Here is a 288,358-nt window from a genome sequence, read left to right as displayed (position 1 = left end):
CCTCTCTGAAGAGTTTCCTGAAGGACACTTAACCCCTTAATGACACATTGGGGAAGATTCATAAAAATGTCTACACCAGAATTACACCTGAAATACTGTGCTGAAATGTAGCTGTACATCACGTTATCATCAACCCTGAGTGACCAAGCCCTATTTATTCAAAACTGACATGTCACTTTAGCGGGTAATAACTTTAACTAACTTACCCAGGTGATTTTACATGTTGTACTTTAGTTTAGAAGTAACTTATGTTTTGCAGTTATTTATGAAAAAAAGTTCGTTTCGAAAAATTCTCCAATTTCTACTTTTCAAAATACTACTGTACTTTTCGGACTATAAGGCGCACCGGATTATAAGGCGCACCTGATTATAAGGATGAATTACCAGCAGGTGGCAGACCTGTGTACAGTTCAAGGCAGCTGTTGTCTGGAAGTATGGTTTATATATAAGGTTCATCTTTGATTTTTGAGAAAATCAAAGGATTTTTTGTGCGCCTTATAGTCCGAAAAATACAGTACTACTCAAATTGGTTACTAACAGTGACCAAATCTCTGCTTTGTGTTGGAATTAAAAAAATTTTTTTTACCATGACACTAGAAATCTTCCAAATCGAACAGCATTTTTGGCAAATTTCAAGAAAATTTTAAAAATCAATTATTTGAGGAACAAAACAAACATTTAGTTAAAAAAAGGGCTTGAAGAGGAAAATGCAACCTATAGTTTGTTAGACAATTGCTCATGAATACGGAAATACCCAATATCTGGTTGGCAGGACTCGAAAGTGTTAATGATATATTCCTCTACAGCGGCCATCTTGACCAAGAGAACCAAACAGAAGACATTTTGGAGAAGTGGACATTTTAGTTTTAGCCAATTAGTATGAACAAGCCTCTAAGAAGAAATAGTGATATATGCAGCTTAGACTAATAAACTGAGGAATATTTTTACATACACTAAGAGACTGACGTGTCTTGGTTTTAGTCCTCTCCTCCCGGTACCAGGCAGCCAAGAAAAGGGTTAATTTGAAAGTCACCTTACAACAAGAAGTAAGGGCAGTTTAAGCCCTAGATAAAAATCTGTAACAAAAGGAAAAGAGCACTACTTGGCTTTCTACAGAGCAAGTTTTACAATAATAGATTTTAGGTGCTATAAACACCGACACAAGTACCAGGGGGCACGGACACAATGTAACCCCACTAAGTAATAGATTGTTCCCAAAAATAAAATAACACCACAAAAAAAAGGAAACAAAACCTAAAGTGTAGAAAGCATAAACTAACACCTTATTAGATCAATTACAACAAATCCATTAAAAAGACAACATATACAGAAAAAGTTCACCAGTGGTCAAATAACTAAATATACATGAGAAATAGATCCCAGTAGACCTGTATAGAGGAATGGAAAGTATACTCCTCAGAACAAGTTTCTTCCGGGTCACAGAGGAGTCTTTTCCTATAGATTTTAATAACCATGATCTTCCTTTCTGGATCTTGCCATTCGTATGATATAAATTCCTGGAGATTCTTATTAATAGGGAATATTTAAGATCCCCAAAAAGTTCCTTCTCTACGGCTTTGGGGGGAGCTTCTTCCTCTATGTTAAGGGTTTCCTGTACTGCCTTCAGAAGTCTGTCTAGCTCTTCAATTGGAAATAATTAACAGGTTGGTCTTGGGAATTTTCTCGATCATTTGGCTGTATTTGAGAACCTGATGGCATCTTTGAGTCATCATCAGATCCAGAGATCGAATGTACAGTTTCTAACCAGGGTTTTTTACATGGAGGTCCTTCCTTACGAGGAGACTGTTGCCAGGGAAGATACCACTTTATCTTCAATAAAAGTCTTCAACTCATCCATAAAAAGATTTTTTTCTCCCATCTCAACGGAATGTCAATACATTGTTTAGAGACAGGTTTCTTATATGAATCAGGGATCTTAAAAATTACAGCAGTTGTGTTTCTTTAACATTTTTTCTTTAGTTATTTTAGGTTTCTCCACCTTTTCCTCCTTCCCCTTATTTGCTCCAGGGAAACTGACATGGGAAATAATAGATCTACAGCACCACTTATGGCCATCGCAAGGTGGAGGGAAGGCAACTCCCCCTCATCCGCCATAAAGTAGATGAAAGGCCCAAAGAGTATGATACACCACCCTATAGACACCTCAGATCAATGGAGACCCGCTATTGAGCCCATCCCCCTCAGCCTGTGTGTCTCGTTCTCCGAACACTATCTTGCCGTGGTGTCACTTCCAGTCGCAGCTGGAAGTCTTCACTGAACTCCAGCGGCATCCTGGATATTCATGTGCCTCGACCTCCTTTAGCCCTAGGAGCCCACCGCTTTACTTTTCTCTCAGGCTGCAATGATTTGCTGTAAGGTGTCTGTAATGAACCTTTATTGAACCAACATGGGGAGAGAAAAAGAACTGGACCGCACATCCACACATCACACAATGATCTAATGCCGCTAGGCTACATTATATAACGAACTCTAGGTTCTTAGTTACATTTTGATCAAATTGTATAAGCCCACCAACCACTTCACGGTGACCTCTTTATGGTGGGTCCCTACGCTATTTTGTGCAGCATCACATGGCGTCCATCCCCGCTGCCGCACAGCGCCGGCAGGGACCAAGACCCGGTTGCCCCCCAGTACCCATACTGGCGGGCATAGCCCCCATGGCTCCGGGCCCAGGCCCCCACCAGCACCGCACCACAGAAGCGGCGGACGCCATGCAACACCGCACCATGTGAACAGGAAAAAAGGCTCACAATGTGTGAACCTTTATTGAAAATCCTTGTTCCCATGCCAGCACAAAATTTGAAAAAAACAATCGTCATAGGGACAAAAAAAAAAAAAAACGTTTTCTGGAGTTACAATTACAATATATAACTGTTCCGACTTACATACAAATTTAACTTAAAGGGCATCTACCACCAGGATGAAAGACTGTATGCAAATGAGCCAGAGGAGCTCCAGGTTCCAGAGCTGTTAACCCCTCAGGCTCCTTTGCATACAGTCTTTCATCCTGATGGTAGATGAACAAACCTAAAGAGTCTATCTTATACGTAACCTGGGGACTGCTGGTATGTGTAAATATAAATACACACAAACACATACATACACTCACCGGCCACTTTATTAGGTACACCATGCTGGTAATGGGTTGGACCCCCTTTTGCCTTCAGAACTGCCTCAATTCTTTGTGGCATAGATTCAACAAGGTGCTGGAAGCATTCCTCAGAGATTTTGGTCCATATTGACATGATGGCATCACACAGTTGCCGCAGATTTGTAGGCTGCACATCCATGATGCGAATCTCCCGTTCCACCACATCCCAAAGATGCTCTATTGGATTGAGATCTGGTGACTGTGGAGGCCATTTGAGTACAGTGAACTCATTGTCATGTTCAAGAAACCAGTCTGAGATGATTCCAGCTTTATGACATGGCGCATTATCCTGCTGAAAGTAGCCATCAGATGTTGGGTACATTGTGGTCATAAAGGGATGGACATGGTCAGCAACAATACTCAGGTAGGCTGTGGCGTTGCAACGATGCTCAATTGGTACCAAGGGGCCCAAAGAGTGCCAAGAAAATATTCCCCACACCATGACACCACCACCACCAGCTTGAACCGTTGATACAAGGCAGGATGGATCCATGCTTTCATGTTGTTGACACCAAATTCTGACCCTACCATCCGAATGTTGCAGCAGAAATCGAGACTCATTAGACCAGGCAACGTTTTTCCAATCTTCTACTGTCCAATTTCGATGAGCTTGTGCAAATTGTAGCCTCAGTTTCCTGTTCTTAGCTGAAAGGAGTGGCACCCGGTGTGGTCTTCTGCTGCTGTAGCCCATCTGCCTCAAAGTTCGACGTACTGTGCGTTCAGAGATGCTCTTCTGCCTACCTTGGTTGTAACGGGTGGCAATTTGAGTCACTGTTGCCTTTCTATCAGCTCGAACCAGTAGGCCCATTCTCCTCCGACCTTTGGCATCAACAAGGCATTTCCGCCCACAGAACTGCCGCTCACTGGATGTTTTTTCTTTTTCGGACCATTCTCTGTAAACCCTAGAGATATTGTGCGTAAAAATCCCAGTAGATCAGCAGTTTCTGAAATACTCAGACCAGCCCTTCTGGCACCAACAACCATGCCACGTTCAAAGGCACTCAAATCACCTTTCTTCCCCATACTGATGTTCGGTTTGAACTGCAGGAGATTGTCTTGACCATGTCTACATGCCTAAATGCACTGAGTTGCCGCCATGTGATTGGCTGATTAGAAATTAAGTGTTAACGAGCAGTTGGACAGGTGTACCTAATAAAGTGGCCGGTGAGTGTATATATACATACATATGTCCATTTCTCACAGGAAGAGGCACAGTATGTACCTATGTCTCACTCTAATGGGGCACAGTATATATACACACACATCTATATTCATCACCAGTGTCTATTCATTATGGGTGTTACTGTATATATGCAAATTGGATTCACCCTGTAGAGTAAATCACCTAGAGACTACCCTCCAGAGGCCTTCAGGCTCATTGACATAATTTTATGTTCAGTATCTTTATTGGAAAGAACATAATGAACAACAAAAAGAGCAGGGAGCACACAAGAAGGGCTGGGGTTCAGGTTGCAGCCCCATATTGAATTATGAGAAAAGATTAAATATATTCAAGTAGATGTCCAACTCAAGAAAAAAAACAAAACAAAACACAGAACAAAGTTCTCAAAATGCAAGACAAGTTAGGGGAGAGGGGCGAGGAAAAGGAGGGGGGACTAAGTGCACCCAACGATAGCATATAAGTGCAAACCAAAACGTATCATCGTAAATATAGGTTCATAAGCTATAGGGCCACCAGATAGAGAAGGCCGGGGATTCTCTAAACGTAACCCACTTGGACCAAGTTTTATGGTAAGCATCTACTAGGTTACAATCTAAGGCCCTGAGTTCTTCGATGTATCTGATTCGATCGACTTCCTCAATTCACATTAGTTTTGTGGGCTGGAGAAGTGGATTTCCACAGCCAAAGCATCACCAGTCTCATTGCCACCAAGAACTGTCGAAGTGATCATCTCGATGTCTTTGAGACTTCCTGGTAGCATACATAATAGGGTGTTGGCCGGAGATAGGGACCTCTACAGAGAGATCTGTGGAGCCACTGGTGACCTGACAGGAGTCCAGACAGATGCAACTACTTTGCAATCCCACCAAACATGTAGCACCGCCAACAGGTAGGTGAGGTAGAGAGAAACATGCTGGGTAGCCGGACAGGAGTCCTAAACCACCTGGTAAAAATCTTGAAACTGGTCTTCTGGATTTTACCAGACATAGACATTTTATGCGTAAGGGATATCTCCCATTGCTCTTTTGTAAATTTCTCTCCCAAGCCCTCATATAGGGCAATGACAGGTCCTCCCCAAAATAAGAGATTCCCCATGAGGTGGAACTGTGCCTGAGAAACAGATGGTTTCGAATGGAGTTGGTCCGATAGGAAGGTGCTCCCCCGGGGCCAGTGACCGCAGGAAACTCCACACTTGCAGATAGGGTAGCCAGGCACCTGCATATGTCCTGTTGCCGCCCAGCATGTCATTCAGGGAGCAAATCGTAAATTCAGTGATAAAGTGAGTTTTTTATGCCGCCCATTATAGGTTTCTTAGTGTTGGCGGAACACCAGGGTAGCCTAGGACTGGAGAAAGGGGACCAGGGATGTTTATTATTTTGTATTTAATGGGAAACCTACCCCATGCTTTTAGAACTTGTGCCATTTGGGGTGGAAGGGAGGATGTTGGGAGAGTCCCGGTCTGTCTTTGCAGGAAGCCACAACATGTCAGGCAAATAGCCTTTATTGAGGATAGAGTGCTCTAATTCGACCCAAAATTTATGTGAGTTGTGCCAAGTTATATCTAGGACCAGTTTACATATGGTCGACCTATGATAACGAGTGAAGTCTGACTAAACCACTAAAGAACTGTGCCATCATTCCCACAAAACTGCTAGGGCGGAATGTATCATTGTAATTGTCACTGTACTCACCTTTCCAGTGCCCCCCTCCGCAGTTATTCTTTCTTCTGGAGCTCCAGTTCTGTCTTCAGTTACATGTGTGCTGCGCCGCGAACACAATGACATCACCCGCTTGCTGAAATCATAGTGTGTGTGAGACACACTTTGTCGTCAGCAAGCGGCTGATGTCATAGCATATATGATGGCACCGCACGGAGACAGAAAGACAGACCTTCAGGTAGGAGAGGACCTACGGAGGGCGTCAGAAAGGTCAGTACAGACCTGGGCAGGAGGCTGATGGCTATATACTGGGTGGTGGCTTTGACCCATGCCTTTCCCACCCTAGGTTTATACTCAAGCCAATAGGTTTTTTATTAAAAATTAGGTGCCTTGACTTATACTCGAGTATATACGGTATATCCCCATTGTGATTTGCATGCCACAATGTAGGCAAACTAGTCCAGGACCATGACCTTGCATACTGATGTTAAGATAACGGATTGGTTGAAACTTCCATTGATGTCAATTGACTCTTTTTAATGGGTTTCCATTTAATTTTCCATTCAAATAATGGAAACAATTAAATGAAACTACAGAACACTTTTTTCCTTACTGAAATAACAGAAACACTTACAGAAGTTGTGCAAATGGACACTAACAAAAGCAATAATAAGTCCATTAACATTCATGGACGCTGTAACATATCTTATTCTTCCATTATTATCATTTAAATTAAGCAGGTGTGAACTTAGCCTAATGATTAAGCTTTAAAAAAATTAAAAGCGCAAACAGCTTTTTTTATGGTTTATTTAAAAAGTGAGTAGTAATATACGACCCATATGAGAATAAAAACGGGAAAAAAAAAATATTTGACAGATTGTAACTTTCTGTACTTTCCTTTACATAACAAAGGAGAACAAAATATATTCACATAGAATGTCAAAGATCCAAGAACTCCAAACTTCTATTGTTCGTACAGGATAGATAGTCACTTCAGAAGGTTTGCACAATTTTGCCATAACCCCCTCTTCCTGCATCATAATCCTGGCGATATTCATCTCTAACCTAGTAGGAAAGAATTCAGATGTTCATTTTATCAGCAATATACATGTACAAAAAGTATAAATTCTACATTTACAGAGCCTTGCATTCTAATAAACGCCTTAAAAGGAAGCTGTCAGCAGAAATTGCTGTAATAAACCACTAGCAGTATGTTGTCAAGCAGATGAACACCTTCTAGATTAGGCACCTTTCATGGGCCAATGTGGTGGCAACATCCAGAAAATAAACTTTGAAATCAGATAAAACTTCATGAACAGCTTGAGAAGAAGGCCTTTTTCACACTTGCGTTGCAGTGCACTGCGTGAAAAATTGATGGTTTTGGTCCGTTAGAGTCATGCGGGTTAGCGTTTTTACTGCGTTTTCGGTGCGTTTTTTTATGCAAACATTTCACATGCTGCTTCCTGCCTTTATGCAAGTGCATGTGAAAAACTCAAGTGTGAAAGGGGCTCAACTTGCATACTCGATGCAACCCCTTAATTTTACAAAAAATAGGCTTTTCATCTACATATGGTTATAAACAAGAAAAAAAAAAAAAATTTAAATGCACAAACATACCTGTCCACCTGATTTGCCACGTCCATACTGTCTGCCTTCTATAAATCCTGCATCCCAATCTGTCCTTATGATTCTATCATCCAAACGAGTTCCACTAATATACCTCATTGCATTCTCAGCATCAGCTCTAGTGTAGTATCTAAGTGCAGAGTTAGGGCTTAAACAGCTTCACAATTTTGGAAAAAAATGGCAACATTTTAGTGGCTTGTTACAATACAGAGAATTTAGTTCATCCTCAGTTAGGAGGAAAAGAGTGTACAGGTACAGACACAGGACAGGGCTTTACTCACATCTATATACTGCTCAGTATTGCTAAAATTCCCAAAGCACGCTGTAACAGTACGGCACATGTCAGAAGCGGCAGCAAGGAGAGGGATCACGGGCTAAGGCCACTCCGTACCAGGTGGGTGTTTGCTGCATATTTTCAGAGGCAGAAGCTAAGAGATTACTAGCAAAGTTACCATATACTGAAATACTGCAGCATTGCAGTATATGGTAGAAGCGATCAGGCACCAAAGGGTTAAAGTACCAATGGATGTCTAAAAAATTATTTTATAAAATATAAAAACCTAAAAAGTTCAAAACACCTCCCTTTCCCTAGGACTGAAAAATAACAGTAAAAATTATAAACATGTTGGGTATCGTATAGTCCTCAAAATTGTAGCAATGAAAAAAGCTATGTCAGCTCATTTCACCAAAAAAATTACACCTCATTTGCCAGAAATTGTCCAGAAGGTTTAATTTTTCTATCAGCCCAAGACAGCTCTGGGGGGTCTGGGGCAAGTGTCAGCCTTAGCCTGCTCAGGCAAACTACCATCACAATCAAGCATGATTAAACACTTACGCCCAGGCACAGTGACTGTGGTAATCTTCTTATATTTGTTATTCATTGCCTCCTTTCTTCTAAAATAATTTTTTAAATATTATGACAATGAGCCTGAAGGGCTCCTGGGAGTGTTACCAAAGCCCCTTCGTGCTGCGGCCTCACGAGCTGTTACAATGTGGAGGAGCACAATCTCTCACACAATACAATAGCCTGTGAATCTGTAGCACATAGGGGCTCTGGTTACATCCCTAGTAGCGACTCAGGCCCTGATTTTAGAAGGAAGATGGCCATGCATAACAACTATAAGAAGATTACTACAGTCTCCGATCTACGAGTAAGTGTTCCTGGTTTATCATGCTCGATTATGGTAGTAGATTTACTCTAATACAGCGTGTGCCTGTCCCTCGCCTACTGGGAGCTTCTTATCTCCATTATAGAAATATGAATTTGTGTACACTGAAGACAGATCTGAGCAGTTCAGCCCACAGAAGAGGGTCAATAAGATGAATGGATTGCCCCATGATACACAGACACTTATAGCATCCATCACACTGAAATATAATACATAAATATAGTACAGTATATCAGCCAGTGCCACTTTTCTCAGTAATGCAATTATAAAGACAGCTTATTTAAAGGATACTCTACAAAGCAGAAGCCGCATGCCGTCTTCTTAACCTTATCAAGGCCCATAACTATTTTCTTGACATCGCCGCTTTTACTGAATAATTCATAGATTTGCTCTTCGGTGGTATAAAATGACAGGTTTCCAATATACAATGTGCAACTCTGTTTCAGGAGCCTCTCTTGATCGTGACGTTTACCCTGAGGAAAAGAAGTCAATCAGAACTACATATGGACCAATATGATTATCTTGCAGATCAGTGGTGGTGAACCTATGGCACGGGTGCCATAGGTGGTCTGAGTGCCCACAAAAATGGCTCCGAGTGCCATCACCCAAGGACATAGTTTACAAAATAGCACCAAATCTCTCTGCAGTCCCAGGAAACTTAAGAGATGCTGCTCTCAGCGCTATTTTAAAGCAACACTTCATTGGCTCTTTGGAATTGCAGGTATAGTGAGAAGCGCTGACAGAACTGCTTTATCTTGGGAGGTCATTCTGCTGGACTCCCCATTCTTCCTCTACAGAGAGACCCTGCAGAGAAGCTACAATGATACCTGAATTTTCCCTCCTTCTTTCAACTGTATTGGTGACCTCAGGGGCCGATGCGATTGAAAGATGTGGAAGAAAAGGTAGTAATAAGTTACTGCTTCAAATGCCACATTGACACTACACGTTAAATAAGTGGTTTTTGGTTGTAGTTTGGGCACTCAGTCTCCAAAAGGTTTGCCATCACTGTTATAGATGTTCTGAACCTGTACCATTAACCTTTAATGTGGACCGCAAACAAGACTGTTAGCCCTCAACCATTACTGTGCATCTACTCACAAGGTCAGCAATCTCTAGTAGAGAGAGATGGAGCTTCTTAAAGGTGCTGGCTCCAAGCTGCTTATAATGCTAGAAATATATATGCTGAAGTCAAGCAAAACCTCAACATTGCAGAGGTTAATATCTGCAATAAATCCACTACAAAATCGCATAACATCGCAATTATTGTGTATTATTTATCTGTACAGCCCCTTTAAAGCCATCCTTAAAGGCAATGTGGCTAGAAGACAGTTAGCAAGGAAGTGACCCTACAGCCTTCTCTTGTGAGCCTTCGCATCCGGAAGTGGCTGATAACAGGGAACAATAGCACAGCAAATGTAGAGCAGTGGTAGGATAAATAATTCTTCTAGTAATTACCATAAAGTGCTGATCCCGGTACCGGCTCAGCTCCACGTACGAATCACTCTTCAGGGCGCTCAACATGTCTGCCTCCTCTTAGGATCGTCAGCCAGAACCTTCCTGCAAGAAAAGACACAGCCTCGCCGGTGGACGCTCTTTCCGAGTGGTCTATAGGCCCTCCGATGACGTCACGCCCACGTGACCAGACTTGTAACTTCTGGAGTTGCTCCTCCCACACAGGGCTGGTCGCATGGTCATGACGTCATCGGAGGGCCTTTAGACCACTCGGAAATAGTAAGTGACAAGGACAGAGGTAAGTGTCGTGTTCACCCTTCAGTTATCATGCACTGCTCAGGGCTACTAGAGGTCACTAGCCGTGTCCCTGTGCTTCATTTCACAGGTCCGCCGGGATACAGGAAATGGTGCTCAGGCGGCTGCTCTTCTCTTTACTCAACAACCCGCAGCTCATAGAGAAACTCTCCGAGTCGCGACCCATCCGCAGAGCCGCGCAAATCACCGCCTTCGCTATCACCAAGGCGCAGCTGACCGGCAGGGACGCGGCACAGCGCATGCTCCGTTCTGACACGGTGCAGCAGCTGAAGCGGGAGGCGGCCGCTGCTCCGCCGGACCTGGGGGAGATGGGCCGCAAGATGGGGAGGATCAGAGAGACATTTGTCAAGGAATTCAAAACGGGGATGGATGAAGTAAAGGGGCACATGAAGAGGCAGAACGGCAAATGATGCGGGGATCCCCTGTCCTGCCAGGAGCCTACAGGGCCCGTACACTACAATGGCCTCATGACTCTGGTGCCCTCTGGCGGCAATGGTGGAAGCGACAGGCGTCCTAGCAGTGTGGAGAAAAGCCTCCCTAGTGCGGCCTCAGGAATGGAGAATTGTACAGAAATAAAGTTTATTACAATAAGAGCTCAACATTGTACATATAAAGAGGAGTGTGATATTATACACCCGGACACAACCAAAGCCAAAACATCAATTTTGAGTGTGATACGATATCCGGAAAAGTAACTCAATACAGATGCGATACTTTTTACGAAAATCTGCATTCAAAATGTTTTTTAAAACACACAAAAATCTGGTTATGGCTGCTAGCGCACACCTAAGGCCGGTGCCACACAGGGCGCTTTGTCTGCGCTTGCAAACGCAAACGCAGACAAAGTCGCGCCCACCGGGGCGGGCCTCGGCCCGATCGCATCGGCGTTTCTATGGAAACGCCTGCGATCGGGAACGAGCCGCCGGTGTTTTGCGTTAATTTAACGCGAAACACCGGCGGCTCGTTCCCGATCGCAGGCGTTTCCATAGAAACGCCGATGCGATCGGGCCGAGGCCTGCCCCGGTGGGCGCGACTTTGTTTGCGTTTGCAAGCGCAGACAAAGCGCCCTGTGTGGCGCCGGCCAAAGGCTGGTGCCACACACACTGCTTTGTCTGCGTTTGGAAACGCAGACATAGCCGCACCCACTGGGTGGGCTGCGGCCCGATCGCATCAGCGTTTCTGTGGAAGCGCCTGCGATCAGGGACGAGCCGCCGGTGTTTTGCTTTAAATTAACGCCGATGGATCAGCCTGAGGCCCGCCCTAGTGGGTGCGGCTTAGTGAGAGTCAAAATGTCCCGGGCTGCGGCCAATCGCATATGTGTTTGTATGTAAACACATGTGTTCGGCAAGCAAACACCGGGTGCCCACTGGATAGGTTTGCATACCAACCCATATACAATCGGTCCAGTGTGTTTACTCACCGTTCCGTTGCAAAACGGAATCAAACCACGAGCGTGTGACACCAGCCTAAGCCTTTGAGACTGCGTTCACACACTGTATTTTTAAATGCAGCTTAAGAGCTGCACGGAGGAGTTTCTCCAGATTGCAGCTGAGTTTAGACCTAAGGCCGCAGTCTCACGTTTCACTAGTGTTGCCTTCATAACTCGACGCTAGCGCACAGGGGGCGGGCCCGATCACATATGCATTTCCAGGGAAGCGAATGCGATTGATAACCAGGACCTGATGTTTTGTATTTAAACAATACCAGACACCGGGGCCTGGTTACCGATCGCATGTGTTTCCCTCAAACTCATATGTGATCAGGATGAGGCCCTCCCCCCTGTGCGCTAGTGTCACGTTATGAACGCATCGCTAGAGGAACGTGTGACCGCGGCCTAAGTGCTTGTGATCGAAAACTAATGTTTTGACAGGAAGCGATGCAGAGCACATGTTGCTTATTCCTCATCTAAAAACATCTTGATCAAGAAACGCTCTTCCCTACTGAGCTTGGGTTGTGTTTCAAAATTCAGTGTATGAATCTGACTTGAAAGTACAGCCGCCACTAAATGATTGTGATTGATTTGGTTTATTGTAATTTCTTAAATTAAAATGGGCATTATGACCTACACTAACCTGCACAGAACGGTGGTGCAGGCACATATTTTGGTTAATCAAATAACGAAATGGATGGATTATAACTATAGATTGTGAACTTTGCTAATAACCTACTCGGCACTTGACTCTACATCACAGCGCTTGGGCATTAGAATACTAGGGGAGGCATGCAGAGTGCTGTCCCTGCCTCCCCCCCACCCTCCCTTCTTCGCTCCTGAGAGCCAGTGACGTCACCGCGCCCCCATGAGCATTAGAGCATGCACATCACCAGCTCATATGGCGGCTGTGCGTGCTATTGCGAGACTTTGGCAAGGAGACTGCCGAGGTCTCGCCGCCGTCGTCACAAGACTTTGCCAATAGTAAGCGCAGCCGCCATGTGAGCCGGCAATGCGCATGCTCTAATGCTCCTGAGGGCTCGGTGACGTCACCGTGAATGTTTCCTGGGAAAACCCATCTAAAGGACATCTACCACCATTTTCTCAGTGGTAGACTGTCATATAACGCACCCTCGTTACATGCAGGGGATGACGGAGCCTTTTTAAGCTACCTTCAGAGCCAGAAAATAAGGTTATAAAAATAATCAAATGAGCCTGAGGTGCTCAGGGTCAATCGGCCGAGCACCTCCTGGCTCCTCTGATACCTAATTTCTGAACTCCTGTGTGACGTTGTGACGTGTGAAGGTGTGTCCTCCTTCCTCAGACATGCGTGGAACTGGCATGGTGAGGATTGATATCCTTTATACCTAACCCACATAGAAATACAATACGACAGACATAAACATTTACAAAAACACATTAAAATGACATTGTTCGTTCAGACCGCGGGGTTGAACAGTGTTCAATGCTGAAATCCAATACACGTTGAAGTAACCTTTTCTTTTGAGCGGTCTCCTCTTTTATTTCAATACTCTCTAATACTAACCACCTTAAATCACTGACATTGTGCCTACACTCTCGGAAATGTCTTGCGACTCCTGTTTCGTGTTTAACCCTTTCGCTACTGTTTTTAAGCTCTTCATCTGTTTTACCAAGAAACTGTCTAATCACGGATTTATGTTCATTCAATCTAATTTTGATGGATCTCATAGTTTGCCCTACGTAAACTAAGCCACAGGGGCATTTTAACATGTAAACAACAGACTGGGTATTGCACGTATAAAATCCCTTAATTTGTATAGGTGTCCCCTTTCTAGGATGATTAAAGGTGTCTCCTTTGATAATACCTGTACAATTTTGGCAAGACAGGCAAGCGAATGTGCCCTTTTTATTGGTAGCTAGAAATGTTTGTTGAGTTTTCTTTTTAACTGCAACGTCAGATCTAATCAATTCGTTGCCAATAGAGCGTCCTTTCTTATAAATGAATTTAGGAAAACTTTTAAAGAGTGATCCATACTTTAGATCAGTGATTTTCAACCTGTGTGCCGTGCCACACTAGTGTGCCGCGACACATGGTCGGGTGTGCCGCGGGGAAATTTCCCCAAACTATGGTGTCCCCTGTGTTTTGTTTCCCGGCAATGCACAGCGATGCGCAGTCACGGCTTCTTACAATGTAGGAGACGTGTACAATAACACATGTGCAAGCTTTGAACCTTGTGCGACAAAATGACATCACCGAGGCCGGCACATCATCCTGAGAGCGGAGAGACTCCCGCCTGACTATATGAACTGTTGGCAGAATACTCAGCATATGAGCTGGTACTTGTAGTACTCCAGCAGTATACTGCATATAACAATGAGAAATGTAAAATGAGAAATACTATAGTCATGAGGCTGGAGTACTACAAGTACCAGCTCATATGCTGAGTATTTGAGCTGGCACTTGTACTCTGGCCTCATGGCCATAGTACTTCTCATTGTACCCCTTTATTTTGCAGTATATGAGCCACATAATAATCAGCACCATATACTAAAAACAGGGAGAAACTGAGAACTGTTGAGGAAGAGCTTCGTGTGTGTCTTTCCACCATTCCTGCCAGGATATCCCTGTTGTGTTTATCGAAACAGGCCCAGGTTTAACACTGAGTGAGTAAAATAAATTTAGAATCTATATTATTAACTATATGTATAATATGACTGTTTTAGTGTCATTTTGTGCTATTTTGGTTGGTGGTGTGCCCCAGGATTTTCTAAGTATAAAAAGTGTGCCGCGGCTCAAAAAAGGTTGAAAATCACTGCTTTAGATCATGGGTAAGTATGGACCAGTGTTTGACAATAGTTTTTTTAATGAGATGAGCATGTTTGTCAAATCGAGAGATAAAGAATATCTTCTCCTGGGTACATTTAGGTTTAGGTGACCTGCCATAGTCTCTAGATAACAGTGATACTTCCATGCCAACCCTCTCTACCTCTTTTCTTGGATAGCCTCTCTGTACAAATTTCTCTATTAATTTCTCCATCTGGATTAAATATCATTGCTGAAGATCCTTCGGGCCCGTATGAATTGCCCTTTCGGGATACCTTTGAACGTCTGAGGGGCATGGTTACTGTCATAATTCAATAGATTATTACGGTCTGTCTCTTTAGTGTATAAAGTGGTGATGAACTGATCTTGCGATTTCCTCACTTCAACATCTAAATAATGAATCATAAACTCGTTTTTCTCAGCAGAAAATTTGATAAGTGGATGACATTGATTAAGGTACACAATAAACTCATCTAGGCTATGTTCAGACCCTTTCCACAATAGACAGACATCATCCACATATCTGGTCCACAAACGAATGGATTCAGCCCACTGGCAATTATATACAAATTCATTCTCAACAAATGCCATAAAAATATTAGCATAACTTGGAGCCACAGGGGCCCCCATAGAGGACCCCTGTAGCTGCAAGTAAAACTCTTCACCAAATCTAAAGTAATTCTTCTTCAGAATGACCTCTAGTAGCATCATGATAAATTTTATGTCTATTATTCAAAGAGGGATCTTTCTTGAGTGCTTCATGAACCGCAGCAGTTCCTTCATCATAAGGTATGTTCGTATATAGACTCTTAATGTCCAATGTGCACAACCATGTCACATCGGAGACCTTTACTTCATCCAATTTAGTAAAAAAGGTGTTGGTATCTTTCAGACAATTTGGCAACCTTGAAACAATCTTCTGTAAAAATGAATCTACATGTATGGATAAAGGTTGTAAAATGGAACTGACACTGGACACGATCGGACGGCCGGGAGGGGGGTTTAACCCCTTTTGTATTTTCGGTAATAAATTCAAGATAGGAACCCTAGGAGAATCAACTGATAAAGCTTTGCATATATTATCGGATATGACGCCTTCCAAGACGGCATCACACAACATCTGATCTATATATTTCTTAAATTCTTTAGTAGGATCTTAATTGAGTTTCTGATAAACTGCTGTGTCTGACAGTTGATTAAGTGCCTCTTGACAATAATCCTTCTTATCCATAATTACAGTGGCGCCCCCTTTATCCGCCTTCTTCACTATTATTGAGGGGTCTTTTTTCAATGATGGCAAAGCATTCCTTTCGTCTTTAGATAAATTATTAGACGAATGGTTTGTACAAGAGTCCCATTTATTTGAGACTTCGTCCATTACCATTTTTTCGAATGTATTAAGGAAAGAGGAAGATATCTCTGGATCAAATGAACTTTTCTTCTTCAATGCCAGTGGGATGGGATTATTCTTCTTACTTTGAACTTGAAAAAACATTTTAATCCTAAGGTTCCGACAAAATTTATAACAATCAACCAAAAAATCAAATTGACTGATGTCCTGGGTTGGGACAAAGCACAAACCTTTATTAATAACGTGATTCTCTATGGAGGATAGCTCCCGGGTTGAAATATTCACAGTTAATTCGCTCATTTCTTTTTTTGTTTGAGTCTGGTGGTCATTCCTTTTGGAGTGCCCCCGACTGCACCGTCGCTTGACGTCTCCATGTCGTTCACAGAATCTTCCTGATTTCCTAAAAAATCTTTAGACTGGAATGACCACCAGACTAAAACAAAAAAAGAAATGAGCGAATTAGCTGTGAATATTTCAACCCGGGAGCTATCCTCCATAGAGAATCACGTTATTAATAAAGGTTTGGGCTTTGTCCCAACCCAGGACATCAGTCAATTTGTTTTTTTGCTTGATTGTTATAAATTTAGGATTAAAATGTTTTTTCAAGGTCAAAGTAAGAAGAATAATCCCATCCCACTGGCATTGAAGAAGAAAAGTTCATTTGATCCAGAGATATCTTCCTCTTGCCTTAATACATTCGAAAAAATGGTAATGGACGAAGTCTCAAATAAATGGGACTCTTGTAAAAACCATGCGTCTAATAATTTATCTAAAGACGAAAGGAATGCTTTGACATCATTGAAAAAACACCCCTCAATAATAGTGAAGAAGGCGGATAAAGGGGGCACCACTGTAATTATGGATAAGAAGGATTATTGTCAAGAGGCACTTAATCAACTGTCAGACACAGCAGTTTATTAGAAACTCAATCAAGATCCTACTAAAGAATTTAAGAAATTTATAGATCAGATGTTGTGTGATGCCGTCTTGGAAGGTTTCATATCCGATAATATGTGCAAAGCTTTATCAGTTGATTCTCCTAGGGTTCCTATCTTGTATTGTGCATGTTGTATAGTACATGTGACTGCATCCATAATACACTGGGCCCCCCGCAATTAATTATTTAATATACTGCACCCCCTCGTGAACTATTTTATATATTGGCCCAATTAATTAATTGGATCAATTAATTTTGAAATATACGGGGACCCCTCTCCATTAATTATTGAATAATGCTGCCATTAATTACTAGACTGCCCCTCATAATTATTTCATACGCTGCCCCTCCGCCATTAATTATTTTCTGATGCCCCTCCACCATTAATTATTTTCTGATGCCCCTCCATCATTAATTATTTTCTGATGCCCCTCCACCATTAATTATTTTCTGATGCCCCTCCACCATTAATTATTTTCTGATGCCCCTCCATCATTAATTATTTTCTGATGCCCCTCCATCATTAATTATTTTCTGATGCCCCATCCACCATTAATTATTTTCTGATGCCCCATCCACCATTAATTATTTTGTATAATGCCACTCCATCATTAATTATTTTGTATAATGCCCCCAGCCGCCACAATCTATTTGCTGCTGGTAAAAAAAAAAACCTATACTCACCTCTGGCAGCGGCTCCTGCGTCTTCATTCTTCTGGCTGCTGCCGGACAGGAAGGGGTGCATCCAGGTTCAAGGAGCGATGTGCGCCAGGGTTGTCTTCCGGCCACATCGCTCCACCTGCAATAATTGTGCTTGAGTGGCCACATCGGCCGCATCGGGCACTACTCAGTGACGGGCAGGAGCTTCCTGTCCGGACGGACGGAGGCTCCTGCCCGACTGCAGCGACCCGCCCGGGTCCTCAGCAGCAGCAGCAGCCGTAGTTTGGGGACCACTGATCCAGACCATGAACGTCAGGATTGTGATGGGTTTAAAGAGATGTATGAGGTCTTTTTTTCACTATGTCACCAAAGTAAAAGATCTGAATATTTATTATAAGAAAATATTTAGTGATGAATACAAGGATTTAAAGGGGTATTCTCGTTTGGGCATTCACATTCAGTTTGATAAATCTGCCATATATAAACATTTCTTCAATTAGATGTTATTAAAAAATATGTTCCTGTGTGAAGATAATTTCTCATAAATGTAGTCCTATAGTCCCTTAGAAACGAGATAGCTTCCTCGGATACGACCACGTCTGCTGGAGGGATTGCACAAAGAAACAAAAGGTTTTTGTATATGAAATGTCCGGGAGTTACTACATGTCGCACAGCCGTCCTGTGGTAATGATTGCTGAATCCTGGTGGTCAGGCAGAGCTCAATAGCGCATGTCTGGCCACTGCTGCCAGAGCGTGACGTGGTCGTAGCCGAGGAAGCCATCTCGTTTCTAAGGGACAGAATGACTACATTTATGAGAAATTATCTTCACACAGGAACATTTTATTTAATAACATTCAATTGAAGAAATGTTTATAAATGGAAGATTAATGAAACTGAATGTGAATGCCCAGACGAGAATACCCCTTTAACTCATAAACAGAAACACAAAAATGAAAAGGAAGCCTGTAGGGGTTAATAAAACCACAATGTTAAGAGGTGACAGGTCCTGTTTATACTCAACTAATGGATACATGCTTTTCACATACATCCATGTGTGAATAGACATATGTGTAGGGAATACTCTCCTTACAGGAACAAGTACATAGATCATGTTTTTAGAAATGCAAACAAAGGTTAAAGATTTCTCAAGATTTATTCCAATGACCACAGCTTCTTCCAATTTATTATAATAAACTGAAAACATATGTGCAACAATGTTTACCATCCAAGTGAAATTACAGTTGTTTACAGAAATATTTTTTTATGATGCCCACCTTTTACACAATAATCTATGACACATGCACAACTATTGCTTGTCTTATCTTCATCGAGCAATTAAAGGGGGTGTCTTCTTCAGAGACCTATTAAAGGGGTATTCCCACTTCAACAAATTAATGTTATTGTTTGTATGATGATAAAAATTACAATTTTCCAATATGATTTCTGCAGCAATTCCTCTCGGTTTGCTAGATCTCTGTTGATGTCATTCTATAGAAAGCTTCTATGTTCACCTCAAGTGGACAGATATCTGACAATGGTCACACAGGTGCACGGCTCATTAGTATTATAGAGAGTAATCAGAGCTGTGTAATACTAATGAGCTATGCACCTGTGTGAACATGGTCAGATTTCTGTCCACTGGAAATAAACAACGAAGCTTTCTATAGCAGGACAGCAAGCAGAGATCTAGAAAACCATGAGGAAATGATAAAGAAAGTATATTGAAAATTTGCATAACTTTTCATTATGGGAATACCCCTTCAAGGCATTTAAAAATATTGGGGGGGATTAGGATCTCCATCAATTAGCCAGAGCTGAAAACCAGCTCTAAAGGGACTCCAGATTTTATCCCATTAAACTACTAGCCCCTTTAGGTATGACATGTTCTTCCTAAAATTTCCTCTTTATTGTGAAATCTCACCCATTTACCTATAAAAACAATCAACTCCAAATCCTATTTTGCCTCAGATGAGTCAGGTTGAGAGGCTGCAGGGAGAGTCAGATGCCCCTATCTTGGTCTCTATAGTACCTGGGAACATGCTTTTGGTGTCATATTAAAGATAAGAATCTATTTTTTCAAAACAGGGATACAAGCAGAATAGATATGTTGATTTGACTATTATCCTGTATCATGTTACTAGGCTTCCACATTGTCATTGAAAATCTGCACCAAATACAATCGTTTTATGTGTCTTTTTGATGTAGATTTGTGTTATTTATAGTGCGTGTTTAATGTAGATTTACATGCGTTTTCTGCATGCGTTTTTTTACTTGTTGTGTTTCACTTTATCTGACATCATTTCAAAGAAAAATCTGCATCTTAAAAAAAGGATAAAATTAGTATGATAAGAAGATGGCAACCCTTTATAATGTCATCTATTATGGTATGTCATTGTATAAAATGTTTTCCAGCTAGGAAAACAGACATGTGACAGGAAGTCTGCTCCATAAACAAGGGTCATGTTTTTTATTTTATATTTTACCCTGCCACCTTCCCATATTTTTCTTTCAATTCTCCTCTTTAACCGCCAGCAGCAAAGAAGATACTTCTAGTGTTTATACGTGTATTTGTGTATATATTTATCTATACTCTTAATAAGTGCTGTAGTTAAAGTTTATTGCTTTGTTCCTGGGATACATGCCTGTGTAATAATTCCTACCAGCAATGAACATTACAAATACAGGAAGTTCCAGCACACAGTGGGAAGGGAAGTGCTCCTGCACACTGTAACAGCCTGTGAAGCTGCAGTCACAACACTGTGATAAAGCTGATTACATTGTAATTGCCAGACCTTTGTAGTCATGTGACCTCTGATGCCAAGCCCAGATGAGAGGAGGGGATATTCATGAGAGAGAAGCTTTACGTGGTTTCAAACTATAAGGAGCTGGCACTTGTTTCTCCCTGTTGGCCCCTTGTGTGAGCACAGATGCCAGAAGCAGACATTTTTAGTTCACTTCTCACTATATAGTCCCTCCTATTATTCCCAGAAGTTTGGCAGCAGGAATTACAGTAGAACTGGGCTTAAACTAGTAAGCATACATCACTGTAATGTTTCTTCATGTCCCCAGATAATCCCTTTAACATTATCAGGGTCCATTTCCAAAGTCTAAAAAAATAGTTGGAAGTAACATTTAAGATTCTAAAGATTTTTGTCCAATTTGCTTTGAATATACATTCTCTTTAACTATTGAAAATGAATAGTACTGGTTGATGCTATCCCATTGTTGTCCCCACATCAACCTCAATTACATGCAGGGATAAGTGACTTTCTAAGTTGCCTGAGAGCAAATCACACATTTTGGGAGGATCCTCCATAGACAAATGCGGTGTAAATAATACTTCATCTTTATAAGATAATCCACAGCTTTTAATAACTGTGGTGATAGAGCCAGGGAACACGGCTCTTAGATGATACTTTCTCCCCAGCACTTGTGTGTTCCTGAGGGACAGTTCTTCTTGTAGGCCTCTAAGTTTTTGGCACATAAGGTCTTTATTACATCCTGCCAGATCAATAATATCCACTGATGTTTGCCCCTTTTTTAGATTCAGCAAGTACAATGGAGGCATGTAGGTGTGCGTAAAGAGCACAGTGTGGTGGCATGACATGTTGCTGGAGGTGAATTTAGGCTGCACAGTTTGCTGGATGTGGATCAAGCTGGGAATTAATCCAGCTTGGTGGAGACAGCCAAAGAAAAGGGCCCCAGTGACATTAAACAAGACAATAACACATTTTGTTTTCATTGCGCTGTTATAATTGGAAACTAATAAGACCAAGGGAACTATCAGGGGGATGAGAAAGCGAGGTTCCTGGTGTTTAAAAAATGACAGGGACATGAGTGGTACAAAGTAAAACATTAACAGTAAACTGGCTTGCTGTGGTGGCCTCTCATAGTGACTTTTATCAGGGTTACATTTACTCCATATGAGAGTTCTTAACATTTTGAAAGCAGAGGACACAGCAAAGAGATGACACAATCCAAACAGCATAAAGCCGTTCACTGCTATGTGAGTAATTCGAGGATGAACACCATGCTGAGCAAGATTTTCTGGGTTCATGTTATAATGCAGGAAATTAATAGGTGTTAGAATTGTGTTTTTCATTAGCTGCTTAATGAAGCTTTCCCTGCCGGTCACAGAAAGTGGCCAATGCCCTGTATAGTATATAGTGTCAGCCAATACAAATAGGCCCGACAAGAGAACTACACTAGGCACAGTCTTCATTAATGTAAGAATGAGCATTGTATGTGAGGCACACGACCCGCGGCTACCACGTTGGGCAGCCCAATATATTAATGGAGCCAAAGCAAAACAGAGAAAAGTAGGTCTGTTAAAAAAGCCGACAGTCAACACCAGGCCAATAAAATGATGATCCTTTGAATTTGTAGAATTAGATTCAGGATTGCTGTTGCCAGGCTTAATGAGTAAAAGGAGAAGAGCAAACAGAACACCTTCCACAGCATTGCCAAATGTTCTAGTGTAAAAAACTAAAGTCACTGGAGACATTGCCAGGAGAACCAATGCCTTCCATGGGTTACAGGCCCAAACTGGAGCTACCTGATGCACTGTATAGTCCAATAGGAAGGAGAGGAGTGTGATGATGAGACGAGGAAGAACCAGCAGAAGGTAGCTGTAATTGAAAGCCATCTCAAATCCCAATCGTTGTAAAAAGTTAATGATCCAGAAGGCTGTGCCAGATGTCATAAGAGGTATAAGCACTGTCCTGCAGGGGAAGGCAGAATGAAATTCCCAAGGACGATTGATTTCCAGATCTAATATGTCACCTAAGAGAAAAAGATCAGATATGTTATTTAGATATGTCAGATCTAGTTTTGAAAGGCATGAAATGAAACTGGGCCAAATTTGATTTATATTCTGCACTTTTTCCAATTTTCCCTCTCTGTAGTCTGTCTTTAAGGGCGCTTTCATGCTAACCCATGCTCGCCCAGCCAGCTTGTTAGAGAACAAGTGTTCCGCTTTGGTTTTCAACACATTTTGGTTGAAGTGTAAGTAAGGAGGGAGAAATTAGAGTTTGTTAAGTAATTAGTAACTCTTCAAAACCATAGTGGGGGACATTTACAATGGGGGTTCAGCCTCTTTTTATGGCACTCCCACTGACTTTTCTCCCTTAAGAACCATTTATCAGTGGTCAACGCCAAAAAAATGTGTTCTCCGCATCCTTCGACTCCGCTCCAAAAAGGCATGGTTTTCATGGTGTGGAATCTCTGACACAAGAGCTGAGAAGAGGCAGAGAGTAGACCAAAAGAAAAATGGTCTAGTAGAGAAAATTGTCCCAGGGACAGTAATATCAAACATGTACCTCATTACCAACAGCCAGACAGGAGGTAAGGACACTTTATATAAATGTTCCCCAGTGTTCTTTATCCCACCAAGTGTTCACAAAACAATGTTTCCCCTTCTTAATGAAGGCATTTTCAAGCCTTTTCACAAGTGCTGTTTCAAACCTCTTCTCTGTCTCTGGACATTAGTCTTGGTGACCTACCTTCTGTCTTCTGCCATGCATACCCAAGGACAAAATGGCCGCAGCAGTATAATAATTAGAGAATAGATAGAACAGACTGTGATTGCAGGATCAGACTACAAAATGTGTGCTAAGAGTGAGAGTGTGTTTTTAAATTAAGTATTAAGATGCTTTAATTTACATTTTAGCTGCATTGGATTAATACAAAAATATGTATTAATGGGAGGGTGGACATTTAAATGACAACATTGTGGAGCAATACATACCAGCTATTACTTCAGGAGATTGAAAGAATTCATCAGGATGCAGGTAACCCTTCTGTGGTGCAAGACACCATATGACACGTAGAATGCTAAGAGCGCCCCACAGCATTTTCTCCTGCATTGCTGTAACCAAATGAAATGGCAATATAAATTCGGAAATAGTAAACAATGCTAAATTCCATTGCTTTGGCATGTTAAAGAAACCTGACACTTCTGAGACTAATAGCGCCTTGCGAAAGTATTCGGCCCCCTTGAACTTTTCTACCTTTTGCCACATTCTAGGATTTAAGCATAAAGATATAAAATTGTAATTTTCTGCTAAAGTGGGACACAATTGTGAAGTGGAACGGAATTTATTTAATTTAATTTAATTTAAACTTTTGTAAAACTCACTCCAGAAGTTCAGTCTCTGATCTCTGAATGATCCAATGATTAAATGACTGATGATGATAAATATAATTCACCGGTGTGTAATCAAGTCTCCGCATAAATCCACCTGCTCTGTGATAGTCTCATGGTTCTGCATCATGAAGGAACACACCAGGCAGGTCGGTGATACTGTTGTGGAGAAGTTTAAAGCCGGATTTGGATAAAAAAAAGATTTCACAAAACATCCCAAGGAGCACTGCGCAAGCGATCATATTGAAATGGAAGGAAGACCTCTACAAATCTACCAAGACCTGGTCGTCCCTCTAAACTCTTATCTCAAACAAGACTGATCATAGATGCAGCCAGATGGATCATAGATGCATTGTAGACCTGATCATAGATGCAGATGGATGTCGGAACCTAAATTTATCGGTGCTGTTCTCCTGGGCCCTTCTGTACTTGCTGACCGCAACAACAGGTCTGCCCGTAGAGCCGTGCCCCACCTGTGCCGGCCGCCAACTCTCCCATCCACACAGCCATCTAAGCAAAGGCCCGTCCGCCGACACATCTGCCCTCCCTTCTGCATATGTATGTATATATATGCATATATGTATATAAATGCATATTCTGGATGTGTGTATTTTTTGTATGTGTATGTATATGCTGAATATATATTATGTGTGTATTTACTGTATGTATATGCAGTATGTGTGTCAGAGTTCGGGATGCGTGGATCCACTGGACCACCGCAGGAGTGGCACCTGGTCTTCACCAGAGCCCGCCGCAAAGTGGGTTGGACTTTGGGTACCACCAGATCGTTCCACAGGTGCAACTAGCCGTGGTGGCAGTTTAGGTACCTTAGGAGGTCAGGTCCAGGCACTAGGTCAGTGAAGGCGGCAGAGATTCCATTTCAAGGTTCAATCCGGGGTCAGCAACGGGAGGTCTAGGCAGATGGAATCGGGAACACAGGCACACGTGAACAGGAACACACAGGAACGCAGGAGAATTGCAAGAATGTTTTTCTAAGGCTGTGAGGCCCAAAGATCCAGCAGGGTGTGATGGGAGAGGCAGGTTTAAACAGCCTTCTGGGAAAATGGCCTGCGCCATCCCCTGTGCAAAGTGTGTGCCAGTCTTCTCATATGTGAAAGTGACACCATAAGGGCCCCCTAAACCTCTTGGGCCTGGGTGCGATCGCAACCTCTGCACCCCCTCAAGTTGCACCCCTGCTTGTAGGGTGTTACTTAGATCCAGAAACACAGCATAATAACTAAGAGGCTGACTTTGGGGTCAAAATGGCTACTACACCCATTGATAAATAACCTTAGGGTGTAGTTTACAAAATGAGGTGCCTCTTTGTGGGTTTCCACTGTTCAGGTTGCTCAAGGACACTGCATTATTAGCAAAGTACCTGAAAACTATTCCAGCAAAATCTTCCTTCCAATAGCAAATTAGTTTTATATCCCTTTTAAGGTCTTCCATGTTTTTTGACTATATTCAGGAGAATTTGTGTAGAAAACTATGGTGAAAGCTGTCTCCATTAACCCCTAGTGATAAATGATTGTGTCTAAAATGTCATAAAATCGTGCTAAAATGTGTATTTAATTTTCACAGCCCAAATCTAAAAGAAAATGCTCACCATACTACTTGAAACATTCTATAGGGATATAGTTTCTAAAATGGGTTTCCATTGCTGGGGGATTGCACTGTTTTGGCATCTAAAGGCCTTTCTGAATGTGTCATGGCAGCTTAAAACATATCCAGCCAAATACACCCTCTAAAAAAGAAGATAGTACTCTATCCCTTCACTACGCTGCTGACTAACTAGTGGCTAAAAAAATTTGGGTCAATGTGAATTTTTACATATTTTATTTATTATGGTGCAATCTCTAGATTTTGGCGATTTCTGATGATACAAAAAAAAAGTTTCCAAAGTTATGAACCTCTTAACATCCTAAAAAATAAAGGGATATTTTAAAAAGGATGCAAAGTTAAATCAGGCAAATAGTAAATGCTAGGTATTAAGATTTTGGGTAATAAAACTATCTGTCTAAAAGTACATTTAATTTTTTTTCCAAATATTACTTTTTTTTTTTTAATAAATAAACGCAAAACATATCAACCACATTTTTCAGCTAACTTAGAGCACTCAGAATTAGCTGAGTATGTTAAAGCTTTCCAAAGTTATCAGTTGTCATATCTGAAAAATAGGGTTTGGTCAGGAAGTTGAAACCTGGCTTCAGTTGCAAGTGTTTAAAGTATTGCCATAGTATATATATGTAATAAAAAAACTTCTGAAGTTTTGACTCTACTAAGCTACATAATAAACTGACATTTGCTTAAGTTGTAAAGGGGGTTCTATGCAGCAGTCACTTCATTTACATCACAGAATCAATACTGTAAAATATAGTACAGTACAATATATTAAAATGTAACACCTCTTTAGAAAACACCATCGTTACAATCCACTAACAATAGATAATGTCACAGCTTATCTGCACCTCTTATCTCAGTGTTCCAAGGAAACTCCCTATAGACTACAAGCTCCAAACTATTGCTTATTATGGCTATGAGGGTGCAATAAAGAATATCACTAAATACTGCTACTTGAGCTGGATTGTCACCTCTGACTGGCTGACTCTCCTATCTCCATTGCTTTTGGGTAATTTGTGAGAGGACTCGGACCGTCTGTTATCAGAGCTGTTAGTGAATGGTAGAAGGAAAGATTTTTACACAATATAGGAAGTGATGAATATGGCTAAGAACAGATATGTCATAGAAATCTTCACTGAAAGCATTGCAAAGGGAAAACTTTGCAGCCAGATTTTTGAGAAAAGTTGAGAAACCCCTCTAAGAGAGTGTAATGCCAAAAATATTTTTAAATATTTTCACTACACATATTAAATAAAAACAGTGCAGAGATAGTTACAATTCAACACAGCAAATAGATTTTTTACAACCTGTATTTCTTCTTCTGTCTTCTGGCAGAATCTCTGACTGCCTCTACTCCTCTTCACAGCCCCGCACCCTAAGGTCATTTACTTCAACTTCAGGCTCTCCAGGGGTTCAAAAAGTATCTGGCAGAACATTCACAGATGTCAAACACACCTCTGTTTCCTGCACACATTACTCTCCTCCCTTTATGCCCTGCTGTATTATTTCTCTGATTATTGAATTTCAAGGTTGGTAGTTTTCCTACTCAGTTCAGCCACTGGGTGGCTCATCTTGTTCTTCACATGAGCTGCATCTGAGTTGTCAAACTCAGTTACCCCAAGGCCCACATAAGCCCTCTGTTGCCTTCAAAGGGATAACTGCATCTTTAACACGGTTAAAGGAAAGGTTTTTAAGGAGAAGCACAGCGTTTAAAGGAGAAAAACTCGGGTGCAGGTCTTCATAACAGGGTCTGATAATGGCCCGTACATCCAAGGAAAAAAAGATACTGAAGTAGCACTCCGTAGATGTGATAAAGCAGATTTATTCCACCTTCATGATGCAACGTTTCGTCCATTCAATCAAGACATTTTCATGCTTGAAAATGTCTTGATTGAATGGACGAAACGTCGCATCATGAAGGTGGAATAAATCTGCTTTATCACATCTACGGAGTGCTACTTCAGTATCTTTTTTTCCTTGCATCTTGTAAATATATCATCCTCCTCTCAACCAATACCCCATCCTGAAATGTCAGTACTATCCAGTGGAGAGAGGGTTTGTTAAATTGTGTGACTCAATGGTCAGGCTTTACGGGTGCATATTTAACAGATCCCAGATACTGTAATAATTACAGTACAATTTTTTTTTATCAACAAAATCGTTAAGTTTATTCTAAGATTTTGTGTATGAAACTTTAGCTCTTTATAACTAACCTCAATGAGTTGGCTTTGTGCAAGTGCTGAGACAGGCCTTGAGAAATATCATCAAAACTCTATCCTTGGTTTAATGACTTGTGCCTGTGAGGCTACAGGGTCGGACTGGCCCAGCGGTAAGGGTAAAGGAACATTTTTAATTTAAATAAAAAATTGAAATTTGTCGGCAACGCCCTTCCCCTTCCCCTACATGGGGTAGAGTCCGGGGGGTGACTAGGGTTGGCTAGAGGACCAGGCGCCGGGCAAAACTGCCCTTTGCCTGCTGACTGTTGCACATACTGCCTGGATAATAGTAAAGGACCTTTGATGAGGTCTGTATGTATACAGAGATACAGCAGTGATGTCACCACCACAGTGCTCCCTGTGCAGCCTCTGCCTGCAGCCTGTATAAGTGTTACACTGACCACAGCCAATACCTGCAGTGGCTGCCTGTTGTGATGTCACTGCTGTGCCTCTGTATACATACAGACCACAGGTAATGGGGGGCACAGCGCTGGACTGGAGCGCCAGAGGGGGGTAAGTACAACTGCTTTCTTGTTCTTACACACCCATTATGGTGGGCACAATATATGTTAGTGGGTCAGTAGCTTAGGGTTAGTGGGGCTGGGTATATTTGGCTTAGGGTTGGTGGCTACATTTAGGTTTCTGATTTAATTACATTTAGAAACACAACTCGGGGTGGAGTGTTTCCAGAACGCATGTGTACAATGCACATTCACTGTAAACGCTGATGTGATCTGGATAATCTCCTCTGCACTGCGCTGGAATTGCCTTCCTAAATGTAATTCAAGTGCAGAGTGTGAACACAGTCAGAGGCCGCATTCTGATGATACATTTGAATTCAAATGCTTTGGGCAAAATGCATCAAACCCATCTGTATTCTGAAAGTAGTAAGATGTGCTTTGTCTTTATTTATGACTCATGGCAACCAATCAGAGCTCAGATTTCATTTCATAAGTTGCTGTGGGAAAATGAAAGCTAAGCTCTGATTGGTTGCCTTGAGCAACTAGAACAGTTCTGCTCTCAGATTCTTCTGACAAATCTGCTCCAACGTGTTTAATAGTGTACAACGTTATCTGTGTGTTTTACACTCCCATTAGTTGTCTGGTATTCTATCTATCAAAAAGATAGGGTGGGCCCCAAAAATTATTTCCTCTTGTGGGCCCAAGGTACTCCACTCCGACCATGATTGTGTCTGTGCTTTATTGATGAAGAGAGGATATTGACCAAATTTTGAGTCTTTTTGGTCCACAATAAAAAAAAACAGGGATAACCTTGTTTCCCTTTTTGACATTCAAATGATAAAAAGTCTGGCCAATGTTTTAAAGAAACAATTCACAGTACCTGACTATAAATCTGTCAGTAAGGCAATATAGTGATGTATTCAAGAGGAAATATAATCACTGAGAAAATATGACCATCTAAAAGATAACTTTTAATAAACCATTTAAAAACATATTGCAGCTAGCCACTGCCAACATACACTAAAGTTACACCCTCTAATGTCCTGGTTATGAAATGAGGCTCTTTACCGGGTACACTAATTGCTCCAAAAATAGACACACAAGGCTAACAAATGAATAATGTACTCACAGGTCACAGAAAAATTGTGACAATAATTACTCACTGATGATTCTGACCAAATCAGTTATTTTAGGCCCATAGACCCTAGACCCACCGCATTTCGCTGTTTAAGTTTAGCGGCTCCTCAGGGGTCTTAATATGATCACACTGGGACCAGTAATGTCCCTCTCTGATTATAGGGATTGTGGAGTAGAAAAAAGGAGATATGCTGGAGCGATCCTTGTCCAGCGTCGCACCTTCTTACAGGGGTGTTACCATTAAGACAAGATTCTTACATGTACTCAGGATAACAAAATAACACACTCTCTAATTCAATGTTATTAACAAAAATACAGCATTTCACAGATATAATTCCATCCTGTCTATCAGTCCTGGTGTACACCCTGGACCCTACCCAGGATCTTCTGACTTAAGGGTCGGCAGATACAGGCGGTCCCCTACTTAAGGACACCCGACTTACAGACAACCCATAGTTACAGACGGACCCCTCTGCCCACTGTGACCTCTGGTGAAGCTCTCTGGATGCTTTAAAATAGTCCCAGATTGCAATAATCAGCTTAAAATTGTCTGCAATGAAGCTTTATTGATAATTTTTGGTCCTATTACAGCAAAAAAATTTGAAACTCCAATTGTCACTGGGGCAAAAAAAAAAAATTGTCGGGAACTACAATGATAAAATATACAGTTTCGACTTACATACAAATTCAACTTAAGAACAAACCTACAGTCCCTATCTTGTATGTAACCCGGGGACTGCCTGTATATATATATATATATATATATATATATATATATATATATAGATATATATAGATGTATTACTAGGGGTCTTGGCGGTTGTATGTAGTTGTATTACTGGGGGGTTGGCGGCTCTATATAGATGTATCACTGGAGGGTTGGAGGATGTATATAGATGTATTACTGGGGGAATAGTTAGAAGGAGGATGTGTATGTGTGCTACATTCAGTGGGGTTCTCTACCAGATTTTGCACCCTGGGGCCCCCACCAACCTTAATCTGGCCCTACATGTGTTATATGAGTGTATATTTGTGTGTTTATAAACGTATGAATGTATATGCATATGAATGTATACATCTATGTATGAGTGTATATATGAGTGTATACATTCAGTAGCATAGGTATTAGTATAGGTGGGGATGTAACTCCTGTCACCACTGCCAATCAAAGCAGAGCATCCAGCAGCTTGGACAGCTGTAGACAGGATGGATATAGAAGCAGACATCACTACCTACTGTGTAGTGGAGGTTTAGGGCTACCATTTGTTCAGGTCTTATTCACTTCAATGAAAGCCCACCCTGCAGTAACCTTCAACCACCACTATACAATAGACAGCACTGCTTCCATCTCTGTCCTGTATGAACTGAAGGTCTGGTGCTGCTTTTCTCAGCTGATCGGCATAGATGCTGGGCGTTCCATCCCATTGATGGTCTATCCTACATAAAGGTAATTAATATTTTGTGGCTAGAAAACTTTACTCCAAATTTATTTAATGTTTTTGCAGCAACATGTCATTTTTAAGGAGGTCAAGAAAACTAGCAGGGTACTGGGATATCAGATAACCTATTAACATATTTAGTAATATTGGCATACGTCATGCTTAAAGGGATATTCCCACAAAGACAAGATTCATAAATATACGCAGGATAACAAAATAACACATTCTCTAATTCACTGTTATTACCAAAGATAAAAGCTGTCTCTATCAGTTCTGGTATATAGAATTTCACTTGCACCAACCGTAAATTTTCTGACTTAGGGTCGGTCAGGGCAGATTATTTTCATAAATATCTTCTCCTGTCTGGTCACTGCAGTATCTTTCTGCATTGGCCCCTCCACCCCTGTATTCCAAGAGGAGTTTAGACACAGACACTTCCTGCCGGCAAGCAGAAGTGTGTAGAGCCTTTACATACAAACTGACTGCGTCCTGAAGGGGAAGGAGGTCCCATTTAGAATTCTGTAATGGGGCCCAGTCTCTCCTTGTTACACCCCTGCCTAAGTACAATCTTACTTATCAAAAGAGCAAAGTATAAAATGTAAAGAGAAGAATAATTACAATTCCTGGTGGTTCAAATTTCCCTGAGTGACTTTAAGTAACAACGTAAATAATAACATTGTAGAAAAGGACGTACAGGAAGTATTGCTTATGAAGGAACATTGGTGTTCATGTCAGTAAAGCAGTGATGATGAGGGCAGAAGAATTGCCTCAAGGCCTGTCTTTACTTCACAAATGATGTGTCACTGATGGATACATGAGGACACATTTTGTCACAAACATTCAGGACACAGGACTGATTCTTCTTTTGCTACATCCAATAATAGTTTGCTAATGCAAATATGTAAGTAAATGTGCCCAAAGCTAAAAGCATAACTGTTCTACTGCACCAGCAACAATTACACAGTGCTAATAGTGCACAGTACTGTCTTAATGCAAATATTAGCATGATATCATTTTCATCACATTCTCTCACATTATCCATATTTTACCCTGAATTTAGAATAATGAGAACTGATTATGCAGCTAGAAGCATGGATGAAGGCACAAAAAGTAGCGGTAATAGGCAAAATGTCTGAAATATCAGGAGCAGTGGCAATATGTAGAACTTAAAATATCATCTAAAATACATCTCTGAGTACTACAATAGTGATCAACATTTATGGTCAGGACATTAATAACTTTTTTGCCAGCAATATTGCTTGGGGCGTGTAGAGGCATGAAGAGGCATGAGGGGGGGGGGGGAGCGGCCAGCCGGGAGTTGGCCGGCGCAGTGTGAACTCAAGCCGGATTTGGCAGTATGCTCTTGGATGCTTGGAATGTTAACAATCTTGGCTCATCAGGATGTAAAAGATCAACCACTACAGTAATACCCTTGGTTCTTCATGGTCTAAAAACAGCATTATCACTGCCTTGAGAGGCAGGTGTTTGCGTACCAAGAATGGTAAAACCAGGAATTTTCTGCAAGTCTTCCATGTGGCATTGTGTCGCTCAGAAGCGGACTACGTCTAATTGGCAATGTGGTCTGGCTATATATACTATCTATGTTTGGCGGTCTGGCTGTATACACTATCTATAGGTGGTGGTCTGGCTGTATATTTTATTTATGGAGGGTTCTGGCTGTATATACTATCTACTGAGTGGGTTCTGGCTGTGTATACTATCTGCAAAGGGTTCTGGCAGAATATAGAGGGTTTTGGCTGTATATACTGTTAGGGGTTTCTGTCAGTATATGTCTGTGTCACTTATTGAATACTAATGTGTGAAACAGCACCAGCGTGTGTAGTCCTAGTGATCTGGTAGCGCTGTGTGAGTATGTTATCAATTGTTGTTAATGTCATGGGCATATTCAGATCAGGTTGTAGATACTTTTTAAAGATTTCCCTGCAATTTCAGTGAGAAATGGATCGGAAGTAGGGTGCTGAGAAATAGGGGGGGGGCAGCATTTACATTTTCGCCTCAGGCAGCAAAAAGGCCAGAATCGGCCCTGAATGGGCACATTTTCAAGTTGTACATAGAGAAAAGCCACTAAAGAGGTCGGCCATGCCAGTTCCTCTTCCAGTACAGTGTTAGAAAATAAGGCTTGTCTGACAAGACGTGTCTGACGAGACAAGCAAGGTTGTATAAAGGAAGTGAGAGCAAAGTGAAGACAGTTGACATGTCAGATCAAGAGAGGAATTGTTTGCAGAGGGTATAAAAGTTTAGAAGAAGATATCATTTAGGGAGATGTCCTCTTGCTAGGATAGAAAGGGAAAGTTTTCCCATCTTTTCTATATTGTATACAATTTTATTAATTAGGGGATGGTAGTTAAGCTGGAACTGACACACCAATACTTTCTGTATGTGTACATGAGGTACTTTATGTAGGATCATGTCACTTTAACAGGGAGTGTTCAGTGAGGCCATGGTATAGACTGTTGTCGGGGAGAGACAAGTCCAGTAGTTCGCATTTATTAATGTTAAGCTCAAAGGGGTATTCCCATGAAGACAAGATTCATAAATAAATTCAGGATAACAAAATAACACATTCTCTAAATCACTGTTATCAACAAAAATACAGCATCTCAAAGTAATTCCAACCTGTCTTTATCAGTCCTGGTGTATACAATTTTGGTTGCCCTGGGATCTGACCGTAAATTTTCTGACTAAGGATCGGGCATTGCAGATTCTTCTCATGAATAGCTTCTCCTGTCTGGATGCAGCAGTCTCTCTCTGCATTGGCCCTGTCCCTCTCCATTACAAGACAAGCTCACACAGAGACACTTCACGGCAAGAAGCAGTGTGAGGAGACTAAATCTACAAGCTACAGATAAGATAAGAGCTTTATTGTAGGGGAAGGAGTTATAGCGGAGCTGACAGTGTTTGTTATAGCTCATACATAGCAGAGCTGAAGTGTGTCATTGTGTGTTATATCCATCTCAAGGATCTCATCATCTCTGATCTGTCTAATCTCTCTTTTTCTATGTGTCAGATACTAGTAGAATGTTCAGAAGTAAAATGAAAGTGTAGATAAACCTGGATCCTAATAATCCAAGCACTTTGTCAGTACACAACACCTCATAGCAAGGGAATCACGAAGTGTCTCCCACACTCCATGACCATTGTAAAACTAAATTGTAAAACTAAATAAAATTAAGGTTGTAAGGGTTTAAAAATATGTTTATTGTGTAAACATCACTAGGGTATTAAAATATGAGAACTTTCTTTCTTGGGAAAACCCCTTTAAGTATAAGCCAAAGTCATCCAAGAGTCAGATGACTGAGGGTAAGTCTTGAAATAGGTTTGCTCGAAAAAGTAAAAGATCATCCACGAAAGAGCAACACGTAATTTCTGTCTTCCCACTGTAATGCCCTAGATGTCCACAGAGCATCTGGTGAGACGAGACCATAGTTCTCTAGGGAGTTCCATAGATACATTTAATAGTAAGGGCAACAAAGGGCACCCATGTCTCATCTCCAATCGCAATAAAAAGGGGCTAGAAATAAACCCTGGTAGGCGAATCTTTTCTCTAGGGTCTGAGAATGAAGCACCCAAAAAGGTCTGAGAGGCCCCTGAGAACCCCATTTTATCCAACACCTTATTCAGCCATCTTTGAGGCAGATGGGCTACAGCAGCAGAAGACCACACCGGGTGCCACTCCTTTCAGCTAAGAACAGGAAACTGAGGCTACAGTTTGCACAAGCTCATCGAAATTGGACAGTGGAAGATTGGAAAAACGTTGCCTGGTCTGATGAGTCTCGATTTCTGCTGCGACATTCGGTTGGTAGGGTCAGAATTTGGCGTCAACAACATGAAAGCATGGATCCATCCTGCCTTGTATCAACGGTTCAGGCTGGTGGTGGTGGTGTCATGGTGTGGGGAATATTTTCTTGGCACTCTTTGGGTCCCTTGGTACCAATTGAGCATCGTCGCAACGCCACAGCCTACCTGAGTATTGTTGCTGACCAAGTCCATCTCTTTATGACCACAATGTACCCAACATCTGATGGCTACTTTCAGCAGGATAATGCGCCATGTCATAAAGCTGGAATCATCTCAGACTGGTTTCTTGAGCATGACAATGAGTTCACTGTACTCAAATGGCCTCCACAGTCACCAGATCTCAATCCAATAGAGCAGTGATGGCAAACCTATGGCACTGGTGCCAGAGATGGCACTCAGATCCCTTTCTGTGGGCACCCAGGCCTTCATGCCAACAGAGAGTTTGTCAGACAGGACTCAAAGCTTCCTCCTGTGGTCCAAGACAGCCCAGGAGGTGCCATGCTCAGCGCCATTTTAAAGCAATAACCTTGGCTACCAGCACTGCAGAAAGAGCAAGAAGGTGTGGATAGATATGGGTTCTCGTTGGAGCTACTGCTCTGGGTCCCCTGGAGGGAAGCTACAATCCAAATTTCTCCATCAACTTTCTATTGTATTGGTGAACTCAAGACACCAATACGATTGAAACCCGTGATACAACTACTACTTAAATTGTCATGTTGGCACTTTGTGACATGTAAATGAGTATTGGTTGTAGTTTGGGCACTCTGTCTCCAAAAGGTTCGCCATCACTGCAATAGAGCATCTTTGGGATGTGGTGGAACGGGAGATTCGCATCATGGATGTGCAGCCGACAAATCTGCGGCAACTGTGTGATGCCATCATGTCAATATGGACTAAAATCTCTGAGGAATGCTTCCAGCACCTTATTGAATCTATGCCACGAAGAATTGAGGCAGTTCTGAAGGCGAAAGGGGGTCCAACCCGTTACTAGCATGGTGTACCTAATAAAGTTGCCGGTGAGTGTATGTCATAGTCACTATCAGCTTGTCAGAATAGTTTAGTGGATGGTGTAGGTGAAACGTGTTGGGCTGAAGTGTTCCCGCTATAGCCCACTATGATCCCTATTTCTCTAGCTATGTTTTTAAATGTTGCTAACTGGACTCAAAATCACCAAAAATTTTACGATGTGTTTCAGAAGTGAGAATCCTGTGTATAAGCTCTGTGTAGCACCGTGTAATCTGTTTACGTTATATAAAGGAATCACTATTATTATTATTATAAAGCAGACCCTGAGATATAGGTTTTAAACGAGTTACACCTTAAAGGGCATCTACCACCAGGATCATGGATTGTAAACCAAGCACACCAAGCTTTATGCAAATGAGCCGAGGGGTTCTGGGCTCCATTAACAGATAAGGAAGGATGTATCCTTCCAGAAGGAAGTGTGTTTGGTTTACAATCCTTAATCCTGATGGTAGATTTCCTTTCATTCTTTGTAGAAAGCACCACTTTTGCTAGACACAAAATCCACTAGGTTCAAATATTATTTTTAGCACACTGCAGATATTGAAAGGATTTATTTACATGAATATTATAACAGGTATCCAATATCAGACTTTAAATTTGTAGATTGTAAAATCTATAATCTGTTCTTTATGGGAACATCACCAAATAAGAGTGATTATTAGCTATGTAATAATAAACTGGCATTTCCAGCTTAGAGAGAACTGACAAAAATTTCCTGGTACAGGACACATTTAAGCCCCTTCTACACTGGCGTTTTTCACGCGCGAGTTCTGCGCGTGCATTTGACGCGCAGAACTTGCATTGCACTCTGTCCCATTGTATTCAATGGCTCTTTCTCCATTAGCGTTGTTTTTGACGCGCGTGCTTGCGTTCGTTTGCACGCACGTCAAAATCGCAGCATGCTCTATTTTTGCGAGTCACGCGCAATTTTCACGCCCCATTCAAGTCTATGGAGATGCATCAAGAACGCGTTGCACTCGCAATCATTGCAAGTGCAATGCGAGTGCAATGCGTTTTAAACGTAAGGGTTGCTAGGTGACCAGAATAACAGTATTTCCCCTGCTCGCGAACGATCATTTAATTAAAAAAACACAGTGAAGAACAGTGAAGAATAGAATAAAACCAGTGAACACAGTGAAAACAGTGACCACAGGATCATTTAAGAGAAAAACACAGTGCAGAACACAGTGCAGAATAGATTACAGATGTTCGGCACATCTGCTTACTTGTCGGGAGATACGCGCGGAACGGTGCGGCCAAAATAGCATGTGAAGAACAATATATATGTGTGAAGAACACATTGCAGATGTATTTAAACATCTGCAATTTGTTCTTCACACACATATATATTGTTCTTCACATGCTATTTTGTTCGCACCGTTCCGCGCGTATCTCCCGACAAGTAAGCAGATGTGCCGAACATCTGTAATCTATTCTGCACTGTGTTCTGCACTGTGTTTTTCTCTTAAATGATCCTGTGGTCACTGTTTTCACTGTGTTCACTGGTTTTATTCTATTCTTCACTGTTCTTCACATCTGCTAACTTGTCGGGAGATAATATACACGGGGAACAGTGAAGAATAGATCGCAGATGTTTGCAACTTATCAGAAGACATTATTTTTTAATTAAATAACCCATTTTAATCCCAAACCATGGTCCCTTTGAAAAATGCTCGATTCTCCCATTGACTCGCGCGTGAAAAATGCGCCGAAAACGCAAAAAAAACGCTAACAACACGCGCGTGAAAAACGCAAAAACGCTAATTACTCCAAGGAAAAATGGAACAAAAACGCAGCCAAAAACGTCAGTTTTTCACGCATTGCACCCTGACGTGAAACGCAACGCTAGTGTGGAAGAGGCCTTAGGCTGCAGGCTACTACTGAGAAAACTTTCAAGAATCTATGAAATGGAGTCAGACAAGATTTGTATAGTGCTGTTCGGTGGCAACCCAGGAAGAATTTTTAAGGTGGGTCCTGTGGAACTTGTGACTGTACTACAAAAGTCAATAGAAGATATCAAAACTTGCTGAACGATTCTTATCACTTCCCATAGAAATCTGAGAAATATAATTTGCTTGTGAATGTGCGGACCTGGTTTTAATAATCGATTGAATTAATTGGTAGAATACTCCTTAAGACTTGGGACACATGGCCTGTTCCCTCATACTACAATGTATAGAATGTCCTGAAAGTCATGTGAAAATGAGCAGAGTAGAATCATATTTGCGTGAGATGAATAAAGCTGAGAGGCTGCAGCGGACATGTTGCATCAGACACTATGGGGCTCATTTAATTACCCAGTCCATTTGCGATCCTGCAGCACGTTCTCCGACGAGGATTCGGATCTTCCGTCGATTCACTAAGGTAGTGCGCCCGATGTCCATCAGGTGTCGCTGCTGTGCTGAAGTACGCTGGAGTATGCCGGAGTTCACCATCCTATCCTGGGTGCAGGTAAGCACTTTTTTTTTAAATACAGCGTTTTTTCCGAATCTGTTGAGTTTTCCGACGGCCAAGCCCCCCGATTTCCGTCGCTTGCATGCCGGCGCCGATGTGCCACAATCCCATCGCGTGCGCCAAAAATCCTGGGGCAATTCAGGGAAAAACGGTGCAATTCGGTAATATTCGAGAAACTCGACGAAAAATAGTGATTCGGGCCCTTAGTAAATTACCCCGTACTGTTCTATAGTATCTGGAAACATGATGCTGGTGTTATATTAAAGATAAGAAACTTGTGTACCTGTGAGTTACAGATCCAGAGAAACAAGCATTTATAGACATCTGTGGAATGTAAGATGAAGATCCAGTTACAACCTATTTTGTTTTGAATGTAAGTGAGATTTTTATCTTTGATATGACAACAGCAGCATGTTTCCAGGAAATATAAAAGTGAAACCTCCCTGCAATCTCTAAACTTGACTCATCTCATGAAAAATATGACTTCTATGCTTATTTTCAGGTGACATTGGAGGAGATTTTTTAATAGGTAAATATTAGATTCCACATAAAAGAGAGAATTCTCGAAATGTTATTTCTTCCCCTACCTGAGGAGACTAGTAGTTTAATGGGGTAAAACCTGAAGACTGGGCCGGGTATTTGGATGGGGATTGTGTCACACATGATCGGATTTTGGCGCAATCACGCCGGCTTTCATGCGACAGAAATCCGGGGGGGGGGGGGTGTTCGTCGGACAATTCGACGCAACACATGCTTTTACATACACTGGGAAGAAGAAGGTGAACTCGGACGGACCTGAGCAGGGAAGAGACACATGCAGGATATCGGGCACACGATCTTAGTTAATTGCGCCAAGGTGCATTATCGTCAGAACAATGCACTTCGGGTAAACTCCTCGGACAGGTAAGTAAATGTGCCCCAGTGTCCCTTTATGTTAAAGGTTAAAGGACATCTACCATCAGGATGAAGGATTATAAACCAAGCACATTTACATACTGATGTGCGCCCCCTCTGGGAGGATCTGCTCTTCTTTAAGAATCAACAGCAAGTTAATTATTGCTGTGGATTTCTGGCACGGAATTCAACCTTTAAACTTCAACAACCCCCCCCCCCCCCCGCATCCCTCAAAGGGAAACTATGGCCTAACTAAAACTAACTAAAAACTAACTAACTAAAACCACAAAAAACAAGCAGCCCTTTTCATTTGGTCTTTGTTAAGGCTGCATATGCTTTAGACATTTCACAGCGTCTCCCAGGATTCCTCAGCAGTAGTGCACACACTGTGTTGCATCATTGCTACCATCTCATGATGTAATAGTGTGTGTAAAGGCAGAGTAAACGGACCTGGCTCTGCTCGTGCTTTTAAGGAATTCTGTGGAGAAGAGGAGCTGCAGGGAGCAGCAGAAGGTAAGTACTGAGTTCTGGATACCTATATACTGGGGCAGTATACTAAATACCTATATACCATGGAGCAGTGTGATGGCTACATAAATACTGGGGGGTAGTGTCCTGGCCACCTATATACAGAGGGCAGTGTGCTTGCATGTAAATTAGAGGGCTTTGTACATATGTAAAATAATTTGGAATACTGTATATATGTATATAGGGACCAGAAATTGGTCCTGGTGCTGAGTTTCTGTATGAAGCTTGGTTTTAGTACTGTACTTATGTATTGAACTCCATACTGGAGCTTTATTAATGTACTAAGCTTTTGTTCTGATGAAGTATATATGTAAATCGCTATAATAATACTTCATGATAGGCTCAATGCTAGAATTAATTTGGGGGGAGCAATGTTTAAGCTAACTTTGTGGCATAGTGCTACATACACTATAATCCATACATAAGTGCATATCTCTAATATTTTTATTTATTTGGTGGGGGGGGGGCTCTGTATGATAAAATCGGGATACATTGTGTACATTTTAATGACCTCGATTTTTTGAGATTCGCCCTGTGCAACAAATTACCTAGAAGCTGTCCTGCACAGTATTTCTTTCCTGAGTGTCCAAAGACTTTAGCATTTTCTCTGAAAGGGTCAATTATCATCAATGGTTAATCATCTTAACAGCCATATGTCCTACTAATAATCAGATCACAAAGGTCACAGCTTTTTATTTATAATAGGATTACAGAATAATTGCCAGTATATCAATTGCCAGAATATAAGCGATGGCATCTAGCGTATAACTTTCCATATTTATTTACCTATCCTATGTTTACTATTTAATGTAATGGAACAATAGGCAATCAACATAAAACACTTACTATGAGAGAGAAGGTGTTACAGGATAACCAGATTAAATCAGATTATGCCGCACTTTTACCACTAGGGGTCATGAAACATCCCATAGCAAATGGTTTAACCACATGCATGCTGTTTCCTTGAGCCATGAATTTAATACAATGCTGTGTGATGTACAGCAGATACAGTTATTATTGTAACATTCCAGGCAGATACATCTTCTATAACATAATCTGGATTTGTTACTATATATACAGATGATTATATCTACATATTTTGATCCCCCTTCTTCAAAATGCATTTGCCTACCTCCTCCAGTGTGTAAATGCTCTTGAGAACAGACCATTATCTCCACTTCGGTGATACCATCCGCGTTCTGCCCTCAAGCTTTGTCCTTGAAATAAGTGCTTTCCATTGTTTTACATTGCCATTCATGAGTTCCATGCCAGCGGACTAGCAAAACCAAGGTTGGGTCAGTAGGGGTGAACATAAGAATGAGGGCAAATTATTATTAGCAGAACTACATATGTATTGTGCAATTGCAGACCACTGGGATCCTTAGAGAATGACAATCCACTCACGTTTATCCAAATCCACTCACGTTTATCCCCATCATTGTCTGCATCAGCAGCAAAGACAATCCATTGAGCAGCTGAGCCACAGATTGTCACTGTTCTCTAATGACAGTCAAAAACACTGCGGTGGTGAATGGGTTACAAATGCGTTCCTTTATAGGAGGACAAGAGTCAGCGTTTTGTAATGGCAGAGAATAAAGAGCAGAATAGGAACCGTCTTATAGCCAGAAAAGAGAGGCTCCCTCTGCTGACAACTATAGAGAGAAAACTATAGGGGAAAGCCAAAAACACAAAATATGTACGATTGCTTGTATGGAAGACACACACTCCAGAAGATACATACATATACATTGGGGATCAAAATTAGAGAACACACACTTTCCTAAATGGTCATTGTGTAGTCATATGTGTATATATCCTAACATGAGTAAATGGCAGTATTTTAAGCTTATTTCATAAATTTTATATATTCTAAAGCACAGTATAAAAATGTAAATGAGATAATTATGAAAGAACACTGATCAAAATTAGATAACACTTTCAGATAGCTACAAGTTATTGCTGTTAATCTACCACTCTCAAGCTCCAGGGGTAGTGGACCATTAGGTAAGTCGTACAATACCAATTAAGATATATAGGACCACAGTATTCCCTAACAAGTAATACTCATAACCACTTCAAATTAGAATGTGTAATGCAGACTTTATTATTCAATATGGCCATCAAATAAGACATTAAAAACATAAGATAAAATCCACAAGAACAAGAGTGTGGCGATGGTCAACTGTATCCAAATACATGACAAGCATTACCAAATGCACATAAATAAGTGAGATCACAGTATACTCAATTTTGGTTGTAATCCAGCACATTACCCACCCGGGTGTTGCATAGTACCAAAATTGCCAGCCAATAGGTAATGACCACCGCCACAGCACCCCGACGCACGTTTCGCCGTCGCTTCCTCCAGGGAATCAAGGTCACAACGGGAAATTACTATAAACGCGACCCGAGTCATGGGTCGCGGGAGCACCCGTGAAAACCAGACAGTGATAATTTCCTTAATTATCTGACAAACCCTATTTAACTTTCCAGATTTCACTGACTTGAAATTGATGCGCCGCTCCAAAATAACTGAAACCCTACAGCAGCAGGTTGTCCAGATGAGGGCCAAAGGGGTTACACTATCAGCTATAGCAAGAGAAGTTGGTGGTTCAGAATCTGTGATTTGTAGAATATTGCAACTTTACAACTTCACAAACTCGTTAAAGTCCCCCAAGGAGGCGGGTTGCCCTTGAAAGACAATTGCAAGAATGAAAGGATAATGTGGAGGATCTACATGGGGAATTGTTTTAAGACTGCAGCTGGAATTGCTTGATGAATCAGCAGCACTGAACAGGGTAAGGATATATCTCATCCAGGGCGTAACCAAAGGGGAAGCAGTGATAGCAACTGCCATGGGGCACACAGTGTCAGGGGGCCCTTGTATCTTGGGTATTAGGAGTGTATATGGTTCATGTGAGTGTGGTGTGCATATACTGTATGTGTGTTTATGCTGTATTTCTGTACCCTAAATTCCGGACTATAAGACGCACAAAAAGTCCTTTGATTTTCTCAAAAATCAAAGGTGCGCCTTATAATCCAGTGCGCCTTATATATGAATCGTACTTACAGACAGCAGCTGCCTTGAAATGTACACAGGTCTCCCACCTGCCGGTTATTAATCCTTATAATTAGATGCCTTATATATGAACCTAGACATTTTAGCAGGCATTTATTGATTGTGCTCCTTATAATCCGGTGTGCCTTATGTGTATATGCTCTATATGTGTTTGCATATGTGATGTGTATATGCTGTATGTCTTTGTATATGCTGCATGAGTGTATATGGTACTGTATGTATTGGCTATATGTATGTATATGTGGTGTGTATATATACAGTATGCATGTTTATCCTATATGTGTGTATATGGTTTGTTTATGCTGTATTTATATAAGTATAGAAATGTGTGTATATATGAGTGTACATTGTAACTCATGTGTGAATATACAAATTTGTATATTTTTTAAGGGCGTCCCCATTCAGAAGTCTATGGATCCCTGTCTCTCCTATTTATGCCCCTGATCTTGTCATACAGTGTCACATTGTTTAAGAGCATTTTGACTGAAATGACCAAACCTCTCATTAGCGGAAAGAATCAAAAGGCTAGAATTACCTTTGCTGAGGAGCATGCTGTGTGGACAGAGAAGGGGTCCACAGTTCATTTTAGTGATGAAAGCAAGTTTAATTTCTTAGGGTCTGATGGAAAACATTATGTTCATCAACAAACTAGGGAAAAGGTGAATCCAAAGTGTGTAATAAAGTCAGTGAAATCTGGTGGAGGTAGTGTCGTGGTATGGGGAATGTTTTCTGTAGCAGGAGTTGGACCTCTCATACAGCTACATGGCAGAGTGAATACAAGTGTGTATAACCTTCTTCAACAAACAAGTGGTTCCTTCCTTGTGTTTTTCACATCCAGCAATTTTCATGAAGGACAATTTCTTCTGTAATGCATCATAATGACTGTAGCAGTTAATTGAAACAGAAACATTGAAACAATGAAATGGCCAGACCAGAACCCTGATCTAGACCCAATATAGAACCTCTTGGTGGCAAATTTATGGCCAAGAAGCCCACAACAGTCACAGAACTGTTGAAGAGACTGGAAGAAGTGTAACCTCAGGAAATTTAGTTATAATCTTTGTCTGTGTTACAGTTATTGCCTTTTCTAATCATGATAATCATGTGTTTTTTGCTACATAAATGTTTTATGTTGATATACTTTGGTAATTTTATAAAACACTGTTCAAGTGGTATGGTGTACCCCTTACAAAATCCATCAAAGTGTTAATCAATGTACATAGTTACATAGTTTATATGGTTGAAAAAAGATGTCCATAAGTTTAACCAAGGAAGGGATTGTTTGAGGGAGGGATTTAAGGGAAACAATTCTATATTATACCATAAAAGTCAATGTTATTTAGATGTTAAAAGGCATCTCGGGCCCCTCTTGAAACTCTCTGCTGTCTGTACTGTGACCAACTCCTGAGGCAGGCTATTTCACAGATTAAAAGTTCTGACAGTAAAAAGGTCCTGTTGCCTCCGGTGATTAAACCTTATTTTATCCAGACAGAGACAATGCCCCCTTGTCTTTTGATTTGATTGGACCTGGAACAACTTTGCACCATATTTTTTGTATGGACCATTCATATATTTATATAAATCAATCATGTCCCTAGGTCGTCTCTTTTCGACACTAAATAATAGTTGTTTTAACATTTACTCATGTAGATTACATTATTTCTGAAAAAATCAAGTGATCATACATTGCTCTCTAATTTTGAGCTCTAGTGTATACATTGGATACTGAAAGTATTGAGACACCTTTAAATGTTTCTTTCTTTGTTTCATTTCAGACAATTGGTAAGATCAAAAAGGTTCTTTATTTTGCTCATTACTGTACACTCTACACGTCATTGTGACAAAAACAACAAAAATGTAGATATTTTGCTTTTTTTTTTTTTTTGTTATTTTGGTTTAGTGTGCTAAGGTTCTTTGCCTTATTTGAAGGTGATCCTTTGGCCCAGTCTATGGTCCAGAGCACGATGGAAGAGGTTTTCATCCAGGATATCTCTCTACTTGGCTGCATTCATCTTTCCTTCAATTGCAACCAGTCGTCCTGTCCTTACAACTGAAAAACAGAATAATGCTGCCACCACCATGTTTCAGTGTTGGGGTTGTATTTGGCAGGTGTTGAGCACATAAACTACTTAGAATTAACACCAAAAAGGCCAATCTTTGTCTCATCAGGCCAGTGAATCTTTCTCATAATATGTGAGTCTTTCATGTGTTTTTTTGCAAATTTTATGCAGGCTTTCGTATGCTTGCACTGTGGAGAGGCTTCAGTCGGCACACTATGCCATAAAGCTCCTACTGGTGAAGGCTGCAGTGATAGTTGAAGTTGTTGAGCTTTCTCTCATCTCCCTACTGCATCGCTGGAGCTCAGCCACAGGGATCTTGGGCTTCTTCTTTACCACTCTCACCAGGGCTCTTCTCCCACAATTGCTTAGTTTGGATGGACAGACAGGTCGAGGAAGAGTTGTGGTTGTCCCAAACTTCTTTCAAGTATTATGTAGGCCTCTGTGCTTAGGAACCTTGAGTTCAGCAGAAATTCCTTTGTAACTATGGCCTGATCTGTGCCTTGCAACAATTCTTTAGACCTTGATTTTCATGTGCTCTCACATGCACTGTGAGCTGTGATGTCTTATATAGACAGGTGTGTGCTTTTCCTAATAAAATTTACTCATGATTTCTACCACTTATTACATGGTCCATGCTCCTCCATGTGATGGAATAAGTGCACTGTGCAGTGTTCAGTGTATTTACTTGTCGGAAACTAAATGGATTTAATGCTAAATTACTTTGAGAGAGAACACAAGTCATTATGGGATCTGTGGGCAAGCTAACTGACCTCAGCTTGAGGGCATAGACTGACAGATATCAGTCTCCACTCACTGCACCTCTGGTGAGAAAGATTTTTGTCAAACACTTTAAGAACAGAAAATGCCATAACTTTGGAAAGAAACAAACAGACATCTGGTGTATCTGGGTAGAGCTGGTGAAGTTAATGAGCAGTAATGTATATTGGTTCTCCTTTTAGTTAATAAAAAGAGAGTCTTAGTGGCCCTATTCCATAAGTGCTGCAAAATATCCTGAGACATGGGTGCTTCAATAAAAGACTTTCATTTAAGCAAATAGGAAAGTCTCATAGTGTCAGGGGAAATAGGAAATAGGAGTAGGTATATGTCAGAAATGAAACACTAGATTCCATGACTGTTCCTGCAAATATGCACAAAATGCGTCGGCAGAGACACTTTGCCACTACCACCTACAGTTGGCAGGAAATGGCATATTTGTATGTATTTTAGTATAAAATATGTAGTTGGGCAGGTAAATTTTTTTTGCAGGGATTCAAAAGAACTTTTCTGGTCATGTAGTCAACAATATCAGCATAACAGAAAAAACATAAGTCATGCAACTGTTTGGAGCGGACATCTGCAAGAGAATCTCGGAGATCAGGAGTATGTATGAAAAAATCTAATAGGAGACTTAGGAGAGGATAAAGAGCATTTAGTCTAACAGGTACGAAAAATATTTAGTGTGAAGGTAATTGGGCCTATGAAAAGGAAGAAAGGAGAGGTAGTATTAGGTGACCAGATGTATGATTTGGGGTGAAAGGGGACAAGCCATAATTTTTATATCTCAATCCATTTGGAGAAGGCCCAGAAGTTGGCCCGTCTGGTATGCAACACAAATGTGTCGCCTTTAATACTTGACTATGTCAGGCACCAAGAGGTCCCCTTTAATTTTGCCACCCGGTGATGCTTATGGGCCCAGATAAAATAAAGGAAAAGCTTGCAGGTTGCGTAGTGTGCTTAAGGGGGTCTAGACTGGGAGTGTTTTGAAGAAGTACTGTAATTTAGGCAATCATCTTGATTGTCGTGATCCTCCCAAATGAGAGGGGTAAGGAGTTCCTTTAATTGAGGAGTGACTTAATGTCTTTAAATAGCTGTGAAAAATCATGTATGTATAAGGTACTATAAGAGGAGGTAATGGGAATTCCTAGATACTGTTTCCTGCCATCTATATTTAAAATGAGACTTTAGGAGCAAGAGCTTAGGGACAGAAAGGTTATAAGTTATTTTGTTTCTTTTGTTCTCCTATGATTTGTAAGGTGTTACGGAATATGATGGCTCTATTTCAATAAAGATTATTATTATTATTAGGCTGATAGTTGCCAAAATAGCTTGTGGTGGGGGTTGAGATTAGGGAGGGTAATCAGAGGTAGAGTTGGTGTGAGAAAATTGTCACCAGCAAAGAGGAAGGGTTTAAATTCTCAATCTCCAATGGTCACTCCAATCCTTGGGTTCTAGGCAGATACGAGAAGCTAGAGGTTCAATCGGAGATGTAGCAACCTTGTTGTGTTCCATTTCCGTGAGGTGAGGGAGCCTGTGGTAACTTAAGGGTCTGGAGGAAAGGGCCCCTAAAGCCTATATGGTCAAGGACTTGGAACATAAATGAACAGTTGAGGCAGTCAAATGCCATTTCTGCATCCAGGCCTAAGATAAGGACCTACTCCCCCATATGGTTTAAATCTATTATTCGTATTGTCAATTATTATGGATGAGTTGAGGCAACCATCAGGTCAAATGGTTAGATAACTGTATGATGAAGATTTTTATGTCTAAGGAGGGCTACAGGATCTTTTCCTGGTTTTGGGATTAGGGTTATGAACGAGTGTTAAAGAGCAGTAGGTTCACCCTCAAAGCTTAAAGGGGTTTTCCACTTTCAGCAAATAATTAATAATGTTTGTGTAAGGAAGTTATACAATTTTCAAATATACTTTCTGTATGAATTCCTTGCTGTTTTTTAGATCTCTGCTTGCTTTCCTTCTATAGAAAGCTTCTCTATTTACTTGCAGTGGATATAATCTGCCCATGGTGATGTGATACACATGCAGGTGCACGAGTACCTTATCATCACACAACTTGATGATTATCGTTATCATCACACAATTTCTATTACTCTCTGTGATAATAATGGCTTGTGCACCTGCGTGTCCATCACATCACCATGGACAGATTCTTACCACTGAAAGTAAAGAAAAGCCTTCTATAAAAGGACAGCAAGCAAAGTTCTAGAAAACCATGAGGAATTGATACAGAAAGTATATTAAAATCAAATAAAATCAATTATTTACTGAAAGTGGCCAACCTTAAGGAAGGTGTTGAAAATAAGGGTCAGTTGAGGAAGTAGTATATTAGAAAAGGCATATTTCACAGGCAGAATTGACCCCATGTGGGGCAGATGTCTTGATCAGAGCCATCATCAAAAACCTAACTCTTAGCTACTCAGAGATAATCTGACTACCAGGTTTATAGAGGCATCAGCACTGCTGCTTCCCTATTCCCTATATTGTGCTCCTTCGGCGCTATGTATTGAAGAAAGGAGAAAGTAGAAGTGGTAATAAGTAATTTTTACATTCTCTCTTTGTGTTTTCTGGCTGTCAGATCCACTTCTGCTACTGTGACCTGTCCACATCAGGAGAAACTGCAGCAGCGTTTAACGATATCGCTGACAACTTGAGACTCCCACCACCTGCTGTCAAACGAGTGGGCAGTCTTGATTGGGTTAAAGAATGGCTGGACCATTATACAAGATATGTCATCTCCTGTGTCACATGTGTCTTTCTTCTCACAGATTGCTAGCTCTTGTGAGTAGGGCCATCACTCCTATTGTTTCCTCTGACCATATTTATTACTCAAAATAACATTAATAATAGTATTTGCTAGCCACTATTTTGTGGCAAGCTAATATTTGTCCAAAGCAGAAAAGGTTTAATACTTTAATACATGAAAAATTGCAGATTTGTTCGGAATCTACAAACCAACAAAAATATTAGCACATGTTTATTGACTACAATACAAATATATTAGAAGTATCTTTAGCAAAGTAACACATGTTTGGGGGATATGTCATGGAGACTGCAAACTCATACATGTTCAACACTTCTACAGCTCAGCCTAATCTTGGCAGCTCAGTCTCATTATTGCAGTCTTTTTACCTGTTTGTGGTGCTGTCTAAGCTCTAGGCCAGCTCACGCCATTCATACCCACTTCTCAGCTAACTATTGCATATCAAGCGGCAATACTCCTGTTCTTCTTCCTGTGCCTGACTGTTCCATCTACAAGGTCTGACTACTACTGGTGGAAAAGTCCTCCTTCTTTGACATGCACAAGGAAATCTCACGGTGATCCCACGCTATGACCCTGGTAAAATTTCTTATCACCTTCTTCCAGGTGTATGTGAGTGCATGTCTTGCGACACAATTTGAAATTTAAATCCTGCGCTTAGTCTGAATCAGTCGGGTTGTCCACAGGGTTGGCCACGCCCCCCGATTTGTGTTGTATGAAAGTCGGTGAGATTGCGCCAAAATCTGACCGTGTGCGCCAAAAACCCCTGTTAAATGCGGCGCAAATTGGAAATTGGGACCTGACGGAAATGTGGTCCACGGACCATTAATAAATGTGCCCCATTGTTTTGTCATGGAGCATATTGTTCTGTCTTCAGTTGCTCCGATGTCACCACAAATGCTCATACATGTCTAAAATGTTGCAGTAACATGTAAGTTGCTAAGCTGCAACCTGATATAACATAATAATTATGTTTATAAAGATCCAATCAACACACATACTTTGCTAATAGTACCCAACAATATGGCATGGTGTAGATTATAGGACATATTGGGGCTCATTTATCTTTAGATCGGACATTTGTGTCTGTATTTTTTTGTTTTTTGCATGTTTCGGATTTGTTCAGTTTATCTTAGAGGGTGGTATATTTGGCCGCGAAGTCTGTGGGATATTTTTGTGTCTTTCTTTTTTTTGTAAGTTGCAAACTCTTCTGCAACCAACTACAAACTTTTTCCTATATCTGTTTGTTGTAATCCTTCTATGGCAATTTGTGCCGAAATTGCGACTTTCCATGCATCCACATTAATACAATAAGATATTTTTATATTATATTGCTACATACAAGTTGGTTTAATAATTGCTTACAACAAAGGCAGGAAGCAGGGACACATGCAGGGTTAAAGTCCAAATAAAGTGTTTTATTCACACTTCAGAAAACTTGGTTTTGGCACATCTAAAGCAACACAAAAATAAATCCTGTCCGGCTAGGCACTGCCTAATTCAATATCAGGTCCTAGCTATACGGGTACCAGGCTGCCTGGCACACACTCTTGGCCAGCAGTTGTACAGGAGGCACTCAGTTACCTTCGCTGTATGAACTCAGTCTAAGGCCTCTTGCACACTAGCGTTGCGTTTCACGTGCGGGTGCAATGCGTGAAAAACTGACGTTTTTGCTGCGTTTTTGTTGCATTTTTGTTCGCGTTTTTTTGCGTTTTCGGTGCGTTTTTCACGCGCGTTTTTTTAAGTCAATGGGACTTTTTCAAAGGGACCAAGGTTCGGGAATAAAATGTTTTATTTAATTGAAAAATAATGTCTTCTGATAAGTTGCAAACATCTGCGATCTATTCTTCACTGTTCCGCGCGCGTATATTATCTCCCGACAAGTTAGCAGATGTGAAGAACAGTGAAGAATAGAATAAAACCAGTGAACACAGTGACCACAGGATCATTTAAGATAAAAACACAGTGCAGAACACAGTGCAGAATAGATTACAGATGTTCGGCACATCTGCTTACTTGTCGGGAGATACGCGCGGAGCGGTGCGAACAAAATAGCATGTGAAGAACAATATATATGTGTGAAGAAGACATTGCAGATGTATGGAAACATCTGCAATGTGTTCTTTACACACATATATATTGTTCTTCACATGCTATTTTGTTCGCACCGCTCCGCGCGTATCTCCCGACAAGTAAGCAGATGTGCCGAACATCTGTAATCTATTCTGCACTGTGTTCTGCACTGTGTTTTTATCTTAAATGATCCTGTGGTCACTGTGTTCACTGTGTTCACTGTTTTTATTCTATTCTTCACTGTTCTTCATTGTGTTTTTTTAATTAAATGATCGTTCGCGAGCAGGGGAAATACTGTTATACTGGTCACCTAGCAACCCTTACGTTTAAAACGCATTGCACTCGCATTGCACTTGCAATGTTTGCGAGTGCAATGCGTTTTTGATACGTCCCCATAGACTTGAATGGTGCGTGAAAAATGCGCGTGAATCGCAAAAATAGAGCATGCTGCGATTTTGACGCGCGTGCAAACGAACGCAAGCACGCGCGTTGAAAACCACGCAAATGGAGAAAGACCCATTGAATACAATGGGACAGAGTGCAATGCGAGTTCTGAGCGTCAAATGCACGCGCAGAACTCGCGCGTGAAAAACGCCAGTGGAGAAGGGGCCTAAGCCTTCAGCTCTCCAGGTAGTGCCTCTCCTACTGCTTCTGGCCTGCAGATTAAATCTGGCTCTAACGAGTCCTGTGACCCGCACCTGTGGGCTATACAGAAACCCAGGACCGAAGCCCGGGTGGAGTAGGAGTCCCACTACCAGCCTACCCCTACTCCATAATAAGCAGGCCCAGTACGGACATTACAAAGGTGTCTATGCTAGCTAGGCCAACATAGCAGGAGAAATCTGTTTGGTCTTACCACATGTCTGCATTAACCCTTGGGTTACTGCAGAAAAATCCAGGGCTTTTACCACACACCCTTCATCTGCCTGTTGGACAGATAGCGGTTTTCCCAAATGACACCTCTTACTTTCTCAATATATATATATCTATATGGAGAACATTTCCCCCGAAAAAATGTCCGTGCAAATATATGTCATATGAAAGATGTATTCTCATGTTCCCATTAGAAATGTCCAAAATGCCTAAGGGGCTAATGAGGGGCTAATCGCTGCAATAACAGTAGTAATTTAGTCACAGACATCAATAGAGAAGGAGGTATACATGTTCCTTTCCACTAAAATAAACCTGGGAGTCAGTTACCAGGGAGCTTCTCTCTGTCCACATTATAATTCTGGCTTCCGCGCCCGTCTTCTTTCTTCTGCTGGGCGCCGCCATGTTGTATACTACTGGGGGCAAGCTGTATACCACTGGGGACTGGCTGTATACTACTGGGGGCAGGCTGTAAACTACTGGGGGCAGGCTGGGGTGGCTGTATACTACTGGGGGCAAGCTTTATACTACTGGGGGCAAGCTATATACTACTGGGGGCAAGCTGTATACTACTGGGGGCAGGCTGGGCTGGCTGTATACTACTGGGGGAAGGCTGGGCTGGCTGTATACTACAGGGGGCAGGCTGTATACTACAGGGGGCTGGCTGGCTATATACTGGGGGGGTCTGTGACCAATGTATTTCCCACCCTCGGCTTATACTCGAGTCAATAGGTTTTCCCAGTTTTTGGTGGTAAAATTAGGGGTCTCGGCTTATACTCGGGTCGGCTTATACTCGAGTATATACCGTAACTATTTTGGAGAGCTGTCTTTAGTAACCTGATTATCTAACCTCTAATTCTGCCTTCACTCTTTTCCTTTGGCCATAATATTGCATTTCTGTATCTGGTTTATTATAAAATGGTAAAATGTTAGCTCAGGAAAATCAACAAGACAGGATGCATTTGGAAGGTGATAGAAAATCTCTTACATGATTGAGCACATTTCGCTAGAAATTTTAGATGGTAAGAAATTGTCAGACATATTTTACATGAAAAATATAGCACTTTAATAGTAAACCCTTAGGAACAAGACAGCACTGCAAAAATTCAAACAATACACTAGAATTAAAGGGGTATTCCCATTGCAGCAAATTATTGTTATTGTTTGTAGGATAAAAAGTTATACAGTTGTCCAATATACTTTCTGTATCAATATCTCACGTTTTTGTAGATCTCTGCTTGCTTTCATTCCATAGAAAGATTTTAGGTTTACTTCCAATGGACAGAAATCTGACCATGGTCACACAGATGCACGGCTCATTAGTATCACACAGCTCTGATTACTCTCTGTGATATAACGAGCCCTGCACCTGTGTGACCATGGTCAGATTTCTGTCACTGGAAGTAAATTGTTTAACTTTTCATCATACAAACAATAACAGTAATTTGCTGAAATGGGAATACCCCTTTAAGCATCTCAATTGTTATATCCAGTGTCGACTGGCCCAACAGAATACCAGAGGATCTCAAGCCAATTTGGAGGCTACTAGGGTTATTTCCTAATGGTAGGATGGTGGATGGGCCTCCAGAATAATTTTATCTGGTGGGCCCAAGGAATTCCAGTGCCAAACTAGCTATATCAGATGTATATTGTGAACATATTCTGGATTTCACATTTGTGGATCAATAAAACAAAGTTTGTTTTCTCTAATGTTACCAAAAAAAAACACAATACAGCTACAACATTTTAATAGACCCATACATACATCTGAACATAGAAGATACAATTCCTATCCAAACCGGTTTAAAATGTACTATTCAATAGTTTATAGCTTAAAGTGTAACGAACCCTTTGGAATATTTTTTATTAATTTTGGAAATCAATAATTCAGGTTATAGTTGTAAAGTTTGCAACATACTTTATAAAATAAAATTATTTGGTCCTTTCTGTCCCTGCAGTGAAAGTCTTATACAGTCCATATATATCAAATAGATAAGCAAAGGAGTCTAAAGACTAACTCTTTCCATACCTAGAGATTACTCCTGTAAAGAGTTAAATCTTGAGACACTTATCATTAGACAAAGCTGTCGGTGCTGTCAAGGCTAGAAAGTGGATTTACACAAACTACTTAAATAAGGCAGAAAGGCAGGGGCAAAAAAGGACTTTCAATATATTTCTTTAACCCCTTAAGGACGCAGCCATTTTACAGCTTAAGGCTCAGCCCGATTTTTTGGATTCTGACCTGCTTCGCTTTATATGGTTATAACTTTTGAACACTGTTACTTATCAAAACGATTCTGAGATTGTTTTTTCCCCACATGTTGTACTTCATTTTAGTGGTAAATTTTGGCAGATAAGTTTTGCGTTTATTTACAAAAAAAAGAAAATATGATACATTTTTTGAAAAATTTGCCATTTTCGAAATTCTAAATCATTGCGTTTTCAGGCAGATAGATTTACCAGCTAAATAAGTTGCTGAATAACATTTCCCATTTGTCTACTTTACATTTTCATAATTTCTGAAATATCTGGATAATTTATTTTGACGTCACGCGGCTTACAAATAGAATATCGCTTTTCCGGATTTTCAGAATTGACTATTTTGGGGATAAATACAGTTTTGAATGAAATTTTACATATTTAGCATCAAAACCCCCTATATAACCAACCCATTTTCAAATCTGCACCCCTCAAGCTATCAGAAACAGCTTTTACGAAGATTGTTAACCCCTTGAGATCTTCATAGTAATTGAATCAAAATGGAGGTGAAATTTAGAATGGTCATATTGTTCCCTTATACGTTCATTTAGCACCAAAATTTACACATTTCCAAAATATAAAAAGAGAAAACCCACCATACAATTTGTTCTGCAATTTCTCCTGAGTACAAAGACCCCCCACATGTGGCCGTTACTTGTTTTATGGGGGCACAGCGAGGCGCAGAAGGGAAGGAGGGCGCTGCAGCTGCCAGGATTTTAGTTTCCTCATTGGCCCCTTTTGAAGGCTATAAAATTTTCGCTTTTTCGTTATTGGGGCCATGTGACGGCATTTTTTTTGCGGGATGAGATGCTTTTTCCATTGTTACCATTTTGGGGTTGGTACCACCTATTGTTGAAAATTTAGGAACTTTTTTTGAGGGCAGGAGTAGAAAAGCATCAATTCTGTACTGGATTTTTGACTTTTTTTTTTTTGGTGTTCACCGTATAGACTAATAGTCATGTTATCTTTATTCTATGGGTTGATACGATTACGGGGATACCAGACATGAATATATTTTCTTACGTTTTACTAAATTTGTCAAACAAAACCCTAATGTGGGGAAAAATCTATAATTTTTGTATTGCCATCTTCCAAGTGGCATAACTTTGTTACGTTTTTGGCTACGGAGCTGGTTTATGGCTTGTTTTTTGCGGGACATGTTGTACTTTGCACCAGTATCATGTCTGAGTACATATGGTTTTTTGGTCGCATTTTATATCATTTTTTGTGGGATTGAAAAGGTAAAAATCATAATTTTTGGAGGGTTTATAACAGTTTTTTTTTACGGCGTTTATCGTGGGGGTTCAATAATGATTTACTTTTATTCTACGGGTTGTTACGGACGCGGTGATACTATATATGTGGGGTTTGTGTTATGATTTAGACTTTTTTTTTGAGTTATATGTCTCTTTATATGTTTTGGGGGTTTGGGGCATTTTTAGTGATTTATGACTTTATTTTTTTATTGAATAACTTTTTTTTTTACTTTTTCACTTTTATACCATGGGATATGAACAAGCAATCTTCTGATTGCTTCTTCATGATAATATTCTGCAATACTCATGTATTGCAGAGTATTATCAGTGTCAGCCTATGCACTTGCATAGGCTGGCACTTTGCCAGTAAGATGACGTCACAGACGCCATCTTACTGGCAATTCTTACTAGTAACTCTGGGGTCCAGATCGGACCCCAGAGTTACTATAGCAACGATCGGCGCCCCCCGAAAACGGTTCGGGGGGGCCGATCGTGGGGGAAAGACCCCCCAGATACTTGTTAGATGCCGCGGTCGCGCTGACCGCGGCATCTAACGGGTTAAGCACCCGCGATCGGAGACAACTCCGATCGCGGGTGTTACACTGGGGTGCCGGCTATTAGTTACAGCCGGCACCCCGTGTTTCCCGATGCCGGTTCGGCTCTGATCCAGAGCCGAGCCGGCATAGGAGCCGTGGCGGATATATCCGCCACTGAGCGCTAAGTCACTGCGCTCCGTGGCGGATATATCCGCCGCGGAGCGTGAAGGGGTTAATAAAGTGTATGGCAAAGTTTGCTGCTATATTATATGTATGCAATTTGGCTTAAACTTTAAGTGTCATCATAAATGAAGAATTTGTGTTTGTGCAGATTTTCATTTTAATTTTTCATGTCAGAAAAGCAGAGTAAACTATATAAAAGTGTGGTAATCCCAGTTATTATCCACAGAATAGGCACAACCTCAGTTTTTTCCCATGCCTTTTATGTGGACATGTATAAATTATAATAAATGATAACATTACTTGTATGTAATCCCTCATTCAGTTATGTTCATAATTTAAATAAAGACTAAGAGAGATGAGGGCAAAAACTGTCTAGTTCACATTGGACCCAAAAACGGTGCCATTCCTTTTTTTATCCACCATTGCTCTGGATGCTTATAATTTATCTGGTCCCCCTCCCTGCAAAATGACCTCTGTACAGGTCACAACATGTGCCTAGGATACTGTCCCTATGATTCTTATTTTACTATTACTGCAATTGTGGCAATTTAGCATTCCTCTCTTTGACAATAAACACTGTAATCTAATAAGTAATAAGCCACAAAGTCACTGTTGTTGCAATTGTAAACAATGAAGATAAACATCCCACATTCAGCAAGGTCACACATATATATATATATAAAATACCTGCAGAATGGTAATGCTTATTTTATGCAAAATGTTGTTTTTTTTGTTTAAGAAACAAATTCACAGATATAAAGCATGTTGACTATGGGACAACATAAAAAATACATTCATCATTTATAGACTTGTGTGTCTTCAGCAGAAGCAAAAATCACTATGTTTACAGCGCTGCAATTTCCAAAGGCATCTTGAAGACTCAGTAATTATGCATAAAACTTAATTAGTAGGATGTTGCTAATTAGCAATAACACAGTGCTTACTGGAGTTATAGCTGTAAGAGAAAGAAAGAAAATAATGAAATGATGCCATTTCTATCACATATCTAATTAATTTTCATGCACTTCACAAAATGCTTTAATATTAACTTGCTAATGTAGGATACAATTGAAAGCTACGTGAAGGATATGCAAATTGATACTGAAGGAAAGTCTTAGCAGCACAGAAAAATAAATATATGGGTGCAAGCCTTTTAGGGCCAGTCATCATTTCCTTTATAAAGATCAGGGAGTAAGAGTTCTCCTTACGGAGGCCGCCTTGCAGGCGTGTGGTGTGTATAGGGCTGTTCTGCCTTACAAAGGTAGCAAAAGAGGTGTGGTTTTTCTTGTTCCATCCTAGAAAACTTATTTGGATATGTTATTTATAAATACATACAGAAAAAAAGCAGCACTCCAGTCAGGCCATGATAGTGGTACAAGTGGTCCCTCTATTCCATATTGTACAGCAGAGATGTTTTGGAAACTTGAAAAATGTTGCTGCTGTACAATATGAAATAAAAGGACTATCTTGGCCTGACTGGAGTGCTGCTTTTTCCTGCATGTATGCAAATAGTTAGATGGATAAGAGGATGTACTCGCTAGGTAAATCAACCTATGGAGAACTGTAAGAGACAGGCTCCCTTACAGCTTACCCCCCTCCTCCAAGTTTCATGGCTGTGCCGCTTTAGGAAAAGAAAAGCCACCACTATGCACAAATGTACTGGCCTATGTGAGGGCTCAAAACGCACCCGTTACAATGCATTTATTGTTTAGGAGAATGATTTTTTATATGGAAGAATAAAATATGGCTGGATGATCCTTGTCTTTTTGAAAAGTATTATGGAGAACTCTCTATTTTAAGGGAACCTGTCAGGTGAAAACTGCGGCCCTATCTCGGACCAAGAGAGGTTAAAGTTAAACTTCATAATGCCCTGCATTGCCTGAAAATAACTGAGCCGTCTAAAATATTTTGCCTGCTATTGTATTATTCCCTCCCTAATTGATTAAGAAGTACTTTCCAGACTTCATTATACTGGCTAAACATCTGAAGAAGAAATCCTTCCAATGTCGAAGCGTGTTGTTGAGACACCTAATTATTTCGTGATTGTCCTTTACACTGCTGCAGCACCTAATTAATGATACTAAGAACTCCTTTGGGAATTGAAATGACAGTGTCCATTGTGTGCCAATTAAGTATGTGTTTGCATACACCTTACCAAAATCTCTTTCAACGTTTACGTTAGGTTAATATAGCATTTACATTAGGTTCACACTAAATGCATTGTTAACCCTTTTTGATATATTATAAATGCTATGTAAAAACATTGCATGAACGTGGTCTTAGGCCTCCTGCACATGACTGTAAATGGGGGCTGTGAGCTAGCTGCAAAAACAGCAGCTAGTTCATGGCTGCCATTGACTTGTGTTATGCACTAGGCCAGTTTTGGCCCATTTAAGTGTTGTGTGCATTTGGCCTCAGGGTGCAGAAACAATCCCTGGCTGCAGTATGTGACTCTAGTTCTGCCCACCCATACTACCAAAAACGCATTCTTTTAAAGGAAGATCTGAGATGTTAACTTATATCATGATAATGGCAGGGCAAGGCATTCAAAGTGTCTCCACAAAATGACAGTGTTCTATAACGTAAAATGGTCAAGGTCCTGGTCCCTGCTGCACTGCTCTTGTTCTCTGGACAAAATGGAGTGTCTCCAGACAACCCTGGAACCACTATGGAGGCAGCTCAGACAATCACTGGCTGGCCATGTTACCTGCCTCCTTCAGTGGTTATTTGAGAAGCCTGTCCTATGTTTTCCTGTGGTATTGGAAGACTTCTAGGAAATTCATTAGGCACAGAGAGCACTGGTAATGGAGTAGCCCATAGGTTAGGAGACTTCTGTGGAGCCCTTTTAATTATATATTGGGGCACATTTACAAAGGGTTGCACGTTCTTTTAGGTGCAAACTGCTTGCACAGGTATTTAAGAAGTGTCAGCACCACAATTATGACCCTTTTATGGGGCATCTTCACTAGCCACCATGTGACACAGATTAGGGGGTGTTCCAGTCCTCAGTCGGACCGTGCGCCAGATTTATAATCAAACCAAAAGAAGAAGAGGTTCCACAAAAGATCAGTCAAATATTAATACATTTTATTGTAGAAAAAAATCTAATAAAAAGATTACAAATATGTACATACTGATGGACAACTGTGCACAGGAAAAGTATGCCCCGGCACTAGACAGCGTGGGCTAGAGCTATATACAACATTTAGCACAATGGCAACATCCAAGCTGCATGATGAGGTTGCTGGCATTAAATATCATGCAGACACGGGTGAGAGGTAGAAAGAAACAAATACAAGTGTATAGGAACATAAAGTAAACAGGGAAGTCCAAATATCCTCACCCATAATGAGAATGAGCCCCACGCTGACCCCGACGCACGTTTCAGCTGTCAAGCCTTCATCACCCCCAGATGAAGGCTTGACAGCTGAAACGTGCATTGGGGTCAGCGTGGGGCTCATTCTCATTATGGGTGAGGATATTTGGACTTCCCTGTTTATTTTATGATCACCAACAGTTTATTTTGTTCCCATACACTTGTATATATTCTTTCCTGTGTCTATGTTGTGTACAAATCCCACCCTAGGTTTTTGGTACATACCTCTCACCCGTGTCTGCATGATATTTAATGCCAGCAATCTCATCATGCAGCTTGGATGTTGCCATTGTGCAAAATGTTGTATATAGCTCTAGCCCACGCTGTCTAGTGCCGGGGCATATTTTTCCTGTGCACAGTTGTCCATCAGTATGTACATATTTGTAATCTTTTTATTAGATTTTTTCTACAACAAAATGTATTAATATTTGACTAATCTTTTGTCGAACCTCTTCTTCTTTTGGTTTGAGTGCTTTCTATATGTTCCATGGTATCTATGTGTTTTTTGAACCTAGCAATTCTATAGCAAAAATTCTCGTTTGGTTTGGCCAGATTTATAATGCAATGTCTGACAGAATTGTGTTGCGAGCCCTATGTTAAAGGTGCACCAAAAGAAGTTGGTGCACTCTGTCAGGGCAGTGCAGGGAGCGCCGGATTCATGAAGAACGTGCCTCAGAAATCCTGAATCTGGCGCACCATGCACTATACACAGGCAAACTGCATTTAGTGCAGTTTGCCGTGCACTTCATAAATGTGCCCAATTGGAAAACCACTTAAAATTTTTCTTCTGTATTACCATTTCCCTACTCTTCAAAACTAAGGTTTAACCCCTTAAGGACGCAGGGTTTTTCGGCTCATTTCTCGCTCTCGAACTTCAAAAATCCATAACTTTTTCATTTTTACGTGTACAGACCTGTGTGAGGGCTTATTTTGTGCGTAACAAATTTTACTTTCCCGTAATGTTATTTATTTTAACATGCCGTGTACTGCGAAGCTGAAAAAAAAATTCCAAATGTGGAAAAATTGAAAAAAAAGTCACGTTCTTGTGGGCTCAGTTTTTTCGACTTTGACTGTGCACTCAAAATAACACCTCAGCTTTATTCTTTGGTTCGATGCGATCGCGGTGATACCAAATTTATATAGGTTTTATTGTGTTTTAATACATTTTCAAAAATTAAACTAATGTGTACAAAAAAGAAAAAAAATTTTTTTGCCATCTTCTGACGCTAATAACTTTTTCATACTTTGGTGCACGGAGATGTGTGAGGGGTCATTTTTTGCGAAATGAGGCGACGTTTTTATTGCTACCATTTTGAGGTCTGTGCGACATTTTGATCATTTTTTATTTAATTTTTTATGTTATGTAAAAAAGTGTAAAAGTCGCATTTCTGACATTTGGGCGCCATTTCCCGCCTCGGAGGTCACCGCCACCCATAACCGTTTTTATATTTTGATAGATCGGGCAATTTGGGACGGGGCGATACCTAATATGTTTGTGATTTTTACTGTTTATTATGTTTTATATCGGTTCTAGGGAAAGGGGGGTGATTTGAACTTTTAATATTTTATTAATTTTTTTATTTTTTAAACTTTTTTTTTCACTATTTTTTAGACCATCTAGGGTACATTAACCCTAGATAGTCAGATCGCTCCTACCATATACTGCAATACTTCTGTATTGCAATATATGGCATTTTTGCAGCACATTCATTAAAATGAGCCACTGGCTCATTGTAACGAAACTGCAGAAGCCATGTAGCCTCGTGTCAAAAGAAGACCCAAGGCTACCATGGTAACCGATCGCCGCCCCCCGATGACGTTCGGGGGCGCGGCGATCGCGTTTTTTAAACGCCGCCGGCGACTTTGCCGGCGGCAAGCACCGACCGCGGTTATTAGCGGTGGGGGTTTTCTGCAAAATGCAAAACCCCCCACCTTTGTATGAAGAGGACTCAGCCCGTGAGCCCTCTTCATACACTCCTTATACCTCTGCGCCGTAGAGCTACGGCGCAGAGCGTTAAGGGGTTAAACATATTTTCTTATTCAGTATACATTTTTGTTAGGTGTATATTACACACATTTCTTACCTTCACTAGATGAACATTGTGAACCCTCTAAAGAGTCAATATAATTTCTACCAAGCCATTGTTGATATGATTTCTTTTCTTTGACAGGGACAATCTTATTGGTAGAATCCTTAAAGATGAGATCATTTTTATTATAAACTGAAGAGTTAAACATTTTGAATCCATCTGTACTGTCACTCCCGTAATAATCCTGTGATGAAAATACACCAATCATACAAAGTTATATATGCCATGTGCACACTTATAAGTAAATCAAACAATCTCTCTTATATTAAAGAGGTTAAATATTTAATAGCACAAAAGTCAATTTTAGGTTCTGTCAAGTGAAACTACAACACATGTCCTAAAATATTAATGTGCACAATTATTACAGAAGTAAAAACCTCTATGAAGGATTATGCTAAAGATAGGTTTACAAATGATATGTGTAGATAGAGAGCGAAAAGGTCTCCCCATAGTTTATATTAGTCCAGGCCTCAAGGCCGCTTGCACTGTACAGTAAAAAATAAATGAATAAAAAACATTCTGTATAGCTAAATGCATAATGACCTAAGCCAGTGATGGCTAACCTATGGCACTGGTGCCAGAGGTGGCACTCTGAGCCCTTTCTGTGGGCACTCAGGCCATCACCAGAGATGACTCCAGGTATCTTCCTGCAGTCCCAGACAGCCCAGGACTTGCTGTGCACAGAGATATTTTAAAGTGACAGCTGTACCTAGGACTATTTTCTGCTTTATTGGTGTCCTTAGGGGCTGGTATCAATGAAAACTGTGACAGAGAAGGGAGTATAAATCACAAATTAAATTTCTGTGTTGGCACTTTGCGATAAATAAGCGGGTCTTTGTTGTAGTTTGGGCACTCGGCCTCTAAAAGGTTCGCCATCACTGACCTAAGCTATAGAAACAACTCAATAGTTATCCTATGCAGTAAGCTCAGTTTTTAAAAAAATCTAATAATCTAATTGTATATGTATACACACACATGCTCCTCCAATTATTTTCAATAAAATGGAACTATTAAAACCACCTTGTTTTCCCTCAAATTTTATGAGGAGCTGACGAGAGGAGATTTGTCTAATTACATTGCTGTTAATATTTGCATTTACAAAACGCAAATGGTAACACAATGATAAGGCTGCGTTCACACAAGCTGTTAACATTGCATTTTGAAACACAACACAACAGCTGTTAAAATGTTAGCATTGGGCCAGATTTATTAAACTGACTGCCAATTTTCTGTCTAACATTGCACATAAATATACTCATATATTGATATAAGCTGGAGGAGACAAGATTGTACAATTATTAGAAATAGCAGAAAATATAATTGACCATACATAGAGGGATCAATCAGATTCTGACAATAGTTAGGATAGTGAGTAAATGAGTATAATCCTTACCTGAGCCTTATCCAGAAGACCATACAATGCATGTATATTCATCTCTGGATGAACCATAACTGCATGTGCAGGGACTTGGGCCCAGTTACAGTCGGCATACTGATTCACCTCTGCCCTGGCACCATTTGGACATAGCAACTGAAAGTCAGAAGATTTTAAATTCTTTGTCCACTCTTCTGTACTGTTTCCTAGAGGAGCAAATAAACATATGTGGAATGCATTTCTCTCCATTATACACACATGGACAAAATTGTTGGTACCCCTCGTTTAATGAAAGAAAATCCCACAACGGTCACAGAAATAACTTGAATTTGACTAGTAAAAATAAATTAAATTTCTATGAAAATTAACAAATGAAAGATGGACATTGCTTTTCAACCATGTTTCAACAGATTTTTTTTTTTTTATTAAAATCATGAAACAGTCCTGGGTAGAAATGATGGTACCCCTGAGGGTGCGGTCAAAGATTTTTTCAAATGTAGTTTTTGAAGCCATAAGCAGGTGTGGATGATAATGGGTTGAGACAAAAAATTATAAGGTGCTGCTCCTCCTCCTTCTTTTTCTCCATTCTAGGTTTGGGCATCAAAAACTGCATCTGAAAAACTGAACGTGTGACACACCCTGAAAAATATATGCGCAAAGGGACATGTCAAATTAAGGTGTGTCCACTAATTAGCATCACAGGTGACGACAGTCTTGTAATCAGTCAGCAGGCCTGTATATAAGGCTACAGCTACCAACTTGGGCACATTTACTTAAGGTTGCGGGGTGCCCTTTTGACGGACTATGCACGTTCTTCTAGCCTAAAACGCCTTGCACAGCTATTTAAGAAGTGTCTGTACCGCTACTGTGTAGCACATGACCCTTTTGTGGCACAGCTGCACCCAATTCAGACTGTGCACCATATTTAACTTGCAAATTGTGTTGCACGCCGTATGTTAAAGGTGCACCACAAAAAAGATGGTGAATTCTGTCGGGCCAGTGCAGGGAAGCGACCGATTCATGATTTCTGGCATGATATCTCCAAGCAGCTTGATGTTCCTGTGACATTTTATTCAGAAATTTAAGATCTATGGAACAGTAGCAGACCTCCCTGGACTTTGCCGCATGAGGTAAATTCCTGACAAATCAAAGAGACCAAAAAAAGGAATGGAAACAGATAAAAACAGGAAAAACTTCTAAAGAAATTGAAGGTGCACTTCAAAGTCAAGGAACATCAGTGTCAGATCGCACCATCTATTGTTGCTTGAGCCAAAGTGGATTTAATGGGAGACGACCAAGGAGGGCAACACTGGTCAAAGCAAATAATAAAAAAACAACACTGGATTTTGCAAAAGTACAAAGCTCCTGGAAGAATCTCAAATGGACAAATGAGATGTTTCAAGGCACATCAGCTTTATGTTGACAGATGGAAAAACGAAGCATATCTGGAAAATGCCCCCTTCAAAACTCAGACAACTGGTGGAGTTTGCTCATGAGGAGTGGCCCAAGACCTGCTGAGAGGGGCAGAAGTCTCATTGACCATTACACAAATCATTTGCTTTCAGTGATTGCCTCAAACTCGTGAGTTTTATGTCTTTAAAAATTCTGTTGAAGTTCGGTTAAAAAGAAGTCTGCCTTTCATTTGTTCATTTTTATAGAAATGTAATTTATTTTTACTTTTGTAAGATTCAAGTTTTTCTGTGACCATTGTGGGTTTTTCTTTCATTAAATACCAACATGTCCATGTGTGTATACCAGTAAAGTCCTAACTTTGACTATATACATAACAAATGTAATATCTTTTATAAAAGAGATTTTTACTATTTCCATGTACTACAAAAGCTGATGCCTCACTGATTCCAGCATAGTTGAAATTCCTTCTGTAGCCTCCAACTTTCCTGAGCAACCAATGTCTTTACTGGGTGGTCCTAGATTGTGTGCTCCTTCCTGGGACCACCCATATCATGGAGCATAGTAAAAATATTGGGCACTGAAACTACACTAATATTATGCTAATACATTACTTATCACAGAATGATAAGAGTTGGGATTATTGAAGTTGCTGAAAGATCCCCTTTGAAAATGTATATTTATGTTTTTTTAAAGTATATGCAATCAATTTGTCACCTGTAAGGGTGCAGTCACATGTGGCTCCTGCATTGCATTTACAAGGCCCGTCCCCAGGAAACGTGTGACTGCACCGTCGGGGTGACGAATACTGACCCACTGATCATCGGTTCCAGCCTGGCACTGTGCTTTGTGTAGTGAAGTGTTATAGAATGGACACTTTCTGCTCAGTTTTCTGTGTTTTGCAGAACTGGAACAGCTGCAGGGAGCAGAAGTCACCTCACCACCACCACCTATTTGTATTGATGCCATTTCTAATACGGACCATCAATATATAAACTAATGGACTGACCCATTTAATATTTTTTTTTCTGTTCTCAAATCTTTACTTTTTTTCTATCTGGAAACAGGCGACAAAGTGCTATTGGTGAGTCTATTATTTTCAGCAAAGAAATTGTCCCAAAATCCCTTGATAACTGGATAAGTGTTAATACAACTTGTTTGTCTCTATTGATTTTGACAAGACTGATAACAAATAGTGGTCTAACCCCTGAGCTCAAACAAATAGGAGATACACTACAATAGTGCTGCATGGAGCAACCACCCCTTCCTCCCAGGTTGGTGGGCGTCCAGTTTTCCCTACAACCGTAACTGGCTGTTTTGCAGCAAACTCCAATGATCACCACCTCTTCCGCTAAGACATCAGGTACATCTGGTCAAGTGGCACGTTGAAGTTCAGTTTAACTCAAGTCATTGGCAATAGCAAACACAACTTCTACATTATTTACTCAGTGTCTGACAATTTGACATTTATCTATTCTAAAAAGTGCTGCTAAATTATTTAACCCCAAGATACCCTTTAAAAAGATGTAAAGGACTTATTGCACAACACTATTAAAGTGTCTTCAACTGTATCGCATTGCTATTTCTGTCTGTCCCTCTAATTACATTGTGGTCAAGAGCTCAGACAGTAGATATTTCTTTCCAGAATCACAGAATTTCAAGGGCTATAAACTGATCTTTGGAGTTTCCATTAAAGCTCTGAGTGACAAATGGACCTGAGTAAAGTGCTATGGGAGTCTTGTATGTTTGTACTCCTCCACCACTAATAATTATAAATAGCTTTTTCATTTTTGGGAGGCATAGATAGGGAGAATTACCATCAGAATATTCAAAAACCGTGCTATGTTTTACAAATGCCACTTCTCCGACTTCAACCAGACACCTGTAGGCAGAGACAGAAAAGAATGTCAAAAATTCTGTATTTGTTGTAGAAATCAGAGAAGTAACAAAATCTTGTTTACCGTATGCAAATGTATAAAAGTGCAGCAGAAAACTACCCAATCTTAGGGCTCTTTCACATTGGCATTATTTTTTATATCAGTGATTTTTCAATGAAGTCATTTATGCTTATGGACACGTACAGATGTTTTTTCTCTTCCTGGCTGAGACCAATTCTATAATAATCAGGTACAGTTTTTATAGACAGCCTGTAAAGACAATCAACACCTCTTCTCTCTGTACTCATTAATGCAGACTCTTAGGCCTCCTGCTCATGCATGTGTGCATTCAAGGGCTGCAAACAAGAGGCCCAAGGATGAGTGAAATGCCAGTCATGGTTATTTTATCACGTAAACTTTGCTTTTTTAGTGTTAACAGTAAATCGCTAAAGATGTTTTATGATTCTGCGGCAGCCAGGGGTCTGTTCTTTGGAATATCCTGTTTTGGTTTGGGTCTGTCATGAGATGAGATATCGAAAGGCTTGATTGTTATATAGCTATGTACATATGTACCTTTTGTTCAGTATGTCATTTTATGTTTTCATAGTTTTTTTTTTTTGTGCTGTGGCGAAAATAATTTCCGATTTGGTATTATTAAAGTTTTATTGTATCGTATTTGTCATTGGAGTGTGATATCTGCTCACATACCAATGAAATAAGAAGAACAGTGCAGTCTGTACTATGTGCAGTGTGCCCCAGATTCATGATTTGTGTCTTCCATTCTTCATGAATCTGGTGCCCCCTGTACTGCCCCAACAGAGTGCATCATTTTCTTCTGGTGCACCTTAAACATGGGAGTGCAACACAAATTTGTCAGACTTTGCATGTTAAATGTGGTGCTTGGTCCGACAGAGCACCAGAACGCCCCCTTCATCGCAGAAATTGGGTCGCATCGGGTATAGTGTTGTGGCGGGGGTGCCAGAAATGTGTCTTAGACACTTCTTAAATACCTGTGCAAGCAGTTTGCACTGAAAAGAACATACAGGGGGTCATTTTCCTAAGGGCCCGATTTGCGTTTTCCTGGCGTGCTACCCGAATATTTCCGATTCACGCCGATTTCCCCTGAATTACCCCGGGATTTTGCCGCACGCGATCGGATTATGGCGCATCGGCGCCGGCATGCACGCGACGGAAATCGGGGGGGAGTGGCCGAACGAAAACCCGACAGATTCGGAGAAACCGCCGCATTTAAAAAAAAAAGTGACGCAGGACTCGCGCTTACCTTCACTCGGTCCGGCTTGGTGAAAATCAGTGCATTCCGTGGGGAACTTCAGCGCAGCAGCACCACCTGGTAGACGTTGGAGGAACTACCTTAGTGAATCCCGGCCAGACCCGAATCCACCGAAGAGATCGCGAATGGACCGGGTAAGAAAATCTGCCCCACACAGTCTGACAGAAAACTGGCACAAAGTCCTTAGTAAATGTGGGCCACTGTCTGTGCCACAAAATAAGGCAGGAAAAGGACCTGCCCTGAATTTTGTGTCTCAGTTAGTTGTTTCCCATTTATATTATAAAATCAGGAGGTTTTTTTCACTTATTTGGCAAATCGATGACACTTTCCAGAACAAAAAACATAATAAACCGATAAAAGCATAATTTCACAAATGTTCAGCCCTATCATCCCTTAACTTTAATAAAACTTCTTTTTGGACTTCAGACTAAGAGCATCAAAGTTTAAGACACGTAAGCAAATAATTTTATAGACCTGAAGTCCAATAAGGAAGTTTTAGTTCATGAACAAGAGAGCTCTGGACATGTTTGAATCCCTGTAGGAAGCTCAGTTTATACTGTGTATCTTTGATAAACACCCAGGGACATGGTTACATATGTATCTATAAGAAGAGACTAGCACTGTCAGTTTACTAATCATCAGAGATGATTTTTGACATTAAACATATCACTAATATGCATATTTAAGGAGAGAGACGTTCTGTGAAATCTCTATTATTTCTGATAAAAAATAATAGATATTAATAGCAAAAGCTACAAGGAGATTTTGTTTTTCATAACTAATTTAAATGTGAGTTTATTTTATGTATTTCAAATATTCTTGATTCCAGCAATGCTTCAGATGACATCTCATCACTATGAATCTGTCAAAGCAGCGGCTTGATGTACAGAGAAGCTACTGTCATTTCACACCGAGAAATCTTTAATTAACATGAGACACACAAACATATAAAAAGATAGATACTTTTAGCCTTTTCTTTTTACCTAAAAGCCCCTTTATACCCATAGTATTGTTCGTTGGTGTTGCTTTCACATTTGTTGCCTCCAGATCCATTTCCTTTGCAGAGTTGGCACAATTTGGGTGGGAACTCTTTTTGGTTTGCTCCTGGCAAACAGCTCTCAGAGAAAAACTCACTAACAGCTTTGGGAAATAAAGAGAAAAAAAAAAGATATTCTTATTCTTCAGACATGTCCTATTTTTAAAACATGCAGAAGAAAAATCAAACTGGTTTATTTTAAAGGGGACCTGTCATATTAAAAATAGTGACAATCCGCAAAAACAGATACCATATGGATGACACACAGACCATTTTTCTGGAAATACAGCTCTGTACACATGTACATAAATACATGGTCGGGCTGACCCATCAAAGGACCTGAGAATCCAAAGGTGGGTCCTGCATCTAGATACCTCATGTAGCCATAAACTGCTCAGCAGAATGATACAATTCGGTAGTGGAGGATGTGGAAGGATGACTGCATCCACTAAATAAGCTCTGTCAACAACTCACTGCTCAGTAGGGCTACAATCACACAATGTTTTTTGATACGTTCTTATACATCAGGAATGCTCTCGGCGCATACACTGAGCGCATCCATAGACTTATATAGGTTGCATCCTACAGAAAACACAGGATGGAAAGATGCATGAAAATTAGTGGATGATATAAAAGTCTATGGGGAATGAATACAACTGTATTACATCTGTGCCCGGCCTCTGCAGAGCATCCATTCAGGTGGTTCCCAGTGATTTTATTTCCCATATAAGGATGATTACCTCCCTCTGGAAACACCCTAAACATGCAGAACAAAAAGTACTAGGATGGAAAATTGTCTTGCAAGTCAAGGGACTCCCTAAGGAGAAATCACCACCAAAAAAGTGGAGCCAAAATGCGGGAAGGTGCAGATACTGATGCTGAATATATTTATGCTCGATCCATAAAAGTATACAGATACTTACGTATGACAGAAGTACTCGAATGTTCAGCTAATGCATATGTGAATGTAATGTTACCCAAACGTATTACGGTTTTGTCAGTTAACTCTGTCACTATAAGTGGCATTGGCAATACTTATTTCTTAACCACAATGTCAATAGGCTATACAATTCCTAATAATACATTGATCTTTCCCATGTACGCACCTTTGGCAAAATTACAGCCTTCTGGTCTGATCAGACCTCTTCTAATGAGCAGAGCAATAGGGATATTCCATCCAGCTGATCTCATATACCCAGTGTGGCAAGACTTTCTACCCTTCAGTTCATGAAAGGTAAAGGAATCAGGAGACGTTTTCTTAACCACAGCAACGGCATAGTAGTTGTCAGATATTTCGTTATCTAGGTGGATAAAGGAACATCAGGGTGTTTATATACGGTATATATATATTATATATAAAATGTTATATTATTGTTGCCATGTTATATTCGTCTTCCAAATCCAACAATTATAATAATATGATTCGGTTTCTAAATGTCACATACTAGCATTATGTAAGCCAATAATATCTTTGGGTACAGTAACTTCAGCCAATGCAGCCAGTGCATCCACACTGCTCTACTCCAAGGAGTAATATCATGTCAATTTAGTCTGCATTCACACTGAAAGCATCAAAACTATGAATTAAAACACGTGGAATTATATACTTAACAAAAAGTGTGAAACAACTGAAAATATGTCTTATATTCTAGGTCAGTGATGGCGAACCTTTTAGAGACCGAGTGCCCAAGCTACAACCAAAATCCACTTATTTACAGTGAAGTGCCAACATGGCATTTTAAGCAGTAACGTATTGCTATCTGTTCTTCCACATCTTTCAATCTTTCAACAGCCAATGAGGTGTCGCTTAAAAATAGCGCTGAGAGCAGTATCTCTAAAGTTGCCTGGGACTGCAGAAAGATTTGGTGAATTTGTTCCTGTCTTCCTGTCTGGTGAACTCTGTCCTGGGGTGATAACCTCAGGGCCCACAGAAATGGCTCTGAGTGCCACCTCTGGCACCCGTGCCATAGGTTCGCCACCACTGTTCTAGGTTCTTCAAAGTAGCCACCTTTCGCTTTGATCACTGCTTTGCACACTCTTGGCATTCTCTTGATGAGCTTCAAGAGGTAGTCACCAGAAAAGGTTTCCACATCACAGACATGTCCTGTCAGGTTTAATAAGTAGGATTTCATGCCTTATAAATGCGGTTGGGACCATCAGTTGGGTTGTGCAGAAGTCAGGGGGGATACACAGCTGATAGTCCTAATGAATAGAATGTTATTTGTATTATGGCTAAAAAAAATGAGTGGACATCATTACGTTAAAAAACTAAGGGCAGTCAGTCCGAAAAATTGGGAAAACTTTGAAAGTGTCCCCAAGTTTAGTTGCAAAAACTATCAAGCGCTACAAAGAAACTGGCTCAGAAATAGCAGGTTAACAGCAGCTCAGATTAGAGACCAGGTCAATGCCACAGCAGCAGAACACAAGTAATGGACATTAGACCAATGGAAATCTGTGCTGTGGTCTGATTTGAGATCTTTGGTTCCAACCACCATGTCTTTGTGTGACACAGAAAAGGTAAACAAATGAACTCTACATGCCTGGTACACACCGTGAAGCATGGAGGAGTAAGAGTGATGGTGTGGGGGTGCTGTGCTGGTGACATTGTTGGGGATTTATTCAAATTGAAGGTATACTGAACCAGCATGGTTACCACAGCATCTTGCCGCGGCATGCAATTCCATCCGGTTTGCATTTAGTTGGATCATCATTTATTTTTCAACAGGACAATGACCTCAAACACACCTCCAGTTTGTGTAAGGTCTATTTGACCAAAAAGGAGAGTGATGGGGTGCTACGCCAGATGACCTGGCCTCCAGGCCAGATGAAGGCAAAAGGGTCAACAAGTGCTAAGCATCTCTGGGAACTCCTTTAAGACTGTTAAGACCATTCAAGGTGACTACCTCTTGAAGCAGTTATCAAAGGAAAGGTGGCTACCTTGAGGAACCTAGAATATGAGACATATTTTCAGTTCCACACTTTTTTGTTAAGTATATAATACCACATGTGTTAATTCATAGTTTTGATGCCTTCAGGTTGAATCTACAATTTTTATAGTCATGAATGAGAGGGTGTTTCCAAACTTTTTGTCTTTAATCACTTCAAGCATTTATATTTCGTGTGCACAAATAAATCTACACACACACACACACACACACACATAGAATGTGATAAATATATATATTATATAAAGCTGAGTGTGTGGGTGTTTGTGTGGGTCTGCGCTGTTGCATTTACAATTACCAAATTTTCTCTGTGACTTAGGGAAATTCATAGACTAGGGTTTTTAGGCAAAATTTTAACCCCCATGCTTTACAAAATGCACTTATTAACCACCATATACAGGAGCCATTGTCTGCTGCGGCCATTAGAAGCTGAGCCATGATTGGTTGCTATTTTTTGCCACAGGTCATTAATGTGAGCTCTGAGCTTTGATTGGTTAATATAGGCAATGAGTATAAGACAACTTATGTGTGAGGTAAGATGGATAGACAGAGATAGGGGGAGATTTATCAGAAATGTCTGAGGTAAAACTATTCCAGTTGAACATGGAAACCAATCAGAGATTGGCTGTAGTGGGAAAATGAAACTTGAGCTTTGATTGGTAGCCATCAGCAACTAGAACAGTTCGGCTCTCAGATATGTCTGATAGATCCCCCCATAAACAAAGTGATGGTCAAAGACAAATACAGAGATGGTCAGAAACAGTCACAGTTAGATAGATAGAGACTGACAGAGACAGTCGGAGAAATTAAGAGACAGCAGGAGACATTCAGAGACAATCGGAGACAGACAGTCAGTGTCAGAGACACACAGAGACAGTCGGAGACACACAGAGACATTCAGAGAAAAGTCGGTAAAAGTCAGAGATAGCCGCTGTCAGGGACAGACAGTGTCAGAGACAGACAGTGTCAGAGACAGAGACAGTCAGAGACTGACAGTGTCAGCAACAGTGAGAGACAATCAGAGACAGAGAAAGACTGAGAAACCCAGAGACAGAGATAGTCAGAGACATACATACAGAGATAAACTAAGTCAGAGACACCCATAGACAGAAATGGTCAGAGACAGTCAGTGACAGACACAGTCGGGGATATAGACAGATATAGACAGTCTGAGAAAGACAGAGACAATCAGAGAAGGCCAGTCAGAGATGGTCGGAGACAGAGACAGATAGACACAGACAAAGACATTTAGAGACACTCAAAAACCTTCAGAGAGAGAGATAGATACAAATAAAATACTTTTTTGTTAACCCATTCTATTTTGTTAGCAGTTATATACAGCTAGTGTATATATATATAGAAGTATATTGTGATTGTCTGCATTAAACACTTACCAGCATAACTCTCTGCAGCTGCTGGCACCAGCCCGTATGTTTTCCCAGCTGTATAGATGTCTCCTCCATCCAGTGTTACTGCATCAGCTTTTTTTTCCTAAATGGATAAAGCAGACAGTGATTCTGCATTAGAGCATTGGTTTTAAGTTATTAATGAGAGGTAATGGAGCAACAAGAAAATTGCATGTAGTATTTAGAATTTTTTTGGTAGATGCAGTTAGTTAATCCTCTTGTCTCCCATAATGCCTCTACCAACCACTTATTTGCTTATCTAACAATTATTTTATTTATATGAGCTGCGTAAATAGAGCAATCTATGAATTGGTAATAGAATCACAAGTGAAACAATATAGCGAATCAACTCATCTAAATAGGTAAATGTCTCCAGATATGGGGAGCGACTATCTTCACCAAGATGGCGACACAATCATATTGAAACCACTGGCAGCTTTGCTGGCAGTGATGGCAGTGTAAGTTACCACCAATCGTGGGTGTTTCCAGTGGGTGTTTGCTTCAATATGCTGCAAATACCTTCCAGGTATGGAGAGGCCTCGGCCTGTGAGCCCTCTGCAAACATACTTTATACTTTTTAATAATGGTCAACTATCCCAATTTATCATGACTTTATTTCTGGGAAAGAAAACCTATTATCGTCCCACTCTCGTCCCATATTGCAATTTTATTATGAAATGTTCCAGTACCTCTGATATTCCAAGATAATGCTCTCATTTTATCTTCTCATATCTGCTAAATGATCCTATCTCCATCCATTCCACCTTTAACCTCGCCCCATATCCCATATGGCAGAAATGGGAGCACAGGAGGGGGGAGTTGTACAGGAGCTGTACAGGAGCACAAAGGTAAGGGCTGAGAGCTTAGCAGTCTGCAGCACAAACAAGTCATGTGTTGTTTTTTTAAATGAATCCAAACCGAAGCCCAACCCCTAGGGCTACACAGAGGATTCTGTCAGAGCCAGGTAAGTTATAACACACAATTATATTGTTATGCAAATGCTTAGAAAAGGCAGAAATAAATATTTGCACTGCAGGTGTGATGGGCTTCTGCAACCTGTCTTTAGTGAAAATGAGGTCCCTGGTGACAGGATCCCTTTAACTTCCTCTTTTCTCAGCTTCATTTTCAACTCTATAAATGTCTTATGTTTCCTTTGTATTTCTGCAGAATAATATGAGAAAACACTGCCATCTAACCATTTATCTTTATTTTCTCTATTTCCCTTGCTCTGTTTAGGATCATATCTCTATCTCCTGAAAGAATGATTTTTAATAATATAGGTAGGTTTACTACCTGGGGTAGTAGTTTAAATGGAATATACCATGTGCCCATTCCAAAATTTCTTTCATTATAAGACTTTCATGACCAAAGATGTTTTTTAAGCAATCCTTCATATAACCCATCATATTATCTCCTTCTACGCCTTCCAGTATTTCTATACATCTCAGGTTTACTCTTCTTGATCGATTCTCCAGATCCTCTAATTTCATCATCTTATATTCAATTGTAACTTTTTACATGTTTTTTTTGTACCATATGTAATATATCTTCAGTATCAAAGATTCTATTTTCTGCCTCCCTGAGTCTGTCATCATATTTATTCATGACTGCTCGCTTCCGACATACCTGTTATTGAAAATAATCCATCTGGTTGGTCAGAGCAGTACTTGCCTCAAAAATTTGCTTCAGTGATGGGTCCTGTACATCCTCACCTTCCAGCGCCTGAAGTTCACCTCCTTCCTCATTCATCTATCCCATATTCTTTACTGCAGCCTACTCAACTCACCCATTTTTACCATCATCTCTGTTCTTAAACTATCATCTGGGATTTCCCCGGGCTCCTGCTCTAAAAGCTCTTCATTTGTTGAATTTAGAACCTCAAGGCTATGTGTTTTATGCATTGTTCCTTTTTGCCTTTTATTTTCTCTGTTGCAGTTTTTGGGGCTAGTTATGTAGTAGGGTAAATCCTGGTGATAGGTTCTCTTTAATTATACATTTGATTTGCTGTGTCACCCATTCACTCTCATAGACTGTAAAGCTCTTGCAAGCAATGTCCTTAATCCTATTGCTTCATATGATAATCTTATTACGCTGTTATGTCTTATTATATTTGTATAAGGTCCCCATATCTGCATAGCACTACGGAATGTTATGGAATCTACATAATAAGATTATTATTATTCTACAGTGTACACTCTTTATAAAATACATCTATAATGTATTTGTTTGAGTTTTCTTATATAGAATATGCTAACCTGAATAAGTCTCATACAATCTTCATGGGTTTCAGCAGAGATGCACTGGATTGGCGGATTCAGTGTCCTATTTCTAAAAGCTGAGGCCATATCTGCACATTTCCAGATTTCTTCTGTACTAATGGTGCACCAACGCAGGGATTTTGGTAGCTCTATGAAGTTTAGATAAATAGAATCATTGACAGATCACATACCGTTGGAAGTTGTATAGCAGTAATACAATCATTTTACATTATATATTATATTATATTATATAGTCTTTGAAGGATAAATACACCAAATACACCAACATAATTTTGTATCTTGTATCAGTATCTTTTTGCAAACTGTCAGAAAAAGATCTTATAGGTCAGAACTATATACAGATAACTTTTATTAAATTATGTTTAAAACATCAGAAGAAGGAAGTTTAGTGTAACACACAAAACAAAAAGTGAATTAAAAACCTCAGCATGAAGCCAACACTGTCTGTATCTGTATTTGTGACGCTCCAACAAATCTGAGCCTAAACCTGCCCAGAGAACTTAGCTCAAAAATTGGGAATTGTGCCTTATTTGAAGTACAATAGGAATTTGTTGCTGCAGTCACACACTCCAAAAGCAAATTAGACACTTGGTTCACAGTGAACGATTAAAGGATAATGTAACGGGCACTATGTCCTATGCGTAAGCATGAACACGCACCTGCCAGTCACTTTGCCCCCTAAATAGACAGCAACCTCTATAGATAAAAAAACATATTTAAGTAACCATATTAGAAACACATAACAAGTCATAAAAATATTGTTCAGTACAGTATCAGAGTTTAGACAATGTCCTTACTGTCGCGGTCACAATCTATCCCAGTCATTGCTTGCAGAAATTCATCTCCGAGCCAGGAATGATACGTCTGGTTAGAGATCATCCTGAGCTCTGTTGTGGCATCTTTGAACAGCAAATTATTGCCATTGTAAGTAGAAGATTCAAACATTTTGAAGCTGGAGCTGGGACTGTTGTATTTTTGCTGTACAAAACATAGAAGAAAGTTAGAAATTGGCATCCTAAGTTTGGTTCACACTATATTTTTTCCTTCTGTTTAATTACAATATTGTTAGTACATAAGGCTGTATGTATCCACGTATATTCAGTGGTACATGTCAGCGCCCCCCACCCCCTCTGTCAGCAGAAGGATGAGTAAATATTGTCATTTGACAGTAATCTGCTGCTGCTGGGGTTCTGGGTGTCTCCATTCTGTCATAATTGTCCATATAGGGAACACTTAAAGAAGACCTGTCACCATAATTTTAACCCTCACACCAGTAATACCTGATATGCAAATGAGTAAACATGAGTCAACTTCTGAAGAGAAGAGTCAAGTTTTTTCCAGCCTGTCAGTGTACCACACCTCCTTTTCAAATCTTAACTTGAGCAGACAAGAAGTCATCTCCCTCTTGTTACCAAAACACTGTCCCTCTCACTTGCATGGTGAATTTAGCAGTGATCATCGTGTGGGAAACTGCAGATCTTCTCAATATTTCATGCACCCCCTAGGCAGGGCCAACATAGACAGAAGCAGAAAAGTAAGATTTAAGCTGGGATGCCTGCCCTGCACTTTTCAACAGCTGCACAGTTGGTCGGAGGGGAAGGGGTGAATATGGTTTTCTGTGCATGTTCTTGATGACAGGTTTCCTTTAAGGACACATTTTGTGCAGGCTGGGGGTGGATGTGATACAGTGGCATCCATTTTCCCTAGGCTATTATGGCCTCTGCTAAATGGACGCTTTTGTTATATTATCCAGCAGGGTAAGATTGGTAATGTTTACTGATACTCTTTTAGCCTCCATCTAACACATCCAGCATATACAGTATGTTAGGAACTTTCCTGAACATTTTGGGTTTTTTTTGTTAAAAAACAAAATGTTAACGTTGCCCTGGATTTTGGATCTCACTGGCATCTGTGATGAGCTTTCACATGTCATTGAACAGCTGAATACAAGAAGCATCTAAGCGATAAACCTTTGTAGGCTGGTCTGAGATCAATACAATCCTGCTAGAAATGCAATGATGTAAAAGCTGAAAATGGCATGCACTCTCCTGTAACCTTTGTAGAAAGGTCTATCTCTAATAACTCTCCAGCCCCGCTATCTTAGTGTACTCCTGTGGGACTTTGGCTAAATTTCTATTGATCTAGCTTGCCTTTCAAAGATGTGTTTTCATGCATATATTAAATATCTATGAGGTCACATGCTAATCAGGTGTTTTTATCTAGTATGATATTTATTTTCTTTTTCTATTATTAGAAATATATAGTTTTAACTGCTAAAATGATTAATAATATATCCACTGCATAGGTGCAGAAGATCAGATTAGTGGGGGTCCAATACCTAGACCAGCTATTCTGAGCACCGATGCCCAGGGAAGGACACAGTGAGCAAACATTGTATAAATAAATTATAATAAATTGTATAGTCATATGAATGGGAGCAGTGACTTAATTCAGCCACTATACAGATAATGGAGCCGTCTTCCTACTTCATTCTCACCTTTATCAGCTGCTAAGAACAGCAGGGGTTACTGGGTGCTGGAGACCCAGCAAACTGATATAGAGGACATATACTTCAGAAGATTTGTATTAAAGGAAATCTACCACCAGTATCAGGAATTGTAAACCAAGCACACTGACATACTGGTGTGTGTCCCCTCTGGGGATCTGCTCTTCTTTTTGCTTCTTTTGCCCTTGGTTTTAAGAATAAAAGGTTTTTAAAAGTATGCAAATGAGCCTGAGAGGCTTCATTAAAATCATTGGAGCACCTCTGGCTCGTTTGCATAATTATAAAATCCTTTTTTTTGTAAAAACCAGGGCATAAGAAGCTAAAAGAAGAGCAGATCCAGTATGTTATTGTGCTTGGTTCCTTCATCCTGGTGGTAGATGTCCTTTAAGACAATTCCTTAAACAAACGTTTCAATGGCTAGAATGTAAAACTGGCTTGGAAAATGATTTTCTCTCAACTATTGCAGTTGAACATACAAGGTCCGATCCTTATCCGTGACAGTGTGCTGCTTGAACTCCTTTCCAGAACTCCCTGCCTATAGCGCACACTGTTCATGACCTACCTGGCCTTCATGTAGCATCTTGTAAATAAGAGATCCATCCACATCAGACCTGACCACTACAGCATTAGATGGTACCCTTGCCAGGTTACACCTCCTCCATTCAGTAACATCTGCACGGGTCCCATCCCGACACAGCAGCTGATAATCTGATGACAGGATATCCTTTGCCCAAGGTGCCGAACTTTTTCCTACATTATGTAAATTAAACAGTGTTAATTAATCTTTATGCAGTTCTAAAAATCAAATGGATTATTTCTTTATAAATATGTGCAGAGAAATACTAGGCTGCAATTTGTTGGGTTAGAAAATAAAAGGGGTTGGCCACTTTTCAAAAAATCTCTTCTATTAGATATGTCTCTACATGTATATGCACTTGTGTCTTTGCCTCATTTGAAAGCTGCAGCCTTGCCCTCTTCTCAGCATGCTGCCCTCTGCATTCACACACACACATTCACTGCCATCTCTGTCTCTGCTCCAGGTCATCCATGTGACGTCACTCTTGCTCTCTTCTCCCAGTCTGTACACTGACAGCCACAGGGAAAGGGAGGGGGAGGGAGCAGGATGAGTCATAACTCTCTTGCTACAGCTCCTTCTATTCACCAAAACTCAGAGATGTAAAGAATGAAGTATGGAGGGTCTGCATCCAGCACAAAAGTAAGTTGCAGGACTGGTCAATCAATTTGTGAATGATCTACTAGGCAGTAAAGGCAAAACGGCAACTTAGGGCAAATGGGCAAAAGCAAGTGGCCAACCCCTTTAAGCACAAACACAATCTAGATCACATGCATTACATGTCAAAATGCAGACATGAATCTCCTGCATGTGTGAGACTGACTTTAATCCCAGTTTCTTCAGTCTCAGCCATAGTGAGACAAAAAAAGAAAACATTTCACAATAATTTAAACACAGTAGAGGTGATATATGAAGTCTAATAATATTTTTATTTAGTTCTAAATATGTATTCACATTCACAATATATCTCCCTAGTAAAGAGATGTATGGTAAAGTTATTTCTAAGATTCCCATTTCTAAGCTTTTTTTTAGAGGCAGCCATGAAATTAGTAAATAACATTTCCCCCAGTCCCACAGTTACACAGTTTCTCCTGCATATAGATAAAATAAACTCCTGTGTAGACAAATGATAGGGCTCGGCAAGGAAAGAGTTACTGCTTTAGGAGAGCAAATTTGCTGAAAGAGTGTTTTGTTATCTACAAAAATAATGGTAAGTGATGCCAGTAACTTCTTCCAGCCCCTTTAAGAGTGACATGATTGTGTTAAATATTGATTGACCTGCAAATGTGGACAGAACACGGATGACACCCGTGTTGTATTTTTCACATTCCCCCAGACTATCTATTACTTTTAGTGATAAAACATAACCTAATAACATGCTTATAAAACGCATTGTATTTAATTGTATTAAAATGCCACCTGTAGGTAACAAGATTAGGCTGTATTGACCAGGCCTGTTGGAAGATTCGATACCATGTCCTGCCTATATGCCACAATGTGAACGTACGCAAGCAGATCTAATATAACAAATTGTCTCCCGCCCTTACAAGGGCAATCCCAACTGTCCCTAAATTTCTCAAGCTAGCATCATTAGCTTCCAGACCTAGGAGCAAGTAGTGCTTATGCTTCCACCACTGTGGGGCAAATTAGGCACAGTTGTGGTACTGCCCTTGTAAGGGCGGCATGTATTTCAGCATGAATTTGGCAGGGGCAGGATAGCCTCATAGATATCTTCCTCCGCTCCCCCCAAAGGTTCTGTATGCAATTTTCCGGGATTCAATCATACCTGACACTAAGGGACCTTTGTGAGTCATCTGAATCATGGTAAGGTGATTTGTTATATTAAATCTGCATGTGTACGTTTACATTGTTGCATATAGGCAAAGCACAGTACCACGTACAGATCTTCCAATACGCCCGGTCTGTACAGCCTTATCTTGGTACCTACAGGTAGCATTTTAAATACAATCATTTTTATAAGCATGTTATTAAAGGTTATGTTTTATCATTAAGAAGTACCACCTTATCAGATTGCTGTAATTTATATCTATGAATTGGGGTGAAGTAGTTGATTGGTTAAACTGAGTTTATTAATCCATTGTATCATTTTCTATCTATTCCTGCCACCAACACAGGCGGGAATAGGACTTGCTCTGAGTTTTCTACAGCGTTGTCACAGATCAATATAAAACACAAACATTTATAGGTCCTTATAAATATTAATGTGTCAATGTGCCATCCACAAAAAATGGATAGCACATGGATGAAATCATGGCCGTGTGCAGGTAACCTTACTGTGGCATATGCCCTCTTGTTTGACTGCAACATTTATGGGGCTACAGCAACTACAGCAGGGTGTCAGCGGCCAGTTACAGTACAGCTGCTAAGGGGATCTCCTTGCCTGCTCCTTAAAGTTATGATGTATATTGGAAAGGGGTTTTTAAAATAGACATACCATCTGAATTGTCCAGCACTGTGCTGTGCCTTACAAATGCTACATCCCCTCTATCTACAAGACACCTGAAGACACAAAGGAGATAAATATTTAACATTTTGAAGGTACAGTACACTATAAATGACCAAATTAACAAATAGTTCATTATTAAATTATCAAATACATTAGGAGATTGAGGTGTTGACAGTTCTAATCTCACAATGGTTATCAAGGGGTATTCCTGTGTTAACAAATCAATGTTATTTGGGGTAATAGAAAGTTATACATGCTCCAGTATGCTTGCCCATATTTACCTTAAGACACCAACTATAGTGAGAGGTACGATATGCATCTGCTATTCCCTTCTGGGTAGCAGGTCCTCATGATGTCCATGGGTTGTGTCTGGTGTTGCAGCTCATCTTTCTCACTCAAATGGAGCACTTTTATCTAAGGCAAGTGCAACATCCCCCACCGGGGCCTAGCCCTTGCGGTGAGGCCTGAAGTCAGCCGGGGCCCGCGGTACCGGAGTGGCTGGCGGTTGCGGCCTAAGCACGCTATTGTCACGGTGCTTGGTACGGGGAACCGGAGGGCTGTCCTACAGCCTGGCAGGTCTCCAGCAGGGAGGTGTTGGCAAGAAAAGATGAGGGAGAGGCTGCTATAGCGGATCTCCCTGGGGCAACCCCTTAATGTCCCAAGTGTGAGTCTCTGGGTGATGGACAGGGTGCCGGTGATGAAGGCAGCCGTATTAGCAGGGACCAGACGGAGGCAGAAGTTGAAGCAAACAACTTACAGTTTATTGCAACCGGCAGGAACTGCAGAAAACGAGCCTTTAACAGGTAGATGGAGTGCCGAGATGTGAGTTGGAGGGAGCCTCAGGAGATAGTTCACCAGCCTGGATGTAGAGGGCAGGCTGGGTGGCAGCTGTGTCCTTATAGGAAGCTTCAGCTTGTCCTGTAGAGCTTCAGGTATCACCCTTGAAGGTAGGATGATACCCCTTTCCTCACTACACTACTCTAGTCTAATAGCTCCACTCTTCAGAGGCAGGGGCTAGGCTCTTCCTGCTCTGGTATGGGCTAGACAGAGATTTACTCACTCACTCACTACATAGACGGAGAGACTTCTCTCAGTCTAACTCTCTAAGAGTGCTCCAGAACATTCTGGGCCAGAGGTTTTATTACCTCCCTTTGGTCAGGTGGTGGCTGCTCCTCCAATCACATCTCAGCTACAGAGCACAGGATGTAACACAGACATTGGTTGACATAATTACATCATACATTAACATCTGCCTTGCCAGGCAGGATTAACCACTGCAATTTCCCCTTTGATCCTATAAGGACCATGTAGTGTAATATGGTGTTACCTACAGGTGGGACGTATTCGCAAGCACTACCTCGCCATTGCATCGGCGAGGGTGTTGCATACCCCGGGGGCAATTGAAAGAGCCGCCCTCGGCTCGACTACAGATGTTTTGGGGCACAGAGGGGGCTAAGGGCACTTCGAGGAAGTGCAGGCTATGTGAGGTGTAGGGACAAACCGCCCATGGTCCTGGAGACAGGCACCTGGGTTGGTGTCGGACTAAGACAAAAATATGTAGCTGTATGACAGTTGGTCGCTGACGCCATTAAACCGAACTGTACAGTAGGAAAGGTGTGGTGTCATGTCCTGTAATCCACTCCTTGCACCAAGGCCTGTATATTTGTTTGATCAACGCTTCTTCCCTGGCGGCAATTATATAGTGTATATATGCATACATTGGCATATGTGACACAATAAAACATTGTACTACATAGAGACGATCCGACACAGCCACACTACAACCTGAAAAGCCTATGAAAGGGTTAATGCAGACTACTGGCATATATGACAGTGTGCAAACAGGTTAATTCACATTGGCTTAGGAGCCCAATGGGTACACATCTTGAACGTTACAAACGTTACAGAGGTGGATAGGCTACTCAGGGTAGCACGGTAGCAAATGTCTCTTTTCCTGGAAAGAAAAGGCATAAAAAGTGCATGCAGAATGTCCGTACCTAAAAAGGAAGGCATTAAGTGCAAAATAATAGTCAATAGCAATAGCAACTTTTCCCTGGAGTATCTGGCAAAAGTCTCTCAGAAGGTCTCTACTGACAAAGTCCATCTTCTGGGTACAGCCCTTGATGTGGGGGAAAAGTGCAATGAAGAAGCAAAGGGTCTCCTCTTTTTTTTGGAGAGGGACAGAGTCCTTTGAAGAAATCTCTGCTGTGGCAGAGGAAGGGTGCTATCATAGCACATGACAATAATCAGTTCAAGGTATGTCTCTTGACTGAGATAAATAAGGGTAAGAGTCTCAGGAAAGTCTCTGGCTCTTTGGGGTAAGTGGAGATATACACAATATTTACATAGTACAATACCTGAAGTGGGCTACAGCCCTTCAGGGGTTACTCTGCATCGCTGGGTTCAACAAAGACAGGATCCGGCTCCAGCGGGGAGTCCTGTGTATCCTCAGCGGGAGTAGATGCCGGCTGGGGACACCCGGTGGCAGTAGTGGGTACTGCAGGTGCAGCAACATCCTCCGGACCTTCAGGGGGAGGAGCGCTGTCGCCCGGGGTGTCGGCTGTTCCAGCCGGGGGCTCAACTGAGCCAGGGACCACAGAGGGGTCCAGGAAGAAATAAATGGGAACCTGCGGCAGCGCCGCGGCTCCTTCCGGCTCCGGTTCTTCTGGGGCCGGGTCATCACCCCACTGGTAGGTGACAATTGGAGAAGAGGGCCTAGTGGAAGCCTCCGGACAAGGCTCACCAGCCGGGATGTCCTCACCTACGGAAGAGCCGCGGGACCTGGCTATGCTCCCAGCAGGGGAACCGTTGGGGGTGGCGCCCTGTATCATGCCCGGCCCATGGATGGCAATGGGACCCGTACTCACGATTACCGTGGATGGGGCATTCACATGGGTCACCGCCCGGGGACTTGCAGCCGAGGAGGAAGAGGTGTTCGGAGACTCCGGCCACTCGTCGTCCTCATACCAGTCGTCCTGCGGGTAGTAGCGGTCCTCATCGGAGTCGGGGATCCGGATCACTCCAGCCGCCCAGGGTCCTCGCGGTCCTTCCTGCAGGGAGAACTCTATACACTCGCCTGGCTTGAGGTTGTGCTGGCTCTCCGGCAGATCAGGCCTCTTGACGGACCGGCGGGGTATAAATACTTCCCGTCCGGTATAGTCCTGGGTAGCGAAGCCATAGCCCTTCCGCTTGTCGAAGAACCTGACCATGCCGGTGGTGCGGTTCTTCTCGACCCAAGCTCCAGCTGTGGATCGGCCGGCCATATACTGCTGGGCCTCCTTTTCTCGGCGTCGCTGGTCCGAGACAGCGTCTCGGAGTCGCCGGCGGGCGGCCTCACCTCGGCCTCGAGGCTGCGGAGGTCCCGGTGCTGGGGCTCGTGGCTCCGGTGCAGGCTCGGATCTCCTGGGGCGACAGGTAGGTGCCGGAACAGGAGCAGGAACCACCGGAGGGTCAGGAACCACCCTAGCGGGGCTAGCAGGCCGCGTAGCCGGAGGGGTAGACCTCGGAGCAGGTGGAGCGGTCGTACTAGGCCCAGGCGTTGGCTCCGCAGGAGTCGGGGCCTCTCCACGTGGCGCCTCCACGTGGGCCCGCGCTACCGGGATGGCAGCCGGGATAGGGACCAGGATCCGCCCGGGAGGAATCGGGTAGTGCGTCACCGTCTGGTAGCAGGTCCGGGTGACGAAAGCCCGAGTAATTCCTCGATGCAGCCGATGTCCAGCGGAAGGTCGTCGGACGGGCTGTGCAGAGACGACCACCATCGTTTCAAAGACTTCGTAGAAGTCTGGTCGCTCCACAGGAGGGAAGGGCGGAGGACCCCACATGATGCAGTCCTCACCGCTCAACATCCACTTGAGAACTGGCGCTTCTCTGAGGCAGGGCAGGACGTCCGCCTCGGGCCAGGGGGTGGAGTCTGAGTCCTTCCCGCCAAGAGCTGTGGCGGGCTCTAATTTTTCCTGCGCCACAGGAGGCGGGGTTCACGCCATTCGCGCGTGGGTGGAGCTTTGTGCGTCATCTGGATTTCCCGCCAGTGAAGGTTTTGGCGGGCTTGAATTATCTGCTGCGCCACAGTTTCTGAGGTAAAAATCTTCAGGCGCGGCAGCGCCGGATGTAGCAGAGCGGGTACAGTTCTTGCCAGGATTAACCTCTGGAGTGCTGGAGCGACGCTCGGCAGCACGTGGCAGCAGTATAACGCAGTTCAGAAACACACAAGTCCTTAGGCCTAAACCCGGATGGCAGCAGGGTTAGGCAGCACAGTCTTTTAATAAAGGAAAGTCTTTAATGCCGTAATAAGGCACAGAAGTCTATATCCTGTTCGTGACGCCACTTGCAACATCCCCCACCGGGGCCTAGCCCTTGCGGGGAGGCCTGAAGTCAGCCGGGGCCCGCGGTACCGGAGTGGCTGGCGGTTGCGGCCTAAGCACGCTATTGTCACGGTGCTTGGTACGGGGAACCGGAGGGCTGTCCTACAGCCTGGCAGGTCTCCAGCAGGGAGGTGTTGGCAAGAAAAGATGAGGGAGAGGCTGCTATAGCGGATCTCCCTGGGGCAACCCCTTAATGTCCCAAGTGTGAGTCTCTGGGTGATGGACAGGGTGCCGGTGATGAAGGCAGCCGTATTAGCAGGGACCAGACGGAGGCAGAAGTTGAAGCAAACAACTTACAGTTTATTGCAACCGGCAGGAACTGCAGAAAACGAGCCTTTAACAGGTAGATGGAGTGCCGAGATGTGAGTTGGAGGGAGCCTCAGGAGATAGTTCACCAGCCTGGATGTAGAGGGCAGGCTGGGTGGCAGCTGTGTCCTTATAGGAAGCTTCAGCTTGTCCTGTAGAGCTTCAGGTATCACCCTTGAAGGTAGGATGATACCCCTTTCCTCACTACACTACTCTAGTCTAATAGCTCCACTCTTCAGAGGCAGGGGCTAGGCTCTTCCTGCTCTGGTATGGGCTAGACAGAGATTTACTCACTCACTCACTACATAGACGGAGAGACTTCTCTCAGTCTAACTCTCTAAGAGTGCTCCAGAACATTCTGGGCCAGAGGTTTTATTACCTCCCTTTGGTCAGGTGGTGGCTGCTCCTCCAATCACATCTCAGCTACAGAGCACAGGATGTAACACAGACATTGGTTGACATAATTACATCATACATTAACATCTGCCTTGCCAGGCAGGATTAACCACTGCAATTTCCCCTTTGATCCTATAAGGACCATGTAGTGTAATATGGTGTTACCTACAGGTGGGACGTATTCGCAAGCACTACCTCGCCATTGCATCGGCGAGGGTGTTGCACAAGCTTTTCAGACATACATTTCCTGCTCCCTAGCCATCTTCCTGTTTATATCTTAAAGGGGTTTGCCCATAAATGAAAATTCTCAAATTTCAATCGACTAGTGATGTTAACACAATAAAGATAATTTTTAACCCTTTACTTTACAATTTTACTCAGTTTTATTGCTGTTTTAGCTCTAGTGCTATGAGATGCTGTGTGCTGACAATGGGGGTCATTTACTAAGGGCCCGATTCGCGTTTTCCCGACGTGTTACCCGAATATTTCCGATTTGCGCCGATTGTACCTGAATTGCCCCGGGATTTTGGCGCACGCGATCGGATTGTGGCGCATCGGCGCCGGCATGCGCGCGACGGAAATCGGGGGGCGTGGCCGAACGAAAACCCGACGTATTCGGAAAAACCGCCGCATTTAAGAACCGAAAATGTGTCGCTCGGGACCCGCTTACCTTCACTCAGACGGCCTCGGTGAATTCCGGCGCGTTAAAATGCTTTTCAGCGCAGCAGCGCCACCTGGTGGACGGCGGAGGAACTACCTTATTAAATCCCGGCCGGACCCGAATCCAGTGCAGAGAACCCGCCGCTGGATCGCGACTGGACCGGGTAAGTAAATGTGCCCCAATGTGTTTAGATTTTCAGGGCAGAGGTTTATATACACTTTCCTTTAGCTTCTGAACATTCACTACTATCTGACACATAGAAAGAGAGATGAGAGATGATGAGATACACGAGATGCATATAACACATGACAGTCTCCAGCTCTGCTACATCTCAGAGAAGAGCTCAGCTCCACAGCGTCAGACAGAAAAGCAAGATGGCTGCTGACCCTAAAGTCAGAAGATACAGGGTTGGAAACCAGGGGCAACTGAAATTGTGCACACCAGGACTGATAGCGACAGGTTGAACTTATATCTGTGTGCTGTATTTTTGTTAATAACAATGAATTTGAGAAAATGTTAATTTGTTATCCTGAGTACATTTAAGAAACTTGTATTCATGGGAATACCCTTTTAATGCAAAAAACTTCATAGTGCACCATGGTTGTGGTCCCGACTAATAGGACCCACATCAATCATGAGAAATGATCCGGAAGTTAGTGAGGATGAGGAACCCATTCTCACTTACTGAATGGAGCGTCAGGTTGAGTATTCATCTATCTGCTACATTCAATTCCATTGAAATGCAGAGTAAGGCACATGGTTACCGCCAGCACTCTCAAGAACCTCTTTTGTGGATTAAGTACTGGGTTTTGGTAGAAGCATTCAAGAGCAAACAATTGGTGAGCTGATCAACAATTCCCTCGTGTGTTTAAGTTGGTACAACTCCTTTGATAAAGGATCATTTGTGGATGTGTGTTCCTTCTTAATCTATCTGCTAACACATAAAACATCAGGCTGTGAATACCTAAAGGCTCCATCGTAGTCCTGGTACAGATTCTGCCCACACTGATTTTCATCACTGCTGTTTCCATTGCAAAGACCACAAAGAGAGGGGAGTGATAAAGTTTGAGCTCCAGGTACACAACTTCTGGAGAAGAAATCACTGACTCCTTTAAGCAAAAATAGAATTTGTAAATATCCAAAGTTTGAATATATAATAAAATATAGGTTCTTTTCATTGACAATGGGCCAAACACTTTAACCAAACAGGTTTGTTATCATAAGTACATTGTGAGACACAGAGATTCTAAGACGGAGGATAAAAAAACACTAATGGCCGACATAAATTCTAAATCTTTTTTCAAGTTTTTTTCTAGTTTTGATTCAAAATTATATTTCTACTCCTACCTTTTGGTATGTCACAGGAAATGGCAGACATGCGTCCGCTTTCAATAAGATACCCGATTGGTACATTCCATCCTGAAGTCTTTTCATAACCAGTGTGACAAGATTTTGTACCTTGCAGATTATTTATTGTTATGGTGGAATTCTTCCTGACAACAGCCACTGCATAATATGACGTCCCCACACCTGTAGGTAACATTTATATACATTAATTACTCAACAGAAAAACAATTTGTCCTTGATAAGTGAAGGGGAAATTACCTAAAAAGCCGTTGGGTAAATGGAGATCATTATATGCATACGATTACTGACACAATGCACCAAGAAGTTGTTAGAATTGCATTAAACTTCTTAATATTAGCACAAAATGATGAGTTGATTGGAAACATTGTACATTTAAAAGTAGGCCTTAGTAGCTTGCTGGGCTATCTCTAGCCTGGACACAACATGAGATAGGGTTCGGCATGGAGTCATCAGCAAAAATAGTCATATTAAACCTCTCTCAGTTTTTTATGAAGCAGCTTAAACTGGTCCAGATCATGTTCTTTCTATGTACCTGCAGGGAGGTATCAAACAGATAATAAACTTTGAATTGAGATGTAAATAGGTTGCATAAAATCAATAATGTGGTTAATTTAGCACTGAAGTCAAGCTCTCCCTGCCTCAGAATCTGCTGTAATTGACTGCCCTGCATCCAGCAATATCAATGACCAGTTCTCCTGAGGTCAAGTACAATCACACATGAGGGAAGTTATCAGGTGGGTAGAGTTTGACAGTGCTAACTCTCCATCTCTGTGACTTTATACAACTCATTGACATTTTACTTCAAAGTTGTGCACAGATGTTGCACCTGGGTCTGTAGATCCTGAAGACTTGCAGATTGCAGAAGCTGGCCCCCTAGCTGGCCCGAAATGTGCTTGATTGGCAATAAATCTGATTACTGGACAGGCCCAGGAAGGAACCCGAGTGGACAAATAGGAACCTTTTTTATATTCTAATTGCTATCCTTCTATTTTACTATATTCTGTAAGAAGCACCTATATACTAGTGGTCCCTAGTAATGTGCCACCAAAACTCCTTGCTTCAGAAGTACAGATGGAATGGAGCAGTTTCCTCCATTTTACACTGAACACCAAGACATCTTGGCGAAACGTACGTTGGGTCGGACCCTGACTATAGTGTAAGGGTAGAATCAATATAGGGACAGTGTAGGTAGCAATGGCCACTTTACCCTCCATCCATCCACTGGGTCTACACCGGTACTCCACAGCGGAGTGCCCATTGCACCCGCCCACACTCTGTAGTTAGGTCACCACCAGAACGCTGCAGCTCCATCAATGTTGCCTGAGACATCATCCAGGCAGCAGAGTTCTGAGAGGAGGAAACTGCTCAGTGTGGTACAGTTTCTGAGGCAAGGGGCTTTGGTGGCACACTATTAGGGACCAGTGGTATATAGCTGCCTTCTAGAGAATATAATAAATGTAAGGTGATCACCTATAATATAAAAATTGTCCACTCTGGTTCCCACATGGGTGTGTCATAAGCCAGTGGGACATAGTTATTTATTCTGCCAGCAGAGGTTTAATCAAGGGGAGCCCCATGCGCAATATACAATATTCAATACTGTACACACAGTCGTGAGCCATATCTAATGCATGCTTAATGCATCAGCACCAATATATTTTTTGTGAGCACTTCATCATTCTATATTCCTTTTAAATGGTATTTAATAAAAGTGATGTTTTAATATGCATGAACACACTTCTTTCCCATTCCCCTTCCTTCTTCTATAAAACATGAAGGGTTAAAGAGTTTTGAAGTAATCCAACATTTCTATATGAGTGCGTTGGTTTTTCTCAATGATTTTATATGCAAAGTGCAGAATATGTAGCACCACTTACCTTGATCATATACTTCTCCAACCACTGGCTTTAGGTTGTACCACCTTCCAGCTTTATATGTCAGGATGCCACTGACAGTAACAGCATCTGCCTTATTATCCTGTATAATGTAATAACAGGGTAAGGTATGGCTCCAGTAAAATACAGAATTTTTTTTTTTTGGTTTCTTTCCTTAAAGGGAACCTGTCACCAGAACAATGTTTTTAGGTTCTCCCATGAGCCCAGAGTCAATACCAAATATATCTCAAACCAGGATTTCTGACTTGTTTCTTTCAAGCAATAACTTTTATAAAACTTTACCTGGCTCCCTGCCTAGTCGCCCCATGGGCGTGGTCATTGTTTCTCAAAGTAAGTGCCCCCTCCACAAACAGCTCGTCCTCCTCGATTTTGAATTTAAAAATGCACATCCCTGCATATTCTTGCAGACCTGTTGATTCAATTAGTTGAGCACAGGGTTACGGAGGCTACGCAACTCCCAACGGAGTTTGCATACCTGCATCCGCCTGACTATCAACCCTTTGTTGAACTAGGCGCATGCGCAGATAGAGTGAAGACCGTTGGCGCTGTTAAGTCAGGTGCCCCTAAGTACAAGAGCTACTACATGTTGCACAAAACAATTGCCTAACAAATACAATCATAAACATTCAGGTATCTTTCTGTCCTACAATACTCAGGATATCAACATATAAAACTGAGTATCCGTGTAGTGAATGCCATAATGTAAAAATGTCCTAATGTCGCAATTGCTGCTTTGCAACATTTTGGAACCCATAAAATGTTAATAAAACGTGATTAAAAGGTCAACGAGTTCTCAAAATCATTTCAATGAAAACATCTGCCCATCTTGCTCAGCTCTATACACTGAAGTATAAAAAAATACCAGGTTTCAGTAAATATGGAGAAATGAGGTATCTCTATAATCATATTGAGCCAAAAAAGGGGGAGGTGGAGTTCAATGGGACAATTGTAAAAGCCAAATCACATAAGAAAATGCGGCAACTAAATTTTTTTGTGCATATCACAATTTGGAACTTTTTTGGCAGATTCCCAGTAGATCACATGGAATATTAAATAGTTCAGAAAACAAAGCCCTTAAAACATATATTCAAGGGGAGGGAATGTGTCAGGTCTTTTACTGTACATCAGTGCCTTACACATGTCACCACTATGCTTCACTTCCCCCGGAATTATCTTGGATAGTCGTTCAGAGTGAGTGTTTTGCCACACCGGAGGTTGTGTGGACAACTCTATTTCACTTCCTGTGCATTCAGGGAGGGTTTATTAAAAGTGATAACTAAATGACCTTGAGTGCCCTCAAAGGGAAACTGTGAGCAGAAATATACCTAATTAACCACTACCAGTATGTTGTCAAGCAGTTGAGCAGCTTCCACATCATATTTCTTTCATGACCCAGTGTGATGGCATTATCCAGAAAATCAACTTTGAAGTGAGTGTAAATTTGTTGTATAAAGTCAAGGACGCAGAGAGCATAACACTGAATTCAAGCTTTTCCTGTCTGCGAAAGCCCCCTTCACTGCAATTGATAGTCCTGCACCCAGAGACATCACTAACCAGATCTTCTAAAGTATGGTGCACAATGTAAGTCACATGAGGTGGTGTTCAGAGGAAGGGAGAGCTTGATTTCCATGTTAAACTCCTTGACTTATACTACCAATTTACATTTCACTTCAAAGTTGATTTTCTGGGTGATGGAAACAAGATCTGTAAGGTGTAACAGATAACTAGACAACATGCTGGTAGTAGTTTATTAGGCCAGTTTCAGATGACTGGCTCCCTTTAACGGGTCTGGAATGTCACATGGGGCCTGGCAGTTTTCTGTGAATTAGCTCTTACTAGCCAAGTAGGTGGTTGCCTCCAATTGTTTCTGAAAAACCACCCATTTAGCATGAGTTTATTCACATAAATATTTTGTAGTGGGTAAATGGATTTTTTTTTTTTTACAAAAACAGCAATTTTATAACATGAGGAAGATCATTTTGCATTTTAAAGTTTTCCTGTTTTAAGTAGTTTATTCCTTGTATAATAAAAAGCTGTAAAATACTCAAACATACTCTCTGTTTTTATTATCATGAACATACGATACTAATGGGGTCTACTCACGCTCACAAACTTGATACAGTTTAGTGGTGAACTTCCCTCTACACAGGACAAAGCTGGGACAATCTTTGCTTCAGTGAAGGCCTTTTTCATGTCATTGCACTTTGTCTTCTCTGCTTCAGAGACGGTGCACCACCGAATTTCATCCAGACAAAAGACTGGGGGAAAAAAAAGGTTTTTATTGTTTTTCTCTAAAACGATTATTTTTGAAAAATGGCCATGATTTTTATTAAACTGTTGTAATCTCTTAATATTAGGAGCACGCTAGCTGTGCAGGCCAACCATCCAACCGAAATGACCCTCACAATGGTACAACACATCAGCGGCCAAACTATATTAAGTCAATCTGGAGACCTATTTACCGCTTTCATTGGCAGAAATTCTCATGTTCTCATTCTCATACTCCAAACTTTACAATGTCACTCACTACATGAACAACTATTTATACCAGGCTTTCTCTCGGATACTGTTTCCATCCAAATTTTTCCTAGCTCCATATGCTACACAATGCTCTTCTGTAAAAATTGTTTCCACTTGGTTTCATCATGACATACTCACCCAAAATTAGTTGCTTACAGGGGATTTCAGTGCAAAAATCTGTTTCCCAACAAAAAAAAAAACACCTAGGCTCTGATTCTTCATTCTATTGATTAATTAAGTGTTCTAAAAAATGGCATTTATTCCCTTTTCAAACTTATCGGAGAAATATGTCTGATTACCTTGTAGCTGTAAAGTGATCCCTACTTATAATATTGGAACCTGTGAGCTGTGCTGGAAATCCCTTTGAATTTAATAGAGTAGTCGACAAGTTTCCCTCCAGCGCTTAGACTGCTGTGGAGAAGCTAACAGCTCCTGCCGCTCTGCCCTGAGTTTACTGTAGGATAGGCCATCAGCAGGGTCTGCTCCAGGTTTCAGTAGGCCCCTGGGCAACAGAGCCTCATTGGGTCCGTTTGTAGTGAACTAACATGGCTGCATTAAAAATTCTGAAACTTAAACAGTCTCCTGTTCCCTAAAACAGAGGTCCCCAACCGCCGGTCCGTGGACCAGGACCGGTCCTCTGGAGTTTATCAGCCGGTCCGCCCTGCGCCTGGTCAGAGCTCGCTCTGTGTGGATTTATAATGTTTTCTGCCATAGCCGTGACAGCTCGCAGCTTCCGGCACAGAACATTATACAGGACGGGGTGGGGCGTCGGGCGGGTCTTAGTGACGCAGCCCTCCACAGCACAGCATGGTACCTGTTGTACGTGATGCGGTCCTCCTGCACAGCATGATGTGTTCCTGAAGGGGTGGGGCGGCAGGCTCTCCTTACTGACACGCCACCGGCAGAACATGTTATTTGGGGCGTGCTGGGGCAGCAGACTGGCTTCAGTGATGCGGCTCCCGGTACCGGTGTTCAGTGTGTAGCGCTGCTAAGCAGCAGCGCTGTATACACTGATGCTCAATGTACAATGCTGCTACTTAGCAGCGCTGTACACAGAGGTCCCGCCAGTATCCTCCCCATACAGTGCTGTCTGGTGCATATAGCAGTGCTAGTAGCAGCGCTGTACACAGAGGTCCCGCCAGTATCCTCCCCATACAGTGCTGTCTGGTGCATATAGCAGTGCTGTACACTGGGTTTTCTGCCATGACAACAGCAAAAATGAGATTACGGAGTAGACTGGACATAAGGAACACACTTCGGGTTTCACTGTCTCCCATCACCCCTAGATGGGACCGTCTTGTTGCAGGAAAACAAGCCCAGTGCTCCCACTGATTCAGGGAAACAAGCTTGAATCACATTCTCATTATAAATGTCATAATTATATGATAAGTATGCACTAAGCTCCACCCCTCCATAACCCCACCCCATATGACCAAAGCCCCGCCCCACCGGTCCATGGAAAACTGGTCTAGCTTAAAGCCGGTCCCTGGTGCAAAAAAGGTTGGGGACCTCTGCCCTAAAATATTCCCTAGTTTATCATACCAAACATCCCCTCTCAGGGGTATTTTATATAAAGCCCCCCTCAACCTCTATGGAATCATTAGATACAGCCCCCTTATGTAAATCCCTATGTGGGCCCCCCAGGAGCTCTGTGCCCCGGCACTTGCCCAGGTAAACTAAGTGCTGGTGCTGGCCCTGGCCAGAGTTTGTAGAGTTCTCTCTGTGTGGGTTTCCTCTGGGTCATCCGGCTTCCTCCCGCACTCCAAAAACATACTAGTTGGTTGATTAGATTGTGAGCCCCTTGGGGACAAGGACTGATTTGGCAATCTCTGTGCAGCGCTGTTTAATCTGTGTGCGCTATATAAATAAAGGAATTACTATTATCAGTATAATTTTCAGCCCAACCCTATCCTACTGAGTGCATTTTCATTATATTCTGTGAAATATTACATAGTGAAAATCACTGATATCTTACTAGCAGCACATACTGGAAATATTCAGATACACATGGTCATATCTTTAAAAGTGAAATCCTTGCTTCCTATGGGACTTGTGAACTTGCAGCTGTTTTTGCAAGATGATTGCAGACAAAAGACTAATTGAAAAACATACCTTATATAAAGGACCAGTTAGATCAGTGGGATTTCATCATAACTTAGCCTGTGTAATGGTCTGTTGATGACAGGAGATGGGATTCCAGCTAATTATGGTACAGCATTAAATACATGCTATTGTCTAATGAAGAACACATTGCATGTATTATCTATCTCACTTTGTCAATGTAGCATGAACTCAAATGAGATCTAGTGGTGGTCCCCAAACATAAAATACAATACTTATACTATATCAAGTGTGAAAAGGAAACAAATATACTGCTTATTAATACAACGTTACACCAGAACAGTGCTACAGATGTCACCCTGCTGTTAGGGCAGGCATGACATTGCTCTCATAGGCATATACATGGATGTCCCAGATACGGAAGTCCTTATAAGCATAGTATATAGAATGAGCATATATAGAGTAGCTTTGGCTAAAACAGTTATGATGACAAGTTTCCAACTTGTAGCTGGTAGAAAAGAAATACTACATATAAGTACAAAACATACTATAAACAAAATATAATTGTTTCAGTGAAAACTGAAACTTAAAATATTTTTCAAAAATTAAGGAAACAAAATAGGACCATTTATAACCCCTCTCCCTCCCCAGACAGGGTTGTGTACCAATTTCTAGGACAATTAAAGGAGTTTTCCCATGAAAGAAAATTCTCACATTTCTATCCCCTTGTGATGTTAGCACAATAAAGATCATTTTATCCCATTACTTTACAATTTCACTCAGTTTTATTGCTGTTTTAGCCTTTATCACTCAGTGACGATCAGAGTAATATACCAGGGAGTGGGCATGGACTCTCTAAGCAGACACATAATGACCCATCTATTTCTGTGGGGTAACAATGTGGTTACATTATCAGGGTACAGGTGTATATACACTTTCATCTGGCTTCTGACATTGTACTAATTATCTTCTTATCATTGTACGAACACTCTGACACATAGAGAGAATCAGAGATGCATGAGATTATACAGATTCTGACAGACTTTTACACTGTTACACTGTGAGCCATGTTACATCTCACAGATATGTGCCTGCCTCCCCCTTCCCCCGAATCACTTATTTCCTTGTAGTTTGCAGCCTCTCTCCCTGCTCACAATCTCCTGACAGGAGGTGATCAGAGCACAGAGCAGAGAGACAGAAATCTAATCTGCACGATCCCACACAGGAATCCAAGATGGCCGCCACCCAACCCTAAGTCAGAAGTTACTGGGCCGTGTTTAGGGGAAACTGAAATTCTGTACAGCAGGACTGATAGTTACAGGTTGGACTTATATCTGCGAAATTCTGAATTGTTGTTAATAACAGTGAATTAGAGAATGTATTATTATGTTATCCTGAGTACATATAAGAAACTTATAGGGAATACCCATTTAAAGCAACATTGGTTTGGAGCAAATAGATTTGGAGTTTAATAGTTTAATTAAAAATGTCATCAAAGTTGCAGCCATTTTAATCTTGGATGATTCATACATCAAATGTATTGCTACTTCAAATGAGTTGGTGATCTGTGGAAAAGTCAGTATCATGAACAGGGCATATTATATAATAATGTATGTTCCCTTCCATACAGCTTACATCATGTACACATATTACTTCATTCAGAGGTGTGAAAGTAGCTTACTGAGATCATACCTGTGAGCATTAACAGGCAACATTCAGACTTTGTACAGTAAGAGTCTTCAGGTGTGTAAGCTTACTACAGTGTCGCCATGTGTGCAAAGTACACTGCAATGAACATTCCTGCACTGTGCCCAAATCCAGGATTGCTCCTAACGCTGTCTTGTAGCACTACAGATACATTACATTATATTATATTTTGGCTCTAGTGATATAACTTATCACTCCTTGGTTAAATGTCTTGAAAATACTTTGACATTTTAAGAATCATTTATATTGAACTGTTCAAAAAACGTATATAGTGAAGTATGTAGTAATGAGAAAAATAAAGCACACCCCACTTTGAATTCTGTAGTTTATGTACAACAAGGTAACAAAGTCTGGTAATTATAAAGTCTTAAAACGGAGTAAATAAAGCTTCAGATGTGCAGGAACACAGATCAGATTCTTCAGCGTCTATAAGCAGTTACCTACTGAATGCAATATGTGACCATATAAATAGTTGTATTAGTAATAGAAATGGCACATCTGGTCATCTGACCCTAACTGATTTTAAATTGACATGTAGGCATATACTGGGTCAGTTGAAGGCACCTTTACATCAGATTTGCTACTTATTCTTTTTATTTCACTGGACAAGCAACCCATTTAACTGATTCTTTCTTACATACTGGGTTCAGTAGATATCTGAAATATCAGGTAAGTAGAACCTAAGAAATAAGAGTCCTCCAAAGCAGGAGACACTCTTACCAATGATACATGTTAACCTCCTTCATAAAGCCCACGTATAGAATGGGAAAACCTCTTTACAAATGTGGTTAGTAATCACTCATTGTTAATGATTAGATAATATACACTTACATTGGCTGCTTGTGTTAATCATTACTAAACCTGATAAACCACTATCTAAAGCTCCTGACAATAAATATGACAAGAAAGATGGAAAATGGGAACTTTGTGCTTCCATGGTGAAATAGTCATAAGCTTGTAAATGAGACAAGTTCATCCAATAATTCTTAATATTAACCAGGTTATATCCTCTCCACAAATAAAATTGACAAGCAAATGTTTTATTTGCTCTAATTGACTCTTTCCAACAAAACAAGAGAAGAAAAGACTGAAAAGTGCAAACAAACACTAAAGAACTACACAACCTTACTGCACTGTATGGAATTATTAAAGGAGAGCACTAGCATCATAGGGTCTGGTTATAATGGAAGTTATAACAGGTTCACATACTTTACTTTTCAACTGTTGCCTCGAAATAATTTGCAAAAGTTTGAAATTAAATAAAAGTATCAGTCAATTTTAAAGGACATCTACTATCAGATTACCTGATGCTTGATGTGTATCACTCAACTCCCGTCCCGTGCCTGTTACCAGCAAGCTTCTTTTATTATTTCTTAAAATGGCACATTTTCATCAAAATGATAGTTTTAAAAATATGCAAATCAGCTTGAGGAGCTCTGCAGAGCACCTAGAGGCTCCGAAGCCAGCTAATTTATGCACGCCTCTATGCCTCCTGACACCGCCTACAATCTGCTATGAGAGCCGCTGACATCACCAGATCTCTCTCTCGAAACCTTGCGATGCGTCATAACACCTCTCGACGGATGAGAACTGCGGCTGCGCAAGGAGACCAAGGAGGGAGAAGAGCCAGTCACTGTTCTCATCTGTTAGCGCAAGGAGACCACGAGCTTACTGGAAACGGGGAGGTGAGTGATACACATCTACCATCAGGGAATCTGATAGTAGATGTCCTTTAAGAATTTATCTAAACTGTGAGGATTGATCTCATTGTAACTGAATTAAATGAAATTTTTATACTCCAGTTATTACTTTTCTGTAAAAAGGATTCCTGTTTAGTATCGGTATTTACTCTCTAATGTTCTCCTTCTTAAAGGAAATCATCATTTATTTAAAAGCATTTAACCAAATAATATTTTCACTAACCTTTTTTATTTTTATGACTCTTTCCCCTTTTGTACGGCTCAACAGTTTTTGGTAAAGTGGGTGTGGCAGGGCACATGGTGGGGATCCCCTCGGAAACTGTATTCACTACAGGCGGTCCCCTACTTAGTAACACCCGACTTACAGACGATCCCGCAGTTACTTACAAACGGACCTCTGGATGTTGGTAATTTACTATACTATAGCCTTAGGCTACAATTAATGGCTCTAACACTTATCACAGGTGTCTGTAATTAAGCTTTATTATTAATCCTGGAGCTACAATTAATTATTAATTTTCTGGAGCTACAATTACAAAATATACAGTTCCGACTTACATACAAATTCAACTTAAGAACAAACCTGCAGAACCTATCTTGTACGTAACCTGGGGACTGCCTGTATAGCTGCAATGCCCAGGAATGCTGCACAGGATATGTTAGTAAATTCTGCATTTTGTGCACTAGCACATGGATTATTAAATGACATGTTATATCTGTTATAGAGGCAATAATGGTGTTTTCTAATGAGGTGTTTGTTTCTATTGCAATGTTATGTAAGCGGCTCTATGGAAAATCGCTACAGAATTAATAATTCTCAGTCTACTCTGCAGGGTACTCTGCAACCTTTTCAAACAAAAATCATAGAAAATTCTTTTTTAATTGTTTAAAAAAATGTTTCTTTTCTGGTCACAACTTCCTTCTAATAGAAGAGAACAATGGAAATGAATAAAGCTGATGTCAATATGGCCTAAGATGGATTGCACTATGCCCAGGTGGACCCAGCCTTTCAATGTATGACCATGTATGTGCATGATATACAATCTCCCTATGGCATTTTACGGAGTTGGCTTTAGACAGTCCATTCAGACTTCTGGAACATTTGTTTTTATATTTAAGAAAAACGTGGAGTTGAGGGGATTGGAGGAAATAGAATATTTGCAAAAGAAGAATAGTCAGAGAATCTAATGTAACAAGGTAGAACAAAATAACTTATGGTCTTGTTATAACAAATAAACCTGAAAAGATATTAAGGCAACAGTCACTTCATTTTTACATACAGTGTCAACTATTATTTCATAGCACAACTGTTTACAGTTAGGGTTGGTGATAAAGCAAGCCACTGAGTCACCTAAAATTATTGATCTACATTTAGCTGGAAACAAACAAAAGTTTGTTCTAAACACACAAAAAATGTACACTCTGCACCCCATCTTGAAAGAAGAAAAACAGAGATGTAGATATTTTTGCTAATTTTTTAAACAAGAAAAACTGAAATATCACATGGTCATAAGTATTCAGACCCTTTGCTCAGTATTGAATAGAAACTAGTACAGCCAATCTTGGGAATGATGCAGCAAGTTTTTCACACCTGGATTTGGGGATCCTCTCCAGTTCCCTCAGGTTAGATGGTGAATGTAGGTGGAAGCCATTTTCAAGTCTCTCCAGAGATGTTGAATTGGGTTTAGGTCGGGCTGTGGCTGGGCCAGTCAAGAATAGTCACAGAATTGTTTTGAAGCCACTGCTTTGTTATTTTAGCTGTGTGCTTAGAGTAATTGAGGCATATTTATCAGGATCTCTGTGCCACGTCAGTGGAGTAGAAGCCCTGAAACAATCACAAATGACAGCTTATTGCTGGCACCCATGACTATTTTGCCCTCATCGCCACCTTCACGCCAGGCAGGGTGGGGCGCCAACGTATGATGGATATCCTCCATTGTCTTGTTGGAATCCTTTGGCCCAGTCTGAGGTCCAGAGCACTCTGGAAGAGGTTTTCATCCAGGATCTCTGTACTTGGCCGCATTCATCTTTTCTTCAATTGCAACCAGTCGTCCTGTGTCTCCAGCTGAAAAACACCCCCATAGCATGATGCTGCCACCATGTTTCACTGTTGCGATTGTATTTGGCAGGAGATGAGCAGTAAAAAGAAAAATGAGTTATTCAGCTCACTGACCTATATCTTCATTTCCAATCGGTAGCGTGGTGGAGAGTGCATGGAAGAGTTAAAGCTGTGCTGAATAAGTTGAAGTAATTCAGGAAAAAGAAGGGTTGGGCTCCAGCACTTCAAAAAAGATTTCTGTATTAGTTTTACCCCTTAACGACCTGGCCTTTTTTTGTTTTTTCATTTCTATTTTTCACTCCCCACCTTCAAAAATCTATAACTTTATATATCTTTTTTTTACTTTTACACGTAAAAAGCTGTGTGACAGCTTATTTTCTGTGTAACAAATTGCACTTCATAGTGACCGTATGTAATATTCCATGCTGTGTACTGGGCAGCAGGAAAAACATTCCAAATGCAGTGAAAAAGGTGAAAAAACGCATTTGCGCCGTTTTCTTGTGGGCTTGGATTTTACAGCTTTGGTTGTGGTCCCCAAATGACATGTCTACTTTATTCTTTTGGTCGGTGCAATCATGGGGATACCAAATTTGTATAGGTTTTATAATGTTTTCATACATTTACAAAAATTAAAACCACCTGTACAAAAATATTTTTGGGGATTTTGCCATCTTCTGGCGCCAAATGCTTTGGTTTACTGTGCTGTTGGTGGTGTCATTTTTTTGCAACTTTTGATGACGTTTTCATTGCTATCATTTTTAGGACTGTATGACCTTTTGATCACTTTTTATTGATTTTTTTAAAATATTTTTCAAAATGGCAAAAAAAGTGCCATTTTCAACTTTGGGTGCCATTTTCCGTTACGGGGTTAAACACAGTGAAAAACCGTTATTATATTTTGATAGATCGGGCATATTCGTACCTTATGTGTTTATGATTTTTACTGTTTATTAATATTTATGTCAGTTCTAGGGAAAGGGGGGTGATTTGAACTTTTAGGTTTTTTTAAACTTTTTTTTATTTTTACTTTTACTGTTTTTCAGACTACATAGGGTAATTTAACCCTAGGTTGTCTAATTGATCCTACCATATACTGCCATACTACAGTATAGCAGTGTATGTGGATTTTCCTCCTCATTCATTACAATGTGCTGATAGCACATTGTAATGAAAGAGTTAAAACGAGACAGCCTCAAAAAGACTCAAGACTGTCATGATGACAGATCGCCGTTCCCAGATGACATCACAGCCCATGCGCCGCCATCATTTTGAAGCTGCTGGCAGCATTGCCGGCAGCGAACGGTGGTAAAACACCCGCAATATGCAGCCAAGACTTACTGGCTCAGCCCGCGAGCCCTCTCCATGCACCGGGACCCAACACACGCCGTACCAGTATGGCGCATGTTGGTAGGGGGTTAAAAGATAATTCTTATTCCATATGATTTTAAAAAATCACTATATAAAATCGCTACAGAAGGATGGTTTTATCCACACTTACCGCTTAGCATTAACAGCCAAAAGTCCAATCTTTGTCTCATTAGGCCACAGAATCTTCTTTTTCATAGTCTGGGAGTCCTTCATATGTTTTTTTTTTTTAAACTGTATGCAGCTTTCATATGTCTTGCATCGAGGTGAGGCTTACATCGGCACACTCTGCAATAGTCAGGAATGGTGGATAGTTGACTTTGTGGAACTTTCTCCCATCTCCGGAGCTCAGGCACAGTGATCTGGAGGTTCTTTAATCACTCTCACCAAAGCTCTTCACTCACGATTGCTTACTTACTTACAGATTGATTTTCCCTTCATGGCTTCAGTGAACCATTCTTTTCAATAGGCTTTTTCAAACATCTAAAGTCTTTTTTTTTCTAGGTGATCCCGGCATGTCAACATTAAAGGAGACCAATGTAGTAATGGGAATGAAGAGGAGCGCACGTGATTATTTCTGGTTTGTTTTTTGTTATTCTAAATCGTAAGGGGTGAATGGTAGAGTAATCTATATTTGCAATAAAAAAAAATGGGGGTACCTATTTAAGATTTTAAAGTTATCCTACCCTCACTCCCAGGTGGTAGGAGTATGGGCCCGAGTTTAGTATCATTAGATATATTTTTGAATGATATTTGACACATATATTCTAAGTTTTTATGTGATGTGTATTTTTTTTTTTCTTTATATAACAATTTTTAACAGTAAGTGGAGTAGAATATGCATATAAGCAAGACAGGAGAACAAATAGAACAAAAGATTGCATATATGTGACATGACCGCAGAAACACGGTCAGGCTTAGGTTTTTACCGTCAGCTGCGCTGGGCGGCCAAGCGTTCGCTGGTGTGCCCAGGAAGGCCAAATACAGAAAGAAGGGGGGGACAAGGTGTTTTCCAAGGGGAAAAAGAAAAAGGACGTGGGGGGAGGTTGGGAAAGGGGTGGGGGGAAGGAGGGATAAAGGGGGAGGACAGAGAAGAGTGGGGAAGGGAGAAAAAAAGAAAGAAAGAAAAAAAAAAGGGGGGGGGGGGAGCCCGGCCACAGACAGGGACCGGTGGGGTTGGGGATTTATGGGATCTCCAGGCAGCCAGGGCAGCCACTGGGTGGGCGTCCATGTAGGTGGGCTCACTATTCGCCAGTGGCCAGGAGGGACCTGAAAGCGGTTGATTGCCTGAACTGGGTCCAGGGAAGCCAGGTCTTGTGGAATTTCTCAAATGTGTCATGAATTGAGGCAGTGAGTTCTTCCATGAGCATTATTTCGTTAACCTTCGAAAGCCAGAGGGACACAGACGGGGCGACCGTTTGTCGCCACAAAAGGGGAATGCATGATCTTGCCGTCATAACGAGGAAGCGGAGAAGCGAGCGCTTGTATACCTGGAGTGAGATCTCGCTATGTTGAAGAAGGAATAGAGCCGCATCGAGGGGCAGAGAGTAGTCATCAATCTGCCTAATCGTAGATTGGACTGCGTCCCAAAAGGGAGTCAAAGTGGGACATGACCAGAAAGTGTGAAGGAACGTGCCCTCCGCCGCCCTACACCTCCAGCATGTCGGGTCCGTATCTGGAAACAGGCTATGGAGTCTGGACGGAACCCGATACCATCTGGATAGCAATTTGTAGTTACCTTCTTGGAAGTGTGAGCTGATAGATGACTCGTGAGATAGAGAGAAAATTCGCTCCCTTTGCTCTGGTGTAAACGTCACTTGGAGATCTTGTGATGTGTATTTTGAGAGATATTGCGCCGTCCAAACTATTTTGTTACACTCTGTATATACAATATATACACATATATATATATATATATATATTAGACATTGGTCATTTAGTTCTCGGCTATATAGAGACTTCTGTAGCACTACTGGCAGCTGCAAACATCTCAATGTATTACTTTGTACTGCAGCTAAATATCTAAAATCAATCAGTTGGACTACAAGAAGTCTTTGTTTCACCCTAGCCTCAAATTTGCAGTACCTGTGCACAATTCACTGTGCAAAATGTACCTTAGTTCTCATGGGGGCTGGGGCTGATCATTCAATGATCCACACTGAACTATCTGCTCATAGGATACATGCAGATGTACTCATTTGGAGGAAATAATGAATTATTGCTGTTATCTTCTGTTTTCACAATTTTCAAAAGGTATAAGTAAAATAGTGAATTACATGAAATGAGCTTCTTAGTAATGGCTTATACACACAGACGTGACCCATAAAAACAGACTTTTGTTCTAATTTTTTGGCCGATATGTATTCATAAAAGGTTGGTAGATAAAATGAGAATGCTTGGACTAGGGGAAAATCTATGTATTTGGGAAAACAATTAGCTTAGTGATAGAAAATAGAGGGTCATCAATAATGGCACATTGTCAGATTGGGTAGAAGTTACCAGTGGAGTGCCACAGGGGTCAGTATTGAGGCCACTTTTTAATATTTTTGGTTTACACAGTGAAGTTTCAATATTTGCAGATGATAAGTTGTGTAAAGTAACTGTAAAGTAAATACCAAGGCTGATATTACAATATTTGGGCCGATATTTGGGACATTGAAACAAGAAGTGCAATTATATTCTAAACAGTCAATTACTTGGTAAAACTGGAGCTGAAAAGGACTTGGGGGTATTGGTGGATGGTAAACTTAATTTTAGTGACCAGAAATAGGCATCTGATGCGAAAGTAAATAAAATGATGGGATTTATCAAGAGAGGAATAGATTCTCATGATAAGGACATAGTTTTGCCCTTATATAATTGCCTGGTCAGACCACACATGGAATATTGTGTACAGTTTTGGGCTTCAGTACATAAAAAGGACATAGTAGAACTGGAACAAGTGCAGAGGAGAGCACCCTAGATTATTAGGGGAATGGGGGGCTAGAATACAATGACAGATTACAAAATTTTGGGTTATTCATCTAAGAAAAAAGACTGCTTGAATGGGCAGTAGTAGGATCTCTTCAAACAGGATAAGGGGGCATCCTTTACGCCTAGAGGAGAGGCGATTCTATTATTCTTTACTGTAAGAGCAGTGAGACTATGGAACTCTCTGCCGCAGGAGGTTGTTATGGAGGACTCTATGTACATGTTCAATAGAGGCCTGGTTTAAGGGAGCAAAAATATCACGGGTTATGGGGAAAAAACATTTGTTTAAAGGACACTTACACTCACCGGCCACTTTATAAGGTACACCATGCTAATAACGGTTTGGACCCCCTTTTGCCTTCAGAACTGCCTCAATTCTTAGTGGCATAGATTCAACAAGGTGCTGGAAGCATTCCTCAGAGATTTTGGTCCATATTGACATGATGGCATCACACAGTTGCCGCAGATTTGTCTGCTGCACATCCATGATGCGAATCTCCCGTTCCACCACATCCCAAAGATGCTCTATTGGATTGAGATCTTGTGACTGTGGAAGCCATTTGAGTACAGTGAACTCATTGTCATGTTCAAGAAACCAGTCTGAGATGATTCCAGCTTTATGACATGGCGCATTATCCTGCTGAAAGTAGCCATTAGATGTTGGGTACATTGTGGTCATAAAGGGATGGACATGGTCAGCAACAATACTCAGGTAGGCTGTGGCATTGCAACGATGCTCAATTGGTACCAAGGGGCCCAAAGAGTTCCAAGAAAATATTTAATTTATAAAAAGTGAGCAATAGGTTGCACAGTTCTCAAAATGGTAGCAATGAAAATGCAAGCTCATTTAACAAAAAATTATATTTTTGTACAGCACAGCTCTGTACACCGAAGTATTAAAATGTTATTAGGGTCAGAAGATGGTTTTAATTTTTGGAAAACACAATAAACCTGTATAAATTTGGTATCACCGTAATTGTATTGAACCAAAGAATAATGTAGACATCATTTAGAGCCCACAAGAAAGTGATGTAAATCCGTTTTTTGCCAATTTCACCATATTTGGAATTTTTTTGCCAGCTTCTCAGTGCTCGGCATGGAATAATAAATAACGTCACTGAGAAATAAAATTTGTAATGCAGAAAATAAGCCTTCACACAGCTCTGTACATGAAAAATAAAATAAAAAAGGTATAGCTTTTTGAAGGTGGGGAGCAAAAAATGAACAAAAAAAAAAGATGTGACCCGAGGGGTTAATCTTTAGTCTGGGACTTTGCATCAGTTTTTTTTTCTTTTGGGCGTGTTTTATTTCTCTTAGGGGGTAAAATATTTGGCATTTATTTAGTTTTGTGCGTCTTTGTTGTTTTTTGAAACTTCTTAAAAAACAAAAGTTGCAGTCTTGAGTTACCCACAAAATTCTATTTCCTACATCTGCTCGGAACTGGAGTTTATTTGCACAAAAATGCTACTTTTTCACACATCCACATCTGCATTTTAAAAGATATATTAGGCTCATCACTGAAAAAAAAAAGTCCGGGTGAGTGAAAAATTTTTTCACAAATATTCAAAGGCGCAAAATTAAGAGAAATATAAAGAAAAAGCTAAGATAACTGACCCCTAGGAAAAAGGTGCTTAAATTCACCAATCAAATGTAACATAGCATCACAACCAAGCTAAAGTCATAATATAGCTTAGTAGAATTAGCTATTACATATACCGGTAATATATTGTTGTAATGCTATATAATGCATTAATTACTGTACAGAAAATTTTATTTGATGCGTTTCTGGACATTCCTATCCTGGGACTCCAGCACAACACACAGTTTTGGAGCAACTCCTATTCTCAACAGTTTTTTAATTATTTTTATTTTTTTTACTAATTCTTACAATAAAACAGTATAAACTAGGATAAGGCAACCACAAGATATGTCACATCTTGCAATGAAATGTTTTTTTAGTGTGTCAAAAACTGGTGCCCACTTCTTATAAATGTCGTGTCAAAGTTTTAGATATTACAAAAGTAGCAAGGCACAGAGATTCTAAAACCTTTAGAGCTTACACAGTTTTCTGACACTTTCTTTGCAGACACTCAAATTCTAATAGTTCTCTAACATCTCAGAGGCATTTGCTACACAACATGCCAGAAAATGTAACTGTACGGTAAAATGATAAGAATTATGATCTTTACTATGCAAATAGATCATTAACTTTCACAGGTAAGAAAAGGCTCAGAACCCGTGTTCTCCAGTGGCCATTGATTCTCATGTAATATCAATAACTCATCAAATTATAATGAATATTAAGACAACAAATATCATTTACTGCTTTCATGCAGGCTATAAATCATTAAAGTTTTATAATCTATATTCTAGATATTATACACCATAGAGTGAAAGAAAAATCAAAATAGTTGTCAGCTTAGATTTGTAAGAGAACACTCACTTGTCCGGGAGAAGTAAAATATGAAAACTAAACTTTTCCAGATCATGTTTCCTAGTGATCCGGACTACAACCTCTCCAAGGTGCTTTAAGAAAGGGACTGTTGTATTGCAGGCATCTACTCTTATGAAAAGTTTTCGGGTGATCACGCCTGCTCCGTGCTGGCCAGGTTCCACATCCAGGAGTGATTGACTAAAGGGCAAAGAGGGGCTGGCAGATGGAAATCACCAGGGAAAAATGTCTGAAGTCATCACAGTCTTCCACTCAGGGAACAGCCATTGCGTAACTCCCTCAATAAAGTGCCTGTAATAATTCACAGTGGATTTGCAGACACAAACTAGGTTAATGGTCATATATACATCTAGCTACTACAAAAATTGATTTTTGTTTCTGTAACCACATAGGTGAACTAAAGAATTCAGCAAAACAAGCTTTGTATATTATATATATATCTCTTACAAATGTCTACACGCAATGGGGAATGGTTTCATTTGGCTTGAGTCAGAACCTAATTTGTGATTAAGTTCCGATTTTTAATTTTTTTATGTCGGTTCTTGCAATGTGGAAATTGACACAGAACTTTCAACACAGGATGAAATCCAGGCAGTCAGGCTTACATGGCCACTGTCATAGGGGGAAGCTTTGAGCTACAGTCCAACTCCTGGCCCTCAATAGCGATCAGCGCTGTGTGTGGCTGATCACTGGACGCAGGCAGCAATCTTGCTGTTGCCTGCGTCCTTTGTGCGACCCAGGCGCCTGGGTCATAGAGAGGAAGGGATACTGGCATCCACCAGCACATTGAAGAGTGTGTAAGCACGGTGCGACAGAGGGCAGGTAGGTGAGTATCCATTCCTTTTTGCTGTGCTGTGATTACCCACCTACTGGGGGAGCATGTGCTGTGGCTACATACCGTATAAACATTGTTAATACACTTTGTGCCATGTTATATGAAGACACCCTTAATTAATGTGTTAGTGGGTGCTGTATATAATTCTATCACAGGGTTAATTCCAGGGAACTATATATAGGGGAATGAATTTATGAAGCATGTATATGTTATGTTGCATAATAGTGTAAGATGGGAACTAAAGTGGGGGGTGCAAATATCCTGTCAGTCATCCGATCGCTTATTCAAGCCTCCACACTTGTATTGCAGTGTAAGTAACTGAGCATGCTCAGTTACACACAGCCGGGTCCTGCCAGGAAGGCAGAACCCAGCGGGGAGAGAAGCCTGCATTCTCGGGTCACTCGTCGGGACCCGGGGCAGCGGCAGGAGGGATCGGATCCCCCGGTGCTTGACCGCGGCGTGTAAGAGGTTAAACACCCGGGATCAGAGTTTTTCCGATCCCGGGTGTTAGTGCCGGGTCTGGGCTGTGACATCACAGCCCGACACCGGCACCAGCGAGACCCGGTGTCCCGAAATCTTCTTCTGACGCGCCACCGTAGAAAGGCGTACGCGTCAGAAGAAGTACCCTTAATGACCGCCGTAAAAAGCCGATGGGGCGGTCATTAAGGGGTTAATACTGGTAGCCATGGATCCCTAGAGTGTGTAGGGGCCAATCTTTGTTTTATTGTAGCCAATTGGTTCTTAAACTTGCTCATTAACCGGTTAAGGACCGGGCCCTTTCCTGTTTTTTCATGTCCATTTTTCACTCCCCACCTTCAAAAATCTATAACCTTTTTATTTTTACACGTAAAGAGCTGTTTGATGGCTTGTTTTCTGCGTAACAAATTGCACTTCATAGTGATGGTATTAAATATTCCATCCAGTGTACTCGGAAGCGGGGAAAAAATTCCAAATGCAGTGAAAATAGTGAAAAAACGCATTTGCGCTATTTTCTTGTGGGCTTGGATATTACGGCTTTCACTGAGCTCCCCAAATGACATGTCTACTTTATTCTTTGGGTCGGTACGATTAAGGGGATACCAAATTTGTATAGGTTTTATAATGTTTTCATACATTTACAAAAATTAAAACCTGTACAAAAATAATTTTTTGGGATTTTGCCAACTTCTGGCGCTAATAACTTTTTTATACTTTGGTGTACGGAGCTGTGGGTGGTGTAATTTTTTGCGACATTTGATAATATTTTGAATGATATCATTTTTAGGACTGTGAGCCCTCTCCATGCAGCGCGACCCGACCGCCGCCGTGAATACACGGAGGGCGGTCACGAACCGGTTAATGTACACACCGCACCCCATCTTGACAGAAAAGAAACAAATGTAAATATTTTTGCTAATTTATTAAAACAGGAAAAACTGAAATATCAGACTTCAGATCCTTTGCAGGGATATTTAAATCACATGCTGCCTATTTCCTTCTGATCCCCTTTAAGATGGCTCTACTCCTTCATTGGGGACCAGTTGTGTTTAATTAAACTGATTGCACTTTATTAAGACTTCACAGCTCACAGTGCATTTCAGGGAATATAAGAATCATGAGGAACTGTGTGCGAGGCATAGATCTGGCAAAGGTTACAAAAGAATTTCTGCAGCACAGTGGTCTCTATAACCCATAAATGGAAGTAGTTTGGGACGACAACAACTCTTCCTACTTCGAACACAAATAAGAAGCTCTGGAGAAACTTGACAATGGCTGTCCACCAACATTCACCATCCAACCTTAGGGAACTGGAGAGGACCTGCAAAGAAGAATGGCAGAGGATGCCCAAATCAAGGTGTAAAAAAACGTGTTATATCATACCCAAGATGACTTATGGCTGTACTAAATCAAAAGGTGCTTCTACTCAATACTAAGCAAAAGGTCTGAATACTTATGACAATGTGATATTTCAGTGTTTCTGGTTTAATAAATTAGCAAAAATATTTACATTTTTTTTTTTTGTCTGTGAGGATGGGGTGCAGAGTGTACATTAATGAGCAAAGAAAGAATGTTTTGATCTTACCAATTGTCTACAATGAAACCGCACCCACTGTATATACATAAGGTGAATGTCAAACCAAACTGCTGACCATTTAATGTGGACAATGGTTTCCTGAAGCGGGTACTGTCTACTCCTTTTGTTCTCAAATGAGAAGAGTCACCAACAATAGATTGTTGACCGCTGTCTATGGCAGGGGTCAGGAACCTTTTTGGCTGAGAGAGCCATGAACACCACATATTTGAAAATTTCGCAAGAGCCATACAATATGCACATACCTCCCAGTAGATAGGTAGTCACAGAAAAAAAAAATACCCAGAAAGAAATATTCAACTACCTGCGCTCCCTGCAGCCAGCTCATCGCTCCCACACTCTTCTCTTTGACCCAAGCTTAGACAACAATGGCGATGGCGCATGGGTCGCACAAAGGACCTAGGCAGCGGTATCATCGCTGTCTGTGTCCAGACAGACACAGCAGCCATCAGAAAAAGAGACTATCCCAGAAGTAGCCAAGGTGATATCAGATGGTATACTCAGAGCAAGGGCAGAGATTGTAGCAGCTAAAAGGCACAGATCGTTTCTGAATGGTGGGGACCAAGGGGAAAAAAAACTGTGAAGAAAGACCCTTTAAAAGATTTTCGGTTGGTAGAGGGGGTGAAAGGTCTTCTTTATGCTGCATTTTATAACACCAGGGGTCACAACTTGCCATGTGGCCTAATAATTAATTGTGCTACAGTGGGAATTAGTGGCCCGTTTTTTAATGAATACAAAATTCTGGAGATGATGAAAGGTCCTTTTTAAGACTGGCCTCGAATGTGCTCAGTCCTAGTGCATTTCCCACAGACTAAGCCAAGTGATTAGAAAATGAATCCTTGCATCATAGAGAATTATGATGCATGGAATCCCAATGCACTCTAAACAGCATTGCCATGTGTTACAGTGTTGGTTCTGCAGTTTGGCCAGCAGGTAAGGACTTTTAGTATCATATTTCAAAATATTATTTTTAACACAATTATCTAATAACATATTATTATATATGTTTTTGGTTTGTTTGTCCCTAAGGGATATAATGCCAAACAGGAAATATTTGTTTTTCTATAATTAAGGGTGTATAATTTTTAGGCTGTTTACCCAACACACCCGGATGCCCGCTGTCATCCCCCCTACTCCTCTCAATGCGTCCTGCATCACTAGCATTTAAGTGCTTTAAGCGAGTTATAAGTTACCCATTGTTGTCAATTGATAATAGTGTCTCCTACCGATATATAAACAGAAATTACATGGAAAGTTAACAATATTGATTGTACAGTATAGACAGAAACAATTAATATGGCTATAGATTGTTATAAAATACTGTATTACACTTGATATTGCCAGGCAAATTATTATTTATATATAACAGCGACGCATGGCCCACCAAAAGGGAAAAGATAGAGAATGCTCCATCTTTTCCTGATGTACGGTGCGGAACAGTGCCACACATGTTTGGCACCGCCGCCGGGCCGCCATTGCCATCTGTGGGGACGTATATGCGCCCACAAATTTGTTGCTGCATATACATCCCCACAGACGGGCGTGTGAAAGAGCCCTTAAGGGAAAGACACAGGACTGGATTATAGAGAACAGTTTGGAGAAAGAGAGGGAGTGATAAAACAGGAACAATTTAAAACTATGAAAGAAAAATAAATATTCAAATACAAATCTTCTGCTTCAATATTTGTATGCCTTTACTTTGCAACTTTTTAGATAACCCCTTCAATGATCAAGGACTCCACTTTTGAGGCCATATGTATGGTGTAATGCAAGGAGGAATCTTTTAATGTAAAGAATTTCAATTTAATTATGACATTCAAAGCATGTACACTGTTCAAATAAAATTTTATTAGCTGTTCTCCTCTTTCTGACAAATGGAATGAATAATGTTACCTGTTCATTACCAACTATGTAGGTGTATGAGACTCTCAGAAGCATATACATTTTTGTTTTTGTAAAAACAATTCCAGGAAACTAGAAGTGGATAATTAGTACCAAACAATGTACTTGTTAAAGACCATAACTTTCATTGAAATTCCCACCTGTTAAAAGAAGAACCTGGCATGAATCTAAACACAGGTTGTCATGAACATGGTACATGCAGCTCATGGTGTAAATGTACATAAAAACTAAGGACCATTATCGGTGAAATTTCACACAGGGTTAACACATGCACATTACATAAAAATAACACACCAGGGGAGTTTTCAGAAGAGAGGAGAACACGCCTAGGTTTAATAAAGCAGCTAACCTTTCTTAACCCAGAATCAATTAACACAGCCACCAAAGTCTTGTTCATAATTTTAGTGAAAAGAAAATATGATAAACTTCATACTTCTTTCCAAAAAAAAAAAAAAAAAAAATGGAGGTGATAAAGAGAAAAATATATATATATATTTTATATTCATATATGCACGAGTGCAAGAAAAGTACTTCCATAGTTACATTTTAAAGAAAGTTTGATATTTTATTATAACAAAATAGGCAGTTATTGTGGGTAAAATATTAAATTCTGTCCTCTAAGAATAAACATACATCATTAAGTCTATGAATCCAATTCTCCAAGTGAGATGAAGAGATAATGTGTTCTCATCTAATGTTTATATACATGACCAAACCTTCTAGAGGCTATGTTAATTACCTGAAGTTTAACTCTCATCTCATAAAGGTGATCATTAAAAAAAAAAAATTCAGAAATTCAGACTGTTAAATTGTGTTACATGTACACACTTAACCAAGTTAAAATGTAATTCCTAGCAAGAATGCTAGCATTAAAAAAAATATTTAATTTATTTTTTACAATGAATGGTTTTGATTATATCTCCCACTGCAAGATGTAGAGAAGTCATTCTGCAGCGATGGGTTTCAAAACCTCTGCCTACATAGAGAACCATATCAAGTCAAAACAGTATATAGAGAATGAAATGCATAGGCCAAACCATGCTATTAAAAGCGAAATTGTGCAAAGATGCTCACAATATAGTTAAGACCACTTATTTCATTTATTTTATGTTTTTTTATATCTGAAAATTGTCTATAAAGCTTTACTCTTAAAATGCATGTCATTTTCCCTTAAACATTAAGGAATTTTGCCACTTTTTTAAAATTTTTATCCAACCTTTAATAACTAGTCCGGCCATTCCACCTTTGTAAATAAAACAAAAATAAAACAACAACCTGGGGAGTCAATTAAAAGGAGTTAAAATAAGACAATGTAAAAGGTGGAAGGAACGGCAGCAATTAAGTGGCGAGAACAGTCCCAAAAGAAACGGAGCCTGTTCATACAGGAGAAGGTACTGGATACATATTAGGGCAGTGATACGGACGTCGAACATTTCATGTCTCATAACTTCTCTTTAGCAGGTACCCAGATGAAAGTGCTGGACTGTTCTTCTATTATCTGTTTCACCTGATTGTAAATTTCTTCTAGTGTGTCTCCTTGTACAATTGCTAGAATAAAAGTGAAAAAAAAAATATTAAGAAACAAAAAAGCCATATTTTGGGGGCCAATCTTGTATTTACAATCCCAGAACCCAACTACAATGGCAGATGTGCAAAGTACCGAATGCTCGAGTTGGTGTGGGTGCAGAAAGGCTGACATCACACCTGGTGGCAGTATACCTTACATCCAACACTGACGCAAAACAGTTCATGTTTTACGATAATGTTTTTGGCCTTGTGTTTTTACAGGTACTTAAAGGTGTTCAACTCCTTTACGACTGCCATACGGCTATATACGTCCTATTTGCACATGCCCTGTCCAGAAAGGACGTTTATAAACATCATGACAGTGGCCAAATTCAAACGCCTATATCTCCTGAACCTTTCTTTTTGATATGATATCTGTATGCTGTATGGATGCTTGATAGAACCAGAGAGATACCCACTCTAAAAGTTGTAGTAAAAAAAAAAAAAAAAAAAAAAAAAAAAAGATGTCCGATTGTAACTTAAGGTTCTGTGAAGCATCCATACACAACCCTTACATCATAGGGTCCAGGAGATATTGTTGTTTTATGTGTGCCCCCTTCAGTCTGTAGTCTGAATATAGAAGAAGCTGCAGGAAAGAATAAGCTTACAGCTTGCAGAATTGTAGGAGTACATGCACCTCTGCATCTGAACTTGGGGAAAGGCTGATAAAATGATCCTGTACATATTTATAACATATTTTGGTAAATTTTACTAATTATTAAAAAACTTTAATCGGATTAAGTTAAAGTCTCATATGTTATGAAACAGAAACAAAGTAGAAATTGTTTTGGTATGTAAAACATTTCCAAAGATATCTTCATTTAACCCCTTCCCGACACGCGCCGTACTAGTACAGCGCGCGCCGGGTCCCGGTGCATGGAGAGGGCTCGCGGGCCGAGTCCTCTACATAGCCGGTAAGTCTTTGCTGCATATTGCAGCAAAGGCTTACCGGTAACACCCGCGATCGGGTGTTTTCACCTCGATCGCCGCCGGCAATGCTGCCGGCGGCTTCAAAGAGATGGCGCCGCCACCTTGTCGTGGATCGCTGCTCCCCGATGACGTCACGGGGAGCGGCGATCCGTCGCCATGGTAACCCCGGGTGTTCCGAATACCCGAGGCTACTTCGTTTTAACCCATGCATTACAATGTGCTAATTGCACATTGTAATGCATGGGGAGTAAAATCCCAATATACTGCCATACTGTAGTATGGCAGTATATGATAGGATCGATCAGACTACCTAGGGTTAGAGTACCCTATGGAGTCTGAAAAATAGTAAAAGTAAAAATAAAAAAAAGTTAAAAAAAAAAATTATAATAAAAAAACCTAAAAATTCAAATCACCCCCCTTTCCCTAGAACTGATATAAAAATAAATAAACAGTAAAGATCATAAATACATTAGGTATCGCCACGTCCGAAAATGCCCGATCTATCAAAATATGATAATGTTTTTTCACTACGTTTAACCCCATAACGGAAAATAGCGTCCAAAGTCGAAAATGGCATTTTTTTGCCATTTTGAAAAATATAAAAAAAATGAATAAAAAGTGATCAAAAGGTCGCACAGTCCAAAAAATTATAGTAATGAAAACGCCATCAAAATTCGCAAAAAATGACACTATCCACAGCTCCGTACACCAAAGTATGAAAAAGTTATTGGCCCCAGAAGATGGCAAAATAAAAAAAAATATTTTGTACAGGAGGAGAATTTTTTTAAATGTATGAAAACATTATAAAACCTATACAAATTTGGTATCCACATGATCGTACCGACCCAAAGAATAAAGTAGACATGTCATTTGGGACGCAGAGTGAAAGCTGTAAAATCCAAGCCCACAAGAAAACGTCACAAATGTGGTTTTTCACCATTTTCACTGCATTTGGAATTTTTTTCCCGCTTCCCAGTACACGCCATGGAATATTAAATACCGTCAATACGAAGTGCAATTTGTTACGCAGAAAATAAGCCATAACACAGCTCTTTATGTGGAAATATAAAAAAGTTATAGATTTTTGAAGTTGGTGAGTGAAAAATGGAAGTGAAAAAAAACTAAAAAAGGCCAAGTCGTTAAGGGGTTAAGGAAGTACAGAACAGCAAAAATTGACCTGGACATTCATGTATCAAAAAACATAGGTCACGAAGGGGTTAAAAAGTGGGTTTTATCTGCAAAAGCTTCATGATCATTGCATTTTACTGTTATTTTTATTATATTTTTTTGCATCATAAAAATGTGTATTAATAATATAAATATTATATAGTAGAATATAAACCCCTCTTTTGAAGCTGTACAAATTCTTTTCACCCAATTCTGCCAGTCTCCTTAGTTGTTGCAGTCGCTATTGGACCACAGTGTACACTTGAGTAAGCTCCTCCATCTGAGGCCAAACACATGCAGTCTAGGTCGTGCTGCATACAATTTCTGTATAGAGGAAAGCCCAAAGAAATTCCAATTCGAGCATAAAAAAAAAAATCATATTGCATAAACAGACCTGTAAAATGTTCTGTAAATTCCTGCTCTAATTTCATTGCTCGATCAAAGGTTTTCCGTGCTTGGTCTTCCGATAGACGTTTGTTCATTTCCCTGTTGAATGTAAAAGCAAATCAGCAAGGCTGTATCCAGCAACATTCACTATGAGAATGACACAAATCATATAAAAAACTTGGAAATCTTCTGAATTCCCCTGGAACAAGTGGGAGGATCTTGTCTGTAAGGGCTCATAATCTATACTGGAGGGTAGATGGAGACACGAGGCGAGGGAGCAGAGGAGTTATCGTGTGTTATAGGCAATCCTGAATAGGTGGGTTTTCAGGTTACGTTTGAAGGTAGGGGACCGTGACAAATTTTGGTAGAGAATGGTGGAAGCACAGGAAAAATCCTGAAGCCGGTTGTGGGAAGATTAGACAGTAACAGTGTAGCAGAAGGTCTTATGAGAAACGGAGATTATGTGTAGGATGGCATTGGCTGATTAGTTCAGAGATATATGGAGGGGACAGGTTTTGGACAGCTTTGTAAGTCGTGGCTGGCATTTTAAACTGAATTCGTTATGCAAGGCGTAACCAGTGTAGACACTGGCAGAGAGGAGAAGCAAAGAAATTATTAAGCGGGCGGTGGAGTTAAGGATAGATTGGAAGTTTGAGAGATAGCTGGGAGACCGCACAGAAGAATACTGCAGTAGTCCCAGCGGGAAATGATGAGTCAAGTCAAAGATGACTCCAAGGGAGTGGACTTCAGAGACTATGGAGAGTGTGGACTCATAAATTGGTCCGGTGGGAGGGGTGTGTTCCGTTTTGTGTCAAAGGCAGAGGGCTGATCAAAAAAAGGAGAGCAGAATAATGGTGTCTTGCCTGGGCACCCAGCAGATTTTTAGAGACCTTGGTCAGGGTTAAACGAGTTAAAGGAAAGGTAGGAGGATAGTTCCAGATGAACATGTTGTTCTAGGAGTTTTGAAGCAAATGAAAGTAGTGAGATATGGTGATAGTTCAGCAGAGAAGATGGGTCCAGAGATGGCTATTTTTAGGATGGGTGTGACAGTTGCCACACCCAAGACTAGTGGATAGAAAAAGGTTAGAGTAGCGAGTTGGAGCTGGGATCAGCACAGTGGTGAGTTTGGGGATAAGATGAAAAGGAGTTGGATCAGGGGCACAAGCAGTGAGGTAGGAGCATGACAGCTAGTCTTCATGTACAAACATCACAGGTAGCCATAGATGGATGTTGGATCTTGAATACTTACATAATATTTTCTACAGATTTAGGTTTGATGAAAATGGAGATGGGGTAGAGCTGGGCTATCTGCAATCTTTTAATTGCATTGCCTGAAACATCAAGTATGCAGTGCTTGCCCTGAAACACAAACATATTGTGTTAAACGTTTAGTATTAATACATCTTATTTATTAGAAGAGGGAGGAAAGATCTTACCCTTTCTGCAACTTCCCGTACAGACTGAACACTTGTGCCATAGAGATGGTTATTGTATTGTCCAGCTTCAATAAATTTGTGATCTTGAATGTCCTTTTCCATCTGTTCCCGAGACGTGACAAAGTGATAATCTCTTCTATCTACTTCATAATCCCTTTTTGGACGAGTGGTGTCTGAAAATAAACATTTTCTATGAGCATTTTACCTCTATATAACAAGTATTTTGTGCCTGTAATATAGAAGATTGTATTAGGCTTTTTGGCAGAGAAAATCTGCACTCCAAGGCCACATGCCCCAAAGTGCAATTTTTGGGCTGCAAGCCACAGGCCGTGTGCCTTTGTCCCACGGACCGCAAGCAATGGCAGATGATGGCCACTCACCTTGCCGATGTACATTAAAATTACTGTGTACACTGCAAATCTGGGCAGGAATAGGGCTTGCTCTATAATTTGCGGTGCAGCCGCTCTGCATGTTCACGGTATATGCAACGCACCGCAACCTTGCACGATGGATGTCAATGTAGCCCCCATTGGTGCAGCCAGTTCACAGCACATATTTAGGGTGGCGTGCATGAGGCCTATAAATGCAATATGTTTCTGACTATGATATCAAGGTTTCAGAGTTCAAGTCCAATTTGTATTACAAAAATTTATGGTCATTTTTAATGGCACCATTTTTGGGCACATAAACTTTATTTATTATCCCTTAATTTATGATAGTTACCGTGTGGCATAAATAACAAATAGCATAAATAAATAGCATAGCATAAATAACTGTAGAATAAAATGAAGTCTTTGAAAATGTCACACTTGTTTTTTCAGCCTCATCAGTGAAAAAACAACAAAAAACAGATGTTGCATCCGTTCTTTTTGAGGACCCATAGACTTCTATTGCCTTTTGTGACCCCCATCAGCGAAAAAAAAATAAGACAACATTTATAATTTTTTCCACGGACAAAAGATCAGTGAAAATACAAGCCAAATGTGAAAACACCAATAGAAATCAATGGCTTTGCGAGGCATCGGTGGAAATCACTGAACCAAGGACATGAACAGAGGCAATATGAAAGAGCCTTTAAAATGCAGGCTTAGGGCTTCTACCTGCCTCTTTTCATGCTGCTAGCAGCGGGTATGGAGCCTGGAAGGAAATTGCAAACCTAGAGTGAATACCGGAATGCCTATTCATGACCTTATCGGATCTGTCGCCTTATAATTAGGAATGTGTATTGACTGTACATTTTTACTGGAATATTTTTCTATATAGATATATAAAAAATATATTACACATATTTATTTGTCTAAATTATATACAAAAAATTTTCTTTAACCATCTGAATAATTCTCAACAACAATAGAGGATATTGGCCATGGTGCTTGTTGGGTAAAAAAAAAAAAAAAAAACTACTCACGTGGGACACATGATCCAAATTTTTCAGGGAATTCAGAAATCAAGTCATCATTTATCCGATCTTTCATTGGCCCTAGAATAATTACTGGCCGGGAGTAGTTTACTAAACACAAAAAAATTGCCAAAATTAAAAATAGAAACATAAATTAAAACAGGGCAATAAAAATATATGAATTTACATTTAAAATAAAATAATTAAAAAAAATGGTTCCATTTGATGGATAACCCTGCACTGGCTCTTCTATACCATTAAGATTTCTAATTGTGCACCTAATCAATGTGACTCGCCCATGTATTCCGATACAATGGATATCCACAGATCTTCTGTCAATAGCCACTGGCTTCACAAGGTCAATGACAGATACATCTGACATCTGCTACTGACCGATTTAATTGAACTTGGTCTCCCTGGTTCTCATTTAGCTGCAAACCTAGGCTCTCATTGGATTCTTACAAACCCACCATCCCATGCTCAAACCGCCACCTCCCTTTTCTTTTAGGTTCTCCATCTTTGTTCTGTTCCTCCACTTTTGTAATGTTTTTGTTTCTTTTTGATAATAATATTATTTGTTTTATGAACTTCTCACAAATGAATGCCTGGTCCTTCACATATTCTGGTAAATTATACTTGTTTAAAGGAAGAAAGATCATAGAAGTAGATAGCCAATGGAGAATAAGTTCAGAGCTTCTGCTAGTCGTCCCTTCAGATTTAACCAGAATCAAAGTGCAGTTTCACTAGCGGCAGTAGCATATTTGTCAACAAAATGACAAAACCATGAATGAAGTAAATTCTAACTTGAATAAAAGCCTCAATGCGCACTGAAAACAGAAAAAAAATATATGGTGTGGCGCCTACTTGCTGCTGTGAAGATACAAGAGGTCAGACATACATACTGGTAAAGATTGTAAGCCAAGCACACTTACATGCTGGTGTGTATCCCCTCTGGCAGTATCTGCTATTCTTTTAGCTTCTTGCTTTTACAATTATGCAAATATTCCTCCTTGCTCCAAAAGTGTTAATGGAGCCTGGAGCCCTTCAGGTTCATTTGCATAATTCTAAAGGCTTTTTATCTTAAACAGGGGCATAGTAAGTTTACAGAAGAGCAGATCCTACCAAAGGGGGCACACACCAGTATGTCAGTGTGCCTGGTTTACAATCCTTTATCCTGGTGGTAGATGTCCTTTAAATGTAAGTAATGGGAAATCCCTTCAAATCTCATCTGAAGATCTTAGTAAGCATTTAACAGGTCTGAATAACAGCACATGCATTTGTAAAACGGATATTTCACAAACCTTCTTGTTGGTTGACTGGTTCATATGATAAGACATACTCTTCTTGACCACCTGAGGAAACAAAATTGCTATTAGGTCAAACATGTGAGAAAGTTTTACTTACTGTTTTGCCTCATAAGAAATGTTTATACACTCTAGATTTCCTGTGTAATGTAACGATAGGCCTGTTCATTTGGGGACTCCTAAACCTTCTGAAAGCCACATGACTCTCACGACCACTGTCTGGAGATTTGGGGCATTTTGAACAAGTTTGATTATATGTCGGGAACTTTACCAGAACAAATAGCAAAATGGCCACAAACACACACACAATCTAAATTTCTAAAGGAAAAAAAAAACATACATTTATATGACCCAAAATCTAGCATTGTGTTTGTATCATGCCTATAGTCATGAAGTAATTTATCAGAAAGCATTTATTTGTCCCTTACACCCGTTGTAACTATTTGTTTCTCAATATAAACACTATAATGACAATGATGGTAATAACAGCCACGAAGGAGCTTTATCCGAATTCAGTCATAGCTATAAATAAGTTCCTTACATAGTGTTCATGACATAGCACACTATTCGGTACTGTATCTATTTAACCCTCTTTAATGTAAACCCGTCCTGAATATTAGGCCCATAAGCAATAGCAAGCTGTATTCAAATGACCTGCAAGGAGTAACAGGGACGAAGAAGAGTCATGCTAGATTGGCCCCTCCTGGCTTGTATTAGGTTTCACTGGACCAATATGTTATCATAAGCTATCCTTCTCATCCTGCTTGTGACGACATACCTGGCTTGTGGGAGATCATTCAATTCTGATTAATGCTGAACATACAAGGATATCAGTTTGATGGAGGTTTACTGGCCTAAATCTTCATGGCAGATTCTTATTAAAAGCAACTCATGCCAAGAAATAAGCCAGTTGTGTATTGTCCGTGGGTAGACAACACGTATTGTGTTAATCAAAAAACCAAGATTTGAGAGCTTACTATGCATGTTCCATGTCTGAGCATCCTGATAAATGTATGTACATACATACATCCAAGGCCGGTTCTACACAAGCGAACATTCTGCCAAACTTGCAATGTGTGTCTGTGGGATTTACCGGCCCAGGAATAGAAACTGTAGAAATGAAATGAGGAGTTTCCAACTGTTCTACATTTGGGCTGTTAAATCTGGCAACACACAGAGCAAGTATGTCAGCAAAAACATGCTTATATACAATTGCCCAATACTGTAATAATTCTTCAGATCCATAGACATAATGTTCACTTGTCCATACAATACGAAAAAAAAGTCATTTATCCACATAACTTTTTTTTTTTAAGTTTCACATTATTTATGCTTTCAAAGTTCATAATAGTTTGAAGTAGTTCGAAAAAGAATGTAATTAGAATTATATTGTACCCTTTGATCACACTTCAACACATTATACAGTCAGCATGCTTTAATCATGTAGGGATGTGTATGGGATAGCATGTTACCAACACACAGAGGCTGCAATTAAAAATGGCACACACATATATAGGATGTCTGACCCGAGATCACAAAGTACAAAAACCTCTCCTTTAAATTGTATGTGTACCTTAAAGACCATCATAATACGTGACAGGACTAAAACATGTATCTATTATATAAAATAATGTGAGTATGTCTGTCACATATTACATATTCAATATATATATACCTTTTATAGGCTAGTCCTACAGATCAGCCGGTTGGGGGTAATTGCTAAGCTTATTAACAGACACATTCCCCATACCTATTCTTTGACACCATTAATCTAAAGGCAGACTGCCCTGTGATTCAGTGATCTAGGGGTATTGGCACAATCTTTAAATGCAGCAGATTTTCCAAACAGAATTTGTTGTGGAAAACCCCCTGTATATTATGGTAGTGCAATCTTATGTGGACAGTGAGAAAGTTATATACACAGGAACTGAACAGTATTTCTAATCATAACATGTCAATAGTCGAACTTTTAGGGGCTTTTACCGGCTTAGTATAAATTCCCCTAATGCTACCTCCCAAGCTGACACATATTTATGTTCGGTGATTGCAAAAATGTTAAATATGTTTGTATTTCCTCCTTATAAAGTGAAGGCATATGCCAAGTACATACAGCATCACATTATATCAAGTCGTAGCCTAACTAGGTTTAGGACATGTTGTAGCCGTATATATGTGTGCTCCTAGGAGTTTTAATGTATGCGACTGCTGACCCATCTGGTTATCAGTAAAGCTCTAATAATAATATATTGATATTATAGCTATATAAATAAAGGAATTATCAGAAAAGCTCCATTTGTGAGTCTATAATAAATATCACTATAGCCAAGGCACCCAACTAGTAGACTTTCACAACTTCCATGCAGGTCATTTGTAGCTAAAATGGTGTTCAAAGGTCAACATACAATTTTAAAACGCAGATTAAATATTTTCATTCATTCTTACTATCTTTCAATATCTTGAATGAACCAGGAACAAAAATGTCCAAATGAAAAACATGCAGCGGTGGTGGAAAAGTAGCCAATCATGCAAGTCAAATGATGCTTTTCAAAACCTCAAGAAAACCTTCCAGAATATATACTGAATCAAAGCTGAACCAATCAAGTCGAATTTAAAAAAAAAAAAAAAAAGTTAACTTTTTTAGGTTAATTTTTGGAGAGTATAACAGTCAGGAAAAGTGTTTTGAGGTTTCAAAGTATATTGTGTGGATAAAATATTAATATAATAGACCTTGGGAACATCCATACTCATCTGTAATCAAGATTACTTTCAAAATAGACAGCAGAAAAAAAATTAAGACAATTTAAATATAAAAGGTAAAATATAAAAAGGTACAAGTTAGAGAGATGTTAATTAAGAATAATTATTAAATATATTAAACTCACAACAGATCATTAGTGTGTCTTGTAACATGGCTGATGCAATATTGTATGATATAACTGACATGAATGAAACAAGGAAAGCACAAGCCCAGCCTTAAGAAAAACTTAAATCACTTACGGTAACTACTTTCACTATCGCTGGCATTAGAGGTTACATGTTCTGAAATGCAACACAATGGGAGAAAAAAAATGAAGGACTCAAATGTTAAAATGGAAAGGAAACTAAAAAAAAAAAAAAAAAAGCTAAATATTAAAACACAAAAAACACAACTAAACCATGTTGCACTGTAAAAAAAAATGGAATCATACATATGACAGCAGAACAAATAATGGAGACAGAAAGGGACACAAGAAATTATATTGTCTAACATGACTATTACTGTCCCTCGCAGTGGTGTGACACGGGGAGCAGGGCATCCAGGGAAGCAGGCGGCCACAGAATGCAAGAAACTTGTCCTGCTTTATTTCGTAAGTGCGCAGGAACATCACTCCTATATGTACTCACTGGGGTCACAGGTGTAAAACCAGCACTACACAACATGTGCAGTATTTGGTAACACGCATGGCTAAATTGATAGGATAGTCATAAGAATGATGTAGAGCTTGAATTCTAAATTGATATTTAAAAGCCTTGGGTTCCTTGAGCTCATTACATTAGACTGTAGATTAGGAATTACAGGCAAAGTAAGACAGTTTCTGGCATAGTCCACAGTTCAATGCAATATCCTCACCTTCTTTGGAGGTTTTGAGGAAACCTTTTAAAGGAAACCTACCACTTGAAGTTGCAGGTTTCTGATGGAAATACGAGGCACCAGCTCAGGATGAGCTGGTGCCGGAGCTTATTTTTGTTAGTGTTTTAAACCGCTGTATCGCGGTTTAAAACACTTTTTAAACTTTATAGCCGGCGCAGGGAGGTACGCGCTCGGCGCTTACCAAGCGCGCGGCTCTCATTCACTTCCTATGTAGCCGCGCGCATGGTAAGTGCCGAGCGTGTACCTCCCTGTGCCGGCTATAAAGTTTAAAAAGTGTTTTAAACCGCGATAGCGCGGTTTAAAACACTAACAAAAATAAGCTGCGGCACCAGCTCACCCTGAGCTGGTGCTCGGTATTTCCATCAGAAACCTGCCACTTCAAGTGGTAGGTTTCCTTTAAAGTTATGGACCTGTGGTTAAAAATTGTCTAACCAGAGGATGAATAGAAGGTTGGTAATAGAATTCCCTAAGCACTTACTGGAAACTTAATTTATATGAGCCCAGAAGTCGGTACAAAGGTGCGACTTGAGGCCAGGATACTACTGCATACACTAAAATATAACCACTTCAGTAGGATGAGGAGGATGATGATGATGATCATAAATTACATACATTACAACAGTAAGAGAAATGTGTCAGAATATGTAATGAAAATTATTACTGAACACAAAAAAATAGAAAAATGTACACAATTGACAGTGAAACGTAATTTTTAACATTTTCTATTTTTAGAAGCTCACACTTAAGCATAAAACTTAAGCATTTTAATAGAACAGGATATAACATAGGAAAAAAGGCCTTCTGTAAAATTTACCCGCTTCATATATAAAAAAAAAAACAAAAAACAAGCAGGTCTACTTTGGGATATATATTAATAAAAAGCATCCCGTAGGGATAACATCCCAGATGTCCCAAAGTAGACCTGTTTTGGGTATATAAATATATTGGTTCTTTTAATAAATAAATCAGGAAATTGTACATTTTACAGAAGGACCCGTTTCCTTTATCATATCCTGTTCTGTTTCATTTGTAATAGTGCAGGCTTCTAAAACTATAAGAAAATGTATGTAAATATATAATTTTCCCAGGGTGTCTAGTGGGACATCAACAGCAGAATGAGTTTTTCACAAGACTATTACAGATTAAAATAAAAATTCTTTTATGCCCGCTGCTGCATCAGGGCTTGGTGATACACAACATATTTATGATTTCATTTGTTTATTTTTATAACCATTCTAAGGAAGGGTTGGAGTATTTTGGACTTCACATTTTTATTTTTAAACTCTTTTTAGACCCCTAAGGGTACTTGAACCCTAGGGAGTCTAATTGCTTGGTATGGAGAGTTTGTTATAGATCTGTAAAAGTGTGTCACCGTGTGTTACAGATCTGCAGCGATGATACTTATAAAGATTCCATCTGTTGCTGTCATGTCACTCCATGTAATCTCATCAAAGCCTACATGGCAGCACCCATTCGTCGTGGGTGGCAGTTAAAGAGTTAACAACCGAGATCAGTGCCAGCAACCAACACAGGTTTTACCAGTGGGTATATCCTCTCCATAGTACCGTATGGCATGCTAATACATCACAAGTCGTTAATTTAAACACTTGTCTTATGAAGTCCAGTCTATCTGAAGGCAACCAGGTCATGTCTACGCATCCAGCTTCTAAAAGTTACATCTATTATTATAGCATTCCAATAAAATTAATCTGCTCTGAGGGTACTTCATTATTATACAAGCCTCTCTGCTCCGACTAATAGAGGATCTTTCTTCATAACATGGAGTGGTAGGGTGTAGTTATTATCAAACTTTTCAAAAATTCCTTATTCAAAAACATTTTCAAAGTATTTAGGTGAACTATGAGAAAATGAGAGACCACTCTGAAAATTATTTTACTCTCTTTGAAAAGGAGCGATTGGAGCCTTTGCAAGAGAGCCATGTGATTAGGTTATAGGATAATTTGGGTGGTGATTTGTCTGTCACTTACTCAGGCCTTTTGATCCCATGTCGTCAGGGACATCCTGTAGTCCCAGAGAGCAAACAAAAACAGAGAAATAATCACAGAGAAAAGACTTGTCAGTAATATATACACAAATGGCGCTACATGAAAAAGGCATTTCCAAGTTCAGGAAAAGGTAAGAACACTAATTAAATATTCTTTCCAATTTTTTGGTAACATTTTTTAAATATTCCTCCTACGGATACATGAACATAGAAAAATTGTTATTGGCTATTTCTTATGATCTCATTGTTACCTTATAAAATACAGTGCATACGCTAAAGAGTCAGCAAACTAAATACTTTATGCGATTAGAAGCATCATCCACCACATATTCCCAGCATGCACTGCAACATTAACGCAATTGTTTACAGAGATTGGAAACCAAGTACTGCTCTTGAAAATGCCTCAGTTGTAACACCCTATTACAGGCTAGCAAACCTTACTAAAGTTTGACTCATTTTATTACATACTTACGGTCAATATCACTGGTTTCCATCTCACTCTGGTCCTTGTTCTTGTAGAATGGAAATTTTCGGGAAAAGAGGTTCTTTTTACGCTTGTCATTGAATGACTGCTGAAGAAAAGGAGGGGGCAAAACAAAGGATGTCTAATGTCCATGTGTACAATTGCCCCACCATAGCAGATTTGTGGATGCTGACCAATGTTTCTGTAGCATGTAGCTTAAAAATTCAAGGGTCTGCAACGAGTAATGCAAGGAACAACATGTAATCGTAGGTACCGGTATGGTTTGTATATCAAGGGGAGTCTGTAATTCTGAGAGATTTGTATTACAAAGGTCTCAACATAAAATAAAAATATACTTCCTTACATAAGACACTAATATAATTGCCTGTAATGAGTGCCAACAGGGAGGGTTATAAGCATATCACACTCCATGTGAAGAGCTGATAAATGAGAGCTTGTTGCTCATCAGCTGATGATTTTCATGATTGGGAACAGACACTATGGGGGATTTATTGTGCACTGACATATGATAAAGTCATGCCCACTTGCAGCCAAAACTACCCCAGGTCCGACCCTTAAGTAAAATTCAACAAACATTCACTGGTGAATGTTCCAGATATTTGAAAATTGCACAGACAAGGGGCAGGCAAACCCTGTGCTGACCAACTCCACCAGCGGCTGCACATCTCCATGCCCATATGGCGTGAAGGCGGCGTAATTTCTTGTACTGCACAGGAAAATTTGACTACCGTATTTTTTGGACTAAAAATCTTGCTAAAAAGTGCCTGGGTCTTATAGACCGAAATTCAGGAGGATCCAGCACTACCAGACCCATCTTGGCCCTTGTATTGGAGAGTGGATGATGCCCTGAAATAGCGCTTCCTCCAATCTCCCAGAGAGGAGCCTCCGCACTGCTCTCTCCCTCTGCCCACAGGTACAGGACCTGCGGTGATGTCAGAATCATGTGACTGATGCTGCCGAGAATGGGGATGGATTTCGCTGGGACAGGGTAAGAAGAAGAGGAGGGGAGGGGGAAAGGGTTCTGTGTGTGTGTGTGTGTGTAGTACTTCCCAGTGTTCCTTATATGTGTATAGCAGAGATGTGTATGTATTTATGTGCAGAGTAGTTCCCTGTGTGTTCCTTATATGTGTATAGCAGAGATGTGTATGTATTTATGTGTAGAGTAGTTCCCTGTGTATTCCTTATATGTGTATAGCAGGGCTGTGTATGTATTTATGTGTAGAGTAGTTCCCACTGTGTTCCTTATATATGTATAGCAGTGCTGTGATTGTATTTATGTGTAGAATAGTTTCCAGAGTGTTCCTTATATGTGTATAGCAGACCTGTGTGTGTATTTATATGTAGAGTAGTTCCCTGTGTGTTCCTTATATGTGTATAGTAGAGCTGTGTATGTATTCATGTGTAGAGTAGTTCCCAGAGTGTTCCTTATACGTGTATAATAGAGCTGTGTGTGTATTCATGCGTGTAGTACTTCTTAGTGTGTTCCTTATAGCCCAGTCAGTGTGTGTGTGTTTTTCCTTTTTTCGAAGCCTAAATCTGGGGTCTTATAGTGCCAAAAATACAGTACATCAGTGCTTCAACACAAAAAAACTGGTGCAGAAGCATTGATAAATCTCCCCTTATAAGACCATCACTGGCCCATGCAATTGGCCCTTCAAATGTAGTTCTTAAAAGCTGGTCATCAAAGTAAGTGACGCCACTTAATAATTACGTTTTTTATTAACCTTTGTAAAGTTAGTTTACATTGCCCTGTATAACAGGGTTTGCATGAACTATAGCAAATACTACAGGATACCAGGTTGTAAATGGGAATGAGGAGGAGTAAACTGGAATGTTACATAATAACAAGGTTACATAATTTGAAGTTACATAACGGGTGTTGCAGGTCACTGGACAGATATTCCAGTACATGAAGATACACGGTTTTCCAGGCTGTCTGGCCATAGGTTTTTTTTAAAAATTTCCACCATCACCGGTTACGGTAATAGATCAGCCAAAAAAAAAAAGCTGAAGAGTCAACACAATTGTTCCATTGCACTGACCCTATCAATTTTTAAACTACACGTATATTGATATGGTCCGTCCATCAACAGAAAAAAAATGGAAAATAAGACAAAACAAAAAGGCAGGGAGTAAATGGGCAGTTACAGGAGCCTTAAGTTAGTCCACCATATGTTACACCATCGTGTCCAGAGAGAAAAGTAGTAAGAAATCACATGAGAGAGGAAAGAAAGCAGCACAAGCAAGAATGTATTTTAATTCCATCAGTGGTAAGAGTTAGAGGTATAAATATATAATATGTTTATAACTACTTGTTTTTTCTATTGCAACCAAATGCTTCACACCATGGCAAGTAATGCTATGTGCAAACCTAAGCGGACTAATGTCATTTATTTTCATCTACTTTTGTATTTTATCCTATAAAATTCATGCCTACAAGGTCTTAAAATGACAACTAATGTGTAGCTTATTGATATTGTTTTGCATAGAAAATTTAATTATTACAAAATGGGAATCCACCTTATATGGCAGTAGGATGCAGTATTAGCGATCGGAAACCGCATTTGGCACAGAATTCTAGTCCCAGAGAAAAAAAAGCGGTGACAAACATGACATGGAATATGTCCCCTGGATGACAGGAAATATGTCCCCTGGATGCCGTCTTGCCTGGTTTTGTACAAGTTGCATTTCTAACCCCTATGTGACCAATGGATTAAAAACAAGCCCAATTACACTGTAAGATTTTATTTTTCTCGTCTGGACAAACACTAAGATTAATAGGTTGGATATGATGGATTTTTGCCTTTTCTACTAAGAAAGTGTTAATCCCCCCCCCTTTGATCCAGATGGTTAACGTAGGTGCCCCATAGCAACTCTTGTTCCCCGCACGGATAAGCTAGGTTGAGCAGAGGCCTCTATTTGCCTATGTAGGTTAACACCCACAATCTGTGATATGCAGAGAAGCCAATGCCTGTGATGGCGAGACAACAACGACACTACTGATTTGTAAAGCGCTACGGAATTTGATTGCGCTATAAAAAAAAAAGATCATTATTATTACTGCATGGTGTCCTCTTGAACTTCTCTCAAAGTCTCCAAGTAGTAAGACCCGGCCCCTATTTCCCCCTGAACACAGCTCCTCAATATAGTGAAGAAAACCACCACACAATCCTCTCCTTATCTATGAATAACCATACTGAATGGTTGCTATAATCTACACTATTTAAATTCTGTTATATTGTCACACACTTAATCAATGGCATGTTATTGGCCAGGCACAATTATATCCTAATATAGTAAAGCAACTAAAATGCTGCAAGAGTAAATCCTCTTTATTTCATGTTCGGAGGAGGTACAATCTATTCTCTCTCCAAAAATGCCCTTGAGGAGGCATTTAATCATTTACATTATTTTATTAATGTTCAATTAAGATGAAGAGGTGTAAGATGTATCAATTTGCATATTTACAATTACAGGTAATGTTGAGAACAAAAGCTAGAAAGAGAGGAAAAGATGCTGAAAACTAGTGCAAGGTGTTTTCTAAAGAAAAAGCAGTTGTCCATCAATGGCAAGCGTATTTTTCAACTCATTTCATGCATTTTTGGGTGCAGTGTTAGTACACAGTCCGTGTACAACAGTTATACATTCAAAGAACAAGGACATTATTTAGTAAATGTAGTTAAAAGTTTCAGTCAGTCAACCTTATAGCATGCTTGTAAGCCAGTTTTAGGACACTACATATAACTTAAAGATCTAACACTGGAAGACTGTTCTTAAAGGAAACCCATCATCACGGATCTGCCTAATAAGGTAGAACCGATGGTAAGTTTCTGCTCTAATCCTCAACCTCATTGTTATTTAGTTGAACCTTTAAATTCTGTATAAGCTATGAAAATTATTAACTTTGATTTATGCAAATTAGTGCCGGAGGCTACTGGGGCGTGGAGTATCCGCGCCATGCATCAGGAGTAAAAGGTTACTCCACGCCCCAGTGACAATGCTGCCCACCGGCTTGACTTCAGTGCACTCATCTGCGAAGCTGGAGATTTGCACATGTGCCGAGGCCGCGCTGCTATACTTGTGCGCTCTGCATACTATCTATGGGGAGCCGCACATGTGCAGAGGAGGGTGGTTGGCGGCTTCACAGAAGAGCGTGTGCAGCTGCAGTAGAAACAATGACCATTAAATTCATTATAAGCAATGTTGTTAAAATATTGTTAAAATAACTATGGGGCGAGGATTAGAAGAGCAACCTACCATCGGATCTACCTTATTAGGTAGGCCCGTGACGGTGGTTTTCTGTTAATATACACAGACATGCATCAGAACACCACCACAAGTAAACTGTTTACCTTTTGTTACTTTTAAGCACACCACATACCATCTGCACCAAAGCATTACAAAGTGTAGGGCACCATTCACTTCAATGGAAGAAACGCCCTCAAAATGTCAGTATCAACAGATGTATGCTGAATACTTAAGTGTATCTTGTGAGGCTGGGTCTACACAGTCACCATGATTTCCATATTTACTTTCTCTTTGATTTAAATATTATCTTGGATATTTTGTTATAGCCCAATATAAAATTCTAAAAGATTGGGGCACGTTTATCTTGTGTTGCTTTGAGCGTCTGACTTTTCATTATTTTTTGCTGGTTCAATGTGTTTTTTTCCTTTTTAAAACATTTGTTGTTTGCAAAGTTTAGGTCTTAAATGAATTTTTTTTGAATCTCAAAAAAAAAATGGATTTGTGAATTTTTCACCTAAACCTGGCAAGGGTGGGTATGTATTTGTGCCAAAATTAGCTATTTTTTAAAATCTGGTGATAACTCACCAATTGCAAAATTTAAAACAAATTGTCTTGGGTCCAAAGTTGCACAAGTGCACATGTGCCAAAAATGGTCACAAATGAAAGAAAAAAAAGCAAAGCCAAATACTAGATACATGTGCCCTGTTGTTGAGCAACTCAAGCTGTATATAGTCTTTGGGGGAAATAATCAAGCTCTGGGTAACAGAATCTAAAACTGACATTTACTTTTTCCTTATATTTGAACTAAAAACCTATAAACATTTAAACTTATACACTCCTGGTGTGTAGCCCCAGCCTTAAGATGGAAAAGAAATCAAAATATCTTAGAGCCCGAGAGAGAATTCCACGGAAGTGAAGTTTACCTTTTTTAGCAGAAGGGCCCCCTTACATAAAGGAAAAGACACAACCTATTGATTACTACAGGTACCATGAAGTGTTTCTGGGTTTACAATCTTGATGGTCTTATCTCAGGACAGGCTATAAAATCAGATTGGCGGATGTGCAATGCTCAGCTCTGCCATGGGCATTGTAGCCTTTTCATTGTTTACACAGGTCTGGACGTCTGCAATCCTTATACCTAGAAGCACTAAAGTATGCCATACTGCAGCACAGAGTCATGTATACAATAAAAAGCCATAGAACTGACTGGAGCATCACACCTCTTCAATCAGATGATCAATAAGGGTGCAAAGACTAAGAACCCATCAATATGAAGTTGATGGCCCATCCCGAGAATGAGCCATTCATATTGTAAACTTGGAAAATCTTTTAATGGTGCCGCTGTAGGTGTTTACTGCAGCTTAAAAATATTGCATGTGATATCATAGTTATTTCATTTACAACAGTCTCTTAAGTGAAAATAAAGAGTACATTTTTTAACAGTTCTGCTATATTAACTTTGTGCTATACAATTTTAGAGAACCTTTATAAAAGTAGCGAAATGTGTTCATGGCAAAAGACATCATGGCTACAATATATAAAAAATATTGAATATGTATAGTCAGTTATTTGCACGTTACAAAAAACTGCTTCTTTACATAAAATATGTAATACAAATGTGTGTCATGAGGTGAAAATTAGCAGCATGTACCTGCAATTCACACTCATGCTTCCATAATGAGCTTTAAATATTCCCTGCTTAAGAGTCTGTGCCAACAATTGGATAAGGATAAAGATTAGAGACTCGAGTCACAGTAAAACTGCTAATCACAATGTGACCAAAGTGTAGAAAAAAAAAATAATCAACCATGCAATATTTTTTTTTTTTTTTAACAAAAATAAATTTTTCTATATGTTGAACATTTCAATAGTTTGATCACAAACACAAGAACACCAAATGTCACCACATATAAGAAGCAGCCAAAACCAAACATGTATACTACTTACCGCCTTGTCTCCTCTGGCTTTTGAATTAAACTTCACAGTCTTTAACCTTGCTCGTTCTTTCTTCTCAACCCTAAATGACATTCAAAATAAATAATTGCATTCTGTATTAAAAATGACAAAGAGTCTGCATAACAATGAATGTTAGTTTAGCTGATATTTCCTGGAGCTGTAGAGTATAAGTTTTCATCATGGGTTACTTCAAAGTAATTTTCTCACTATCCAAGATAAAGAACTGACTGTTAGGAGAGCTCATACTCTCATCCTGTATAGTGTGCGGCTGAACACGCTGAATATGGACTGCTGTCGTAAGGGTTATAACCCCATTTCAACCCATTCTGCCTTAGCACCGACTTTACTAACCAAAAACGTATCTTTCCCTACTTATATCTCTCACTTTCAGGTGGATAAAGAGACCTGACGAGTAAAGAGCCATTAGGTGTTCTGTAAGCCCAAAGGGCACAAATCTAAAGGCAGAGAGAAAGAAAATGTTAGAATACAGCTATAAATCACTGCAGAGAGGCCGAGGCTAAAGAGTCTGTGAGCATTATGGAAAAACCCATTTTTAGCCTGCACAGACATACACCATACACCCCAACGTTAAAAAGTATTTCAAATAAAAGTTATACTTTATTGCATCCTAGGTTTTTTTTCTCATTAGTGCTTATTAAAACATACAGATTAAATCACAGTATATTGCCCTATTGCCCTCTTATGCAATTACAAAACTAGCCTTCCCAAACTATTTTTCTTTATTGTTATCTAGTACCCAAAGCTGTTCTTTACTTTTCTCAATTCTTACATTATCTGATGTTAAACGGAAAGATGGGCACTGACTATTACATATACTGGCAGGATCAGCATCAAATGTAGGAATAATTGTTAGTGTTGTTAGTTTTGTATCTAGTGTATTCTTCCTTAGAAGAGTAAGGTTTACTATACCTGCGCTTGCTTGGAATGACGCCAATCTCTTCACTTTCCCCGTCTGCAGTGACTTGCCGTGCTTGCCACCATTCATCATCGGAGGCGTTAACAACGTGCAGTATATCACCAAACTTAAAATTAAGGCCTTGGCTGGGGAGGCCACTGTCTTTAGTCTTGTCATAATCAAAAAGTGCTCTAAATGATAACAAGAAATGTATGTAATGTAAGAAATGTAAGTTCACATTGTACAATAGCCAGCCATTCACATGTCCAATGCATCTTTCCACATACCTTGAATATACATTTTCAAACACTAGAAGCAAAAATAAGAAACTGTGTAATGTATACTTTTAGAGAAAATAATCATCAGTTGTCCGCTTTCAATGGACATGTTGCATTCATCTAGCATTTGTTTTACCCTGTCCATTAATAATACGGAAGAATTACAAGAGTGTTTCCAAGCAACCATGCATTTTCTAACGGAATGGATGCCATCTGATTGCCGTATAAAAACAAATCAGACTAAGACATGCTCTACTTTTTAATGGAAAAGACTTGTTGATTGATATAATAATGCAATAAAATGGACAGCACCATGCTATGGAGCCTGAGGGGCTACCCTATCCCCTATGTTTTATGGCGTTACAGACTGTTACACTGTCTCACCATCCCCCTGCTCCAGCAGCACTTAGGCTACATTCACACTGCCGTTGACCGCCGTACCGCACATGTGCTGCACAGTACCACTCCGGCTGGGCACCGTGAGTCCATAGCAATGAATGTAGGACGTATATCGGCCGTATATACGCCCCCCCCCCCCATACGCACGTGTGAATATAGCCTTACTGCTATAATCTGCGTAACAGGCTGCTGGCTGCCTGCTTATCCTTTCTTGATAGTTGATATACTATACACAGTTAGTGCGAGGGAATTGTGCCACGCACTTGCAGTAGCGGGAATAAAATTTGTATCCCACGCTCCCTGCATAGAACTTCTATATATAAGCGGAAGCTGAAACTTTGCACATTAGGTGAAATAAATACCTCACTTTTTCCATTTTATTGGGAGTGCTACCTTCTTTTATGGATTAATCTAACACTTCAGTGAGATTATGTCTTCTTGCTAGCTTCAGTGCTACTCCTAATTGTTCCCACCCGGGAACTTGTTCCTCCACTACTCGTTCCACTTTCTTCGTTCCTTCTTCTAATTACTATTCGATTTGGGAAGAGAAAGGAAAAAAACGATGGTGCAGTACTTTTTTGACCGTTAAAATTGTTTTAATGGTAATACTCACAAGAGTAAAGATTAAAAAGACCTTATGGATAAAACAACACGCTCGGTCGGGCGGTATACCGAGCGTGTTGTTTTATCCATAAGGTCTTTTTAATCTTTACTCTTGTGAGTATTACCATTAAAACAATTTTAATCTCTGGTTGGAAAGGTACTGCATCTTTTTTTCCTAAATGTGGAGTGGATGAACGTAGAGGCGGAGGATTAATCAATTTTGTACTAACATTTACTGGTTATTTTTTTTTGGATCTTTTTAACCTGTATCCTCCTTGCGCCGTTTTTTTCCATTCTTTTTTGCGAGTAAGGGTAAACTGAATATCGTTCTTCTACATACAATATAGGCTCTGAGGTTTTTCTTTAAGTCGAATTTGTATGTTATTCAAAACTGTACATTTTATAATTGTAAACCCAGTCAAATTTGTTTTTGGTCTCTGTGACAATTGGATTTAAAAAAAATGTTGGGTTGTCCTCAGAACCAGGAGAAACAATAAATCTTAATTGCAGATACCTTTTTTAACTGTTATAGCTGTTTATTGTAGCCTAGGGTTAAAGTACAGTAAATTGCCAAAATCCAGAGGTCCGTTTGTAACTAGGGGTCATCTATAAGTCAGTGTTCTAAAGTATTCGAGAATTTACGCAGAGTTTGATGAAAAGTTAGTGAACATTTACCCTAAATACTAGCTAATTTAGTTTATATAGGTGCTACTGCTTAGGAATGAGTTCTCCCTACTGCTATTATTTTGTAAGCTACAAATAACTACTCACTATCAATCAATAAGTCTAATATATAACTTTATAATGTGTTACTACATCACGTTAATTTAACTTAAAACAAAGACACAAAATTTTAATATAGACTATCTGCTTATGCGTCAGATTGCTGCAATAAACTCTGTGGTTCTTAAGTAGATAATTGGCCTAAGCAGAAACTCCACATTTCTTCATCCAGACAATAGAGTACTTGCAAGTCATGGTTTTATAGAGCCAAGTCTCATCACTTGCAACTTTGCGGTATAATCATTACAAAAGTACAGCAGAAAAGTTTTTGTTGAGGCTACAATAAAAAAAAAGTTTATACTGTACTCCTTTCTTTTACTTTCATTTCATTAAGGTTATTAAAAGTAGTGAAACATTTACATACTTTTTTGGACGATAGGGAAAATAAGCATTAAAATAAAGGGTTTCTGAGATCTTGGACATTCAAGGTTTACTGTTAATATCATCCCACCTCTGCCACAGAGTGATGAGAATATATCACATGGCTCCAATAAAAAAACTGAAAGTCAGACGACACATTTTGGATACTGATACATTAACCCCTTAGTGACTAAGCCATTTTAAGGCTTTAGGACCAAGCCAGATTTTTTAAAATCTACCCTGTTTCACTATAGGTCAGTGATGGCGAACCTTTTAGAAACAGAGTGCCCAAACTACAACCAAGACCCACTTATTTATTGCAAAGTGCCAACACAGAAACTTAATTTGTGATTTATACTCCCTTCTCTGTGACAGCTTTCATTGATACCAGCCCCCTGAGGACACCAATAAAGCAGAAAATAGAAGAAATTTGGATGATCATTGTAGCTTCCCTCCAAGGTCCCATAAACAGAAAGAATTGTCTGGGACCGGAGCAGGAGCTACAATGATAATCTCTGGTGATGGCCTGAGTACCCATAGAAAGGGCTCTGAGTGCCACAGGTTAGCCACCACTGGTATAGGTGGTTATACATTTATAACACTTTCGATATTGTTTTCTCTTCACACATTGCACTTCAAATTAATAGAAAGATTTTCATGGTATCTTTTGTGTTTAGTTATGAAAAAATGGAACTTTGGAAAAAATGTTTAACAATTATTCATTTTCAAAGTTTTAAAATTATTTGCTTTTCAAGCAGATAGTTGTAGCACCCGAGAAACTATAAAATTTCGCAAGTGTCTGCTTTATATTGGCATGGCTTTTTATGCATCATCTCACTTTTCAAAGTTTTTAGGAGGTTCAGAATTTTGCGTGCAAATTTTATGAAAAATTGCGAAAACCCATATTTAGAGGCACCTGCTCAGCTCTAAGTGAAGTTGAGAGGCCTAGATTAGACAATAGATTCATTTTGGCCAAACATTAAAGCGTCACAATGTATTAAATGACGAAAAACTCCACAGAGTTTGATACTCAATTTCTCCCAAATATGAGGATCCCCCATATGTGGAGGTCAACTGCTGTATGGGCACACGGCCGGGCATAGAAGGGAAGGAGCGCCACTTTTGCATTGTCACATCTTGCAGGCTATAAAATTTTTATTTTTTTGTAATTTGGACATATGCAGGATTATTATTTTCGCAGATTAGATCAACTTTTCAGGTACTACAATTTAGGGGTGTTCAATAGCCAATAACGAGATTTTATTAACGCTTTCTCGAGGTGGTTAAAATATACCATGAAAATGACGTTTTATCTTTATTCTATAGGTCATCACAATGACGGTGATACCCCATTTATAAAGCCTTTTTATGGTTAACTTGTTTTGCAGCATATAGAACTCATTTTGTATTAATAAACTTTTGTAACAAGACTGTTCTATTTTGTCCCAGGGTGGGACATGAACAAGCGATTATTTGAGGAAATGATTGTTTGCATGATGAAAAAAAATGTTTTTCAAAAATACTTTCTGTAGCAATTCCTCACAGTTTTCTAGTCCTCAGCTTGCTGTCCTGCTATCGAAAGCTTCATTGTTTACTTCCAGTGGACAGAAATCTGACCATGGTCACACAGGTGCACAGCTCATTAGTATCAGAGAGTTATCAGAGCCGTATGTTAAAACCATCTGTGCACCTGTGTGACCATGAATGACAGCAAGCAGAGATCTTGACAACCGCGAGAAATTGGTAAAGAAAGTATATTAGAAAATTGTATAACTTTTCATTTAAAAAAAACAATAACATTTGTTTGCTGAAATGGTACTACCCATTTAAGGATTTGTGGGTTTGCATATGGTATGTCAGTGGTTGATAATTCTGTGCTGTTCATTTTTCTGAAAGTTTAACACCCCTCATCCCTCTGATATAAAATATAGCCTTCTAAAAGAGCTACAAATAAGTGATATGAGAACTGTCCAGCAGACAATAACAGATTTTGTTGCTGGTAGCAGAGTATATTTCAATGTAAAAAATGTTTTCAACATCATTTACTTCCATGAAGCTATTAACATGCTATAGTATTCTTCCCTGTGGTCAAACTCACAAACACATATCCCACAAAACTTGTCAAGGACAAATACTTTGAAACAGTATTTACATTGCCAGCGGCATTGTCAACCGCTAGAAGCAGTAGATCCGAGATGGCATTTGGATAATAGAAATAGAACAGCGATTTATAAGTCACAGAGACTAGAGAACAGACACGCTATGCAGTAGAATTATAATATTCTAAGGATAATTTTAGACAAACACCTCCTTTAATGCAGACCCCGAGTTAGAACAATGTCAAGTCCCAGGGATATACCTACTGAACCCACTACAATCCTTATGCTCAGCTTAGAGCCTAGGGCTAAGCCCCTGCCAATTATACCTTGGGGAGCCTTTAAGTGTATGTGGTTAATGAGAGGCCTGGCGGTGAAGTTCTCCAGTATTACCCGGATTAAAAATCTTGGGTTCCAGCAAATATCAGACATTTCCAAATATCCCTGTCAGTCAATGACTGACATAGCAGAGAATAATGTGGATATAAAGAGAAGTGTGGAATACTCTGATTTAATGTGCTGATATGTGGAGAACACATACAAAATATTTGGCAATATTTATTGTCATGTGTTGAAGGTAGATATGTATGTTATATACACACATACAACATACAGGCGGTCCCCTACTTAAGGACACCCGACTTACAGACAACCCATAGTTACAGACGGACCCCTCTGCCCACTGTGACCTCTGGTGAAGCTCTCTGGATGCTTTACTATAGTCCCAGACTGCAATAATCAGCTGTAAGGTGTCTGTAATGAAGCTTTATTGATAATTCTTGGTCAAATTACACCAAAAATTTTGAAACTCCAATTGTCACTGGGGCAAAAGAAAAAAAATTGTCTAGAACTTCCATTATAAAATATACAGTTTCGACTTACATACAAATTCAACTTAAGAACAATCCTCCAGACCCTATCTTGTACGTAACCCGGGGACTGCCTGTACTATCGTTCAGAGCATACTATCATTCAGAGCAGTATTTTGCTATACTCTGCCGGAGTATGCTCCTGTATGAGTGCTCCTGCAGAGTATAGCAAAATCTCTGGTTAATTGAAAAATGCAAAAATAGTCAGCATTCAGGTAGTGAAGGGGTGTTAGTCATCTGGGAGGACGTAGGGATTTTTTGATGCTAGGCAATTATTCAATATACTCAGTGTATACATATTACAATTATTACCATCATTCTGTATGTATAGTTTAATAAGTTTACAACACACATAGGGCTCATGCTGTTCAATATGCAGAGCAGCATTACTTGGACCTAATCAAATGTTAATTTGAAAGACGCATCCCCCTATATGCATTGTGTTGTATAGCATTTGCGAGCCTCCATTTACCCTCTGGCTATTAGCCAGTAATAATATAAATGCTTGTGTACTATTCTGGTCATACCCACGTTCCTCAGATATTTGTGTTGTCCCTCCAGCACAGGCTGGTATTTCTGTAAATGTCTGTTCCCTTGTACATTTTTAAGTGTGTCAATAAAATTATGACATTTTTGTAAATTCAAATTGCGAAATTCTGCCTTTTTCTTAAAAAGGTTTTTATTTTAATTCTGGAAGGTAGTCTACCCTAACCACTTAAGGTTATTGTATGTGGGTTTTTTTTTTTTAACATTAGAACGGTTACATACATTGTAACTGAAGCTTGATTTTGATGTTAATGTTCCAGGGCTCACACTGAGTGATGCATTAAGATTTAAATTCAATGGATTTTCTTTTTCAGACACCTACCTGACATATAATGATCGTTTTTGACTTGTTCGAAGAGAGCCCGACCCTGAGCTGACGCTGCTGTTCATCATCTGCTCCCTCAGATCATGAATTTTTGCTTCAAAACGACTATACTCTATACAGAAGGAAACAAATAGAATAATAGAAAATACATAGAATTATTATTGTTTGCAAAAGACCAGAAATATGCTTTTAACCACAGGAAGATCTTTTGGGATGATGTTTAATCCCTTAACACTTTTCAGCTTCCTGACACGGCCCATTTTTTCACCTGTGCCATGCTGTCAGTGAGGGCAGTATAGCGCACCCCAGGGGCACTGGCAGCATGGCACAGTGACAGGAGAATTGGATCAGGGGCAGTATACATGTGTCATACAGGGCAGTTTGGGACACTAAACAATGAGCACCTACAGTTGTTCAGTGTCCCATAGCTGCTTTCCTGCTGCCTGTGTAATGCACACAGAGCAGCTCCTCCCTCCTGCTGCACTTCTGTACTCACTGTGCGCTGATGCTGTGTGCTTCGGCAGTTCCCTCTCACTCTCCTCCTGTTCCCGGGCTGAAGGGGGAGGGAGTGGAGGGGCGGGCACTGACCTGCTGCTGTGTCTCTAGGCAGCACTAATGAGCACAGAGCAGGTCAGACGCAGCCTTCAGTGAAAGAGATCACTGGAGCTCTCGGCGATCGGCAGCTTTTCCTGCCTGCCGGGAGTTCTAATGATTTATATATAGACAGCAGGGGAGATGGTCCGCGTGCCCAAAGAGAGGGCTCGGCGGGCCCTCTCTGGTACGTGTGCCATAGGTTCGCCACCACTGCCCTAGAGTAAGAAGACCCAGCTGACACGTTTTAATTTTATTTAGCAATTCCCCCCTTTCAAAATAACTAAGAAAATAAGCCATGTACCTTCAGGACAGTATTGTGCAACAATAGTCACGGTTTGGCCAGCATTTTTCAGAGCTGCTGCAGCCTGTTCATGAGTGGCTGCTCTAAGATCAACACCATTGACCTAGGAGATAAAAATACAAGGAGATGCTAGGACATAAGTCATATACAAATCTACAATTGTAAAGTACATGTCTACTGAATTGTTGAGATTCACAGTGCTACAAGACCACAATGGATGACTTTATCACATATCAGGAATGAAGAAATTACATTAAGATCATGTTATAAAATAGTAACTTCTGCACACATGTCATTGCCCTTCCTTTACATATGATGGAAGTTTTATGCCAATATTTCATACTAATACCATCATATAACAATCTCAGATGCTGTCAGGAGGTGCAGTGATCTTGCACCCGGTACCATGTGTTCGGAAGATATTCATCTATAACACCTTAAATATAAGGATAAAACGAAGCACACAACGCGTCCCATTACATTAGCTGATTTGTTGATTTCATTTCTATTCCGGAGTGTCACACTTGCCATCTCCTGTCCTAGGGCAATATTAAATCCATACTCCAGTCCCTTATACCACCATGTTTATAGCTCTAACAAAATCAATCTGCCACATTTCTGATTATCAACTGATGCGTGAAAGGGATTTAAAGAAACAGTCTCCCAATAGTCAACCAACCTTACAGTTTCACAATAAATAATAGAATATACATATAAAGTCACATTGGATTGACTCATCTCTGCTACACCTAGGTTACCTCAAACGTGGACACTAAAATTTGATTTGGAAACACAATGAAGCAGTTCATTAGATGTACCCCTGGTATATGGCAGCACGTATTCAATTAATAAATACATACCGATATAATGCGATCCCCTTTCCTAAGCTCTCCACTTAAATCAGCAGGCCCCCCTGCAAGGATAAAGGAGATAAAGATTCCTTCGCCATCTTCTCCACCAACAATGTTGAAACCTAGTCCTGTGGCTCCCCGAAATAAAATTATTTTCCGTGGTTCCCTAGAATAAAAAGCATTAACATACATCAGGCAAAAGCGGAGATTACAGACAGCTGAAAAGTATAGCTTAATCTTGGCTAGAAGTGGATATTCGTGCAAAAAAAATGCCTTTGTCTTAAAGGGGATTTCCCACTAAACACGTAAGGCCTTATCCACAGGATAGGGCCTAACTTGCTGATCGGTGGGGGTCCTCAGTTCATGAGAACGGGGGTTCCGATGTACCCTAGTTGGACCCCCTGTCGCTCCCCAAGATTAACAGAGCAGCAGGACACGCATTTCCAGGCTACCCCGTTCATCTTTATGGAGCTCACAGAGTTTGCAGGGTACGGCAATGTGTATGATTTGATGTATAAGTTTGTGCTCTCAGAGCGCGATGTAAAAATACAATAATAAAGGCCGAATATTTTTTGGAAAATAAAATTAAGAAAAAAAAAAAAAAAAGAAAAGTAACACAACACACACACACATATATATTTACCGCGTTAAATCATCATCTCCGAGCATTCCTTTCGGGACAGGAGAATATCGGCTAGGGGATGGTGGTAATGGGTGCCCGAGAAATCCAGGTGAACTGATATGATTATCTGTTTGCTGAGAATATGCTGCAAATAGAATTAAGTATGTTATTTTGGAATACTACACAAAGCTACCTTATCAGTAAAGAAGCATGAGGACAACAAATCTAGGAGGCTCACGCACAACAGTTTCGATCTATCAAAAGCAGATCTTAAGATCTTTCATTTTAATGTGTTGTATTAATTTTATTGCATGTTCACAATTCTATAGATCTGCAAAAAAAATATAAAGTCTAGATTTAAAATGGCTTTGGGGCCATTGGTAAGGTATGAAATAATGTTTCTAGCTTATTCCTCGCTCTTACTAGCTCTAATCCCTCTTTTATGTTAATAGATCCTGTTTACCTATTAACTATTCCTAAAAGCACACCAGAATCATGGCACTATGTGTGACAATTGCTGTTGTGCTCACATTGGTAACAAGTTCGATTAGTTGGTCAGTTTTGTCATAAGCACTCTTAAAAGGCACTTCCAGAGGCTTTTAGCGTCTCTAAGAAATTGTTTGTGTGGTTTTAGCTAATAAGAATAATAAACCAGCAGTTGTAATAAGTTTTTACCCAAGTCAGCATGTAAATCTCAAAGATCTGCTTCAATGTATAAGGATTTGAAAAGGGAATCCAACAAGATCATATAGGCACATTTGACAAAGTGTATGTGCAACCAAGATTACCGTATATACTCGAGTATAAGCAGAGATCCCAAATTTTAAACACAAAAACTGGGAAAACCTATTGACTCAAGTGTAAGCCCAGTATATAGGCTGCAGCCCCTACGAACCCCCCCCCCCCCCAGTATATAGCCTGGGGCCCCTGCGTAGGCCCCCTCTGGCAGGTTCTTTTATATCCATCGAGGCTCCGGCATGACGTCAGCCACGTCATGGTGCCTGCGAGGGACTGCACAGGGACATGGAGCAGATACCGGAGCATCAATGGATATTAGAGGACTTGACTCCAGTATAAGTAGAGTTTGGGTTTTCAGCGCATTTTTTGGGCTGAAAAACTTGGCTTATACTCGAGTATATACTGTAACCCATTTTTCATTTTGCATATCTTCAGTCACTTTTTATCTTTCAAAAGTGTTTGTTACAAACCTTAACAATAAAAAGAGTTAAGTTATATATAGTTATCATAGAGTTAAGTTATCATAGTTAAGATGCATAACAAATATTCCAGAGATAATAAATCCCCAGCATGTAGCCATAGAACACAAGTGATTATGTAGAAATATGTATAATACATATAAAAAGGGAAAAACACAATAATAAAACTAATGTCTGGTCCACATTCCCTAACCACCCACAACATTCGGGCCAGTTGAGCCCAAATATGGCATCGCATCTGCCTCTCTATCCGATCTCTCCAACTCCAAACTCAAACTCTTTTCACATACCTGAATCCGTCTAGCAGAAGTCTCAACTAGCTGTGATAATGCTCTAAAGCTTATACACACATAAGGGTAAGGAAAGACAAGAGTCAGAAAGCGTCAAGATAGGAAAAGAGAAAGAAAGGAAAGTCGGGCTTCACAGGGGAAATGGGTAACTCCACAGGGACCTGGTGCGGCATACCACCATCTCAAGGCCTCATGTCCGTTCAAGGCCTGTTGCCATATTGGATCCAAGGATTCCAGGTAGCCTCGAATAGTGACATTTTGTCATTCAGAATACCACCTTTAATAACTTTTTAATAATTTTTTTATGTGTAGAAGACTTGAAAAGATTTCGAGTCTCTGCTCCGTAAAAACTTACATTTTTCTTTTAATGAAACATATTAAAATGCAGTAACACGACAATCCCTACCAAATAGCTGTTGCGTTTCGGGCAAAAGAAAAATCGCATGCCCTTAGTCAGGTGCCTGCAATACAGTCTTGAGGCTTGATTGAGTCAATAGGATTCAGCTGTGAAGATACTTGTATGAAAACATTTTTTAATGTGGGTTGAAATGGCAAAAAAAAAAAGGCAAAAAAAAAATGGCAATTTGGATTTTTTTTTTCCTGTAAAGGGGTTCATTACCAGGAAAAATCCCTTTTATAATTTGATAGATCAGGAATAGTGGGAATTGTGCGATGATACTCGAAATGTCTATGCCAAGTTTTTTTTTTGGCATATTCTTGCAGTTCATTTGCAATTTACTTTAATCTGCTGGGGGAAAATTTGCTGAAAATAGACCACCCGTTTGAGTTGACAAATGAATTGAAACATTTGTCTCACTTACAATTTGTGATATCTGGAGGAGCGTAGTTGTCATTCATAAACATGGTGGTAGGTTTTGCTACTTTCAGATACACAAAATCTGAAGTATTTTTTAAAGCAGTCACAGCTTCTTCATGAGAAACTTCTTCTAAGCAAACAGAATTCACCTGAAAAGAAAGAAAATGTTACTGATGCAACAGAATGTGAATGTGCAATCCCCATTTTATAAAGTAATGACAACTGCAACAATGGCATTATCAGTAGATCAGTAACGTCCCCCACAATCCTAAAAATAGCTCACAGTAAAAACAGTTGTATTCCAAGGAACACAACTATACAAGTGGTGGCAGATCAGAAACAACATATAGCCTCATAAAGTAACTCTTCACATAACAGCAGTAACAATGACATAATATCCTTATATACTTCAACCAACAATAAAAGTGAAAATGAGACAGCACAACCGTTTGCCACTTTTGTTTCTTTTCTTCACCTGACCTTGAACTTGGCTCTGTTGGGACAATAGAGTTGTACAGAGAAGCTTTCTGCAATCTAGTAGCTATCCTCCTGATACATGACTCCATGTACAACAAGGAATTCCCTTGACTACACTGCTATTTAAAGGAAATCTCACAGCCATTGCATCACAAAGAAAAGTGAAGTGCATAGAGTTGCTTCTGGTCGAAGTGAGCACTCAACTTTCATCTTCTTCCCGACTGCTCCATGTAAATATATGTCAGTTATGAAGCCTATTCTCAATGAGCAGAAGCCAATAAACATACGTAATATGACTATAGACATCCTATTTGCAGAAAGAACTTTTATAAATGGTCATGACAGTGGCCAACTTCACAGAACCAGCTATATCCACTCTTAAAAAGTTGTATACAAAAATCTAAATCTAAGTTTTTTACTTCAACTTTTATTTCTCAGAGTTCTGATTGAAACTAAGAGTGGATATCTCCAGTCCTGTGAAGCATCCATGCACAATTCATGTATCATATTAAAAAGGGGAGAGGACACCAGAATGCGTTCCCAGGTGCCAGGGTTCAGGAGATATAGGCGTTTGAAATGTCCCCCCACCCCCCAGTCGGTCATCTGAAGGCAGAATGTAGAAGAAGCTGCAGAAAAGAATTAGCTTACAGTATGAAGAATTGTAGGAGTACATGCACCCTCTGCATCTGTATCTGAACTTGAGGAAATGGTGATAGAATGATGCTGTACATTTTTTAATACATATTTTGGTAAACGTTTATTCATTACTTATTAAAAAAAACTTTAATAGAAGTATTAAAATAATAGAAAAAGTGACAAAAAAGCTTATTTTGTCACAATTGTACTCATTTATTGCCTAATTTTATAAAGAAAAAAAAAATAAAGTAATAATAAAGATAGTAATAAAACTATCCTACCAAGTCTCACATGTCATGAAAAAATCTAAGTCAAAATTGTAAAGCTTTTCCATAGATATCGTCACTTAACCCCTTTGTGTCTATGCCATTTTAGACCTTTAGGACCAGGCCTGATTTTTAAAATTTGCCCTGTGTCATTATAGGAGGTTATAACTTCGTGGCGCTTTAACTTAACCAGGGGATTTTGAGATTGTTGTACAATGTGTGACGGTAAAACAAAGTAATAGAAGAATTTTGATGATATCTTTTGTAACTTTATAACTAACATTTCCAGAATGTCTGCTTTATATCGGCATAGTGATTTATGCATCCTCTCTCTTTTCTAGGTTGTTAGGAGGTTCAGAATTTTGGGTGCAATTTTTCTAATTTTTATGAAAATCGCCAAAACCCTTATTTAGGAGGCACCTGCTCAGCTTTAACTGACTTTGAGAGCCCTAAACAGCAGTAAAACCCCATATATCATGCCATTTTAGAAACTACACCCCTCAATGTGTAAAAAAAAAAAAATCAACTTTAAGAAGTGTGTTAACCCCTTAGAGGCTTCACAGGGGTTAAAACAATATGGAGGTGTAATTTACAAGCTGTAATTTTTTTAGACACTATATTAATTTTGGCCAAAAATTAAACCGTTACAAAGTATTAAATGACAAAATCCTCACAAAGTTTGATACCCAATTTCTCCCGAGCATGAGGATGCCCCATATCTGGTGGTGACTGCTGTATGGGCGCACGGCCGGGCATAGAAGGGAAGCTGCGCCATTCAGAGCAGATCTGCAATGTCACATTTTACAGGCTATAAAATGCTTATTTTTTGTTTTCTTGTGGATGAGATCAACTTTTCAGGTACATCATTTACAGGGGGGCTCAATAGCTAATAATCAGATTTTATTAACTCTTTCTTGGTGGTGGTAAAAAAATCATTAAGTCTTGTTTATGGTTTTTAGCATTTTTTTTCGCCGGACGTTCACCATACCATAAAAATGTATGTGTTATCGTTATTCTATGGGTCATCACGATTACGGCGATACCCCATTTATATGGCTTTTTTATGGTTAACTTGTTTTGCAGAATTTAGAACTCATTTTGTCAGAAATTTGCTCCTTTTTGTATCGCCATGTAACAATGGGCAGAACATTTATATTTTTTTTGTTTACAGAACTGGTTTATAGCTTATTTTTTGCAGGACAAGCTGTACTTTTTCTTGGTATCATGTCGGGGTAAATGTTACTTTATGATTACTTTTTATGAGGTCAGATGTGAAAATTTCATAATTTTTGCAAGTTTTTTGTGTGTTTTTTTTCTTACGCCGGTCACCGTACGGGTTCAGTGACAATTTTATTTTATTGTATGGGTTGTAACGGACGTTGTGATGCCCAATATGTTGTGGTTATTTTGGCGATTTTCACTTTTTTATGTTTTATTGGATTATTGCATGGGATGGGACTTCAAGGGACTTTTATTCTTTTTTTAATATTTTTTTTTAATTGCACTTTTTTTTTAACTGTTATTTTGCCCCAGGGTGGGGACATGAACAAGTGATCATTTGATCACTTGTTCATTGTAATATACTGCAATACTAATGTATTGCAGCATATTACAAAGTCAGCCTATGCATTCTGCATAGGCTGACATCAGCACTGTTAGATCGTGCTGTAAGCCGATGACGTTCGGGGGAGCGACGATCGGACTAAAGATGGTGGCGCTACGGAGCAGAGCGTTAAGGGGTTAATGAAATGTTATGGAATTGCCGCAATAATAAAATATTTTTTTTGCAAAAAAATGTTCTTAATGGCACAAATGTAGTGAAACTTTTGAAAAGTAAAAAAATATGTATTTGTTCTAAGAGTCAGTTACACTTGTACCAAAATGGAATACTCAGAAAATGAGAATAATAATTGTCTCTTAAGCATAATAATATAAAACACCAAATCCACACAATTATCTGCACCTAGAATCCAGTTTTAGATTTTTATGCCAAAGGCAAAACCGTTTTCGGTTGACAACATGATGCCCTCATTAAACAAACATAAATTATTCAGGAGGCAGTGAAGTGGTTTATGAACTACAAACTTATATGTGCTGCATTCTTGGCACAGAAAAATGCCTATGCTGCAATGACCTTAATGGTAAACAGTGCTAATTTTCTGATTTTCAAAAACATAAAAGTTAAAATGGAATTCGATAATCCTTTATTCCAAGACAAACGTCTAAAAAACAAGAATAGCTTTTTCAGCATAGTTTGCAAAAACAAAAAACCCCACAAAAATGAAATGGGATCTTCAGCGATACAGAGAGCAGGGGTCCAATCCTAACTGATGGGTGGAACGGCAGGTCCAGCATTGTGGATTTAACTTTACGTTACTGCTGAAAATTGCTGAGACCAGTGCTCTGCTAGCTATCCCCTATCCACAGGATAGCGAACCTAAAGGGAACTTGTCACCACATTTTTCAAAAATACAGCTAGTGACAAGTTCAAATAGAGCCCTAAGAACTAAATGTCACCCTTCTTTAAGCTAAAAATAGTTTTAACCACATCCTTATAAAATCAACTTAGTTATCCTGCTCCTCCCATCTACTCCTCCCCATGCCTTATGCTTCCTCACTAGTCAGCACTTTATGTCATGTGACCAGGGTAATTTCATCTAAAGTCCTTTACCCAGTAATAATAACATCTACCCCATGTATGTATCTGATCACATCTCAACATTCCAGCAAGGCATTGTGTAAAACATACGATACAGAATTTTTTTTAAACCCTAGTGATAAGTAAACAGAGCTGTATAATTCTATATTTGAATATTGGCAGACAGTCCCGAGGTACTTGTTCCATACAGCAGTATGTCCCAGCAGTGAGACTTGTAAACAGGAACAAGGCGGTGGGCAGTGCAAGTAAAAATTAATAATGCAGGACTTCATTAATATCATTAGACTCACTCCAGGTGAGTTGCATAAACATTTACAAACAAAGATTATTAGCATAATCTTAAAACTTGATTTTAAAGAAAGGAGGCCGTGGATAACAAATATAAGAAGATTACCACAGCAATGGTACCTGGATCAATGAGGGTCACTGGTTTATCATGCTTTTTATTTTTATGGTAGATTTCCCTTAGCTACTCTTTTGTGGAATATTTACATTGGTATTTAGCTTTTTGTCACTTGGCAGGAGGGAAGTGAAAAAAAAAAAAATTGCCATAAACAATTATTTTAAAGATAGGTTTTTATAGACATGGTAATTAGGATTTTTTTACTTTACTAATAGGGAGGTCAAGTCAAAAGTCAACTTTTTTAATTTTAACATTTTGTTTGGGTTTTTAAAAAACCTTATTGTGCGTGTTTGTTAAAACGAAGCACAAACATATGTTTTGGGTATCTTCCAGCACTCTACAATACAGGCAGTCACCGGGTTACGTACAAGATAGGGTCCGGAGGTTTGTTCTTAAGTTGAATTTGTATGTAAGTTGAAGCTGTATATTTTATAATTGTAGATCCAGACAAAAATTTTGGCCCCAGTGACAATTGGAGTTTAAACATTTTTTGCTGTAATGGGACCAATGATTATCAATAAAGCTTCATTACAGACACCTTACAGCTGATTATTGCGATCTGGGACTATAGTAAAGCATTCAGAATGCCTCACCAGAGGTCAGAGGGGTCTGTCTGTAACTATGGGTTGTCTGTAAGTCGGGTGTCCTTAAGTAGGGGACTGCCTGTATAGGTACAGTGATGCAGAAATAGAGCCCTCATCCCATCAGTAAACCTTTGGCCGAGTTTCCGTTTTACGGGTACCTATTAGGACATACTACAAGACTATACAGCTAACTGCTATAGAGGTCCTTGTGAGCCGCTGAGCTGTCTACATGACGACACTATCCCAGCAATCCTGCAGTACTATTTGATCCCTGCAATCTCACAGGTACCCAGATGGGGCCTTACAGAACATGATTATAAAACTATATCACTCACGCTCTACAATTTCTTCATGAAGTAGGAATGGATTAGACCAACTGTGCCGAGAGTAATTACATTTATTTTAATTATCAGATTTTACACCCCCCCCCCCACTTTTTCCATAAGCTCTATTAGTGAATATGAAGGTTACTTGTAAGGAGCTTCCTCTGTCTCTGAGTGGAAGCCTTTGCAAGTTTTATTCTGAACAATCTCAAGTCTGTGCATTACACAGTCAATGCTTAGGAGAACGTAGGCCACCACTGTTATGGGGTAGGTTCAGAGTGGTGGGTAGTGTGATGTTTTCTAAGATCACCAAATCAACAATGCATACTTACTGCAAGAAGTTTGTCCCCAATTTGAAGCTTGCCATCTTTGTGTGCCGCTCCACCCTCAATGATTTTTGTGACATAAATACTGTTGTCACCAGGGATGTGCTGGTTCCCCACACCTCCAGCTATACTGAAGCCGAGGCCTAAAATAAAAAATATATGTACAAAAGGTTAATTCCTGATTTTTCTTTTTGCTGCCAATTCTAATATTTCTTAAAGGGAACCTGTCCCCAGCTGAATTTCTTATAAAATACCAAGTGTACCTTATATGGGCTGTTGACTGTTTTCTGTTCATGCCTTTATTCACATGGAGGTGACCAAGACTCCGGAGGGAGGGCTGCTAGCAGCTCCATGGAGGTAAGGAAGCAGGGGGTTACCCGACGAGGCTGCTTTGCCTGCCCTGAGCCTCACCCCCTTGACTGATAGCTTTTCGAGGATATAATCTTTATTTTCCTGGATAAAGGCAGTGTTAGCCCTTTATAAAGGCATGTGTTTAAAACTATCAGGAGCCCATATAAAGTAAATTTGGTGATTTATATTCGGCTGGCAACAGGTTCCCTTTAAGATGATGATGCTGCTTTACAAGATCCGGCGCTGCCGGATGCTCCCCGCGGCTCCTCTTCTATTCAGCTCTTCATCTGTAACTAAGCAGGCAGACATGCATCCATGCGCTCTGCCCGCCGGCACACACTATGATGCAGTGGTGTCGCCGCTGTTGACGGCACACTGTGTGGTGGTGGGCAGAGCGCATGAATGCGTCCCTGTCTGCTTAGTTACAGATGAAGAGCTGATGGAAGAGGAGCCGCAGGGACCACCGGGCAGCGTCGGAAGGAGAGTATGGAGGGTTTTTTTAATTCACCCATGGGCTGCAGGCCATTTCATAGATGGGGAGAGCTGGCATCAGGGCATTTCATAGATGGGGGAGAGCTGGCATCAGGGCATTTCATAGATGGGGGAGAGCTGGCATCAGGGCATTTCATAGATGGGGGATCTGGCTGCAGGGCATTTCATCATTACGGGGGCTAAAGGGCGTTTCATTATTTGGGGGGGGGCTGCATGAGGCATTTCATTACTAGGGGTTCTGCTGCAAGGCTGTGACCAATGTATTTCCCACCAAAGGCTTATTCTCAAGTCAACAAGTTTTCGCAGTTATTTGTGGCAAAATTAGGGGCCTCATCTTATACTTTGGTCGAAATATACTAGAGCATATACAGTAGGTTTCATTGGGAATTAATAGATTTTAAAAAATTAGAACTCTTTGAACACAAAAATATTCTTTATTTCGTCACCAATAACTTTTTCATACTTTGGCATATGGAAAGGTTTAAGGGGTCAATTTTTGAGGGATGAGCTGTTTTTGTTGCTATTATTTTTGAGATTGTATTGCAGTATCACTTTTTAGAAGTTGAAAAATTGCGAAAAAGAGCCACGTATCTGTAGCAGCGTGCCACAGACACAATGCATACATGACTGGTATTGGAGTCTTGTATAGACACCAGGCTGTCATGGTCACACATCATATTTAAGTGCCACAGGTGATATTTAAAGGTTACCAAGCACCAATCGTGGGTGTTAGCTGCAAACATTCCCGCTGTATGGACTTGACCTGTGAGCCCTCAAAACGTTTTAGGGATTTCAGCATAAAAACCTTAAAGTGGTCATACAGTTTCAGCATATAAATATTAATTCTATAATAAAAAGTTATACAAATTTTCCAAACTACTTTTGGTATCAGTTCTTCACATTTTTCAGGGTTTATTCACACGTGCGGCTTACAATGCATTTTTGAAACGCTATACAACAGCTGAAGAGGAGAAATTCTCATTGCATTAAAGGACACCTGTCATCAGGTCTGTGTCACTATTCCTGTCACCTCTACCTGTTGTAGCAGCTCACAAGGATCCCATCCCAGCCTTTATCTAGTTATTTCATACATTAATCATTATAAAATCATCTATTCTTTATTATGTAAATGAGGCTGGTCCCATGGTCAGAGGCAGTGATGTCACTCCTGTTCCCCCTCCCCTCTCCTCCCCCTTCTCATGTCTGTGTGTAATGTATAGTAAAGCATTGCTTGTGTGTGTGCTGCATCTGCTGACATGCTCTCCCTCCTAATACACATGGGTGGGACACAGACATCACCTACACAAGTACCTGACATGGCTGCAGCCTGGCCACCAGCACCAGGAAGCACATGGAGCAGCCATCAAATCATTATACAGCCTCACATCATTATACAGCCTCACATCATTATAAAGGCTGTCAGTCAAGCACTGGGGTGTGGCTGTGCCTCCCACTCATGAAAAAGCTGGACAGCTTGAATATGCTAATGACTCATTGGACATTTCACAGGTCATTTGCATACAGCTTTAGGACCTCATTGCTTAGGTTTACAGGCATGTAGAGGGACAATGAAGGGATAGAGGCAATGCTTTCTAATGGCAGTATATGAAAATATATTTAGATTAGGGGGGTTATTTTGCATGACGGGTTCTCTTTAAGTTAGCATTTTATTAATGCAATGATAGAGCCCAGTGTTTGCAGACGCAAATGTTAAACAGTAAAGCAATAAGGCATTGTAGTACTGTACTTTAAAACACAATGTAAAACGCCACATTTAAATTGTGCATGCATCTAAAACACCTGCATCAGAACACCACGTGTGAACGCACCCTTAAGAGCTCTGCTTGCTGTCATTCTGTAGGAAGGTTCAGTATTTACTACCAATGCATAGAAATCGGCCCCTGGTCATGTGATATCACACAAGTGCACAGCTCATTATTATCACACAGCTCTGATTACTCTGTGGTATCACACAGCTGCACAACTGATATATCACAGAGTAATCAGAGCAGCGTGATAATAATGAGCTGTGCACCTGTGTGACATCACATGACCAGGGACAGATTTCTATCCACTGGTAGTAAACAATGAAAATATTTTAAGAAATTTCAATTAAATTAAATTTTTTGAATGACAGCAAGCAGAGATCTAGGAAACCTAGTAAATGATTCAGAAATACAAAAATACTTGCTGAAAATGGACAACCCCTCTCACAGCAAAAGTAAGTTACAGTGTATTAATACAATACAAGTTCTGACAGATTCAATCATTACAAAATTCTAAAAAAAAAAAAACTTCAAAATGTTCAACATGATGAAATATTTGTTACTAATTTGTCATTTATTTAAGCATTAAATGATCATTAACATTTACCTAAAATACTATTGAGTACTATGTAATATTTAACCCTAAAGGGTCTGTGCCATTGGCTATGTAAATATCCCCCCCATCCCCCTAAACCTGTCAATGACAAGCACTTCCATCTCCTCGGTATTGTCATGTTCTGCAATGCGCTTTTCTCTGGTTGCTTGGCAACCTTATCAGAGAACGCGAGAGAGTATCTGGTGCCCACAGTCCACATACAGAGGCTTCCTGAAGGTGCCAGACTACAGAGCTAGAAATATTACCCTGCAAACTTCAGTCACTGCAGCTCTCATGAAGCAGGGTTATGCTGCCAGTTAATCTTGATAAAGTAATACAATAACATTAGCATACCTAGAAACAATAAGTCATCCATTTTCGGCAGACACATGCTGGGTGATGTGTGTAATAATTGGATTAATGAAGGCTTGGTGGAGTGAATTAATGAATAGTATGGATTTCTCACTCACCTTTGGGGCCTTTAACAAGCTTTATCTCCATTATTTTCTCAGTTATTGGCTTTCTTCTTCTAACATATAGGCGCACAATAGATCCGGCCTCCTTTAACGCCTCAACGGCTTTACTGTGTGTCACATCTTGTACGTCAACATCATTCACCCGTAATATACAGTCATTAACTCTAAGGAGAGGAACATATAAGAGAGGAAAGGATTTACAAAATACAACTAAATAGAGAATAAAAAAATGTAAAAAACTTCTGCATAGGAAGCAGAATACAGTAACTGAACTTGTACATTTATAACCATATAAAAAAAAGAAAGACGCTGCAACGGATACGTGTTTTTTCTTAATGAACATTAAAAATGGAACGGTAGTTATAACCTCATTTTTATTCTACTGTGTTGCTAAATGTGTACTCTGGGTCAGTGCACGCACACACAGATTCTGAAATTATGCAGAAAAAATCCTATAGTGTGTGAACAGATTCATACATAGGGTAGATTTAGCAAATGTTAGTGGGTAAAGGACAGCACTCTGGTTTTGATCCCAGACAACCCCCTTTAACCAGTTCGCGACCGCCCGTCGTGTATTCACGGCGGCGGTCGGGTCGCACTGCATGGAGAGGGCTCACGGGCTGAGCCCTCTCCATAGCCGGTAAGTCTTTGCTGCATATTGCAGCAAAGGCTTACCGTTAACACCCGCGATTGGTGCTTGCACCGATCGCGGGTGCTATCACAGAGATGGCTGCCGGCAAAGCTGCCGGCAGCCTCAAAAAGATAGCGGTGCATGGGCGCGGCCATCTTACCCCGATGACGTCACAGGGAGCGGTGCTCCGTCTCCATGGTAACCTCGGGTCTTCCGAAGACCCGAGGCCATTTCATTTTAACCCATTCAGATTGTAATGAATGAGGAGGAAAATCCCCATATACTGCCATACTGTAAGTATGGCAGTATATTATAGGATCGATCAGACAACCTAGGGTTAAAGTACCCTAGGGAGTCTGAAAAATAGTAAAAATTAAAAAAAAAAAGTTAAAAAAATAATAATTATAATAAAAAAAACCTAAAATTTCAAATCACCCCCTTTCCCTAGAACTGACATAAATATAAATAAACAGTAAAAAACATTAAACACATTAGGTATTGATGCGTCCGAATATGCCCGATCTATTAAAATATAACAGTTTTTCAATGCGTTTAACCCCGTAACGGAAAATAGCGCCCAAAGTCAAAAATGGCACTTTTTTGCCGTTTTGAAAAATATAAAAAAAATCTATAAAAAGTGACCAAAAGGTCGTACAGTCCTAAAAATGATATCAATGAAAATATTATCAAATTTCGCAAAAAATTACACCACCCACAGCTCCGTACACCAAAGTATAAAAAAAAAGTTATTAGCGCCAGAAGTTGGCAAAATCAAAAAAATAATTTTTGTACAGGTTTTAATTTTTGTAAATGTATGAAAACATTATAAAACCTATACAAATGTGGTATCCCCTTAATCGTACCGACCCAAAAAATAAAGTAGACATGTCATTTGGGGCGCTCAGTGAAAAACCTAATATCCAAGCCCACAAGAAAATGGCGCAAATGCGGTTTTTCACCATTTTCACTGCATTTGGAATTTTTTTCCCGCCTCCGAGTACATGGCATGGAATATTTAATACCATCACGATGAAGTGCAATTTGTTACACATAAAACAAGCCATCACACAGCTCTTTACGTGTAAAAATTAAAAAGTTATAGATTTTTGAAGGTGGGAGTGAAAAATGGACATGAAAAAATAGAAAAAGGGCCCGGTCCTTAACCGGTTAATAAGCCTGCTTGGCAGCTGGGCTCCAAAGTCATATAATGGTCCCAAGTAGCCGGCCTAATGATAAACTACCCCCTCTATGTGCATAAAACACAGGGAAGAAGCTGGAGATTTTTAAAGGCTGTTTTTGAATCGTGTTTCCATCTTTACACAAAATGCCAAAAAACCTTCCTCCCCCTACAAGAAAAAAAATGTTGTAATGTGTAAGTTTATTAGCTTAATGAAAATTAAAGATGAATTAAATAGTGTGGATGCCTTCACCTACCTTAACCTTCCATCTTGAGCTGCTGCACCCCCAGAAATAATTTTTGTAATAAAAATGCTTGTATCCTCTCCGATGTGTGGATTATCTGTACCTCCGGCAATGCTAAAGCCAAGCCCTGATGTGCCCTTAGGCAAAAAAAAAAAAAAAAAGTGGTATTTACATAATGCCTCCTACATACAGAAAATGAGAAATAGATTTGAACACAAAATATGGATTGCGTTACTTATGATTATACTTCCATAAACCCTGAGCCTTCATCTACATTTATATGGAATGAACATGTACAATAATTGCAAGGATTGAAAAAACAGCTTTGCAGTCAGAACTTTCCTTTGAAAATGAGATTAGAAAAAAAGTGTACAGGTGTGAATAGTACAGAACCAAAAATGTAGAGGGGTTAACCATTACTGTTCAGGCGGGACGTCCTTGTACAGGCGGTCCCCTACTTAAGAACACCTGACTTACATACGACCCCTAGTTACAAACAGACCTCTGGATGTTGGCAATTTACTGTACTTTAGTCCTAGGCTACAATGATCCGCTGTAACAGTTATCACTGGTGTCTGTAATGAAGCTTTATTGTTAATCCTGTTTCTTATGACAACCCAACATTTTTAAAATCCAATTGTCACAGAGACCAAAATTTGGCTGGTGGTTACAATGATAAAGTATACAGTTCCGACTTACATACAAATTCAACTTAAGAACAAACCTACAGACCCTATTTTGTATGTAACCCGGGGATTGCCTGTATTATATTTCTATACATTCCATGGGTTGCATCTGTAAAGCCGTTGGTTACAGCAGATATTGGGACTGTGATGTTCCATATCTGGCAGATCAAGGGGGTTATGTGTTCATTACTGTATGTATGCTCCAACAAGCACTAACATGGGAATAGTTATCATACAGTAATGACCGTTCCACCAGTAGTACAGTATATACTCGTGTATAAGCCGAGTTTTTCAGCACAAAAAATGTGCTGAAAAACCTCCCCTCGGCTTATACAGGAGTCAATAAAACACAAAAAACCTTCCATACTCGCCCTCCGGAGGCCCGATGGTCCGCTGATGACGTCATCAGCAGCGACACAGCCACGTGATATTGTGCACCAGCTGGCAGATCGCGTGGACGCGTGTCTGCCAGCTGATACAACACAGAGAAGACCGGAGACCAAAGACCAGCCACACGGAACAGAGCATCAGGTATGAAAGGTTTTTTTTTTTTTAATGTGCTTGGCGAAGGGGGCTGGCAGGCTGTATACTTCAAGGGGGCTGGCAGGCTGTATACTTCAAGGGGGCTGGCAGGCTGTATACTTCAAGGGGGCTGGCAGGCTGTATACTTCAAGGGGGCTGGAAGGCTATATACTGGGAGGCTGTGACCAATGCATTTTCCACCCTCGGCTTATACTCGAGTCAATAGGTTTTCCCAGTTTTTGGTGGTAAAATTAGGGGCCTCGGCTTATACTCGGGTCGGCTTATACTCAAGTATATACGGTAAGCAAAACACAAGATGTCTCAAGTCCTGCAGCAAGCAGGTGACATGACCCAGAGCTGCTATGGACAGAAGAGAAATGCCAACCCCTTTAAATTGTACAGCCTGGAGGCTTTAGTAGGACATCCAATATAACTACACTGTTTGTGGAAGATCTTGCCATCTCTTTTAAATTGAAATGTTTCTATATACTGTATTTATACACCAGTGACACAAACCACATTAATCAACAACTCAACAGATTAAGTTATGAGAATAGGCAACATTTAAAATGTGTAAACATGTAAAAATTACCCTTTCAAGTGTAATTTCTTCATATTCATAATCTGTGTCAGTTCCATTCACCTGTCAAAAGAACATAACATGTTAGCATGGCTGTGAACAGCGTAAAATACAAATCAATTCCTAAGCAAACTGAGCAATTCTAATAAAACCAGTAATCAGCAGCAAACAGCCCAGAGCTCTACTGTCAATGTATTAAAGGGGATGTCTGAGATCTTAAAAAAATGTGATAAAATAGAAAATAGTCAATATTCACTCGAAGGAGTTGGCAGGATATTAGATAATTTACTATTACAGGCAGTCCCCAACTTAAAGGGCATCTACCATTAGGATGAAGGACTGTATGTTAGGTGTTAATGGAGCCTGGAGCCCCTAAGGTTTATTTGCATACAGTCTTTCACCCTAATGGTGGATGTCAAGAGAACCCGTCATGCAAAATAACCCCCCTAGACTAAATATAGTTTCATCAACTGCCATTAGAGAGCATTGCCTCTATCCCTTCATTGTCCCTCTACATGCCTGTAAACCTAAGCAATGAGGTCCTAAAGCTGTATGCAAATGACTTGTGAAATGTCCAATGAAGCATTAGCATATTCAAGCTGTCCACCTTATTCATGAGTGGGAGGCACAGCCACGCCCCCCGTGCATGACTGACAGCCTGTATAATGATGTGAGGCTGTAGAATGATGTGCTTCCTGGTGCTGGTGGCCACACCCCCTGCAGCCTGTGTGTGCATGTGTGTGTGTGTATAGGAGAGATCCAACAGGTCCAGGATGCAGCCATGTTATAGAACATGTCAGGTACTTGTGTAGCTGATGTCTGTGTCTCTGTGTATTAGGAGGATGCAGCATGTCAGCAGGTGCAGCACTGATACCAGCAATACTTTACTATACATTACACACAGACATGAGCAGGGGGAGGAGAGGGGAGGGGTAACAGGGGTGACATCACTGCCTCTGACCATGTGACCAGCCTCATTTACTTGATAAAAAATATGTGATTTTACAATGAATAATCTATGAAATAACTAGATTAAGGCTGGGATGGGATCCATGTGAGCTGCTCCAACAGGTAGTAGTGACAGGACAAGTGACACAGACCTGATGACAGGTGTCCTTTAAGGACACCCGACACAGATGACCCCTAGTTACAAACTGACCTTTGTGCCCACTGTGACCTCCGGTCCAGATGCTTGTAATTTACTGAACTTTATTTCCAGACTGAAATGATCGACTGTATGGTACAATAAAGCTTTATTTATAATCCTTGTTCCCTTGTCAACCTAAAATTTTTTAAACCCAAATGTCACAGGGACCTCAAAATAAGTCTCCTGGAGTAACACTTACTAAATATACCTGTTCCTAATTACATACATATTCAACTTAAGAACAAAACTATAGAACCTATCTTGTACATAACCTGGGGACTGCCTGTATACATGCATAAAATATGTTCTGAACTGCTTACTTGATATGTAAAGTGAAGCCTCCCGTGCTTTACTGTACATTTTAAGAAACTTGTACTTAACATTTGATAGATGTATAATGGTAAATAATACCTAATATCCTGGCCAACACACAAAAAAAAAAAAAAAAAAAAAACTTTAAAAAGGAGTCTGTCGGCACATTTTTCACAAATACAGCTAGTGGCAGGTTCCTATAGAGCCCTAGTAACTATCTGACCCCCTACTTTTTGCTAAAAATGGTTTCCCTCACATCCCCATAAAATCAGAGTTATAAATTTGCCTGGTATCTAGGGATTGATCGAGCAGGTGAAGGGGCGTGGCTTAATGTCATGTAACCAGGGGGATATAATCACAGTTCCTATAACCTTTTAACACTAGAAAACTGTACCCCATGCAGATATCTGACAACATAAATAATTGCAACATGTCTGCATGGACTTCTACTCCTCTCCATGCAGGATGATGTGATTTCATGTGATATGTTATCCTGTGATTTCATGAGATATATGCTTTGCTACATGTACAGTTTGCTAATGTTTGAAGGCTAAAGGACCTGAGATGATTACTGCTGCACAGGGAATGGGGAGGAGCTGCTGGAATTAAGCCTGAGGAGGCGAAGACCACCTCAACTTGCTTTAGACATCCTTGAATAACTGTTAAAATTATAAAGATAAATATATGGGAATCTTAGGGGGGCCGATTTAAAGCTAAAAAAGGGAGTCCTTTTCTAGGGCTCTATGCAAACCGGCCAGTCGCTGTATTTGGGGAAAAAAATGTGGCGACAGGTTCCCTTTACATCCTATTCAGCTCCAGAACCAATGATCTGGTGGACCCCACTCCAGTCATTTCAATCTTCGCTATTGTCCAGTGGTCTTGTTATATACTTATGGAGCCCTTCAGGCCCATCTAAGCTTTAGTTCATGGCATGCAACATTGACTTCTCTTCATTTGCCAGAAGATGTGCCACAGTATTGTCTGTGAATTTACTGCAGGGTGCACATTTTTAAAGGTGACTCGCTGCTCCCCCCTTCCCTTCTCTCCTATGGACCTTCCGGCCATCTTGCTAGTGAAAAGCAGATTAGAAAAGGAGGGAGGAGGATGATGATAATGATGATGCTGCTAATGATCATGATCTAGGACAAAGTAAGCTGACAAGAAAGTGCTTTTCTCTGATAAATATTGCAGAGTTCACCTACTACTAAATACTTCATATTTATGCAAAGATTGTAGAAAAGTTGGTGACCATTTATAGTCCTGTAGTGTAACAATTTCACAACCTTAAAGTCACAGGCAGGAGAGGACCAAAAATATTACAAAACAAAATTTACCTGCAACTATGAAAAAAACTTCTATGATAAATAATTCAGTTTCTAGGTGCTAAAGATGCAGCGCTGACCTATATTATGTCGTCTTGGAAGCATAAAAGCGCTTGTTTTTTACAGATCATTATGTCCAAGATGGTTCCTGTTGTGTCCCTTTATCTAACCTTTCTATGAGAAGCCGGTAGCAGGGAGCCTGGCACATAGTGCTCCTTGTACAATCTACAGGCCACAGAATCTTTCCCCACAAACCTAGGAATACATCTGCACTTGTAATTTATCCCTGGAGCAATGGCCTCCACAGTCTGCTCCTACTCATTCAGGAAAGGCGCCCATGACTTGAGTAACCCACTATATTCTTAAAGGAAATGTACTATAAAACCAAGCACGATAAACCAGGGGCACCTATCTCGCGTTCACCCTCCTAGATTTGTTTTCAGCTCACAATTACTTACAGAATGTCAGGCTGTAAGGAGGAGCTTAGCCAATCGCAAGCGTTTGAGTTTAAACCCATCTGTGCTCTGGCTATGCCCCTCCCTAGAGCCCTCGAATTAGATTTCAAAACGCAATTTAAAGGTTGTGCGTAAATGCAGCCTAAATATATTGAATAACCAGAGTAACTAGTTTACTACTCAACTAAGCTAACTTTAAATTACAGTCCTGATAGCAACAACTTGAACAAATAAAAGTTGATAAAAAAAAAAAATATACGGTATCTCACATTTTAATTCTACTGCAATTCTGTCTAGTCAACCATTGTGAGAATGAGATGTGATACTACACAAATTTCTAATGAAACCACTGGGAGAACATCCAAACGATATTAACTTTACAAAACACTAAAAATTTAATGGACAGCTTTTGTTTAGGAAGAAATAAACAGCAAGGAAAAGGCTGGGATACCATTAGCCAGGACATAGTCGGCAGCTAATTATTTTCTTTGGCCGGGCTTGTAAACAGCAGGCCCCTTCCTACTTTGGAATTTTAGCTCTTTTGTTTTCATTATAAAAATGTAGCTGCTCCATTTACAGATGTGTGCAAAGATGCCATGAAAAAATTACCAAGCATGATACATCGGGACACAAATTCAGGCATTGTGTATGTGGTAATATTATATTTGTTATCCATGCCTCCTTCCTTCTGAAATCATCTTTTAAAACTATGCTAACGAGCCAGAAAGACTATGGGTGTGTTACCAGAGCCCCTCCATGCTATAGATTTTCGGGGTGTTATACTGTGCAAGAAGCACTCACACCCTCCAACTTTGTCCTCACTACTCATTGCTGCAGAGATTGCATGAATTGCAGGGGGAGAGAGGCAGGCATGCTGCTGCAGGCTAAAGCTGGGTTTAAACAACAATTTTGTATATGCTAAGCGTATATGCTGAGAAAGCAACAGGCGAATACGCTTAGAGCATACAATGACAAATAGTGGCAGACGGAGGCATAGTTGTTGCCTCTGTTTGGCCACTAAACGTCCTGTCCGTCAAAAAAAAAAAAAAAAATGCAGATGGAAAGTGTGGCAAAGCTATGTCTTTTCATCCTGTAGCCTCCTGCTGCACTTAGCAAAGGCAATGGACAGCTATGGGGGGTTGATGCATTTCTCCCCACAACCCGGAAGGAGGACTCTGTGGTGTCACTTTCCATATTAGGACAGTGACATCACTGGGGAACACCCAGTTCATTGGAAGCAATCAATCGCCAGTTGCTGCTGATGTACACTCCTCCCCCCGCATTCAGGGGAGAGGGGGTCTCCAGGTGATGTATCTCACTTTGTGGGCATACAGCGAGATACGTCTGTGCCATATGCTGTAAGGACATTTCGGAATCCTCCTGACGTGTCCTTACAATATATGGCAAATAACATAATGGGAACTGAGCCTTACACAACAGCTTGTTAAGAAAGAGCCCAGTCGGCTTCTATAACAAGTCCATAGTCCTTTAGGCTTACTAGCATAATTTTAAATGTTTACTTTAAAAGGAGGCCATGGATAACAAATATAACAGAATATTACCACAGTCACAGTGCCTGGGTCTATGAGAAAGCGCCCTTAGTTTATCATGCTCGACTTTAATGGCAGATTTATTTTAAAGAGGACCTGTCACTTATAAAAACGGCACTAGAAGCTGCTTACTAGAGTTAGCAGCTCCTAGTGCTAAAACAGACGCTGCAGTGTTACACTGCTCCGATAATGCTAGCAGACACTGCCGTGAGGTACATTAGAAACGCCGGACCGCTCTCAAAGCAGTCCAGTGTATTCATGATGGGGTGGTGACTGCAGCACGGCAGACCCTGCTGTGCTATGTAGTGGGAGGGGCAGTCCGGGGAAGATGCAGCGTTTCTAGCGTACATTGCTGCAGTATCTGCTAGTGATATCAGAGGTTTCCGATAACACTAGCAGTGTAACACTGCTGCGTCTAGTATTAAAGTACTACCAGTACTAAAACAAAGTAAGCAGCTCCTAGTGCTGTTTTTATAGGTGACAGGTCCTCTTTAAATAAAGTTAGCAAAGAGGAAATGAACACTTCATATTCAAAGATGGATACGAAAGACCAGCCCCATATGGTAACCACTGCAGCCCCTCAAAAAACTAAACTTTACAAAGTGATTAAGAAATATTTACATAAAACACCTAGTTATTTCTGCTAAAAAAAGCCTGAAAATAAGCAACGTAACACAGAAAATCTTACTTAGTGCCTTACATAATGTAAAAAGTGGTAAAATACTTTCCTTATTCTCAACAAAGTAAAATAACTAAAGTGAATTCACAAAAATGGTCTTGTGCGACTTACATAAGGTGGCGTGTCCAGAGAATCTGTATTTACAATCACAGGTGGGGGATTTGCCTGCAAAAAAGGTTAAAATTACAGATGTTTATCTTAGAGAACAGTTATAAAAAACTGTAGTAAAACCTTAGCAAAAAAAAAAACAAACAAAACACCACACATGTGAATATTCAAATTCTGCCTCCAAAAGTGTTTAGTTTAAGGTTACTTAGTTACATTATGGTATATATAGTATACATTATAATAATCTTATAAAAACCTAACCATCATACACAGGGTTCCATGGTTCTAATGTGTATGACACAAAGCTTTTATTTTTACACCTACTATGTACTGATGAATAGAGGAACAGTCTATGTTGTACACTGCTACTGCTGGCTACATGTAGGGGGGAATTCCATGTTTTGGCTTATGATGGAAGCCATGCCCCATCCGTCGGATACAACATAAGGCTCAGTTCTCCTGATGTAACACGTAGGGGGTTGCGCCTCAAAACTTGCAAACATTGCCGTTAGCGTTGCATTTACTAACGCACGGTGGAGGGCTGCAGCCAAGCGTACATGCGTTTCCATGGAAACACATGGTGCTGGTTACCAATTGCATGAGTTCATCGAAAACACAACACTAGTGGCACGTGTGACCACACCCTTAATGTTTGCAGGCATGGAGGTGGCGTGAAGGGAAAAATAATTGCAATTACTAGCGTTTCTAGACTGATGCAAAACTATGCATCACCTAGGAAACCTTTGCAAATTTGAAAAAAAAAAATTAGTTTGGTGCATTTTTCAGGGCGAATCCAAAATGTAAAATTTTAGCTAAATATTTTCAACATGTTCAAAATATCTTGATCATCATATAGAGAAAGTTATCAAAAGGAAGCGTGTCAAGCCTCTAAAAATAACCCTAAATTTAGGAGGTGGGCTGTGTAGGTACCTTAATAAAGGTTTTCTAACACCAGAAGAAATAATGAGAAATAACTCTTATTGTATGCAAATTGTGTCGCAAGAGCACAGTTTGCAACAGAGAGAGGTTGTCTGTGTGTGACTCGCTGAAGAGAATACATGTGGAAGGGGGATGAGGGAGTTGAAGCGTGCAGGACTCGCTGAAGAGAATTCCTGATGGAGGGTAAATGAGGGACTTGAGAGATGTTGGCTGTGTATAACTGGATGTAGAGAAATTAACTTCTTCATTCCCCCCTCCCTCATACTGTAGACACGCCTGTGGAGGAGAATTTAGGAATATGCCAGACCCAGGACTGAGGAAGATGCAGACTATTGAATACATGGAGCGATACTTAGGGAACAGAATGTGAACATTTACCAGATACCGTATATACTCGTGTATAAGCTGAGTTTTTAAGCACAAAAAATGCGCTGAAAACCCCTAACTCGGCTTATACTCGAGTCAAGAAAAAAAACCCCAAAAAAGGTGAACTCACCTTCCGACGCCCCCCGGCATCCATCGTGGCTCTGACATCAGGTCCCGGCCCGTCGTAGTCTTTGTGAAGTCAGCCACATGCTGACGCGCTAATGTTTGCGTGCCGGCATTGGCACACACTATGATGTCAGCATACGGCTGACGTCATGGTGCCTGCGCCGGACTGGAAGCAGATGTCAGAGCCGCGATGGATGGCGGGGGTGTCGGAAGGGGAGTTCACTTTTTGTTATTTTCCTACAGGCAGGGGCTGGCAGGCTATATACTCCAGGGGGCTGGGATTAATGCATTTCCCACACTCAGCTTATACTCAAGTCAATAGGTTTTTCCAGTTTGTGTCAAAATTAGGGGTCTTGTCTTACACTTTTGTCGGCTTATACTCGAGTATAAACAGTAACTAAAGGGTTTGGATCCAGTGAATTACAACAGCCGATCGACACTGCGTCCCTATTTTCCGTGCACCTTCCTCCACAGATCTACCTTGTATACAACTGTACATAGTGAGCCGACTACCTTTGTTTTTTCTGAAAGTGAAAGTTTATAGGCATGAAAAGGAACAATTTAGGGATGGTTGCACTGCTTTCTAATAGCATTTCAGTGTATACTAATTCTGTATGGTTCTATGCACTGTCAAAAAAGATAATGTCCCATTCAATTCTGTTATAGCTAAAAGCAGTTATTTATTATTCCTGGGCAACTCTGCGTTCTACAACTAGTATATAAATATATATATTTTTACTTCGTTAAAATCTTACAGAAAGGTCTATGATAAACTGTCATGGGATGTCGGCATCATTAGCTGTATCAACTATTGTATCAAATTCCCTTCTCCTTATAACTTTGTCATGTTTCTATGACATTATATTTGATAACAATGAAAGTGATTATGCCACTGCACATCTCAAAGTTGTGTAGGTTTAATAACTAGTGCTTCTTGTGTAGTTATAAGCTAAATATATATTGGGCAATTCTGTTAATACGTATTACTGTATGCAGCCAGATACAAAGCTTTATACTATGGCAGCTCACAACATACTTTGTTTTACTGAAACCTATGTTGATGCAAGCTCCATGTCCAATTCAAGTAAATTAAATCAAACACACTTAAAGCTGAATGTGCTTTCATAAGACCCCTATATACTTTACAATGTATAAATAAACCATTTTAACTGGTTCAAAATGCAGTTTAAAAAAAAATAAAAAAAGTTTCCCAAGTCTTCTTTCAGACTCCTGGTCTGGTCCCTTACAGTGGTATTACTTGTGTGCAATCAACCAGTGCCATCTATTACCCACTGATGAAAAACTTAAAGGGGTTTTCCCACGAACTATAGTTAGGCCCTAACTTGCTGATCAGTGGGGGTCTTAGTGCCAAGACCCCCATAGACTGTGGACCCCTCGTCGCTCCGTTAGATGAATGGAGCAGACGGCCACACATGACTGTTCTGCTCCATTAATCTCTATGGAGCTGACAGAAATTGCCAAGTGCCACGCTCACAGATCTCCGCCAACTATATAGAGATTAATGGAGCAGAACGGACATGCGCGGACATCTGCTTTATTAGTGTGACGGTCCAGCAGACCCCTCATTCTTTCGATCTGTGGGGGTCTAAGCACTTTAGTTTGTAGGAAAACCCCTTTAATAGTATGCCCTATTTTTTTATGCAAGTTATTAAATATATTATCGCAGCAATCTCAATCTTATCAATTGTTAGTACTCTAGTTAAACAAGTAAGCATAGCAAATTAATATAAGGAAATATGGATATGGTAAAGGTTACAGCAACATAAAAGGGCTATGGGATATTAATGGAAGACAAACAAACAACAACTTAAGTAGAAAACAGGGGAAATAAAAAGACCTGTGGAGTGGAAGATGGAATGACATTGTTCTCAGCGGGGACTGGTGTGACAGGGATCACAGGGACAATGGGAGGGCAGGGAGCACCAGCGTCTGTGGACTAAAAGAAAAAAAACAAATTCAACTCACAAAATAAAAAGAAAAGCAAGGAGGTTTTACATAAAATCAGACACATGAAAAAGGGAATGTCAAAATAAAGGAATGGCTTTCATGGTTTGTCCTATTAAATCTGCACCTACGTGATGTTAAATGCTTCCCTTCATCACACAAGTTGATCAAAGAATGAGAAAAGAACATTTCAAAGATGTTACAAGACACTACACATGGTGAGACAATAAATTATTACATTAGGAAAGGGCAATATAACAGAAGGTTACAGATATTAGATACCTAGAAAAGAAATCATTTATACATTTAATAATTATACATATTATAAGTATTTACCTGTACCCACTGGTTTTTTCCTGCAGTGCTTACTCATATGTTCGCATAAGCCTTGCACAGCATGCCGAGTGTGGAGTAAGCTCCTCCACATCTTGCAGTGGAGCCCAATCAATAAAGAGGCACAGTTTTCACTACAACCTACCATTCTACATTCTACAAACTTAAGTGCACTCCAGCACTGCCACTACTATAGTAATGGAACTGATCCTTATAACATCAAGATCAATTCCATTTTTCTTGCTCACATATAAAGACAGGTTTTTTCATTTTTTTGGTGTTTTGCTCTATTGCAGAAACAAAAGAAGAAGAATCTGTAACATATCGAATACAAGTCATGTAAATGGTTTACTATAATTGGGTTTCCATTAAAGCGTTTGTCATTTGTCCGGACAAAATAGTTTCTGTCATGTCATTTTGTCCAGCTCTTTTGATCTTAAAAAGAATAGCAGATCCACAAAATAAAAACAAAATGTATCGTTTGATAAGTAAACACGCTTAAAGAGAACATTACATCTGCTAGGATGTTGTTATTAATAATGTAGAACACTAATAATGTAAGACATTACAAAGTAGATCAATCCCAGAAACCCAACATACACACCTGGAGATCTTTGAATACTGTAAAGGATATAAAACTATGGCCTCCACTGACCCAACCAATGTCTAGATTGAGCTTCTGGAACCATTTTCATTGTATTCAACAGCAAAATCTATTCTTAAATACCCTCTATATTGATGGGTAACACATACCACCGTATGTTTATACAATGACATATCCCAAAACCTCCCATCACAGGTTTACACAGAAAAATGTTCTTTATACCTTTATCAGAAGCCAATTAACTGTGAAAAGCATGCCAACTATAACAACCTATAGTGGAGAAGACTGGGCTTATAAAGAAAATGGAAAATAAATAGAATGTTACAATAACAATCCCCCAAACAAGCTGAAAAACTTACATTAAAACAGAATATTCCAGAGCAAGGATTAAAATTGCCATTAGGAGTCAATCATGGCTCTGTCCTATAACCTGCTAACAAAAGCATATTGCCGAACATTTGTCCAACAATCCATAGATTGTGTAAAGCTAAAAAATATTGTAAAAACAATAATTCTACGAAAAGATACTCACAAACTGACAAACTATACCTTAATAAAGGAATAATTTGACCAAGACCCGTCGGACCACCAGCCACTCGTTGCTTTTACTTTGGCAGTGCTTCTAGTTGGGCTTTTTTTCACACTGTCGCGGAGATTTGTAAATTTGCCCCTGCTTTTAGACGATGACGGCAGAGTTGAAGAACTATAGGACCTTTGCATGCATGACATCTGTTGAAAGTGCTGATGTAAGTGCTGGACTGCGGGATGATGCAGTTTTTGGCGGATTTCTACTGCATTCCTGGAAAGACTGGCCATAGTAAGATTATCCAAATGCCTTCTGATACCTTTTATCAGAATAATGCCTAGAGTTGAGAGCAAGCAAACTGTGCCATACGTGGACTGGACTAGTAGAGTCGCAGGCACAGCAAACAGTGGTTAATTAAGCTGCACCAGAGCAATGAAGAGAGGACAGCCAGCCCTGTTCCTAGGCATGAATAATCAATTCTCAGCACAGATTATTGTGTGTGATACAAAGGTCACATCACACAAGCCACAAACACACGGCCAGACATGTACAGAAAACTTATGTTAGAAAGAAGCTTTTTATTCTCACCCATTTTCAAGCACTTCATACTGTCAGAAAAAAACTGAAATTAATCACATTAAATGATTCCCTGATCTTGTTTTTGGAACACCAGTCCTTTGATTGGAGATTTTTCTCTTGCCATGCTGGTACCATCAGTTTCCACATGAAGAACGTATACCACATTATGAGACATGGAGGTGTGACATTGGCAAAGGGTGCTATATCTCAGGCTCTATAGCAGTCACAGAAATTAGGGTGAATTTTAAATCTGAGAATTCCATCTCTAAAACACAACTTGAAGCATTAGATATAAAGGCAGTCAGCAATACAGTCAATACACCTGCAGCTCTCCCTGTCCACTGGAGACTCACAAGGCCATAGCTATATATTATATATATATCACACACACACAGATGCATTACATCTCATAGATGATTTCTATAAAAGGTGCAGAATATCCTCTCACCTCAAGGAGCAGCTGACGCAAGAGGAAGAAATAGCTACACAGTTTCCTCCATTAAAGATCTTTTCCCACGAAGACAAGTTTCTTATATGGACTCGGGATAACCAAATAACACATTCTCTAATTCACTATTATTAACAAAATAGCAGCATTTCACAGATATAAGTCCAACCTGTAACTATCAGTCCTGGTGTACACAATTACAGTTGCCCCTAGACACGACCCTGTAACTTCTGACTTCGGGTGAGGGGCTGCCATCTTTGATTCCTGGTAGACTCCGTGCTGCTGAGATTTTTGTCTCTCTTCTGCGTCTGTAGCCCCGCCCCCAACAGTCTAGCACGGAGCTCACACCGACACTCACCGATTCACTCCAAGAGAAGATGCAAACTCCAGACAGTTAAGTGCAGGCACATATCTGTTAGAACAGATAAGTAGCAGAGCTAACAGTGTAAATGTCCGTCACACTTCTGTGTAATAGGCATCTCATGCACCTCTCTTCTTGGATCTGTCTCAACTCTCTTTCTATGTATCAGATACAAGTGAATGTTCAGAAGCCAAATGAAAGTGTATATAAACATGGACCCTGATAATCTAAACACATTGTCACCCCACATAACTAGATGGATCATAATGTATCTGCTTAGAGCGTCCTCTCCCACACCCTGGAATTTTGCACTGAGCAGCCTAGGGAGTTATAGGAGCTAAAACAGCAATAAAACAGAGTAAAATTGTAAAGTAAGGGGTTAAAATGATCTTTATTGTGTAATCATCACTAGGGGGTTGAGAGAATTTTCTTTCATGGGAAAACCTTTAAATTCAGGTTACTGCACAAGGATTTATATTTCACATGCAAATATTGCTGAAAATTAATATTTTATGGATTATTATTATGGCTTGTTCAAATTTTTCAAGATGGTGGTTGGGAGTAATAAATAGGAAGTTGTATTTTTATACACAATATGTTCTAGATTAGATTTTGGTAGCAATGTAGTTAGGTGCTATTCATTTTTCAAGATATTTAAATTAAAGCCAAATACTGCAAATGGCATCTGTATTAGTATATTTGATGTTCATGGTTGGTACATCTAAACACCTTGATTATTTTTTTTGTTTTAACATCAGCTTGTATCTGGAGTTTGGAAACCCAAGCACACGGACATGCTGCTGTGTGCCCATTTGGCAGAATTTGCTCTTCTTTTAGCTTCTAATGCCCTTGTTTTAATGAAACAGGAACCCCTCAGGCTTATTTGCATATTTTTTTTTCTAAAAAAAATAAAATAAAAAAATAAGCTAAAAGAAGAGTGGATCCTTTATTAAAAAGCATTTCTCTCACCCCTAAATGGTCAATTTCCATGGCTGCAATGTTAGTGTGAATTGACTTCACTACAAAGTGATTTTTTTTCTAAGCGAGTCCAGCATATTCAGTGATTACTGTGAAGCACAGAGTGCTCTGTTACATCATTCGCACCTTCAAGTCATGTGATCAGGGTGATGTCATTTAAGGTCTTGTTACATTTGCACACAGTCTCTCCAATAATAATAATATTAATAATAATATTTATATAGCATCATAAAATTCTGTAGAGCTTTACAGATTCTTGGGAAACTATACAAATAAAATAATACATTACAGAGTACAAACAGGCATATGCAACAATAGGAATGAGGTCCCTGCTCGCAAGAGTGACAAGTAGATGATAGAAGGCTTTCCCCTGCTAATTCTTCAAGGAGCTGAAAGGAGAGAGGAGTCTGAACATTAGGGCTTGTTAAGTAGCATTCATATGCGGATTCCAGGGGTAATTGTGGTTCTCTAGGCAGTGCACATATTAAGCCTCATAAGAATTACCGGAATTGAAGTGCTAAACAGTAAACTACTGGCAAAAACATCAACAATCAACCTGCCCCAAAGATTTCATTACAATTCAGGTTTGGGTGTCAACATAAGCATATATAAAAACACTATTGAAAAAAGTCATACATCAACATAGCAGTATTTCTGGGAGGACCATGCTGGTTGTTAATATGGCATCAAGAGGTACAACAGGTGCACCTTAAAGGGAACCCGGAATAGAGGTTTTGTCTCAGAACTGGTTATGCATGAAATAGACAGGATCATAATGATGTCCTTCTAAATTCTGAGAGATTTAGGTTTTAGGAGACTAAAAACTTTGGACATTGCAAAAAAAAAAACAAAAAAAAAAAAAACAAATCTAAGGAGTCTCACTTGCTTGCCTGTCCTCTCCTCGCTAGACTATTGTCCTATAGTTCAAGTACATGGTCATACTGTATTCTACTTTCAGCAGCAGTCATCCAGACTTGTGATGATGTATACAGAATATGGGAAATCAATTGAACCTGGAGGGGAGATTCTAGCACGACTCTTCTCTGCCCTCTGTGACCACTTACTGGTCACTGGAAAAAAAATGTTAAAAGATCTAATTTTGTATGAAGCTGAATCTCCAATAATATAGAAGAATATCAGATTTTTCCTAATATAATTTATTGAGAAATTCTGCTTAGTTGTTAATGAAACAGGCTGCAAAGTGCCCCTTAGTAGCGGCTTTACTTCTCCTTGTCAAGGCCTGTGTGTCTACAGGGTTGAGGAGGAGCCTCAATTTTGTTTACAAAACTCTGAGCAGTGAGTGTTAACCCTCTCTGCTGTCGCCCTGGCTGTAGTACCCATCAGACATCAAACATCAGGTTGAAAGTGAATCTGTTAATTCACACTGCTCGGAACCATGTAAACAGAAGGAGATGCGTTGCAAGTTAACAGTCAGCCCCATACACACACTACACACCTCGCCCAACATGATAGTAAAAATCTCAAATGATGAATACACTTTATTGCTTACATTGCCAGCACTTTTGGAGGACAGCTCCGCTGTAATGGCAGAAGCCTGTTGTCAAGGTGCAGGTGCAGTGAGAAAAACAAAAACATATTGGGGGAGATGTATCACTCCACAATCTACAGCAGAACTCTGGAGTAATTTGTACCTGAAATGCCTAGCGCCACCTTTATTAGGCTTTTTAGACCATATGTAGGCAGCTTTCCAACTTATCTGAAAAAGGGCATTACCTACGGAAAACGAGCGTGGCCTTGCCCATTTGCCAGAAAAGATTGAAGTGTAAACTAGACAACTAACAGCTCGTCTAAAATAGACTCCACAGTCTTAAACTACTTCAGATTTATCATCCAGCATGATTTTAACTTGCACAGAATAAGATTGCGTAGTCTAACTCTGAACTGTTCTATTCAGCAACACTTTGATAAATCTCCCCCACTTTCCATATTCCCTTGTATTTAAGGATCACTTTCATGTATACTGTAACTATATACATATCACAACGATCATAAACTGTGAACAAAGAATCCTTAACAAAAGATTAGGTTACATTCAGATCTGTTCTACTGTCCTCCTGTTACAGGGGCAGAACAATGACGATATAATACTCCTTCAACGAAAATACGCCTGCAATATATTTGAATGAAATAGAAAGGATTTGTCTACATCCTATCCATGGCCATGCTAAATAGAGTTCACAAGGCATCTCAGTGACATATGGAAGGAGTTGGCATTAAATCTCAAGCACATATGGACTCTGAAATACAAAGCCAAATCGGCTGTTAAGCGGAGAGCTTGTTTTAAAACACTGGCCTTTAAGGACAGTTGCCGACATAATAAGATGCCAGACAGAGAAATCAATGAGTCCGTTTGTGTTGCCAAAAAGCTTGTCTGGAAGTGATTGACACTACCGCCATACATGCAAGTTATAAATATATTATGTATATTTGTTTCACTTAAGGGTATTTTCACACATGGGTGATGAAATACAGTTACAATAAAAAAAACGGTTTTCGAAAAGCTACATGGGATTTAGATTTTATTAATTTTTTTAATGGTAGTTTGGTATTATCCACCAGTAACAAAAAACACAACAAGTGGAGTGTTTGAATAGAAGATATATCCAATAGAGCAGTGGTGGCGAACCTATGGCACTGGTGCCAGAGGCGGCACTCGGAGCCCTCTCTGTAGGCACCCGGCCCATCACCCCAGCATGAAGTTCACCAGACAGGACTCAAAGAATCTTCCTACAATGATAGGTGAATTTGCCCTCCTCCTTTCAACTGTGTTGGTGTCTTTAGGAGGCTGAACAATTGAAATTTGTCAAAGAACAAGGAGAAATACATTACTGCTTAAATTGCTGCGCTGGCACTTTGCAATAAATAAGTGGCTTTTGGTTGAAGTTTGGGCACTCCGGCTCTAAAAGGTTTGCCATCAGTGCAATAGAGTATATTGTTACATTACACAACAGCAAAGGACAATCCTGGATATCACTTCTAGTTGGAAAACTCAAGTACGCCTAATTTTAGATACACAGTCATCACATCGTTCCCCAAAGCACCTATGACAAGATTGATCAAACCCTTTGGGAATTGTCACCACGGATTTTAAATCCAATGTGTATTTTCTCTACCAGAATGTTCAGATCATGCTGATGTAGAACCACAAATGTATTACACCCCTCCCCACCCCCCCGTGCTTAAACAGGGCCGATTCTCATGATCACATGACATTTACTAGTGTGATGAAGAGGAAGGTTTACTACACATTTTTATTGTGTTGCAGAAACATTTACAGGTGTTAATTATAAATGGCATGTACATTTCTCAGAAATCTGGCGAATTAGGTCCTGAGAATATATGCTCAGGTGTCATTATAAACTACCTATGAAAACTGCATGTAAATTTAACGATTTGTCATGGGCTTAGGTAGGATGTGTTACAAGTAAAAACACACAGTCATCTATAGGATTATATTACATTTTTTACTTGAGTAGCACACTCCCTTAGTTTTTGGAGAGTTCCTCAGCACACAGTAAGAGCACAGTCATGCATGCTGGGAATACACAGCTGTTGTGGGGGGAGGAAACGCAGGATCAACGCACAACCTCCTGGGATATGCGGGAGCCATGTCATGCAGACATTGAGAGTGCGTTCACACATGGAGTTTTTTTGGATGTGTTGTTAAAACGCATCCCAGAAACGCATGTATTTTAGGGTGGTTTCACATTGCCATTTTTTTTTTTCACTGAACCCATTTTGGCCTATGGACACATACAGATTGGTTTTCTCTTCCTGGCTTCAGCGATTTTTCACTGATGCCTTACTGACAGATTCTTTTCAATGGGTTTTTTCACACTTCCGTTTATATAACTGATTAACTGGCCAAAATGGGTGCAGTCACATGTGTCACGAGTATTGCATTTACAAACGAAACGCTAGCATCCAGTGCAGGCCTCGGCCTGGTCGAATATGCATTTCAAAGGGAACGCATGCGATCGCTAAACAGAACCTAGTGTTTAGCATTAAATAAATGCAAGACACCAGGTACAGGTTAGCAATCACATACGTTTCCATAGAAAACCACTTGTTTTACAAGTGAAACAGATTAGTGTAAAATATGATTCCAAATGAATTAAGAAATATATATATATATATATATATATATATATATATATATATATATATATATATATATATATATATATATATTATACACACACACGCATTCAATTTTGTTTTAAAACAAAAACAAAACCTCCACCAAATTATCTAAAACGGCACATTATGCCAAGTATTTTCAGGAAATGATATCAACTAAATACATTTTCAAAATTATAATAAAATACATAGTATAAAAGGCCAAGGATATGTAAAAAGTCAATATACTTTTTTTTTTTTTTGGCAAAGCTCTGAATAAATATTCATACAAATAACCATAAACACAAAGAAAACAATGAGGCGATCCGTGAGGAAATGTACTGGATATAATCCGTGGCCATTTGTGATATGTTGTACAAGTTCTGTACTGTAGTCTTTCGTGATTAATATTATTAGTTCTTAAGATTGCTCCAATATATTAGGCTCATTTAACAGTTAGAAGCAGCGATTGTCCCGGATGGAGCTTTTGATTTTCTATCTTTAAGCACAAGAGTAAACCCTTGGCCAGTTACATGGGAATCCAATTATTCCTCATATGTTCTGACACTCAGACTTTACAAATCCTACACAGACAGCATCTTATCCATTTAGGATCCATGACCCTACTCCTACAAGGAGCATCCAGCAACAAGCCAGAAGTAAAAATAGGCACAAAGCAGTGGATATAGAATATAGATGTGGTAATCACAGTATGGGGGATGGATGATTGTTAGTACAATACATATGGCACTTGTTGGAATCACATCTCTGGTTTGTATGGGAAGATGTGCTGATTTCTTTACTCGCATAAAAGCTATTAAAGGGGTTATCCGGGTTTTAAAAATTACCTAGGGCCGGGCTGGGGAGGGCTAGTTAAACATAATAAACATGTACTTACCTCGTCCGGCGCCGCTGATGTCCCGCGCCGCGGTCCCTGCGATCCGTGCCCCTGTTTGTTTACAGGGGCACGGAAGCCGCGCACAGGGAACTTCCGGTCTATGATGTGGCCGGCTCCTCCCATCCGTCCCTAATCTCTCAGTGTTGTAAGCGCTGGGAGATGGTGTCGCATGGGAGCATCCGGCAGCTCGGAAGCTCTCTGTGCGCACTTGTAATGAAACGCCGCGGTGCGGGACATCGGCAGCACCGGAGGAGGTAAGTACATGTTTATAGTGTTTAAATAGCCCTTCCCAGCCTAGCCATAAGAAATTTTTTAAACCCAGATAACCCCTTTAACGAGTTTGCTGTTCATCAACTAGTCACTAGGTTTGTTTACATGGGATATTATGAAAATTCTTTAATGCTTATTCCGCAACCCACTAGATCTGCTGTGCCTTCCTGCTGTGACTCCCCAGATAAGGAACTTGCCTGTAGCTTGTAGTCCTCCTCACGCTGCTGCTGCCAGCAGGAACTCAGTGTCTGTGCATGAGACTGCAGGGGGCAGGACTAGAGTGCAGGGAGCAAAGAGAGAGAGAAGCTCAGCTCCACGGCTATCACCCAGGTATCCAAGATGGCTTCCCCAACCTTAAGTCAGTAGTTACAGGGTTGTGTCTAACGGCAACTGAAATTGTGTACACCAGGACGGATAGAAACAGGTTGGAATTATATCTGTGAAATGCTGTATTTTTGTTTATAACAAATAACAGTGAATTAGAGAATGTGTTAATTTGATATCCTGAGTACATATAAGAAACTTTTCTTCATGGAAATACCCCTTTAATAGGGCTTGGTTGATGGGCCCTCTGACATCATTTTGGTAAAAAAAAAAAAAAAAGTAAACAAGAAATCTTCAACTGTATATCCAATCATCTGACAAGCCGTCTGTGAGAGGATCTACCATCTCAGATAATTTTATCCATGGTGACACCATGGCAACATGAGATGCGGTCTATGGAGACTTGCTTCCATGACAAGGTTATAGCATTAGCAGAAACTCAAGTAATTGCAATGTGCTGTGCAGTGGAGACTCTGAGGGACACACAAAGCCTCAGCCTTTCACATCTTAATATTTTAACATATAGTGAAACACATTTATCCTGACAGTAAAAGCTCAGATGGTAGAATCTTGAACATGCTATAAATGCAACCGCATTCTGTACAACTTACACATAGTAAAAAGGTACAATTTTTAAAAGGACCAGGATCAAGGATGGTAAACCAAGTACACTGACATATTGGTGTGTGCTCGCCCCTGGCAGGATCTGCTGCAATAAGCTTCCTACAGCCTGTTTTTTTTAAGAAAAAAAAAAAGCTTTAAAAAGTTAGGCAAATGAGCCTGAGGGGCTCCAGGTTCCATTAACACCTAATGAATCCTGTCAAATGGGGCACACACCAGTATGTCTGTGCTTGGTTTACAATTCTTCATCCTGATGGTAGAGGTCTATTAAAGTATATATAGATAACGTCATCTCTCCACCAGTCTATTAATGTATCAGGACACGTACATACACAGTACCCAGCTTTCGCCCATCAGAGGTCGTAGCACACCACTTTGAACAAGTGTAAAAGTTTTAATCCTTCTGCTTTAGGGCTCTTTCCATCTACAAGTATTTTTGGTTTCCATTTAAGCACAGCGGCAAAAAAAAAAAAAAAAAAAAGTATACAACCAGTGACCTCACTAGGTTAAAAGATCACCAACAATGTGTAGTATACAAGGATATCTACCACCAGATTATCGGTGGTAGACTGTCCTATAACAGATGCTCGTTACCTCTAGGCAATGATGCAAACGTCTTCAGCGTTCCACTGTGCCCGTAGTCCCAAGAAAAGAAGATTTTAAAAATATGTAAATTAGCCTTAGGCGCTCAGCCCAATCGCCTGGTGGCTCCCCTGTTTCATTACTATTCACGCCCTCCGTCCACACACTGAAGAACAGACAGCGTTAGCAGTCTGGGAATCTTGCGCATGTGCAAATACTTATCCCTTGCACTGGTAAGCCTCGGGCAGTGCGTCTGCCCAAGGTAAAAGCTTTCAAGTGACCGGGAGGATGGCGTGAATATTAAAGGAAACCTACCACGTCGGATAGGGCTTCTAAGCAGCAAATGTCGTGCACCACCTCAGGGTGAGCTGGTGCCGGCACTTATCTTCGTTAGGTTCTTAAACTGTTTTAAAGCGTTTAAACGCTTTATTAATCTTTATATTCGATGTAGCTTCACCGCACCGTGTTCAGCGCTCTGAGCACCATGCGCGCGACCACTTCCTATTCAGGCGTGGTAGGTTTCCTTTAATGACTTGGTGTAGGAGGGGGATGAGGGCTCGGTGCTGCATAATTGAGGAGCGGAGGAGTTTAGGTGCCGTGAGCCTGAGCACCTTGGGCTAATTTACAGATTGTTAAAACCTTTTTTTCTCTGGACTACGGGCTCCCTGTGTTACGCCGGGGACATTTTCTTCATCGGCCAGGAGACTCTGTTCTCCGTTGGTGGTCGTTCTATGAGAACTTTTGGAAAATAATTTCCTGACAGGTACAGCCCTTCATACAGCATATCCCCTCACAATCCTCGCACCCCAATGCATATTATATATGGCATACACAGTTTTTGCCTTGAGGAGTAGAATAAACTAAAAAATAGTTTTAAGTGGTTTGGTCATGAAAGATACAGATTGCCCATCTACAGGATAGGGTAAGGAGGGCAAACATTTTAGAGACCAAGTACCCAAGCTACAACCAAAACCCCCTTTTATCGCAGATTTCACCAGTGCCATCACCTCTACCTGTTGGAGCAGCTCACAAGGATTCCATCCCAGCCTTGATCTAGTTAAAGAGAACCCGTCAGGCAAATTAACCCCCTAAACTAAATATATTTTCATAAACTGCCATTAGAGAGCATTGCCTCTATCCCTTCATTGTCCCTCTACATGCCTGTAAACTTAAGCTAGGAGGTCCTAAAGCTGTATGCAAATGACCTATGAGATGTCCAATGAGTCATTATCATATTCAAGCACAGCCACACCCCCAGTGCTTGACTGACAGTCTCTATAATGGTGTGATGTATAATGGTGTAATGGCTCCTCTATGTGCTTCCTGGTGCTGGCGCCCCCTGCAGCCTGTGTGTGTATAGGAGAGATACAACTGCTCCAAGGCAGCCATTTTATTAAGAACATGTCAGGCACTTGTGTAGCTGATGTCTGTGTCTTTCACATGTGTATTAGGAGGATGCAGCATGTCAGCAGATAAAGCACAGACACCAGCAATGCTTTACTATACATTACACACAGACATGAGCAGGGGGAGGAGTAACCGGGGTGACATCACTGCCTCTGACCATGTGATCAGCCTAATTTACATAATAAAGAAAAGATGATTTTACAATGATTAATGTATGAATTCACTAGATAAAGGCTGGGATGGATCCTTGTGATCTGCTCTAACAGGTAGAGGTGACAGAAATAGTGACAGAGACCTGATGACAGGTGTCTTTTAATTCATACATTAATCATTCTAAAATCATCTTTCTATAATGTAAATGAGGCAGGGCACATGGAGAGAGAAACTGATGCCACTCCTGTTACCCCTCCCCTCTCCTCCCCCTGCTCATGCCTGTGTGTAATCTATACCGTGTTTCCCAGAAAATAAGACATATAATCTTTGCTTCTAAAGAGGCACTAGGTCTTATTTTCAGGGGATGTCTTATTTTTCCATGAACAAGAATTCACATTTATTGTTGAACAAAAATAAAAGCAACTTCTCTAAAATCCTTATAACTCTCCAAACTCAGAATTTCATGTTGAAGTTCTTGTGACTCCAATCTCTCATGTTTAGCAATAGAACTGTCCTTAAATGAGCACTTCTTGTCCAGGTCACTGCTTGTTTGCAGAGCGACAGTCAGCAATTCCTCACTCGTGTCACAGCATCTAAAATATCTACTAATACTATAGTAGGGTATGGGGGGAGCTGTAGCAATGACTGCCACTAGGGTCTTATTTTCAGGGGAGACCTTAGATTTCTGACCTTGAACAAAATTGTACTAGGTCTTATTTTTGGTGAATGTTATTTTAGGGGAAACATGGTAGTATAGCATTGCTAATGTCTGTGCTTTATCTGCTGACTGTGAGAGACACAGACATCAGCTACACAAGTACCTGTCATGTTCTACAATAACAAGGCTGTGTCCTGGAACAGTTAAATACACACACAAGCTGCAGGGGGCGCCAGCAACAGGAAGTATAGCGAGGCCGCACAAGGAGTGTCACATTTTACAAGCTGTCAGTCAAGCACTCTGGGGTGTGGCTTTGCCTCCTACTCATAAATAAGCTGGACAGCTGAATATGATAAGGATTTGTTGGACCACTCAGGTCATTTGCACACAGCTTTAGGACCTGATTGCTGAAGTGTACAGGCCTGTAGAGCGACAATGAATGGATAGGGGCACCACTTTCTAATGGCAGTTTATCAAAATATATTTTGTTTTAGGGGGTTAATTTGCCTGTTCTCTTTGAGGAGTTCTTACTTATTGCTCTCTGATATGTAACAGCTTCCAATCGTATTAGTGTCCAGGGGATAGCAATATAGTAGAGAGGAGGAGAACTTAACATTCTCCTTGTAGCTCCTTGTAGGGTCCCCTAAACAGGTAGAATCGCAGGGCCCGAAGCAGGAGCTTGTCAGTTACAGACAGCCTAGGATGAGTCGCTTTAAAATAGTGCTGAATACAGCATAACCCGGGCTGCCCAAAACTACAGCAGGTGGCCATAGGTTCCCCACCACTGGGACGGGGGATAAAAATCAGATGACGGCGAGGACCAATATTCTCCCTTAATGGATAAAACTTCAGTGATGGCTTACAGAAAGGCCTGTCACAGAGGTCCCATAGAAGTCATAGAAAAGGACCTCTAGTAATCCCTGTTTCTGTTGTAAATAACATTTTTAGTTTTTTGTCTTTTTTTCTTTTGAGCATTTTTTCCTCGTGTGAAATCTATTTTCTTGCAGATTGCAGGCTCTTCCTTCTATTGTTTCATTAAGTATTAGTTTGTTACCATCTCCAATTTTGTCTGTACTTTCCCTCTCCATTTGTGATGCGCACCACACAAATGGGAATATATAATAAAGGTCCATTCTGTGGAAACGCTTAGATAAGATAACTCAATTTCAGGCCTTTAATATGAGAAGATGAGCCTAAAACAACTGAACTGTACAGTGGTTACAATATAAGGTACATGACAAGGTAAATTTCCAGCTCTTTTTGCCTGGTTATCAACAAAACTTTTGCACATGTTACTACAGGTGGAGGTCTTCTTTAAAAACACAGTAACCTTGTTGTAGAACATTCTACCTACACACTCGACTAGTGCTCAGCCAGAACATAAAAACCCTTTCATTGCTCCCCATCAATAAATAAATGTAATCTGATCTTGTACAAGGCTACAATGTATTCAGAGACCTTTCATTCAGTGAAATCTGCTGGTTACGATTACAATAGAGTATTACTTTCTCTTTTAAAACTGTATCTCAATGTTAGGATGAGACGTTAAAAATTCATGACATGTTTGTTTCATTACAATATGTACAACTAACAAAAGCATCGAATATACATACTGCATCTAAAATTTCCATATCATACTTACAGGCCTTCCAATTTGTCATTCCTAAAGCTTCAATGAACAAAAACTGTCATTTTACAATTTGTTCTGATATATATGTAAGGCCCAAAAGAAAACAATCTATAATTTGCATTGCAAAGAGTATGGTATAAAACATAAGCACAATAAAAGTTAACTATAAAAAAAAAATTGCAGTCCTATGCCGACCCTCCTATCTATATCGATTCTCTATGACATCAGTTCCAGTTCCTTGCTGTAAATCACACTGAGCAGCACTACACAGAGCAGAGGGTTAAAGAGCACATACACAGACAGGCATATATTGTGCACACACAGGATAGAAGCAAATGACACAGATGGATTTTTCTGAAGTTTTTGATCAGCAATTCCGTTAATTAAACTTCCGATGTAATCCGTTTTAATGAAGTTGTAAGCTGCCTACGTGAAATATTTCAATTTCACAATTTACGACATATCAGGATGATCACTTTATCTGGACCCATACCAAGAGAAGCATTGAAAGCCATTAAACCATGTCTCATGCTGCAGAGTAAATGAGACAGCACGGTCCATTTATGAGATTTTAATTTAATCCTACACCCAATGCAGCACAAACAGGTGCACCTCCGACAGGCAAAGCAAAGAATCACACGCCCACAAATTAATATTTCATGCTCACATACAAAAGCAAAACACATTTAACCCAAAATGCTGTGAAGGAAAACGTCCAAATTATTTTACAGATAAAAGAGTAATTACAACAAGTGGCAAGTTACCTGGGCGGAGCTGGCAGCGACTGAGATGCAGTCAATAAATCTGTGTCTGCGAGTAAAAAAAGACACTATCTGCTGCCATCGAGAAGGTTCTGGCTCAGCTCTAAGCTCTTCTGTAGAGCCCTTCTTTGCCCATGGCTTCTGTTTTGGGCCTACTGAGCTATGACTGGAGCTAGTATTGCCCCCTCGATTGGCGCGGGAGTATAGGAGTGTGTTGTTTCCGAAAATGTAATTCATCTCTGCAGCTCTGCAGGTGGTTGCCAGGCAGTCTTACTCTTCTACCAGCTGCCGAGTGGTGAAGGATCAGCAAGAACTGCAGATAGAATTACAGCAGCATCACATCCAAATCAGAAAGCAAAAATCCTGGTCCCTTGCTGTGCTCATTGTTTTCCCTTGGAGTCTAGCCATGCAGAACACTATACCTGTTACATGTCTAAAAGGTAGTGCTCATTGCTGCAGCAAAAAAGCAGAGAAAGCAAATCCGGCAATTCAAGTAGCATCTGCTGCCCATGATTTCCTTGCCTCTGAGGTCTGCAGGGATCAAAAGCGGCTCTTCTTTTGTTAGCTGATAACTAGGCAGACTGAAGCCAGGAAGTGAGGTCGATTAGCAGGTAGGATGCTCCAAGCATTGCACTGCAAGGACCCACTGGGGCTGACGGATTTAATGCACTGGGTGGGGAAAGGCTACATCGCAAATTACCAACTTTCAATCACCGCATGTAGTCAAATCCAATGACATTCTCACTGTCTACATAAATAATACATAGGACCTGAACAAAAAAGCAGTGAAAGAAAAGACTAATTGATTTTCCTCAGACAATTAGTTAAGTGTTTTCAGATAAACAGCAAGTAAAATGTCCGGTTTAGGGTATCTCACATGAAATGAATAATATTCCTGGAATGGTTACATTAGCATTGATTTTCTCTCCGTTGTTGAGCATTCAGCTTTCAGAAAGAAGAACCAAATAATGGTCAGAAATCTATTTTAAAATACATTTGTGTGGACATAGAGCCTTCTGTCTATGACTGTGGTATTAATATAGCAGCTGGTGGTCTGGTACAGACCCTCTGATGGGGGGTGGGTGGGGAGGTGGACTGCAGATACTTCCAACAACAATTCCAGTTCTTTTCACAAGTTGACAGAATGCCGGCCATGCCCCCTGAAATGGCACAGACCTTTAGTAATGATCTTCCAGTACAGGCAGTCCCCAGGTTACGAACAAGATAAGTGCCGTAGGTTTGTTCTTAAGTTGAATTTGTATGCAAGTCGGAACTGTATATTTTATAATTATAACCCCAGCCAAAAATTTTTTTGGTCTTTGACAATTGGATTTTAAAAATATTGGGTTGTCATAAGAACCAGGATTAATATAGCTTAATTGCAGACACCTTTTTTAACTCTTATAGCTGATCATTGTAGCCTGGGGCTTAAGTACAGTGAATTGCCAACACCAAGAGGTTGGTTTGTAACTAGGGGTTGTCTGTTCTTAAGTAGGGGACCACCTGTATACACATCTTAACTCTGCAGTTACAATCTGCCCAGCTCCAGCTGTAATGAATTACCCATCACCAGAAATGTCATTTTTAGATGGTGACAAGTTCCAATTGCCTATGCTATGCAGAGTTTAAAAATGTTTTTGTCAGTATTCTGAATCATTTCAGCACTTTATAATAGTTTATTTTACACTACTTGGCTTACCAGGAATCCCAGTATACAGAAAACACAAGACTTTATTAATTCAAAAATAAAAACTTAATATGTTTATATATAACTATGAAGCTTGGGTCTCCTGTCCCCGAAGCAGTGTTCACTCTTTGAAATGCCTCCCCATATGTTCCCTCACTTGTTTTAATTCTTGACATATAGGTTTTTACATTCACACTTTCACCATTTATGTTACCTAGCCATCTGATCACATCAGCTTACTTACAAGTGATAAGGATATGAAGACATTATCGTTGATCATAATTCAATCTACAAAAGACTTTGTAGGGAGGGTTCTTATAAGACATCAGGATGTAAGTGGCCCTAATGCAAACATTTGTTCAACAACAGGGGTTGGCCATATATTTGGTTTTTTTTTTGCGGGTTTCATATATGGTGATTTCTGGGGTTATTCCCAACCAGTCACATATAGATGTTCTAGGGATTGTCTTTGAAGCTTAGAATACCCTTTTACTTCATAACCAGGAAACTTCACAATGTATTATAAGTACTTGGGTGTCCTCCTCAACAATAAACTGGAGTGGGCAGAGGACATAAACATACTTCACAGGAAAAGTCAGAGGCTGGGGCATTCGGAGTGGAGGGGGCACTACTTAAGACCTTCTTCAATTCTCTAGTGGCATCAGCCATCTTCTTTGGTGAAGTCTGTTGGCGAAGCAGAATCTCAACTAGGGAGAGGAGAAGACTGGAAAAAATGATCCTCTTGATACAGTCCAGGTGGTAGCCGAGAGCAGGATACTGTGTTAGTTGAAATCTACTCTGGAGAATAGACTATGGTCGGCATTGAGGAGCACCTTCAGTGACAGACTGCTTCACCCCAAGTGTCAATGGATGCGTTATAGTACGTCATTCCTCCCAGCCGCGATCAGTCTGTTCAACAAACAAGGCCCAAACAGAAGTAACCTGTGCTCACCACCTAACCAGTCCCTGCAGGTCCCATCCACCGACCGAATACCAAAACCACCGATCATTGGTTGTCTTTTTATCCATTTTTTTTTCTTTTTGTTACTTTATCCCTAATATTATTGTTCTGTCATTGCTTATACTGCACTCTTTGTATTCTCTGCTGCTGTAAAGCTGTGAATTTCCCCATTGTAGGACTATTAAAGGATTATCTAATTAAAAAAGACCAGGGAAGGTTCCACATCCTTAAAAAATTCTAAAAAGTGAACTTACACCTCCCACAACATTAACAGGATATTAAACAAGGTTTACAGACTCCTGATCAGTATAGGCCCCGCTTCTGGGCTCTAAACCCTGTGGGATAGCCACTGTGGTCATAGATACTTCTAGAGGGAAGCAGGGCTTGGCACATTTCGTAACCCCCGCAGACCCCATAAAGTGTATACATCACTTCTAAAAGGGAAATCAACCAACGTGTTGTGGAATAGCAGATATATTGCAGTGCTGACTGTCATTGTGTGCAATAAGCATCTAATGGATCTCTTTATCTCTGATCTCTCCGATCTCTCTATGTGTCAGATACTAGTACTAGAACTACAGGGATCATAATGTTTCTGCTTAGAGAGTCCCGGCCCACACCCTGGAATTTGCACTGACCAGCCTAGGGAGTGATATGAGCTAAAGCAGCAATAAAACTGAGTAAAATCGTGAAGTAAAGGGTCAAAAATTATCTGTATTGTGTTAAAATTCTCAAATTTCAATCTCCTAGTGATGTTCTTTTATGGGAAAACCCCACTAAGCAAAAGCATGTTTTACCTTTGCTTAAACTAATATTCAATCTATAGTATATAAGACACTAAGTGATAGACAGGACATGAATCATTAATACATCTTCACCTCCAGCAGCAAGACAAGGAAGAAATGTTTAGGATCAATACTGTAGGTACTTGCCAGTTGAGTGCCACTTACGGAACATTCAACATACTTAAATTTTTAAAAGTCTTGAAAGCACAGACACCAATTCTTGTTCAAGGCTTATGGTGTTGGCTGTAAGAAATCAAATGTGCGCCAAATATATCAACCTAAACATGAGGACAATTCTTTCATAAATTGAAAACTACAGCAAAATGTAAAAACTTGTAGCCTGGCAGACAATACTCATTTACTGTATATAGTGCTGTAGAGCTGAATGTACATGTGCTCAGCTCTTTCTACTCAAGTCCAAGGGCGCTACAGAAAACATGTCAGCGAGAGTTACATAATGTGTGTATAATAAATGTATGATACAACACAATAAAGTTGCTTTGAAATAGCATCTGCATATAGTTTTCTAGTCTTCGATTAAATTAATTTTTTTTTCCTTTTTCGCTTAACACTTACAATAACACACAATTATCTATTAGGTCAGAGGATTTTAAGGGATAGGAAAGGATTTAAAGGTTAGGTCTCAACAAATTCCTTTTTGACTACTTAAAAGGAAATCTACCACTAGATTTCATGCATTATGACCCAAGCATAACTGGAAAATGCTGTAGCTACAAGCTACAAAATATGATGCAGGATCATATCTTGTGCCAAGTGGTTTTGCTGATAAAACAATTATAAAATTATGATAATGAAGCTCTGTCGCTTCTGTGGTTTGCTCCGGGCTTCTCCTAGCATATTAGTTTTGCCCTGCTTTACAGGATGATGCAATCCCTGGTTGTGCCTGAAGGCAGAATAATCAATCGCTGCACCATCCCCCAGCTGCTGTGTATGAGTGATCCACCGCAGGTTGATTAGTCCTGTCTGGACCAAGCCCTGTGTGTAATACAAGCTCCGTGTAACTTGTGCAATCATGCAATCCAGCTTTCCCAAGCTCCTGAACATTATAATTGTATTTTCAGCAAAACCACTCAGCTTGGGGATTAACCAAGATATGATCCTGCAACAGTGTAGCTACAGCATTATCAAGGTATGTTTGCTTCACAATGCATCAAATCAAAACTGTAGGTTTCCTTTAAAACTAAATAGCAAAACATTACTTTTTTCAACTATTTTGAAATATTGTTGGCTTGAACTATGGGGCTCTAGTAACAGCATTTAATACTATGCTTTACAGCAGCCTCAAAAAAAGAGGACAGCAGCTACCTGAAGTTTGAGGTCTGCAAAGAATGTGCAATGCAGGCGCAGAAAGGAGATGTATTTAAATAGATACATTGAGCCCTTGTGGTGCAACCCCATTTTTAGCAATGATAAACTGCTAGCTTTATTGGACCCATCCAATAAAGCTAGCAGACACTGCCGAGAAGTACGATAGGAACGCCGCTCACAGCGGACCGCCCCTCCCACTCCATAGGCCAGCAATGACAGCAGGCATCATGCAGCAGTCACCGCCTCCTAGTCCCGCCCCCCTCATGAATATGTCCTTTATCTTTTCCCACCGTATCCAGAGGGAGAGGGGGGAAAAAATTTATAATTCTTATCACGGTACAGAGCACTTGGCGCTTGAGCACAATGCACTGAAGTAAAACATCTCGGCTTCACTGCCGATATGCAATGGGTACAAAGGTCGTGCAATGAAGCGGAAATGGACAGAAATAGGTCAAATGTGCCTTGTGAGATTCTTCTCTAGGCAAGTATAGAGGTTTTTTTTTTATTGCAGCCACGGAGATACTACAACAAAGTTCCATAAGGTTAAGTGTCCAAAATTGTCCTGGTTCTCTTCAAAAAGGGAAAAAGAAGAAAGGGGGAACCCCATGGAAATGAATGCAGAAAAAAAATAGTTCTACAGAAGAAATGATGAGCTGGATGCGAATACTACTATAGCTATTAGAATTAAAACTGAGAAATATACAGAAATCTATCTAAGCCTCCCTACCTCACAGTCTCTGTTACTGTAAGACAACTGACTGGAGCAGGATTGATCCCATCCTCTTGTGTTTGCAGTAGAACTACAGACCATTACGTTATGGTTGGCTTTAAGGGCAGAGCTTAAAAAATGGTAAATGAGCAGGACAACTTATGTGTTCTTTGCTTTTTTTCAGTATTGGTAAAATTGAGAGCATTATTTACATTTTTTTTTAATTATTTCAAGGTTAAGATTCTTTTATTTGTTGTCAGGCTCCTAGGAAGGGTAGCATTTCATTGTGACACTGGAGGGGTTAAGCACCAAGACCTGAGAATACTGTGCAGCTGGCCCAGGCCACTAGCAGTATATTTTACTTGCATTGCTCTACCAAATCTATACATGGCATATATCTGCTCCTTTATTTACATTGCATTTGAACCCTCCAGTACTGTATACACAAAGTCCTTTCAGTCTATATAGTATTCAGACAGCAAGGAGCTGGCCACTAAGGGAGCATAAAAAGACTCCAATCTCCACAATATGAATTTACACAGTGACTGCATGGCATCATGGCCCACTAATATGCAAATATCCCCTGCTGCACTGTAATACAAGCAATGAACGCATCCACACAACACACTGAAACGCGGCTCGTAGTTACTGGGGTGGAAAAACAATGTAAAGGACAGAGACAGGCCTTCCTCATATGGAGGGCGATGAAATGAAATATTAAAAAGCAACAGCCCTTTATAAATAATGAAACGCCCTGTGCAGGGAATAAAAACGCAACACATGTACTCCATTCCAAAAACAGAAGAACCCGAGTATGAACCCGAAATTTATTTGCACTATTATCTGGAAAGCGAAAATGATCATGTATATTTTAATTCACTATTAAAGAACATGCTTCTTAATATCCTTCCATATTGTTATACATATAAACACAATATATATATTTTTTAAAATAAAAATTTAAAAAATGATCTTTTGGCAAATTCTGTACCTGGCATAACATTTATAGACGGGAGACATGATTAATATGCATATACATAGGATCTAAATTTTCTTTCTTACCTTCTATTCCCATCAAATGAACTTCTACTGCCCCCTGCTGCTCACTAATCAAAACACAAGCCAAGAAATACCACTTTACTGACAATCCCCCTAGATCCAGATTGCCAGTGAACACTGCAAGCCACTGTATAATACACATACTGGTACCACCGTGGTATTTTCGATCAAGGTAAAACATTTTTAGAGCATAAGTCTTTGATATTACAGCTCCACACATTGCACTATGCAATGGTCGCAGCCGCCACCCCATTATCCCCTGTAGACACAGCTGACTTTCTCCTTTCACTACCGATAAAAGCAGTGCCATCATTAACCTTTTCCTAACCCGGCAGAGCCAGCAGGAGTGCAGCAGACTTCCTCCCCCACCCCTTGTGCCTCAGTAAGACCCCCAGAACCTCATACACGCTCCAGCGCAGCACCCTCTGCTGGCAGAAAGCAACTAATCAAATAAAAATTTTAAACCATTCAGTCACAAGAGCAGGGACAGGCTTGGAGCTCATTACTTGAGCAAATACAGGACGCTTTGATGTCTAAAGGGAACCTGCCACCAGTAACCTACTCCATAAACTGTAAATAGTACCTTATACATGTTCCCCCACAAGCTGCACGTCACTGCTGATGGGTACGAAATTCACGCACAGACCCCCCACCCTGCACGCCCCTGGACACCTCCATAGATGCACACTGCGTATGCACCAGTAGACTACACTTGCCGATACATCCCTAAGAACATTGCCCCAATCGTGAAGCATTGGGCTGCAAATCTCATTTCTTGGGGTCATTATACTCCTTCTCTCCGTAAGAGCATTGAAGATGGGTCTTCCAGTATGATAAGGACCCCAAAAAACACAGAGCATCTAAGGATTGGCTCTGTATGAAGCACTTTCAGGTTCTGGACTGGTCTAGTCCATCTCCAGACCTGAACCCAACCAAAAATCTTTGGAGGGATCTAAAACTTTTCCATGCTAACAGGTTACTTTTAAAAACCTGGGAGGAAGGGGGAGGGGGGGGAGATATATCAGAACTATGATAAAAATCTTGTACGCAACTGTACCATTTTTGCACCAAAAACATGGGTGCAAAAAACATGAATGTCACAACAACCACAGTTCTGATAACTCCCCTGCAATGACTAAGGTACAGCTATGCACAGAAGACGACAAGCCAGACCTTTCACAGGCCATGTAGCTGTCATATTGATCGTCAGAAATTTGGTGAAATGTTTGTCAAATCATATAAAGACCCAAATTCTATTTTTTTTAAATTTTGTAAGGTGTCAAAAAGGAAGACTAAGACACAACTAATAGTCATGTAATGTGCTACTGATGATGGCTGTACATGTACCCAAAACAAGATTAACGAGGTGGTAGGTGTTCAAGTAGCATGTAACATACAATATCCAAGGGCGTTTAAAAATGCCAACATTTGTACATCCTTTAAGCGTTTAGCACGTGTTTCCTGGCTGGTCCCCCTCATTATTGGAACAACTGATGACTTTATTGTCTTTCATGCTTGAGATACCAACCACAACTACCAGGGGAGATGTATCATTAGACAAGCTCCATGGGACAGTTCTAGGTCAGTCTTTGGATCTCCACTGCTCATCAGATTCATAAAAAGTGGCTTTGTCCCTTTAATAAATGTTCTTATGCTCTATATGTGTCTGGGATTTTTCTTTCAAAAAGGCTCAAAATGCATCAAAAGTCGCAGCACATACACTGGATTGATTTAGAGACTTTTTTGCAACTTTAAAAAAGGCGCAAGCCATGAATCTGGCTTTGCATGGCATTGTACTTGAAGTACTTCTATGTTTATGCCAGTATAGTGAAGTGGCAGGAATAGTCCTGTGTGACTTTTGAGCAATGAAAAGTCGCAAAAAAACCTATATGTGACTGACTTTTATACGCTAAAAAACCCAGCAAAACCAATGATAACTCTGCCCCACAGTCTGAAAAAAAACAAAAAAAAACACATGTTTGATCAATAAATACCATTTATAAGCAGCTTGCATGAGAAATGGCCCTTTATTAATGTAAAGTACTAGAATCAGATGTCTTGATGAGAACCCATAGACATTTTACACCCTTATTTATTTATTTAGGTAATCAAATAAAATGACGACACTATGTATGGCCTCTGTCTCCCAACGCCCATTTCTTTATGATGTAATAGGAAGAGAATCTCCCCAAATCTCCCCAAAGGATACAAAGTAATTTCATGCCCTTATGGACAGCATTGATATTTTATTGCAAATTTTATAGAAGAAAGAATAACAGAATGTCACTTCTGCTGCTAAAACATCTACATCTTATACATTATATGATAACCGCTCGGAGAGTTACATGCTATATAGACAATGTAAAGAGAACCTGTCACCTGTAACCCACCCAGAAGCCACACATGACAAAAAACTCAACAAAGTTTGATACCCAAGCATGAGGATGCCCCATATGTGTTGGTAAACTGTTGTAGGGGCACACGGCCGGGCATAGAACAGAAGGAGGCACCATTCAGAGCAGATCTGCATTGTCTCGTTGTACAAGCTATAAAAATGATGATTTTTCTGGAATTTGGACACAGAGCTGTGGGTGGTGCCGTTTTTTTGCAACTTTTGATGTTTTCACTGCTTCTATTTTTAAGGACTGTAGGAGTTTTCGATCACTTTTTATTGAATTTTTTATATTTTTCAAAATGGAAAAAAAGGGCATTTGCGACTATGAGCGCTATTTTCCGTTACAGGGTTAAACGCAGTGAAAAACAATTATATTTTGATAGATCAGGCATTTTCGGACACGGCGATACTTAAAGTGTTTAGGATTTTTACTGTTTATTTATATGACTTCTGAGAAAGGGGGGGGGGGATGATTAGAATTTTTATGTTTTTTTAACATAAATTTTTATTTTTATACTTTAGCACCAGGGTCCCCAAACGTTTTACATAGGGGGCCGTTCACGGTCCATCTCAGACCGTTGGAGGGCCAGACTAAAGTTTAAAAATAAGTAACGGTACACAGAGGTCGCACTAACATTTTTCCAGGAGGGTAATAATACTCCTCTCACCATTTTTGAGGAGTATTTTTACCCGAGGAAGAGTATGGAATTTTCAGTAATACAACTCCTAGTCGTATACATTGTTACTAGCCAGTCCCAAACCCCCTACCTCCCCACACTGAGCAGGCTGGGGCTGCTGCCACTAAATTTATTTAATATTTATTTTTGGGGTGTTGAGTTTATTTTTTACTAAAGTGTATCGGGCGATAGTCCTCCCCAAAAACATAAGCGTTCTGAACAATGCACTTGCGTTCAATAACTAGCAAGATGTATTTGGCCGCGATAAAGTTGCTACTTACTGAGCAAAAGTGTTTTGTTGCGTGGAGGATTTTGTTCAATAGAATGAGTTTCAATACAATGTGAACACAGCCTTAGGGTCTTTGGGGTATTTATTTATTTATTTCATACCTTACTTGAAATGTCTGGATCATTGTACAAGCACTGCCATCTCCTGTGTCCTCCTCCTCATAGATTGTAAGCTCTGGGGCCCATTGTACAAGCACTGTCCCCTCCTGTGTCCCATGCAGTCCACCCATGCATAGAACCTCAATCATAACTATTTTGTACGGTACTGAATACATCTTATGTCAGGCTCAGGTAATCACTTTTCATTAATTGAACTCCCTGGGAATAGGTCAGTCACACAAACCTGTGAGAACACCACAGCAGACACAGGACCGCCACAGCAGGCACAAGATGACAACATACACCTTTGCAAATCAAACTCTCCTCCACTCTCCTTCTTTCTCACTCTGCTAAGTCTGCTAGTGCGCATGTGCAGCTGTACCTATTAGAACTAAAGAGAAGGGTCAGGAGGGGAGGAGGAGCAGAGACCCCAGTAAAAGGTCACATGTCCTGTCCTCCTGCCTGTGCCTTGCCCCGCCCTTCAGTGTAATGTGATTTCCCTGCTGCTCCCTATATGCCAGTGATAGCTGACCTATGGCACTGGTGCCAGAGGTGGCACTCAGAGCCCTTTCTGTGGGCACTCAGGCCATCACCAGAGATGACTCCAGGTATCTTCCTGAAGTCCCAGGCAGCCCAGGACTTGCTGTGCACAGAGTTATTTTAAAGTGACAGCTCTACCTGGGACTATTTTCTGCTTTATTTGTGTCCTCAGGGTGCTTGTATCAATGAAAACTGTGACAGAGAAGGGAGTATAAATCACAAATTAAATTTCTGTGTTGGCACTTTTGCGATAAATAAGCAGATCTTTGTTGCAATTTGGGCACTCGGCCTCTAAAAGGTTTGCCATCACTGCTATATGCTATTGACACTGGATACAGAGCAGTGGGAGAAGACAGTGACTGCTCCGTGCTGAGGGGGCGTGGCCTGAGCTCCTCTTCTGCAGGGGAGGAGTAGAGACATCTCTGCCGTGTAGTGGGGTGGTGTGCAAGTGACTGCTCTGTGTCTGAGCTCCGCTGCCCGCTCTGTCCCTTACACACTAGCAGGCGGCAGCTGCACATCACTACTGCTGAGAGAAAGGCAGCGCTCACACAATTACATCACCAAGCGTATTTATACGCTTAGTGGTTTTTTTGGAGAGTAAATGAGCCTCTGCATGCATCATAGACGCTTGTAGAGGCGTTATTGCGATCTCTGACGGTACATGTGACCGGATCCGTAATATACTGGGACCCCTCTCCATGAATTATTTCCCATGCTGCCCCCATATCATTGATCATTTCCCATGCTGCCCCCATATCATTGATCATTTCCCATGCTGCCCCCATATCATTGATCATTTCCCATGCTGCCCCCATATCATTGATCATTTCCCATGCTGCCCCCATATCATTGATCATTTCCCATGCTGCTCCCATATCATCGATCATTTCCCATGCTGCCCCCATATCATTGATCATTTCCCATGCTGCTCCCATATCATTGATCATTTCCCATGCTGCTCCCATATCATTGATCATTTCCCATGCTGCTCCCATATCATTGATCATTTCCCATGCTGCTCCCATATCATCGATCATTTCCCATGCTGCCCCCATAATTATTTTTTTTATATCAGGGCCCCCCGACTGCAAAATTCTATTTTCTGCAGGTTAACAAAAAAAAAAAAAAAATCCTATTACTGCAGGTTGAGCGATGTGCGCCGGGGTTGTCTTCCGGCCACATCGCTCCACCTGCAGTAATAGTGCTTGAGCGGACACATCGGCCGCATCGAGCACTATTCAGTGATGGGCAGGAGCTTCCTGTCCGGACGGACGGAGGCCCCTGCCCGACTGCCACGACCCACCGGGGACCTCCAAGAGCTGGATGCGGCGGGGGCCGGATGAAAACGGTCCGCAGGCTGTAGTTTGGGGACCACTGCTTTAGCCCCAGGTTGTCTGATTGATCCTACCATATACTGCCATACTACATGGGGATTCTGCACACAATCTATTATAATGTGAAAATCGCACATTGTAATAGCTAGCCTTGGATCTTTGTGTAACCCAGGCTGCCAGGGCAACGGATTGTCATTCCCCTGATGACCTCATGGGGAGCGACGTTCAGAGCCAAGAGGGCGGCGCCCATGCCCATGGCAAAGCTGCCACCGATGATCAAAGGGTTAACACTCACAATCAGTGCTTGCAGTCTTTGCTGCATATTGCAGGGGTGTTATCACGGGTGTTATCACAGCGATTGCTGCCGGCAGCTTCAAAAAGATGGCCGCCATCTTGCCTAGGATCGTCGCTCCCGGCGACGTCATCAGGGAGCGGTGATCCGTCCCCATGACAACCTCGGGTCTTCTGAAGACCCAAGGTCGTTTCGTTTTAACCCCTTCATTACAATGTGCTGATAGCACATTGTAATGAATGAGGAGTAAAAACCTCATATAATCACAGTCCATCCTTTGAATGTCCTTTAAAACAACTCATGATCCAAAAATAGGGAAGCAGCACTCCGTGAAACAAGTGTTTTATTCCACCAGTGTGAAGATACAACGTTTCAGCTAGCTCAATGTAGCCATTTTCAAGTGCTACATTGAGCTAGCTGAAACGTTGTATCTTCACACTGGTGGAATAAAACACTTGTTTCACGGAGTGCTGCTTCCCTATTTTTGGATCATAATTTGTGGGATCGTGAGTTGGGTCCTTAGAAGCTTTGCACCCATCTGGATTTAAATCCTATATCGCTGTGCCGCCCTTTCCTTTTTTCCTATTTAAAACAACTCACGTATCCTGGTGCATGGACGTGCATGAAAGTGCTTTCGGGAGGCGTCTGCTTGAGTTAGGGTCTCCGTCCATGCAACAGGATACGCAAGTTGTTTTAAAGGACATTCAAAGGATGGACTGCGATTATGCTTATGCAAGTTTACAAATAAGTTTACAAACATGTTAACATACTCACGTTACCTCGTGGTCTGAGAATGCAAGCTCTTTGAACTTTATCATAGTGAATATATGGTCAATTTATCAAAAAATGAATGTTTTACGAGAAATTATGAAGTAAAAGATTTTATTTAGAAAACTTGTGTGGTCAGTTTTGCTTTAGGATCGATCAGACAACCTAGGGTTAAAGTATCCTAGGGAGTCTGAAAAATAGTAAAAATAAAAAAAAGTTAAAAAAATAAAAAAATCTAAAAAATTCAAATCACCTCCCTTTCCCTAGAACTGATAAATATGAATAAACAGTAAAAATCATAAACACATTTGCTATCGCTGCGTCCGAAAATGCCCAATCAAAATATACTAACGTTTTTTCACTGCGTTTAACCCCATAAGGGAAAATAGCACCCAAAGTCGAAGATGGCACTTTTTTGCCATTTTGAAAAATTAAAAAAAAAAAATCTATAAAAAGTGATCAAAAGGTCGTACAGTCCTAAAAATGATATCATTCAAAATATTATCAAATGTCGCAAAAAATTACACCACCCACAGCTCCATACAACAAAGTATAAAAAAGTTATTAGCGCCAGAAGATGGCAAAAAAAAAAAAAATTGTACAGGAGGTTTTCATTTTTGTAAATTTATGAAAAATTATAAAACCTATACAAATTTGGTATCCCCGTGATCGTACCGACCCAAAGCATAAAGTAGACATGTCATTTGGGGTACACAGTGAAAGCCGTAATATCCAAGCCCATAAGAAAACGGTGCAAATGCGTTTTTTTTCACCATTTTCAGTGCATTTGGAATTTTTTCCCCCCTTCCCAGTACATGGCATGGGATATTCAATTCCATCACTATGAAGTGCAATTTGTTATGCAGAAAACAAGCTGGCACAAAGCTCTTTATGTGTAAAAATAAAAAAAGTTATAGATTTTTGAAGGTGTGGAGTGAAAAATGAAAATGAAAAAACAGGAAAGGGCCCGGTCCTTAACCGGTTAATAAATAAACAGGTTCTAAGCTGCCAAATGAATGTTAAATAGTCAAAAAGGTCAATAAGGGATACATTACCGCTTACGTTTTTAAATGGACTAAAAATGCCTGCTTTAAAACGGACCAAAAACGCCACGTGTGGCATCACCCAAAGCAAATCATCGATTCCTGTAAACTGCATTTTTTAGGGTTTTTAGACAGTTTTCAGACACTTTCTGACTAGTGAAACAAATTGGCTTGACTTTGTGAAAGGGGTGTGACAATGTAGGGAAAAGCCTTTGCAGAAAAAATTATGCAAATGTGCAAACATTTTGGTGCAGTTTTCTGACTAGGTAAATGTTGCACCAGATTCGTCAGTCTAATGCCCCTTTCACACACACGTATACGGCGGAGGTATGCTAGCTGTACGTAAGGCATCTAGCATACAGCTGCCATAGAAGAGCCTTTTGCACAGGCATGGTACCGTGCCATCAACAGAAAAAAAAAAAGAAAGAGCATGCTCTATGTATGGCCTGGCTGCAGAGCTCCCTATGGAGAAGGGAAGGAGCACTCATTTCCCCACCTCTTCACCTGAACAAATGCTACAACTGGGTCCCAACCCGAGCATAGCACATGTGTGAAAGTGGCCCAACTGTGCATTGTTCCACACAACCAACCACAGCCTTGCAGCGCTGGTCCCAGGGTCAACATCTGCAAAGAGTTTGTATGTTCTCTCCGTGTTTGCATGGGTTTTCCTCTGGGTCCCTCCAACACTCCAAAACATACTGGTAGGTTGATTAGATTGTGAGCCCCAATGGGGGGCAACGGGGGACCGATTTGGCAAACTCTGTGCAGCGCTGAGTAATATTTGTGCGCTATATAAAAGCAATTATTATTAATTACAAAAACTGAAAAACCTTCCTCCACAGCCAAATTAGTATTGTGCACCGTTCTACTATGCAACAAGTTTGTTGCAATCTCGTCTCATAATCCAATGCGTCATCCAAGGTGGAAGCTTTATGTAAATGAAATCGAGACCCTAGAATAAGAGCCCCATTGGGACAGAAACTGATACAGGGCACTTTCTGTACACCGCTGCAGAATAAGGCAGCGCTATAGAAATAACAGGCTCCAACACACGATTTTGTGCAGTTTGCTAGAAACAAGGGGAAGATAAAATTTAAGAGAACATGAGCCCCTGGCAAAGCTTTTTCAGCATTCTAGGAACACAACACACATTGAACACAACAAAAACCAATTTAGCAATCTTCTAGCCAGGCTAGGAGTACTCCATAATATAGAGAACCCCCACAACATGCCTCAGGTCCTAACAAATGAGAACTTCAAAAGGCCAGGATTTTGTACCTCATCAAACATAATGACAGAATGTACTAAAAAGCTTGTGGGGGCTGGGAAATCTGCCACAGGAGATGTTCAACATTTCATGAGATCTCAGCATCAACCACATAGTTAACTAATCATTGGAGAATACCATTATATCCTGGGATTTAGATAAAAGACTGAAGCAGGGACAGATTTATATTAACAGCACTAGAAAATAATCATCATTTGCAGCTCTAACACATGATAAAGAAGCATTTACATAACTAGAACACTGTTATGTACTCTGAGGTGTTATTTTGTGAGCCTTAAAATACCATTACATTTCCTATAATCTAAATCGTAGGCTTTGTACATATAGGCACTGCTATTTCCACTCCATTAAAAAGAGCTGAACAAGCAAAACAGATCCACTGCATGGCTGACTACAACGGGGTTCATTGGGTTTCTGTCAAGGGGCCTAGAAAAACTAATCATCACAGTGTGCTACAGTATTTTATTCAGCATTTATAACAAGATGGAGTCTTAAGTGCAGCTAAATGCAGTAAATTGTATACCTAGATCATCACAGAAGACTGAACCGCAAAGTCTTACCTTCAAGGGAGAAATATGTGAGTGGGACACAAGTCCAAGGACATTTTCAATCTGTGAAATATTCTTTTCAGAGACATGAACCAATTCTGGACTTCTTCCCTCACTCAAAATATGTGGGGAACTTGGATCTTGAGATTGAAGGTCATCATCTTGATATCGATATTTCTAGTAGAAACAAAAAAAAAAAAAAACACACAATAGATGAATTAATATCCTATAAAAAATACCAATAAAGGGGTTAGCTGCGACTAGAAAACATTACTAGGGTTATCATCAGGCCCTAATAGGATCACCCATAAATTACTTACACTAGCAAAGTTTATGTAAAGCAGTGACCCCCGTGCAGGAGGGCCTTCCTGTACCCCTCCATGAAAACTACTCCCATAGCAGTGCTTGGAGTGTTTATAATGGAGGGAGCGCATATAAAGTAATGATCAATGTCAATACACCATGTCATATTTTAGTATTTTTACCATCATATGCACATGGAATATTGTCTCTAGATTATTATTCATTAGTTCATAATACGGTATATGTGGAGTTTGGAACATTTCCATGAAAAGTGATATTTTTGGGTATCTACTTGTGTCTTTTCATAGCACCGGTCATTTACACCAGATAGAGGAGGCTGGTATACATAGGCACATCACACTTGTCAAGTAATTTGCAAAAGCATTTACTTTAGACTTCACAAATACCTTATAATTTGTGGTATAGTGTGCTGGTGCAGGTGGTACAATGGCATCACACAGTTTATTTTTCATTTCTGGGGGCTACGTATATATTTACTCATTACTGTGAGGGGGGTGGGCAATATATATTCATAACTAGCCACGTTTACTTTATTTAAAAACAATTGTGGGGAGGGTCCTCACCAGCTTACACCCAGGGGCCTTCACCATCCTTAATCCGACCCTATGTACGCCGTATGTTGGAGAAGAAGTTATGAATAGGCCATGAAGGGAGAGTGACTAGTGACCTAACTTTATCTGCCTCTACAAAGATGAAAATAAAATTATTTAGCTGGAATACCACACCAGACAATAGATCTGACTAATTGGACCCATTTTTGTTCCTAAAATGTTTTAAGCACAATAGCTCAGAAGTTATAAAACAAATAAATGTTTATATACATTCATATTGTTCATACTGGATTCAGCACTTCTGGTTCAAAGAAATACATGCATTAACATCTCTTAAAATAAGAAGTGCCAAGTTTGCAGCATTGGCATTGCTTTGGGGCACTAGGACAGACATTGATGTTAAAGAGAATGAGTGCATCTTCAGGCGTATACCACAGCACCAATGTATTGTATCAGCTTCATGACAGCCCTTCAACAACAATAATCAGAAATCAGGTCTATGAAAATGGAAACCACAGGAGCTTCATCATTTATTTTTTTTTGCTTGCTTACAAAGCACAAGGATACGTTGCATTGTTGTAAGGAATTTCTCCCAAGTATACAAAGTTTTCAAAATGTAAACCACATACACTCACATTCTCATTCATAACACACAATACAGAGTATCCAACCCCAAAACAGACAGCTAGTAAGTGCATGACAGTAGCAGATCTGCTCCAACATGACAGCTTTCTTGATATAGCCATTTCCGATACAGTAAACAAGAGAGCTGCTCATTTTCACTGCATCCAGATTTTAAAGGAAATCTACCACTGCAGAAAAGCAAAAATCTTGACACACTGGGATGACCTTAAAAATAAACAACTTCTATAAAGCAGGTCGGAGCGTGGGGATGCGATCTTTGGCACTCCTGGCTGCTAATTATTTATGCCCCCGTGTGCCGTCACCTCCCTCTCCAACATGGGAGAGAAAGGTAGCAAGGGTGTGAATTCTAGAATGTCAAGATTAAAGACAAGCACCGGCATCGGGATGTAGAGGAGTACAGGAGAGTATGTGTAGCTTAATTTTTTGTTTTGTTTTTCTGCAGAGGTAGATTTGTTTGAACCAAGCAAACAAGGGGGGGGGGGGAGAGAAAATATTCCTTCATATGCCTGCAATACATAGAGGCCCAAATTTATATAAAAAAAAAAAACACAAACGGTGCAAACTGCAGTTTGCCTATGGAGGATGCGCCATATCCATGACCTGTGGCGCCCATTCTTCATTAACCCCTTAAGGACGCAGGGTTTTCTCTCTTGTTTCTCGCTCTCCACCTTCAAAAATCCATAACTGTTTTATTTTTCCGTGTACAAAACAGTTTGAGGGCTTATTTTGTGCATAACAAATTTTACTTTCCCGTGATGTTATTTATTATAACATGCCGTGTACTGGGAAGCAGGAAAAAAAATTCCAAATGTGGAAAAAATTGAAAAAAAACCCAAAACGCATGGGCTATTGTGGGCTCAGGTTTTACGACTTTCACTCTGCGCTCCAAATAACACCTCTACTTTATTCTTTGGTTCGGTACGATCGCGGTGATACCAGATTTATACAGGTTTTATTGCGTTTTAATACATTTTCAGAAATTAAATGAATGTGTGCGAAAAAGGAAAAAAATTGCCATCTTATGACGCTAATCACTTTTTCATACTTTGGTGTACGGAGCTGTGTGAGGTGTAATTTTTTGCGAAATGAGCCGATGTTTTCATTGCTACCATTTTTAGGACTGTGCGACATTTTGATTACTTAGTCGCATTTCGGACATTTGGGCGCCGTTTTCCATCTCCGGTTTTTATATTTTGATAGATCGGGTATTTTGGGACGTGGCGATACCTAATACAGGCAGTCCCCGGGTTACATACAAGATAGGGACTGTAGGTTTGTTCTTAAGTTGAATTTGTATGTAAGTCGAAACTGTATATTTTATCATTGTAGTTCCCGACAATTTTTTTTTTTTGCCCCAGTGACAATTGGAGTTTCAAATTTTTTTGCTGTAATAGGTCCAAGAATTATCAATAAAGCTTAATTGCAGACAATTTTAAGCTGATTATTGCAATCTGGGACTATTTTTAAGCATCCAGAGAGCTTCACCAGAGGTCACAGTGGGCAGAGGGGTCCGTCTGTAACTATGGGTTGTCTGTAAGTCGGGTGTCCTTAAGTAGGGGACCGCCTGTATGTTCATGATTTTTACTGTTTATTATATTTTATATCAGTTCTAGGGAAAGGGGGGGGCAATTTGAATTTTTAATATTTTATTTATTTTTTACTTTTTACATTAACCCTAGATGGTCAGCTCGTTCCTACCATATACTGCAATACTACTGTATTGCAGTATATGGAGTTTTTGCATGTCATTCATGCCAGTGGCTCATTGTAACAAATATGCAGAAACCATTCAGCCTCGGGTCTGACGAAGGCCCGAGGCTGTCATGGCAACCACCGCAATGCTTTCAGTGCCGGCGGCGGTGGCAAAGTGGAAGTTAACACCCGCGATGGGTGCAAGCACAGACCGCAGGTGTTAGTGATGGGTCTTCGCTGCAATATGCATAGACCATTCATAGCTCTGGGGTGGATATATCTGTAGCAGAGCGTGAAGGGGTTTATCTGCACTGCACTGCTCTAACAGAGTGCACCAACTTTATGCACCTTTTACATAGGTCGTACAACAGTTCTGTCTGCATGATAAATTTGTCGCAAGGCCCGACTGTGCATCAGTACGCCCCTTTAGTGCAGAATTTTGTGCCGCGACGGGTAAAGTATATCCGCAACAAATGTGTCGCAGACACTTATAAATACATGTGCAACTTTAGTCAAAAAAAGTGGCAAATCCACTCCAGACATTAACACCTTATGTGCCACATTTATAAAGTGGTCTTAGGCCCAGTTCAGGCCACTTAGCCTTAAAGTGGTTTTCCCATTAAAAAAAATGTACGACACAGGTCTGTATTTGCAGGCACTTTAAAATCATGAAGATTCTGTAAAATCCTTCATATTTGTATACTTCACTTTCTAGTTACCATGTTGTGCATCATTCCAGAATGAAAGTGCCAAAAGCAATGATACCACAAGAACGAAACTAGAGTTCTGACAAGCATAAGACTAAATGTCATTGACTGTCCTAACAAGGAAGAAGGAATGACCCACATATGTTTTCACTCTGGCATAGCCAAAAGCAGGAACCTCTGTGCATCACAATTGTGATAATGAATAATAATCAACTACAGCAAAAAGCACATGGATTTTTGTTTTACATGAAAAAAAATCTGCATGCCAACATTTTAATGGGTTTTCAGCCCCAAAAAACAAGTAGTAGTATTGATCGAAATTACATCCAACTGCAAAAAAAAATGCTTTATAGCTTCGTGTGCGGCACCCAAGGAGCTTTTTCAGATCAACATTTTTCACGTCACATGCCATACACGATTTTGACACACAGCATTTGGATACAGTGTATTCCATGTAGTTTGTTGCCTGTGTTTTTTTTTTATCCAAGGACCAGGATCCAAAATAAATTGCATCATGCACCATTTTTTCTATGACTCATGTCCATGGACATCAATAGAAGTCATTGGGATTTCCAAAATTGAACAAAAACGCACCTTATCCACCAACACAAAACCAATTTTTACTGATGTGAAATGGAGGTGTTAGTCTGAAAGAACCCCAAAACAGGTTCTAATGATTGAACTATAACACAAAGGATTAAGTAACTTAACTGTCATGACTGGGGATTTTTGGAGAGTTTTCATGATCTCACATTTAATATTTTGCATTTTGGGATAGTTTTTTGTCTACCCCTAAATGAGTGGTTGAGATAATGTTATTTGGTTTTGTTTTCTGATCATAAATGTGTTGCTGAAGAGAGGGTGGGGGGGGGGGGGTGACATCAGATGAACCTTCAACCTTGTAAGAGGACATTCAAGGCTACCTGAAGGCACCCATTGACTGAAGGATTGAACATGGCTATATTGCTCAGACGTTCAAAAAAAACATGCCATATCCAACTATAGTTAAAAAACCATTTGCACCCATTAAATGAGATGTTCTCATTTACCAGATGACATTAATCATAAGACAAAAAAACACTTTAATGCTGACCATATAACAGCAACCAAATTCTGAGCACGTTGTAATAAGCACAGTGATGGGAAACAGTCTATCACGATTACAGAGCCATGTCAGTCACCACCAATTGTTTCTGACAAAGTCACAAAGCATTGAAAAACCTCCACATCAACCCAGGTTGTCATATCATACTAACATAATTACTAAATACATCTCTCAATAAAAGAGAAATGGTAAATACAAGTCCACAACATAACAATGTACACTACACATAAACACACTGACACATATAACAGTAAAACAGGAAAGTGCTTTAGATCACAGATCCAGGGAAATGAATGCTGTAGAATGTAGTGAAGGGGTGAAATGGATACTTACTTTACATCCAAACATTAAAGAAATTGTACTGTTGTTACATGCCACCTTACAATGGCAAAGCATTGGAGAAAAACATTCCAAGTTTTTGATGTTGGATGAAAATTTTTCAGAGCCAGCACATCTTAGTCTCTCGTTTTGCAAAAGTCCAGGAAAAGATCTTTGAAAATGTTTGTTCACCGGATTCGACATTTACACAAACAAGGCTATAACACAGTGGACAATAAGAACAACTTTTCCTTCTTCCACACAAAACAAATCCTAAAAAAAAAGAGTGCAGGAAGAGTCCTTAGGTAGCAACTACGCAAATCTCCAGAGCCACTTCATGAGAAAGAATAAGGATGTGTGATCCACTGGCTGCAGTTTTCACATTATCAAACATCTTCTGAACAACAAGCAGAGCAGTCGCTGGAGCACTGGAAGCTTGTGGCTGCTCTGAAGGAGGAGCAACCATCTACAACACTACAGGAATAACATAGGGAACTGTGAGTGCAGCACATGTCAGATACACTACTATATTTAAAGGGAACCCGTCACGCACATCTAGCCCCCCCCCCCCCCAAAACCAAAAAGGTGCTTACTGAATTGAGTCGCTAAGAGGATTCAGTATCTCCTGTGAATTATAAAACAGACCCCCATTTTCCTTCTCTGCATTGTAATCCTGTAATTGAGGTCAGCCGGGTGTTCCAGAATTGTCCCTACTCAGGTTGTAGGACCCCCTTCCTCCTCTGTCTGCTTTCAAGAAGCCATTGCACATAGCATTCATGCCTTATTGCGTGCCGCAGCTTAGCAGGAGGTGTGTGCAGGAGGCCTGCATGAAGAGAGTTTACCAGAGGAAGGGGACGCTGCAGCCTGACTCAAGTCAACTCAGGAACACCCGACTGACTCAATTCACAGGAGAACAGAGACCTGGCTGTCATAAGACCCTTCCAATCCAGACCATTTACCTCCTTAGATCCCACGGTCAATGCTGGGTCCGCTGGATCTATGGACCTGGTGAGGGAGAGGGACCCCTCCTGTCAGCCGATGTGAGTGCATAGGGTGACGTTACTAATGCACTGCAATACATGGGTATGAACAGGTGATCAGATGATTCATGTGGACCTGTTCATGTGCAATAAAATAAAAAATAATTAAAAGGAAAAACGTATCAAAATGTCCCAAAAGCCCTAACACAAAAAAAATAAATAAAAAAGGAACATATTAGTTATCACCGCGTCTCAAAATTCCCAATCTATAAAAAAATATAAAAACAGTTATTCCTGTTGGTGAACTTTGCAACAGAAAATGCACCCAAATACAGTCCCAAAGCAATGAAAACGTCAGCCCATCCAAGAAAAAAAAAAAATTGCACCTTAACCAGCTCTAGTACCGTGGCCAAGTGGTTAGCATTACAGCCTTGCAGAACTGGGGTCCTGGGCTCAATCCCCAAGGTCATCTGCAAAGAGTTTGTATGTTCTCTCCGTGTTTGCGTGGGTTTCCTCCTACACTCCAAAACATACTGGCAGGTTAATTAGATTGTGCGCCCCATGGGGACAGGGACCAACATGGCAAAGCTCTGTGTAGCGCTGAGTAATCTGTGTGCGCTATATAAATAAAGGAATTATTATTATTCATACTGACGCAAATAATAAATTCGAAATATAATTTGGAGCGTACAGTGAAAGACGTAAAAACAGAACCCACAAGAAAATGGTGCAAAATGCGTCTTTTTGTCAATTTTACTGCAATTTGCATTGAGACAAAAACGCTTAACCCATGATCACATGTTAACTAAATGCGAGTGCAATCTTACCACAAAATGCAATTGCAGGTGGAGCCTTAGGATTACAGGTGTCATAACACCTGACCTGAAAACTATTCCATCACAACCTACCCTACAAAAGCTCAATGGCGTGCTCCTTCCCTTCTGCGCCTGGCGATGTGCCCAGGCAGCAGGTTGCATCCACATGTGGGGTGTCTTCGTACAGCACAATACATTCGTGGATGCATTTTCTACTTTCATTCAGCTTAAAGGAAACCTACCACTTGAAATGGCAGGTTTAAGAAGAAAACACCGAGTACCAGCTCAGGGTGAGCTGGTGCCGGAGCTTATTTTCGTTAGTGTTTTAAACCGCTGTATCGCGGTTTAAAACACTTTTTAAACTTTATAGCCGGCGCAGCGAGGTACGCGCTCGGCGCTTAACATGCGCGCGGCTCTCCTTCACTTCTTATGTGGTCGCGCGAATGGTAAGCTGGTGCTCGGTGTTTTCTTCTTAAACCTGCCATTTCGAGTGGTAGGTTTCCTTTAAGTGGGTAACTTTTAGATGAACTTTTAAATGAACGTTTTAATTTTTAAATTCTAAACCTTCATTTTGTTTGAATTTCTGTAAAAAGGGTTAACAAGCTTCCTATGTGCTGTTCTGAATATTTTTAGGGGTGAAGTTAATAGAACTGGGGTGATAGGTGGTGGGTATCTATAAACAGTACTTCCAAAATCCCTGTAGAAATAAAATGATCCCTAAAAGGTCCTTGTAGCATTGTAATAAAATGAAAAGGACACTTATAAAATTACGCCAACACAAAGAGATGTTAGCAACTAATTTAGGTAGCAAGACTAACTATACGTTTCAAAAATAAAACATTTTTGAATATGAATAATTTTCTCAACATTTTTACCCAATTCACCTTTTTTCATGCAAAATCTAACTGCCGTATATAATATAGAGTATAAGTCGATTCAAGGATAAGCCGAGGTATCTAATTTTACCACAGAAAAAAAAAGAACAGAAAATGTATTGACTCGAGTAGAGTATAAGCAGATTGGGGCTTTTTTTTTCAGCTTATACTCGAGTATATACGGTAACCAAGATTTCCCACTAACTGGAAGTAAATGTTACGAAAAAACATTTTCTAAACCCCCTGGGTAAGTTAAAGCGTTCTAAAGTTATTGCCAGATAAAGTGACACAAGACAATTCAGACATTTAGGACGATAAAGTATTATGCCTTTAAAACAACAAAGTTAACTTTCGAAAGTCCTAACGCTTTAATTTAACATCTGGCAAGCATGTTAGGGATTGTATTTTGGAGTTAAGAGTTGTATTATCCAATATTTATTTTTTGTGCTAAAAATATCAATATATACTTGAGTATAAGCAGAGTTTTTCAGCACTTTTTTTTACTAGTATATAAAGCCATTAAACTTAGTATTTACCTCTGCGCAGCAGCGCGGGTAGAGACTGGTCCATACACTCTGCCCTACACACAGCAGTGTCGCCACCTAATGACATTATTGTGTTTGTGGGTAGAGCACAGGGACCGGTCTTTACCACCGCTGCTACACAATAACCCAGAGAAAGGAGCAGCTGTGGGGAGCACAAATAGGAAATACCAAATTCAATTATTTATATTACGAGGGGGCCGTGTATTGGGGGCTGCTGCAGGGCAGTGAATGAGTAGGAAGAGGCAGCGACTAACGCATTTCCCACCTTTGGCTTATACTCGAGTCCTACACTCGAAAACAGGTGTTTGATTTTTCTTTTTGTGGTCGACTTTCGTACTACATCAACCCTTTCCTGCAGGGAAATGGAATGAAACTGCCATCACCTCTAGATATTTTTTTTATGCAATTCACCCAATAATAATTAAAAAAAAAAAAAAAAGTGATTGTGATATCAAGAGAGGTTTATTTGGACTTGTCAATTACAGGATAATGTTTTAGTAGGAAGTATATTGGTGTATATTTTTAAACAGTGTCTCACCATGACGTGACAGAGCCTGACAATCAAACTGTGAAGGAGGTTCAATTTCTGCCCACCTTGCGATGTGGCCATCCAGCTCCTATGGAGATTGAAGGGGTGAGGAGCGTACAATCCTTCTATACCCACCCGGCAAAAATGGGGGGCAAACTTTCCCCAATTTGAGATCCGTTTTGACACATCTGTGGCCTAACTTTCTGCCCATTAGACTCTGACTCAGTCTAAAATGCTTCCATTGAAGGCAGAACAAAAGGCTACAATCAAACCGCCATTGCCACAGTGAATTGTTTTTTCTGGTGGTGGCACAGGGAGCCCCCTTCCCTCCGACTTCTTAGCTGCCACAATTACCCTTGATCGAGCAGGCAAAACGGAGAAAACTCTTTTCATGACGTGTTAGGGCCCCAATGCACACCACTGGACAGAGGTCGCACTCCTCCCAGCATTTTTGAAGACTATTTTTCACAGAGGTGTACACACAGAGTGGGTTAAAAACAGATTGTCCGTCCATTTCCATAAATAGCCTGTAAGTTATGGTGGATGGCCGACAGGGAATTTATTTATACAGAAAATGTAAGGAATATGCCCTTAGCTTTTATTTTATTATATAATAGTGTTATTAGTAACATTACACCATCCACTTCTACAGAATAGGAGAAAAGCGCATGTCCAACACCAGAGACCCCAACAAACCACAGGATGGGGGACCACAGGTTCTCCAGGCTCACAACATACCAGATGGGTATGTAGGTGGTATAAGTACCCTTGGATTGGCTTACAGGCAGTCCCCGGGTTACATACAAGATAGGGTCTGGAGGTTTGTTCTTAAGTTGAATTTGTATGTAAGTCGAAACTGTATATTTTATAATGGAAGTTCTAGACAATTTTTTTTCTTTTGCCCCAGTGACAATTGGAGTTTCAAAATTTTTGGTGTAATTGGACCAAGAATTATCAATAAAGCTTCATTACAGACATCTTACAGCTGATCATTGCAGTCTGGGACTATAGTAAAGCATCCAGAGAGCTTTATCAGAGGTCACATGGGGCAGAGGGGTCCGTCTGTAACTATGGGTTGTCTGTAAGTCGGGTGTCCTTAAGTAGGGGACCGCCTGTACAGGATAGCTGATATCCAGAATTCCTGCGGGGTACATTTTTAATTGAATTTTGAGCAGCACTAGGGGACTCGCCCATATAATCAGGTGATCACATTTATAAAACATTGCAATAACTCTGAAGTGCAATTTATTCTGTTGGTTTCAGGCCTCATGCATAGGCCATGTGATTTTTTTTATATATATTTTTGATGCACAATGTGGTGAGGTTTTGTTTTGCCATTTCTAGAATCAAGGCAACTGTCAGAGCGGCAGATTACAGTATTTGGAACAGCTTTCTCACTGCAGGTACAAAGGGCCCATAGTAAATGGATTGTATTCAAACAGTGAGTTGTCTCAACTACTACTGCTCATGGATGAGTCGATAGAGGGATCTAATTGTACCCGCTAAAAAGTGACACGCTCCTCAAAAGTTGTATCATGGCTGACAACGAAACAGGAATAGGGGTCTGCACAAACAAAAACTTAAAGGGATTTACCTTTGTCTTACCTGTGTCTCCACAATTCACAGGCTCATGTTGATCCTATAGAGCTCATCTGATATTGGGGAAAAAAAAACAAAAACACATGGATGTTGTCCATGGGCCTCACTCCCCTTATCACTATTGTGACACCTCTGCCGGAAATTGCCGCTCTTTCAGGATCAAGTGCAGCCCTTCCTAAGTGCTCTGAGCGTTACAATACCGGGGATATGTACCACAGACTGGGAGAGGACAAAACTCTAAATATTGGACAATGGCTGCGGTTCGGCAAATAATGGTGGTTTATAGGGTCACCAGCTACACAGGCATTAAGGATGGGTATAGATAGATATTTCTGGGTCTGCCTTACACCTTGCGCACCAAAGAGATTGCTTTCAGGCTTATAAAGTAGGAAGGCTAATAAGTGGATCTTGAATATCTTTTAGCTATTCCAAACAAAGGTTACCAGCCATTCCCTAATTACTGTACATCACAACCATCTCCCTTTACAAGGTTCATCATTTTGTTCTTGCTTAATGCTAGTATTTAAGATGCAGTGGAAGAGGAATATTGTGAAGGACATCAGAGTGAGAAATTATTATATTATTGTTGTAGTGATCTGTATGGACGTATAATGGTTTCCTTATACACCTTCTTTATGCCGTCTATGGCTGCATAGTCCCGCAATACCACAATGACTGAGCTCTGAAAAACAACCCTTCTACACCTAGGAGACACAAAGTAACTACAGCCTTGTGTACAAATATACTTTCCACAGTGATAAGGACACCTTTAATTTTGTTGTTGGACATTAATGGCTCATCCATGTCTAAAAATTATTTCCCGGGAGATTAAATGAAATCTCAATAAACAAATAAATATTTACAATGTCTATACACAAAGTGACTGCTGAGGCTCTGCCTCTTATCTATAAGACGTATCACAGGGAAACTCTAAGGCCCCTTTCACACTTTTTTTTGACGCACAGAACTTGCATTGCACTCTGACCCATTGTAACCAATGGGTCTTTTCAGACTTGCATTTTTTTTCACGCAGACGGGCGGTTTTTTTAACGCACGTTTAAATCTCGACATGCTCTACTTTTGCAAGTCACGCGCGTGAAAACCGCACCATACAAGTCTATGGAGATGCATCAAAAACGTATTGCACTCTAAGACAAATGCAAGTGCAATGCGTTTTTCAAACATCAATTGCCATAGAAAAGATAGAGTTCAGGCCATTTCACGCGCATTTTCTGCGCGTGAAAAAACGCATTGAAATTGCATTGCAATTGCATCAAAAACGCGACACTGAACAAACTGACTGAAAACTGATTGCACTCTGATGCAAAATGTGCGTTTTTCACTGACCAAACACTGATCGCACCCTGATCAAACCCTGACGTGTGGAAGGGGCCTAAGACAGTTTTGATGAATAATCTGTCTGTTTCCCAAAGAAACCAATCAGCACAGCTTTCACATTGCTTTTATTCCTCAAGCTGTTGTAGCAGAGATTTGATTTGTTACTTACTAGCAGTGGCGTAACAACCACCGTAGCAGCCGTAGCGGTTGCTACGGGGCCCGTGAGGTTAAAGGGGCCCGGGGATGCACGGACTCCGTGTGTCCCTGTAGTGTCGTTGTCTGCCATATTGTGCCCCCGGGCCCCTACCTCTGTGTCCACTCGTAAACCCACCCCCTCCCTCTGTGAGCCGCACGCCCACCCTCCCCATGGTACAGGTGACCGCCCCCCGGCACAGGTGACCTCCCGCCCATCCCACTGCATGCTGGAGCCGGCCGCTGACAGAGCGGACGGATGCCCCACCTCCCCACTCTACAGCCCACCCCCGCGGCAAAACAAGCAGTCGTCCTACTAACAAACCCCCCCACCCCGGTGCCTGAACAAGCGCCCGCCCGAAACACCCCCCCGCGCGCGGCCGAACAAGCTGCCGCCCGACTCCCCCCCCAATCTTACACCCCCCTCCCCACCCCCGCGGCCCAGCATTCAAAGGCCCCCCGCGGCCAGCATGCAGCAGAACATGCACCCGCCTGACTACCCCAGAGTGTATCCCAATCCCCCAACCCCACCTCCCATGGGCGAACAAGCGCCCATCCGATCACCCACCTACCCGCCAGAACACCCACCTGAAGCCACGGCCTGGTGGTCAGCAATACAGCCCCAAAACATAGGTAAGTATATACATATGTATTTATATGTGTGTATATCTGTTTATATACTGTGTATACGAGTATACATGCATATACTGTGTATACGAGTATACATGCATATACTGTGTATACGAGTATACATGCATATACTGTGTATACGAGTATACATGCATATACTGTGTATACGAGTATACATGCATATACTGTGTATACGAGTATACATGCATATACTGTGTATACGAGTATACATGCATATACTGTGTATACGAGTATACATGCATATACTGTGTATACGAGTATACATGCATATACTGTGTATACGAGTATACATGCATATACTGTGTATACATGCATATACTGTGTATACATGCATATACTGTGTATACATGCATATACTGTGTATACATGCATATACTGTGTATACATGCATATACTGTGTATACATGCATATACTGTGTATACATGCATATACTGTGTATACATGTATATACTGTGTATATGAGTATACATGCATATACTGTGTATATATGCATATACGAGTATACGTGTATATACTGTGTATATGAGTATACATGTATATACTGTGTATACATGTGTATACTGTGTATACATGTATATACTGTGTATATGAGTATACATGCATATACTGTGTATACATGTATATACTGTGTATATGAGTATACATGCATATACTGTGTATATGAGTATACATGCATATACTGTGTATATGAGTATACATGCATATACTGTGTATATGAGTATACATGCATATACTGTGTATACATGCATATACTGTGTATACATGCATATACTGTGTATATGAGTATACATGCATATACTGTGTATACATGCATATACTGTGTATACGAGTATACATGCATATACTGTGTATACATGCATATACTGTGTATACGAGTATACATGCATATACTGTGTATACGAGTATATACTGTGTATACGAGTATACATGCATATACTGTGTATACATGTATATACTGTGTATATGAGTATACATGCATATACTGTGTATATGAGTATACATGTATATACTGTGTATACATGTATATACATGTATATACTGTGTATACATGCATATACTGTGTATACATGTATATACATGCATATACTGTGTATACATGCATATACTGTGTATACATGCATATACTGTGTATATGAGTATACGTGCATATACTGTGTATACGTGCATATACTGTGTATACGAGTATACGTGCATATACTGTGTATACGAGTATACGTGCATATACTGTGTATACGAGTATACGTGCATATACTGTGTATACGAGTATACGTGCATATACTGTGTATACGAGTATACGTGCATATACTGTGTATACGAGTATACGTGCATATACTGTGTATACGAGTATACGTGCATATACTGTGTATACGTGCATATACTGTGTATACGAGTATACGTGCATATACTGTGTATACGAGTATACATGCATATACTGTGTATACGAGTATACATGCATATACTGTGTATACATGTATATACTGTGTATACGAGTATACATGTATATACTGTGTATACATGTATATACTGTGTATACATGTATATACTGTGTATACATGTATATACTGTGTATACGAGTATACATGTATATACTGTGTATACGAGTATACATGTATATACTGTGTATACGAGTATACATGTATATACTGTGTATACGAGTATACATGTATATACTGTGTATACGAGTATACATGTATATACTGTGTATACGAGTATACATGTATATACTGTGTATACGAGTATACATGTATATACTGTGTATACGAGTATACATGTATATACTGTGTATACGAGTATACATGTATATACTGTGTATACGAGTATACATGTATATACTGTGTATACGAGTATACATGTATATACTGTGTATACGAGTATACATGCATATACTGTGTATACGAGTATACATGCATATACTGTGTATACGAGTATACATGCATATACTGTGTATACGAGTATACATGCATATACTGTGTATATGAGTATATATGCATATACTGTGTATATGAGTATATATGCATATACTGTATATACTGTGTATATATGCATATACTGTATATATGTGTATATATGCATATACTGTATATATGTGTATATACTGTATAAAATCACGTATACAGACAGCACTCCAGCATTAGGTGAATAAAATGTTCTTCTTTATTCCATGTTTAAAAAGTACAACAAAGTACTGGAATAAAGAAGAAATTTTTTTTCACCTAATGCTGGACGTCTTGGAGTGCTGTCTGTATACATGATTATATATTGCGTGTGCTGTTGGTATTTTCCTGGAGTATATACTGTGTATATATGCATCTACTGTATTTCTACACGCACATTTATATAAACATATATATATGCGCATATATGATGTGTGTGTTTTTGCATATGCTGTGTATATGGTATGTATGTATATGCTCTATATACTGAATGTGTGTGTGCATTTCCCATATGTGTGTGTATATGCTGTATGTGTGTATATTCTGTATGTATATGCAGCATGTGTGTATATGGCGTTTTTATACTACATGTATGTGTATATATAGTCAGTGTATACTGTATGTGTGTTTAATATATAGTATATAATGTGTATGCAGTATGTGTGATGTTTATATACAGTATGTGTGTATATACTTAATGAGTTTGTATATACAGTGTAACAGAGTGCATAAATGTGCTTGTACAAGTGTATACTTGTATGTATATAGGTGCGAGTATATGAGTGTAGATTTTTTGTGTGTGTATATAAGTATACAAATGTATGTATATATGAGTGTATAAATGTGTGTAATTGTATAAACATGTCCGTATAGGGGTACATTCACAATAACGTGTGAGGGACGTATATCTGGCTGCAAATTTGCTGCCGGATATACTTCCCTCATAGGCGTCTATAGCGCCTGGGCTCGGTACGGTGAGCACAACGAGTACTCACTGTTTCGAGCCGTGGCTGCAAAAGAAAGAGAGTGTATCTATGGCTGTAAGAACGACCATGTGGCTCTATTCTCTATGGAGAGGGGAGTGGTGAGCCGCGATCACCTCTCCTCCTCTCCAGCGCGCCAGACATGTGCCTGCCACGCTAAAGCCTGGCGGGCACACGTTTATGTGAATGCTGCCTAAATATGTATATATTTTTGGGGGGAACGGGGGCCCCATGTAGAAATCTGCTATGGGGCCCAGCCTCTCCTAGTTACGCCCCTGCTTACTAGGTGCCACAATCACAGGTTTTACACAACTTTACTAAATGAGTCCTACTATATAATCTATGGGGACAGTGACTACATCATATATATCCAGTATCTGCCCTTATATTGCCAGGAACAAGCACCTACTGGTTGCTATGTGCAGATTTGTGTTTTGCTTTTTTAAATTATGAGGCTTAACCAGTATCTGGCCATGTTATTATAACACTGTTATTTCTAAGGTAAAGTGTCAAAAATGAACCCAATGAACGCTGGATGTGTATATTGTATATACACACACAATATATTAAAGGAGTGTGATTTCCCAGTAAGACTTGCTGCTGTGTCAGTTACTGTGGCAGGTGCCACACTCAGCAGCCAATAGGATTGCAGGACATCACTTCAATGCAGGGAAAAAAACGTCGGTTGGTGCCAGTCAGTGAAAGCTCTCAGAGTGATAAGACAGGCTCCCGCTACTGCACCCAGACCGCTTGGAATTGCTTTATTTTAGCCAAAACCCGGATTTACGCAGAAGATCTACCGCCGACGTTGAGTAAAGACATGAAGACAAAGAGACGGGAGACTTCACCAGCAGATCCCCTGGAGCCTGCCCCCAAGAGGAGGAAGATAGACCTGGCACAGCAGGACGAAAAGATGGCGGCCACATCGAATGAAGACAGAAGAAAAGACCTAAAGAGGAAGAGGCAGGAGACATCACCAGCAGAACACCAGGAACCTGCCCCCAAACAGAGGAAGATAGACCTGGCACAGCAGCAGGAAGAGATGGCAGCCTTCCTCAGCCTCCTGGAGGATGAATACATCACAGACTTCCTTTCCAGTGACAGCGGCAGGACCTCTTCAGACAAGTACCACCTAGCCACTGCCTGCGAGTATTTCAGAAGAGCAAGACTTCCCACTATGCACTACAGGAACTACTTCTTCCCAGCACTCTACCTGGCCAGTCAGTTTGAAGAGCAAGACTCAGACATCCGCACAGAGATCCTCTTCTGGGCCTTGGAAGGATTCTGGTTTCTGGACATTGAACATTTTCTCCATTACCGCAACCTGCTGTTCAAGAAAATTGGCTTCAAAGCTTGGGTAGACCTGGACACCTGTCACCAGATAATGGCCGAGGACCCCACACATTGGGCATGGAGAAGAGAAAGACCAACATGAACAACCTACCCGCGCCCAGCTGTTCCAGCACCCAGGGAAGATTACAGAGTCTACCAGCTATGGCTTCCCCTGTGTCATCATCCAACTTCAGCTATGCAAGCAGGAGGTCTGCAAGGAAGCCCGAAACATCATCCATACCTACCTCTGCCAGAATGCGAGATGACAGCTGCAAGATCATCATGGAGAAGACGACCAGAAAAGCAACATGGATGAAGCCATCTGTCCATTGGTAAGGCCCAGAAACCACCTCACAGCACATAACATTCAGCACATCACTGTAGGTAGCCACATGCAGTCACTGTAGGTAGGTCCATACAGAAATGTTATAGCGTTACCTCCCTTAGTATGCCCAGAGGAAGGGCAGTACAGCGGCCATGGTTTCCCTGCAGGTTTCCTCCACAGGGGGTTTTTCCTGTCCTGAGCGCCGCTGTACCCTCTCTGTGAGTGACGGGAGGTAACAACCAATTACATTAAAAAATATATATATTTATAATAAATGTCACATTATTTAACTTACTATTCTGTGTTGTGTCTTTTATTTCTATAATACATGTAAAATGTAACATAAAAGGGGTTTTATGGAAATTATTTATACATTTATTTCCATATAAAATATACACTATTGGTATACAAGCCTGTATATATATTATGTGTCCAGCTTCACCATTGAGTTATTAGTGTCAATCTCCCCAATGAGGTCATGGGGGAGATTTATTAGAGGAAATCTTTACAGCTAGTTTCTCTTGGTAAACAATCAGAGACCAGCTTTCAATTTCGACATCAGTAATAGAGGAATGTCACATAAGGGCAGATTTTTCAGGGTTTGTATTAGAAATTGCGACCATTTACCCACTTATGCCACCTCCATGCCAAGTTGGTGTGGCGTGAAGAGGCTGTGCCTAGAAGTGGAGTGGTCTGGTGCAGTGCCCTCCTGCCGCATACCTGCACACTACATAAAGTTCACCTGCATGGCTGGTCGTGATGACTCAGACTCCAAACATATGATAAATTATGAAAACAAAAAAAATAAAAATTTCTTGTCTGCTCTATTCTTGACCTAAGATTTTAGGCCAGTGTTGAAAATTATTTATTGGTCCAGGGGCCATATTGCAGCAAACACTTACTGGTAACACCCACGATCGGTGCTAGCACCAATTGCAGGTGTTATCCCGTACATCGCTGCCGGCAGCTTCAAAAAGATAGCCGCGCATGGGCGCCGCCATCTTGGTGAAGATAGTCACAGGATCAATCAAACAACCTAGGGTCAAGTACTAAAAGTTCAAATCACCCCCCTTCACCTAGAAGTCATATAAACAAACAGTAAATATCATAAACACATTAAGGTTGCATTCACACACATGTATGGGGGACGTATACACGGCCGATACAAGTCCCCCATTCACTTCTATGGGCTTACAGCATGGTACGGGAGCAGTACGGTCCAGCACACGTGTGGCACCGTACCGCTCCGTAGCCCGGGAAAAGATAGGACATGTCCTATCTTTTCCCGTATTATGGCGCCGTGGCCCATATGTTCCTATGGAGAGGGGCGGGGGTGAGCAGTGCCTACCACCTCCTCCTCCTCCCGCACGCGGCCGTGTGCCCTCCGTGCTACGGTGCGGCAAGCAACGGCAGTGTGCATGTAGCCTAAGTATCGTCCAAAACTGCCTGATCACAATATAATAACGTTTTTTCACTGTTTAACCCCATAATAGAAAGTAGTGCCCAAAGTTGAAAATGTCACTTTTTTGCCATTTGGAAAAATATAAAAAATTCAATAAAAAGTGATCAGAAGTCGTACAGTCCTAAAATTAGAAGCATTGAAAACTTCATCAAAAGCCGCCCAAAGTATGAAAGAGTTCTTAGCGCCACAATATGGGCAAAAAAATAAATACATTTTGTACAGGAGATTTTAAATTTTTGTAAATCTATGAAAACATAAAACCTATACAAATTTGTTATCCCTGTGATCACAGCGACCCAAAAGAATAAAACAGGCATGTCATTTGTGCAGCATAGTCAAAGCTGTAAAATCCAAGCTCACAACAAAAAGGCGCAAATGCGGTTTTTCACCAATTTCACTGCATTTCGAATTTTTTTCCCCGCTTCCCAGTACACAGCATGGAATATTAAGCACCCAAACACTACATTCAGAGCAGACAATAGTGCAGACCTCAGAGCATTAAAAGACTATTGCTAGAGACCCCATTAGCTACAAAAAAAAAAAAAAAAAAAAGAAAAAAAAAAAAGCGTAGCTGAACCAAGAAATGTAGAGGACCAGGGAGCAGTACAGTACTTACCACTCCTGGTTCCTCTCCCATTTCCCTGGTCTGCTGTGCAACCTTAATTTGTTCCATACAACCAGTATCAGGAGTCAGGAAGAAGGGCAGAGCAGCAGAAGACAACCGGGACCAATGAGGACTCCTAGAATTCACTCACTGCTACCCAGCCTTCTGCACCAAAGAACACCTCCATCAGTTATGGAAACACTCATTGGACTTTAACCTCAGGTTGTGGTCCTTACCCTGCTAAGAGTTAAACAGGCTGCATGCGGCCTGTCTGTTTGGGTTGTGCACACCTCTTCTAGGCATTTATCCGAAAGGAACTTGTTGCATTTTATGTAAATGCTCAGTGTAGAAGCCCCTCTGCTACAGATCAGAGGAATAAGGTACCGGGAAGAAACGCCTGCCCTCATCTCAGCACTGTTAGACACCAGGAAAACTGGACAGTGGAGTTCGAGTCGGTGTCAATTTTATTAGAGCTCGAGTCCAAGTCAAAGCTAGGGAAATTGAGGAGTTGGAAGTTTGGCTTATTGTCTCCACAGGCCGGGATCTAGTCCCTACACACATCCTAGCAAATACAAGTGTGTAAACGACAGCCATGGTTAAAAAAAAAATATATATATAATTTATTTTTTTTTTTTTAAAGTGATTTTAATATACAGCTTTCCATTTCGGAATACAACTTTAATTGTGCAAATCTCCACTTCTGTTAAAGATCCATACACAATCATAACAAACATTAAAGAACAAAACGAATATTCTCCTGTTTAATATGACAACATTGTGTTTCAGGAGTGTAAGGGTTCAGGAGATATCGGCGCTTGAAACATGCACCCCTCCAGCCTGTCAGCTGAAAGCTGAATGTAGAAGCAGCTGCAGGAAAGGAAAGTACATGCACCCTCTCCATTTGTAGCTACATCTGGGAAAGGGGGATGGGAAAGCACTGTGCATATTTACAACATATGTTGGTTAAGGTTTATTCGGTTTTACTACCAATTTTTTTTTTTTTTTTTTTTTTAAACCTTATTTTTTAGATTCATAGTCATTTATTGTATAACTTTAGAAATAAAAACATGTAATCAATAAAATTATCAAATTAACACGTGTCATGGAAAACACACACACACACACACACTTATATGTAAAGCTTTACCAAAACAGAAATGCAAAAATTGACCCTCTGCCACAAAGGGGTTTACAATGCAGCAGATTAAATAATATAGAAGCTGGTGTGGTATAATAGAATAAAGTGGGTGGATTTCCCCAAAAGCTAACCATCACAGAAGCTTCTGCACCTACTGATTGGACTGTTAGTGGGGGGCTCAGGGCTATGCTGTATGCAGAACTGCCATATAAGTAAATGGAAATTGTTTATATGGGAGTCCCTGATAACCAAATACATAAAATTCAACCTCCACTGAAAGTGTGTATTTGGGAAACTGCAATAATTGTTTTAACCACTTCATTACAAAGATAGGTGTGGGTCCCAGATTTGAAACCCACATGTCAAACAATCTATTTCTTGAGAACTCCTTTGCTCAGTCACAGGGCGAGAGTGCAACAGTTTTTGACCAGCAGTACACTAGAAAGTAAGACTTTATTAGAAGTACCGTAAATGCCTTGTTATCCTGTAGAGGGCAGCAGAGCCACATATATGAAAATCAACATGTACTAACTGGGAGGATTGCAAGTTAAATTTAGTACAGAAAGTGGGCTTAACCATGTATGGATCAGTAGGAGCATAGAAACTGTCAAAGACTTTAACAAACAATCTGTATTATCACAATTTATGAAGGGGTAGTACACAAACATGAATTTTTATACACATGTGCTATATTAGAATCTATGGGAACGGAAGGGAATACCAAAAAGTGTAAGCCACAAAAAGTAACCACAGGAATAAGCAATATGATACAATAAAAAAATATCAACAGTGTAGCCTATGAGTGTGCTAACTGCAAAGTGTAAAAAGCTAATTTTATCAAAGGGCTGTGTGTTATAATGTTACACAGCAGAATAGAATGACGGAAAAGAACACCAATATATATACACCAATCCATCAAGTTAACCTATGGTATGCAATACCAAAGCATAGACACATTCATGTTAGTTGTCCTAAATGGTAATCAGATACCCGTTCCTGTAATCCTGGAAGAGCTTTTTTTTTTTTTTTTATTTTTTTTATTTATACCATCCTTTAAACTTAGGTTTGGGGAAAGACTACAATATCCAGACATCCTGCCACTGGACACAGAATATATAGAATAAATGAGGGAGATTGCTCAGAACCTCTCCACCAAAAATTTGTTCTGAAATAATTGCATTTACTAGCGAACTGTCAGGTTATGAAGCAATTCTATGCCAGGCCCTGTTCGCTGTAGAGCTGCTCTGCCGGATAAGTCCCTGGACTTATAAGTCAGCCATGCTGGAAAAGACAACATAAAACTTCTGGGGGACATGTTATATAAAGGGATTACAATGGTGACACCAGTAGTATGTACAATTATTGTAGGTGCCAGGTAAAATACATGAATACAGATAAATCACGGATTGCACATGATAATAAACATAATGGTACATAGTAACCTTTAATGTAATAGGTACCTGGCACAGAGTTCACACGTCCACCCAGGATACTGACACTCGACGTGCTGCCTTTGTCAAAGGGCAGCATGCCGAAACGCGCGTCAGGGTGTCAGTCTTCTGGGTGGACGTGTGAACTCTGTGCCAGGTACCTATTACATTAAAGGTTACTATGTACCATTGTGTTTATTATCATGTGCAATCAGTGATTTATTTATCTGTATTCATGTATTATACCTGGCACCTACAATAATTGTGCATACTACTGGTGTCACCATTGTAATCCTTTGTTGTCCTTTCCAGCATGGCTGACATTTCTATACAAGCCTTGTCCAATTGCATTTGAAACAATTATTTCTAATAAATAAAATTTAATATTCTTTGCATAAATATATCTATGGAATTCTGGCTTTCTTTTTGTGTATGCTTTGATGTAAACATTTTGGGTGCGTAAAGCCAACCTTACAGTTGCTGCGACCACAAGAGTTTTGGATTTTTGAGTTTGTAATGTAGGAGCAAAATAAGCACCCATGTTACCTAATGTAGGAGCAGCCTGTGATAACCTGTAACTAAGATTAAATACTTCCAATTCAGTAAAGAGAAATATACACAGATTTGTATTGACCAAATCACCAAAATATATATTTTGAGATAAAAGTTGTTTCTGGTAAAATCTGTGAGGAACACGTAGTGCCAGCTAGGTTAGATTAACAAGCTTGATCCAATGCTGCCCAAGCAAAAATAGGGTAGGTGCATTACCCTTTACCCATTGTAATGGACAACTGTAAATCAGAGTATACATTTTATATAAGGATACAGTAGATAGCCATTGACCTAAAACTCCTTTAGGTATAGAACTAGTTTTACAGGAATTTAACCGTCTGATAAAAGCACCAACATACAGACTGCTTAGTAGTGGAGAAAAAAAAATGTCAAAACAACATGTGACAGCAGAATGCAAAGTGTTAAACAGAATCATTTACAGTTCATGATGAGTCTCTCTGTAGTCCCTAGGTTGTCAATGCCTAAAAGTTAATTGCAGTCACATTACGGTGCTAATACATTTCATTTGAATAAAAAACAAACAAAAAAAAAAAAAACAGGCATGATATAATAAAGACATCAAGGTTCATGTATAATTTTTACAGAGATTTTCAGAAGTTCTTTGCGTAGAGTTCTCTTTTTGGATTTGCTTCTAATGTTGGCAGAAAAAGCAGCAGCAACAAAATCTTCCCATATACAACAGTAGTTTTCTGCCTATACCAGAATTGTTACAATTTTCTTACAATGCAGACTGCCTACATAAAGTTCTACATATATAAATTAGTCATCAAGTCTAAGAGGGAACATTGCAGAGAAACCTTCTCTTAATCAGCAGTCTCCTCATTGTCCAATTCTTCACAATTACCCTTTTACAAAGTGTTCATAAGGTGACCCATTCAATCTGTCATACCAACATAACAGTGTCACAAGGGGGAGCCAAACTAATGGCAAGGAGGTGTAAAGGGAGATAATTACCAGAGCTCACTTCAAGACAAATGCAAGTAAAGTCATTTAACTAACAATAAAAATCTGAAAAAGACCCCTAAATATATAAAAAAACAAAAACATACACAAAAATGCTGCAAGCATTTACAAACAGACAAATCACTATTTAATAGTTCTCAGTGAATTACACATCACTTAAAAATAAGCTTTATCCAGTCATGTCAATATTATAAAACTATGTAAGATACATACATAGCCAGGAAATAATAGAGCATAAATATGAACACTGACCACACAAACGCTTCTTGGCTTACCTTGGTAGTCACAATGCACAGGCAGTCCATCGTTCACACATATTCACCACATTCTTACTAATTAAGTAGGCAAAATGAAATAAACATTATATAGATACTGCATGACCAGCAAGAGTCACAACAGCAGAAAGCAGCTGCAGCTGTCCACTAAGGGAAGTAGGATAGCTCCAGGAACAGCACAGGAGCCGGATAGTGCCCGATTTGTAAAGCTCATCTATTTTTCAGATGTGTATGTATAAGCAGCTTGTAAAGATCTCAGAAAGTTGTATTCCAGGGTTTATTCCACTGCACTTAAAAGCTGCTTCATTAATTCCTCCTTCACAAAATTAAAGACATGATGTTCATAGTGAGTCACATGCTGAAACACCACAGAAAATAAGCTGTGATCTGCCACGTCCTGATAAATAATGCATCTTCAGGAAAAAGGTGAACGCCTTCCTGTCCATGTAAAAGACACAGAGAAAACTACTCCTGAATATAAAAAGATCGGTATCAGACCATCCCTGCTTCTGCAGCCTGAAGATCAATGACTTTCTTGGCCAGAATGAATGGAATATTCCATATGCAACTCCTGAGGAGGGGGAGTCGGTAGTACTTCAAGTCACAGAGCAGTTCACATGGAGATGAAATAGACATAGCTCACCAATTGCCTGATGTATACAAGGATCCATTCCAGATCCAGAGAGACCCATAAGCTCCAAAAATAAAAAGTCAATTATAGATCAAAACAAATTAGAGCAGGTTCCAGCATTTCAAGCAGACAAAATACTGTTTAAAACGCTAAATTTCATAAGTCTTCATAAAAACAATGTTTGTAGCAGATAACACGGACACACACTAAACAACACACTAAACAAAAAAAGCGCTGCGGTAGCACATTTCGAACTATAGCCTTAGCCCTTACTCATACCTTAGGAGGGGTTCGAGGAGCGATAACTAGCCTCTTTAACCCTTTAACGACCCATGACGTAATAACACTTCACGGGTCAGCTGCGGGCGCATGGAGAGGGCTCACGTTTTAAGCCCTCTCCATAGCCGGTAAGCCTTTGCTGAATATTGCAGCAAAGATTTTCCAGTAACACCTGCGATCGGTGCTAGCATCGCTTCCGGCGGCTTCAAAAAGATGGCGGTGCCTAGGAGCAGCCATCTTGGTGAAGATCGCCGCTCCCCATGACGTCATCGGGGAGCAGCGGTCCGTTGCCATGACAGCTTCGGGTCTTCCTTGTCTCGTTATAACCCATTGATTACAATGTGTGATTCGCACATTGTAATGATTGAGGAGAAAAATCCCCATATACTGCCATACTGTAGTACGGAGTTTATGGTGCGATCAGACAACCTAGGGTTAAAGTATCCTAAGAGGTCTGAAAAATTGTAAAAAATTAAAAGCTTAAAAAATTAAATTAAAAAAAAAAAAACCCTTTCCCTAGAAGTCATAAAAATAAACAGTAAAAAAATCAAACACATTAGGTATTGCCACGTCCAAAAATGCCCGATCAAAATATAAAGTTTTTCCACTGCATTTAACAACAAGTGAGAAAGTGAGAGGTGTTGTGTGGGAGAACCGCTACCTGTCCTACAGGCAGATAAAAATGTATGTGGTAAAAGCCCTGGATTTTTCTGCAGTAACCCAAGGGTTAATGCAGACATGTGATAAGGAGTAGTCTATTAGTCTATGTTGGCCTAGCTAGCATAGACGCCTTTGTAATGTCCGTACTGGGCCTGCTTATTATGGAGTAGGGGTAGGCTGGTAGTGGGACTCCTACTCCATCCGGGCTTCGGTCCTGGGTTTCTGTATAGCCCACAGGTGCGGGTCACAGGACTCGTTAGAGCCGGATTTAAACTGCAGGCCAGAAGCAGTAGAAGACGCACTACCTGGAGAGCTGAAGGCTGGACCGTGTTCACACAGCAAAGGTAACTGAGTGCGTCCTGATATACTGCGGGCCAAGACTGTGTGCCTGGCACATGTATATTTACAGTAGGAGTTATAGTTGTATTAGGCAATGCGCAGCCGGATAGGGTTTATTTGGTATGTGTCAAGACTGAATTTATGTTTTGGTGAAGAAGTGTGAATAAAACACGATTTTGGACTTTAGCTCTGCATGTGTCCCTGCTTCCTGCACTGCTACAAAACATCTACTAGAGCAATTCCTCACACCCAGTAATGGAAAAAAGCACTAAAGTCAAAAATGGTATTTTTTTACCATTTTGAAAAATGTAACATTTTTTATAAAAAGTGATCAGAAGGTCCCACAGTCTTAAAAATAGAACATTGAAAAAGTCATCCAAAGTCGCAAAAAATTACATCACCCACAGCTCCGTAAACCGCAGTATGAAAAAGTAATAGGCCCCAGAATATGGCAAAAAAAAAAAAAGTTTTTAATTTTTATAAATTTATGAAAACCAGTACAAATTTGTTATCCCATTGATCACACCGACCCAAAGAATAAAGCATACATGTCATTTGGGGTGCACAGTGAAACTCGTAAAACCCAAGCCCACAAGAAAACAGCGCATATGCGGTTTTTCACCAATTTCACTGCATTTGGAATTTTTTTCCCACTTCCCAGAACATGACATGGAATAATAAATAAACTGTCACTATGAAGTTCAACTTGTTATGCAAAAAACAAGCCGCCAAAGAGCTCTTTAAGTGTATAATCTGGCGCAGGGTCCGACTGAGCACTGGAAAGCCTCCTTCAGTGCAGAAATTTGTGTCGCATGAATAACAGAACAGTGAATCACTTAGACACCTTTCAGGGAAGCCCTAAAACTACGGTAATCTGTTATTAAACATGGCGCAAACAGAGCCTAATAAGACAATAGCTGTGTTTTTTTTAAATAACATCTTAATGGTACCCAAAAGAGATGGGAAACACCAGCTAATTTTTGGATCTACAGAATAACCAATTTCCCCAACCCAACTTCAATGAACTTACTGACCAAATTATATTCCATTACCCTACTGGTTCCCACATTAGCATTGTCTATTGTGTGAAATTTAAAGTGTTTAGCTATGAAACAAAAATCACCTCAAGTCATGGAAGAGTTATATTTTGCCTGTGATGCGTCACTTTGAGAGGCTGGAGGTGGGCGGGGTGAGTCACTTAAGACACCCATATCTTTGGTTCTATGGTACACAGCACCACGGCAAGAACTGGATATTTAGCTGTAGCTCATATTTTCATCTACATATTTAACTGCCTGTTTCTCTGGTACTGTAACTCACAGAATCAGGTGAGAGTCCTCATCTCTTAGATCACATCTTTAGTATTCCAAGAAATGCATGGGTCCAGGTACTACAGAGCCAAATAGAGCGGTATCTGAAGTGACACTCCCCCTGAAGCTGGTGATGGGTTCCCCTTAAATAAAGACTTTGCAGTACCTTTCATTCTGTTACATGGGGGCATTGAAAATAGACAAGGCTATGCTCTCCACTATTTTCTTCTCTCCCTTAGCCTTGATTGGGCTGTGGCCATGAATGCACAGCAAACTCTGCATTAGGCCTGTCTGGGGCCGTTCTCAATCCCTCTCGTGCCCCTCAAACTAAAACGGTCACCAGTTGAAATTCTTTTTGCTTCCAAGTTTAATAGAATAAAAGTCACAAGCTGCACAATTCAAGGCAGTTTGAACATGTATACTGCACACTGATGCCGCTTCAACTGCATTTTAAGAGAAGAACCAAGCTGTATTGCTTCCGTTTTCTATTAGGGGAGACTTCTACCGATAACATGCTACAGACTTTGTGTAGGGTTTAGAGTAAGCATTTGGAGGGGGGGGGGGTGTTAGAGTAAGCATTTGCCATCCCTTATCTGATCTCTCATTTTTCACGAATGGCTTATATATATTATACATATATATACACACAAACATTTAAATAGGTAATTTGAATTTTTTTTTTTAAAATGAACTTTACTTTTGTCGTCGCACAACATAAGTGGTGCTGACTAGAGTGGCAGCCCTCCATCATTCGATCACAACCTACTCTAAGGGACCACTATTAATATTTTAAATTTCCAAATACCATGACTAACCATTTGCTCGTTCTGCTTTACAATGTAACCATCCATCAGCAGTTGTAATTTTACACTTTTTTCCATTTTCACAGGATAGCAATAAGCAAATTCACTGCTAAAGGGAACAGAACCAATTAACATTGTATGTACTTTGATAGCACCTACTGCATTCAAGTGTAAATTTTAGATCAGTTGGCGTGTTAATGAAATTGCAATTAAAACACCTATTGCAAAAGTAAAACTACTGAGCACAACTATACAATTTAATTACTTCCCTGCTTCTCACAAGAAACTCATAACAGAAGACCTTCACAAGAGCAAGTTATGTGTCATGTAACCACCAGAACAAAAGTCTCCATTATCCAGATGTTGTAGATATCAGAGTAACAGAACTAACTTTCTGAGATGGTGAAAAACAGATATACAACGGTCCATTTTCTCAAAGCTTAAAAAAAATGAAAAAACCAAAAACCAAAAAAAAAAAAAAAAAACGAGCGAACAAAAAAGTTAGGTCATAGGGCACACACACCAATTACACAGTACACCCCCCCCCATCCCCAATACCACTAAAACGGTTCTCATCTTTCAGAGCGAGGAGTCCACAAGACCATCAGTAATTAAAAGGTTTTTTTTGTTTTTAAATAGTATTAGGGGCTCTAATATTGACAAAAAAAAAAAAACTACTGTCAGGTGGGCATTGCCAAGCTGTCTGATCTTGCCCAGGACCACCAATAAGAACGTAAAAAAGTCCAATTAACATATCAGGTACTCAACCTTCCCTGGGCTTTCTACCATTAGATGGATGGTCCTGGGATACAGCAGACTGCTCTAGTAATGACAACAGTGGTTGCAGTACCATTTCAAATATTGCTGATTTACATGTTTGCGGAGTTACACACAGACTGTTCCACAGTAATGCAGCAATGCGATGCATGTATGTAACAATGCATATTGACCCATTGGCTAGAATTGTTGTCGCACATCATGGTGTGTCCAGATTTAATTTGGACCAAGGGCAACATCTTAAATGACTCCAGTCCAAACTCAGAACATTACCATTGAAATAATAATGAGAAAGTCTTCACATGGGGGCAGGGGGGAAACTAGAAAGGTCACCAAGTAGGAATCTGACCAAACTGGAAAGAATTTAACCAATATAATGAAAGTGCCATAAATACCTCTGTACTCTGACTACTTGGGAAGGTTTCTGATGTTACAGTAGAGCTGGGAAGACTGGACAAATCCCATGCATTCACAGGCAATACTGGTTCTGGCGCCTTGATGTTTTCAGTACATTTTGGATTATCAAGTAAGGTCACTTCATAGAATTCTTGAATATCTGAAAATAATATCAAATAATTCATGTCAGGACAAACTTCGGAAGAACAATTATGACCCTTAGGGTGATGTCACACGTGGTTTTTGGCCCCTTTTTAGGCAGTCCATTTTTGACAGGTTTGACCAATTATCTTAATTCAAACTGTTCAAAACCACATGCGTTTTTCAAAAACAGATTGCTTAAAAAGGGGCAAAATCGCGTTCAAAACGTCCCGTGTCCAATAACCCTTAGAGTTAAATCATGTAAGTTGTACAAGATGGATCTTACATATTTGCAAACTCATCAGAAAAGTGGTTTCACATGCTAGATTTACTATCCACCACAAAAGAAGAAACAGAAAAAGAGAAACATGCAATAGTGTACTCAATTTCAGTAGCTTGAATAGAAAACTATGTACATAGGGGTACTTGTCCTTAAAATTGGAAAGAGACCACACATTTAAGTTTTATTGAAGGAGACATAATGATTATGGTTATAAGAAGACTCAAATCCCAGATCACACGTGTTTAAGCCCAATTGGAAAATAGTAGCAATTGTTCAAGCAACCAAAAAGGGTTTGTAGCACATCACTAGCCATTTCGAAGGCACTTCCATGAGAAAGAATACACTATGAGACTGTCTGTCCCACAAAGATGACTGTAGGAACACAAGCAATCCATTATGAATGAGGTGTATTCTGTTTTTTTGGTCTTCAGAGATTTATGACTTACCCTGGGACAGTAGCGAATTTTTAAAAGTGTATGGGTATAAGTAATGGTTACCTATGTAATCATACTGCCATAAGGCGGATATCTCTCTAATATAACAGAACAGGGAGCTTGTAATGAGGCACAACTCTTGTGGACCAACCTATTAAAGCTTGGAAAAGGTTGCTCTGAAAGATATTGATGACCCGCTCAATAGACTTTCTAAGTTGTTTATCCTCAGTTTGGTTCAGCTTGGTGCGATATTCCTCCAAAAGGTCCAGTGCGCGCTGAGTATCTACACAAAAGCAGAAAGAGGTATATTAAATTACAGTTAGAAAAGGATTTTTGTCTCTCTAAAAATCAGGTAAATCATAACATCCTCTTTTAAGGAACATCATGGTGAGGCAGGGTGTGCATGAAGAACATCCACATGCTGAGCCATCTTCATACATACACTAATGCAGTAAACACCCACTATCAGATGTTAAAGGAAATCTACCATTAAAATTAAGCATGGATAAACCACGGGCACTCATGGACACAGGAACTGTGACTAACAAACTTTTTACATTTGTTATCCATGGCCTTCTTCCTAAAACAAACTTTTTAAATTAAACTAATGAAGGGCTCTGGTGGGTGTTTCTGAAGACCCTCTGTGCTGCACATAAAACACAATATGTTTCCTGCTACAAATATAACAACCGAAAAATCTTTAACTGCAGGAATACATCACTATCTAGTCAAATATCTCCGCTCAAAAGAGTAGGAAGGCCCCAGAAACATCAAAAGCTTGATAGGGGTTATTTTGATGTTACCTGCTACCCCTGCCTGTGTAATCTAGCAGCAGCAAAAAATGCACAAGGGGATGGGAGCAGAACTACCCTGCTCATTAAAATTCATTAGCATCAAGCTTGATTTTTTTTTTTTTAAAAGTATTTATTTTTGCAATTTTTGAAATTTTATACAATTACAATAAACAAAACCAGAAAACAAGATTGTCTGCCACATATTTCCTTCCCCCCATTACAGGATTATTATACAACAGCCATGGTAACAATCAGGTTCTTGCTGTGTTACAAAACTACCTGAGGGATATTACACAATAGATAACAGCAGGATACTGCAGCCAGACATCTTGATACAACACAAACAACTATTGACACATAGACAATCAGTCACACACACACACACACACATACCAGCACGCTCAGTCTCCTTCATCATGGAGAGGAGTATATGTCACATGTGATTATAAGGCTGTATGGGGAGTCGCGCACCATCTGGACCAGATGCGATCAAACTTCTGGGGACACTTCCTGTTGGTATACAGGGACCGGTAGTGGGGAATGACGCTGTTAATAAGTAGTATCCATCTTTTTAATGGAGGGGGCTCCTGGTCCTTCCAGGTCATCACCACCACTTTTCGGGCGTAGTATAAGACAAACCTAAAGAAAATTTTGTCATAGTGGCCATTGACAACTTCATTTATGATGCCGAGGAGACACACAGAGGGAGACATCAAGCGTGGGAAATCAAAGTGTATATTTAGGAATTCCAGCACTTCGGACCAGAAGACATGGACCCTAGGGCAGGACCAGACACAATGCAGGAAGGATCCGACTTCAGCCTGACAGCGAAAGCAAAGATCATTGGGCATTGCTCCCATGCGGAATAGTCTAGCAGGGGTGAAGTATACTCGATGGAGGAATTTAGATTGGATCAGGAAGTCCCTCGCACTCACTACAGATGTGAAGTAGGACAGTTCGACCTCCCTCCAGTCATCATCTGACAGGTCAGGGATATCCTGTCTCCAGCGTTCACAGGCTCTATCAAACGGTCTGGACTTTTGCTCTTGTAGGAGAGCATAGCACTGAGTGAGTGGCTTAGGGAGGTCCGGGGTACTCATCAGAGTCTCTAGTTTGGAGAATTTCACTGTCAGGCTGAAGGAGCCGAATTGGGCTTTGAATGCGTGCCGCAGTTGCGTGTAATGGAAGCTAGCCGTATTGGGTACAGTATGTCTCTCCCTTATCTCGTTAAAGCTGAGTAACTCTGCTACCGGGGATAAGAGCTGGCCTACAAATTTCACCCCCGCTGCCCCCCACATTGTCCAGCCCGGGAGGGAGAGGAAGTGAGAGAGCCATGGATTGAGCCACAATGGAGTCCTAGGCGAGAGAGGGGGAGAGCTGCTCGGTTCTACCAGGGATTGTGCCCTACGCCAGCACACCGCTACCGTACGTAGGGGAAGTGGGGTATCAGATGGGGACTTATACCTGTACAGCAGGTTTGTAAGGGCCTCGTAGGAACCTACCAGGGCACCAGCCAGTGCAGTAGCTGCATTACCCATGTCTATATCTATCCACCACTGGGCATATACAAGCTGGGAAGCCAGGTAATAAAGATACAGATCCGGGGCAGCCAGTCCACCCCTAGACTTGGGAGCCTGAAGCAGCGCTAAACTGAACCGCGGGGCACTACTCTGCCAGTAAAAGGACCTGAGAATGCCGTCTAAGCGTTTAAACAAACTCTTAGGAAGGAGCATAGGACAGGCATGGAAAAGGTATAGAAATTTTGGGAGAAAAATCATTTTAAATATGTTAATACGCCCGTACAAAGACAGGGGGAGAGTGGACCAGGCTTTTAGGCGTGATTCCGTTGCAGTTATCAAGGGTGTAATGTTTAACTCCGTATATGCCTGGACCCTGCGTGACACCTGAACTCCCAGATATTTAAAGGTGGACACCACCTGGACTGGGACGGGGAGGGAGTGTACCCCTACATCAGATAAGGGGAAAAGGACCGATTTGTCCCAGTTAACCCGGAGACCTGAGAACCCCCCGTAGCGTTCTATCAGGGACAGAAGGGATTCCAGAGAGGGGCCCACGTCTCCAAGGTATACAAGTGTATCATCAGCGTAGAGAGATACCTTTTCAATGATAGGACCTCTAGTAATACCCTTAATGCTATCAGAGTGACGGATCGCCACAGCAAGGGGCTCAATGGCAAGTGCGAAGAGGAGGGGAGATAGCGGGCAGCCCTGCCTAGTGCCCCTGGCCATAGGGAGAGTAGGTGAGATGTTAAGGTTGGTCCGTACCCTAGCCTTGGGATCATTATACAGTAGTTTAACTAATGCTGTAAATCGAGGGCCAAGACCCATTCTAGGCAAAAGGGTCCACAGATATGCCCATTCCACAGAGTCAAACGCCTTACAATTGTCTAAGGATAAGATAAACCCAGGGTCTGGAGACCGCTCTGCCTCTGCTATATTCAGGTGTAGTCTTTGTATATTTATGTCAGTTCCCCTCCCAGGCATAAAGCCTGTCTGGTCCGGGTGAACCAAGGATAATATCACTTTATTAAGCCTTGTTGCCAGAATTTTTGCTAGGATTTTAACATCTGAGTTTAGGAGGGAAATTGGGCGGTACGAGTCGGGAAGCAGGGGATCCTTGCCAGGCTTAGGAAGAACTACAATAAGGGCCTCTCGCATGGAGTCAGGGAGGGAACCACTGTCGAGCGCATCGGAGTACAGGCTAAGTAGATGAGGGACCAGGGTCTCACAGTTATCCCTATACCACTCACCTCCCAGCCCATCAAGTCCAGGTGTCTTACCGAGGGGCAACGATTGGATGGCCAGTTCCACCTCCTCCGCCGAGAGCGGAGCATCAAGCTCCGATGACTGTGCCGATGTGAGTCTCCAAAGTGGAAGACTGTCAAGGAATCTGGAAATCTCGACGGAAGAGGCGGACAATCTGGAGCTGTAAAGAGAGGAATAGAATTCATGAAATACCATGTTTATGGCCCGGGGTTCTGTGATCAGGGTTCCACTACTGTTAAGGATAGAGGGAACGGAAGCACAAGGACGTTCAGCCCGCGATAAATACGCAAGCAGCTTCCCATTTTTATCTCCGAATTCAAAGATGGACGCTTCCCTGGCTAGCAGGCGCTTACTGGTGCGCTCCTTCACTACAGCTAGATGGTTCCTCTGCGCCTGAGCCCAAGTCTTTTTATTCCCCGGAGTAGGTTTCTCTAGATACTCCTTTTCTGCATTTACCAGTGCAGCGGTCAGCCTCTCCTCCTGCGCGTTTAGAGACTTTCTATGGCCAGCTACACCTGACATGAATGCTCCCCGCACCGAGGACTTGTACGAGTCCCAGACTAGGAGAGGATCAGGATGGGTTGAGTGTACATCCCAGAACTCGCTGTGCGCAGCCCTGACAGTACTCAGGACCGCTGGGGATTGGAGCCAGGCCGGGTGCAGGCGCCATACGCGGGAGTCGCTGGGGGGGCCTATAAGGAGACTAATGAGCAAGGCGGAGTGGTCTGATGCACTGCGTGGGCAATAGGATACCTGGTCAACGTGCGGCAACATATCAGGGGAGACAAAGGCCAGATCAATCCGAGAGAAGCTCCTGTGCACAGAGGAATAGAATGAATATTCTCTCTCTTGAGGGTGTTTACTACGCCAAACATCGGCGAGGTCTAGAGAAGTGAGCCACTCGTTCAGACGGACCGAGCCTGTGTCCAGACCACTTGTACGATCTAAGGAGGGATTAGGGACTGCATTGAAGTCACCAATGCAGAGTATCGGACTGGGAGGCATAGCAGCCAGCTTACTGGATATTAGGTGCAATACAGCTGGATCAAAGGGAGGGGGGACATAAATAGACGCTATAGTAAAGGTAAAGCCCCACAAGGCACAATGTACGATCACATAACGGCCAAAGTGATCCGGCGCTACCTGTATGACCTCTATGGGAAGCGCTTTGGATATGAGTATGGATACTCCCCTAGCGTAGACAGAGTAGGAGGAATGGTAACCTCTAGCCACCCAGGCCCGCTTCAGGGAGAGGACCTTCTGACCCGTAAGGTGTGTCTCTTGGATACATACAATGTGAGGGGCTTGACGCTTAATGACATCTAACATCAGAGCCCTCTTGAATTTAGAATTAAGTCCCCTCACATTCCAGCTCATTACCTTAAGTGAAGACATCTTAGCGGAAGGGAAAGGGGTGTGGGGAAGGAGACGTGAGCAACCAAGCATTCATCCTTTCATACCACAAAGACATAGACAGACAGACAACAGTGAGCATAACAAATATAACAGAACTGAACTAACAATCCCAAGAATACAAACCCCCTGTCTAACACCCTAACAGCAGTAGTGTAGACCTATACCCAATAACAATCAAAGAGTAGAACAGTGGTCCCTAACTCAAGACAAACCTACACCATTTGTCCCGGGACCTTCAACCCTTAATGTATATATGATCAGGAGGTTATTAGGCAGCCATATTTAGAGAAAACCAAAGAGGAGATAGGGGATGGGGGAAGGGGGAGGGGAGGGGGAAGGGGGAGGGGAGAGGAGGAGGGGGGGGAATAGGGAAAGAATGAAGTGCCATATGTGGCGCACTGGTCGATATGACCAAACAGAGAACACAAATCAATCACAGGGTACATTTGTGAGGCACGTAATGTGTAAACAAATATTAGAAAACTGTAACAGTGATTTGGGACCCCTAGATAACTATTCAGGACTAAGTCCAGCATTGTCATAGCACATCAGATAAAAGGATATGTGAGTCCAGTCACTCAGGAGGTGCGAGCCTTCCAGCAGGGGCCCGAGGGGCTGCGTCAGCCCAGTGAAGTGCTTCGGTTGGGCAGGTGAAGAAACGAGTCTTCTGGCCGTCCACAATTCGGAGCTTGGAAGGGTACATCATGGAGTATTTATACCCCTTGTCACGGAGACGGGCACGGACCTCGGTGAATTGTGCTCGCTGTTTCCTGACGGATGCAGAGAAATCAGGGTAGAAGGACACTCTGCTGTTGGCATAGAGAATTTCTCCCTTGGTACGGACAGCCCTGAGGATAGAGTCCCTGTCCCTAAAGTGCAGCAGCCGGGCCAGGAAGGGTCTCGGATTGCCCCCTGGGGGGCCAGGGCGGGATGGCACGCGATGGGCCCTTTCCACTGTGAAGAACGGGGAGAAGGTATCTGCAGGAAGCATATTTTTGAGCCACTTTTCAAAAAAGGATACAGGGTCAGACCCTTCCACTTTTTCGGGGAGACCAACCACTCTGACGTTGTTCCGTCGCAGGCGGTTTTCGAGGTCATCAGCTCTGTCGATGGATGCAGACATTTGGCGCTGAAGCTCTCTGATCTGTGTCGGCATAGGCCTCTGGACGTCCTCCACCTCAGATATTCTGCGTTCAGTTTCGGTGATTCGCTCTTTGGCTTTGTGGACATCATGTCGTAATAGAACAAAGTCCTGTCGCAGCTCATCCACCTTGGTGACCAGTTTGGATTGGCATCCGTTAATGGCCGCCAGCACCTCTGCAAATTTCCGATCCAACTCCGTGGCCGCGTCAGACGGATCAGCACCCTCTTCATAGCTTACAAGCTGTGGCGGGCTCTGGGAGCCTTCAAAGAGGGAGGGAGAGGAGTTTGGGGACCCCTGAGGAGAGCAAGGCTGTGTGCGGGAGAATCTCCCTAACTTTTTGGCAGCGTTTGACTGTATCTGCTCCAGAACGGCTTGTGATGTGGAGCATTCCTGCGCATCCAGGGGTTCCAGGGACTGGAATGGAGGATCCCCATGGACGGATTCATCATCCGAAGGAGGTGCAGACACCCCGGACGCTGCTTTGAGCATTTTAGCCGTCTTCCTCCGATTACCCATGGCGTCTGGGCAGGGGGGGGGCCAGTGATAAACAATCAGGAAGCCTAGCGTCCAGTAGTTAGCAGAGATACAGTCCAAACCCACGTGGAGTATTGCAGCAGGACTGCAAGGGTTAATATAAAACAGAACCCAGGAACAGGGGATCTCTGGGAATATGGAGGACTCAGTGCTGGGCTGTATAGCTTGGGGTCCCCAGGGCAGAGGTGGGCAGCAGCAGGGGAATTACTTCCCTACCTGGTCCTGGATCAGTCCAGCAGTGACAGGGTTAACCCTGCGCGCCTAGGCCTCAGGCAGCGCAGGGGAGTCCACAGGATGGCGCCTCCAGCAGGATAAAGGGCTGGCTGGAGCGCTGTCACAGTGCCCTCGGCGGTGGGAGCGATGTCCAGGCGGCAAGGTGCAGGAAAATGTCCCCGGCGATCGGTTTACCGCTGCACCGGGCGGCTAGGAGCGGGCCGCCGCGCGGGTCACGTGGTCGGCCGCGGGGGAGCACGGAGGAGCGGCGCGGTGTCCGTAGCCGCCTCCAAAACGGCACCGGAGGACAGTGGCAGGTGTGTGGGGCACCCCGGGGCGGAGGGGAACGGGCACAAGTGAGGGATGGCTGCCTTAGGAGGGAGATGGGGTGTCGGGTCCCGGGAGCTCCGCGGCGCACGTCCTTCTCAGTCCGGCATCAGGCCACGCCCCATCAAGCTTGATTTTGATGGTAGATTTTCTTTGAACATTTTAAAGCTCCGGTGTGTGCACTGCCATCTTAGGTCAGATCATTGCCCCCCAAGATCTCAATGGAGTAAAATATTCATATCAATCCCTTTTTCTAGAATTGATACAAAATCAAATAAAATCATCGCAGCGTCCCAAAATTCTTATCCGCTTAGTGAGCAGTAGGCAGGGATTTCATGATGCATCGACCAGGCGGGTGGGTGAGCGCTTCACTGCTATATACTGAACGCCAACCCCCCGACTGGTACCTGCCTGTGAATACAAGTTGATATTTCAGCATTTTTTAGCTCTGAATCATTAGAAGGACATGCCTTGACAACATTTGGGGGTTTAATAGCCGTGCTGGCGACAGGTTCTCTTTAAATGGATAGCACATGAACAAATTCATTTCAACAGACTCGTGTACAAAGCCATGTTTTCCATGGCCCTGTATGTGAGCTGACTGCCCAACCCACAAAACTCAAGCCAGTTCCCATTCTCACCCTGGTTTGCTGCCTGAGAATGTACACATTCATGTGCAGGCACTCTGCACAGTCATATAATACACAGGTGATGCTGTGCAATGCAACAATTAAATCCATCCAAGTCCTTATTCTACATCCAAATCATATTCAAAAACACCTGAGGCTCATCGGGGAACATTTATCAGGGCTTCTTTGGGTGCGGTCACACGTTGCAGTTAAAACTGCATCGCAATCAGCTTTGAGGTGGTTTTAGGTGCAGTTTTGTCAAACAGGTGAAAGACATGAACTGAATGAGTGAATTTGATTTTGAAGGGGAATCCTGCACCACATATGTCTTTCACCTGTTAAATTGACAAAACTGCACCTAAAACCTCCTCGAAGCTGATTGCGATGCAGTTTTAACTGCAACGTGTGAACGCACCCTTTACAAGAAAACTGGCATCTAATCTCTGATATAGTCGCAATTCCTTGGGAGTCGCCAGGGTTATTATCCCCTTGAAGCCAGCTCCAGGCCGAGAGGAACGTGGAGGTGTGTTGCCAGGGGAGGAGTGGGCCACCGCTGGGTGATCATGCTCCGTGCCTTTGCACTACTTAGACCATGTAACCGTTTGCATTGGTTTGGAACAAAACTAGTTTTGGTAGCTGCCACTAACTAAGCATCTTGATAAATCTGGTGGCACTGGAGGTGCAGGGACTATCATATACCGGTATATATCAAACACAAGGGGGAGAGTTGTCACTGTTACATTGCCCTTCCTTTTTTGTTATCTTGGCCACATCCCATGTGCTAAAAATTCTTGGAATTACTTATGCCCGTGGTGGTCTTTTACATGTACTCTTACTTGTACGCCAGTTTTCTCTGAAATAATTGTACGATCATTATCCCCTTTATGCAGTGGGCCGTCACATGTGCTACAGCTGAACAGTCATTAGTTAATGCAAATTATGCTAGACAAGACCTGGCATATATTTGAATGCTGCTTGTATGCACCGCTGAAGGGGCAGGACCTGCATTACAATAAATGATGAATGCCCCTCAAAGAATTGACTATCTACGCCATCTAAGTAACATTCATTCTATAATAAGCTATATAAAGACACATGGTCAGTCACTGATAAAACAGCCCCCATGACTTCTCAACATAGAAAGGCCAAAGATATAAATCAATTCCGCATTCTATGGAATTTTATTTCCAAACCTATATACCACTTGTGCTCCAAAACATGCTGCGTGCAGATAGGACACCATGTACATCCTGCACAGTCCCTCCTGCTGTAGGACATGCTGCTTGCAGATAGGACACCATGAACAATCTGCTCAGTTCCTCCTGCTCAATAACATGCTGCCTGCAGATTGAGCCGTGATCATCAATTACACAGATGAACTCCTGAAGCATGGATGTAGAAGCAGGACTAGCAGAGTTCATTGCATGTATAGCTCTGTCATTTATTAACACTAACACCCTTTAGACAGCACTAAGCACAATAATTCTGGAGAGTGCTCAGGATTTATCTGATGGCACAAAGTGTCTGCTTCTCCTTCTCTCCATTGAATTAAACATGTCAAGCTGGACGAGCACGTGGCCATTGCCTGTTTTATGTCTTTGACCATCTTAGGCTAAGAAGATACAAGGATTTACACAATCCCAGCTGAAAAAAATGTGCCAATGTGTGTGTGTGGCTTTTTTTTTTTTTCTTTTTAAATCCGCTACAATAATAAACTTCTATGCAGTAAGTGATAAGTCAAATTGTAGTTGTAGAAACCCAAATTTAGAATCAAGATTGCTGCATATTTTCATAAATTCACCTTTGCATGAGAATGGGAGTTTATGATACTGTACAGACGTACAAGGCCTGACACTATGGTCCTTATAAAACAGACAAACTGTACACTATGCCCAAAATCTACTATATAAACTCTTGTAAATAAACTCTACTAAAATGGATGGCTATGACCTACAAGTAGCACCTATTCCACTCCAGGAAGAATTAATATGGGTCTTAGGTGTCATAAGGAGATCAAGCATGACCCCAGCTGTTTGATACTCTTGCCATTTGCCATCTGTTTTACAGGGCCTCAAGTCACTTTACACATTGGACATTATATAAATATGGTTACTTTAAAAGATAAAACATTGAGGGCTCTGGTGAATCTTACTTGTATGGTGTAGAATTACATCCATTTCTAACTTTTTATATTATTTTGATTCTACAGTATCCAATAAAAATTGTAATATTAATACAACATTGCTGTACAAAACATACATTTATGGAAGGAGCCCCTTTACCCGTTATACATCCTTACTCAACTAAGTAGATAGAAAGTATCATCATATCTCTCAAACCGCAATCTAAATAAATGCAGCTTTGTTTTTTTAAGCAACTTTTCACATTCTGTCCATCACATATTACATGATGTGCATTACAATACATCACATTAGGCACAGGATCTATTTTTTTTTTGTAAGAGGGTTTTTTTTATTTTTTATCACAATCCGGGTTGCAGATCTGGCTGTCATTGTCATACAGTAGAGAATAATATATTACACACATGCAGCAAAAAATAGCAGCACCCCAAGATTTATTATTACTACATATACTATTACTATTTGTAGTGGTCACTTATATATAAAGGTACACGTTCATGTTTGGATTGAATCTTGGAGTGCTGCCATTTTTGATGCTTTTATCCATTGAATGGACAGATCCCAGGTCCTAGCCTATACCCCAAGTATATATTGAATTGTTTGCATGTGCTGCTTGTTTCTTGAGAGATATATATATATATATATAGATAGCATCTATTAGAGTATGAAATATTCAGGATTGCCAGTATTACGCCTTCTACACGTGCAGGATAACACCACAAGGTGCTGATAATATTATTTCATTGGATCTACACAGACACTGCTGACCAACCAAGGCCAAAACTATCAGTTACCACATAGGATAGGAGTAGATGGTGTAACCAGAAAACCTGCGCTTACAGTCACAGTTCACTTCTACTTAGGAAAAAAACAATCAAGACAAAACACCAAAACTTTCCTCCAATCAGATGATCCGACTGAAAAGAAAGGAGGAAGCAGATCCTTCCCTGATCACAGGGTGTCCCATGCACTCTGCATCCCTGCCATCAGATCAGCAGTGCTGGGAAGTTCTCAGTCATGGCCCACAAGCTACGTGGACAATGTGTGATACTGTGGACAGGCTGCACAGTGCCCTCCAGAGCGGCATTCATGGCTCCAGCACAAGGCAGCTCTAACAGGATCTGCTACAAGTCTATAAAGTTCCCATAACACTACTAAGCGCCCCCATAGAGTAAGAAGACACACACCTTGCTTCCTCACAGGCATGGTGCCACCCCCTGACAGGAGGGAGACCTCGCCAGACCCTGTGCCCCTCAGATGCAGACTCCACGGAATACTCCCAGGCTTGTACAGTGCCCCCACCTCCCCGTGCAGGATACCGAGAGCTTTCCGTCACCCCCCACGGGGAAGCAGTGGGAAAGTCCTGCGCTCTGCACGATGCCTCTCCCGAGACTGTTCCAAGCACTCTACAAGGGAGGTTCCCGAGTGTTCCCAGCGCCCCGGCTGTGCTCCAGTGGGGGTGGAGAAATCTCAACTGGGACACAAAGTTGTTAGTAAAGGGGTGGCCCAAACAAGTTGCTGTCTCCTCCGCGGCTTCTGAGGAACGAAACAAAAAGTTATTCTTCCCAGACGCCTCTTCTCCTCTATTCCTTGAGAATTTCCTTTCCCTCCACTTCTTCTTCTTCGTCTCTTCTTTCTCTCTGTCAGCGCCCCCGCCCCCACCACCTCCTTCTCCTCTTCCACCTCCCTCCGCCTCCTCCTTTCGCTCTCCCACCGCTTCGAAACCCAAACTTTACTCCAAAATGGCGCCCCGGAGCTGACTATGGCACACCACGTGACCTCCCCCCTCAGACCTAGCCCAGTCTCCACCAATCACGAGTGAGCTCCGCCGGGCGGCAGCGCCTGCTTCTACCTTGGAGAAAGAGGAGAGCTTAGGAGTACGAGTCTCTTAAAGGGGTAAAGTTGAGCGGCCGGGTCACACTTCACACCTTTTTAAAGTGGCAATGCCATAGACCTGTCGCACTGTAGTGGAGCAGGAGGAAGTGACCTCCTAGAGAACACCCTGCAGGCTGTCACTATAGGGAGTTACAGTGGGAGAAATAAGGATTTCACCTGCAAAGAATGGAGAGGTCTGTAATTCTTATTGTAGGCACACTTCAACTATGAGAGACAGAACTGAAAAAAAATCCAGAAACTCACATTGTAAGATTTTTGAATAAGTAATTAACATTATATTGCATGAAAACAAAGTATTTGATCCCTTCCCAACAAGCAAGAAGTGTGTCACTCTCAGGGCTATTAGTTTCTCAAGCTCTTCCTACTCTGCACTCCTTACCTGCAGCTCCTCCTACTTTGCACGCATTACCTGTATTAAAGGAAACCTACCACTTCCGATGGAGGTTATAAGCTGCAAATGCCGCGCACCAGCACAGGGTGAGCTGGTGCTGGCGCTTATTTTCGTTATGTTTTTCAACCGATGTAAAGCGTTTAAATGCTTTAGTAATTTTTATATACAAGTAGCTTCACCGCATCGTGGTCCACGCTCGGTGCATCGTGCGTGCGACCACTTCGCATTCAGGCGCACGAACACATTCATCGGTGCATCCTCAGCTTTACTTTACTGATAGAGGATGCTGCTGAGGCCTGAACGGGCACAGATCTTACATGTATATATTCTTCCCAAATCCTTGTTTCTGTAGCTTCAGTACTAGACAGTCATGTGGTACAGTAACAAAAGCTTTTGCAAAATCACATTTGCTGCATTATCCACATCCAGAGTTGACCTTACCTCCTCAAAAAATCTTAGTTATACATTATCTATTTTTTATCAATCCACATTGGTTATCAGCACTTATATATACGCTACTGCTATATACTTTTTCAGTTCACCTTCAAATATTTCACATACTAAAAGTGTTAAAGGGAACCTATCGTTAAGCATAATAACCCCCCCCCCCCCCCCCAAGTTTGCTTTAGTTGAAAAGTGCAGTGCAGGTGACCCATCTTAAATCTGCCTCCTTCCACCATTAAAATCGTTTCCCAAACTTTTTCTGCCTTTGTCTATGTATGCTCCACCCACCACCACTTGCCTGGTTCAATGGCGGCCTGGGCTCAACATGACTTATATTAAGAAATTAACTCTAGTCTACTCATTTGCATATCAGAAAAATGGCTGGTATTAAGGTACAGAGCCTCAGCGGCAGATAATTGAAGCCGATATTGAGAGAACTTTGACCCTTTACCAGCAGGTATTACTGGTGTGAGGGGTGAAATTCTGGTGACATGTTTTATTTAAAGGGGTATTCTCGTCTGGGCACTCACATTTAGTTTCATTAATCTGCCATTTGTAAACATTTCTTCAATTGGATGTTATTAAAAAGAATGTTCCTGTGTGAAGATAATTTCTCATAAATGTAGTCATGTTGTCCCTTAGAAACCAGATCGCTTCCCCGGATAAGGCCACCTCTGCTGGAGGGATTGCACAAAGAAACAAAAGGTATATAAAATGTCTGGGAGATACTACATATCGCACAGCCACCCTGTGGTAATGATTGCTGAATCCTGGTGGTCCGGCAGGACTCTATAGCGCAAGTCTGGCCACCGCTGCCAGAGTGTGAGGTGGTCGTATCCGGGGAAGCTATCTGGTTTCTAAGGGACAACATGACTACATTTATGAGAAATTATCTTCATACAGGAACATTTTTTTTATTAACATCCAATTGAAGAAATGTTTACATACGGCAAATGAATTTAATTAACTGTAAATGCCCAGATGGGAATACCCCTTTAAGCTTACTGGACAGTAGTTGCATGTTTTCTCATTTTTACCTTTCTTAAATTTTGGAATCATATCAATCATTCTCAAATCCTAAGATTAGATTCTAAAATATAATCATTTATCAATAACTTAGCTCAATTACTTAAATTCCTGTGGATGAACTGGGTATGGGTCTGGGGATTTATCTATTTCTTAATGTTTTTATAGCATAACCTTTCATGTTCCAAAAATATATAATATTAAAATATATAATGTAATATAAAATAAATAATATATCAGTTCTAAAAATGGAACTGCAAGAAAAAGACCAAGCAAGGCGGGTGCAGAAGGACCTTTAATACCATTCAGTTCACTGGTGAACACAGAAGAAAAAGCTGGTGTCTCAGCGTTCCCTTCGTCCTCTAAAGTTATATTCCCATAGTCATCCTTCAGGGGACGAATGCTAAAGAGAATGGTCACTTTATAACTACGGTAATTCTAATTTAGATTCTAAGCATCCTTGGAGTTCTGTGTAAGTGTTTTTAATAGAAGCAGGACTGTAATCAATGCTTTTATATTCCAGGATTGGATCTGCACTTGGAGCACCAATGGAGTCTTCTCAAACTACTATGTTGTTAGCTCTTTCAGCTGAGCTGCTCAGTAGTAAGACACAATTTTTAACTCCCCCGGGACCACCTGCTGACTTTAGACGTGGGTGCAGGCCACGAGTCTAAAATGACTTCTTTAGACAATCAAAAAATGTATATGACCCCCCTCCTGCAGTACTCTTTATGCACAACATTGAATTGCTTCTCAATAAGTTGGCTACACTTCCCTTGTCCTTCTTTGGAAGGATAAATGCAATTACAATAACAATCCTACCAAAATTGCTGCACTTTCTTTAAACTCCCTATTCCAGTACCCTTCAGAGTTCTCCACTCATTACAAGCATAACTATTCTATTTCATTTGGGCTCATAAATGCCATAAGGTAGCAAAATGTAGAATTAGATCCTTACCGGTAATTCGTCTGCCTTGAGGCCCCACCTGCAGGATGAAACTTGACCTGAAAAAACAATTATAACATTCAGGATCTTGGGAAAGCTGGATTGCCTTCAGCCTACATGACACACAGAGCTGTCTGCACTGTCCAGACAGGACTAATCGACCTCAGATATTAAACAAGATATAATCCTGCATCAGTGTAGCTACAGCATTCTCAAGGTATGTTTGATTCATTATGCATGAAATCAAATGGTAGAATTTCTTTAAATTTCCCTCCCTTGCATCCTCTCTCCAGTGACGTCAAATAACAACACTAGGAAGTAGATGCAATTTTTTTTAGTATGTTAATTTTACATACAATATTTGTATTATTTTCTTGTGAAATGAAGGTCCAGTCTATAGTGCTTAGCAAAAGTGAGATCACTAGTCCAGGTAGCTGCTCAGCAGATCTGGTCAAGAGAAGCTCCACCATTGCTCTCGTGGAATGAGTTTTCAAGGTCTTTAGAATTTCTTTTTGCTGATTTTTGTACATGGGCAATGGTGAGTTTTGATGCTCTCTTGCCCTTATTCTTTTCCTGGAATCGAATGAGAAGATTCAAGTCTTTATGCTAAAGATAAGTCTTTTCTAAATATTCCAGAACCAAACCTCTTACATCAAGAGAATTCCATTCTGCCTCTTGTTTTTTTTTTGATAAAAGGATAAAAGTACAATTTTTTGTGACATATGGATTTCAGACACAACTATTAGTAAATAATTTGTGTCTAAAATCTTAATACGGGGAGTGGCTTGGCTACGGCGATGAGCAGACGTCTGCCACATTAGCTCCTGCCCTGCTCTAGGCCCCATAGTGCCTCAGGTGTCACCCAGCACCCAACATACCTCTAACCATTGGTCCAAAGAAGCGAGGGACCCCACAGATTCCGGCGGCTCCCCAGCCACGAGCCTCCACAAGGGGAATCGCCCCCTTTCTAATGCCGATCCCGGCAGCAGTGGCTTACAGCAGGAAGAAGATGGTGGCGCCCGACACAGCCCGCCAAAAGCCAGGATCCATCCCAGGCCTTACCCCAGACAAGTCTCCGGATGCAAAGACTCGGCACCCCACTCACAGTGGGTGCACGGACCTGCGATCCGTGGTGTGCAGCCCCCTCCGTATGTCCCAGCCGTCATAGCCGCCAACCTCGTGGCGCGCCCCGAGCTGAAGTCTGAACATGACTTCTAGTAACAAGTTGCAGTCTAGGGGCAGCTATGATAAACCAATTGTGTTCTGGCAAAGGATGACTGAAAAAACATGCATAGTACAAGAACATGCTCCTTAAAGGGAACCTGTAATCAGGAGCCCTTTTTCTGTCTCCCCCATTGCCACTAGTGTGCAGATAATAAAACTGGCTTTTTCCGAAAAAGAAAAGGAAAGCTGGATGAATGTTTACCTTTCTCTCTGCAGAGCAGTGTCCCATTGGAGTGGCCAATAAGGAGCCCCCTCCCCCCCACACACACACCCTTTGGAAACTCCTCCGTCATTTGTCTATTTCAAATAGGCAGGATATGTGAGTTTTTTAATTGGAATAAGACACCTGATGGAGTGGTTTCACGAGACCTGGGGGAAACTGCTTCTCACTGACCACTCCCATTGGACACGAGAGACTTTTTTCTTTTTATTGCACAGTATTCTCTACGGAGACATCATGGATTCAAATAAAGGTCTCCTGATGACAGTTTCCCTTTAAGTCTGCTTATCTAAAACCCCTTTTCCATACTGGATTGCAGAAACTTGAGAATCTGTAAATTATTACAGATATTTTGATCAGATATTTTATCCCCAAAAAAATTATGGGGGTCATTTACTAAGGGCCCGATTCGCGTTTTCCCGACGTGTTACCCGAATATTTCCAATTTGCGGCGATTTTCCCTGTATTGCCCTGAGATTTTGGCGCACACGATCGGATTTTGGCGCATCGACGCCGGCATGCACGCTACAGAAATCGGGGGGCCGTTGCTGAACGAAAACCCAACGGATTCGGAAAAAACGTCGAAACTTGCGCTTGTCGCAAAACTTGCACTTACCTTCACCAGGTATAGGCCGGTGAATTTCAGGGCATTCCAGCGGGCCTCGGGGCACTTCAGCGCAGCAGCGACATCTGGTGGACGGCGGAGGGAACTACCTTAGTGAATCGCCGGAAGACCCGAATCCACCGCAGAGAACGCGCCGCTGGAACGCGAATGGTCCGGGTAAGTAAATCTGCCCCATTGCATTTTTTCCAAATCATTCATCACAGGTTTTCTACATAACTTTAAGATCTTTATTACCGTATCCGATAACTGTTTAGACTTCAAATACTCACTTTAAGGATCCAGGCTCATAGGCTGTAGATCCACAGGTCTGGATAAAATATTGGGCCATGGAAGAGCTCATCTATTCTTTGTGGTAATAATTGGTTCTGCTATCGCCAGTCTCTGTAGGGATGAAAACCAGCTCCTTTTGGGTAAGAAAGGTTGCTATCAGTATTACTTTTGCCCCATGCCTGTATATGTTCTGAATCACTTTAGAAAGAATGGTAATGGAGGAAAAGCTTAGGCCAATGCTATGTTCCATTGATGGCTGAAGACGTCTGGATTGTATAGGCACATTTATTTTTCTTGTTTAGTGAGAATAATTTTTCCACTTTTGGAAAAATTGGAAGAATTACTTGTGCATTCTCTCAAATCAAGGTTAAATGGTTGAATATATTCTGATTCAGGCACCATTCATTGGGATCCAAATAACTCCCAAAATGCTCTCTGCTCTTTGTAATTCGATGACTGGGAAATTATTAGGGTTGACCATTTCCCTTGGAAGCAAATATCTTCCAGGTAGGCTCTTCAGCATTCTTGACTGGCATCTGTTTGGATTAAGGTCACAGATGCCAGAGTACTCCTTTTTCCAGATTCGTTTTCTGTGTCCACCATAGAAGGCAAAGCTTGACAGATGATAGGATGATCACTTCCTTCAGATGTTGAGAGGTTTTGTCCCAGCTTGTCAGGATCCAACTCTACAGAGTCCTGGTATGGTTCTGGCTTCAAGACACGCTCTATATACAGGCTGTAAATTGTCCTAGTAACCTCATTGTTATTCTTATGCTGCATCTCTGTCTTTTTCTGTAAGCTGTGGACCATCTGGATTAGGTTAATGACTTTCTCCTGAGATAGAAAAGACGTTTGTTGAGTCAAACATTACTTCTACATTAGAACTTGGAAAGAAAGAACTGTTTAAATATTCCTGGACCCTCCCCCTCATCAACATTTTGTCCAATCATGAGAAACAATTTTAACTAATTAATCAATTGGAGGTTCTGAAACCTGAACTGAATAGAAACTGTATGAAACATTGTGATATTCAGGAAAACAGTGTTCACTCTATGGGGAGCTGCTTGACAAGCTGGTGTGTTCCACATTTCTCCCACCTCCAGGGAATCAGGCATTTCTTTAATTTGTACGTTTCTGTTATTTTTCTCCTTTTTTATTTTATAACTGCTTTGCTGTGTTGTGTGTCATTTTATTTTGGTCCCTATATGCTGTGCGAACTCTTAGCATTGTAAAGTGTGATTAGCCGCATGACTGTTAGGGTGCTGAGTGTGCATGTCTGGTGTGTCACAAGGTGACTGCTTGAGAAGCAAGAGTGAATGTAGATTGGGATATTATTGGTCCTGGTATAAATGCAATAAGTGGTGGCAGTGGATAATAATTGGAGTGCTGGAGCTACATGAGGTCTGATTTCTGCTCAATTTGTGTCCTGAGTGAAAGTTTGAGTGGGCTAAATTAACCTGTACAGTTGCACCCCAAGTCACGTGACAAGGCAGCGGCATCCTCGTCGTGACAACGTTTTTATCAGATGTATGAACTAATGTGAATTTTCAATAAAGCCTCAACGATTTTGGAAAGGAACGTTGTGTTAGATACTTTCTGGATACAAGTATTTATCTCACTTCAGCTACAACAAAGTCAAAGAGAGCTAGTTTTCTACTTTAAAAAAAGTTTTGGCGGCCCAGGCTCCTTTTTATAACTCTTTTTTTTCAGAAGTTACCGTCATGTCAAGCGTAAAGAAGACCAGCAGCGCGATAGAGATGAAGAGGACAATAGCGAGTATTTGTGCTATGGGAATGGAATCCACTAAAAATTAGCCTTCATATTGCGGCTTCTCAAGCTTTTTTAAGTAGTGTGTTGGATTTTTGGTCCATTGGATCTCTTAATTGGACCTCTTCTTCGAAGGGTAAATAATTGTGTATCGTTATAGGACCTTTGTTACTTGCTATGCCAAATTGTTCTCTCAGCATCATCAAACAGCAGACAACTTTTTAACTCTTTCCATTTGTCTTTTCATGATTTCCTTAAGGTTCTTTTTTAGTCTTGAGACCTCTGAATAGTTCATCCTGAATGCATTTTTTCCTGAACTATGTCCTCAATATATATAGTGTCCCTTATAGACTTAAAGGGGTTTGCTCAAAATTCTCAAATTTCAATATCCTAGTGATGTCTCACATCTCCTAGTTACACAATAAAGATAATTTTTAACCGCTTACTTTACAATTTTACTCAGTTTTATTGCTGTTTTAGCTCCTATTACTCCCTAGGCTGGTCAGTGCAAAATTCCAGGGTGCGGGTTGGGACTCTCTAAGCAGACACATTATGATCTCTCCATTGCTGTGTAAGATGCTGGGTGCTGACAATATGGTTAGATAATCAGAATCCAGGTTTAACTTTCATTTAGCTTCTCAACATTCACTAGTATCTGACACATACAAAGAGAAATGAGACAGATCAGAGATGAGATCCATGAGATGCATATAACACACAATTACATTCTCAGCTCTTCTACATCTCAGTCACAATGTACACAACATACAGTCATATCTACTGTGCCTCCCTCCCCTCGATGCAGTGTCAGACAGGAGAACAATATGTTTTCCTGTCCCTAAAGTCAGAAGATCAACGGTCGAATCCCGGGGCAACCAAAATTGTGTACACCAGTTCAGGTTGGAATTATATCTATGAAATGCTGTATTTTTGTTAATAACAGAGAAGAATTTTGTAAGAAGGTGCAACAGGAAGGTCTCCCAAATGGTCCCAGATGCCCATGGGTACCAAAGAAAGGAGAGCACCGATTGAGAGGAGGACCAGCCCTCCTCTAAAGTCATAATTATCATATCTGAAGATTTTGTTATTTTATCTCCTGCCTTTATTATATACTCAAACCAGATATCAATCTTTGTTTGATTTGACGTCAGAAATTAAATATTTTTATTGTTGCCAATAACTGAAGGTCTTTGATTCGTATACCTTAAGCAAACTCTGTTTCATTGTTAATCCAATTTTCATTAACATGGCCTAACCTACATAGTTTCACTGGTTCTAGGAAGACTGCTTTTTTGCTATTCCTTTATAACAGTGATGGCGAACCTATGGCACAGGTGCCAAAGGTGGCACTCAGGGCCCTCTTTGTGGGCATCCAGGCCATGTGGGCACCCAGACATGACTCAAATAATTCACCTGCAGTCACAAGCAATGTAGATGCTACTCTCAGCGTTATTTTAAAGCAACGCACCTTTGGCTTCTTCGGACTGTAGAAAGAGTAAGAAGGTATGGGCAGGGGCAGTTTATCAATGGAGATCCTTTTTCTGTTGAATTTGTGGTAGAACAGAGTTAAATTGCTGTGTTTGCACTTTGCGATAAATACGTGGGTTTTTGTTGTAATTTGGGCACATTTACTTACCTGGTCCCTGTGCGATCCCCTGAATCCCCAATCAGGTCCGCCGGAGTTCACCTTCTTCTTTCCAGTGTATGTAAGTGCTTGTCTTGTGACACAATTTTAAATGTTAAATCCTGCGCGTTGTGTCGCGTGAAAGCCGGTGCAATTCCGTCATAATCCGATTGTGTGTGACGCAATCCCCGGTGCGATCCCCGAAAACGTCGGGGAACCCGACGAAAATGCGGCCACGGGACCTTAGTAAATAAGTCCCTTGGTCTCCAAAAGGTTCGCCATCACTGCTTTATAATAATAATAATGATAATAATAATTCCTTTATTCATATAGCACATAGGGGCAGATTTACTTACCCAGTCCATTCGCGATCCAGCGGCGCGTTCTCTGCGGTGGATTCGGGTCCGGCCGGGGTTCACTAAGGTAGTTCCTCCGACGTCCACCAGGTGCCGCTGCTACGCTGAAGTTCCCCGAGGCCCCCCGGAATGCACTGAAGTTCACCGGCCTATTCCTAGTGAAGGTAAGCGCGAGTCCCGCGACACTTTTTTTTTCTATTTTAAAAGCGGCAGTTTTTCCGAATCCGTTGGGTTTTCATTCGGCCACGCCCCCCCAATTTCCGTCGCGTGCATGCCAGGGAAAATCGGCGCAAATCGTAAATATTCGGGTAACACGTCAGGAAAACGCGAATCGCGCCCTTATTAAATGACCCCCATAGTCTTTAACTAAGGCAGCCTTAATCATAGTAGATCCATTTAGCAGTATAATATTGCTTTTGGATTCTTTTATTTTATAATGCAAATTGTTTGAATAAATGTCCATTGTATGCTTTTAGGCTTTGAGAGAGTCAATATAGTCTATACATGAGACAATAATATCCTCCACAAATAGACCAATTACCAGCTCATGATTACCCAAAGTAATGCCCTTGATGTCCATACTTTTACTTTAACCAATGCAGTTGCATATGGAGTTGGGTTTGAATACAATTACATTACTAGCGATATACACTCACCGGCCACTTTATTAGGTACACCTATCCAACTGCTTGTTAACACTTAATTTCTAATCAGCCAATCACATGGCAGCAACTCAGTGCATTTAGGCATGTAGACATGGTCAAGACAATCTCCTGCAGTTCAAACCGAGCATCAGTATGGGGAAGAAAGGTGATTTGAGTGCCTTTGAACGTGGCATGGTTGTTGGTGCCAGAAGGGCTGGTCTGAGTATTTCAGAAACTGCTGATCTACTGGGATTTTCACGCACAACCATCTCTAGGGTTTACAGAGAATGGTCCGAAAAGAAAAAACATCCAGTGAGCGGCAGTTCTGTGGGTGGAAATGCCTTGTTGATGCCAGAGGAGAATGGGCAGACTGGTTCGAGCTGATAGAAAGGCAACAGTGACTCAAATCGCCACCCGTTACAACCAAGATAGGCAGAAGAGCATCTCTGAACGCACAGTACGTCGAACTTTGAGGCAGATGGGCTACAGCAGCAGAAGACCACACCGGGTGCCACTCCTTTCAGCTAAGAACAGGAAACTGAGGCTACAATTTGCACAAGCTCATCGAAATTGGACAGTAGAAGATTGGAAAAACGTTGCCTGGTCTGATGAGTCTCGATTTCTGCTGAGACATTCAGATGGTAGGGTCAGAATTTGGCGTCAACAACATGAAAGCATGGATCCATCCTGCCTTGTATCAACGGTTCAGGCTGGTGGTGGTGGTGTCATGGTGTGGGGAATATTTTCTTGGCACTCTTTGGGCCCCTTGGTACCAATTGAGCATCGTTGCAACGCCACAGCCTACCTGAGTATTGTTGCTGACCATGTCCATCCCTTTATGACCACAATGTACCCAACATCTGATGGCTACTTTCAGCAGGATAATGTGCCATGTCATAAAGCTGGAATCATCTCAGACTGGTTTCTTGAACACGACAATGAGTTCACTGTACTCAAATGGCCTCCACAGTCACCAGATCTCAATCCAATAGCATCTTTGGGATGTGGTGGAACGGGAGATTCGCATCATGGATGTGCAGCCGACAAATCTGCGGCAACTGTGTGATGCCATCATGTCAATATGGACCAAAATCTCTGAGTAATGCTTCCAGCACCTTGTTGAATCTATGCCACGAAGAATTGAGGCAGTTCTGAAGGCAAAAGGGGGTCCAACCAGTTACTAGCATGGTGTACCTAATAAAGTGGCCGGTGAGTGTATACCCCTCTGAAAATCCAAACATTTACATAGTCAGCTTCAGGAGATCCCACCACACCATGGGGGTTATCCGAAGCCGAGCAATCTCAACAAGGTTCATGGTGTCTCTAGTTTGCTGTTTGGGGATAACCTACTTGATCTGCCGTAATCAGATTGATGATAGTGACCATGGCCAGCCTAGAAGATAAAATTATTGTGAATAATTTTAGATCACTATTTAACAGAGCGATATAATTTTCCATGAATACTGAGTCTTTCCCTTTTTTTGGGACAGTTATTATATTAGCTTCCAACATATAGGGGCTTATTTACTAAGGGTCCGCGGATCGCACTTTTTTGTCACCGCTGTGACAGGTATTTAACAGGGGATTGTGTTGCACAGGATCGGATTGTGGATTGTGGGGCAGCTGCGCTGGCTTTCATTCAACAGAAATCGGGGGCGGGCCGTCAGACGATACGACTGATTCCAACTGTGCGCAGGATTTAATATTCGAACTGTGTCGCAAGACAATACACTTACATGCACCAGGAAGAAGAAGGTGATCACCAGCGGACCTGAGCGGGGAAGCGACACATGCAGGATATCGGGTGCACAATCTTAGTGAATCGCATTCCGGACGGACAATGCACTTTCGGGGATCGCGACAGGATAGGTAAGTAAATGTGCCCCATAATGTGGGACTATCTCCCCTTTTATAAATTTATTTTATAGACTCACAAGTTGGGGGGATATAATATGTTTAAATTCTTGATAATATTCGTTTATAAACCCGTTTAGACCAGGAGCCTTACCAATTTTAAGTTTATCTATAGCAGTTTTAACTTCATGTAAAGTAATACCCGCATCAAGAATCTCAATCTCTGTCTGGTTTAATTTTGGGAGTTTTAGCAGGGCCAATAATTCTTTTATGTTGTTTTTGGTTGAAATAACGGTACAATCGTGATCTTTTAAGTCACAGATCTTGGAATAGAAATCACTTAAGCAATCAATAATTTTAGTTGTTGATCATAGAACTCTTTACCTTTATCATCCAAAATGTTTTCAATTTTTTTTCTCCACTAATTGTCCGTGTAGCTTTTTCTCCTTCAATAAATCTAGTCAGTCGATATTTAGACACTGTTACCCCATAATCTTTTAGCATTGTTTGTTGCAGTTGTTGTCTAAGCTCAGGCAAATGTAGAAATATTCCAATAGTTGGATCATGGTTATGAATATCTTCTTGGCAAGCAATTCTTTTTCACAAATCATCTCTACTCCAGTTATCCTATTTATTTTGTTTAATTTTTAATGTTGTTAGGATGCCTCTCAATGCGACTTTGTGAACACACCAAGCTGATGGAGTGCCTTCCGGATGGCTAAAAGTTTCAATCAGGCGAGTCTTAAGTAGATCTCTGTTTCTTTTTAGTGTATGAATATCTAAACACCAGAATGGTCTTAAGAGGGCTTGTTTTGATACTACTAATCTAACTGTCACTGGAGCACGGTCCGAGGAAGTCACCGGCATGCCCATGATCATGTCTTGTGGTAGTGAGATTTATAACATACCATAAGGGCTTATGTATTGACAGTTGAAAATGTAAATGAATAAAAATAATAATATAATATGTTTAATAAATTATATGTATTTAATATATATTTCTATAGCACAATCATATTTTGTAGCGCTTTACAAATCATGGGTTACATATACAAACAAAATAAGCGATTACAAAGTAATAACATAGTCATAAGAAACAATAGAAGAGAAGGCTCTATATGAGGAGGAAGGATGGGCACAGGAGGAACAGTGCGTGTATAATAGTCCAGACTTTCTTTATAAGGCATCAGAATTTATAAAATATTTTACAAATTAACATCAACCACCATCTTTTAAAGGGAACCCGTCACCACTATTTTCACAAATACAGGTAGTGGCAGGTTCCTATAGAGCTCTAGTAACTATCTGACACCCTGCTTGTAGCTAAAAATTGTTCCCCTCAGATCCCCATAAAATCAGAGTTATAATCTTTCCTGGTATCTATGCAGCTTTGGAGCAAGTCCACGGGGGCGTGGCCTAATGTCATGTGACCAGGGTGATATCATCAAAGGTCCTTGAGCTACTTAATATGAAAACTATACCCCATGTACATATCTGATCACATAAAACCATCACAGCAGCCTCCATGGACTTCTACTCCTCTCCATGCAGGCTGCTGTGATTTCATGTGATAAAATATGCTGTGATTTCATGACATATATGCTTAGTGTACAGTTCCTAATGCTACAAAACCTATAGGACCTGCGATGATGTCACCCTGGTCACATGACATTATAGCAGCATACAGAGATAGGGATGGGGAGGAGCTGCTGGATTCAGCCCGAGGAGGCCACGCCCACCTGGACTACATGTAGCCGTGCTTAGTTACCAGATAAAACTATAAAGTTGAATATATGGGAATCTCAGGGGCACAATTTTTAGCTACAAGCAGGGTGGCAGATAGTTACTAGAGCTCCATAGGAAGCTGTCACTACCTGTATTTGTGAAAATAGTGGTGACGGGTTCCCTTTAAAGAAAGTCATAGGTTAATAGGACTACAGAGGAGCCTGTATTATGGTGTCTAGTACTTGCAGGATAACATAGATGAGTACACATGGTTGGTTAGTGAATAGAGAGATGGTGTTCCATGGAGTTAGGGCATGTAATAGGCCCTTCTATAAAAATGGGTTGTAAGATCATGTTTGAAGCTTTGGTGGTTTGTGTATTGGATGGATAGTACAAGATAGGGAATTCTAGAGAATTGGTGCCAGGGAGAAGTCCTGTAGTTGTGATTGGGGTAAGCCAGCTCCCGCTAGTTTACAATGTTGGGTTGGGTCTTTAGTAGATGGAGGAAAGACAAGAAGTTCAGTTTAAGAAAGATTAAGTTTCGGTTTGAGTGTGGACATGATGTTGAGAGACAATCAATGGAGTTTTCTGTATTGGTGATTTTAGATGCTGAAGTATATAGTTGGGTATCATCTGCATAAAGATGATTCTGCAAAACCAAATTACTTTGGGTCTTAGTAAGCAGTGAAGAGTATCAATAAGTCTTTAAGAATATTAAAAAGAGAGGATATTAGATTGGGGAACTAGACCAGTTTGTTGAGGTGAAGGGCAGAGTTTCTATAGAAAAGTGTGTGTGTAAATCCTCTCATGCCTTCTGAAACACCTCATTTCTAGACATCTTGCTGCAATGGATAGCTTATGTATACTCTGGACTCTGATAGCCACCACAGCCATGGTAGCAGAGGTCATATGATTTGACCATGTAACTATATCCTTAATTATGTCCTCTTTTGGGAAAGTTTCTGTGTATGCACAATGAGTTTTGTGTATCTTGTATCCAGGATCAGACTGGCCCGCTAGTGTACCGATGAAACGATCAGTGGGCACTTATGCCTTTTAGCTCCACCCCTACTGGAAGCTGACACCACCCCTTCAATCAATGTCCAAAGAGGACTCTGATAGAGCTATTAGCTCTCTGCATCATCATTGTTACCCTGCTGTATTTGTAAATGGGGGTATGAGAGTGTGCCCACAGTGTGGGGCACATGAGAGAGGGCCCACAACATGGCGTTATTGGACGGAGTCCACAATATGGCGGGTGTGAGAGGGGGTCCACAATATGGGGTATGAGAGGGGCTACGATATGAGGAGGTGATGAAATGGTCCACATTATGAGGGAGAAATGAGAGGTGCCACAATGTGAGAGGTAGATGGGAGGATACAATATAAGGGGGAGAAGAGAGTGTCCACTACATGAGGAGATGAGAGGACACAATATGCGGAAGAGATGAGTGGGACCACAATATACGGGGAGATGAGAGGGACCACAATATGAGGAGAAGATGAGGGGCCACAATATGAGGGAGAAATGAGAGGGGCCACAATATCAGGGGAGATTAGAGTGTCCACTACATGAGGAGGAGATGAGAGGCCACAATATGAGGGAGAGATTAGAGTGGCCACAATATAAAGGAGAAAGAGGTGTCACAATATGAGGGAGAAATGAGATGGACCACAATGAGGGGAGATGAGAGGTTACTATTTGAGTAGGAGATGAGAGGCCACAATATGAGGAGAAGATGAGAGGGTCCATATTATGAGGGGGAGAGGAGAGGGGACACAATATGAGGAGGAGAAGAGTTGGTCAACACTATAAGGGGGAGATGTGAGCGACCGCAATATGAGGAGGAGTTGAGAGGAACCACAATATAAGGAGATGAAAGGTCACAATATGAGGGGGGAGTTGAGGGGCCACAATATGAGGGGGAAATGATAGGCCACAATATGAAGAGGTCTAAATACAAGCATGTTGAGACCTAAATGCTTGCCAGCCAGCCTTTCTATAGATATGCGCATTTTTACTAAACATTTGTGAGTAGTATTTAATTTTATTTAAAACATTTTATGAAGACATTCTACATGATTGGAGTGCGTGTTTCTTCTAGTGGTCCGCTGTGGTGAACGGTGGTAACAATTGGAGGAACGAAAACTGCATCCACGTGGGTCTGAACAGTGGGCTACTCTTATCTGGAAATCTGTGGATTTGTGCTGTGAACAGAACAGAGGATAAACGAGAACAATTATTGTGAACGCTTGGAGTGAAAACCTCTGTGAACGTCTGGAGCTCCGGTCAGATAAGAAATCTATATATTTTTATTTCTATCTCTTTATATTTTAACATTGGGACTTCTGGATCAGTCCTGGACCATTGTTTTAGCTGCGAGAGGGTTAAAGAGTGCAGCACTACACCCAAAACGTTACTTAGCGAACACAAGCATTTAGATCTGAACACATCTGCGTTCAGGGACGAGATTCTCCAGATACGCCTGAAATGCATTTTAAAACGCAATTCAATTGCATCTTTTGCACATGGTCTTAGGCTGCATGCACATTATGGGGCTTATTTACTAAGGGTCCCGCGGGCGCATTTCCGTCTGGTTTTCTGACTTTTCAGGGATTGCGCAGCCGAAACAGGTATTTAGAAGGGGATTGTGTCGCACACGATCAGATTTTGCCGCATCGGCGCCAGCATTCATGTGACAGAAATCAGGGGGCGGGATGTCGGACGATCTGACGGATTCAGACAAACCGACGGATTTAACTTTGAATTACACATTACACCGGTAAGAAGAAGGTGAGCTCCGGGGAAGCAACACATTCAGGATATCGGGGCACGATCTTAGAGAATCGTGGCAGCTGTGCATTGGAGTCGGGGAATGCACCTCGAGGATCGCGCAGGGACGGGTAAGTAAATCTGCCCCATAATATTTATTTAGAGTTTACCGTATTTAGTTTTTGCATGCTGCTTTAATGAAGAGATTCACGTTATCTTACCAAGCTACCAAAAAACCTCATGTAACAGCTTGAGAGTTTTATTTAAATTAACTGTTCTGGAAATGTAATCACTTCTTCATCCGTAAGTAGGTCAGGTCTTTTGTAAGTGACCTGATGGTATTTTGTGCTAACAGATTTGTTAACATGACAGTATTGATAAACAGAGAAGTAAAAGCACCTTCTCATCTCTTCTTTGTGGATATGGGGTTGCTGTACTAAGCTGTAGATTAGTTACGGGCACAATAAATTGCAAAACTTGTGTTGTGTTTCTAAATTAGTCCTATAGCACCAAAGACATGAATGTGTTATTTTTCTTTTATGTAACAATTTACTAGTAATTACAGTTACAATTTAAATTATGCATGATTGTATTCATTATGATGTTTTTATTATTATTAGTTTTATTATTGACATTGGGCAGATCTATTAAATATACAACTCCTAGATAACAAACTTTAATGATGTGACTGTTAGCTGAGGTCTTTCAGCCTACCGTTCTTGTCCGCTACTTCACAATTCACAAAGAGGTTCAGTGTGGCTAAACTTGTTTTTGGTACTGATGGTGGTAGATTACATGTGACATATATTGTGAGACACAAAAAGGCTAGGTAGGTGTTTTAATTATTTTTCTCCTGACATTGTCCATTAAACTTAGCCAGTTGTGTCAGGTGGATCCTTCGGGCCATCCATTTAGAAACTTCTGAAACATAGCTGACACAAATTACAATAGTAGTTTGCTTCATAGACATTGGCTTGGACTGGCTCTTGCCTTTAACATTGATCCTCTTGGCGCTGTAAAGCAGGAATACATGTCCACAAACAGTGGCGTAACTACGAGAGGCAGGGCCCCATAGCAGATTTCTGCATGGGCCCCCTTCCCCCTTAAAAAAATATTCATACATATACACACGTTTATACAAACACATTTATACACTTAAATACATACACATAACATTCTACACTCACTTTTATACACTCGTACAGATATACATACGTATACCTATATACTCACACACACATTTAGGTACTCATATATACATTTATACACTAATACATACAGTATATACAAACTCCTACTGTATATACATACAGTATATATGCATCAAAGTTGCATATATAATGTTTAAATACATACATATAGCATACATCATATTATTTTACATATGGTATACACCAACTGTGTATACACATACATGCAGTATGTACATAATGAATCTATATACAGTATACACACACATACATACAGTACATACAGCAGATACACACATACACCATATGCATATACATAAAGCATATAACCACACATACAGTATATACAGCATACACACAAACACACATTATATACAGCGTTTACACACATACTGCGTATACATGCAGTATATACACACATACAGTATATACAGCATATACACACATACTACGTACACATGCCGTATATACACACATACTCATACATACAGCATATAAACACATATACACACACAGCATATAGACACACATATACACACACAGCATATAGACACACATATACACACACAGCATATACACACACATACACACACAGCATATACACACACAGCATATACACAAAGCATAAAAACACATATACACAGAGCATATACACACACTTACACACAGCATAAAAACACATACACACAGCACATACACACAACGCATACATACATCTAACTATACATACATATATAAAGAATTACTTACTTTTCTTGCAGACCAGGAGGCTGGCTGTGGCATCATGTCAGCGGGTGGCTGCTTCTTCGGGCTGGTAGGCTGCGGCATCGTGTGGGCCTACACTCCCGGGAAGCCGCAGAAGTAGAGACCGACCGCGAGACCATGGACGCGGTAAGCCAGCTGGGCCTCCGTGGAAGAAGAAGCCGGGCGTACAACAGCGGTCCGACTAGGCTGGGCCACCGTGGTTGTAGAGGGTTGCCTGGGCGGCAGCGGAAGGAGGGAGCCGGCCGAGCGTCCGCGGAAGGAGGGAGCCGGCCGGCTGCATACAGACTGGGAAGGGGCGGCCGCGTGTTGACTAGGCGGGCGGCCGCGGACGAAGTAGACGGGGCCAGCTGCAGATGAAATCTACAAGCCATGCTGCAAATGAAGTGGCCGAGTCTGGTGGGCCGACAGCGGACAGAGACAGAAGGCAGTCCCATTGCCCCAGTACAAATTTTGCCTTGATGTTCATCCCGGGCCCCTGTGCCGCCCGGGCCCCGTAGCAACCGCTAAGTCTGCTACGGCTGTTGTTACACCACTGTCCACAAAGCAGCAGGCAAGGTGACAGGGGCCAATAGCGTGATTGAGAAAGTGGTAATATACTGGGAATCTACTTACTGAAGTAGATCCTATGGTAGATTCTTCATGTCTGCATCATCTGTATCAACTGTTTTTTTTTTTTTTTGTTCCTTAGAAAGCAGCCTTTGTCCTAAAACACATTGGGGCACATTTACTTACCCGGTCCCTCGGGGTTCCCGAAATAGACTGTGCCGCGATTCACTTAGATTGTGCGCCCAATTTCCTGCACCTGCATCACAAGTTTGAAGTTAAATTTTGCGGTTTGTCAGAATCCGTCGGATCGTCCAGCGGCCCGCCCCCGATTTCTGTCGCATGAAAGCCGACGCGATTGCACCAAAATCCCATCGGTTGCACCAAAAACCCCTTTTAAATCACTGTCCCAGCAGCGCAAAATGGAAATCGTCGGGATGTCCAACGAAAGTAATAAAATGAGCCCCATTATTTTATTAATATGCAAATTAACTTCAGAGGCATAGAATAGCCTCTGTGAGCTGCGGGACTAAGTCTATTCCATGCCCTGAGTTTTCCTGCAGACCTGTCTCCCTGCTTGTCCATGCCGCATGTGAATGCAGAGGATCTCTGTGCATGCACAGAAGCTCTGATCCCCTGCACTGCAGTATAAAGCACACTGACGCCATCATATCACCTCTCCTGCTCCAGGCACAGTCTGCGTTCAGAGCAAGTAGCAACCAGATAAATCTAAGATACAGGCCAGCCATTGAAAAAGGGCAGGCAGATACAGACCAGAGTCAGATCAAGCCAGGGTTGTCAGCCAATAGTGGATCTTCATATAGGCTGTATGGCCCTAGGGTCATGATACTGAGGGTAGGGGAATTCAGCTGCAGAGCACACCGAGGCCGGGCCAGCCAGAGTCCGCACCTCCTACACTGTCTGGGAGATCTGGTCTGTACGGTAGTCGGGATGGATGGTTCATGCAGTTAGGGAATGTGATTAGCTTTCATAAATAGATGGGTTATAAGAGCACATTTGAAGTTCATCATTAAATTACTTTTATGAACAGTACAAGACTTAAGCTAAAGCGTATACAGAGGATATACAGTATATAGAGGATATTGAGGATATAGAGTAGTACCTAAAATCTGGGCACATGCTGGTTTGGACGCTGGGGGGCCCTAGTCGTGTGAACAGCCCAGGGCCCATGGGACACTTAGTCCGTCACTGTTGTCAGCAAAGTAGAATACAGAGTCATAGATAAAAATATGAGTCCAAGAAATAGCCAGCTACATCATAAGAATACCGATAAACAAGTACTGGTAATATCCCACCTATGCATGGATCATAATGGACCTTAATTCTTAGACACCTCTTATTGAGAGAAGATGCCACATGTGCACTATTTGGAAGGGGGTACTGTAAGGCAATCTTTCACCAGGAATGTGAATTTTAGCTGGTGACAGGTTCCAATATCCTATGCTATGCTGATTTTAAAAATGCCTGTGTCAGCATTCTTAATATTTCAGTAGTTTATTTAAGTTTAATTCACCTTACCTTACTCCCTACCAGCAGCATGGGGTGAGTCCTTGGGGTGAAGAAGGTCAACTGCAGCCTGTGTGTAGCTGTGTTAGTCTTCTCTCCTTCACACTTATGCAGCTCCCACACCCCTCCCCCACTTGCTGTCATGTGCATTGAGCAGGTAGGGTAGGGGCTGTGGTGGAGGAGAGGAAAAACAAGAATGCATGAGGAGACACATGTAGACACAGGCTGCAGCTTCTCCTCCCAGGGACTCCCCACATGCTGCTGGCAGGGAACCAGGTAATGTAAATCAAACTTATATAAATTATTGAAATCATACACAATGCTGACAATGGTATTTTTAAAATTAGCTTAGCATAGGATATTGGAAGCTGTCACCAGCTGAAAAGTCACATTCCTGGTGACAGGTTCCCTTTATATTAAGGTGCACAAACTGTAATTCAACAGGAGTCCTAGGAGCCAGTGGCATCAGAAGACATGCTGAGCAAAGAAGCCAGACCAAGAGCTACAGAAGCTTCACTTTTACTAATGTCAGGTTATGGACACATAACATAGTCATTGATTTGTAGAAACTTGCATTCAACCTCTGAAGATTGATTTGTGACTATTAAAAATAAATGGGGCTGTTTTAAAAACATTAAATATATATTTTATTCCTGTAGACATTAGTTATTATCATGTATTTTTTATCATTTGTCTGGTTATAGACAAAAATAAAAGATTTCCACTTCAAATTTGTAAATGGACCCTTTTAAAGTTTTAAAGAAAGGACTTTTATTGTGGTTTGCCTCCATTATATGATATTACTGTTTATCTTGTTACTATGTAATTTCTCCTGACCTTAACTAACCTGTGCAACACAAGCTAAATAGCCGGCTATTGTCTCAGAAATTCATATATGTATATACAGCAGGAGTTATAATTGATTGTCCACATATCTAAACAGTCACTATGTAGTAATGCATTGAGAACATATGAGATATCCTGATATCTGGAATCTCAAAATCTCCTGGATCCATTATTTTTAAAGTGACAATTTTAATGAGATTTCTGTCTTTATATATACTAAAATCACTTCTGACTTTCAATTTAACAGTTAGTATCTCTTGTTCCCTAGATCGTTAAAGGAAATCAACCACTTATAAACAGTGGTTTTCAGCCGCAAAAACTTCCATACTGATGCAGTGCTGAAAATGAAGCAACTGTAAAGCCGACATACATAAACGTTTGGATGACAGAGAAAAACATTTTTAAAATCTGGAGCGCCCAAGGGGGGCATAGTATGGCTCTGGCACTTGCTATATGAAGCACTGCATCAGTATGTACATTTGTATAAACAGTATGTATTGCTGCTCAAAACCACTACAGGCAGTCCCCAGGTTACATACAAGATAGGTTCTATAGGTTTGTAAGTCAAAACTATATATTTTATAATTGTAAGAGATGAGCGAGCACTAAAATGCTCGGGTGCTTGTTATGGCGACATACCCCAAATGGACGCAGGCTTCAAACCAATTAAAAAAATTCCTTTTGGCAAGGATAATGTGTAGCACTGTATGTATCAGTATTTTGCCTGGTTAAGGCGGCAGAGAGGAACCAAAGGAGGTGAGCAAGAAGCGCTGAAATGATTTCCTATATAAACAAAAGGTTGACGGTATATTTAGTCAATAACACAGCATGGTGGCGACATAGTGACCAAGTTCCATAACGTATCTGGTGAAACACCTGAAAATTCTGCCTGACACAGCTTGTTTGATAAGGGGATGATGTGCTGTATATCCTCTCGCGCTCCAGCGTCTGGGGTATAGACAGTTGAAAGTTGCGCATGGAAACATTGGTGGACGCTGTGGAGGATCGTGTAGGCGAAATGGACACTAAACAGCAGGGGCAGCATGCATGGATGCCTCTGAGGCTGCCTAATCTTGGATGGAGCTGGCGGTCCGCTGCCAGGCGAGCTTTCGCCTGTCCAAGCCTTTGTCTCTCGGCTCCTCCCCACCCAAAATGGGCCTGGGGGCCAGAAGCATTTACTTTGAAAAAATTATAATTTTCAAAGCAGGCAGGGTCGTTTGAATATTTCATCTAGGAATAATGGAATAGCATAGCGCAGTGGTTCTCAACCTTTCTAATGCTGTGACCCCGCAATACTGTTCCTCATGCTGTGGTGACCCCAAACCATGCAACTCGCAGTAAAAACACAATTAAATTGCGGCTCCGATGGCTTTTGGCGACCCCCAGTTTTGGTCGTTCGACCCCCGCTGGGGTCCCGACCCACAGGTTGAGAACCACTGGCATAGCGGTTCTATTTTTAAAGGGGTTGTCCGAGTTTTGAAAAAAAAATATATGTGGCCGGGAGCGGGCTGCCTAAAACAATAAAGCTGTACTTACCTTCCGGTGCCCTCCGGTATCCAGCGCTGCTGTCGCTCCGGTCCGGGCGCCACGTAAACAAACATGGTTGCCGGAGCAGTGCTGCATTCGGCTTCCGGCCGGATCCGACAACCTTCTGGCCCCCATACACAATGCTGTGTATAGGGACGGATAGGTGTACTCGGCCACGGCCGGCCAGAAGCCGCATGCAGCGCTGCTCCGGCGGCCATGCTTGTTTACATGGCGCCCGGACCGGAGTGTCAGCAGCGCTGGATACCGGAGGGCACCGGAAGGTAAGTACAGCTTTATTGTTTTAGGCAGCCCGCTCCCGGCCACATATATATTTTTTTTTTTTAAACTCGGACAACCCTTTTAATTGTTTTTTCGGAAATGGTTCCATGATTAAGAGTGACAGTATGAGGCATCCATCTTGCGCTGCTATGATTGCAACTTCAGGTCTCCATCATGGCGGCGACAGATGGGCCGAGTTCCATTATGTATCTGTTGAAACACCCGAAAATTCTGCCTGACACAGCTCGTTTGATAAGGGGACGAGGCAGTAAAGTAGTAGTAGTAGATTAAAGGTGCTGCAGTTAAAACTATGTTAGTTGGATCTTGGGATGGAGCTGGCGGTCCGCTGCCAGGCAAGCTTTCTCTTGTCCAAGCCCCTGCCTCTCGGCTCCTCCCCACCCAAAATGGGCCTGGGGGCCAGAAGCGTTTACTTTGAAAAAATTATAATTTTCAAAGCAGGCGGGGCTACAAACAGCACTTCTAAGAACCTTTTGTATAAGATCAAGTGTAGTACTGTTCTATGTAAACAGATGCGCAAGAAGCGCTGAAATAATATTGGTAAAAAACACAGCAGGGTGGCGACAAAGTTAACAAGTTTGATGTGGAAGCCATGAAAACAACCCAAAATTCTGCCTGACACAGCTCGTTTGCTAAGGGGATGATGTATGGAGGCAGCTACATGGACGACTTTGGGAGGCAGCTATGGAGATGATGTGTGGAGGTAGCTATAATGACGACGTGTGGAGGCTGCTATGGAGACAATTAAATTTGGATAGTGCCTGTATGTGGCAGTCCAAAAAAGTTTTCAAACCAGAGGAGCAGGTAGGTGGTCCTCCAGAAAAATGTAATAAATAGAGTACTGTAGCTAAAGCCAGTTGTCCCTGGCAAAAAATAGCCATTTTCCTCTGCTTTAGTGTACAAAGAGGAGGAGAAGGAGGAAAATGAGGAGGAGGAGTGCATACATTATTCAGATTGAGCTTCTTTCACCTGGCGGAGAATGGAAATTCTGAGAAATCCAGGCTTTATTCATCTTGATAAGCGTCAGCATGTCAGCGCTGTCAGTCGACAGACGTGTACGCTTATCGGTGATGATGCCACCAGCTGCACTGAAAACCCGCTCAGACAACACGCTAGTGGCAGGGCAGGCAAGAACCTCCAAGGCGTACAGCGCCAGTTCGTGCCACATGTCCGGCTTTGAAACCCAGTAGTTGTAGGGAGCTGTGTGATCATTTAGGACGATGGTATGGTCAGCTACGTACTCCCTCACCATCTTTCTGTAAAGATCAGCCCTTCTCTGCCGAGACTGGGAACAGGTGACAGTGTCTTGCTGGGGTGACATAAAACTGGCAAAGGCCTTGTAAAGCGTACCCCTGCCAGTGCTGGACAAGCTGCCTGCTCGCCTACTCTCCCTCGCTACTTGTCCCGCAGAAGTAGGCCCTCTGCCGCTAGCGATGTCAGAAGGGAAATACTGTGTCAGCTTGTGCACCGGGGCCTGCTGGTATTCATGCTGGATAGGCAGCTGGATAGGCAGCATAGCATGAAATCTGCCGTATGCGCCAGAGTCCCAACTCGCAAGAATTCACTCCCCTCACTGGCCTGACTGTCCATTTCCTCCTCCTCCAACTCCTCTTCTTCTGCCCATACACGCTGAACAGTGAAGGACTGAGCAATGCTCCCCTCTTCTGTCTCGCCAACATTCTCTTCCTCCTCATCCTCCACCTCCTCCGATATGCGCTGAGAAACAGACCTGAGGGTGCTTTGGATATCAACAAGGGAATCTTCTTCCCCCGTCTCTTGTGACGAGTGCAAAGCTTCCGACTTCATGCTGACCAAAGAGTTTTTCAACAGGCCAAGCAGCGGGATGGTGAGGCTGATGATGGCGGCATCGCCACTGACCATCTGTGTTGACTCCTCAAAGTTACTCAGCACCTGATAGATATCAGACACCCACGTCCACTCCTCATTGTAGACTTGAGGAAGCTGACTGACCTGACTACCAGTTCAGGTGGAAGTTGACATCTGGCATGGTTAACATGGTTAATGTCTTGAGGAACTGCTGAACTATAAGAGGCATGGCCCATGTGTCAGTCTGCCGAGTTGCAGAGCCGCCACCAGGTTACGGCCGTTGTCACAACACAACCATGCCTGGCTTCAGGTTCAGCGGTGCCAGCCACAGATCAGTCTGCGCCGTGATGTCCTGTAATAGTTCTTGTGCGGTGTGCCTTTTATCGCCTAGGCTCAGCAGTTTGAGCATCGCCTGCTGTCGCTTAGCGACGGCACTGCTGCTGTGCCAAGAGCTACCGACTGATGGCGCCATGCCCACGGATGGTAATTCGGAGGAGAAGGGGTGGGAGGATGAGGGGGCATAGTAGGCCTGAGAGACCTGGACCGAGGTAGGCCCCGCAATCCTCGGCGTTGGTAGTATATGACCAGCCCCAGGGTCAGACTCGGACCCAGCCTCCACCAAGTTAACCCAATGTGCCGTCAGCGATATATAGTGGCCCTGCCCGGCAGCACTCGTCCACGTGTCCGTGGTCAGGTGGACCTTGTCAGAAACGGCGTTGATCAGGGCACAGATGACGTTGTCTGACACGTGCTGGTGCACGGCTGGGACGGCACATCTGGAAAAGTAGTGGCGGCTGGGAACCGAACACCGAGGGGCGGCCGCCGCCATGAGGTTGCGAAAGGCCTCGGTCTCTACCAGCCTATAGGGCAGCATCTCCAGGCTGAGTAATTTGGAGATGTGGACGTTGAGGGCTTGGGCGTGTGGGTGAGTTGCACTGTATTTCCTCTTGCCCTCCAGCGTCTGGGGTATAGAGAGCTGGACAGTGTGCATGGAGACATTGGTGGATGCTGTGGAGGATCGTGGAGGCGAAGGTGTGGTTTTCGCACGGGAGGTGTTTGGGTCGGGGTCCTGGGCAGGGGGCTGACTAGCAGAGGCAGCAGATGACACAGGGGAAGGAGCAGTGGTGTGCCGGCCGGAGGTGAACGGCCTTGGTTCCATTGAGTTGGGTGTTTAGCATTCATATGCCTGCACATACTGGTGGTGGTTAAGCTGGTAGTGGTGGAACCCCTGCTGATCCTGGTGTGGCACAGGTTGCACACCACAGTCTGACGGTCATCCGGTGTTTCTTTAAAGAACCTCCAGACTTCCGAAAATCTAGCCCTCGCCACGGGAGCTTCACTAAGTGAAACATTTGGCGCTGATGCACCAGGCCTCTACGTCTGGCTCCACCACTGCCTCTTCCAACCTGTTCTCGTTGAGGACTCGTCTCCGTCTCAGAAGCACTGTGTTCACCCGACCTATCAACCCAGCTTGGGTCTGTCACCTCATCATCCTCCGATCCCTCAGTCTGCTCCCCCCTCGGACTTCCTGCCCTGACAACAACTTCACCACTGTCTGACAACCGTGTCTCCTCATCGTCCGACACCTCTTTGCACACTTCTTCCACTACGTCAACAATGTCATCATCACCCACAGACTGCGACCGGTGGAAAACCTGGGCATCGGGAATTAGCTCAGCAGCAACCGGACAAGTTGTTTGTGACTCTGGGAAGGGTCCAGAAAACAGTTCCTCAGAGTATGCCGGTTCAAATGCCAAATTTTCCTGGGAGGGGGCAGACTGGGGGAAAGGAGGCTGAGGTGGAGGACCTGGAGGAGTGCTGATTTTCGGTGACATGGGTGGACTGCGTGGAAGACTGACTGGTGGACAAATGGCTAGAAGCATTGTCCGCAATCCACGACATCACCTGTTCGCACTGTTCTGGCCTCAACAGTGCTCTACCATGAGTCCCAGTAACTTGAGACTTGAACCTAGGGAGTGTAGCTCTGCGCCATTCCCCTGCTCCCTCATCAGCAGGTAGTGTCTCACCCCGCCCAGGGCCTCTGACCCCTGCAGTAGTTGGACGCCCTTGCCCACCTCCTCAACCCCTAGCCCTCGGGTTCAACATTTTCAAAATTAAAGTGTAAACTGTAAATTTTTTTTGTGTTTTTTTTGGTGTGTTTTTTTTGTTTTTTGTGTTTTTTTTTTAACAAAACGATCCGAAGAAATCACACAGCAACCACAGAAGATGATGATGATTGCTATGGCTAGTTTCTAACCTACACTTAGGTGTTTGAAATGGATATGTGTGTCACTAAGAGCTAAATAGAACGTTCGCAAGTCTCCCAGCAAATTCGTCACAATATGTTACTAGCTGCACTACTAGTGCCAGCAAGCCCAGCCACAAGCAAATAAAAAAAAAATATATATATATAACACTATTGTAGCCCTTAGAAAGCCGGTTGGGTTCTTGTATGGCTAGTTTCTAACCTACACTGACAGCACACAACTGGATTTTGTGGTGTGCCTGTCACTTTAAGTTTTAAAAATGTTTTTTTTAAAAAATCGGTAGACTGTGCCTAATTCAATCAAACCCCTATTAAATTGTCCCACTTAGGTGTTTGAGATGGATATGTGTGTCACCAAGAGCTAAATAGAACGTTTGCAAGTTTCCCTGCAAATTCGTCACAATATGGTACTAGCTGCACTACTAGTGCCAGCAAGCCCAGCCACAAGCAAAGAAAAAAAAAAATTCTAGCCCTAACAAGGGCTGTTGGGTTCTTGTAGACTCACTCCTGCCTAACAGTAAGCTAATAGAACACCCTAACGCTATCCCTGCAGCAGCAGCAACTCTCTCCCTAACGGCATCCAGACAGAGAATGATGCGAGCAGCGCGGGCAGGGGCTAGTCTATTCCAGGGTCATCTGATCAGGCCAGCCAACCACTGCTATCGACGTGTAAGGGTACCACGTCATGCTGGGTGGAGTGCAGAGTCTCCTGGCTTGTGATTGGCTCTGTTTCTGGCCGCCAAAAATCAAAAAAATGTTCTCGAGCTGGCGAAATATTCGTCCGAGCAATGAGCAGTTTCGAGTACGCTAATGCTCGAACGAGCATCCAGCTCGGATGAGTGTGTTCGCTCATCTCTAATAATTGTAGATCCAGACAAAAAAAAATTTTGGCCCAGTTGTAATTGGAGTTTAAAATTTTTTTTGCTGTAATTGAACCAAGGATTACCATAGTAGAAAATTAGATAGTAGAAAATCATTTCACAAAACAATCATTTGGTGATGAGGCCAGCTAGCTGCTAGAGAAATGGGCTGGCACGTGGCATTCCTGGCCTCCCCAATTTCTAAAAGCCTGCAAACATTTGTTTGCCAGTTTTTATGTACTTTTGCCCAGCGGCACAGAAGTATGAGTATTCCATGAGTTTGAAGATAAAGGAGGGGGGTTGGAGACAGGTTCGTAGTTAGCAACATAGGGCAGGTCAAGAGTCCTGCCCTTTGAGAATAAAACATGCCGTATTGAAAAGGGGAGGGTTAAATTTGTTCAAATATATATATATATGTATACAGTCGAAAGCAGATGTTTACATACCCTATATAAAAAGATATATGAATGTTTTTCTCACTATCTGACATGAAAACAGAATAAACATTTCCTGTTTTATGTCAATTAGGATTACCAAAATTATGTATATTTGCGCAATTCCAGAATAATAAGAGAGAACATTTTTAAGGCATTTTTATTACTTTCTGCAATTTCAAAAGTTTACATACATTTCATTAGTATTTGGTACCATTAAAATTAAACTGTAAAGTGCAACGGAATATATAAATATTATTATTAACCCCTTAGCGGTGCGTTGCTTCCCACTATTAACGCTCAGCGCAGTACAGCTACTTCGCGAGCGCATAGGATTTTAAAAATGTCACCACGGCGCGAGACTTGGTGATATCGGGATGGAACTTGGGTGACAGAGGCAGGAGGAGTTCCTGTCTCCGTCACCCGACCAATCAAATCGGTCCCGCCCGCCGATCACTGCGATTGGCCAGTCAAACCTGACTGGCCAATTGCAGTGATTTTGGGCTAAAAAACGTGATTTTGGGCTAAAAAACGTGGTTTTAGGTCCTTCCTCTTCCTCCAACGGCACCATTTTGGTTTGGTATCACTGGTGAGAGAAAAGAGCATTACTGTGTGCACCAAAATACACCTTTAAACTATAATTACTGTTCTGTTCCCTATCTGATACCTATTGTTCCTACAAATCCCTATCCCTATCTGTTTTTCCTGTGTCTTCCGTTTTTCCCTGTCTGTCCCTTCTGAACCCAAACGCACTTTTCAGTGCGCTGTGTTAGCGTTGTTCTGCACTGGACGCACATTTTCAGTGCGCCGTGTGAATACCGCTGCACAGTATCTTTAGCGGTAGTTAGTTTGTCTTAGGGCAAGCTAGGTGCATTTGTAGCGCCTTTTTGCGTGGTGCACATAGGTTTTTTTTCGGTGCCTGGTAATATTTTTTTCCAGAGTGCCATAGGAGTACCCGTAGTTGGGTGCACTTAGCTATTTTTTGTGTGTGCCATCTGTGCGGCTTGTCCGTGTGGTTTGGTGTGCATTATCTTTTTTTTTTGTGTGCTATCTGTGCGGCTTGTCGTGTAGTTTGGTGCGCATTATTTTTTGTGTGTGCCATCTGTGCGGCTTGTTCGTGTAGTTTGGTGTGCATTAGCTTTTTTTTTTTGTGTGCTATCTGTGCGGCTTGTCCGTGTAGTTTAGTGCACATTATTTTTTTTGTGTGCCATCTGTGCGGCTTGTCCGTGTAGTTTGGTGTGCATTATCTTTTTTCTTTTTGTGTGCCTGCTAGACGGTTTATCCGTGTAGTTTGGTGCACATTATCTAATTTTTCTAGTGTACGTTCTCTATTTTTTTTTTGTGCACAATGTCTCAGAAGACGTACACCGTGTTGGAGGCATATAACATGCTTGCCTCTGACACCGAGTCAGCTAGTGGGGATGATGTCCCCTTTTACCTATCATCATCCTCCTGCTCATCTTCCAGTGACCTGGAAGGACCCCCAAGAAGGTGCCGTAGGGTTCCAGGGACTTCTGCAGGAGAAGTGCCTGTGACTTCTGCAGGAGAAGTGCCTGTGACTTCTGCAGGAGAAGTGTCTGGGACTTATGCAGGAGAAGCGTCTGGGGCTTCCACTGACCCCACATGGGTAGCCCCAGATAATTATACCCCTCAGGTCCCTGACTTTTTGGGCCATCCTGGAATTAATTTTGACACGGCAGGGCTCAGAGCTGTGGACTTTTTTAAGTTTTGTTTTGATGAGGAGCTGCTGAATGTTATTATATTTTAGACAAATCTCTACGCTGCACAGCATATTGCCCAAAACCCCACTTCATTTTATGCACAACCCTACAGGTGGACCCCTGTCACTGCAGCAGAGATGCGCAAGTATTGGGGCATAATACTCCTTTTGGGGATAGTAAAGAAGCCTTCAATCAGGGACTACTGGAGCACAGACATACTGTACCACACCCCGATGTTCCGCATGGCAATGAGCAGGATACGCTTTGAAGCCATCCATAAGTTTTTGCACTACACTGACAACACACAGTGCCCACCCAGAGGTGACCCCAGTTATGATCGTTTATTTAAGGTCAGGCCCATATTAGATCATTTTAGTGCCAAGTTTGCCCAGGCATATATCCCCGCCAAACATGTGAGCATAGACGAGTCCCTGGTACAATTCAAATGGAAACATTAATTCCGCCAGTACCTGCCCAATAAGAGGGCAAGGTATGGTGTGAAGATGTATAAGCTGTGCGAAAGTTCATCAGGGTATACCTACAAGTTCAGGGTATATGCAGGGAGGGACTCCACTATAGTGCCCCCAGAATGCCCCCCTTTCCTGGGTGTTACAGGGAAGATAGTGTGGGATTTGGTGCACCCACTGCTGGACCAGGGCTACCACCTCTACCTGGACAATTTCTACACCAGCACTACCCTGTTCAAGTGCCTCTCTTCCAGAAATACTACGGCATGCGGCAATGTACGCAGAAATCAGAGAGGTCTCCCTAAGTCGCTGCTTGGGCAAAAACTTAAAAGGCACGAAAGCAGGGCACTATGCAGAGACTCTGTATTGTGTGTTAAGTAGAAGGACAACAGAGAGGTCCTTGTATTAACCACAATACATGAGCACACGACCACCCCTGTCCCAGTACGAGGTACCAGTACAGAAACCCCCAAGTCGGACTGTATTTTAGATTATAACAAATACATGGGAGGGGTGGACTTGTCGGACCAGGTGCTTCAGCCGTACAATGCCATGCGGAAGTCGAGGGTGTGGTACAAGAAGCTGGCCATGCACATCATGCGGATGGCATTGTATAATACTTTCGTGCTGAATTGATATGCCGGCCAGAGGGGAACTTTCCTGGAATTTGAAGAGGTGGTAATAAAGTACTTTCTTTTTGGAGACCAGGAAGGGGGGAGTGCTAGTACACCTGGAAGCAGGGCCACATCACGTATTGTACCAGAGCAGCACTTTCCAGGAGTAGTTCCCCAAACAGCCAGCAAGGGAAGGTCACAAAAGAGGTGCAGGGTGTGCTCCAAAAATGGCATTCGGAAGGACACCATTCATCACTGTGAGACATGCCCAGAAAAACCAGGGTTATGTATGAAAGATTGCTTCCGAATTTATCATACATCCCTGGATTTTTAGAGTACCCTGTGGTAACCCTGACGCACAGCTTATACATGATGCCGCATGCCACACCTTCCCTTCTAAGCCCTGCCATGTGCCCAGCCTGTAGATTACTGCCCCGTATGCTTTACCCGGGAAAACATGCATCATGATTTTTAGGGTGTTTGTCTCCCATGGCATCAGCTGGGCACAAAATGACATAATGGATATTTTTTACTATGCACTATACATTATGCACTTTTTCAGGGGTCCACCTGTAGGGTTAAAATGCTAACTATACCCCTAGATTAATTCATGGAGGGGTGTAGTTTTCAAAATAGGGTCAGTTCTTAGGGGTTTCTACTGCACTGGCCCCTATTGGCATCTACAAATCTTTCATGATGCCAAAAAGAAAAAAAAATGTACAATGTCTGTGCTCCAACAAGTTATTCCCTTTTGAGCCCTGCCATGTCTCCATCCTACAGATTTTTGCCTCCTATGGAGTATTGCCCTTACCGGGGTAACCCGCAGAATGATTTTTGATATGTTTTTCCCCAGTGACATGAGTTGGGCAAAATACTTTTGTCACTTCAATGGCATATTTGATAAATTGCAATTCAATTGTTTCTCTGCACTACTAATTTTGTATTATATTTGAGCCAGCACCTTAGGGGTTAAAATGCTCATACAAGCCTACATATATTCTTTGAGGGGTGCCCTTTCTAAAATGGGTTCACTACTTGGGGGTTTTTATTGTACTGGTACCTCGGGGGCACCCCCCCCCCCCCCATTACCATTCTAGTGAAAACGGAGCTTGAAAACCTAAATTGTGCTTCTTTCTTCCTGACCCCTGCCGTGTGCCCAGTCTGTAAATTATTGGCACATGTGTGGTATTTACGTACTCGGGACAACCCCCAGAATGATTTTTGGGGTGTTTGTCTAAAGTGGCATAGGTTGGGCACAGTATATGAAGCACTAAAATGACATTTTTGAGATAAAAACGCAATTTTTACTCTGCACCATTTACTTTGGATTCAATTTTGACCAGCGTGTTGGGGATTAAAATGCTCACCACAACCACCGATAAATTCTTTGAGGGGTCTAGTTTCCGAAAAGGTATCATTTATTGGGGGTTTCTATTGCACTGGCACCTCACGGGCCCTGCCAACATGACATGGCACTCCAAATCCAAACATGTGAAAACGGAGCTGGAAAATCAAAATTTCACTCCTTCCGTTCTCAGCCCTGCTGTGTGCCCAGTCTGTAAATTATTGGCACATATGTGGTATTGCCGTACTCGGGACAACCCCCAGAATGATTTTTGGGGTGTTTGTCTAAAGTGGCATGGGTTGGGCACAGTATATGAGGCACTAAAATGACATTTTTGAGATAAAAACGCAATTTTTACTCTGCACCATTTACTTTGCATTCAATTTTGACCAGCGTGTTGGGGGTTAAAATGCTCACCACAACCACCGATAAATTCTTTGAGGGGTCTAGTTTCCGAAATGGTGACATTTTTGGGGGTTTTCTATTGTACTTTTACTTCAGGGCTCTTCAATTACACTGTGGCACCACAAAATATTTGCAGCCAAATTGGCCTTCCAAATTCCCAGTATCGCTAACTCTGTTCTGGACATCGCTGTGTGGGGAAACAGCAGCTGACATCCACATGTCTGGTATTGCCGTACTTGGAAGAAGCAGGGCAAAAAATTTGGGATATATATTTACCTCAAATTCCTTCTGAATGTATCCATTTTAGGGCTAAATTAGAAAGATTGAAATCAAAAATTGAAATTTCTAAATTTCCAATCCATTTTTGTATGCTTCCGGAAAAATAATTAAAGGGTTAACAGACTTCTTAAATGCTGATTTGTATAGGTTGAGATGTTAGGTTCATAAAATGGTGTTACTTGTGGGGGTATATAGTACATAAGCCTTTATAGGGCACTTCCAAACTGAATTGATCACCAAAAAGTTTGCATTTTTCAAATTTCAAGAAAATCTGAGAAGTTGCTACTAAAACTTCAAACCTTCTCACATCCATAAAAAAAATGGAAACGTAAAACAAATAATGGATATAAAAAGAAGACCAATGGCAAAAGGTTTCTATCAAAAAATTTTTGGTATCACTTTTTGTCTAAAAAGTATAACATTTGAAACTTTGAAAATAGTCATTTTTTTCAAATTTTTCCTAAATTTTTGAATTTTTACCCCCCAAAAAGGAACGGATCACTGAAATGACACTACTAACATAAACTACAATGTCTCATGAGAAAACAATCTCAAAATCACAGAGATATCTTAAAGCGTTGAAAAGTTATTACCACAGGAAGAGACACTGGTCAAATTAAAAAAAAAAGTACCGAGCCTTAATGTACAAACAGGCTGCGTTCTTACGGGGTTAATAAACTGTCGGATTTGTGTCAAACGTTTTGGATATCCTTTCACAAGCTTCATACAATAGTAGGTAGGAATTTGGGCCTATACCTCCTGACATAAGTGGTGTAACTGAGCCATGTTTGTAGGCTGCCTTGCTCACACCTGCCGTTTCATCTTTACCCATAAATTTTCAACAGGATTGATACTGGGGCTTTGTGATGGTCACTCCAAAACATTGACTTTGTAACCAGTATGGCAGTATGCTTCAAGTCATTGTCCATTTGGAAGAAACATTTGTGCCCAAGCTTTAAAGGGGTTGTCCGAGAGATATAAAAAACCATCATGTTGCCAGGAGGAGGAGGGCTTACATCCTTGGTTCCTCCCGCTGTCCCGCGCTGTGCAGTCTCTCCGTGCTGTGCCCCTGTTTGTTTAGTCAGACAGCTTCTGGCCAGCCTAGTCAGCCGTCCACACCCACCGGTCCCCTTTCCCAATGCTGTATCAGGCGCTGGAACATGAGGGACCACGGAGGGAAGTACATGTTATATTTTAAGTAACCCCCCAGCCACATTGCTGTTTTTTTTTATATCTCTCAGATAACCCCCTCTAGCTTTTTGGCTGGTGTATTGAGATGTTGCTTTAGTATTGTCACATAATGTTCTTTCCTCTGTTGGTATCTGTTTTGTGAAGTGCACCAGCCCCTCCTGCAGCAACACAAACAACATGATGCTGCATGATAATGTTTCACAGTTTAGATGGTGTTCTGTTGTGCAAGCTACTCCCTCTATTCTCCAAACAAAACAATGGGCATTATGGCCAATTCAAGTTTAATTTTAGTTTTGTCAGACCACATGACATGTCTTCAAAAGTTAAGGTCTTTTGTACTGTGCATTTGCAAACATTTTTTTTTATTTTTAGTTTCTTTTGGAGTAATGGCTTCTTCCTGATAGAATGGAATCCATGTCGATACAGTACTTGTTTCACTGTGGATGATGATACAATCTTACCAGCTTCAGCCAGCATCCTCACAAGGTCTTTTGCTTATGTTCTTGGGTTGATATGCGCATTCCAGACCAAAGCACTTTCATCTCTGGGACACAGAACACATCTCCTTCCTAAGTGGTTTGATACCTTGACATTCCCATGTAGTTTGTACTTGCATATAATTGTTTGTACAGATGAACAAGGCACCTTTAGGTTTCTGTAAATTGCATCGAAGGATGAACCGGACATGTGCGATTCCACATTTCTCTTCCTAATATCGGATTTCTTTTCTTTTCCATGATGATACACAAAAAAACAGCATGTTTCAGCTGTGCCTTAAAGAGGACTTGTCACCAGATTTTGCCCCCCTGACTTACAATGTCTGCTGATAAAGGGTTACAAGTCCTCCCTATATCACCTAAAATGAGCTGCCAGTGGGGCCCTGTACCTTATGTACAGATGGGAAATATGCAGCCTTCTATACTAAGGTCCCACGGCGGCAATTTCGTCAGATATTCCAACATTTTCAGGGATTTGCGCCCCTGGGACAGGTATTTAGAAGGGGATTTTGGCGCACGCGCCGGCTTCCATGCGACAGAAATCGGGGCCCGGCCATCGGACGATCTGATGGATTCAGACTGAGCGCAGGATTTAACTTACAATTTGTGTCGCAAAATAATGCGGACCTGAACGGGGAAGCGACAGATGCAGGATATCGGGCACATGATCTTCGTGAATAGCGACAGATGTACATTCCGGTCGAACAATGAACTTTCAGGGATCGCGCAGGATGGGTAAGTACATGTGCCCCATTGTGTCAATCTTTTTACACTGCCTTGCATTCATGACATCTGACCAGTGACATCATTGCAGGTCTCTCAGCCTCCTGTACACCATGTATGTGATTACATGAAATCACAGCAGCATCCATGGATGATGGAGAGGAGTAGAAGTCCATGGAGGCTGCTGTGACTTCATGTGGTCAGATACATGCATGGGGTAGAGTGTGCTATTGTTAAGACGCTAAAGGACCCGAGATGATGTCACTCTGGTCACATAACATGAACTGTGACCAGTTAGGAGGCATAAGGCATGGTTAGGATAAGATGGAAGGAGTCAGATGAGCAGGACACGCCCATGCCAAGTTATATAAGATAAAACATGATTTATGTGAATGTAAACGAAACTATTTTTAGCTAAAAGAAGGGGGTCAGTCTGAATAGAGCTCTATAGGAAGCTGCACTGGCTGAATATGTGCAGATGTGGTGACAGGTTCCCTTTAAAATAAATCTGCTACAATATGTGATACTTCTATCATTTGAGAGCACTACAGGGTCAAGCAACACTGGTCTTTGGTTTCTACTGGTTGTCAGGGGGTTTGTAGTGTTGGGGCACTAATTTTGATAACCAGATCAACAATAATAATTATAATGTGTCTATTTGCATAGAGATAAATAAGTGTATGTCTAGATCCATTTATTAATGGTGTGTCTGTTATATCTGGTGAATTTTTATGGCTTTATACTGTATATAAATGACATTTACGTGATTGCATGTACTACCTAATTTCATCCTAAATGTGCACTGTACATTTCAGGGAATTGGGATTGTCATGTGACATTCTTTTCTGATACAGGGAAAAACACCTTAATGACCTTTTGCTTTTTAACTCCCTATTTTACATAGGAAATATATAGCTTTTTATAAAATATAATTGTAAGTATAATGCAAGATATTATATCATATACGGTAGTGTAAGTTTCATCACATAATTTACTTTTATTGCCTGAAATGGAACAATAAGAAATATACAATATGGAATTCAAATATACAATATGGAAGTCAAACTAAACTACAAAATGAGTCAGGCCGGGAATTGACTTGTCAAGTGGAACCCTTTCTCATTTACATAAGGTCGCACATACATGACTGTTGTTTGTGCGAATGATGTATTTCTATAGGCTCGTTTACATGGCTGAGTCCTGTGTATTAGTCCACTGCCTGAGCCATAAAACTCAATAACACAGACCTCAAACAACAGACCTCTGAGCTGTTTGTGGACTGTGATATGCTTACATTGCATACTCACCCCTCCTCCGCTGACAACACACAAGTTCCCCTCACTGTCAACACACACATCTTACTCTAGTGACAACATCCAAGCTTCCCCTCACTGACAACACCCCTCTTCCACTGACAACACACAAGCTCCCCCACTGACAACACACAACCCTCCCCCACTTTCAACATCTTTCCTCCCTGATGACACCAACACACCCCCACCCACTGACAATCCACAGGCTTTCCATCACTGAAAACAAACACTCCCCCCTCCCCTACTAAGAACACATACATACTCCTACCCCACTGACAACACATACTCCACCCTCCCCTATACTGACTGCAAGTCACTTACCTCATGTTTCCTGTTCCTCTGCTCCATGCTGTTTTTTCAGGATGAGCAGCCCATGCTGTGAGGCCGGGGTTTGTAGTAGCTGGAGGAGGTGCAGCTACCTCTCCAACTTTGGAGTCTGATGAAGCCACATGATGAGAGGATGGGGCTGGTAGCATGGGACATAACAGGGGAGAATTTTTAGCTGTCATATCCATGTCCCTGCGCTTCAGGCCATCAGCTAACTCTGCCTACCCCTCACCCCAGCCCTGCTTACAGCCCTATAGATAGCCCCAGCAGATGCCCACTCAGTATATAGATAGCCCCTGCACGTGCCCACTCAGTACATAGATAGCCCCCCCAGTCCACAGATAGCCACCTCCAGTTCACAGCAGATGCACCCTTTTAATGAAATGTCTACCCCAGATGCCCCCCTTTACTGAAATGTCCACAACAGATGCCCCTATGTTAGGGATTTTTATGCAGGGCCCCAACAGCCCTCTTGACTTTTGTAAGATGAGTCCTAATTAACCCTTGATTGAACATAGAGACCAAGACATATGTCAATCTCTTAGTCAAGATCTTCTCCTGTTTAATAATCAAAATGCATAATATATATCAGACAGAAGAGTCATCAAAGGGGTGTGAATAGTATACTCCAAACCTATTGGTCATTATGTTTTTGTACCAGCACATTCTGGGAAAAAAATTAATTAATTGTGCTCAGTTCTCAGAGACCTTGTACACAGATATTGTTTATACTAATTTGCTGAGAAGGAGATGATAAGTGGCTCCAGAATCCTAATATCATGCAGCTTCGAGGACAGACTGGCTTCTCATTAAATGTCAAAGGGTATTAGCTGACAGGCGAGCAAACAGGTTACATAAAATGAAGTTTGAATCATGACATTAACTTGACAATGGTCAGGGAACATGGCCGCTGTATCTAAGATGGCGGACAGTAGTCAAGATTGCGTCCGAAACCAGTGCGACCTCCTTAACAATTCCCCCCTTTGAGCTTTGCTGGCCTGTAACTCCATCCTGAGCGACCTCCTCAAGCTCCAGGTACCCACAGGTAGGCTAACCCCTCACCTGCTGGACTTGTTACCTCTTCACCAGATCCCCTGGAGGCTGGTCACTCAGGGGTTACAGGCCCGCACACTCAAATCACATCACTGAGTTCCCATAGTCCACAGGTTTGTAAACAGGCAGCATCATCCTCCTCTCCGGGCACTTCTCCTGTCGTGGTTCTTACCGCTTGGACGGCCATCTGGGACATGGTGGACTTGATGAGGGGGACCACACAGCACGCCATAAGTGACAAGAGTAAAATCACAATCCCCAATATTACCCCCACTTAAAGGAAACCCTTCCAATCCCCCAACCACAAAGTGAAGGACAAAATGTCCCCCCCAGAGTTTCTCTTGAGTTCCCTGGACAGTCCTTCAATCTCTTCAAGTGCATGGGTAATGGATCCATAGGGGGCGATGTCATCTGGGATGTACATGCAACAAGCCACACCCACCATCTTACAGACTCCTCCCTTCTCAGCAAGGGTCATGTCCAAAGCCATGCGGTTCCGGGAAGCATCTCCGATATAATTCACAAATCTCTGTTGATTACAATAAAAAACAGTTACCCAACCAACATCTTTGCTCATAGCTCTCTGGGGAATAATGGACTCTAGACCTGCCCATATCTGATTGTGGGCCTTGTACTCATCTGGGACCCCCCTTGGTGCTCCCACTGTATCTATATAAATGTTGTCATCTAGGTGCTTCTCTCTCAGACCTCCAGAATCCTTTGGGATTCTCTACCTTTTCTTATGTGTCTGATCAAACTTATCCCTGGGGATCACGAGGAAGGAATGCACAGGTTTAATCACAGTACACTCACCTTCCCAGCCTCTAGGCCTGACCTTACTCTCCTATCCCCTCAAATCCAGTACACATCAGACACTGCTAATACAGGGTTACCTGTGCTGTCAGTGTTATAGAAGGTCATTGTCTTGTTGCATCAACCGTAGGTAAAGTCTCCTACCCTGGTGGCATCCTGGTCACCCCTATAGATACAGTGATAGTCATGGTTGGGGTGTCCCTGAGCATACAGTCAGTCAGAAGAGACCAGCTAGCAAGAAGAATAAGTAAGTTTGCAATAGAAAGCGTGGAAGCATGCTGACTTCCCTCTAGCTTCAGACGTGGCACTGGTCAGCAGGACTTGGAAAGGACCGTCGTAGCGAGGCTCCAGACTCTCACTCTCTCTCTCTGGTGTCTCTCTTCACCACCACGTAGTCTCCAGGCTTCAGGTTATGCATCCTGAGGTCTCTGTCTGGATCTGAAAAAGGAATCAGAAACACTTTTGCGGAGCTTTTCCAAGGCCTGGCTCAACTGTGTGGCACATTCCACCTGGTTTCCTGCCATCAGCTATAGGGTCTGTGGGAAGTAGAGGCCTAGTCTGGGTGTACAGCCAAAAAGAACTTCAAGGGGGGACAATCCCATCTTTCTGTTAAGGGTGTGGTCCTAACTGAATGGTGGGCAGCAGGAAAGCACTCACACCATGGTTTCCCTGTTACTTCCATGGCCTCCCGGATCTCTAACTTAAGAGTGCAGTTTAAAGTATCTCAAATGCACCGCCAACTTGGGAAGGGTAAGGGGTATGCAGGGCCTATTCTACACCCAGGAGGGACAAGGTTTCAGGTCTTTACCTGTCCAGTGAAGTGGGTTCTGCGACCGGACTCTATGGTCTCTGGAAGTCCAAACCTGCAGAAAAAATCTCACTCACCAACTTCTTGGCTGCAGCTCTGGCAGTAGCCTTGGTCATGGGAGAAGCTTCTGGCCACCCTGGAAAGAGATCAATGCACACAAGCACGTACTCCTACGTACCACTTTTTGGTAGCTGGATAAAATCCATCTGCAGTCTCTGGAAGGGATACAGCAGCTTGGGTGTCACCTTCCGTGGGGTCTTTACCACCTTACCCGGGTTGTGGCGGGCACAGACTATACAGGCTTTCACTAGTCTAGTGACAGGGGTAGTAATGCCGGGGCAAACCACTGGTGGTTTATGAGCACTAGCATGGCCATTTTGGATGTGTATGTGTCTGTAGGCTACTTGACTTACTGTCGGGTGCAGGGCTCCGGGCAGGCAAACCCTCTCTCCCAGCATCCAGGTCCCATAGGCATCTGGGCTCCAGCTCTCCTCCAAACTTCCTTCACTTCTGATGACTCTCGGGCCACCAGGGACTGGAACACCTGTGGATCAAACTTTTAGCTCAGAAATCACAGCTGAGACTTCAGGACAGTCTCTGGGCTCCATCTGAGCAGCTGCCTTCGCCATCCCGTCAGCCACATACTTGCCCTTGGCTTGTGGAGTTACCAAATTGTGTGTGCTTTTTCTTTTATTATCCCCACCTCTTGTGGAAGTAAGAAAGCATCCATGAGCTCTTTAACCAGCGTGCCATGCTTAAAGGGGGTCCCTGCAGAGGTGAGGAAATCTCTAGCCTTCCATATGGGTTCATAGTCGTGTTTAGACCCCAGAACTATACCTTGAGTATAGATGTTTGCCCTTTTACCTTCCACCAGCTGTAGCACTTCCCTGAGTGCCGTCACTTCACCTCCTGCGCTGACCTGTGTGGAGGGAGTGGTTCTGCTTGTACTACCTCATGTGTGCCACTGACCACTGTATATCCATTGTAGAACCGTCTGTCTTCTCCTGCAGACCTGGAGCCATCTATGAGAAAAAAACTCAACATCTGCGTTACTCACCCTTCTCTCCCCCCTCTCTGAATCCTGGAAGACTGGTGACAGAATGAAGGATTCAGAGCTGTGCACCTTATCAGTGTATCCTGAGGCATCAGGAGTGCACACTGGAGTCTGAGCTGTCTGGCCTTTGCTCAGATGCTTGGGCTGTACTTGGGTGAGGACACTGTGCAAGGTAAGTGGGGTTTGCACAGTAACTGAGTGATCTAGGGTCTAGGATCAGCTCACTGGCCTTGCTGAGCAGATTGCTGGCTGCAGCTACTGACACATGAGGGGCTCCCCTCATGACTGAGTCTAACCGGGCCTAATAGTGGGCTACTGGGGAGGCCACCGCGTTCCTGGGCTAGGACACCTGTCTCCTAGATACTCAGTGCAAAATAAAATAAAAGGTCTGGTTCAGTGGCATGTGCCTAGGTCCAGGGCAGACTTGCCAGCTTAAGGCTATGGAATGCATCAATTGCCTCCTGACTAAGGGAAAATGGGGAAGCATTGGGCTGGAGACAGCAGACCTTATCCCAGGCCTGCAGGAGCTGGCCAGTGCTAGAAGCATGTGAAGAGGCTTAGGGCCTCAGGGCAGGGGCACATTCTGGACTGCCAGCCTTCTTTCCTCTGTCAGGTATCTGCCTGTGGCTGAGAAGCAGTGGCCTAGGAAGACCACCTTCTCCTGGCAGTACTGGAGCTTGTCTCTAGAAACTTTGCAACCCTTCTGGAACAGAAAACACATAAGGTCAATAAATGCATCCTGGCAAACAAAAACAGTAGGTCCTCCACATACTGAAAAGGAGAACATCCAGTAAGGGGCTAGTCTGCCAGTCTACTCCCTGTAGGGCCGTGGGGTATTGGCTGGGTGAGTTTTACCCCCCTTGTGGGAATCTGCATCAGGTATACTGGAATACTGAACTGGTAAAGGCAAATAGGTCCTGGCAATATTCATGTAGGGGCACAGAGAGGAAAACATTTGCCAAATCAATAACAGTGAATAATATGTCACTCTCGGGGACTGCTGCCAGTTTGGGCTAGGGACCACTGGGCTTCAGTACACTCATTGGCAGTTTAAAGGTCATGGACCATCCTACATGCGTCCGGCTGTTCTTTCTGGGTCTTTTCTTAACCGGGAATGGGCTAAAACCATCATCGGACTAGCAGGGGAGAGTTCTACAATGCAAGGCGATAACTCTGTTTGGGGGGGCTGTTCTCGCTGACATCCTTGTCCATAACCACCCCCCTTGTCTTGCCCTGTCGGGGCCATCTCCGCCACTCACTACAGTAATGTCTCCTCCCCGCAACGCCCACTTGGGTTGGTCGGTCGAGACTTCCGGAGATGTCGTCAATCTCACTTTGGCGTGGTCTGTGAAACATCCTCTATTCCCTCTGAACGTCAATGTCAGAGTCCTCCACCACATCTCCAGCCCAGTGTTCTGTGCTACCTATAAAGTTCTGGCCAGACTCCAACGTCTCAATAAAATCCAGGTACACTTAAGATGGTTTTTAATCAAAAAGGAACAAAAGTCAATCATAGGCTCTGTAATACAGTTGGGGGGCTCATTCTTGCTTAGTCTGTTCATGGGGTACACAGGAGGACATCACATCATACTGTATTCTTGTTCCACAATCAAATAAATTCCTTCAAGTCTTTTTTAGATTGTCAGGGAGAAGTCTAAACGCAGCGATCTACCCCTCCCAAATGTAAATGCTCTCACTAGCCTGTAAACCACGAGATAACAGAACACAGATTCCAAGCAACTCAATATGGAGAAATTCAGTTTTCTGTGAACATCAAGGTCACTATCGTCTCTCTCGTAGATAAGACAGACACAGCACATGTCAGTTCTTCACAAAACAAAACGCAGCTTCAACAGCCCCCACCCTTTTGTTAACCCCTTAAATGCCAGAAAGCAGGTACCGGAGACATTGTAACACTTTTTATAGTAATTTTCCTCTAATTGTCGGGATCGCCCCAAGCATGGTCAGCTGTTATCCTACAAAGCCCCACAACAGCTTTTATGGTTGCCAACAGCAATCAACTTTCAGGGACTTAAAGGGAATATAACTTAAAATGGCCGCCACTGAAAAATAAACTCACTTAAGATGGCCGCCACTGAAGAATGGTAGGGCACGTCATCTTCTCTAACCACCAGCTACAGGGGTGGAGTCTGGATTACAGGGGCCATTTTTCACTCTAAGGAAAATATAATAAAATCTCTTTTTCTCAAATTCTTTCCACATCAAAAACTTTGAAATGTCCCTTATCACCGGTCTCTTTCTTCATTGGGCACTCTGAAGAATCCCAGTCACTCTGTCCTAGTCCGTCCGTCAGTCAGAGGCTATAAGTGTCTGTTTGCAAAGTTTTCTCACTTGTACAATCATCAGATCATCTGACACATCCCAAAACCTTCAAACGTTCAATATTACTTTTCATTTCAACACAAAACTACCAGCCTTATGTCCGATCATGTCAACTTGCACTTTTCCATCAGTCCTACTTAACTCAACAACCTTTTGTCTACTTACATCATGCCAATCTTCTGTCTACCTACATCTTTTTGTCTGCAATGCACTTGGCTCAATTCCAATTCACAACTCATCATAAATGCCTACTACTGCAACACAACCAAACTTGTCCCCACAGACACAGCGAATGCCAACACCTCGATTTACTGACCCCAAAGAAACTAGATACCAGACTTCCACAGAGGACTCTACACCAAGTCAACTCTGACCTGTCACTACTCTTTCACCGACTACACCAAGTCCACTCTCTTACCGACTCTTTACTAAGTCACTACTAGTTCTTACAGTCCCACGAGGCTGTTCAGACTCCCAAAAAAAAGAAAGCTAAACACACACTTGATCAGAACGGGTCTCCGCTGCACGTGCACAAATTGAGCTCTATACCTCTATGGGTAACCCTATTGGCACCAGTCAAACAGTACTAGACACTATGATAATCACAACAGAATATCTCCTACTTTAGCAGTGCGGACCTCTAAGGGCTACTCCCTCCCGTCCCACAGTTTCAGCTAACATCACAGACTGTCTGACCATCCGTCTCTGTCCAGTCTCTGTCCATCACCTTACAAAGTGGTTCTTTGCCAAAAACTATGAGCTTAGGTTACAGTGAACAACAGTGGCAAATACATAACACAGAGACAGTCTTACCCGGTCCGTCCAACTAGTGAACCAGAAGTGACATATCAAGGTAGACAAGAAAAAATTAATATCTTACCCTGAGAGCTCTCTGGTCAGTTCTGTTCACCGAGCCGGCGGGGACACTTCACAGAGGCTGCCTCGGTGTTGTTGTTGCTTACTCCTAAGCCCACCCAGGGACGCCAAATATTGTTAGGGATTTTATGCCGGGCCCCAACAGCCCTCTTGACTTTTGTAAGGTGAGTCCTAATTAACCCTTGATTGAACATAGAGACCAAGACATATGTCAATCTCTTAGTCAAGATCTTCTCCCGTTTAATAATCAAAATGCATAATATATATCAGACAGAAGAGTCATCAAAGGGGTGTGAATAGTATACTGCAAAGCTATTGGTCATTATGTTTTTGTACCAGCACATTCTGGGAAAAAAATTAATTAATTGTGCTCAGTTCTCAGAGACCTTGTACACAGATATTGTTTATACTAATTTGCTGAGAAGGAGATGATAAGTGGCTCCAGAATCCTAATATCATGCAGCTTCGAGGACAGACTGGCTTCTCATTAAATGTCAAAGGGTATTAGCTGACAGGCGAGCAAACAGGTTACATAAAATGAAGTTTGAATCATGACATTAACTTGACAATGGTCAGGGAACATGGCCGCTGTATCTAAGATGGCGGACAGTAGTCAAGATTGCGTCCGAAACCAGTGCGACCTCCTTAACACCCTACAATGAAATGTCCAATCCAGATGCCCCCATTTAATGAAATTTCCACCTCAGATGCCCCCCTTTAATGAAATGTCCACCCCACTGCACTGCTGCACCAGAACGCGGATGTCTGGCCCAATAGCCATGGTGTGAACAAAGGAGATATGGGGGGACAGAACACATTGGTTGTAATGTAATGTAATTTCTTGCTTAAATATTTGTCTATTCACACAATATATATCCAGGAGTTATTTATATGTTTTACTGAAAATTCCATCCTCCTCCTCGGAAAAATGTTAGAGCGACAAACACTAAACAGCCCTACGTGGAACAGTTTAACCATGTAATAAATTAGATTCATTAACAGGTTTTCATGTCCTCCATCACCTGCTTTTGTACTATAACAGATGTGCCCCTGATTTACTGACTGGGATTGCCTGTGCCAGCTGGATCATAAGATGTGACAGATGATTTAAAATGTTTGCCCAGTAAAAACATTCTACACCACATATTGACTAGTAAAATACATAAGGCTTTGTGTATGAGTATGCATTACCTGATATGAAAGGCATGTGCTTATACATAGGAGATAGATGGCAATTCTACTGCTCATAAATAATTTGCTCCTGATGTGACCGGCATGATGGCAGCTGATGTTAGGAGTAAAAGAAACGTAACTGGTACAGTAGGGCCGTTTACGGCATCACAACCTATAGCTTATAGCCAAGGCCGAATTAATTGTGGCGGGGGCCCCTGGGCACAATCTGGTGGGGGCCCTTCTAACAATGTTTTTGGAGGTATATAGCCAGCCAGCCCTTTGTAGTATGTAGCTTGCCAGTCCCCTGTAGAAAATGGCGATCTCGGCGATCTCCCCCAGCAAAGGCAGCTGTGTCTCACTATGTACGTTGTGGGTGGCCACGCGCCACTGTGCATTGCACACAGAGACAGTTAGCGACTCAGCTTAGCTGAAACTGGTGGGGGCCCCTTAAAAAGTGAAAGTGGTGGGGTCCCGGGGCTCGAGCCCCAGGAGCCCCTCCTTTAATCCGGCCCTGCTTATAGCGCTACCCCAGTACATTTTTTTCAATAGCTCATTTAGGGGCAACTTTTACTTTCATTAACTATGTCCAGCAGATTCTGCTACCCTCTCCAATTTAGCAGAAGCCTGTATATTCTTATCTATTCTCTTTGTGCATATTATCTCTGCAAGTCCCTGTGAGAGTGTTTATACAATAGATACAGGAAGGTTTTATAGAGGGGAGGGGCTGCTGCTCCCTACTCACTCTGGATGAAGGAAGGGGAGCTTATGTGATGCTGTTCTGTGTAAGGGAGTTTTCCCACAAAAAAAAAAAATTCCCACCTCAATCCCCTATTGATGTTAACACAATAAAGATAATTTTAACCCCTTACTATACAATTTTACTCAGTTTTATTGCTGTTTTAGCTCCTATCATTCCCTCGGCTGGTCAGTGACAAAATCCCAGGGTGTGGGTGGGGACTCTTTAAGCAGAGACATTGGGGCACATTTACTTACAGTGCCGCAGGAGTTCACCGAATGTGCATTGTCCGGCCATAATGCACTGTGCTGCTCTTCACTAAGATTGTGCGCCCGATATCATGCATCATGTATCGCTTCAGTTACCCATCTTTTCAGTGGTGCATCTAAGTGCTTGGGCTTGTGACACAATTTGAAAGTTAAATCCCGCGCTCTGTCCTAATCAGTCAGACACTCAGATGGCATCCCCCAATTTGTTTTGCATGGAAGCCAGTGCAGCTACACCACAAAAGGATTGCATGCGCCAGCACAAACACTTTTTAAATACCTGTGCAAGCCGTGTAATCCCCAAAAAAGGTGAACAGTCCGACGAAAGTGAGCAGCTCAACCCTTAGTAAATGAGCCCCATTATGATCCATCTTGTTCTGTGGGGTGACACTGTGGTTACATTATCAGGGTACAGGGTTATATACACTTTCATCTGGCTTTCTGACATTGTACTAACACACTGACACATAGAAAGAGAGATCAGACAGATCAGAGATGCATGAGATACCTATTACACAGAGGATGCTAGACTTTTACACTGTTACACTTTTAGCTCTACTACATCTGTGTTCTCACAGATATGTGCCTGCCTCCCCCTTCCCCCAGATCACTTATCTTGTAGTTTGTAGCTTCTCTCTGCTCATCATGTGTTTGCTGGCAGGAAGTGAATCAGTGAGTGTCACAGAAAAACTCAGCAAGCAAGACTGTCACACAGAAATCCAAGATGGCGGCCCGAAAATAAAGTCAGAAGTTACAGGTTCGTGTCTAGGTTGTGTTTCCTACTAGTCCCTCCATCACAGTCTTATTCTCCAGAAATATATCTATACCTCAGCAACTCAAGCTTTATCATCAACTCTTCACACCTGCCCCAGACTCTGCTTTCAGCACACATGAAGATACATTCCAGCTCACCATCCTCCTTGTTAATTGCTTCCACTTAAGCATGGTTCACCCTGCTACAAGAGTTGAATGGCACAAAAACAAATTTCTGGTCCAGCTCATAGAAAACTATGATTCTCCCTCTATTAGTGCATATTTAACCATCCAGGTTGCAAGAAAATCCAAAAGTCAAGGTGTTTCAAGCAGATAAACTGTTCTTATTCATGACCCTATGTTATGATTAAGAGCAAGTTATCTGCTTAAAACACGTTGAGATTTGGATTTTCTTACAACCTGAAATTTGTTAGTCTGCTTTCAGCAGACTCTGGGCACAAGCAGGGAAGCTGTTAATCCTTAGCCTTCATACAGCACAATTTATACAATCCATATAACCTTTTCACTGTTGGTTTCTACTACTTATTCCATGCTCCTCCATGTGATGAAAGTGTCCAGGTTAATCACTATATAGCTCCTATGTTGCATCCTATTCAGAGCTCAGTGGATTTACTTGTTGAAACTGTAGTTGAAGTTAAATAAGTTAGTTTTGAGAGAACACAGGTATAATTGGAACTGGGAACAGCTTATAATTGACTCAGTCAAAGGGCATTGACAGGAAGAGCTTAGTCTTAGGGTACATTCACACAGCGGTATGCCCGCCGTGCGGGCATACCGCCGTGTGCTGGAGAGGAGGAGGAGGTGACCCCTCCTCCCTCCTTAGAGAATAGCGGCGCACGGCCGCACACACGCCAAAAGATAGAGCATGCTCTATCTTTTTGCGGTGTGCGGGCCGGATCGGTGCCACACATGAGCCACATGTGTGGCACCGCATCTGCGCCGCGCCGCTATTGCAGTCTATGGGGACGTACATGCGGCCGCAAATTTGCGGCCGCATGTACGTCCCCACAGACGGCCATGTGAATGTGCCCTTAGTCTGACAAGTAGCTTCCAAACAGAAAAATGCAATAATCCTGGAAATATAAAGGGAGCAGCCAAATATGGGCATCTTTCGGTTTGTTTGTTTGAAAGGGGAAAAATCAGTACGAAATCCAAGTTACACTTTAACCCCTTCACGCTCCGCGGCGGATATATCCGCCACGGAGCGCAGTGACTTAGCGCTCAGTGGCGGATATATCCGCCACGGCGCCTATGCCGGCTCGGCTCTGGATCAGAGCCAAACCGGCATCGGGAAACACGGGGTGCCGGCTGTAACTAATAGCCGGCACCCCAGTGTAACACCCGCGATCGGAGTTGTCTCCGATCGCGGGTGCTTAACCCTTTAGATGCCGCGGTCAGCGCGACCGCGGCATCTAACAAGCATCTGGGGTGTCTTTCCCCCACGATCGGCCCCCCCGAACCGTTTTCGGGGGGCGCCGATCGTTGCTATAGTAACTCTGGGGTCCGATCTGGACCCCAGAGTTACTAGCAAGAATTGCCAGTAAGATGGCGTCTGTGACGTCATCTTACTGGCAAAGTGCCAGCCTATGCAAGTGCATAGGCTGACACTGATAATACTCTGCAATACATCAGTATTGCAGAATATTATCATGAACAAGCAATCAGAGGATTTCTTGTTCATGTACCATGGTATAAAAGTAAAAAAGTAAAAAAAAAAGTTATTCAATAAAAAAATTAAGTCATAAATCACTAAAAATGCCCAAAACCCCCAAAACATATAAAGAGACATATAACTCAAAAAAAAAGTCTAAATCATAACACAAACCCCACATATATAGTATCACCGCGTCCGTAACAACCCGTAGAATAAAAGTAAATCATTATTGAACCCCCACGATAAACGCCGTAAAAAAAAACTGTTATAAACCCTCCAAAAATTATGATTTTTACCTTTTCAATCCCACAAAAAATGCTATAAAATGCGACCAAAAAACCATATGTACTTAGACATGATACTGGTGCAAAGTACAACATGTCCCGCAAAAAACAAGCCATCAACCAGCTCCGTAGCCAAAAACGTAACAAAGTTATGCCACTTGGAAGATGGCAATACAAAAATTATAGATTTTTCCCCACATTAGGGTTTTGTTTGACAAATTTAGTAAAACGTAAGAAAATATATTCATGTCTGGTATCCCCGTTATCGTATCGACCCATAGAATAAAGATAACAGGATTATTAGTCTATACGGTGAACACCAAAAAAAAAAAAAGTCAAAAATCCAGTACAGAATTGATGCTTTTCTACTCCTGCTCTCAAAAAAAGTTCCTAAATTTTCAACAATAGGTGATACCAACCCCAAAATGGTAACAATGGAAAAAGCATCTCATCCCGCAAAAAAAATGCCGTCACATGGCCCCAATAACGAAAAAGCGAAAATTTTATAGCCTTCAAAAGGGGCCAATGAGGAAACTAAAATCCTGGCAGCTGCAGGGCTCTCCTTCCCTTCTGCGTCTCGCTGTGCGCCCATAAAACAAGTCACAGCCACATGTGGGGGGTCTTTGTACTCAGGAGAAATTGCAGAACAAATTGTATGGTGGGTTTTCTCTTTTTATATTTTGGAAATGTGTAAATTTTAGTGCTAAATGAACGTATAAGGGAACAATATGACCATTCTAAATTTCACCTCCATTTTGATTCAATTACTATGAAGATCTCAAGGGGTTAACAATCTTCGTAAAAGCTGTTTCTGATAGCTTGAGGGGAGCAGATTTGAAAATGGGTTGGTTATATAGGGGGTTTTGATGCTAAATATGTAAAATTTCATTCAAAACTGTATTTATCCCCAAAATAGTCAATTCTGAAAATCCGGAAAAGCGATATTCTATTTGTAAGCCGCGTGACATCAAAATAAATTATCCAGACATTTCAGAAATTATGAAAATGTAAAGTAGACAAATGGGAAATGTTATTCAGCAACTTATTTAGGTGGTAAATCTATCTGCCTGAAAACGCAATGATTTAGAATTTCGAAAATGGCAAATTTTTCAAAAAATTTATCATATTTTCTTTTTTTTTGTAAATAAACGCAAAACTTATCTGCCAAAATTTACCACTAAAATGAAGTACAACATGTGGGGAAAAAACAATCTCAGAATCGTTTTGATAAGTAACAGTGTTCAAAAGTTATAACCATATAAAGCGAAGCAAGTCCGAATCCAAAAAATCGGGCTGAGCCTTAAGCTACAAAATGGCTGCGTCCTTAAGGGGTTAAAAAGTACCCGGCAATGTAAATTCACATCGCGAGTATTGCTATTTACATTGCATATCCTGCTGGGTACTTTTTATATAAATCCCATGGTTCTCGCCACTGTTTCAATAAACTTCACCCTTTTGAATTTTGGATTTTTGGAGTGCTGCCCACACTTTTTTCAACTTTACTACTGAAGGATCTTGCCAGGATCCATTGAGGCTCTGCACCCCCTCTATTAAGGTTTCTCTCCACTGTGCGGACTTGGTTTTCTTCTTTGTATGTATATATATATAT

General features: G+C 41.2%; 4 protein-coding genes and 1 long non-coding RNA gene across 33 annotated transcripts; all 5 read right to left on the bottom strand.

Annotated features, from left to right (window-relative positions):
* Positions 1–6,802: 6,802 nt before the first annotated feature.
* On the bottom strand, positions 6,803–10,472 carry NCBP2 (nuclear cap binding protein subunit 2). The gene is made up of 4 exons (XM_072142691.1): positions 10,264–10,472; positions 9,100–9,281; positions 7,631–7,769; positions 6,803–7,078 (listed from the first exon to the last, which is right to left on the bottom strand). Exons 1-4 carry the CDS (start codon positions 10,327–10,329, stop codon positions 7,007–7,009), a joined length of 459 nt encoding a protein of 152 aa, XP_071998792.1. The 5' UTR covers positions 10,330–10,472; the 3' UTR covers positions 6,803–7,006.
* Positions 10,473–18,893: 8,421 nt separating this feature from the next.
* Positions 18,894–41,122, bottom strand: PIGZ (phosphatidylinositol glycan anchor biosynthesis class Z). Of its 4 annotated transcripts, none has more exons than XM_072142686.1 (4): positions 40,900–41,122; positions 40,628–40,771; positions 23,506–23,625; positions 18,894–22,541 (listed from the first exon to the last, which is right to left on the bottom strand). In XM_072142686.1, the coding sequence occupies exons 2-4, from the start codon at positions 40,662–40,664 to the stop codon at positions 20,974–20,976; spliced, it is 1,725 nt and encodes a 574-aa protein (XP_071998787.1). In that variant the 5' UTR covers positions 40,665–40,771; positions 40,900–41,122; the 3' UTR covers positions 18,894–20,973. The 4 variants fall into 4 exon arrangements, with proteins under 4 accessions (XP_071998787.1, XP_071998788.1, XP_071998789.1 ...); XM_072142687.1 differs by lacking the exon at positions 40,900–41,122 and adding an exon at positions 26,829–26,945 and having other exon boundaries at positions 40,628–40,893; XM_072142688.1 differs by lacking the exon at positions 40,628–40,771.
* Positions 41,123–55,261: 14,139 nt separating this feature from the next.
* Positions 55,262–106,129, bottom strand: MELTF (melanotransferrin). Its single transcript, XM_072142685.1, has 16 exons — positions 105,808–106,129; positions 91,086–91,240; positions 88,965–89,064; positions 87,067–87,249; positions 86,684–86,828; positions 79,984–80,048; positions 77,517–77,704; positions 75,246–75,426; positions 74,425–74,576; positions 72,158–72,254; positions 68,925–69,119; positions 67,766–67,922; positions 65,432–65,496; positions 62,223–62,410; positions 60,824–61,013; positions 55,262–56,318 (listed from the first exon to the last, which is right to left on the bottom strand). The coding sequence occupies exons 1-16, from the start codon at positions 105,851–105,853 to the stop codon at positions 56,251–56,253; spliced, it is 2,175 nt and encodes a 724-aa protein (XP_071998786.1). The 5' UTR covers positions 105,854–106,129; the 3' UTR covers positions 55,262–56,250.
* A 4,419-nt stretch (positions 106,130–110,548) lies between these two features.
* DLG1 (discs large MAGUK scaffold protein 1) lies at positions 110,549–237,829 on the bottom strand. Of its 26 annotated transcripts, none has more exons than XM_072142657.1 (26): positions 237,354–237,829; positions 226,334–226,465; positions 225,324–225,484; positions 196,256–196,420; positions 165,062–165,160; positions 161,776–161,829; positions 156,212–156,262; positions 154,424–154,548; positions 152,353–152,522; positions 148,685–148,821; positions 143,009–143,153; positions 140,702–140,825; positions 140,068–140,224; positions 139,208–139,310; positions 138,310–138,424; positions 132,068–132,244; positions 131,129–131,198; positions 124,922–125,021; positions 121,811–121,852; positions 121,541–121,576; positions 118,811–118,861; positions 117,519–117,620; positions 116,111–116,283; positions 115,924–116,033; positions 114,682–114,773; positions 110,549–112,172 (listed from the first exon to the last, which is right to left on the bottom strand). In XM_072142657.1, the coding sequence occupies exons 1-26, from the start codon at positions 237,370–237,372 to the stop codon at positions 112,066–112,068; spliced, it is 2,817 nt and encodes a 938-aa protein (XP_071998758.1). In that variant the 5' UTR covers positions 237,373–237,829; the 3' UTR covers positions 110,549–112,065. The 26 variants fall into 26 exon arrangements, with proteins under 26 accessions (XP_071998758.1, XP_071998760.1, XP_071998763.1 ...); XM_072142659.1 differs by having other exon boundaries at positions 124,922–125,018; XM_072142662.1 differs by lacking the exon at positions 124,922–125,021 and adding an exon at positions 124,433–124,466 and having other exon boundaries at positions 237,354–237,828.
* A 37,765-nt stretch (positions 237,830–275,594) lies between these two features.
* LOC140122151 (uncharacterized) lies at positions 275,595–279,018 on the bottom strand. The gene is made up of 2 exons (XR_011854258.1): positions 277,667–279,018; positions 275,595–277,219 (listed from the first exon to the last, which is right to left on the bottom strand). It is a non-coding gene; the product is annotated as an uncharacterized lncRNA (long non-coding RNA).
* Positions 279,019–288,358: the final 9,340 nt, after the last annotated feature.

This window comes from Engystomops pustulosus, chromosome 3 (assembly GCF_040894005.1).
Source record: "Engystomops pustulosus chromosome 3, aEngPut4.maternal, whole genome shotgun sequence".
Lineage (NCBI taxonomy): Eukaryota > Metazoa > Chordata > Amphibia > Anura > Leptodactylidae > Engystomops > Engystomops pustulosus.
This window is presented reverse-complemented; position numbering and strand designations above follow the sequence as displayed.

Coding starts and splice junctions, on each gene's coding strand:
- NCBP2 (XM_072142691.1), bottom strand. CDS start 10,329: ATGTTGAGCGCCCTGAAGAGTGATTCGTACGTGGAGCTGAGCCGGTAC. Junction 9,282..10,263: donor ACCGGGATCAGCACTTTATG/GTAATTACTAGA, acceptor TCTTTTCCTCAG/GGTAAACGTCACGATCAAGA. Junction 7,079..7,630: donor GTGGCAAATCAGGTGGACAG/GTATGTTTGTGC, acceptor CTTTCCTACTAG/GTTAGAGATGAATATCGCCA.
- PIGZ (XM_072142686.1), bottom strand. CDS start 40,664: ATGGTCTGTTCTCAAGAGCATTTACACACTGGAGGAG. Junction 23,626..40,627: donor GCATTTACACACTGGAGGAG/GTAGGCAAATGC, acceptor ATTTGGTTACAG/CAATGCAGGAGAAAATGCTG. Junction 22,542..23,505: donor ATCTCCTGAAGTAATAGCTG/GTATGTATTGCT, acceptor TTTTTCTCTTAG/GTGACATATTAGATCTGGAA.
- MELTF (XM_072142685.1), bottom strand. CDS start 105,853: ATGATCTGGAAAAGTTTAGTTTTCATATTTTACTTCTCCCGGACAA. Junction 86,829..87,066: donor TTCCTGTGACATACCAAAAG/GTAGGAGTAGAA, acceptor TTTTGCTTAAAG/GAGTCAGTGATTTCTTCTCC. Junction 67,923..68,924: donor AGGCTGTAATTTTGCCAAAG/GTGCGTACATGG, acceptor TATTTCCCAAAG/CTGTTAGTGAGTTTTTCTCT.
- DLG1 (XM_072142657.1), bottom strand. Junction 225,485..226,333: donor CCTTTTCCAAGCTTTAATAG/GTTGGTCCACAA, acceptor TATTATTTTCAG/ATATTCAAGAATTCTATGAA. Junction 148,822..152,352: donor GCTTGTTAAAGGCCCCAAAG/GTGAGTGAGAAA, acceptor TTTTTATTTTAG/GCCTCGGCTTCAGTATAGCT.